This window comes from Aquarana catesbeiana, linkage group LG01 (genome assembly GCF_042186555.1).
Source record: "Aquarana catesbeiana isolate 2022-GZ linkage group LG01, ASM4218655v1, whole genome shotgun sequence".
In the NCBI taxonomy this organism is placed as follows: domain Eukaryota; kingdom Metazoa; phylum Chordata; class Amphibia; order Anura; family Ranidae; genus Aquarana; species Aquarana catesbeiana.
The window spans coordinates 683,278,260-683,526,034 of NC_133324.1; the positions used below are offsets into that span (position 1 = coordinate 683,278,260).

General features: G+C 42.9%; 1 protein-coding gene across 1 annotated transcript; it reads left to right on the forward strand.

Moving 5' to 3' along the window:
• Window positions 1–2,680: 2,680 nt before the first annotated feature.
• Window positions 2,681–163,798, forward strand: MYOZ2 (myozenin 2). Its single transcript, XM_073603270.1, has 6 exons — window positions 2,681–2,832; window positions 51,441–51,528; window positions 113,938–114,119; window positions 134,130–134,259; window positions 135,727–135,910; window positions 160,164–163,798. The coding sequence occupies exons 2-6, from the start codon at window positions 51,453–51,455 to the stop codon at window positions 160,396–160,398; spliced, it is 807 nt and encodes a 268-aa protein (XP_073459371.1). The 5' UTR covers window positions 2,681–2,832; window positions 51,441–51,452; the 3' UTR covers window positions 160,399–163,798.
• The last annotated feature ends 83,977 nt before the right edge of the window (window positions 163,799–247,775 follow it).

The following is a 247,775-nucleotide window of genomic DNA, read 5'->3' on the forward strand; positions in this document are numbered from 1 at the left end:
TATTGGAGATTTCCATTCACATTCTGTTCTGTGACAAAGTTAAACAGAAAATTATTTGGCCAAGGTTACACTTTGGCGCAACCCTATGCCCAAACAATCATCCTGAGAAAAGACAGTTAATACTTTCCTTTGCCATTTCCCACACCGAACACAGCTCTGTACAGGAAGAATGGTACCTAAAAGTTTGCTAGGAAACTGACACTTCTGAGAATGTCAAATGGCGGGCCAGCCGATTCTCACCACCCCCCCCCCTGCTTATCCGCCTGATGCCTGCCTGCATGTGCAAGCTCTGTGATTACTTTCCTTCTTCCCCCACCACAGTGTTGCTTGGACACTGCATATCATTGAAAGAGTAATGGACTGTGTGATACAGCCAACTTCTCTCCCTTTTCTTAGAGCAGCTGACAGGCATGGAACTGTGTAAACTTGCTCACTCTCTGTTCTCCCCTCCTCACTTCTGGCAGTGCAGGAATGGATCCAATCAGCAGCAGGGGAGGCCGTAATTGCCACTATGGACACTGGGATTTATAATTTTCTCAGAGGGAGAGCACAATACAAGTGTATGGAGGACAGACGGACTCTAAACTACAGGAGACAGGGATGCTTTTCATGGGCAAAAGAGATATACTGGGAGTCTTTCGCATAGGGAAGCCATGCGGAGAGGACCTGCAGCAAGATGGTGTGTGATTCAGCACTGAGAGACTGAACCTCCAGGACTAGATGCCAGCTTTACTAACTGGAACTGTCACTTGCCAGGAGAGGTGAGAGGAGATACAGCTTTAACCCCTTGCTACACTCAGTTCCACATAAACTGCTCATTACTTAGCAGCCCTGCAGCTATATACCACCTACTCTTAAAGAGACAGACTCTTGCATGCCACTGACAGGAGAGCCCCACCACAAGCTGGCCAAGACTAACCTTGAGGCACCAGATGTTTACTTTCACCATATAGGGGTACCCCACTTAGGAACACTTACAGATACCCGTATCTGGGGTATCACTACAGAGTGCACTCAAAAACATTATCATTGAGTTTTTTGGGTCTGATTCTGCTCATTAATAGTTATTTCAGTTAAAGTTTGGACTAACATTAGCGTAGTTTAGGTATTTACCCCAGTAATTCACTTTATTAGTTCTGCAACATTGAATTGTTTATTGCTTGATGATAGGTCTTGCATTGTTTACCTGCTTTGATATAATACACTTACTTAATTTGTCATCTGGTAGTTTTTGGCCTAATTTCCATGCAATGTTATACACTTGTGACTTACTAATGAATATTGCTTAAGTTATCCAGGTGTGAGTGGTTCTCTGCCTCTAACCGGGTATGTCAGTGGGGACTGAGCAGTTCTGAGAGTCTTGGCAGAACAGAAAAGGTAAATAGAAATAATCTTTTACTTATGTGGATACCAAAATTTACCTTTTAATTCCAGAACAATATTTAATAAGTAAGTCAATATACTGTATGTGTCAGTGAGCTGTCCAGTATCATACTGGTTATGCTAGGCAGATGGTGGAAAATAGCAATTATCCTAACAATGCGTAAGCCTAAAGAAACTAAATTATGGAAGATGGGCCAATAGAAAGACAGACAGAGGACTAAGGACTAGTCCCCAGTATTGCCTATGGTCTCCCAGCAGCTGATATTTTCCCTGTTACTGACTTACGACTTGTCCTGTACTGTCTCTGTGTGGTGGTGGCCATCTTCGAACTTTCTTTGGTCAGAACTGTCCCCCCATGACTAAAAAAACAGGTGTCCCTAGACATAGTGAAGTCAGAAAGCACACTGCTATTCTCTACCTCAAGGTGAAAAAATACCAATTTCAGGGTGCTGTTTATGCACAAGCAACATTTCTAGATGGTTCCTATAAAATAGCAAATCTTCACTTTTTGAGTTTACTACTTTACTGTGAAATGATAAATAGTTAAGTGCAATGAATAACCCATTGCAAAACAAGAATCTATTAAATTGGATGTTGCAGTAAAAAACAAAGTCCATTTAATATATGTGGGCCCCTCCATGTACTAAATAGCAGCATGGATGTTAAAAAAGAATCCTGTAGGCTTCTGTACTTCAGGGGGTTGATGTGACCATTCTTTTGGAAAATTCCTGGAGAACGCTTAGTGAATGAGATACACCATTTTGTACATTGCTCATAGCCCAATCCTTTCCTATGATCTGACCCACATAAAAAGGTATACACAATAAAGGTATTAAAAACCTGTAAGAAATATTAACGTTTTTGTTTATCTATACAATAATTACTAGAAAGTTTCTTTAGCTATGATTAAAGGGATTAATGTCATGTACAAAGGCATTTTGCAGGAGTATTTATGGGCTGCAGAGCAGAAGGCAACAGCAATGACAGAACACAAGTGCAGTTCATGTTACAAGAAAAAAAAAGTTCTGACAGATGACCTCCAAACTGAGAAATACCATGTGACACCACAGCACATTGTTCTAACAAAGTGCCATGAGCGTAACACATTTAGAAATACTGTAACCTTATCAATTACCCACAAGACAACAATTCTACTCCCTATCACTGTTATCAATCAATACACAACCTCCAATAAAAAATGAAGACATTCTTTAGTTTAAGTTTCATTCATGTTAAGCCTAAAACATAGTCGACATTGAAGTGTTAAATCTATATTTAGAGAGCTGATGTCACTGAGATACCAGGCTGTGTAGAGTGAGACCACTGGTTTGCCTCCATACCAGTTACTATGCATGGAAAGCCTGTCCAGAAGTTGGAAGGTCATTCAGACTCCTAGGAGAGGCAGGGACAATTCATCCAAAGAGGCTGCTTGCTTTCCATCCACCAAAGGTACGTACACAGTTGAATTTTTGTCTGCAGCTTAGCAGCTTTTCCTATAATGACAACATTGATTTAGATTTCTCCAGGATGGTTTATGATGATGAGCATTTCTGGTTGTTGTCTCCTTGTAGATATGAAAGTTTAGAAAACATGCACAGGACTAAATTTAGGGCATTATCTGCACTATTAATATGTTTTCAAGTGTTTATGTACATAGATGACTTTGTTCTTCACCAGTTTTCATTGTCTTTAAGTGTTTATGACCTGGATAGCATCAAAGCATGATGAAGCTTAGAAGAACACTTACATTTCAGCACTACCTATGAACCGTGCAAATTATGTTTTTATCCTGCATAAGAACAAATAGTAGTTCTGATTTCTGTCCCCCAAAAAAAAAAAAAAATATTGTAGTGCACAGTAGCAACATATTCCCAAAAATGTATATTTGATGGTCCTCCAGCTTCCTAAATAAACTGACCCTTTTTTTTTTTTAAATAAACTTGTCCTTTATATACAGGTGATAACAAAAAGGTGACATTTGGGTACATAGATTTGACCTACATTTTGTATTATTTATTTGTGTTTTAAGTACTTATCTTAAATCTTTATTGCCAATATTTAATACGGGAGTAATTAAACACATTCCAACATAAATTGCTTCTAACCACATGGCATCAGTTTGCACCTTGGTTTCCTCCCAACGGTTATGATGCACAAACACGTGAAATATGCTAATATTCTAATAAGCATTTGAAAACTGGATATTGCTACAGCCCTTCCATTTCTAGAAATGTCTACAGTAGGCAGACAGCCACAATTCTGACGCTTTTATAAGTTAAGAACCTGGCCAGTTATGAAGATTGGGTTGCTAAGCGACGACTTTTGTGTCTTGCTGTAAATATGAATATCGAGATCTATTTATGAGAGGCTACGAATCACCTGATTTGTGAGCCAGCACAGTACTTATCAACAAGTTGTTTTGTGCAGTTTTAAAATGAGAGATTTTGATTTTCAGTTGTTTTAGATATTATAAATGATGAATATGAATGTGCTGTCTGGTTAATGTGAATTACCTCCTTTGTTGACTTAATGCTCAGTCCTTTGACATAAAGTTAGAGAGGTGAGAAGCATTTATGGTACATACAGTAGTCCTTCTGTGTGGTTACCATGTAGTAGCTATACTGCGTTCAAAACAGAATTGGGTAATAGTCATTTCAGTAGGTGACCTCATGATGTCGAAAAATGTGGACTTCGTCAAAATATTCGTAAAAACATTCATTTTACTTTGGGGGAACATTAGTTATACACACCATGTGGATTTAACAGAATGTGGCTTGCAAAATAGACAGTTGCAATAAAGTGTTAAAAAATAAACACAATAAAAATGTATCTTACTGTGAATACAATTCATTGTACTTTAACACACTTAATGCACATACTTTTAACATATATACTTGTATGTCATCCTACATGTTCCCATCATGTGTTGACATTTTGTTGGTCGTAAGTATTAACACTGGTACATACAGTATTTACTGCTTTGGACTTTTGAAGATTATGCATTTTTATAGCCTGGAACTAAAATGTTTTTAATTTAGATTTTTCCCATATAAATTAAACAATATACTTCAATTTCATATGCAATTTAGCATATACAATTGCTGCACAAGCCATCTAGTAATGTAATGTTATTAAAATGACCTTTCATTTTCAATCTGCAGCTGTTTTTTCTCTGTAAAATTCACTGTTGGTGTACAGAATGCCTACAAAAATGTCAAATATACCCCTGCTTGGCTCACTGATTTTTCCAGAAGTCTCCACTAAGATACAACAACAGAAATGTAATTTGTGATAATATACTCTAATTACTTCTAAAAGGGTTGCAGACACTGCAACTTTTCTCATCAGTACACGGAGAGTGCATCAGCTGAATTTACCACTCACTTTTATTCAGAATCAGCCTGCAAAGAACATAGTGAAACAAACAGCTCTTTCTTCAGAGTACGAACAGCAAGGAATCTACAACAACGTTTTTGTTTTTTTAAATCCTTGCATTGATCACTTAGAGAAGATTATTTTCTTTTCAACAAAAGTGGAGTTAATCTTTAGAGACAACCTGTACTTTGGCCATGCACGGCAATAAACTAGGTTTGTTTTAATCCTACCCATCCCTCCAGCACCACACACTATCCTTTTCTTTGCTTCCCTGCAAATTTACACAACCACTGGAAGTGAAGAAAATACATGGTACTTCCCAGTATGAACAAAATGTAACTCAATCCATGTCATAGGGCTGTGCTTAGTGATTGGTACATTACTGTTTTATGGGAGTAGGGAGGCATTCCTCTGTGTAAGTTCTGACTGGAGCAACTCAGAGCTTACACAGTGCGTCTTTTTGACCCCTGCATCCAAACAGAGCCACAGAGGAACAAAGCTGGTATGACACTGCCCTATATAGGAGAACAGAAACAGAGAGTTAGAAGCCTTTCCTCAACTGAATTTAGGTCTGAGTTTTGAATGGGGCATTAAAAAAATATTTTTTTGTTTTTTTTGGCAGCAACCAGGAATGTCTGTAAATCTGACAAGCTGGCTGCCAGCTGTCAAGTGGAACCGATTGTGTGGCTGTACAGAAGCTAATGGAGCATGATCTGCATGCCATTAGCTTCGATGTAGGGCAGGTGACACACCAGGGGTCAAAAAGACAAAAAGACATGATGTTTCATTAAAGAGAACCGGTAACAACCAAATAATATGACATAGGGGGCGTTTTGTCCGCTATGTGATACATAATAAAGTTTAGTGCAAAAAAGTGTAAAAGAAATTAAAGTTACATCCAAGCACTTAAGGCGGAGTTCCACCCGTTTTTTTAGTTTATTAAAAGTCAGCAGCTACAAAAAGTCTAGCTGCTGACTTTTAATAAACAGACACTCACCTGTCCCACGGTCCAGCGATGCGGCCGCCTGAGGCCTCGCTCCTCTCCCCCTCCTCTCCACGGCGCCATCATAGCAACTGTGGGCACCCGGCAGTGACAGCTTATGGCTTCACGGCTGGGCACGCACTGCGCATGCTCGAGTCACGCTGCGTTCTCTGCTATTGGCCAGGCAATCTTCTGGGACCTGTGACGTGTCCCAGAAGATTTCAGGGAGGGGCCGCCTAGGGGGAGAGGAGAAGTCGCCTAGGTGGCTGAGAAGCAGAAGGAGGAAGTGGGACAGGAAGTCCTTCTAAAAAGAAGGTACCCACTCTCCCCCCAAAAAAATGACATGCCAAATGTGGCATGTAAGGGGGTGAGATGGTGGAACTCCGTTTTAAGCCCCCATCTGAAATCTCAAATTAAAACACTAAAACAGCAAATCAAGTCCAAACATATGTAAATGATGACTCCTGGCCTTGAACATCTGAAAAACTAGAGGGAAGGGAAGAACAAGAAGAGAATAATGCAAACATCAACATTAATACTTGCAGTCATGCTTTCGAAGTTGCTGACTGTGGCAGGAAGAGAAGACAGTTCTTAAGAAGAAAGCAGCAACATGCACCATTCCTTCTTACCCCTCTCTGAAGCAATGTTACCTTGTCTGAGAAAGGCAAAAGACTTCTCTGGCTATGTCAAAGAAAACAAGTCCCAGAACATAGAATCAAGTGCAGTGGCAGCTGGTGCTCCATTTTTTTTTGGGGGGGGGGGGGGGGCAGCAAACAAACCACCTCAGGCTTTAATCATGTACTTCGAAAAAAAAATTATAAACCCCATTGAAATCCATGTGTCTGGCGCCCTGCATGAAGATTAGTGGGCGGGTGCATGGATTAGGGGGGCCATGCCTCTGCTCCCCTTATGGACGGGCTGCCACTAATCAAGTCACTGATCATCTTGTTTGGATTGGAGAAGCACCGTTTTTTTGGTTGGCCCAAAGTCATGTTGAAGCTTTTTTAATCACTGTGCCTTAGACTTTCCATACCTTTCCTTCATTACTTTGCATAGTTTTATAATCAGACCCATTGAACAATCATTGTGATGGGCGCCTTTATCTTTAAAGTCCTATGTCCCTACATAAACTTTAACCACCTCAATACAGGGCACTTACACCCCCTTCCTGCCCAAGCCATTTTTCAGTTTTCAGCGCTGTCGCACTTTGAATGACAATTGCGCGGTCCTGTTACACTGCACCTTAATTAAATTTTTATCATTTTTTTCCCACAAATAGAGCTTTCTTTTGGTGGTATTTGATCACCTCTGCGGTTTTTATTCCTTGCGCTATAAACAAAAGAAGAGGGACAATTTTGAAAAAACACAATATTTTTTACTTTTTGCTATAATAAATATCCAATTTTTTTTTTTTTTTTAACAAATTTTTTCCTCAGTTTAGGCCGATACGTATTCTTCTACATATTTTTGGTAAAAAAAAATTGCGATAAGCGTATATTGATTGGTTTGCGCAAAAGTTATAGCGTCTACAAAATACGGGATAGATTTATAGCATTTTTATTATTTATTTATTTTTTACTAGTAATGGCGGCGATCTGCAATTTTTATTGTGACTGCGATATTGCGGCGGACACATCGGACACTTTTGACACATTTTTGGGACCATTCACATTTATACAGCGATCAATGCTATAAAATTGCATTGATTACTGTGTAAATGTGACTGGCAGGGAAGGGGTTAACACTAGGGGGCGCTCGAGGGGTTAATGTATTACCTAAGGAGGTGATTCTAACTGTGGGGGGAGGGGACTGACTGGGGGAGGTGACCGATCGGTGTCCCTATGTACAAGGGACACGCCATCGGTCTCCTCTCCTCTCTGACAGGACGTGGATCTGTGTTTACATGCACAGATCCACGCTCCTGCTGTGTTACCCGGCAATCGCGGGTGCCCGGCGGACATCGCGGCCGCCGGGCACGCGCACCGGGTCCCGAGTGACACGGCAGGCGCGCGCGCCCCCTAGTGGCTCGGGAAGGCGAGGACGTCATATGACGTCCTCCCAGAATAACAGAAGCCTCGTCCAACCGTCATATGACGGTGGGCGGTGGCTTAGTGGTTAATCTATGTCCCCACTTGTAGGTTGGGTTAGCTAGTTTGCCTGTAAGGGGTAGGGTGGTGGTGGGGTGCGGTTGTTTGTCACGTCCTCTGAGTTTCCCTCTTGTTGGGCACCAAGCAAGGGTCACATGAGAGGTCTACCCTGGGGTGCCCTAGGCACTTTGGTTAGGTTCACTGCCTTACACTGGAGGGGTACCTTTAAAGGAACAACCGACTGATCTCTAATAAACTCTCTCGGTGGCACTGTAGATCCTCACGGTCACTAGTGCAATTAGGAGGGACAGACAGAGCCCTTGCCCTCTCCTTCTGTCCAGCGTATCACCACTGACTCACTCCCAGTAACAGTATGGGGTCCAGCCATGCATCTAGCGTGGACTCCATGCCTGCACTTCACTTAACTCTTCCTCTTTCGTACCTATACACAAGATGAGAGCCCCGGAAGTGCAGATCTGCTCCTGTTGCTATGGGAGAAGGATTGTAGCTGAAGGAGCGACAACAACATCTCCCTCACTGCGAGAGGCTGTCTCATCTGTCACATGTACATGTGTATGACAGGCTGCTAGAGAGACCTTCATTACCCTTGGTTACCACTTGTATCTTCACACTGTATTACTTTTGTACCATACCCCGATGTGATTAGTAACCCGAGCTGCAACTATATGTGCCAGTTACTTGAATTACACCTCTTTAGTAACTTCATACCAGGCAAAGGCAACGTTTCAAAAGCTTTACTTTAATTAGCATGATGACATAGATAGTCAACAGTCCAGAAAAAAGTGATAATATTTCCCTAACATCCCTAGTGCTTAACTCAGGCTTGTGGCTGCCCCAGCGTACCTGCACAGGAAATAGTAAACGTATGGTGTAGAGCTGTGAGAGTGCCATCATCCCAGTTCCAATAGAAGCAAAAATACTCTCCAAAAACAGGGGACTATTGTAGGCTTAGCAGACAATATAAACTCTCAGACATAGATTATATAAAATGAGAAAGAGAACCGCCACACTCGGACCGGCAGAGTCACTAGGGTCACCAACAGGCTGGAGGGAGCCTCAATTTCACATCCCAAAAAATGGAAGGATTGCTCAAAATAGATGTTATGGGAGCCGGTGTCAGGAAGTTCCTGCCAGTAATCGGCGTCCCAGGCTCACTGGTGCGCGTTTGCGGGCGCCATTGCGCACGCACACAAGCGCACGCGCATCACTGTTGGCGCCAGGCGGGCTATTTAAACCTGCCTGTCAGACTCAGTCTCCGCTGTCTGCTCTACAGTGTTCTGTGTGTTTACCTGATCTGATCTGAGACTTCTTGTTATTTGACCCGGCTATCTGTTTGTGACCAACCCAGCTATCTGCCTGCATCTGACCTCTGGCTTGCCCAGACTATCCTCCTGTTTGATCCTTGGTACCTTTGCTGTCTGTCTGATACCGATCACTGGCCTGTTTGATGATCCTTCTGCCTGATTCTTCATATCTGCCTACTTGCCTGCCGTTGTTCCTGGTTCCAGTCCAGCATCCAGTCTCCAGTCTGCTCACCTGCTGTTGTTCCTGGTTCCAGTCCAGCATCCAGTCTCCAGTCTGCTCACCTGCTGTTGTTCCTATTTCCAGTCCAGCATCCAGTCTCCAGTCTGCTCACCTGCTATTGTTCCTGGCTCCAGTCAGCATTCCAGTCTCCTGTCTACTTGCCTGCTATGTTCCTGGTTCCAGTCCAGCATCCAGTCTCCAGTCTACTTGCCTGCTGTGTTCCTGGTTCCAGTCCAGCATCCAATCTCCAGTCTACTTGCCTGCTGTTGTTCCTGGTTCCAGTCCAGCATCCAGTCTCCAGTTTGCTCACCTGCTGTTGTTCCTGGCTCCAGTCAGCGTTCCAGTCTCCAGCCTACTTACCTGCTGTGTTCCTGGTTCCAGTCCAGCACTCCAGTATTCTGCCTACTCACCTGCTGTTGATCCTGCCAGGCACTCATACCACTCCTCACTCCTGTGCTCTCTGTCCCCATTCCAGAGGACCGTGAGTGGGAGCCGTAGGGGAGGCCTCTCTCTGCAGTTCGGGCTCAAAACCCACCAGGTATGTGACAGCCTGTATGTGCGCTGGTGTTATCTAATTCATGATGCTGGGATTAGCTGAAGGATAGACAGCCAAATCTGAACCAAAAAGGAGCAGCCAGCAATTAACAACATACCAGAGCAGCAACTACATAGCCGTACTCCCAGGACTTGAAGAAGCTGAATACAGTTTGAAGATCCTTGTACCTATTATATGAGCATACCTGAAGAAGAATCCAAATCCCTACTTTCGAAACGGGTCGGATGTCTCATCAATTTGCTCTTTTTGGTCAAGGTTTTGGCAACAATCACTATTGTGTTGTTTTACTTACAAGCCACTAATCTTTTTATGATTCTATTTTTATTCTCTTTTTAATATGTAATAAAGTACCATTTTATATAATCTATGTCTGAGAGTTTATATTGTGTGCTATGCCTACAATATGCCTACAATAGCCCCCTGTGTTTTGGAGGGTATTTTTGTTTCTGCACAGGAAAGAGCCAATCACTGGCAGATTCCATGGTTGGTGTTTTCAGGAAGGACTGCAAGCCCCAGCAATCCTCCTAGACAGTGGGAACTCTGATCTAGGCATATTACTGGCAATCCAGAAACCGGTAATGGCAGAGAACAAGTCCGACCAAAACAAACCAGCCGCAACAAAACCAACAGAACAGCAACAAGAACCCCCTAGGCCATGCTAGGTCCGGAACTCCATCCTTTTTATAGTACACAGGACTAGGGGGTCAGACTCAGGAAAACTCAGACTCAGACTCAGGAAAAACCCACCAAGAAAAACCGGAGAAACACAATTACCTCTCAACTTCCCGGCTGGGGCAGTGTTAACCACTACCTGCCTACATGCCATTTGCTACGACCTTGAAGTTTGCAAAGGTACTACCTCTTTTAATGTCCCCATAAGACCTACTACTGATTGGGTGCAGAGAACTTTCTGATGTGTTCTACTCTACTACTGACATACGCATAGAACTGTTTTGTTTGGTTGTATATGTATCTCAACACTATCTTGCTGTCTGTGTAAAAGTCAGGGGAGTCTATTTCAAAGCCCATTTTACATTTTATAAACTCAGCAATTTTGACAGCTAGCATGGCTTTACAGGGTTCAAGCCTTGGAACAGTATATAAAGGCTTTAGAGTTTCTAGTTTAGTAGACTATTGCAGCTATGGCTTTGATGGGTGCATCACAGAGAAGACAGGGTGCCACTCGTTAGGGATACAAGAGTATAACAGCGCAGTAGCTAAAGCTGTTCTAACATCCGCAGAGACTCTTACATGATTCTCACCTTTGCTTTTTCTCTCTAGGAAAGAGTGTATTACAATCTGTGTTTTCAGACATATGCTGTATTAGTAGTATCTTACCCTGAATAGTACAAGGATGCTATGAACCCCAGGGGATCATAAATGCTGTTTACTGCTGACAAAACTCCAAGTTTAATGAAGAGCTTGATTGAGGCTGATACTTGATATCTGAATGTGTCTAGCTTGATAATTAATAACATTCCAGGACTACGTTGCGTAAGGGGGAAAGCTTGATCCTAGCATGAATCCGTTTACACAGACAGCATATTCTTAGAAGTAAAAGGCTCTCCTTACCTTGTGAGCAAGGTGCAGTGTGGTGGGCAGTAAACACAGGTAAGAAGATTTTCCAAAGGCAAATATACTGTGCACTGCAATTGCTCTAGATCTGAGGAGAAGCTTTGAAATGAGTGGAAACTTTGCTGATTTCTATCATCCAATCATGTGCAAGCAAAATGCAGTTTTTTTTTCTTGCATGTGATTGGGTATTCTTTGCAAAGTGAAGCTTTACCTAATTTACTGAGCTCTGGAACAACTGCACGTGCAGTGCACAGTATATTTGCCTTTAGTAAATCAACCCCATAGGGGTTGATTTACTAAAACTGGAGAGTGTAAAATCTGGTGCAGCTCTGCATAGAAACCAATCAGCTTCCAGGTTTTTTGTCAATGCTTAATTGAACAAGCTGAAGTTAGAAGCTGATTGCTTTCTATGCACAGCTGCACCAGATTTTGCACTCGCCAGTTTTAGTAAATCAACCCCACAGAGTCTAAAAATATGCAAGAGCAATATACTGTAGACAGTTTTAACACAGTACAACTAGGCCTGATGGGTAGGCACCACGGTCCGGAGCCACTAACAAATTTTAACAGCAATCTGTAGAAATGAAAGATGCTGACAGCTTCTGCAATGAGGAGCGTGGTCTGGCTTGTCTACACCTGAAGCGAGGAAGACGTAGTCCCTGCACTGTCCCTCCTCTGGAACCCTTGTCTTTCCCTACTATCCCTATATCTACTCTGGCCACTCGCAAAATGCACGCCAATACTGGAGGCCAGTGTCTTAAATAGACACTGCCCTGATTCCAGATGGTTGCTGAGGCCATGGGGGGGAAACGGCGTCCAATCAGACAGCTGTTCCCACTTTTTCCCACCTTTAAACAAACTGATGTATATCAGACCCATATTCCTCTTCCCTGTCTCAAGTTGTTGTCTTCAGTCTATAGATTGCTACTGTGGGAGAAGAGCAGTTACCAAAAACATATACCTTCATGTGGTGGTCTATGACTTTGACGTTGACACTGTTATTGCGGAACCATTGGAACTTAAGGAGATTTCTCTTGTCTTCACAAACAATAAATCAGTGGAAAATTTGCTGAATGTCAGCCATTACAGCAACTGGCTCTTGCCTGAAACAAAGCAAAACTCCTATACGGTTGTTGTTCAGTTTAGACCCGGTAAAAAGGAGGTTGTTGAGAGAAACACCTTCATATTGAGTGCTTGAGTTGAAGACCACCCTGTTCTGGTCTGACTTGCGTGGATGGTACAAAACATGGGAGGAACCGACAGCCCTCTCCCAAACACCTTCTGCAAAAAGTCAACAAAGTGTTTTTCTTTTTTTTCAAGCTGCACTCTAAAGAAATAAGCTGTGCTTTTGTGTGCTAACTATTTTAAAGAGTAACTCCACTTTTGATGAGAAGAAAATATTCCTCTCTGGGTGTTCTATGTACATTGAAAGGATTTTAACAAACTTTTATTATTCTGAAGAAATAGCTGTTTGTTTTCCATGTGCAAAGTGAACGCGGATGGGAGTGATTTTATAATTATCAATCAGCTACTACACTTGCAGGGTTCTAATGAGGAAATTGGCAGGGCCTGCGTTCCTTTAGACGTGATTTCCCTTTTGAGAATATCTTACCAAAATGACATTTTTGTTGCAGGGGATGCCGAAAATCTGACTTGTATCTTGTAGTACAGACAATCAGTGAGCCAATCACACAAGCAGGAAATTACATTTCTGGGAAGTGTTCCATACACCATCTGTGCACAGAACACCTCCAGGTTGCCATATTGCATTGTATTTTACAGAAAATTACAGTGCTGTAGATTGAAAAGGAAGATCATTTTTAATAATATTCAATTACAATATGACTTGTGTTGCAGTTGTATTTTTTTTTTTGCTTTTTTTTTTCCCACATAAGTGAAGTTACCCTTTAGGACATTCTTCTTCTTGTGCATGAAAGGGTAGAGATGCTACTTAGCTGTTGGAGTTATCCAGGTAGAACTCCTTACTCTAAAGCTGGCCATACATGGGTCAAAATTCAGCCCGTTCAGCAGGAGCCAGATGAGTTTCGATCCATGTATGGCCATTCCCATTCCCATGTATGGCCATATTACTTCTCGAGAAGTAGATTGACTTTTCAGAAATGGGCTTGGTGGTATATTTTCACTTGATCAGTGTATGCAGCCAATGGGTGCTGATCAGTGTATTCTGACGGCGGGGGAATCCCGCTGTCAGTGTACAATGACGCAGTGGCGAGGATTTCCCCATTTATCTTGAATGTGTGGAAGTGGAAATTGGTTCAGCTTATTTCAGTTAGCCAAGTGGTTGAACAAAACAAAAACTAAGCCTTGTTATATCCAGCTTCCATTATACTGGTCTGGACACTGTTCAAAACAACTTAATACCTTCAACAGGATGTGTGTCCTAAAAGAAAAAATGATTGACCTTCTGATTTTACCCAGACTGACATTGCCTATGATGATCCAGCCAAGATGCAGGCATTGGGCATATGGTGCATCATGTGGCCCATTGATATGTTGGTGAAGTTTGTCCTCCCGTAGAATGACTCTGCTAAGTAGCAAGAGGATTTGTGCTTTTTGTCAAGGGCTGGTATATGGTCAACTATGCTTTTCAAGTGTGGGTGGTTAGAGGCAGCCTAAGGATTGGGGATCTTCTTCCTGTTTAGAATCCAGTTGCATTTGATGAGAGTGGCCAAAGGTATTTCTTTGCTGCCATTCAGGAGCCACTCCAAGACCCTCTTACTTGAGGAATTATGCCCTTACAGATGCCCAGGGTGTAAGGTAGGGCATCTCCTGTTATATTTACAAGGTCAATAATGGAATGAAGCCTGTCCGCTTCATACCCAAGTAGGACTTCCAGGAAGGATGGCATGTCCCTGCACTTTCCCTACTCCTCCGAAACCTCTCCCTACTGCTAGGCACTGACCCTGACAGATGGGTGACCTGTCCTTACGCTACCCATATGCAGGATATGCCCAAGCCTGGGGGGCCAGGGTCCTAAATAGACTCTGCCTGTCCCAAGATGAGCGCTAGAGTCACATGGGGCACCAGTATCAAATCATAGAGCTCCCCGGTGACCCAGGAAACCATAGAGGAACCATGTTCCTCTTGACCCCCTCTCCCTCTGAAATGCCGCTGTGGTTTGAGCACCACCTGCTGTGGGAAAAGCAGACTGCACCTGCCTACAAAGACTTGATGAACAAGCCAAAGGTTGATAACCAGTCGTAGCAAAGATATGGACAACAGCAGGAGTGAGAAGCGTGACATATTGGTTGGAGAGAGCACAATAATCTGGCAAACAGGAAGTGTAAAGTCATGGCTTAAAGAAGAAGTCCATGGGAGCAGCAAAGAGTTCAAGTTTCACAAGAAACAAGGTACAAGACAAGATTGTCCAAGGGTTTGTCCAGAGAGCTGTCCAGCATTTCAGGTGGCTCAGTAAGAAGAAATACTGCCAGACACATCAGAGTTTACAGGTACGGAGCTTGATCCTGACACCCTGTGTGTGATGTGTGAGCGTGTGAGTTTTGGAGAAAGTGGATTGATAGGATTTGATCCTTCATAGGAGAAACTTGAGTCTTTCTTGGTTCCTGCAATTCTCTTTATGATCTCGAAGAAGTAGGAAAGGAAGCTTGATTTTCTTCCTCCTTGGATTCAAGAGCTGCCCATTTTTCCTGATTGCTCTATGTTTGCTTAGTGACCTCTGGGTTGACCTCACAGGCTATATCCAGGTAACTGAGGAAAGGTAGGTGGATATTGGTCTTGGAGTGATGGAGCTCCAAAAAGAAGGTTACTAAGTGATACTGAGCAACTGAATTTTTGACAGGTGGACTCCAATCTAGTTGTAGAAACAGCTCAAGGATGATCAGAGGAAACAGGATGCACCTGAGCTAAATTTTGAGTGGCATGGCAAAGGTCGCTGCGGGAGCGTGCCCACGGGTCCCGCAGACTTGATTTCCGCAGGTGGCTTGCAATTGTGACACGGAGAGGGAGAACGGGGAGCTACCTATGTAAACAAGGCATTTCCCTGTTCTGCCTAGCAACATGACAGGAATCTACTGCTCCCAGTGATCGGGAGCAGTAATCTCTGTCATGTTCTAGTGAGCCCATCCCCCCTACAGTTAGAACACGCCCAGGGAACACACTTAACCGCTTGATTGCCCCCTAGTGTTTTCAACCCCTTCCCTGCCAGTGACATTTACACAGTAATCACTGCATTTTTATAGCACTGATCGCTGTATAAATGCCAATGGTCCGAAAATAGTGTCAAAAGTGTCCATTCTGTCAGCCGCAATGTCGTAGTCATGACAAAAATCGCATATCGCCGCCATTACTAATAAAAAAAAAAAATAATAAAAATGCCATAAATCTATGCCCTTTTTTGTAGACACGATAACAAAAGTTTACCAAAAATATGTAGAAGAATACATATCGGCCTAAACTGAGGAAGAAATTAGTTTTTTTATATATTTTTTGGGGATATTTATTATAGCAAAAATTAAAAAATATTGCTTTTTTTTCAAAATGTTCGCTCTTTTTTTGTTTATAGCGCAAAAATAAAAACATATATATATATATATATATATATATATATATATATATATATATATATATATACAAAATATAAAAATTACAATATAAAAAAGTGATCAAATACCACCAACAGAAAGCTCTATTTATTGGAAAAAAAGGACGTCAATTTTGTTAGGGTACAACATCGCACGACTGCGCAATTGTCAGTTAAAGCGACGCAGTGCCGTATCGCAAAAAAGGGCTTGGTCAGGAAGGGGATAAATCCTTCCGGGGCTGAAGTAGTTAATTTTAATAAATTTGCAAAGATTTCAGACAAACTTATTTCACGTTGTCATTATGGGATATTGTTTGTAGAATTTTGAGGAAAATAATGAATTTAATACATTTTGAAATAAGGCTGTAACATAACAAAATGTGGGCTTCTCCTCTGCGTCACCGGAGTGCAATTCGTTTTGCACTCCTGTGACCCGTTTTCAGCGGAGAGCGGTCTGAAGTCCGCACTCCGCTGATGTCACTGCAATCAGTCGAGGCAGCGCGTCATCCCGACTCAGGAAGTCTGAATCCACCAGCTGCCTTGACTGATGGCAGTCTCAGTGTCTCAGCGAGCCGCTGAGATGCTGAGACGGCCACTCCCCGCCCCTCCGCAGCTCAGTGCTCCAGTGAGCTTAGAGGAACAGAACAGGAGAGATGCTGACTGACCAGCAGCAGCTCTCCTCTCGGGGAGGTGAGAGAACTGAGCCGTCAGCGGTGTTCGGTGGCTCGGTTCTCAGTGCAGAGATGGAGGGGATCACATGCAGCATCAGTCTGATGCAGCATCCACCTAGGTAAGTATGAATCTAAATTAAAAAAAAAAAAAAACAACATACTTCTCTTTTAAAGAGGAGTTCCACCCAGGGGGTCCATTAAAAAAAAAAAAATTAAAAGTCAGCAGCTACAAATACTGCAGCTGCTGACTTTTAATTGGACACTTACCTGTCCCTGGGTCCAGCGATGCGGGGGATCGAAGCCCCGCTCGTCCCCCCTCTCCACTCGTCGGTGCCGGCATTTCAACTGTGGGCGCCGGGCTGTGGCTTCACAGCCTGGCACCCACTGCGCATGCACGAGCGGCGCAGTGCGCCGTGATTGGCCACTCAATCACCTGGGACCTGTAATGGGTCCCAGATGATTGACAGGAGGGAGGGAGCAGAGCCGAGCCCTTCCTGTGCCGAGGGGGAAGTGATGTCACCAGCCCAAGCAAAGGAAGAGGCAGACTACGAGGGACCACCTAGCAACAGGCATTTAGAGGTAAGTAAAAAAAAAAAAAATATCCAAATTTTTTGGGGGTTTTTTTTTAGAATTTTTCAGGTATTTTTGTTTTTTTGGGTGGAACCCCACTTTAAGTTATGAATTTTCTAGAGTAGGCTGACATCTAGTGGTAGCTTTGGGCCACTATAACTTGCTCACTAATGTGATTTTGGTGTCTTCCTCTGTCCTTCCCTCCTAGTGCAAGCCACAAGTCCCTGGGTTCTAATAAAGGGTTTGTTAACCCATCCATATAAAACTATATCAGCCCCTCTGTTAGAGACTGGCATAGCACACTATGTCAGTAGTTTTAAAAAAACAAACAGTGTAAATACCTAATTTCAGCTGTCTTCAGGCCGGTCATATCACTCACGGCCGCTTTACAGCTCTGATGGATGTCTTCTGTGGGAGGGGCCATGATCTCCCTCTGACGTCAGACGGGGAGATCACGTGGCCGCTGGTCTCTGTCACAAATTCACACACGCCCATGGCGACTAACTAACCGCGACGTGCGTTCCGTGACCGGGGTTTATGAGGAACTAAGGGAATAAGGGGGAACTTATACTGCGCATGTAAGACTGGCTGTGGTACTTTCACAGCCTGCACTACCTTGGGACACCATAAGAGGGAGACTCCACTCCAATCCAGCTAGCTGACCACACACAGGCAGATAAAAATCTTACATACAATCTGCTGCACTCTAAGTGTTGGGGAGCAGTCTAGCAATTACTACACACTTCTAGGGTTCCTCCAGCTATCCTGCAAGCTTGAACCCCGGTGTTAATCACTCTTCCCACTGTCCCCACACCCACACACCAGACACACAATAAACAATAGCCTGCCACCACCAAACAGTTTGTCCACAGACTGAGCCACCAAACACACAGATCTCCGTCTGGCAGATCTGTTAGCTTACAATCTGCATGCAATCTGCCAACACACAGTGCAATTGCATACCAATTGGCACGTAACTTAGGCCGAGTACTTAAGCACAAAATACAACAACCTCTCCAGAGATATGAGTCCTAGCTTAGTACACAGAAGTCACTTATTAATTTTATCATTTAATATCCCGAAAGTGGGCAGTGCATATAAGATATACAAAGAAAAGGGATTTACCAAAAAAGATACAAAAAATGCAGAAAGACACACAAATTGGCAGTTTGCTATGAAAATAAAAAGGGATAAAAACAGAAATAAACTTTACCGAAGTCTATCCGTTAGTAGAAGCATACTGGAACATGTGGGAACTCCCCAGTTTCGAACTGGCTTCATGGAAGAACAATGTCCATATCTCAGGCTACCCTATTTATTGAAATATAACGGTTTTGTATGGTTCTCTAGGATTCCACACATGCTAAAAATACGGAGTTACATGTACACGTAACCCATCACGTTTACGAACAAAAGGAATTATTTTCATCTCTCTGCCGTTAATATTTTAGTTTTTATGAGAGATCAAATAGGTTCCTTAGATCTATTGATATTAATCAAAGCCTGCAAACTGGCTGGGGCCTTGCGAATGCCCCCTGCAGATCCGTGTAGCCAAGATGACCAGCAGTTTTCTTTGAGCCTCAGGAAGGTGGCAATCTATGTTTACTCTAATGGGAACTTTTATTGGCATCTAGGTGTCACTTCGATCCTAAAAAACTGTCTCTGTCCTTTTCAAATGCTAATGAAAGAACATATGTGCATGACTGACATAGAATACTATATTTTTAATAACCCAGAATTAAACTACATCTACAATTACACTACATCTACAGATCACACCACATCTTGTTAAGGCAAAACTATCCTACGCTTACATTTTCGTTACAGTCTCCTCTGCAGAATCCGTGTATCGGAGCTGTAGAGCAGCCGCTAGTCACTTGACCGACCTGAAGACAGCTCAAATTAGGTATTTACACTGCTCGTTTTTGAAAACTAGTGACACAGTGTGCTATGCCAGCCTCTAATAGAGAGGCTGGCAGTGAAAATTTTTTAATTTTATTTTACAAGAATAGTGGCGGGGGGGCGGGGCCGGCCGGAGACAAAAACAGAGGGGGATGACAGGCAGGAAAGAGGGGGGAGAGAGGAGAGCAGAGCAGGGCAGTTTTAGTAATCAATGGTATAGTCACCGGATAGTCATTTATTTGCCAAATGAAAGAACTTGATCAGTAGATGAGTTAGCAATGACATTAGACATCTGAATGAGAGAGGGCGCCAGCTTAGTGCTCAGAGGGGCAGGACTTTAAATGATTGTAAACAAACACCTTGTAAAACAACCCATTCAGTTTAAAATTGAAACAAAAGGCAGCACATTTGTGTATAGATATAAAAAAAATATAAATACCCTTTTTTACCCTTCAAATTCCCTCTGTTGCCTCTGTTCTCACCTGCATAAGAGCTGGGGGAGGAGAAGCAACAGTACACTGATCTTCCCGGTGAATGGCTGTGCAGGGTGGAGGGGGAGGGGGGTGTCATGTCAGGACAAGTCAGATCATTGGAGGAGAGTACACTGAGTTCCCAGCACAGCTACAGAACTGACCACGGTGTGCTCTCCTGCTTAATGTGGTCAGTTATTAATAGGAAAGCAGAGTTCGGGAACACCAGAGATTTCACACAGAGGAAGCAATACAAAGAGAACAGGATACTTTTTATACAAGTACGTGCTACAGCAGGCACATATCAGGAATAGGAAATGCTGTGGTAACAAACACTTTAAAGCAGAACTTTTTTTATTTTTTCTAAACCCATGTCATGATTCTTCCCTTCCACCTAAGGCTTTACAAAAACAATACCTATATTTTCAAGGGCCTTCTGGCAGGCCCGATGACATAACGGCTCCCTCTTCTGCACCAGAGGTGGAGTGAGTCAGTTATTATTGCAATGCAGGCCCATGACAGCCTGGGCTCAGAAGAAGTGGGTGGAATGATGTTGGTTGTCATTCAACCTGAAAGATTGGCTGAATCTAGCAGTAAAAGGTTTTACTGCATGGTACATGGGACTAAAGTCAGTATTGCAGAAAAAGTTGTTTTATCGCTCTTTTATATATACAGTATATCACAAAAGTGAGTACACCCCTCACATTTTTGTAAACATTTTATTATATCTTTTCATGTGACAACATTGAAGAAATTACACTTTGCTACAATGTAAAGTAGTGAGTGTACAGCCAGTATAAATTTGCTGTCCCCTCAAAATAACTCAACACACAGCCATTAATGTCTAAACTGCTGGCAACAAAAGTGAGTACACCCCTAAGTGAAAATGTCTAAATTGGGCCCAATTACCAATTTTCCCTCTCCGGTGTCATGTGACTCATTATTGTTACAAAGTCTCAGGTGTGAATGGGGAGCAGGTGTGTTCAATTTGGTGTTATCGCTCTCACTCTCTCATACTGGTCACTGGAAGTTCAACATGGCACTTCATGGCAAAGAACTCTCTGAGGATCTGAAAAAAAGAATTGTTGCTCTACATAAAGATGGCCTAGGCTATAAGATGATTTCCAGGACCCTGAAATTGAGCTGCAACACGGTGGCCAAGACTATACAGTGGTTTAACAGGACAGGTTCCACTCATAACAGGCCTCACCATGGTCGACCAAAGAAGTTGAGTGCATGTGCTCAGCGTCATATCCAGAGGTTGTCTTTGGGAAATTGACCTATGAGTGCTGCCAGCATTGCTGCAGAGGTTGAAGGGGTGCGGGGTCAGCCTGTCAGTGCTCAGACCATACGCCGCACACTGTATCACATTAGTCTGCATGGCTAAGTGGCAACCTGTGAAGCTCTGGTGAACTTAATGCCCAAGAGGGTTAAGGCAGTGCTGGAAAATAATGGTGGCCACAGAAAATATTGACACTTTGGGCCCAGTTTGGACATTTTCACTTAGAGGTGTATTCACTTTTGTTGCCAATGGTTTATACATTAATGGCTGCGTGTTGAGTTATTTTGAGGGGACAGCAAATTTACACTGTTATACAAGCTGTATACTCACTACTTTACATTGTAGCAAAGTGTCATTTCTTCAGTGCTATATTAGGGATGCACCAATACCACTTTTTTTGCAATGAGTACACGTACCGATACTTTTCTTTTTAGTACTCGGTGATACCAATTACCGATACCTACCGCAACAGTTTTGTTTTAACTTCAGCTGTCAGCAATGGCACAAAGCATTGGAAAGTTATTTACAAATGAAATAAATTGTTTTTTTTTTTTTTTATTTAGCACTTTTTCAATGTGTAAATATATGTTAATATATATGTGTAAAAAATATTCACTAATAAAGCAAACAAAAAAAAAGTTTTAATTGTTTATCGTTTAAAATAGACGTGAACAAAAGAAAAAAAAGCAGGAAAATAATAATTAAGTGCAGGAGAATAGGGAGTTAATTAAGGCTGATTAGAGTAAATTAAGGGTTATTAAAGGGTTAAACAGAGGAACATTTGTTCATCCCTTTGATCTGCAGATGAAGAAACATACAGAAATATACAAAAATAACCAATGTTTCTTTTTATTTTAGTGTTTCAGGGCTGAGCAATGTTGTTAATAAATTCTGTAGGGACTTGAACTATATACACTCCAGTATATACATTCTCTCCTCTTCTACCTCAGCACAAAATTGCTTGCAGACTATCACTTCCAGGACCGGCTAGCACAGGTTTCAGACTCAGCACAATCTCAGCTGGGTCTGGATGAATGCCCTTTGCAGGCAGGGACTGTGGGCCCCTATGGTATAGCAAAAATGGAAGTCTTTGGTGCTAGCTGTCCTATCTATGGCTACTGCTCCCGAGACCACCACATCAGGCACTGCCAGCTCTCCTGGCTGCAGCTGCCCCTCTCCACTGCCCGTGCTACCACAGTCCTCCTGACTGGCTCCCATCTCAGACTGCTCCATCCCAGTCCTCTCAGGCATGCCTCCCAGTCCTCCTGACTGTGTGTCACTCACCATCCTTGCCTGGCAGTGTTCTCCCGCTATCTCTGCTCTCGTGTATCCTGGCCAGGACACCTTTATGTGTTTTGAGAAGGTCCTGTCTGCACCCAAGGCCCCTCCAGACAAAGAGGATTTGCCCTTAGGAAATTACCCCCATTTTCTCATAAAACAACAATTACATCACCCCAAAAGTGTTGTAGCATTGAGACAATAATCCACACATTCTTGATGAACAATCTTTTTAATACCTGCACAATCACATGTGCATTTACCAAAGGTTTTTCTGACAAACCGACATGTTTATTGTATAACATATTTTGTGGTGTCATTATCCAAAATCAAAATGTGCATTTTATAGAAAACAGGCCTGTGTAAAACCCACAAGAAAGCAAATCTTGATCTTACAAAGTTCACATTTGGTAGAACTGGAAGGCAATATCAGACATGAGAATTTAGGAACTGGGTTTGATATTGCGTTCAGATGGGGGGGAAATCACCCCTGGAAAAGCCAAATTTGGAAGATGCACACAAATTTCACAATGTCAACATGTGCTACCTGCCATCACGGGGGATGAAGGGACGTGTTTTGGGGGAGAAAGCCCCTCCTCACCGCTACTTTATAATTGAGGAAGGGGTTGCACCCCCAAAACGCGTCCATTGATCTCCCGTGATGGCAGATAGCACATGTTGGCACACTGTGTGCATCCTCCAAATTTGGCTTTGGGAAAAATCACAAAAACATTTCGCACATTGTAGCAGACAAAAGAAGAAAGTGATTTGGAGGGGCTTTAAACTCGCCCCAAAACATCAATGATGTTTTTATATTTTGGAATAACATCATTGATGTTTTGCTTGATGTTTTCCAATTGTAAATGACACCCCATGATCTCCCCGATCAGGATCTGGGCACTTTCGGATGTGAAAGGATCTTCATCCACAACCTCACGATCACCTAAAAAGAAAGGAAACCCAAAATAAATTAGGTCTAAAAAAAATGCCGCCATCCATCTCTTATCTGAGCCTGTGGTTGCAGACACTCACCTGTTGTGGTGACTAGTTCCACCACGTCTTCCTCCTCCTGCTCATCTTGTGTTGGTATTTCCCCTTCTTCCAGAGGGGGGGGGCTCTGGTCTCCTTGGATGAGGGGTGTCCGTGTCCTCCGAGTCTTTTCTCCCCTATGTAAAACAAAAATGGTATAATTAGCACACAGATATTTGATGTCAGAACTATAAAGATGAAACATTGCTTGGAAGTGGGGTACAATGATCTATTTTAGCAGAGTTCCAAGATGTCGCTTTTTTAGTGTCCTTTGTCAAGCTGCAATACTTTACCTGTTTGGTACAAGCTTCACAGATGGAGACCCCCCTATAGTATACACTGGAGCACCTGTGTGGCCCCCCTAATAAAAAGGGTGTTCTGGGGTCCCACACTAGTGCTCCAGTGTCCAGATGTGAAAACAGCTGCTGAGTGTCCTCTCCTTACACACAATCTAGTTTGCATTTCATTCTAGTAACAAAGCCATCTACACAACCCAATTCTTTGAAGACAAGTATAGGGCCTCAAAATGGTGGCCAAATGCATATGGGCTAAACAATGGTATTTTATAGTCCGAAAAAAAAAATGTGTGATCCGAACGAATAATGTGCCCATGAACATGAAAGTTGCCATTTTAAACTGTACAACAGTTCCTAAAAGCACATGGAGCAGCACGAACGTAATAAACATAAAGAATAGGAACACAGCACAACTACTTACTTTTTTGCAGCACTCTCCGGATCTTTCTGTACTGCTCATGTTCTCGTAATTTCAGGTCCGACCACCGCTTCCTGAGCTGATCTTTCGATCGTCGTACCCCGAATTTCCGGTGCAGACTCCTGACCACTTTCGCCATGATCTTGGCCTTTCAGACATTGGGGTTGGGGTAAGGCCCATATTTTCCATCATAGTCGGCCTTCTTCAGGATGTCCACCATTTCCAACATCTCCCCAAAGGACATATTTGAGTCCTTCAATCTCCTTCTGGATCGGGATGTTTCAGGCTCCAGCCTTTCCTCCTCCTCCTCGTTGCTGTACTTAGCACTATCCTGCTGTCTCTCCGCCATGTGCTCTTCCTCCACTGCGCCGAACGAAAAGGGGCGGGGAATAGAATAGAAAGAACGTCAGGGGCGGGCGGAGTTATACGCATGCGCAGTGTGTATAAATCGTAACGCGCGCGTCTTACGTACGATCTGTGAGCGGAGGAAGGAGCATCGGAGACGCCGATCGTGCTAACGAAGGTAGGATCTAAACTTGGGCCTATACTGCTTCGAAATTGAAGCCTATATTGTAACAAGATTAGGGGAGTTTGGCCTGACCTTAGGGTTTGTCATGTGTTGTGTCTTGCAGAGAAAATGGATGGGTTCAACGACCACAATTTCCTGCCCCTGTTCATAGACAAGTACAGGGAGCTGCCCTGTCTGTGGCAAGTGAGACACCCCCACTATAATCACAAACAGAAGAGGCGGGCAGCGCTGGAGAAACTGCTGGAGTTGGTGAAGCCGGTGGTCCCCACAGCAACCATCCCTTATTTAAAAGCTAAAATTGGGGGCCTGAGGAGCACTTATCTTAGGGAGCGCAAGAAGGTCACAGATTCCCAGAGGTCCGGAGCTGCAGCAGATGACGTTTATGTCCCCAGGCTGTGGTACTATGAGAGATTGCGATTTCTGTCAGACCACACTGAAGTCAGGGAATCCCTCTCCACTCTTCCTTCCACGCTTCCTTCCATCCCAGCTGAGGCTTCCGATGTCCAACCTGGGCCTTCCAGCCAGGAAGAAGTGGAGGAGCCCAGCTGGAGTCAGGTATAGCGATCTTCTACTGATTTCTGGGCAATAAATAAATGATGTTTCCTAGATGTTATTATTGATCACTAATTGCTGATTAAAAAAAGTGTTTTACATATCAATAGACAGTAGTGGGCAAAAATAATTGGGACAAGAATGAAAAATGCTGGGCTCAGAAGGATAGTCTGTTATATTTGTTAACATTGAATTTGCAGCAGTCAGGAGGTGAAAATTGTGTGTGATTGATGAAAACAATACTAAAACTATGTCCCTTTTTCATACACAGGAAGACCTCAGCCAGGAGGAGGCTGTGGAATGTGGCAGTCAGGAGGAGGCGGGGATTAGTGGCAGCCAGGAGGAGGCGGGGATTAGTGGCAGCCAGGAGGAGGCGGGGCTAAGTGTCAGCCAAGAGAAGCCTGGGACAAGTCGCAGCATGACTGAGTCTTAGGTCCCTCCCCTCCGCCTGCCATATAAAAGGGCCAGGAAGGCCACTCCCAGTCCTGTGCAGGATTCAGCATACAGGCTGATCCAGGAGGCTTCGGCGTCCCTCAGAGCCTTCCCCAGTCCTGCAGAGGCCTTTGCCTGCATGGCTGCCACCAAATTGCTGGGCATGCAGGAGGGCCAACGCAAGATCTCTGAGGACCTGATTTATAAAGTCCTTCGGAAGGGGGAGAGTGGGGAACTGACACACAAGACGGATGTCATGGAGAGGGACGATCCTCCTCCTCATCCTCCTCCTGCTGCCACAACTCCACCACCACAGCCACAGCGTGGAAGGAAGCGTGGAAAGAAGACCACAGAGTGATGACCCTGGGTTCAGTCTGGTCTGACAGAAGCTGCAGTCTCTCGTATGACCACAGACTGGGGACACAGATGTCATCTGCTGCTTTCCGGATCTCTGGGACTTCTGGACCAGACTGCCCTCCCTTAGATAAGGACTCCTCAGGCCACCAATTTTGCTTTTAAATAATTGATGTCTGCCCTGGGGGTCCAAGGCTTCGCCCACTTCTGCAGTTTCTCCAGCGTTGCCTCCCTCTTTGTTTATAGTTGTGACCCCTTAATAAAATATTTTTAGGTAAATTCTACTCTCCTGTGTGTGTTTTCATCCAAAAAGGACAGTTTGTTGGTGAGTATTCAGGTACATTTCTAAAGTACAATGTGAAATTAACAAGGGACAACAACACCAAACAATCTCCTCCTACAGATTAAATCGAACAACATATCAATGGTGTTGTGGGAACTTGTCACAAAAAACACACAGACATTTTCGGGAGTACAAATCAAAATCACCAAAAAAAAAAAAAAAGAGAAACACAAAAAAAGATTCTACATTAAAGTAAAAAAAAAAACAAAAACAAATATGTTGTCAGATGTGAGAAATCAAAATATATTGAGGGAATCCCGATAAATAGTAAGGAAAGAAGTTTGTGAGAAGTGTGTGTGAATATGAGCATCAAAACGACTTAATTCTTGTCACATTATAAAGAAGAGAGTGCGCTGTATTAAACCATTTTTTACATTGCAGCGTGACGAAAGTGCTGTATCCATTGCGAACGCTAAGTTTACCAGAACGAGCTGTCCCGTGTCGGAATTTCTTCTGAGCATGCGTGGCACTTTGTGCGTCGGAACAGGCCACACACGGTCGGAATTGACGCGATCGGATTTTGTTGTCGGAAAATTTTATCTCCTGCTGTCCAACTTTGTGTGTCGGAAAATCAGATGGAAAATGTCCGATGGCGCCCACACACGGTTGGAATTTCCGACAACACGCTCCGATCGGACATTTTCCATCGGAAAATCCGACCGTGTGTACGGGGCATTACACTCCATCTCCAGCTTCCACTCCAACTCTCCTTCCCAGCTGGACTGACCTAGAGTATTTGAGGGGGCCTGCCCCCTGCCAACCCAAGTATAAATAAAGTACTTGCCGCTCCAGGTGAATGGACTGTGCCTGATGAGAACTTCAATCAAGTGCTAGCCCCAGCCTGCCTCCGTGAGTATATAAGGTAAAGAACAAAATGGCTGCACATCGATGAAAGTCCAATTGTCATTTAATAATCACCAAGATGACATCAAAAGACACCAATACACAGTCTTGTAGACACATTTCACACAGTACAGTTGTGCTCATCATTACCAACAGTACTGTACTGTGTTAAACGCATCTACAAGACTGTGTACTGGTGTCTTTTGATTTCATCTTGGTGATTAATGAACAACAATTGGACTTTCAACGATGTGCAGCCATTTCTTCTTTACCCTGTCAACCCAAGTTGGGGATTGGTCAGGGCCCTCAAAATACTACAGGCAGCTCCACCTTACTTCCCCTCCCATCCTTCTAGAAGGGTCCAGTAGATTCTAGAAGTAAGAGGGGGGTTTCAGTGATGATGCCTGTGAGTCATCCAGCTCTCCATGGATCTCTGCCCAACCCAGGGAAAAACACAGAGAGGCTTGGCTGCCAGCCAGGCCTGCACAAATTTACCTACACTAAACATAAAAAACTATCTAGATTTCTAGCACACTGCTTTTGCCGAGTGTTTGTCTTTCATTGATTCAGCAGAGGGGCTGACAGACTCAGAGGGAACATGATATTTTGTCTTATTAGTACACTCTTATATAGACAACCTCTTACTAATTGATGACAGATTCCTTTTAAAATTGCGCTGCAAAGCGGAATGTCTATAAGTAAAGTGCACATACCCAATCAGATTTCAGAATATTGCAGTGTAATCAATTAAATGTATATTATTTAGTATTAATTTATAGCACGGAGGCTACATGCTTGCTTTGTAACAGTTTAATACTATTCTCAATTCCTGCCAGAGATACTATCTCCCAATGTAAGCTCTCCCTTATACAGTCCAAAACATACCTGTAGGCTAGCTGGAATCTCACCAATCTGGCCTTATAGTGTGTATTGTATTTGTGTATGCGTCTGTGAATGTGGTTGGGCCATTATACGTAAGCTCTGCTGGGAATTAAGTTTTCGTACACTGTATAACTATGAATGCAATAGTAGTAATACTTATTATGACAGTTTAAACAGAAACTCATTCCTGCAAGATACAGGTGCTTTAGGGATTTTATCAATTTAAAGACTGATTCACGTTCCACAGGCTAAAACACTATGCTGCTTTTTATTATTTGTTTTATTACCTATGGCTCTGTTTTTAGTTTTATAGGTTGTCAAAGTAAAAGAGTGCAGGCTGTAGACAACATTTCATGTTGTGACTCCATGCCTCTACTTATAGCTTGTCCTTGAGATCTGTGTAACAGTATGTAGCGCCCCCCTGGGTCTACTGGGAGCAGGAGGGTACCTCCAGATACAGGGAGCGGGCTTACATTCACCCCAGGGCTGAGTCCATGACTATAATCAGAAGTTTGAACAGAATATAGGCGCCAGTCACTTTAGGTACTTTTCAGTGCTTTAATTGAAACTTGAAAAAGGTTGTAGGAAAGAGGTTGAGGGGAGGTTATAGATACCCTTTTTAGCAGATCACGTGCAGACTCCTTGAACCAAAGGACAAAACAGCTTTTCTTCTAGCAGATCTTGAATACCTGGTTAGGTCTCTCACAAAGACCTAGCAACCAGTAAGTGCTTGGATAAGCCTCTCTCACAGACTTAGCAGCAACGCTGTATCCTGGCCTAGACCAACAAGGCCCAGGCCTAGGGCAGCACTTTGCAAGGGGGCAGCATGGAAAGAGTCCCCGCCGGCTTGCGCTACACTGTTAGTGTAGCACCAGTCTTATGGGGCGGACTGGGCTGAGAGGCAAATTAGTCTAGCGCCCCCATAAAGCGGCCTCACTGCTTCAGTATGCGGACGGCTGGCATTCCGCAACTGTGGGGGAGGGGGCGCCGCTTCTAATTTTGACTGTTCTCTCATCCTGGACCAAAAACCTTCCTCACTGTGCTATATGTTATCTGCTGCACCACTGGCATGGTTATATCTTCTTAGTCCTCTCCATAAAATTATCAGAAATTTGTGCTTAAAGTAGAACTATAGCCACCACTATTTTTCATTTTGGATAGAGTAAGGGAGGATGATAACCCTTGTCAGTTTATTTTTTACCATCCCTTTCCCATTGCAGAGATTTCCATTCACTTCTTGCCCCATATTAAACAGGAAGTGAGAGGAAATCTATGCAAATTAAGGAAATCCATTGCCCCCCCCCCCCCCCCCCCCCCCCAGGCCCTCAGAACTAGTGTCCCCACTCGAAAATTTCAGGGCGGGTCTTAAACAGCAAGGGCTGTGGCCTTGACAGGAAGGGGTGGGTCATATTTAAATTAGGGGGTGCACGAGTTTAGTCAGGCCTAGGGCAGCACAAAACCTAAATACACTACTGCTTAGCAGCCAGAAGATGTCTGGATAAGTCTCTATCACAAACTTAGCAGCCAGTAGATTGTTACCTTGATTAGATTGTAGAACAGCTTCACAGTACCAGAACCTTTAAGCCATCCGGCGGTACTGTGAGGGTAGTTTAAATGTAGGTGCGTCCTCCCACCGAGTCCCCAGGCCCTTCTGAGAGACCAGCCTTCATTCTGGCTCTCTCCAGCAAGGGTCCTCCCCTGGATCTCCTCATCTTGGCTCGGCTTCTTCCATTCAGGCAAGACAGCCTAAGGACCACCTCAGGAGTAGTAGGTGCCAGACAGGCTCCTGGGTCTACTTGCAGAGCTTGCATCAATGTAGCTTCAGGCCTGGAGGGCCACGAGGTGAGAACTGACTAGAGCACATAGCCTCTGTCCAATAAATACCCCTTCCCAGAAAGCACAGCAGCCAGGAACCTCCTACTGGGCAGTTTCCGGAAAAAGAATATTCATTACAGCTCAACCTAGTTGTTATTTTCACACTGTCCTGTGGTACCAGTGACACCTACTGGCAACAGTGGGAAATGCACAACACAGTCAAGTTTAGAACAGAACCAATAAACTTTGTACAATCAATCTGAGCTGTTTACAGCTCAGCCAAAAACTAAATTTACATTATAGCCCTATTTTTTAGAAACAGGGGGCTACAAGTATATACAGTAATTGCTTCCAAATGGCTTCAGCCATAGATGATACCCCATTCTGTACTGCTATCACTGTTGTCGCAAGGTGCAATAAGTCACACTGACATTAGCAGACCTTTAACACGTGACATTGTGGTAATGGTATCTACTGTATGTATGAGTGTTTTGGCAATTTAATCAAATTGTTCTGCCAGTGATGAAAATTGTCAATAATCAATGTTTCCAGTCACACTGAAAAGCCTAAGCATTATTGTTTTATTATATTCTGTAAAATTAACTCTGTGTACATAAGCCATAGCTCCCAACTGTCCCTGATTTGGAGGAATGTCCCTCTGTCCCTCTTTCCCCCTCATTTGTCCCTCATCTTGGTCTGATCTATGTAATTGTACATAAAATGCACTTTTTATCTTTCAAAAAGTGTTTCCCAGTGCTACACCTTTAATCCAAATTCTAAATTGCTGCATTTGTACATTTTAAAAGCCAATATAAAGGATTTTAATTTCAAAAGAGCCAACTTCCCTGAACTACGAGCCTTGCTAGAAGGCATAAATTGGGATAAAATCTTAGGAACAAAGAAGACGGAGGAGACATGGGTTTGCTTCAAGAGCATATTAAATAAGGGCATTAGCCAATGCATCCCATTGGGTAATAAATTTAAATGAGCGAACAGAAGTCCTGGATGGCTTAACTCCAATGTAAAAATGCATATAAAAGCAAAGGAGAAGGCCTTCAAAAAATACAAGGTTGAGGGATCATCATCAGCATTCCGACTTTATAAAGAATGCAACAAAAAATGTAAGGGTGCAATAAGGATGGCTAAGATAGAACACGAAAGACACATAGCGGAGGAGAGCAAAAATACCAAGAAATTCTTTAAGTATGTAAACAGTAAAAAAAGAAGGACAGACCATATTGGCCACATAAAGAATGAGGAAGGACATCTGGTTACAAAGAATGAGGAGATGGCGAAGGTATTGAATTTATTCTTCTCCTCAGTCTTCACGAGGGAATCGGGGGGGGCTTTAGTAACCAAAACTGCAGTGTTTATCCTCATGACACATCACAGGAAGCACCTCCATGGATAACAGAGGACAGAATTAAAATTAGACTTGGGAAACTTAACATTAATAAATCACCGGGACCAGATGGTTTGCACCTGAGGGTACTTAAAGAGGAAGTAAACCCTGATGGGTTTTATTTCCTCTTTTTCTCACTGCTGCAGCCTGAAAATGATAAGCATAATGGGCTACTATGCATCGTATACTAGCCCATTATGTGCCACTTACCTGCAAAAGAATCCAGCGATGTTCCCTGTGTGGGCAGCGTCCATCTTCTGGCCCTCTTCCTTCCGGGCTGCAGACTCCGGCTCTGTGATTCGCTGGAGCCGCGTAACTTCACTCCTGCACATGCGCACGGGACCTGCGACTAACGGCATAGGCTAGGGAAGAAACGGCACTTAGTTTCTTCCCCGCGCATGCGCTGTTGGAATCTCTGGTGGACTACAAGTGAAATATCTCCTAAACGGCGCACGTTTAGGAGATATTTCCACTACCTATAGGTAAGTCTTTTTCTAGGCTTACCTAGAGGTAAAAGTCCAAAAAGTGGGTTTTTACAACCCACTTTAAGCAACTCAGTCAAGTAATTGCCAGACCATTGTTCCTAATTTTTACTGACAGTCTACTGACTGGAATAGTACCAGCTGATTGGAGAAAAGCCAATGTAGAACCAATATTTAAATAGGGCCCAAAATACATACCTAGGAATTACAGACCAGTTAGCCTAACATCAATAATATGTAAACTCTTGGAGGAGATGATAAGGGACTATATACAAGATTTTAGTAATGAGAACGGTATCCTTAGCAGTAATCAGCATGGATTCATGAAGAATCGTCCTTGCCAAACCAATCTATTAACCTTCTATGAGGAGGTGAGTTGCCATCTAGATAAAGGAAGGCCCGTAGACGTGGTGTATCTGGATTTTGCAAAAGCATTTGACACAGTTCCCCATAAACGTTTACTGTACAAAATAAGGTCTGTTGGCATGGACCATAGGGTGAGTACATGGATTGAAAACTGGCTACAAGGGCGAGTTCAGAGGGTGGTGATAAATGGGGAGTACTCGGAATAGTCAGGGGTAGGTAGTGGGGTTCCCCAGGGTTCTGTGCTGGGACCAATCCTATTTAATTTGTTCATAGATGAACTGGAGGATGGGGTAAACAGTTCAATCTCTGTATTTGCGGACGATACTAAACTAAGCAAGGCAATAACTTCTCCGCAGGATGTGGAAACCTTGCAAAAAGATCTGAACAAATTAATGGGGTGGGCAACTACATGGCAAATGAGGTTCAATGTAGAAAAGTGTAAAATAATGCATTTGGGTGGCAAAAATATGAATGCAATCTATACACTGGGGGGAGAACCTCTGGGGGAATCTAGGATGGAAAAGGACCTGGGGGTCCTAGTAGATGATAGGCTCAGCAATGGCATGCAATGCCAAGCTGCTGCTAACAAAGCAAACAGAATATTGGCATGCATTAAAAAGGGGATCAACTCCAGAGATAAAACGATAATTCTCCCGCTCTACAAGACTCTGGTCCGGCCGCACCTAGAGTATGCTATCCAGTTCTGGGCACCAGTCCTCAGGAAGGATGTACTGGAAATGAAGCGAGTACAAAGAAGAGCAACAAAGCTAATAAAGGGTCTTGATGATATTAGTTATGAGGAAAGGTTGGAGTACTGAACTTATTCTTTCTGGAGAAGAGACGCTTGAGAGGGGATATGATTTCAATATACAAATACCATACTGGTGACCCCATAATAGGGATAAAACTTTTTTGCAGAAGGGAGTTTAACAAGACTTGTGGCCACTCATTAAAATTAGAAGAAAAGAAGTTTAACCTTAAACTACGTAGTGGGTTCTTTACTGTAAGAGCGAAAAGGATGTGGAATTCCCTTCCACAGGTGGTGGTCTCAGCGGGGGGGGGCATTGATAGTTTCAAGAAACTATTAGATAAGCACCTGAACAACCGCAACATACAGGGATATACGATGTAGTACTGACATACAATCACACATATGGGTTGGACTTGATGGGCTTGTGTTTTTTTTTAACCTCACCTACTATGTAACTATGTAACAATAGCAGAGCACAGTGCAACTCAGTGCGCGCCTGGCCGTGAAGCCATAAGCTGTCACGGCTGTGTGCCCATATTTGCTATGATGGTGCCGCGGAGAGAAGGGGGAGAGGAGCGAGGCACTGGGCGCCCGCAGCGCTGGACCGTGGGACAAGTGAATGTCTGTTTATTAAAAGTCAGCAGCTACACTTTTTGTAGCTGCTGACTTTTAATAAACTAAAAAATGGGTGGAACTCTGCTTTAAGCAGGTCTGACTATAAGGGGGCAGTGACTGGCTGTGTGCTGGTGCCAAACCATAAAAGTACCCTCCCAGCTTCTTCTCGCACATGACAACTACCCACCTGCTGGTGGATGAAACACTTTGCCATTTTGGTCATAGACCCGCTCACAAAATCCCTGGTAGTAGGCCTTAAAGTGGTAGTAAACTCCACTCTGTGATTTTTACCTACAGGTAAGCTTATTATAAAGCTTACCTGTAGGTAAAATGAATATCTCCTATTTAGGATATATTTCAGTGAGCAGCAGCCTGTGATTTAACCGGCGCATGAGCTCTGAAGGAACGGCATTCCTGTGTCATTCCTTTAGAGCTGTATGCCCCAGCCAAGAGTCCCACACACATCCATTGAAGTGACGTCATCATGCCACGGTCACTCAAGCAGCCGCAGCCCGCAAACCCGGAAGGAAGCCCGGTTGAAGATGGAAGCCTCTGAAGTGGAAGTGAATCGGCGCCACTGGAGGGCTTCGTTTCAAGGTAAGTCTTTCATAATATACTATGTGATGCATACTAGCACATTATGGCTTTACCTTGCAGGGAGAAAGATTTTTTTTTTTTTTTTTTAGTAAGTTTACTACCACTTTAATATTCAAGAATAAAGGAATGCCCACACATGAAATATATTTTCTGCACTTCACTGAAATGTCTCAAAGGTGACATCTAACATCACACTGACAGAATTATTTGGTGCAGAAAGCCATACACAGAAGCACAAGCTCTGTAGCTGTAATTTAGGTGCGGAACGCCAGCACATAATTTGTAAGCCACCTTCGCCTTTGCACCTCATCTCTCCTTGGGAGCACCAAAGAGTTGGGACTAATTTCTCATGCATACTAATCACAATGGAAGTACAATCAAGGTGCCCTCTTTAGTATACCAGTCTCTCCCACTGTCCATTTCTATAGCTATGCCCAGCCAGGCATGCTCCCAGATTATACACTCAATCCCAGGTGTATTAATACTCACTTCAGAGGACTTTAAGCCTAGCCTAAAAGGCCTTTTGCATCCAACTCAAAGCCTGCAGAAGACCCTAAAAGAGTCAGGGCGACTGCAGCTGGTCCTTTGAGTGTTGAAAGTGCGACCCGGAGGAGAAAATTAGACGGAGGGTCGGCATGACTATGGGAGGAACAGGTCTGAAAGGGTTAAAGAGTTTACTTAGGTAGTTTAGGAAGGAGCGGTAGCTTACCTTATTGGAGCAGCAGGTCAGGTGGTCTGGGTGGAGCCAGAAAGGGGTCTTGGGTAGTTGCATAGACTGATGGGTAATCATTCGGGAAGATTTCTTGATTGAAGAGTTCCCTCCCTCCCACCCTACATTTGGTTAGGGGGTGATATAAAAAAAAAAAAGGGGTGGGGGAGTATCATTGGTTTATATTAAAAAAAGGAGAATAAAATGTATGAAGGGTAAAAAAAAAAAAAAAAAAAAATTTTTCTTTTTACATCTGTCACAACAGCTGGCAGGTCAGGGGGTCTTTGGGGGGTCAAGAATTAAAACAGATTATTGAATTTTTGGGGGACCCATACCGGGTATGGGATCCCACCTTGGTTGGTTGTTGGTGGTTCTCCCAGAACTTAGGTCCCATGGGAAAGAAAAATTGGAAAGTCGCAATGTCTTCGAGCCGGATGGGGCACAGCTGAGGACACAGTTGTTATTGATCAAAATGGGACCTCAAAGACCCCCTCCTGGTGTTAAAATTGTTTTGTTTGTTGTTATATAATTTGTTAATAAAAGGGCTGTTGTGGCCATTTAAACCCATGTCACGCAGCGTTGTGTGGTTATTATAGGTATAAGATAAGTGTAAGACCGTAGTTGACGGATCCTATAGTCAAGTGCGACCCGGAGGAGAAAATTAGACGGAGGGTCGGCATGACTATGGGAGGAACAGGTCTGAAAGGGTTAAAGAGTTTACTTAGATAGTTTAGGAAGGAGGGGTAGCTTACCTTATTGGAGCAGCAGGTCAGGTGGTCTGGGTGGAGCCGGAAAGGGGTCTTGGGTAGTTGCATAGACTGATGGGTAATCATTCGGGAAGATTTCTTGATTGAAGAGTTCCCTTCCTCCCGCCCTACATTTGGTTAGGGGGTGATATAAAAAAAAAAAAGGGGGTGGGGGAGTATCATTGGTTTATATAAAAAAAAGGAGAATAAAATGTATGAAGGGTAAAAAAAAAAAAAAAAAATTTTTCTTTTTACATCTGTCACAACAGCTGGCGGGTCAGGGGGTCTTTGGGGGGTCAAGAACTAAAACAGATTATTGAATTTTTGGGGGATCCCACCTTGGTTGGTTGTTGGTGGTTCTCCCAGAACTTAGGTCCCATGGGAAAGAAAAATTGGAAAGTCGCAATGTCTTTGAGCCGGCTGGGGCACAGCTGAGGACACAGTTGTTATTGATCAAAATGGAACCCCAAAGACCCCCTCCTGGTGTTAAAATTGTTTTGTTTGTTGTTATATAATTTGTTAATAAAAGGGCTGTTGTGGCCATTTAAACCCATGTCACGCAGCGTTGTGTGGTTATTATAGGTATAAGATAAGTGTAATAGGGCGTACACACGGTCGGACTTTGTTCGGACATTCCGACAACAAAATCCTAGGATTTTTTGCGACGGATGTTGGCTCAAACTTGTCTTGCATACACACGGTCAAACAAAGTTGTCGGAAAATCCGATCGTTTTAAACGCGGTGACGTAAAACATGTACGTCGGGACTATAAACGGGGCAGTGGCCAATAGCTTTCATCTCTTTATTTATTCTGAGCATGCGTGGCACTTTGTCCGTCGGATTTGTGTACACACGATCGGAATTTCCGACAACGGATTTTGTTGTCGGAAAATTTTATCTCCTGCTCTCCAACTTTGTGTGTCGGAAAATCCGATGGAAAATGTCCGATGGAGCCCACACACGGTCGGAATTTCCGACAACACGCTCCGATCGGACATTTTCCATCGGAAAATCCGACCGTGTGTACGGGGCATAAGACCGTAGTTGACGAATCCTATAGTCATGACTTCACCTGGAGTTCCAGCCCTGTTCAGGGCCCTTGGCAGTAGCTGACTACATCTGACTAGCTCTGGGGTGTTTGGCTCCCATGCCTCATCTCATCTAGGCTCCACCAATCCTGGCATTTATATGACCACTAACTCCACCCATGACAATACTAGAGGAAGGTTTTCTCTAAAAGGTGCCTAGCACTCAATTACATAATTCCCCTTTATTACACTATATTGGGAACAAAGTAATCTAGTGGCAAGCTAGCTAACTGCATTTGCTAATGTAACACCCTGTTAGTTTGCTAGTTGTTAGGTAAATTTAGTTGGCTCCTCTATAGGCAGAGGAGCAGGGGTTAATTGTGTCAGGAGCTGTGCAGTGTCTCACAGGTTGCTGGTCTGCTGCTTTCCCCTGTCTTCTACAGTGTTCCAGAAGTATAGTGTGTACTACTGCTACTACTACTACTATGGGAAATATAAGACATCTAAAGCTGTGCAATACAGCTTGCAACCTGTACAGAGCAGCCAGAAGTATAGAAAGTCCTTCATTTCGTACAGTCCTATTCTACGGTGTGCCTGGCTCTGGGTACTGTAAAGGGGGGAAATAGGCCCAATTGCCAGCGGCTCCTTTGGGGGTAGCACTACACTAACATGACCTGTTGCATGTTAAGATGCCTCTAAACATTGGATGGCAGCTTGCTGTACATACCGTACATGATTCCTGCTGCTGAATGCGTACAGTAGAAATTGTTACACAAACATGCAGGTTTGCATTGGGTGAATTTGAATGTTTTGTTACACTTACCTATGAGTTGCTACAGCCACCCATCAGCTGCTGATGCCTAAACATATCCACAGTGGTAGTCTAATGGGTGCTGACAAAGTCTGATATTTAGTTTTCTTAGGTGGTGCACAAAGCATGACAATGTAAAGGCATGTAGTGGCTTATCTATATTGAATGTGGCTTAATTGTTATAGATTAAACAGTATAAATTTAATTATACTGGATATGATATCCTATATTTTTTCTTCAGATTGGGAACTCATTTAGTGACTGCTGACTCATCTGTTAGCTTTATGTAGGAATGCTAGCCTGCGGATTTTGAAGGCTGCAGTGTAGCTGGCACTAGCTAAGCTGACCAACCCTTGATTCACAGACACCATCACAGATACTTGGCCAGAAACTGGTCTTCATATGACACTGACACTTCCAAGAGCTGAGAAGCTACTGAGTTTGCCAACTGACCCCAGACTCATCTTGACTTAAGCCTCGTACACACGATCGGATTTTCCGATGGGAAATGTGTGATGATGGGCTGTTGGCGGAAAATCCAACTGTTTGTACACTCCATCGGACAATTGTTGTCGGATTTTCCATGGACAAATGTTGGATAACAGGCTTTAACATTTTCAGCGGACAAATGTCTGTTGTCGGATTTTCCTAGCGTGTGTACACAAGTCCGTCAGAAAAAAGTCCAGAGTACAAACACGCATGCTCAGAAGCAAGGACGAGCCAGAAGAGGTCGGTCTTGTAAACTAGCGTTCGTAATGGAGAATTAACATTCGTGACGTTGCAAATTATGATATCTCGAAATGCAGCGCACATTCTCTTCTTCTTTAATAGGATAATAATGAAGCTGCTTTGCTGATGATACTGATGGATTTCTGCCAAACGTATTTTAAAAGGCTTTTATTTTCTAGTGATATCAAGAATAATATTATTATGCAAGTTACCACAACACCATTATCCCGTAGTTTTTAACATTTTTACTTTGTATTTTTTTTAATGTAACTGCCTACTCCCAAACTGTCATTTGAAGTAAAACACATAGCCAAGTATTATTCTCCACAATTTTTTTATTGTGCATTAAAAAAAGAAAACAAATAAAATTAGACATGCTATCTGCCAATAGAACTTAACCAAAAAGTGCATTATATGCATCCAAAAATATAGAAAATATACCAAATCAAATCGTTATTCAACCAAAAAATAAAATAAAAGCCTCATGCATGTGTCCTGCTTCTTAATATAGGGGGTCACCAATGCCAAGAATTGGTGTAAGCAGTGATCCGTCATCCGGAGATAATTACGAAAATCATCCAGATTATTCTCCTGGAACTCCTGCAGCAAAGGCATATGATATAATTGTTCACCATTACTAAAGCAACCAATTTTTGTTCCAAGAAATCCTCCTCCTCCTGTTCCTGGACTGGACTTGGGTCAAAGCAATAACTCCAAGGCCAATAATAAATAACATGTTATCTTCTCCGATTCCGCAACATGTCTAGTTGACAAACGGCCTTTGGGAAATGAACTGAAAAGCACGAAATGAAAAGCGCAAACTGAAAAGCGCAAATCAACACTCGCTTCAAACGTCTACTAACACGAAATTAGCAGAAGGAGCCCAAAAGCATGGTGCTAAAGAGCTGAAAAACCACGTAGTACATCACTACGTTCGTGTTTGTTGGCCGTCAATTCCTTGCCATTTGTATGGGTAGCACCCTCTACCATAAGTAGGTGCTAGCATGAAGATTTTGTGAGGGAAACTGTCAGCGCAGGTAAATTTGGGCAGGCCTATGCTTCAGGCTAGGCCTGCTTGTTTTGATCTGGGGGGCAGGGAGTGGTTAGTGCAGCAGTGGGTGTGACCATCTGTGCTTTAGTTCTGAGGCACCTCCCCTGCTTCCAGAAAGAATGTTCTGGAAGAGGGGCAGGGCCTAGGACTGGAGTGGCAGGCAGCTCATGTGAGGAGCCCTGACCAATCCTCAACTGGAATTGGCAGGGGGCGGGCCTCCCATATATGCTGAGGTAACAGCCTGCTGGGGAGGAGTTGTTGGCCGGGAGATATGGAGAATGGAGTACTAGGCAATCTGGGGGGGGGGTTGCGAGGCCTAGCTGAGGAGCCCGGGAGAGCTGGGAAGGAGCTTCATCTTTACACGGTCTTAGATGAAGGATCTTTGTCCATACGCGGTCATGGATGAAGTGTTCTGGAGCAGAGGGGCTGGAGAAGCTGTCAGAACATATGTCCAGTTAAAGTTCTCCATCATGGACTCGGGGCAGGAGAAGGTCGTTGAGTGGGCCGCAGTGGATTTCTGGATGAGGCATGCCAGGGGAGCTGGGTGTGAGGCCAGAGGAGAGACTGTGGCGAAAGTGTCAAATCGATGTGGCCTGAGGGCACAGGATTTGCAGGCCGGACTATCTGGGAACAGTAGTCCACCAATCAGCACATGTTACTAAATTACTAGGCCGCCGGGGAGAGGTACTGCAGACCTCTACAACCAAATCTAGCCAGCAACAGGGACTGTTCAGAGGGGTCTCTTTTGTCAAAAGAGGATTATTATTACAGGAAAAGTAATGATCTACAGTGGAAGTTTGTGCAGGAGGGTGAAAGTCCTGGGAGCAACATTCTGCAGGAGATACGCAGAGGAGGAGAAATAGCCTGCATGGTGTTATGCAGGGGAAGTGACTGTAGATATTATTTGTACACTAATACTTCACGGCTCAACCTTTTGTTCTAATTCTTAACTATGATGGCAAAGCAGTGGCTCTATGGGCATCCCATATTTCCTTTCCCTCAACCAAGATATATCCCCCAATAAATAAAACAAAACAACGCAAATGACTGTTCACTGTCTCAGAAGTGATAAATGTAGGTTGGGCAGTTGGGTGACATGGTGGATGTTAGTAACTAGTAGCAACCAAGCGCTACATATGCAAGACAAAAGTCAGAGGTTTTGTCTGCGGAAAATCCGATCGTGTGTGTACGAGGCTTTACTCACTATCTAATACATTCAGTTGGAAATGTTGATGCTGATGATGTTCCATTTTGATGGATGGATTGATACTGTCAGTGACAGAAGGGACTCTTATACTGAAACACTTTGCAGTAAGCCATTCTCTATGCTTTGCTGACTCAGTGCAAGGCAAGCATGTTGACTGAGCCTCAGATTGGCTTACTATGACTAGGCTGTGATCACTAGCAGGGGGAAAGGCAGTATTGCAGAGGACAAACTAATTTTTTATGCTATTAGTCTCTCCCCTAGCTAGCCACTTTCTACTAAGTAGATATGATGCTTGTGGAAGGGGGTAGTCAGCAGGCTGGGTAGGTGCAAGGACTGGGGACTAATTGTTTGAAAGCAGTGCATGGGGGCAGGTGCTAATGGCAAGCAGGAAGGGAGGTCTGGTATACCACATCAGCTCAAGAGCACAATCTTTAAAGACTGAGGCAATGCTGCAGAATCAAGAAAATAGACAGAAGTTAAAATGGTTTGACTGTCTGGTCAAGAAATAATCCGGGCAACCCTAGGAGTCCAAGTTATAGAGGCAGAAAAGGGGGTCATATTTTGTGAAAATCCTCTTAAAGGGTTAGTATACCACTTACCTAAGGGTGTTCCCTCTGTCTGTTGCAATCTCCATAGTATAATATCGTATAACATTGAACATCCAGTAGACAGTGTAGCCACATCAGAATGACTTTAGCAGGGATGCAGACCTGAGAACTAAAGATTTTGCCATGGAAATCCCCAAAAATATAGAAACTGATATTACAGTTTTTCGTTGTGACAAGTGTTTTTCCCAAGTGACATTTTATGCAATTCTATTTTCGGCAGAACAGTGCAAGGCAGTCGATTGCATTGCACTATGTTTCACTGAAAAAAGTACTGCATGCAGTACTTGCTTTCAGCACACACTATAGCAACATAGTGGTGTGAACTAGAAAAAAGACTTGCTGCCTTGTCTAGGGTTGGGACCGAACTTGGCAAGATTGTTCAGCGGGCGCCCAGTGCACCAGGTGGGAATGAGCTCTTACTTCACTCTATTATCTCTATCTAGACCTTTACATATAACACCTACAAAAAGGATATTGAAAGGAACTACACTTAGAAAAGACATAGACATTTTAATACTAATATATACTTTATATAATAATGAACTTACTACCCCATAGGAGCCACTGGTTGGGATGGGTCCCCTGTTCTTTGCCTCAACCTCTTTAAGAACCTCAGCCCCTCTGACACACCAGGTTGAGTGTACAATGCATGCAATATCACAGAAAATTATTGAAAATAATACTTAGTACACAGCAGCAGTACTTTATCAAGGAGAACGGGCGCTGAACCAGTTAGTAAATGCAAACTAATATATAATCATCTGATATGGTTTGTAATGAAGTAAGGATAGAAATGGATTAACAAAGGTAATAACACAATTCAGCATACAGGGTGTATAGAAATAAACACTAGGCATAAGATTACACTTGGGGTTGATTTACTAAAACTGGAGAGTGCAACATCTGGTGCAGTTCTGCATAGAAACGAATCAGCTTTCAGGATGTTTTTTTTTTTGTCAAAGCTTAATTAAACAAGCTAAAGATAGAAGCTGATTGGCTACCATGCACAGCTGCCCAGATTTTGCACTCGCCAATTTTAGAAAATCAACCCCTTGGCATCAAGATCAGCATAAACAGTAGCAAGGTCACCTCTTTGCAAACTTTCAGAAAGAGCTCCATCTTGCAAAAAAAATATCTACTTTTAGCAAGAAAAACTGAGCTCTCTATTTCACACCTAATTCTCCACTTTAATATGCAAAGTGTGCATGGCATATGTGGATTAGTACATGCAAAATAACAAGCTCATGCCTTTGCAGATTCCTGTTAAGTGCACACAATTTTGCATATGATGTCAGCAGAGTTGTAAAATTTTAGTGAGTCAGCTTTAATTTAAAAGGTTAAGATGTCTAAATATGACATGCAAACTCATTTCAGTCTTTAGTGACCTGGGCCGATAGGTTAATGAGCTGTAAAAATGCTGCAAACTGTTTAAACTCCTTCATCCATAAATAAATTTCAGAAACGGCAAAAAAAATAGATCTGCACAAACACTTTGTGGAGAACACAAAGTGTTGATTCTTAAAGGGCAAGGACACATTTAAACAAAGTTCCCCGACTCTTCCCCTTAAAGGAGAAGTCCAGCCTGAGTTCGTTTGGCTGGACTTCTCCTATGGGTCACAGGAGTGCAATTTGCATGAGGATACCTGCATGAGGCAAGCCATCACTCCATAGCAGAGGCTAGTCGCCACCCTGCGGTACTTGGCGACGGGGAGAAACCTGCAGGACCTCAAGTTCTCGACAGGCATCTCCCCCCAGGCTCTGGGGATCATAACCTGTTCTGCCATCATTCAGGTCCTGCAGAAGGATTATATTAAGATAAGATTTTTATCCTTTAATATCACATTTTATTGTATAGAAAGTTTGCTAATGTATTTTATTTCTTTCCTCATTCCCTAATTACCATGATTGTAATATGCTGTGAATGTCCCCTTTGTCCTCATGCATGCTGGAATTTTAGTTTGTTTTTGTCCTTCATACATATTTGCCTTCACTTACCTCCCCAGCATTCTCTCCTGTGCCTATATTCACCTTGTGTAGTCAATTAACAATGTATTTTGTCAGCTCCATAGTAGTGCTTTACGCTAAAAACCCCCTAAAATGTAGAAATTCGTGATGTGTGTTTGAAACTCTGGCAGAGTGCCAGAGGCTTTTTTTTTGTGTTCCAAAATTATTTGGAACTCTCCCTCCCCCCAACTGCTAACTCAGCTGATACCAATCCTCCATCTGCTGACTTTGACAAACCCATACACACTATACCCACCTCTTTAGTGGTCATATTTATGGATGAATTCCACAAAGCATGTAGTGCAAGGGCCTGCCTGAATACTTACAAATGGTACTGTTTAAAGTTTTTGCATCCTATTATTATCTTGATAGGTAATAGCAGAATGTAAAAATGTGCTTCCATTTGTACAGTGTGTATTTATCTCTTTGTATTATGACACTTCTTACCTGTCCAGTGGGCTGCCAATACAAGGGGTTCAATAGTATTGTGATGTTGGCGGTGGTGTCGGCTACTTATGAGTTCCTGTATGTGGACGTGGGGAAGAATGGCCGGATGTCCGATGGTGGAGTCATCGCCCAGACGGAGTTCTACAGGCGTCTACAGAGTGGCAGCTTGGACTTGCCACCTCCAGAAGATAATGTGGAAGGACTCCCATTCGTCTTCGTTGCGGATGAAGCGTTTGCGCTGGGGGACCATCTTATGTGGCCATTCCCTATGAGGACCCTCACCCCAGACCAGAAGGTTTTTAATTACCGGCTGGCCAGAGCCAGAAGAGTGGTGGAGAACACATTTGGAATCATGGCCAGCCGGTTCCACCTATTTCTTACACCCATACACATGGAGGAGTATAAACTGAATCATATAATCTTGGCGTGCTGTGTTCTACACTTTTTAAGGCCAAATTCTGCCAACTATGCTGCCTCGGTTGGGCCTGAGGCCTGAATTCCTGGAATTGAAACAACCCTTGAGGCTGGCCGTCCTGGCTTGTCCCCCGAATGCCCGCGAGGTCCGTCTTAGTTCCCTTGAATAGTTTGCGGGTAGGGGGGCATCAATATGCCAGACAATGTATGATACATTTTTCAAATTAAAAAAGCATTTTAACTACTAAAATCTTTGGTGACATTTACTGCTTGTGTTTCTTTTAGCTGACCCTGACAGAAATGTGGGGAGTCCTGAAAATGGCGTGATTGTGTAACCTAAAAAAGCACTGTTGGGTTTTATCGACTAAAGGAAAATCCACTTTGCACTACAAGTGCACTTGAGACTGCACTGAAACTGCACTTGTAGTGCAAAATGGATTTGCCCTTAGGAAATAACCACCATTGTCACTGAAAACCACAATTTTACCACCACAAAATTTAAGGAGCACTGAAACAATAATCCACGCATTCTTGAGTATCAATCTTTTTAATACCAGGACAATCACATGTACATTTATAAAAGGTTTTTAAAACAAACCAACATGTTTGTTGTATAACAATTTTTTGGGTCACATTAATAAAAGTAGAAATGTCCATTTAATGTAAAACAGGCATGTTTCAAACCAACAATAAATACACAAATCTGGAACTTACAAAGTTCAACTTTTGTAGAAATTGAAGGCAATATCACACATGAGTATTTAGAAACTGTGTTTGATATTGTGTTCAGATGGGGTGAAGTCACCCCTGGAAAAGCCAAATTTTGAAGATGCACAGAAATTGGAGAATGTCAACATGTGCTAGCTGCCATCATGGGAGATCAAGGGACGTGTTTTGGGGTGCAACCCCTTCCTCACAACTACTTTATTATTGAGGAAGGGGTTGCACCCCCAAAACGCATACATTGATCTCCCGTGATGGCAGATAGCACATGTTGACACATTGTGTGCATCTTCAAAATTTGGCTTTTCTATAAAATGTCAAAAAATGTAACAAATTCTTCCATTACAAATACCACCAAAAAGTCAGGGATTTGGAGGTCTTTTAAACTCTCCCTAAAACATCAATGATGTTCTTCATTTTGTTTTTAAACTCATTGATGTTTTTCTGGATGTTTTCCAAGTCCCTATTACACCCATGATCTCCCCGATCAGGATCTGGGCACTCTCACTGGTGAAATGACCTGGATCCACAACCTCATGATCACCTACAAAAATAAATTAAGAAAAAAAAACATGTATTAGAAATATGCCGGCATCCATCTCTTACCTGAGCCTGTGGTCGCAGACACTCACCTGTTGTGGTGAATAGTTCCACCACATCTTCCTCCACCTGCTCTGCTTGGCTTTGGGGGATTTCCCCTTCTTCCAGAGGTGGGGGGTCTATGGTCTCCTCGGATGAGGGGTGTCCTCCGAGTCTTTTCTCCCCTATGTCCAAAAAAAATTGGTATACTTAGCACACAGATATTTGATGGCAGAAATAGAATTATGAAACATTGCTTGGAAATGGGAACAATTGTCTGTTTGGTCAGAGTTACAAGATGAATAAATATTTTTTTCCTTTGTCAAGCTTGAATACTTACCTGTTTTGTACAAGCTTCACATATGGAGTCACCCCTATAGTATACACTGGAGCACCTGTGTGGGGCCCCTAATAAAAAGGGTGTTCTGTTGTCCCACGCTAGTGCTCCAGTGTCCAGATGTGTAAACAGCTGCTGAGTGTCCTCTCCTTACACAGAATCTAGTTTGCATTACATTCTAGTTACAAACCCATCTAGACTCCAAAATTATTTTAAGAGAAGTAGGCCAGAAAAAGGTATTCAAATGCATATGGCCAAAACAATGGGGTTTTCTATGCCGAACGAACAATGTTTCATACAAACGAACAATGTGCCCATTAACATGAAAGTTGCCATTTTAAACTGTATAACAGTAAAGAAAAGCACATGGAGCAGCACGAACGTTATAAAAATAAAGAATGGGAACACAGGACAAGTACTTACTTTTTTGAAGCACTCTCCTGATCTTTCTGTACTGCTCATGCTCCCTTAATATGAGGTGCGACCACCGCTTCCTCAGTTGATCTTTCGATCGTCGTACCCCAAAATTCCGGTGAGGACTCTTGACTACTTTCGCCATGATCTTGGCCTTTCTGACATTGGGGTTGGGGTAAGGTCCATACTTACCGTCATAGTCGGCCCTTTTCAGTATGTCGACCATCTCCAACATCTCCCCAAAGGACATATTCGATGCCTTAAATCGTCTCCTCTGGTATTGTGACGTTTCTGGCTCCGGGCTTTCCTCCTCCTCGTTGCTGTAATTAGCACGCACCTGCTGTGTCTCCGCCATGTGCTCTTCCCCCACTGCGCCGAACGAGAAGGGGTGGGGAATAGACTAGAAAGAACGTCAGGGGCGGGCGGAGTTTCACACATGCGCAGTGTATATAAAGCGTAACATGCGTGCGTAGTACGTACGATCTGTGAGCGGAGGAAGGAGTATTGGAGGCGCCGATCGTGATAACGAAGGTAAGATCTAAACTTGGGCCTATACTGCTTCTAGATTGAGGCCTATAACATAACAAGCTTAGGAGAGTTTCGCATGACATTAGGGTTTGTCTTGTGTTGTGTCTTGCAGATAAAATAGATGGCTTCAATGATAAAATGGTAAAATGGATGGAACAACTTCCTCCCCCTGTTCATAGACAAATACAGGAAGCTGCCCTGAGTATGGCAGATAAAACACCCCCAACAGAGCCACAGAATGGAAGGAAGCGTGGAAGGAAGACCAGAGAGTGATGACCTGGGTTCAGTTTGGTTTGACAAAAGATTCAGGCTCTTGTATGACCACAGCCTGGGGACACAGGTGTCATCTGCTGCTGTTCAGGATCTCTGGGACTTCTGGACCAGACTGCACTCCCTTATATATGGAATCCTCAGGCCACCAATTTTGCAATAAAATAATTAATGTCTGCCCTGGGGGCCAAAGGCTTCGCCAATTTCTGCTGTTTCTACAGCGTTGCCTCCCTCTTTGTTTGGTTTAGATCCCTTAATAAAGGAATTTTTGTTTCAATTATAATTGCCTATGTGTGTTTTCCTTCAAAAAGGACAGTTTGTTTGTGAGGAGGCAGGTACATTTCAAAAATACAATGTAAAATTAACAAGAGACACCAACACCAAACAATCTCCTTGAGATTAAATAATACAAGATAATAATGGTGTTGTGGTAACTTGACACACAAAACACACCCAAAAATATTCTGGAGTAAAACAAAAAAAAAAAAAAACATGATCAGGCTTGAAAAAAATACAAACCCAAAAATATAAACATATTGCTTTTTTGTCAGATGTGACAAATCAAAATATATTGATGAAATCATGATAAATAATAAAAAAAGAAGTTTGTAAGAACTCTGTGTGAATATGAGCAGCAAAACAACTTCATTCTTCTCACATTATAAAGAAGAAGAGAGTGTGCTGCATTAAACAATTTTAAACATTGCAGCCTGACGAAAGTGCTATATCCATTCCGAATGCTAATTTTACCAGACCGAGCTGTTCCGTCTCGGAATTTCTTCTGAGCATGCGTGGCACTTTGTGCGTTGGAATTGTCCACACACGGTCGGAATTGACGCGATCGGATTTTGTTGGCGGAACATTTTTTAGCCTGCTCTCAAACTTTGTGTGTCGGAAAATCTGATGAAAAATGTCTGATGGAGCCCACACACGGTCGGAATTTCTGACAACACACTCTGATCGCACATTTTCCGTCGGAAAATCTGACCGTGTGTACGGGGCATTAGCCTTTACAATCACTTTAAATCTCTGAATGTCAGTACTGCTGTGACCTGATGAAGAATTAATTTTAAAAGCTTGTCCAGAAAAATGAACTGTTATGTGTTAAATGTTCTGAAACTAATGGCTTGTCTGTATTTGCACATACTTTCACTGCTCTGGAAAGTTTATGACTCATTCAGCAAAGCAGTACAGGGGGCAACAAGAATCCATCTTCAAAAGAAACTTGTGCTAACAACATTATGTACACTGCTATTTCTGATCCTTCCTTCTGAAAATGTTTAGTAGCCTGGCTGTCATGGTGTTACAGTAAATTCCCTATTTTGTTAGTTACTGACCCAGAACCAGTATGCAAATCAGAAGTTTTAACTGCATCAGCTGCATCTAAGTTCCAGGTCAGTGACTCAAAGTACAGCAGTTTCAAAAGGAAATACAGTTTTTCTATAAAAATGACTTCAAGGCAAAGCAAGAAAAAAAAGGCAAAAGTTTAGTTTAGGATAGACAGAGGGATTAGAACACCTGTCAGGTTTTTATTGCTGTCTGTGCCCTTAATAAGGAGATTCATGAACTCTATTTGTTCTGTCTACAGTTATCATCAGAAGTAAAAGAAAATCTCACATTTTGGGTTGACATTGACACCAGAAAAGTAATAGAGGAGAAATCTTCCAATGGAGACACTACATTTGGTGATTAGGGATGAGCCAAACACCCCCCCGGTTCGGTTCGCACCAGAACATACCGAACAGGCAAAAAATTAGTCAGAACACACAAACACCGTTAAAGTCTATGGGACACGAACATGAATAATCAAAAGTGCTCATTTTAAAGGTTTAACAGCAAGTTACTGTCATAAAAAGTGTTTGGGGACACAGGGACTTTCCCACGGCTTCCCCATGGTGTCAGAGGGGGGAAGGGCCACCCGGTTATGCAAATGGGTGACCCCGCCCCCCTCTGACGCCATGGGAAAGCTGTGGGAATGTCCAGTGGCGTCAGAGGGGGCGGGGTCGCCCTGATACGTCACCGGGTGGCCCCGCCCTCAGTTATATAAGAACTGTCATCAGCGAAGAAGCGTCACAAAGCGGGAGCCTCCCATAGAGGTGGCAGATTTTTTTTCGTTCCGTCGCAGCATGAAGAAGAAGATGAATGGACATCGTGGGACATTTTTATGTTTTAATAAAGGACTTGTCCTCAAGCTGTGTCTTGTCGTTTTTAACATTTTGACACTTTTTTTGTGAAATGCTAGGGGTACATTTGTACCCCGTTACCATTTCACACAGGGGGGAGGCAGGGATCTGGGGGTCCCCTTGTTAAAGGGGTATTCCAGATTCCAATAAGCCCCCCTGCCTGCAGACCCCCACAACCACCGGGCAAGGGTTGTGGGGATGAGGCCTTTGTCCCCATCAACATGGGGACAAGGTGCTTTGGGGAGCTACCCCAAAGCACCCTCCCCATGTTGAGGGCATGTGGCCTGGTACGGTTCAGGAGGGGGGGCACTCTCTCGTCCCCCCTCTTTTCCTGTGGCCTGCCAGATTGCATGCTCAGATAAGGGTCTGGTATGGATTTTGGGGGGGAACCCTTACGCCATTTTTTAAAAAAATTTGGCGCAGGGTTCCTCCTAATTCCCATATCAGACCCGAAGGGCCTGGTATGGATTTTAGGTGGACCCCCACGCAATTTTTTTTTTTAATTTTGGTTCGGGGTTCCCCTTAATATTCATACCAGACCCAAAGGGCCTGGTAATGGACTGGGGGGATCCCATGCTCTTTTTTTCAATGAGTTTTATCTATATTGCTGAGACCAATTCATTACAGCCGCGATCAATTTTAAATGACAATTTTTCCTTTAGACATTTATTTTTGCTGTGGTACTGTTCTAAACACGGGAAAAATGCGCCACTTTACAGGCATACGATAGATACCCCCCAGGCACAATATTTAAAGGAATATTTCATTTTTATTGTTTCACTTTAAGCATTAAAAAAATCACTGCTCCCGAAAAAACGGCCGTTTTTAAAAAATTGTTTGCATTGAGGGGCAGGACCCGGGTCCCCAAACACTTTTTATGACAATAACTTGCATATATGCTTTTAAAATGAGCACTTTTGATTTTCATGTTCGTGTCCCATAGTACTTAACGGTGTTCCGGCGGCTTTCAAATTTGTCCCAAACACCGCATATTGTTCGGTGTTCGCAGAACATCTGAACAACCAAAGTTCGGCCCGAACCGTTCACCCATCCCTATTGGTGACCCTGGTGACACCCCAGGATTCCCTCAGTTTGGAGGGATTTCCCCCCACTTCCTGTTGTGGCAATGGGACAAAAAGTGGAGGGAAATCTCCCCAATGGGACACAGATGGGTTATAACCCTTGTTTATTATATTCTAATTAGAAAAAAGTCTTGCCTTTAATTCTAAATAAATACTTACCTGTCTTGCTGCCTGAACTTCTCTTGGCTGAAGTAAGAAACTTTCTGCATTCTACTCTCCCAGGAGTATCAGATGTTGCCCCCCCCCCCCCCCCCCCCCCCACACACACACACACACACACACACACACACACACACACACACACACACACACACACACACACACACACACACACTCTGTGGTTTCCTCCATTGACACCTATGTAACTACATGATACATGGTCTGGCAGAAGCAACCATATTGCACACTGGGGCACAACTGGGCATCTGACACACCTAGAATTGTACCATATGCTAAGAATCTTTCAGCAAATGTATGTCTTCAACCCAAAGGAGTATTACCACAGGCACATTAGTATTATTTGTTTGCAGGGATGTCTTTATTATGTAGTGCTACTCCCAGAGGAGCCGCAGAAATCACTTGTCCAGGTCTTCCCAACTTCAACCCTGCAGCCAGGCACAAAACTGGCTTGTTGTTTTTGTTTTTATTTTTGGAGAACTTGGATAGGGATGAGGGTAGGGTTGGGATACTCCAAGAATGAGAACTATGCACACTGAGGACTTAATCTTCCTTTCTGCTTTAAGCAGAAGTAGAGCCCCTTCTCGTTAGTGAACAATATCTGCAGAGAGCTCTTCAGGACACCAGCCGATGCCCCTTTAGCAGACCCACAGCTGACTATACTAGGCACTAGAGGGGTAGCTAAAGCACAAGGTATCCAAGATCTTGCCAATGTCTGTACTCACAAGGCCCAAAGACAGACGGATGCCTCCTTACAATCTGCCAAGCAATGCCCTCCAGTGATACCAAACAGATCTGTGGTAGACAGCTCCCCTTAGTCAGTTTCTTTCTTAGCACCCGAGTCTCTGCAATCTTCCATCAGGTCACCCACCTGAAGCCTCCACATGGCAGTCTGTGCCTGAGAGGGCAGTGCACCCCCTCAGGCTGGACTCCTCCACTCTGGGACAAGACCCAGAGCTCAGTGTGCTCATTGAATAAATACAGTCTCCCAGCCCACTTTCAGGGCCTGCTTCTCTGGGATAGGCCGGGCCTGTATCAATATTCATGCTGCCATCTGCATAGCTTCACAGCTACTATCTGGAAACTTCTCAAGTCTCCTGGATACAGAGGAAGCTATAGACCAGACTAGCAGCAGCTGAAAACACTAAGCAGACCTAACTAGCAGATTACAGCTTTATTGGGTACAGTGAGCAGAATTTGCTTTTGCCTACCAAATAATTGCAGCCACACTGCATAAATCAAAAACACAATCTAACACCTACCTAGGAGGGTGCTACAATTACATATTTCAAAATTGTGACAAGGTTGCTTTATCTAATCTGACAGCAGTAATCCAGAATTTGATTTGTTTCTGCAGGTTACTGTACCATGTTACCAAAATGCATATCTGATGGCAGTATATGGTTTCTTTTCAGTTACCTGATTTTCTCTTTCTCTATTTCTGTTTCAGGGAAAAAACAAAATGTTATCACACAGCGCCCTGCAGAAAGAAAGACAGGCGCAAGCCTCAGCTATTATGAAGGAAATTCAAGGAACTGGTACAAACAACTTATATACATTCATGATTGGCTTTTATTACAAATCTACTGAATAAGTTGTCTCTGACTGAGTCCGTACACTCTCAAAGTATCATGCTTCCCTTGGCAGCCAAGCCCTTTGTAGTTGTCTGTTTGGGGTCTATTTTCAGATGAACAACTGCTGAAATAGAATGAAGCTGAGCAACAGCTGATGGATATTGTAATGGTATTGGCTTTCATCTTTGTGTTTAGTGTTCGCCCCATAAACAGTCTTCATGGTTCAGGACTAGTAGGTGACACAATCCTAATAAACATTTCACAGATTGGAAATCTGGAATCTGTGGACCAAAATCCACTACTGTGTTTAACATTAGCAGTACTGTCACATCCTGCTTCCAAGGGAAGCAAGTACAAATGCCAAAACTTTAGTGGAGCAGAGCCAAAGTTGAAGAGGACTATATAATGGATACACAGCAGTACACTTAGGAACACCAAGACACAGATTAATCACAGAAGTGACTGGATCAAAACTATAGGGGGCAAAGAGTAAACAAGTAAAGGGCATAAGCAAAATGTTATGATAGTCCTCTCAAGGAAGGAGAGGTGGGCATAGGACTATTTATCAGCTCCAGTAACCTCCTAAAAACCATTCTATCTGTGTGAACAGGTGATACTACTAGTCAGCCCATTTCTAGACAAAACTTTTTTTAGCTTTTCAGTTGTAGTGATGTTCCGAATGTGATTAGGTTCAATCCTTGGAACATTCGCTAAACTGATAGTTCAGGAATTGTGAATGTTAATTTAAAACCCACTGAAGTCAATGGGGGACAATCTCAAAAATCAATTCTCTCTATTTTCAAAGCTAACATGCAGGGTATGCTCAAACAAAGGGCATAGGGAGCTGGACATTGCCATGGAGGACGTGTACCAATGCAAAAAAACCTACTGTTTAGCAGTGTGCAGTTCTTTTAATCAGGCTTAAAGGAAAACATAAAAAATAACACTTCTTTCAAATAAAATGCTTGCTCTCTGCCTTAAACCTGCCTATGATGTGGCACATCTGTATGATGTACTACAGTGAAAGTGACATTTAGAAAGATAAAAAAAAATGCTGCTTAATGACATTTCCCTGCTATTTCATTCTGTCTGTAAAAAAATGGCCCCTAGATGAGGGTCTGGTATGAATAATGAAGGGGGTGCCCACACAACAAAAAAAATATGTGGAGTCCTCCCTAAATTCCATACAAAAGATGCTGACGAGTGTACTGTCATTGCTTGTTATGATACACCACAAAAAACAATTTTGGTTTTGAAAAACAAATGACCCTTGATGAGGATCTGGCATTTTAAAGCCCAAGTCCAGGCAAAAGAAAGGTTCTCCCATACAGAGGGCTGTGCCCACACATCACGGGTCAACTGATCGTTTTTGTCTAGGGGATTGGAGAAAGATTATACTCACCTGATCCTCCTCTTCACCTGCAAACGCCACTTCCCCACAATCTTGTGGTGGACTGTTCCTGATGTCCTCACATCCAGAGCAGGCCTATGGGTGTGATGACGTCAGGAACAGTCCAGCGCACAAGACAGCTAGACCGCGAGGGGACAGGAACCACAGGGGAGGGTCTTGAAGGATTAGGTAAGTATATCTCCATTCTCCAATAACCTAGACAAAACTGAGCAGTTGACCCGTGTAGTGTTGGCACAGCCCCCTGCATGGGAAGACTTTTTTGGGCCAGATTTCAGTTTTAAGAATGGCCGACCAACAAAAAAAAAGTGGTGTAAGGTCACCCCCTAAATTCCATACCAGACCCTGTTTGCAAACAAAAATGGTGGGGGATTCCCAACAAACTTGTCCAGTGATACAGATTCATCATCAGTTATAATAAACGATAACTGATGGTCAGGGTTTTTTTTTCTCAGTAAATAGGTGCAGGAACTCCCCCTAGGTGGTGGATTGACCCCCTAAACCCCTGTGGGAGCCATTGGGAGATTTGCGAGAGCCGTTGGCAGACAAGCTGTCACTTGTAAACACAGAATCCGGACTTCTTAGTTTACAAGTGATAGTGGTGAGCAGGGAGCAGAGGGCATGAGCCAGAGGCAGTGGAACTGAGTTCCACCAAGTCCCAGCTGAAAAAAAGCCCTGTCGAAATCATCAAAAGAAAGCATGGCAAACTACACAAATTATCAGATGCTGATGGACTCCTCATTACAACTGACAGCTTCCAGGCCTGCTCGCTGATGTAATTTACAAAATACAGTCACAACCATATTTGGCAGGCAGTGCGAAACTGGTTACTCGATGCCAGAAGCCATCTGCATCTTGGCACCCAATGACATTGTGCGGTCTGAACAGCAGAAACTTGTCATTGAATGAATGGCCTCCTGCTGCTTTCAGCAGGAGTTTTGTGAAGAGTGGGCCAAAAAGTCCAGCCAGTACATGAACCTTGAACAGGCAGGGTTCAGTACAGACTCTGCACTGCTGCAAACCTGAAGCCAATCAGTGATTAAATGTTAAAGTCATTGTTGTGCGCAAACTATTGCATTAGGGTATGCACCCCAAAGCTCAAGCACACTTTACATATATATATATATATATACAGTGGGGACGGAAAGTATTCAGACCCTCTTAAATTTTTCACTCTGTTATATTGCAGCCATTTGCTAAAATCATTTAAGTTCATTTTTTTCCTCATTAATGTACACACAGCACTCCATATTGACAGAAAAACACAGAATTGTTGACATTTTTGCAGATTTATTAAAAAAAGAAAAACTGAAATATCACATAGTCCTCAGTATTCTGACCCTTTGCTGTGACACTCATATATTTAACTCAGGTGCTGTCCATTTCTTCTGATTATCCTTGAGATGGTTCTACACCTTCATTTGAGTCCAGCTGTGTTTGATTATACTGACTGGACTTGACTAGGAAAGCCACACACCTGTCTATATAAGACCTTACAGCTCACAGTGCATGTCAGAGCAAATGAGAATCATGAGGTCAAAGGAACTGCCTGAAGAGCTCAGAGACAGAATTGTGGCAAGGCACAGATCTGGCCAAGGTTACAAAAAAAATTCTGCTGCACTTAAGGTTCCTAAGAGCACAGTGGCCTCCATAATCCTTAAATGGAAGACGTTTGGGACGACCAGAACCCTTCCTAGAGCTGGCCGTCTGGCCAAACTGAGCTATCGGGGGAGAAGAGCCTTGGTGAGAGAGGTAAAGAAGAACCCAAAGATCACTGTGGCTGAGCTCCAGAGATGCAGTCGGGAGATGGGAGAAAGTTGTAGAAAGTCAACCATCACTGCAGCCCTCCACCAGTCGGGGCTTTATGGCAGAGTGGCCCGACGGAAGCCTCTCCTCAGTGCAAGACACATGAAAGCCCGCATGGAGTTTGCTAAAAAACACCTGAAGGACTCCAAGATGGTGAGAAATAAGATTCTCTGGTCTGATGAGACTAAGATAGAACTTTTTGGCCTTACTTCTAAGCGGTATGTGTGGAGAAAACCAGGCACTACTCATCACCTGTCCAATACAGTCCCAACAGTAAAGCATGGTGGTGGCAGCATCATGCTGTGGGTGTGTTTTTCAGCTGCAGGGACAGGACGACTGGTTGCAATCGAGGGAAAGATGAATGTGGCCAAGTACAGGGATATCCTGGACGAAAACCTTCTCCAGACTGCTCAGGACCTCAGACTGGGCCGAAGGTTTACCTTCCAACAAGACAATGACCCTAAGCACACAGCTAAAATAACGAAGGAGTGGCTTCACAACAACTCCGTGACTGTTCTTGAATGGCCCAGCCAGAGCCCTGACTTAAACCCAATTGAGTATCTCTGGAGAGACCTAAAAATGGCATGTTCACCAACGTTTACCATCCAACCTGACAGAACTGGAGAGGATCTGCAAGGTGGAATGGCAGAGGATCCCAGGTGTAAAAAATTCAGGTGTGAAAAACTTGTTGCATCTTTCCCAAAAAGACTCATGGCTGTATTAGATCAAAAGGGTGCTTCTACTAAATACTGAGCAAAGAGTCTGAATACTTAGGACCATGTGATATTTCAGTTTTTCTTTTTTAATAACTCTGCAAAAATGTCAACAATTCTGTGTTTTTCTGTCAATATGGGATGCTGTGTGTGCATTAATGAGGAAAAAAAATGAACTTAAATGATTTTAGCAAATGGCTGCAATATAACAAAGAGTGAAAAATTTAAGGGGGTCTGAATACTTTCCGTCCCCACTGTACATACACACACACAGACAGACACACATTTATAAATGTAAACAACCGTTTTAAAATGTATCAAAATGTGGAAGGTGGCAGTAGGGCAGAGATTAGTGCCAGTTGGGCAGTGGGCAGTGTCAGTAGTTTTTTTATTTTTAATAGTTTCTATTTATTATGTTTTACAGTATTTTTTATTTACAATTCTTTTAGGAGCCCCACTGGGGGCTTTGGTGAAATATCAGAGGTCTAAACAGACCCCTGATGTCTCACTTTTGCAACAGAGAAAGGGCCTTTTTTTCTGCAGCGTCAGCTGCACTGGACAGTGAATGAATGGGTAATGCTCTGTACTGAGAGGCTTCCTGTTCATTCAGAAACTGAAGCCTCGTAAACATAGTTTACGAGGCTTCAGTTTCTGAATGAACACAGAGAGTGATCTGTACCAATCACTCACAGTGCTCATTCAGAAAAGAAGGCAACTGTGGAAGGGTTATATCCTTGTTCAGGTTTGTATTGTTGTTTTTGTGTCTGCTGAGGAAATTCATTCCTTTTATTTGTCCTGGTGAAGATGGGTGTCAGTGCAAAAGGAGGTGAGGAGATATCATCCAATGGGGGCACCTGTTCTGAGAAAAAGAGTATCAAATGGGATTTCTCTTTACCTTGGAGAGATTTCCTCTCACCTCCTGCTGTGTCTAAGTCACAGGTGCCAAAAAAAAAACCTAACACATGTTTTAAACATTTCCTCTCGTTGTTGCTTGATGTCATTTTAAACACTGCCTGTTTTCCTGCTGAAGTGATTTCTCTTGCTTCTCTTTCTGTCTCATCTATCACCTAAGCAGTAAGTGAGGAGAAACCCTCTTTTATGAGGACAAATGCAACACAAAAATCCTGACAAATGTTCCAAACCTTCCTCCGTTAGAAAATGTGTTAGAAAATCTTCTATTGGTTCCTGTTCTGACACATACAATAAAAAGGGATTAGAAGAGGGGATTAGAAGAGGGGGATATAGACAGCAATATACATTTGGCAGAGGTTCAACCATTTCCTAACTCCCAAACCAAAAACAAACTGGGCTGAAGTTGGGCTTTTACCTAAATGTGAAAACTTCTACATGCTTTTAATAGCAAACTATAGTTTTCACTTTCATTGCAGAGATTACTGAAGTTCACTTAAAACATACAAATGATAAAATAACATTTTATTTTGATTCTGATTATTCTTTGATGTTAAGAAAAAGTCTAGTTAAAAAAAAAAATTCCAGGGAACTACCTGAACCCAGTGAATTAGTCATCATTTATCAGTATTGTGGTTAGGAAACTGGGGCCCGGTCAGACAAGCAGTTGTCTGGAGATTGGCCTATACTAGTACATCCTACTGACAGTTGCCAATCAGTTACTTCTGCTATGGCTTTGCCCGGTGATCCTCTCTGCATCTTACTGCACATTAATTTCTACTAGTTCTCTCTGTGTTGTTTCCTCTAGTTCTTCCACCGCCCCAAATTCCTCTATAATGTACAGGCATGAATCCACATGACATTTCCTACTGGTCTGGTCTCCCTTTTAAATTGCAGCTAATTCCACATTTTAGTTCACAATTAGTTCCTATTAGCTCATGACTTGATCTCAGATTTACATTGCTACTGACCCTGCTAGGCCTTGTACTCCCTCTAACTCAACCTGCAATGACTTCTATTTGCCTTCTGACTTCAACCTTGATCTTCTTATCTTATCCCTTGCCACCATCTATTCCTGGCTGTTTTTGTCCCTTGCTAATTTATCCTGGAAACTTAATCTGCTCATTACCCCTCACCAACCCTAATTAACTATGGGGGTTTATTTACTAAAGGCAAATCCGCTGTGCACTACAAGTGCACTTGGAAGTGCAGTCGCTGTAGATCTGAGGGAGACATGCAAGGAAAATAAAAAACAGCATTGTTGCTTGTACATGATTGGATGATAGAAATCAGCAGAGCTTCCCCTCATTTCTGATCTTCCCCTCAGATCTACAGCGACTTCACTTCCAAGTGCACTTGTAGTGCACAGTGGATTTGCCTTTAGTAAATTAACCCCAAGGTTTCATAATCTCCTGCATAGACTGAGTACCAGAAGAATGTACAAAAAGCATCCCAGATGAGTGATTGCCAGAGATTAAGAACCATGGAACAGTGTTTTTTGGCTCTATACACCAACACAATTAATTTGAAATAAAACAAACATGATGTGCTTTAACTGCAGACTTTCAGCTTTAATCTGAGGGTATTTATATCCAAATCAGGTGAACGGTGTAGGAATCACAACACTTTGTATATGTGCCTCCCACTTTTTAAGGGACCAAAAGTAATGGGACAGATTAACAATCATCCATCAAACTTTCACTTTTTAATACTTGGTTGCAAATCCTTTGCAGTCAATTACAGCCTGAAGTCTGGAACGCATAGACATCACCAGACGCTGGGTTTTATCCCTGGTGATGCTCTGCCAGGCCTCTACTGCAACTGTCTTCAGTTCCTGCTTGTTCTTGAGGCATTTTCCCTTCAGTTTTGTCTTCAGCAAGTGAAATGCATGCTCAATCGGATTCAGGTCAGGTGATTGACTTGGCCATTGCATAACATTCCGCTTCTTTCCCTTAAAAAACTCTTTGGTTGCTTTCGCAGTATGCTTCGGGTCATTGTCCATCTGCACTGTGAAGCGCCGTCCAATGAGTTCTGAAGCATTTGGCTGAATATGAGCAGATAATATTGCCCGAAACACTTCAGAATTCATCCTGCTGCTTTTGTCAGCAGTCACATCATCAATAAATACAAGAGAACCAGTTCCGTAGGCAGCCATAAATGCCCACGCCATGACACTACCACCACCATGCTTCACTGATGAGGTGGTATGATTTGGATCATGAGCAGTTCCTTTCCTTCTCCATACTCTTCTCTTCCCATCACTCTGGCACAAGTTGATCTTGGTCTCATCTGTCCATATGATGTTGTTCCAGAACTGTGAAGGCTTTTTTAGATGTTGTTTGGCAAATTCTAATCTGGCCTTCCTGTTTTTGAGGCTCACCAATGGTTTAAATCTTGTGGTGAACCCTCTGTATTCACTCTGGTGAAGTCTTCTCTTGATTGTTGACTTTGACACACATACACCTACCTCCTGGAGAGTGTTCTTGATCTGGCCAACTGTTGTGAAGGGTGTTTTCTTTACCAGGGAAAGAATTCTTTGGTCATCCACCACAGTTGTTTTCCGTGGTCTTCCGGGTCTTTTGTTGTTGCTGAGCTCACCGGTGCATTCTTTCTTTTTAAGGATGTTCCAAACAGTTGATTTGGCCACACCTAATGTTTTTGCTATCTCCCTGATGGGTTTGTTTTGTTTTTTCAGCCTAATGATGGCTTGCTTCACTGATAGTGACAGCTCTTTAGATCTCATATTGAGAGTTGGCAGCAACAGATTCCAAATGCAAATAGCACACTTGAACTGAACTCCGGGCCTTTTATCTGCTCCTTGTAAATGGGATAATGAGGGAATAACATACACCTGGCCATGGAACAGCTGAGCAGCCAATTGTCCCATTACTTTTGGTCCCTTAAAAAGTGGGAGGCACATATATAAACTGTTGTAATTCCTACACCGTTCACCTGATTTGGATGTAAATACCCTCAAATTAAAGCTGAAGGTCTGCAGTTAAAGCACATCTTGTTTGTTTCATTTCAAATCCATTGTGGTGGTGTATAGAGCCAAAAAGATTAGAATTGTGTCGATGTCCCAATATTTATGGACCTGACTGTAGATGAGCTGTTTGATCCGCTTTGCACTTCTTTGGAGGCAACAAGTTATTTTGAGATCTTGCAGGAAAAAAGCAATCATATACAAACTGTGCATCCAAATACATACATTTAAGCAGTACCCAAATGAATGTAAAATGTAGCGTTTGTCAGCAAAACACAACTGTATGTCAGTGTTAATTTTGAAGTCATAGACTTTTAACTAAAATGCCATTTTAGTTATAGTCATATTTTAGTCATCTTAATTGTTTTCGTTTTAGCAGACTAAAATAGTGTTAATTTGTCGACAAAATTAACTGTTGTATGTATACACCTGCACAGATGTCCTTGGTGAGTACTAAATTTTAATATTTTACAACTGCATTCCGCCCTGAAGATCTCTGCAAAGGGTATTTAGAGGCTTTGTTTTAAAAAAAAACACTTATACAGTTTTTTATTGCTAGGTACAAAGGAGGGGCTGGCAGTGACATTTTTCAAAGTTTACTTGAGTACTAATAGCGGCAGGAGGGGGGGGCCGAGACAGCTCACACAGACACGCGGAGTTAACAGGCAGAGAGGGAGGGGTGAGGGGGAGAGAGGAGAGCAGTGGGATGACAGAGGCACATAAACTGACCACAGTGTCAGGGCTCAGCAGCCACGATAAACCGTGGTCAGATTACAGGGGGGAGGGCAGAACCAGGCAGGATCAGCCAGGTTTTTTACAGCTTAGAGAGGGGCAGGTTAGACAGTACAAGCACAGTGCTGTTTAACCTGCTATGAGGGAACAGGATCTCTTTTTTTAAGGGTTACAAACACTTTAGGATGACACACATCAAACCTTTAAAGCGGAGTTCCGCCCACGTATATATATTTTTTTTCGGCATCCCCACTGCTTGTACAAATAATATACAGTAAATCATGTTTATAATTAAATTGGGGTTTGAGTACAACTTTTTTATAATTTACTTACCTAAGTTTTCGTCTTCCTGAGCATTTCCATCTTGATTGGGGGCATGTGAAGCCCACCAGGACTCTGTTCCGGGATAAGGTGCTGCTGGCTACCCAGCATGCAACTCTCTATTAGGGATGAGCTTCGAGCTCGAGTCGAAGGGAGGGGGGGCGCTCTCTCGTCCCCCCCCCTCTTTTCCTGCAGCCTGCCAGGTTGCGTGCTCGGATAAGGGTCTGGTATGGACTTTTGGGGGGACCCCACGCCATTTTTTTTTATTTTGACGCGGGGTTCCCCTTAAAATCCATACCAGACCTGAAGGGTCTGGTATAGATTTTGAGGGGGACCCCACACCATTTTTTTTTTAATTTTGGCCGGGGTTCCCCTTAATATCCATACCAGACCTGAAGGGCCTAGTATGGAATTTAGGGGGACCCCCCACGTCATTTTTTTTTTTTTGTTCGGGGTTCCCCTGTGGGGAATTCCCATGCCGTTTTTAACAATGAACTTTTATGTGTATTGTCGGACCGGCAATTCATTAATATCCGCGAGTAGTTTTAAATGACTTTTTTTCCTTTGAAATGTCATTTTGCTGTCAGACTGTTCTAAACACAGGAAACATGCGCCCATTTACAGGCATACTATAGACACCCCCCAGATACAAAATTTAAAGGAATATTACACTTTTATTGTTTCACTTTAAGCATTATTAAAATCACTGCTCCTGAAAAATGCCCGTTTTTAAACCTTTTTTTGCATTGATCCATGTCCCCTGGGGCAGGACCCAGGTCTCCAAACACTTTTTTATGACAATAGCTTGCATATAAGCCTTTAAAACTAGCACTTTTGATTATTCATGTTCGTGTCCCATAGGCTTTAATGGTGTTCGCGTGTTCAAACACATTTTTTGCCTGTTCACAAGTTCTGATCCGAACCGAACAGGGGGGTGTTCGGCTCATCGCTACTCTCGATCTCAAGCATACGCATTATACACAGGGCGTAGTGTGGGCAATGTGTCTGGTTGCCATCACAATGGGCGACGATGGAGGAAGGGCCAGCCCCATTGTTATGGCAATGAAGACAATGAATCAGTCTCCAGCAAAACCCGGAAACCTTAGCCTAGCATGCAGATGAAGCTGCGGCGATGCCCACTGACTCCTGGGAATGATGACACACATCTCCCAAGAGCACAGGCGCCACAGGATATGACGTACCTTGCCCGGAAGAGGCAGATTACAAGGAACACCCTAGCAACAAGCCAGATACAGTAAGGAAAAAAAAAATGTTTTTTGCCAAATGTTGTTATCCTAGCAGAAAGGTAATGATTCATATAAAGATCAAATTATGGGTGGAACTCCACTTTAAAGTGAAAGTAAACCCTCCTATTGTTTTCAGCCAAGAAAGCTTGTTTAATCTTCAAAATGCCTTGATCCTGCACATGTGATCAGTTATGATGCCAGCCATTGGACGGTTTGACAGTTTGGTTGAGAGCACATCTAATGTGACGTGCCAGGAATGTAACTTTTTTTAAACTGTTAATTCGAAGGGTTCACTTCCGCTTTAAAGGGCTGTTTTTCAGATACAATACAAATGGCGCTCTTTGAATGGACAAGGAGGGAGGAAGGGCAGGTAAATAACAGGAATTTCCCTTGTAAATTCACAGAACACCTTGTATTCTGTGAATGGACAAGGCAAGAGAGAAAAGGGAGGACAAACAATTGTATTGCTTTGCTGTACTAGAGTCACAGCTCTCCTACCCGCAGAGCCTGAAGTTTGGCTCTGACCTTAGTATTGGCCAGAATAATACATTCTTTTTTGGTTGAGAGACTTCCAAAGGACCCTGAAGCTCAAAAACAATGCTGAGATGTCCGCAAATCTACAGACGCAGCTCATGCCCCAAGCAGTTTGCAGTAGCTGCATCTCTTGTACCTGAGGCACTTTAGTCCCACCATTCCCTTTATCTAAACATTGACACAATTTGGTCCTTCTAACTAATATCAGTTGTACACAAAAAAATTCTCCATACATCTCTGCCCTAGTAATGTTCATTGTCAATTGTACCCTTTTTCATTTACAGCATATTCTACAGGCTGGCCTCATCCTATATAATAGTATCAGTGATTCATCATTGCTCATACACTTAGCACATCATCCTGTAGCTGTGGAGTAGATACGCTCCATGGCAACCTGATTCTCTACAAGCAGCTGGCTTCATTTCTTTACGTTGTATCAAAGTTTATTCAATCTCCTCCAGTTCAATTGCATTTATTGGGTAATAGGACAATTTTTTACCACAGTGCTCACCTCGATGACCTTGAGTTGATGAATATGTTCATGTGACATTGCTGTCACCAATGGAAAACACATGACCGAATTCTTTTCCAAGACAGTTGCCTTGAGTTAACCTTTGCTAGTCCTTCCAATAGCGAGGGAAACTAGCACGATATACTGAAACCTACTGGCTAGAATATTCATTTATATTTTTAAAATAAATGTATGCGCATATGCCCGCGCTTATGCGCATTTAGACATGTTTACACACGTATGGGTGTAAATTACTCAGGAAAAATCCTCTCCGAGCGCAGGTTTGGGGCAATTTTTTTTCTTGCCCCTGAATACTTCTTTAAAATACGCCTGTAATGGCATATGCATATTAAATAACATAGAGCTGCTTTTAGGGGCATAAAAAAAAAATCCAGATGCCTCTAACAGCAGCATTTTTTCTACCCGTGGACAACAGGCATTAAACAGAAAATACACTATAGATATTTGAAGGACTTGTAGAGATTTGAGTTTTTTCACGATGCAATGTTTAGGAAATTATTTATGATTTAGCTCTTACACATTAAACAGTGTATTAATATACATGATTTGGGACCCATGCACGCTAGGTGCCTGGAGAAAATGCCAAAACCTTTGGCAGAAAAAAGCAGCATAAAAACCCCTCTAATAGCTCATATTACACATACACGCATTTATAAGCTTTTTTTGCAAAACATTCCTCTGAGCTTATTTTTCAGTATAATCAATTTACACTTGAAATGCAGAACGCACCTAAACGGCATACTTAGACGTGTTTTTTTCTGCTAAAAGCCCCTCTCAATAACGCCCTTGTGGTATTTTTTTCAGCCTGTAAACGCTCCTCTTCAAATACACTATATTACCAAAAGTATTGGGACGCCTGCCTTTACACGCACATGAATTTTAATGGCACCCCAGTCTTAGTCCGTAAGGTTCAATATTGAGTTGGCCCACCCTTTGCTGCTATAACAGCTTCAACTCTTCTTGGAAGGATGTCCACAAGGTTTAGGAGTGTGTCTATGGGAATGTTTGACCATTCTTCCAGAAGCGCATTTGTGAGGTCAGGCACTGATGTGGACGAGAAGACCTGGCTTGCAGTCTCCGCTCTTATTCATCCCAAAGGTGTTCTATCGAGTTGAGGTCAGGACTCTCTGCAGGCCAGTCAAGTTCCTCCTCCCCAAACTCACTCATCTTTATGGACTTTGCTTTGTACACTGGTCCAAATCATTTGGTGGAAGGGGGCTTATGGTGTGGGATCATTTTTCAGGGGTTGTGCCTGGCCCCTTAGTTCCAGTAAAGGGAACTCTTAAGGTCTCAGCATACCAAGACATTTCGGACAATTCCATGCTCCCAACTTTGTGGGAACAGTTTGGGGATGGTCCCTTCCTGTTCCAACATGACTGCGCACCAGTGCACAAACAAGGTCCATAAAGACATGGATGAGTGAGTTTGGGGAGGGGCAACTTGACTGACCTCAACCCGATAAAACACCTTTGGGACGAAGTAGAGACTGCAAGCCAGGCCTTTTTTTCAATATCAGTGCTTAACCTCACAAATGCGCTTCTGAAAGAATGGTCAAACATTCCCATAGACACACTCCTAAACCTTGTGGACAGCCTTCCCAGAGGATTTGAAGCTGTTATAGCTGCAAATGGTGGGCCAACTCAATATTGAACCCTACGGACTAAGACTGGGATGTCATTAAAGTTAAAGTGCGTGTAACGGCAGGTGTCTCAATACTTTTGGTAATATAGTGTATGTCAGTAAACTCCTAAATGTGCATGAACACAGCATGACTGAAAGAAAAAAAAAAGGGTTTTAGTTACACAATTGTAAATATATGTGGAAGTTGCACTTCCTCGTCAAGGATCCCCTGTTATAGTGTGGCCCTAAATGTAAATCATGTTTTTCTCACACTTAGAGCTTTCTTTTCGTGGCATTTGATAATTTTTTGCTATATAAACAAAAAAAGACTTAACATTTTGAAAAAAAAACAGATATTTTCTACTTTCTGTTATAAATCATATCTGATCAAATCAATATTCTCAAGAAATTTAGGCCAAAATGTATTCTGCTACATGTCTTTGGTAAATGAAAAGCTCAATAAGTGTACAGTGCCTTGAAAAAGTATTCACACCCCTTGAAATTTTCCACATTGTGTCATGTTACAACCAGAAACGTAAATGTATTTTATTGGGATTTTATGTGATAGACCAACACAAAGTGGCACATAATTGTGAAGTGGAAGGAAAATGATAAATGGTTTTCAAAATTTTTTTACAAATATGTGAAAAGTATTCAGCCCCCCGAGTCAATATTTTGTAGAACCACCTTTCGCTGCAATTACAGCTGTAAGTCTTTTTGGGTATGTCTCTACCAGCTTTGCACATCTAGAGAGTGAAATTGTTGCCCATTCTTCTTTGCAAAATAGCTCAAGCTCTGTCAGATTGGAGGAAGAGAGTCTGTGAACAGCAATTTCAAGTCTTGCCACAGATTCTCAATTGGGTTTAGGTCTGGACTTTGACTGGGCCATTCTAACACATGAATATGCTTTGATCTAAACCATTCCATTGTAGCTCTGGCTGTATGTTTAGGGTCGTTGTCCTGCTGGAAGGTGAACCTCCGCCCCAGTCTCAAGTCTTTGCAGACTCTAATGCCCCGTACACACGGTCGGATTCTCCAACGGAAAATGTGTGATAGGACCTTGTTGTCGGAAATTACGACCGTGTGTAGGCTCCATCACACATTTTCCATCGGATTTTCCAACACACAAAGTTTGAGAGCTTGCTATAAAATTTTCCACAACAAAATCCGTTGTCGGAATTTACGATCGTGTGTACACAAATCCGATGCACAAAGTGCCACGCATGCTCAGAATAAATTAAGAGATGAAAGCTATTTGCTACTGCCCCGTTTATAGTCCCGACGTATGTGTTTTACGTCACCGCGTTCAGAATGATCGGATTTTCCGACAACTTTGTGTGACCGTGTGTATGCAAGACAAGTTTGAGCCAACATCCATCGGAAAAAATCCTAGGATTTTCTTGTCAGAATGTCCGATCAATGTCCGACCGTGTGTACGGGGCATAACAGGTTTTCTTCTTCTAAGATTGCCTTGTATTTGGCTCCATGCATCTTCCCATCAACTCTGACCAGCTTCCCTGTCCCTGCCGAAGAAAAGCATCCCCAAAACATGATGCTGCCACCACCATGTTTCACAGTGGGGATGGTGTGTTCAGGGTGATGTCCAGTGTTAGTTTTTGCCACACATAGCGTTTTGCTTTTAGGCCAAAAAGTTCAATTTGGCCTCATCTGACCAGAGCACCTTCTTCCACATGTTTGCTGTGTCCCCCTCATGGCTCTCTTGCAAAGTGCAGACAGGACTTCTTATGGCTTTCTTTCAACAATGGCTTTCTTCTTGCCACTCTTCCATAAAGGCCAGATTTGTGGATTGTATGACTAATAGTTGTCCTGTGGACAGATTCTCCCACCGGAGCTGTGGATCTCTGCAGCTCCTCCAGAGTTACCATAGGTGGACAGCCATGTCTTAGTAGGTTTACAGTTGTACCATATTCTTTCTATTTTCGGTTGATGGATTGAACAGTGCTCAGTGAGATGTTCAAAGCTTGGGATATTTTTTTATAACCTAACCCTGTTTTAAACTTCTCCACAACTTTATCCTTGACCTGTCTGGTGTGTTCCTTGGCCTTCATGATGCTGTTTGTTCACTAAGGTTCTCTAACAAACCTCTGAGGGCTTCACAGAACAGCTGTATTTATACTGAGATTTAATACAATCCTCTGAGGACTTCACAGAACAGCTGTATTTATACTGAGATTAAATTACACACAAGTGGACTTTATTTATCAATCAGGTGATTTCTAAAGGCAAAAAATTAGATTTTAGTTAGGGCTATTCGAGTAAAGGGGGCTGAATACAAATGCATGCCACACTTTTCAGATATTTATTTGTAATCATTTTTCAAAAACATTTATCATTTTCTTTTCACTTTCCAATTATGTGCCACTTTGTGTTGGTCTATCACAAAACCCCAATAAAATACATTTACGTTTTTTGGTTGAACCATGAAAAAATGTGGACAATTTCAAGGGGTATAAATACTTTTTCAAGGTACTGTATATTAATTGGTTTGTGAAAAAGCATCTACAAACTATGGTATATATTTGAAAATTGATCAATCCTGATACTGATGGCCTATCTCTTTGTGTGAGGTATTTAGTAAGAGGCATTGGAAATTTTTTGAAGTTATTCTTTCACAGTTTTTTATTTTTTATTTACATAGTTGCAAGGTCCAGTACAGAGTCATCATATGACTGGTGTGGTGGTGATCAGGGATACTGACTGGTCACAGTATGTCAAAAAAAAAGTTAAATAATTTTTTATTCAAAAAAATTTGTTGTTACTTTTTTTCTTTTTTTACTAGTTTTTTCATTACATACTTTCATCAGAGTAAATTCACTGGCACCATAGTGACACTGTACTACTCTGGGGGGTATTTTTTTGCTGTCTTTGCCGTTTTGAACTGTCATGAATGGGTTTCATTCATAACAGCTGTGATTACTAGTGACTATTAATAGCATCACAATAGTAAGCACAACTGCTATGAATGAAACCCATTCATAACAATTGTGGTGACACTGAGATCATGTGATTGCATAACGATCACGCGACATCCCGGCCGCTCAAAGCACCGCGATCTGCTGTGTCCGATGGACATAGTGGTCCTGAAAGTGGCGGGCAGCTTGCAGTAACACTACTGTGGGCAGGTGGAGAGTGGTTAAAAAGTACTGTAGGTAAGGAAGTTGTGGCCCACAATGAAGTCTGTAATTAAGCATGTGATGGCCCTTTCGTTCCAACTTGCTAGGTCTCTCCTACAGAGGTGCCCTCCTTGCAGATATGGCAGCCTAGTCTCTAGTTACCTCTCAAATCCTACATAAGCCTGCCCCAAACCCCTGGCTTCTGCTTCCCTTTCCTCCCCTCTCTAACACACAGCCTCTGGGCTTTGTAGTCCCACAGGAGATCTACAACAGTCCAATCTCTCTGGGGACTACCTCCCCCACAAGTATTTTCTCCCCCCAGCAGTCCTCAGGCAAGGGAGTTGTCCTGTGGCCGTTCCTCCTCAGGTTGCACTGCAGCCAATCACAGGGTCCTGTTCAGGCACCAAGCACCGTATTGTGGGAGGTCAGAGGGAGTGTACATGTATGCACCATACAACCATACAGAGTACTATAGGTAACTGGGTGGAGTATGGTAAGGGTTTGAGATGGCAACTTGTGACCTGTTGTACAGCAACAGTGTTAGCTTGCCTTGATCTCCTTTAAAGCGGAGTTCCACCCAAAAGTGGAACTTCTGCTCATCGGATCCCCCCCCCCTCCGGTGTCACAATTGGCACCTTTCAGGGGGGAGGGGGGTGCAGATACCTGTCTAAGACAGGTATCTGCACCCACTTCCGGGAATAGACTCCCGCGGGAGTCACGCCCCCTCCCGCACTCCCCCGCTGTCTCCTGGGAAAGACACAGTTCCCAGGGTATAGCAGGGACCATTGAGAAAGCGCACCGCGCCGCGCGCATGCGCAGTAGGGAATCGGGAAGTGAAGCCGCAACGCTTCACTTCCTGATTCCCTCACTGAGAATGGCGGCGGCAGCACCCGAGGATCGAGGGACGGTTCGGTCTCGGGTGCCGACATCGCTGGACCCCGGGACAGGTGAGTGACCTTATTTTAAAAGTCAGCAGCTGCAGTATTTTCAGCTGCTGACATCTAAAAAAAAATTTTTCGCGGGACTCCCGCTTTAATTTCATTAGGGTGGAAGACAAGTGTAAATGTTAGGCTGCCCATAGATAGATCTTTTTTTTTTCATTCTGCCAGTGGGCTGAATGAAAAAAAAAAAAAGATTGATTCCTGCACCCACACAAGTGAGGTCAATAGAGGAATCTTCATGGCTCAGACAGGCTTTTTTTCAGGTGGAACACTGTGAAACTCGGTTCACCACCACCTCTGGCTCAGACCGTTGGCTGCTCACCACATTCACTTGTAAACGCAGAAGTCCGGCTTCTGTGTTTACAAGTGGCAGCTCTGCACTCTGTGTGTAACCCCCCTGAACTGTGCACTCTGTATGTAATGCAATCCTGGTATTTAATGCCCCTTTAAGACCCTCCTACTGTTCGTGAAATTTGACTGAACACACCCACTATTTGAAGTGATTTGAAAGGTGTGTGGGGGGGGAGGGGTTATGGGGGGGTAATGGTTGAGTTCCAGCACCTATTGTTTGAGGAAAAAAAGCCCTGGTCAGAATACACTGCAAACATTTTCTAACAAGCCTGCTCTACAGAAATCGATTATTAGATTGACTTCTGTTGAGCGGGAGCAGTCACACATGGATCGTAATTCAGCCAGTCTCTGCAGAACTGGCCAAATTTTGATCCATCTATGGCCAGCTGTACTGTTTTAGATGCTAAATGCTCGGATAGGGATTTTTTTAACCACTTAAGGTCCGCACCTCTGCTCCAGATCACGTATATATATGTGATCTGGCTCTTCTGGGTAGGGGGCACGCTCCCGCTATGATCACACACAGTGGAAGCCAAGCGGTGGGTACCTAAACTTGATGTCTGCCGGTACCCAAAAGTGTCAGTTAATGTCAGAATGTCTGCCGAAATATCGCAGTCTCACTATAAGTCACTGATTGCCACCATTACTAGTAAAATAAATAAATAAATAAACATAGTTTGTAGACACTATAACTTTTGCGCAAACCAATCAATGTACTCTTGTTGGGATTTTTTTTACCAAAAATATGTAGCAGATTACATATTGGCCTAAATTTATAAAGAAATGATTGATTTTTTAAAAACATTTTGATTGGATATGTTTTATAGCAGAAAGTCATTTTTTCAAAATTGTCTGTCTTTTTTTGTTTATATCACAAAAAAAACAAAAAACGCAGAGGTAATCAAATACCACCAAAAGAAAGCTCTATATGTGGGGAAAAAAGGACATACATTTTATTTGTGTACAGAGTCGCACGACCGCGCAATTGTCAGCGCAGCGCTGTAAATAGCGTAGTGCTGTATTGCAAAAAATTACCTGGTCATGAAGGGGGGTAAATCTTCCGGAAGTCAAGTGGGTAATGAAATAATGTTACGTTTCCCTTTGTACACTTTCTACACATATTGCATATGTACTTTAGAGGAAACAGTAAAGTCAGAAATAAGGGAGCTGCCACTATTGATTTTTCTTTTTTTGAAAGCTGAGTGCCCTGGGGCTGTCATCCTGATCCTGGCTTTACCTAGGGAAGCATTGACAGTTAGGCTCGGTTCATACTGGTGCGATGTGGGTAACCCTGCGAATCCCGTGCGGGTTCCTGCATTGCACCTGAATCGTCAGCGGTTCACACTGCCCTCTGCGAACCACTGCGACTGCCAATACAAACTTAATGACACCCCCAGATCGGTTCACAGATCACACTACAAACTGTGAATTCAGACAGGAATTGGATTGCGTGGGTGTGAACACCCATGCGATCTGATTCTGGTGCGGGCAAAGAAAAGGGTCCTGCACAAGTTTGGTCCAAATGCGATGTGAATTCAGCCAATACGGTTTGTATGGCTGAATTTGCATCGTACAGACATTGCATGTGAACTGCACAGCAATGCGGTGCGAATCACATGTGTAGCACTGCCCCCTTGGGGACTGCTTGGATTTACCTCCTCATCTGCACCATCATGACCCTGAGAACATTCCAACCCACCTGACACTCTGGGTTCAGACATCTCAGCACCACTTTAAAGCAACAAGTCAAACCACTCAATGAGTTTATATTCTATTAACGTTTACTGAATAACTCAAGGAAGATTTTGTTGCACAAATGAGGTAATAGATCAACTGAACTTCGGATAACAGTCCTAGTTCAGAAGAAGAATTCCTCCACAAAATACAAGTTAAGACAATCTGAAGATAACAGTATATTATATACAGGTATGTACAATGGAGTACCACTTGAACATGATCTGAAAGGATAAGCAAGAGTTAAGCATTAGTTCTGGCAAGACAGGCAAGAAAGGGGAAACTCAGGCCGGCCTATTCAACTTTTAATCCTAATGACAGATCAATTAAACAAGAACAGTATGAGGGCCCTTTAAGTAGTAATGACAGTAATGTCCCAGTTGCAGGCCTGATGGTCTTCGCCGGCATCCGGAGCTCGTTAACTATATCCAATAAGGTGCAGCAACAAGGCAATGGTATTTCTTGAAAAGGTTGATGTGACAGGTGTATATGTATAATGTTCAAATAGAGATGCAGTAAAGTGTTTCCCAAGGCTAAAGCTGTCTGTGCACAGTGTCCCAGTGAATCAACAAAGAAAGGTTTGCAAAGGTGGGCAATTGCCCTCTCACCAACGATCAGGCCGATACAATGCCTTCCAAACAGCGATTCCTGAAGAGGCGTCCTTGCAGCGGTTCCACTCGTGACGATCATCCGATGCACAGCACAAAGCGCGGGTTGTTGGACTATCAGGGTGATGCTGGATAGATGTCTGATGATCAGCAAGCAGTGATGGGTCCTTCTCGGCTGGGTTGGAATACCGTACACCGTGTGGTAGGTCGCAACCTCACCCTCTCTGAACAGAGAGGTCCGTCACACACCAGGCCCAGGAGGAAGAGACTGTAACGCGCGTCTCTGGTCTCTTTTATGCTCTTCCCAGCATTCTCTCTGATGATAGCAAAGATCCCTGGGATATGTAGTCCGGAGTAATTGCCATTCTGAGGAACTACTAATCCCACAATCCCTTTGGGTTGACTCACAGATAGGATGTCAGTTAGTGATGCTGGGCACTAGAGGGACAGACATAGAAATGACAGGGAATCGCTATGCTTTGCAATTGTAGTACACATTGCTACACAAGCGATGTCAGGAATTGCACCACTGTGAACCGACCTACAAGTAAAAGGGCTGCATACAGCCATTGATTTATATTGTCAGCGCTACACAGCATGTGGATTTCAGTCAGCAAACGGGATGCCCTAGTGAAGCTGAAGCTAGGATCAGGATGACAGCTCATGGACATTGGACAATGATCCATATTTCTATCTTTACCATTGCCTTGTGTACTACTAATATTTAGTAGCCTTGGCAAAAATAAAGTTTACAATGTAAATTGTGCAGTGGCATAATGGGATCCTGGAATGACAGGAGTGGGCACACAAGTCCTTATTCTGGTAAAAAGGAATGTAGTTTTACAGTCAGCTCAGACCAAAGGATCAGCCCAGGAAAGGCACATTTTCCTGCATTGTTCTCGATAATCCCAAACAAAAAAAGACTGACATAAACACACTTGTGCACAGTGAACAATGTTACTACCTTTGCTAAAAAAAAAAAAAAGGGCTTTGTGGGAACTGGCATATTAGCAATTTCTTTATTATTAATCAGTTTCCTTTAAAAACACTCAGCTAGTTATAAAGAAACAATTGCATACTGCTCCTCGTTTTCTTCAGAAGTAAGGCAGATACACATGTAACTAGAAAGTTAATTCAGCAAGACCAAGACTTTGTACAGTACAGAGCCCCCCCCCCCCAAGGTACAGAGCCCCACACACACACACAATACAGAGGCCCCCACCACAGTACAGAGCCTACCACTACAGTACAGCCCCCCCCCCCCCAAGGTACAGAGCCCCACACACACACAATACAGAGGCCCCCACCACAGTACAGAGCCTGCCACTACAGTACAGCCCCCCCCCACACACACACACACACAGTACAGATCCCACCCTACCAAAGTACAGAGCCCTCCCACACACACACAGTACAGAGTCCACCACCACAGTACAGAGCCTACCACTACAGTATAGAGCCCACCCTACCACAGTACAGAGCCCCCCCCCCAAGGTACAGAGCCCCACACACACACAATACAGAGGCCCCCACTACAGTACAGAGCCTACCACTACAGTACAGAGCCCACCCTACCACAGTACAGAGCCCCACCCACACACACAGTACAGAGCCCACCACCACAGTACAGAGTCTAACACTACAGTACAGAGCCTACCACTACAGTACAAAGCCCACCCTACCACCGTACAGAGCCCCCCCACACAATACAGAGCCTACCAGTACAGTACAGAGCCCACCCTACTACAGTACAGAGCCCCCCTCACAATACAGAGCCTACCACTACAGTACAGAGCCCACCCTACCACAGTACAGAGCCCCCCCCAAGGTACAGAGCCCAACACACACACAATACAGAGGCCCCCACCACAGTACAGAGCCTACCACTACAGTACAGAGCCCACCCTACCACAGTACAGAGCCCCCCACACACAGTACAGAGCCTGTTAATATAATGTGAAAAAAAAACAAGCGCTGAGATGGACATGAATTCAATAAAGGTTGAAAATAAATAAATTAGGCTGCTATCAATCTAAAGTACTCAGAAATGTACTATTAAAAAAATGAAATTAAAATAATAATATTGAGAAAGTCACGTGTTCCGTGACGCAACGCGTGGGAGGAGCCAGTGTACGATTACTGCTGTCTCAGCCTAAACAGCAGCAGCTCCCTGTAGGAGCTTCGTTCACAAGTGGCTGACTGCTAACCTCTATGCCTTATGTTATCGGATGTCTGTGAGTGTATCTATATGAGATTTTATCTGCTTGTTTTCATGATAATTAGTTCACTGCGCAATGATATATATTTTTGTGTTCTTTTACATAAATCAATCGCATATTGAAACTACACACTGAGCCAAAGTGCTGTATTGTTTCTTCAAGTCTGGAAAAAGAAAACATTTTATTATTGCTGAATGGAGTTTCCCGACAGGGCTGTCAATTGTTATAGCAGTTAGCCCCTCAACTTTTTGATGGATGGATTGCTGGGCTAATGGATCTAATTCAACTTGATTTAACAGCCTTTTCTGATTGACTTGTACATTCTAATACTCTCACAAGTGCACATATTTGATTATTAGCACTTGCACATAGCATCATTGTATGTTTATATTTTGTGTCACTATAATTTATTGGATTTATCATTTTTCAAGCACTTTACTAAGCCTATCAGAGAGGCTGTGTATACACCATTATTATTTACTGGGGTTGTTACTTTATAGGCACCCTTATTAAGCCTAGTAGAGAGGCTATGTATGCACTTCATGCACTTTAAGTGAGCACATTTTATTTTGTATACGATTTTAAATCGTACACCGATTGATATTTATTAGAGCGCATCAATATTATTATTTTAATTACAGTACAGAGCCTACCACTACAGTACAGAGCCTACCACTACAGTACAAAGCCCACCCTACCACCGTACAGAGCCCCCCCACACAATACAGAGCCTACCACCACAGTACAGAGCCCACCCTACCACAGTACAGAGCCCCCCCACACAGTACAGAGCCCCCCACCACAGTACAGAGTCTACCACTATAGTACAGTGCCTACCACTACAGTACAGAGCCCACCCTACCACAGTACAGAGCCCCCCCGCACACAGTACAGAGCCCCCTACCACAGTACAGAGCCTACCACTACAGTACAGAGCCTACCACTACAGTACAAAGCCCACCCTACCACAGTGCAGAGCCCCCCCCACACAGTACAGAGCCCCCCACCACAGTACAGAGCCTATCACCACAGTGCAGAGCCTACCACTACAGTACAGAGCCCCCCCCCCACAGTACAGAGCCCCCCACACACACACACACACACAATACAGAGCCCCTCACGCACAGTACAGAGCCCCCCACACAGTACAGAGCCCCCCCCCCACAGTACAGTGCCTACCACTACAGTACAGAGACCACCCTACCACAGTACAGAGCCCCCCCACACAGTACAGAGCCCCCTACCACAGTACAGAGCCTACCACTACAGTACAGAGCCTACCACTACAGTACAAAGCCCACCCTACCACAATGCAGAGCCCCCCCACACAATACAGAGCCCCCCACCACAGTACAGAGCCTACCACGACAGTACAGAGCCCCCCCACACACAATACAGAGCCTCCCACACACAGTACAGAGCCCCCCCACAGTACAGAGCCCCCCACACACAATACAGAGCCCCCACCACAGTACAGAGCCCCCCACACACAGTACAGAGCCCCCCCCCCACAGTGCAGAGCCCCACACACATACACAATACAGAGCCCCCACCACAGTAAAGAGCCCCCACCACAGTACAGAGCACCCCCCCACAGTGCAGAGCCCCACACACATACACAATACAGAGCCTCCACCACAGTACAGAGCTCCCCCACACAGTACAGAGCCCCCACACACACACTACAGGGCCCCCCCACACACACACACACACCACAGTACAGAGCCCCACACAAACAGGGGGTTTCCAGATTCCGATAAGCCCCCTGCCCGCAAACCCCACAGCCACAGCCAAGGGTTGTGGGGAAGAGGCCCTTGTCCCTATCAACATAGTAACAAGGTGCTTTGGGGTGGGAGGGGCAGATGCAGCTTGTTACTTTTCACCAGAGATGCAGCGGTCACTTGTCACCAAGATGCAGCTTTTTACTTGTTATCAGAGATGCAGCGCTCACTTGTCACCAAGATGCAGCTTGTTACTTGTCACTAGGGATGAGCCGAACACCCTCCCAGTTCGGTTCGCACCAGAACTTGCGAACAGGCAAAAAATTCATACGAACATGCGAACACTGTTAAAGTCTATGGGACACGAACATGAAAAATCAAAAGTGCTCATTTTAAAGTCTCATATGCAAGTTATTACCATAAAAAGTGTTTGAGGACCTGGGTCCTGCCCCAGGGGACATGAATCAATGCAAAAAACGGCCATTTTTTCAGGAGCAGTGATTTTAATGCTTAAAGTGAAACAATAAAAATGAAATATTCCTTTAACCACCTCAATACAGGGCACTTTCACCCCCTTCCTGCCCAAGCCATTTTTCAGTTTTCAGCGCTGTCGCACTTTGAATGACAATTGCGTGGTCATGTTACACTGCACCCTAATGAAATTTTTATCATTTTTTTCCCCACAAATAGAGCTTTCTTTTGTTGGTATTTGATCACCTCTGCGGTTTTTACTTTTTGCGCTATAAACCATAGAAAAGGGACAATTTTGAAAAAACACAATATTTTTTACTTTTTGCTATAATAAATATCCAATTTTTTTTTTTTAACAAATTTTTTCCTCAGTTTAGGCCATTATGTATTCTTCTGCATATCTTTGGTAAAAAAAAAATTGCGATAAGCGTATATTGATTGGTTTGCGCAAACGTTATAGCGTCTACAAAATAGGGGATAGATTTATAGCATTTTTATTATTTATTTATTTTTTACTAGTAATGGCGGCGATCTGCGATTTTTATTGTGACTGTGATATTGCGGCGGACACATCAGACACTTTTGACACATTTTTGGGACCATTCACATTTATACAGCGATCAATGCTATAAAATTGCATTGATTACTGTGTAAATGTGACTGGCAGGGAAGGGGTTAACCACTAGGGGGCGATCGAGGGGTTAATGTATGACCTAAGGAGGTGATTCTAACTATGGGGGAGGGGACTGACTGGGGGAGGTGACCGATCGGTGTCCCTATGTACAAGGGACACGCCATCGGTCTCCTCTCCTCTCTGACAGGACGTGGATCTGTGTTTACTTGCACAGCTCCACGGTCCTGCTCTGTTACCCGGCAATCGCGGGTGCCCGGCGGACATCGCGGCCGCCGGGCACATGCACCGGGTCCCGAGCGACGCAGCGGGCACGCGCGCCGCGCGCCCTCTAGTGGCTCGGGAGGGCGAGGACGTCATATGACGTCCGCCCAGAACAACAGAAGCCTCGTCCTGCCGTCATATGACGGTGGGCAGTGGCTTAGTGGTTAAATATCGTGCCTGGGGGTGTCCTTAGTATGCCTGTAAAGTAGTGCATCTTTCCCCTTGTTTATAACAGTACCACAACAAAATGACGTTTCAAAAGGAAAAATGTCATTTAAAACTACTCGCGGCTGTAATGTATTGCCAGGCCCCGGCAATATAGATAAAAATCATTGAAAAAAACAGCATGTGTTCCCTTTCCCAGTTCAATACCAGACCCTTCGGGTAAACCCTGCACCCAAATTAAAAAAAAATTGCATGGGGGCTCCCCCAAAATCCATACCAGGCCCTTCAGGTCCCCTTGTTAAAGGGGGCTTCCAGATTCCGATAAGCCCCCCACCCGCAGACAGACCCGGGCATTGGATTTATGATTTATGAGACAGGGGTCATGTACCCCGATGGGTTAAATGTAGAATTCGATACCAATTGCTTTATATCTGATCGATAAAGTTTTCTTTTCTTTGATTATCTGTGTAACGATAAGTATTGTGACGGTAATAATGTTCTCATTTTACTATATCATGTAATGAGAAGTACTATGATGGTAATAATGTTCTCATTTTATTATATCATGTTGGTGAGCAGTCGGTGGTCGCGGATGACAGTTATCATGCATTTTTGTGCATCGTTTTAGTCATTTATTTATTTTAGGTATTATGGTGTTTTGTCACTGTTCTTTTAAGACTACACTTTGTATGTGTCTTGTGCTGACACCAGATTGTACTTGTTTTATATAGTCCTATCTAAAATTTTATCTCATATGTTTTTTTGAGCTTTTTCAATACTAAATTGGGCTTCACTGGCTCGGAATGATGTGTGTGGAGACACTTCCGGAGCCCGCCCATTTCCGGTATACGTCATTTGTAGTTGTTTCTGGTGTTGCCATAACAACTCACCTCTTTATAGCGCGGGTGCCCACGTAGTCACGACATCTGCTGAGGAAGTCCCCGCCCACTGGGACGCAACGCGTCTAGAACGTGACGTTGTGACGTCATCCGCGGCTACTGCGCATGCTCCACCGCTCACACACTGCACTGTGTGTCCATGTTCGTTCCCTGGCACTTGAGAAGTGCTTGCTATGTAAGTCTGATTTTATTCGTTTTACAATAAATTTTTGCATACGGAGAGCACTATGTCTGTCCCTTTTGTGATTTCATGCTAATGATACCCACCTGCCACCTGATCACCCGGAGGAGTCCCTTGTTATAAAGATCTCCTGCTACCTGCTGACCTTTTATGATTGCCTGATTACCTTTGGGACCAGGTGAGAGGCCACTCGATTCATGGTGAAGGGTTCCAGTATCAGTCACAATTGTTTGCTGTTATCATCACTTTCCTGGTGGATTTATGTCAGCTTATTTTGGACATTTATTATCGGACATTTTTTTTGCTCCCTGTGTTAATATATTTCTCTCTATGGTCATTTATTGATTTAGCGCTGCACCTCTTTTATTTATTTTTCTGGAGGGATTTGATCGTTTACCCTGGTGTTCAGCTGCTTCAGTTATTTTCATTTTTGTGTCATATGTGCGCTGATATATTTTTTTATATTTTTGCTTATTCACAACGTTCACATATCTAGCTGCAGTATGGATGTGTTTAGGTACTTTGACCAAAGAGATATTAAGATTAATGAAGTATTCTCTAGGAATCCCACATTTGAGTCCCGCAATGATCTCCCCCAAACATTTAGGAAATTAGGTTATATTTATGAGAAAAAAATTAAAACATGGTGGGACATCACCTCTTTTGAGCAATATTTGGCTGCCAAACTGATTCCGAGACGGTTAAGGTGGGATTTACCCCCTAACGATGGGCTCACGGACGTTCAGTCCATGTCAGAATGGAGCGATTTTTTTATCAAGAGAGGCTTTGAATTATTGGAATTTCTCCTAATACGTAAAAGGAAAAGAATGTCGGCTCTTGACTCTCAAATCGGGGAGATTACCCAAATTATTGAAGCATCAAAGGATAGTGAAGAATTTTTGAGACTAAGGCCTCTTTCACACGGATGATCCGTATGTCCGTTTTTCATCCATCCGTTTTCGGATGAAAAACGGACATACAGTCATCCCTATGGAGCGTCGGATGTCAGCGGTGACATGTCCGCTGACATCCGACCCGCTCCGATCCGAAAAGTGTAACGGAGGAAAAACCTACTTTTTCCTCCGTTTTCGGATCGGATCGGATGACGACGGACACTACGGACCGTCATCATCCGATCCCCCCATAGGGGAGAGCGGCGCTCTGACAGGTCCGTCGCTGCACAGTGTGCAGCGATGCACCTGTCATCTTCCTGCTCAGCGGGGATCGGCGGAGCTATCCCCGCTCAGCAAGCGGATGTTCACGGGGCGGATCATGACTGATCTGCCCCGTGTGAAAGAGGCCTATCAGGTGAACTCAAAAATAAACTTGCAAAATGGGATCTAGAGACGCAGAATAAGAAAAAGAAAAAATTCATCAGGGACTTTGATGATTTTAATGGAGGGGTGATTTTTAAATGGCAAAATACTCCCACAGTAGAGGACACTGCCCCTAATTCTCAAATCACTCAAATGAGTACTGAAATTGCTCCTTTCAATACTCCTAGAGTGAATCCTGTTTATGAATATGACCTCCCCTACCCCACTGAACCCCAACCTTACCATAATTACAATGGTTTTAGGAAAGTCAATAACAAAAGAGGGAAAAACACAAAGGGAAGAGGGAGAGGAGGAAGCTCCAGGCCATACACTCAACAACCACAGAATCCGAGGGGTCCACCCCTCCCTGACCCCCCTCCTTACAGGAACAGTTATCCAAATGATAGAAGAGAGGGTCAGTCTAGAAATAGTCCTCATCCTGTGTACGAAAGGCCTATCACCACACAGAATAGGTATGCACCGCTCACAGAATATAATTACCGTTACAACGATGATGATTTTTTAGGACAACGGGGGGCACCGAGATACCCCCCATCGCAGTATCCGGCTGCCCAAGGGGAACCCTGGCGACACCGGGTACCACACACACCATCAAACCCAAACCCCCCCCTAAAGCGAAAACAAAGAGAGGAAGTAGAGGAGGGAAGCGAATACAAAAAATCCAAGCCACATCAGGTTTAGGGATTTATAATCTCAGTCATGCTGTTCTTAGTGACGATGAAGTTAAGGTCCTTGATCGTGGTCTAAAATTCGCACCCATAAAAAATCTTAACAAATTCAGTGTTTATGTCAGTATTCAAAAATACATTAGAACATTGAATATGAAAAAATATTTTCTATCTCATCCTTCTCAAGGGCTCAGGCCCTCTGGACAGAATTACTCCACTCTGCGTAACAGATCTACATTTAACCCCCAGATTTCAGATAATAAACATTTAGATGTTTTTAAAAATATGGTCTCCAAAGATCTGGAGAAGTTACATATTAATAAAGTTTCTGATCCATTGTTTATTAAACGGGGAATAAAATCTTTAACTGAACGAAAGGACATTGTGATCCGTCCGGCGGATAAAGGAGGGGGGCTGGTTATTCTAAGTAAAGAATATTACCAAAATGAAATGTCCCGCCTTTTATCTGACCGTGACACTTATCATATCCTGAATAAAGACCCCATGTTATCTTTTAAGGACGAGCTACATAGCATTGTTGAGGACGGTAAAGACCGTAAGATCCTGAATAAAAAAGAGGCCTTATACTTAGACCCTTTATTTTGTCGAACACCCGTCATATATTTCTTACCAAAAATTCATAAGGACACGGCCAACCCTCCTGGACGACCCATTGTTAATGGGATCGATTCTGTATCCGCCAGATTGGGACAATATATCGACTTTTTTTTGCAGCCCTTAGTTATGCAAACTCCAGCATTTCTGAAGGACACAAAACATATCATTCAGATTCTTGAAACTTTGAAATGCTCGCCTTCCACGTTTTTGGTAACAGCGGACGTAGGTTCACTGTATACCATTATTGACCATGAGGATGCAATGACCTCAGTTGAATGGGCATTAGCTTCGTCTTCCCTATCTGGTGGTCACCAGGAGTTCCTCTTGAGTTGCTTGGACTTCTGCCTTAAGAGGAACTATTTCTGGTATAACAGAGAATATTATCTGCAGACCAGGGGTGTTGCCATGGGGGCCCGCTTTGCTCCCAGTGTGGCCAATATTTTTATGGCCCACTGGGAGGATGAAGCGGTCTTTCTCCATCGCCCCCCCGAGCTGTTGTGCTACAGGAGATTCATTGATGATCTCATCTTAATCTGGAATGGTGAGAGATCCAGGTTGGATGATTTCATTCAATCACTAAATAACAATTCCAGAAATATATCTCTCACATGGACCATCAGCTCTGAAAAGGTAGTGTTTTTGGATTTATCTATTAGTATCTTGCATGACAGGTTCTCTCTTACCAACTATTTTAAGCCCACCGACCGCAATTCTTATATTCCCCTGGGGAGCTGCCATCACAGCTCCTGGTTGTGCAACATTCCCAGGGGGCAATATATTAGACTGCGTCGGAATTGCACCACTGTGGAGGATTTCGTTAGTCAGTCTGAGGTCCTCACTTCGAGATTCGAACAGAAGGGGTACAATAGGGCTTCATTAGATGAAGAGGTATCTAAAATCATGTTATTAGAGAGGAATGAACTCATTGCCAACACCTTTAAGCCCCCTGCTGGTGATAGCCACAATTTTAAAATGGTATTGGATTACAATATTCAATACCGGAAATTTGAGAAAATTATTCAAAAAAATTGGGCTCTTTTGAAACAAGACAGAGTCTTAGGCCCTATACTACCTGATAAACCTCAGTTTATATACAAAAAAGCCCCCACGCTCAGGGATCGTTTGGCACCCAGTGTTCTTAACCCCCCAGTACCTACTTCAGATAAGCTTTTTTCCTTTTTGGGAGGTTTTTATGCCTGTGGTAGATGTGTCCCCTGTAAGCATGCCAAGGGAAATATCAAAAAGAGAAAAAAATTCTTGGCTTCGGTTACTAACAGGGAGTATGAGATTAAACAGCTCATCACATGTGACACTATTGGGGTGGTCTACATGTTGGAGTGCAGCTGTGGTCTACAGTATGTTGGAAGAACGTCAAGACCCTTACATGTTAGATTGGCTGAACACGTTAATAATATTAAGAAAGGTCTCAAGACCCATAACGTGTCCAGACATTTCAAGATCTTCCACCAGCAAAACCCTAAGTGTTTAAAATTCTGGGGCATTGAAAGGGTTACTAAGCACTGGAGAGGGGGTAACTTCATCCGGCAGCTTAGTAAAAGAGAATCCCATTGGATTTATGAGACAGGGGTCATGTACCCCGATGGGTTAAATGTAGAATTCGATACCAATTGCTTTATATCTGATCGATAAAGTTTTCTTTTCTTTGATTATCTGTGTAACGATAAGTATTGTGACGGTAATAATGTTCTCATTTTACTATATCATGTAATGAGAAGTACTATGATGGTAATAATGTTCTCATTTTATTATATCATGTTGGTGAGCAGTCGGTGGTCGCGGATGACAGTTATCATGCATTTTTGTGCATCGTTTTAGTCATTTATTTATTTTAGGTATTATGGTGTTTTGTCACTGTTCTTTTAAGACTACACTTTGTATGTGTCTTGTGCTGACACCAGATTGTACTTGTTTTATATAGTCCTATCTAAAATTTTATCTCATATGTATTTTTGAGCTTTTTCAATACTAAATTGGGCTTCACTGGCTCGGAATGATGTGTGTGGAGACACTTCCGGAGCCCGCCCATTTCCGGTATACGTCATTTGTAGTTGTTTCTGGTGTTGCCATAACAACTCACCTCTTTATAGCGCGGGTGCCCACGTAGTCACGACATCTGCTGAGGAAGTCCCCGCCCACTGGGACGCAACGCGTCTAGAACGTGACGTCGTGACGTCATCCGCGGCTACTGCGCATGCTCCACCGCTCACACACTGCACTGTGTGTCCATGTTCGTTCCCTGGCACTTGAGAAGTGCTTGCTATGTAAGTCTGATTTTATTCGTTTTACAATAAATTTTTGCATACGGAGAGCACTATGTCTGTCCCTTTTGTGATTTCATGCTAATGATACCCACCTGCCACCTGATCACCCGGAGGAGTCCCTTGTTATAAAGATCTCCTGCTACCTGCTGACCTTTTATGATTGCCTGATTACCTTTGGGACCAGGTGAGAGGCCACTCGATTCATGGTGAAGGGTTCCAGTATCAGTCACAATTGTTTGCTGTTATCATCACTTTCCTGGTGGATTTATGTCAGCTTATTTTGGACATTTATTATCGGACATTTTTTTTGCTCCCTGTGTTAATATATTTCTCTCTATGGTCATTTATTGATTTAGCGCTGCACCTCTTTTATTTATAGACCCGGGCAAGGGTTGTGGGGATGAGGCCCTTGTCTCTATCAACATGGGGACAAGGTGCTTTGGGGGGACTCCAAAGCATCCTCCCCATGTTGAAGGCATGCAGCCTGGTACAGTTTAGGAGAGAGGGGTGCTCTCTCATCCCCCCTTTTCCTGCGGCCTGCCAGGTTGCGTGCTTGGATAAGAGTCTGGTATGTATTATGGGGGGGACCCCCTACGCCATTTTTAAAAAAAAATTTGGCTGGGGGTTCCCCTTAAAATCCATAGACCCAGACCCTTATCCGAGCACACAACCTGGCAGGCCACTGGAAAAGGGGGAGACGAGAGAGTGCCCCCCTCCTGAACTGTACCAGGCCACATGCCCTCAACTTGGAGAGGATGCTTTGGAGTCCCCCGATAAAAATAAAAAAAAGGAAAAAACTCCACCTCCATGGGAGGCTCCTGCTGACTGAAGCCTCTTTGCGATGACAGTGTTGAGCATAGCTGAGGGCGGGGCCGCCTGGTGACGTAAACGGGTGACCCCACCCCCTTCTGATGTTACGTGACATCACGCAACGTCAGAGGGGGGTGGAGTCACCCGTTTATGTCACCAGGTGGCCCTGCTCTCAGCTATATAACAACTGTCATCTCGAAGAGGCTTCAGTCAGCCCATGGAGGCAGAGTTTTTTCCATTTTGTTTTTTTTTTTACCGGGTCATAGGAATGCATAGAAATGCAGCGCTCGCTGGTCACCAAGATGCAGCTTGTTACTTGTCACCAGAGATGCAGCGTTTACTTGTCACCAGATGCAGCTTGTTACTTGTCACCAGAAATGCAGCGCTCGCTGGTCACCAAGATGCAGCTTGTTACTTGTCACCAGAGATGCAGCGATCCCTTGTCACCAAGATGCAGCTTGTTACTTGTCACCAGAGATGCAGTGCTCATTTGTCACCAGATGCAGCTTGTTACTTGTCACCAGAGATGCAGCACTCGCTTGTCACCAGATGCAGCTTGTTACTTGTCACCAGAGATGCAGCGCTCGCTTGTCACCAAGATGCAACTTGTTACTTGTCCCCAGAGATGCAGCGCTCCCTTGACACCAAGATGCAGCTTGTTACTTGTCACCAGAGATGCAGCACTCACTTGTCACCAGATGCAGCTTGTTACTTGTCACCGGAGATGCAGCGCTCGCTTTTCACCAAGATACAGTTTGTTACTTGTCACTAGAGATGCAGCGCTCGCTTGTCACCAGATGCAGCTTGCTACTTGTCACCAGAGATGCAGCGCTCCCTTGTCACCAAAATGCAGCTTCTTACCTGTTACCAGAGATGCAGCGCTTGCTTGTCACCAAGATGCAGCTTGTTACTTGTCACCAGAGATGCAGAGCTCTCTTGTCACCAAGATGCAGCTTGTTACTTGTCACCAGAGATGTAGCGCTTACTAATCACCAGATGCAGCTTGTTACTTGTCACCAGAGATGCAGCGCTCGCTTGTAACAAAGATGCAGCTTGTTACTTGTCACCAGAGATACAGCGCTCCCTTGTCACCAAGATGCAGCTTGTTACTTGTCACCAGAGATGCAGCGCTAACTTGTCACCAGATGCGGCTTTTTACTTGTCACCAGAGATGCAGCGCTCACTTGTCACCAGATGCAGCTTGTTACTTGTCACCAGAGATGCAGCGCTCGCTTGTCACCAGATGTAGCTTGTTACTTGTCACCAGAGATGCAGCGCTCATTTGTCACCAGATGCAGCTTGTTACTTGCCACCAGAGGTGCAGTGCTCACTTGTGCATATTCATATACACTGCCCTCAAGAACAGTCAAGCGCACATATTTATATTCTGAGAGCTCTGCATACTGACTGCAGCCTCATGCAGCTGAATTACTTTATGTTACAGGATTATCTGTGATCTGAATTATAAAGATGCACTCCTTGCTGCAAAGGCCAGTTATAGGTGGATGCAGTGGTCATTTGTTTGTACTGTTGGAATACTGGTGTATGACGTCTTTGCTGCCATTGTGCTATATGCTGGGTGTCCAGTGCACCCCTGTGCCTGTAAGGAGGGATGGGCTCCCTCCGGGCTCACCTGCCCTCTGCCTATCCATTATAATGCATGTGCTTCTACTATAGAGGCTCTCAAAATTTAGAGTTAGAAGTACAGAAAATACTAGGGTGCCGTGAAGTGGTTCCGCAGCTTACGCATGTATTTACAAATATGTGCAAACTAAACCCCTGTTTTTAACGCAGTGTTATGCCCCGTACACACGATCAGACTTTCCAACAACAAAACCGTGGATTTTTGTTCGAAGGATGTTGGCTCCAATTTGTCCTGCATACACACGGTCACACAAATGTTGGCCAACAATTACGAACGAGTAGACGTATGTGATATCTCCATTACGAACGTTAGTTATATCTCCGACTCGTACTTGATTCCGAGCATGCGTGGACTTTTGTCCGATGCACTTGTGTACACACGATCGGAAAGTCCGACAACAAAAATTTGTTGCCGGAAAATTTGAGAACCTGCTAGCCAACATTTGTTGACGGAAAGTCCGACAACAAATGTTCGATGGAGCATACACAGGGTCGGACTTTCCGCCAACAAGCTTACATCCAACATTTGTTGTCAGAAAATCCGATCGTGTGTACGGGGCATTAGACAATTCGGTTGGTTGCAGACTGGTCAGTGAGTTGAGCTGGGAATTTTCTTTGGTTTTGTTTGACATGCATCACCCTTCCATGTGCTCCTTTCTGCGAAGGCCAGTTATAGATGGGGAAGTGGTCATTTGTTTGTACTGACCAAAGATGCAGCTTGCAGTATCTGTATCAAAGATGAGACACAGAACACTGTTGCTCACTTGCTTTCCAAGTTTAATGTGTTAAACAGAAATGGATCACATTACACAGATCATTACTTTCTTTATAGTGGCAGCGCAGGCCACATGGAGAAGCACATTAATTTGTGTTAGCAAGTTACCAGAACTAACATATAAGGTACTAATAGAAAAAGTGAATGTCAGAATATGCACAAAACTGAACAAAGATAGCATAAACAAAGTGTGATTAACCTGTAACAAAGAGGAGACACAAAATACTGTTCCTCACTTGCTTGCCGACCACAATATGTCTATATACGTTGCGGCTTGCAAATTGTTTACCTGGGTTATGGCTGAAGCTATCATAACCCTGGTATTTTTTTTCAGCTGGCGATTGGTTCTCTTATGAAAGCGCTCTAAGCGGCTAATGTAATGCATATGTAAGTCCCGCACGCATATGTAAACGGTGTTCACACCACACATGTGAGGTATCGCTGCAAACATTAGAGTGAGAGCAATAAGGTGTACTCTCCTTGTTAGCTTTAGTTCATCAATCTTGTCTTTCATGATGAGTAGACAAGTCATACCTTGATCTTCTAAACTTTTCAGCCGATCACTTCTCATGTAGTCCGCAATTAAATCAATGAGTTCAAGTTCGTTGGTATCAGTCAGTATCAGTTACTGCTGGAACTTCAATGTCTCTTTCATCTTTCAGTAACAGAGCGACTCTATGAACCTGTCCTTCACTAAGCAGATGAAGTTCCTTTTGAATGTCCCACAATAGTGCACGAAGAGGAGATTCCATCTCTGCTGAATGCGTGCACTCACAAGGCAGGCTTCACTCACAGTTCTCCTTGTAGCTCAACCCACAGGTTTGTGCTGGTCTCAGGCTTCCATCTCTCTGGTGGTACCTAGAATATCCATCCAAAAACTCTACCTTCCCAAATATGAAGGATGTGCCAATCTACCCAACATATGGCTATACAACCTATCCTGTCTTTTGAGAGTGGGGTTAGACTGGACAACACAGAATTCCAGATATTCTAACTTCCAGTTGGAATCCCAGATGGCAGCCTCATTTTGCTTATCCGCTTTGCTTCACTGTGGAATTAGATCGACCCCTATGTTCCTGAAATATAACCTTCTCATTCGGGACACAGTAGTGGTTTGGAGGGAGATTAGGAAGAAACTGGGACTGTCTCCTCTTCTCTCCCAACACCTCCCTATTCTCGGCCACCCTCTATTTCCACAGGCGCAGCAACATGTGGCATTTTCCATATGGGCCTTGCATGGTTTGATCAAGTTTGCACAACTATTCAATGTTTCTTCAGGCAAACCCCTCCCCTCTCCTCAAATTCTACAACTGTATAAACTACCTGCTCACCATATACTCTAAATACATCAAGCTACAAGCTTCATGGTCAACATATGTCAACCGAGAGACTTACGATTTAAACCTTCCCTCTTAGACATCCTCTTGGATCGACACCGTCACAAGATCGCTGATCTATACAAACCCTTGAACTCCCTTTTCACAAAACCGGTACACTCCAGCACCTCCATTTCTTGGAACAAGGTCCTTCATTCCCCAGAGGCTCTAGATCACATTCTGGATGGCTACTACGCATGCATTTGTCACAAACGTAGTATTGTAGCCTGGCGAGAGCAACAATTTAAAATCCTACACCAGGCATACATCCCCCACCTGACATCCAAATATCTCCCAGTTTGTCATAATTGCTCTCTCTGCTACGACCACAAGGCATCCATACTTCACAGGCTCTGGTCCTGTCCTCTCATTTCACGCTTTTGGGACCGAGTAGAGTTTTTTGTGGCGACAGTCAATGGACTACATCCTCGCAAAAACATCTACCCCCTACTCTTTGGAATTCTACAAGTACCCCACCAGGACCTGCCGAGATCGCAGATCAAAATCATAGAACACAACAAGGCATGGCTGTCCACATGCTACATGGCTGCTAGGAGAGCAATTCTCAGACAGTGGATATCTTCCCTCCCTCCTACCATCAAAGATGTAAAGGCTGACTTGTTAAGTCTATTCAGGAAGGAGAATCTGGACTTGACCTGTTCAAGACACCGAAAGTTAACTCGCTGTCAACATAAATGGGACTCATTTATCGACAGTGTGTAGTTTCTGACCACCATACCTCAAGGGATCTCTCAAACACCACTGAAACTCTCAAGTCTACCATCATTCCCTTAGGCACCACACCACAACATATCTATGTCCTCTCAAAGACCAAACATATACCGGAGAACTACTGCTACAGAGGCTATGTAGCTATCACCCACTACCCTTTACCTTTCAGCTGCACCTGCACAGGAGTAATTTCCTTTTCAGAACATGTTTAGTTTTAGTCTCTTTACTAGATTTACCCAAGCTCATTGATAGCACAAGTTTGTAAATCCGACTCGGGTTCACTCCCCCCCCCTTCACCTACCTTCCCTCTCTACCCCCTCTCCCCCCCCCCTCCCTCAGACGTTTTCATTTTGCTTATCACCCTTCAATTTATAAGCAATGTATTGTTCAATCATATGTTGATTTGTCTGCTGGTTTGTTTATTAAAATGACAAATAAAAAAAATAAAAAATGAAAAAAGTGCTAATTTTAAAGGCTTATATGCAAGTTATTGCCATAAAAAGAGAATTGGGACCCGGGTACTGCCCCAGGGGACATGTATCAATGCAAAAAAAGTTTTTAAAACAAAGTTTTTTCAGGAGCAGTGATTTTAATAATGCTTAAAGTGAAACAATAAAAATGAAATATTCCTTTAAATATTGCGCCTGGGGGGTCCCCTTAGTCAGCCTGTAAATTGGCGCATCTGTGTGATGTTTAGAACAGAGCCACAGCAAAATTACATTTCTAAAGGAAAAAATGTAATTTAAACACGCGGCTGTAATGTTTTGTTTTAGATTAGATTTTGATTTAGATGAAAAATCAATAAAAAAAATCAGTGTGGGTTCCCCCCCCCCCAGGGTCTGGTATGAATTCTAAGGGGAACTCCATGCCAAATTTTTTTTTAAAAACAATGTAGGGTCAGCGTGGGGTCCCCCCCAAAATCCATACCAGGTCCTTTGGGTCTGGCATAGATTTTAAGGGGAACTCCACGACAAAATTAAAAAAAAAAACTGGCATGGGGTCCCCCCCAAAATCCATACCAGACCCTTATCCGAGCAAGCAGCCTGGCAGGCCAGGAAAGGGGGGGGACGAGCGAGCACCCCCCTTCCTGAACCATACCAGGTCACTTGCCCTCAACATGGGTAGGGTGCTTTGAGGTCCCCCCAAACCACCTTGTCCCCATGTTGATGGGTACAAGGGCCTCCTACCTACAACCCTGGCCTGGTGGTTGGGTGGGTCTGTAGGTGGGGGGCTTATCAGAATCTGGGGACCCCAGACCCCCCCATGTGAATAGGTACCCCTACCCACTCACCAAAAAAAGTGTCAAAAAGTAAAAACCACAATAAACAGTTTTTGGCAATTTCTTTTATTAAAAGAAATAAAAAGTGTCCCGTGATGTACATTCATCGTCAAACATGCCGCCCGACGGATCCAAAAAATAGCAAAAAAACGAAAAAAACTCAGCTTCCATGGAAGGCCTGCCGGCGACTGCTGACTTTGACAGCTATTATGTAGGCAAGGGCGGGCCACCCGCTGACATAACCAGATGACCCCGCCCCCTCTGACATCACATGACATCAGAAGGGGCAGGGTCACTCAGTTACGTCACCTGGTGGCCCCCCCTGCCTATATAACAGCTGTCACAGCCAAGAGACAGCAGTCGGTGGGAGGCTTCCCATCGAGGCACTTTTTTTGGTGAATGGGTAGGGGATCACATAGGGGGGGCTGGGATCTGGGGGCCTCCTTGTCAAAGGGGGCTTCCAGATTCCGATAAGCCCCCCACCCGCAGACCCTCACAACCACTGGGCCAGGTTTGTGGGGACGAGGCCCTTGTACCCATCAACATGGGGACAAGGTGCTTTGGGGGCCAAGCGGCCTGGTATGGTTCAGGAGGGGGGGGGGGGCGCTCGCTCACCCCCCCTTTTCTGCCCTGCAAGGTTGCTTGCTCGGATAAGGGTCTGGTATGGATTTTGAGGGGACCCCATGCTGTTTTTTTAAAAACATTTGGCGTGGAGTTCCCCTTAAAATCTATACCAGACACAAAGGGCATGGTATGGATTTTAACCACTAGCCAAACAGCTCATGCAGATATACTGTGGCAGGTGTACCTGTACGTCGGTCCATGCAAGGAGGACAGTGGGCACGCGCCGTGTTAGTGTGCCTGTGAGTCCCGCGGACTCAATGTAAGCCGGTGACCCGCGATCATGGTGAGGAGAGGCAGAACGGGGAACTGCCTATTTAATCAAGGCAGATGACATGACAGAGACCTACTATTCCCAGTGATCGGGAACAGTGATCTCTGTCATGTCCCAGTGAGCCCATCCCCCCTACAGTTAGAACACACCCAGGGAACACACTTAACCCCTTGATCGTCCCCTAGTGTTAACCCCTTCCCTGTCAGTGTAATTTTTACATTGATCAGTGCATATATGTATATATATATATATATATATATATATATATATATATATATGTATATATATATGTATATATATATATATATATATATATATATGTATATATATATATATATATATATATATATATATATATATATATAATTTTTTTTTGGATATGTATTCTGGCAGAAAGTAAAAAAATTGTTTTTTTTTTTTAATTGTTGGTCTTTTTTTGTTTATAGTGCAAAAAAATAAAAACACCATAGGTGATCAAATACCACCAAAAGAAAGCTCTATTTCTGGGTAAAAAAGGACGCAAATTTTGTTTGGGTACAGCGTTGCACGACCGCGCAATTTTCAGTTAAAACGACACAGTACCGTATCGCAAAAAATGGCCTGGTCATTAGGGGGGCAAATCCTTCTGGGGGTTGACGTGGTTGAAGGGAGACCCCATGCCGTTTTTCCTTAATTTTGTCATAGGGTTCCCCTTAACCACTTCAGTGCACTATTATATACTCTGCACTGACTGCACTGTGTATATATATATATATATATATAGGCTAGACTGTACTAGACTGCCTGCACAGTATATATATATATATATATAAATACATTGCCTTCGCTGTATATATATTCTACACTGACTGCATTGTATATATATATATATATATATATATATATATATATACTAAACTCCTTGCATGCCACCAACTAACCTGCCTAATCTAGCTCAAGTTATCAATCTCTCTCCATTAATGCACACTATACACGGCTGCCGTGTTAGCAACCTTATACAGTGTGAGGCGTGGACTTAGCCCCTGAGCCATGATTGGCCAAAGGCACCCTGCCTTTGGCCAATCACGGTTCTCCCAGCAGATCTCGCTGTGATTGGCTAAAGCATGCAGGTCAGGTGCATGCTTTGGTCAATCAGCAGCCATCAATGCACTGCGATCTTGCAGTGCATTATGGGGCGCTCCGTGGCGCTCAAATTTTCTGCTAACGCCCCATAGGTTCGATTGTTCTGCAACAAACAAACACCCAATGTTTGAGTCAAATTTACGCTCGACTTGAACATCGGGACCGTCCCTATTCATAAAGCACGTGAAATGTGCATTTAATGTAGAGATCTTGTGCACTTTTTTTATTTTTCCCAGAAATACACTTTATCATCTTATACACTGCTTCAGTTCACTGTCAAGTCACACAGTTACCCCTGGTAGGTCCTGGAACTCCAAACAATGAACAGATGTTGTTCTAGAAAAGACGTCTGCCTGTCTGCATTGAACCCAAGCCTATTCAAACAGTGTTTACTGTATTAAAATAATATTATTGTGTGATGTGTATATTTTTATTAGGAAATCCGTTTGGAAATAAATCTTTGAACCTAACAGTGAAAACAGAACAAGAGTTATGCCCCGTACACACGGTCGGATTTTCTGATGGAAAATGTCCGATCGGAGTGTGTTGTCGGAAATTCCGACTGTGTGTGGGCTCCATCGGACATTTTCCATCGGATTTTCCAACACACAAAGTTGGAGAGCAGGAGATAAAATTTTCTGACAACAAAATCCGTTGTCGGAAATTCCTATCGTGTGTACACAAATCCGACGGACAAAGTGCCACGCATGCTCAGAATAAATAAAGAGATGAAAGCTATTGGCCACTGCCCCGTTTATAGTCCCGACGTACGTGTTTTACGTCACCGCGTATAGAGCGATCGGATTTTCCGACAACTTTGTGTGACCGTGTGTATGCAAGACAAGTTTGAGCCAACATCCGTCGGAAAAAATCCTAGGATTTTGTTGTCGGAATGTCCGATCAATGTCCGACCGTGTGTGCGGGGCATTAGTCTGTAGGTCCCTTTATAATGTATTCATTGTAATCTGGCCACTAAAACCAGTTTTTTTCTGTAGTCTGTTCTCTACCTATCACATCTACCTGTATAGGTTAAAGCACCTGTGCCCAGACTTTGGACATAGAGTACTCCAAAACAAGATATTTACATGAGGGAACTGTCAGGCTGCCAAGATTTTGGTGCAATAGAAAGTAATAGGAAAAATCTAAGACTTCAGCACCTCTGGTATGAAATTTGAAGACAAAATTCTTCATAATGCCCATAGCTAGAAAGGTGAATAAGGGTTTGTTTCAAAGCACTTTTACTGCTTGTTAAGTATATGTAAATATTTTGGTGTGCATAGTCTGGGCACAGGTTCACTTTAAATGATTCAAATTTTGCTCCAGTTTACATATACTCACCGGCCACTTTATTAGGTACACCTGTTCAATTGCTTGGAAACACAAATTGCTAATCAGCCAATCACATGGCAGAAACTCAATGCATTTAGGCATCTGGACATGGTGAAGACGACTTGCTGAACTTTAAACCAGAAGTCAGAATGGGGAAGAAAGGGGATTTAAGTGACATTGAACGTGGCATGGTTGTTGGTGCCAGACAGGCTGGTCTGAGTATTTCAAAAACTGCTGATTAACTGGGATTTTCATGCACAACTATCTCTATGGTTTACAGAGAATGGTCTGAAAAATAGAAAATATCCAGTGAGCGGCAGTTGTGTGGAGGAAAATGCCTTGTTGATGTCAGAGGTCAGAGGAGAATGGGCAGACTGGCTCGAGATAATAGAAAGGCAACAATAATTCAAATAACCACTCGTTATAACCAAAGTATGCAGAATACCATCTCTGAATGCACAATACATCGAACCTTGAAGTAGATGGGCTACAGCATTAGAAGACCACACCAGGCACCACTCTTGTCAGCTAAGAACAGGAAACTGAGGCTACAATTCACACAGGCTCACCAAAATTGGACAATAGAAGATTGGAAAAAATGTTGCCTGGTCTGATGAGTCTCAATTTCAGCTGCAACATTCAGATGGTACGGTCAGAATTTTGTGTAAACAACAGGAAAGCATGGATCCATCCTGCCGTTTATCAATGGTTCAGGCTGGTGGGGGTGGTGTAATGGTGTGGGGGATATATTCTTGGCACACTTTGGGCCCCTTTAGTAGCAATTGAGCATCGTTTAAATGCCACAGCCTACCTGAGTATTTTTGCTGACCATGTCCATCCCTTTATGACTACAGTGTATCCATCTTCTGATGGCGACTTCCAGCAGGATAATGCACCATGTCACAAAGCTCTAATCATCTCAAACTGGTTTCTTGAACATGACAATGAGTTCACTGTACTCCAATGGCCTCCACATTCACCAGATCTCAATACAATAGAGCACCTTTGGGATGTGGTGTAATGGGAGATTTGAATCATGGATGTGCAGCCGACAAAATCTGCAGCAACTGCGTGATGCTATCATGTCAATATGGAGCAAAATCTCTGAGGATACTTTGAGCTGCACTAGGGCAAGAGGGTCCATTGCATGTTCATAGTTAGAATTATCTGCCTTGATATTCAACATTTTAATGCCTGATGTTGCCATGTTAAACTTCTTCCATGGGTCTGCTGATTGGGGGCTGGAGCTCTTCTACAATGGTACACATATTGTGTAATCTCTGTGGAGGCGCGTGCAGCACTTCTGGCGGGGTGGGCTATGTGTCAGCCATAAGTGTTACCCAGTAGTCCTATGTGGCATGTTCTCTCTGCTGCCCATTGAGGTTTACATCTCACCATCCTTGTGCCTGGTGACTGACATGTAGCTCCTCCCTTGGTGGGAGATACAGGTCCCGATGGCTCCGGCCCTCCCCGAGCCCCCCCATGCCTTCCCCCCATACCCATCCTTCCCTTCCCCCCCCTACTTCACCCCTCTTTCCTTCCCCCAACCCTCCCCCCCTTTTTTTACCATTCCCCCTCCTTACGCCCTCTCCTCCCCTTACCTTTCCTCCCTCCCCTACCCCCATAGAGGCCTTGAACTTATGATGGGCCCTTGTAAACACCTCTGGGATGCTGTTCTACCACTGCTGTGATTGGGGTGAGCTGGACATCAGTATCTATAGGTGTCTGGAGATTTCCTGCTCCCTTCGGGGATGGGGGAACGATCAGGCATACAAGCAGACTCTTGAGGTATGGTTTGCATTGAACCCCTATGTACACTGAGTTACATGTCAGGGTTGCTCATACCGTCTGTTATGATTAAAGCTACAGTTTAAGTTACTAGACACACTTGCTGCTCTTCGTAATACTGTTATATATTGTTTGTGCATGTTGATCTATATACATCAAAGTTTCAGCTAAACTGTTTTCATTGTTTTTCACAGTCGGGGTGGGCAAGAAGGCTGGGGTTTCATTCCCACTTGTGTCTGTCCACACCCCCACATAGGTCAACGCTCAATCTCCAGTCTCGGACTGGTGAGCGTAATAGCAATAATTTGCTTTCAATTTAGTGATCTCATATCCTCTTCTGCTCAACTACTACAAATTTTTGTTTCTAGTCTTTAATACTCTACCTATCTTACCCCCACCCCTTCCCTTTTCTTTTACCCCATCTCTATTGTTACTCATGGAGATTATCAATGTGATTTTGCTCAACGCCAAGGGACTTAATGTCCCAGAGAAAAGACCGATGCTCTCACGAGACTTACATTGTCTTAAATCAGATGTGGCTTTTATTCAGGAGACCAATTTTAGAGACAACAAATTACCTATACTCAAGAATCGGAATCGGTCCTTCCCGATGGTCTACCATTCCACCAAACTGACGGCAAAGTCACGAGGGTTTCTATTCTTTTTTCAGGCAGAGTGCCATGGTTCTGCACAGAGTCCATTACGGACCCTGGAGGTTGCTTCCTGTTTTTAAAAGGCATGATTGGCAATGTCAAAGTTACCCTGGCAAATCTCTATGCTTCTAATGACCACCAAGATTTCTTCATAAGTAAGGCGCTAGCCCATTTGACAGATTTTGCCGAGGGGCAATTGATTGTGGGGGGAGACCTAAACGTCCCCTTATTCCCATCTGAGGACACCTCCTCAGGTATGGCCTCCGTCTCCCCTGGCTCTTGTAAACGCATTGCCCATTCTTTACATAAGAGCCAACTAATTGATGTGTGGCGCCTTTTGCATCACAGAAAGAGATTTCACTTTCTATTCCATGCCCCACAAGGTATACTCTCACATTCACTCCTTTCTATTACCTCGCGCTCAATTACATGCAGTATGCGCCTCCACCATAGGCTCCATTACATGGTCTGACCATTCCCCAGTGTTCCTGTCCTATGCTCTCACTGACTCCATGACATCCAGGTCCAAAAACTGGAGGCTGAATGAAAGCCTCCTACAGGACAACGAAGTGCTTGCAGATGTCACTAGGGAAATAGATTTTTTTTTCAGAACCAATAATACACCTGACTGTGACCACGGTATTGTCTGGGAGGCACACAAAGCGGTCATTCGCGGTGTGCTTATCAATCATGGAGCAAGGCTCAAGAGAAAACATACTAAACAGTTAACAACATTGTTGGAGGATTTGAAGGCCCTAGAAGCCCATCATAAACATGCACCGTCTCCCTCCCTAGAGAAAGAACTCCTCACCAGACCTCCTGCAATTTAAAGCCAATGCTGTAGATCAGCCAGAAAGTATCGTATGAGTATGGTAATAATGGATGTTAGCTAGACCCCTGGGAAAACAGAAACTGGAGACCTATGTGCCTTCTCTGGTTCCACCACGCGGGCCCAAGGTTACAATGCCTCATGATGTAGCAAGGGAGTTTCAGGAATTTTATAACTCCCTATACAATTTGACAACTAGGCCCCCACCTCAGAAACACATAGATTCCTACCTGTCCTCCTCCCATATGCCCCAACTATCGACTGCAGATAAGGAAATCTTGGAACACCCCATCACCACAGAGGAACTCCAGGGAGCCATAGGAGCCACTAAACCGGGGAAGGTGCCTGGCCCGGACAGCCTTACTATCCAATATTATAAGGTTTTACTACCCTCACTTGCCCCATTCCTGGTCAAACTGTGTAACGCACTAGGCTCTACCGCAACATTTGCGGCAGATATCTTACAGGCCCAAAAATCAGTGATCCCTAAGGAGGGCAAAGACCCAACTTCTTGTGGAAGCTATCGGCCGATTTCGTTGCTCAGTCTAGACCTCTAAACTCTTCACGAAAATTTTGGCAAATAGGATTCAACACCTTCTTCCGAGCCTAGTCCATTTAGATCAAGTAGGCTTCATTCTCACCCGAGAAGCTAGAGACAACACCACCAAGGTCATAAATTTATTACATGTAGCCAACAAATCCCTCACCCAATGTATGTTCCTTAGTACCGACGCGGAGAAGGCCTTTGGCAGGGTGAACTGGAGATTCATGCTCTCAGTTTTAAAGTATGCTGGCTTCGGCTCCAATATGCTTCAATGGATTTCCACAATTTACTCTCGCCCCTCAGCCCGAGCTCGAGCCAATGGAGTACTGTCAGAACCTTTTAAGATTATCAATGGGATGCGATAAGGATGCCCATTGTCGCCCCTCCTCTTCGCCCTGTCACTGGAACCTTTTTATGCACCGTGCGTTTAAACCCAGACATAACTGGCATAATGGTCGGAGATACCCAACACAAAATCTGGGCCTACGCTGACGACATGTTATTCTCTCTCACGAACCACCTGATCTCACTCCCAAACTTGATAAAAGAATTAGAGAGATAGGGAGCCCTTTCCAATCTCCAAATTAATTTCTCCAAGTCCGAAGCAATGGAAATCAACCTCCCGCAGCCGACTCTCTCACAACTCCAGAACAACTTTAAATTAAAATGGAACAGCACGGCACTGACATATTTGGGCTCACTTATCCCTTCCAACATATCCAAAATATTCAAACTAAACCTTCCTCCACTACTGAAAAAAGTCAGAGCTTTTCTGGACAAATGGAACACCGGACTCCACTCGTGGTTTGGCCACTGCAATATTCTCAAAATGAGTATCCTTCCTAAGTTCCTATATCTCCTACAGGCTCTACCAATCCATATCCCATCTAACTATTTCAAACAGATCCAAGAGCTATTTTTTGCATTCATATGGGCCCATAAACGCCCACGATTGAAACGCAGCCAGCTCACACTACCTAAACAATATGGGGGACTGGCAGTGCCAAACATACGCAAATACTACCAGGCTATACACCTAAGTAGACTCCTTGATTGGAATAGACACCGCGACTTCAAATTATGGGTTCGAATTGAGCAAGCCCAAAGTGTCATACCCCTCTGTAAAGCACTTTGGTGCTATGTCTCTCTACCGAGGGAGGTGAAAAACCACCCTCTGATTGGTCAAACAGCGAAACTCTGTTCGTCCCTGCTTACACACACCCTTCTCTCATCCCCCACCTTGCCATTATTCCCAGTATTGGGGAACCTACTTTTCACCCTGGGACTCCGAGATCCAACCTTTCTGAACGTAACAAGATCAGGCTGTTCGCAGGCCTCTCACTTATTGGTTGAGGAGAATTGGCCGTCAATCTCGGCTCTTGCCAATCCGGCTGGTGCCTTCTGTTTGGGATTTTGGAAGGATCTTCAACTCACTCATTTTCTCAGATCCCTCCTGTCCCCGAGCAGCTTTAATAGACACCTCACAATTTTTGAGGAGTACTGCTCAGATTCTGGAACGATGCCTCACACACTCTCAGCCTACTACAACTCATTGATCAGGCCTTCAGAAACCCCATTCCCTAAGCTGCATTCGTGAATGGGAACAGGATTTTGGTAACTCGTTCACTACATAACGACAACATATCCTCTGATTTACGTACAAATCCTCTATCTGCACGAAAGTGCAAAAAACGAACTTTAAAATTTTAACTAGATGGTATAGAATGCCAGTGAGGTTACACAAATTTTTTCATGCAACTTCTGATTATTGCTAGAAATGCCAGAAAGAATGGGGCACCATTCTCCATATTTTTTGGACCTGCACCAAACTAGAACATTTTTGGAAAGAGGTCAAACGCATTGCCCAAAAATTCACAGAACGCCCGATACCGGATGACCCAGCCTTTTTCCTCCTTCATGCCTCTAATGCCCCTGGGAAAGTCTACAAAAAATCAATCATGCAACATCTGCTTGACGCCGCCAAGGCATGCATTCCTCTTAAATGGAAATCCCCACAGCCCCTGTACATAGGGATATGGCTTAAAAAAGTAGGGGAAATAAATAAGCTGGAAGACCTCATTCTCTCAGCAAGCCATCAACAGAAACACTACTCCAAGACTTGGTTGCTTTGGAACATGTTTGTCTTCTCTTATGAAGGTAGAACCCTCCTTGACTGCTACCCTGTTGACTAAACCTATCTTACTTGGACCTCAACTTGATATTCAAGGGATACAAACCGGCTTCTGGTCTGCCATCTATGCTGTCTGTGACCTCACATTTAGTATTTCTCTATTCGTTTCCTGACCCTCTCACCCCTTGTTTCTCTCCCTCACCCATGTAAAATCTGAAAACTGATTTGGGCTGGTTCCAAGGCCTCACCCTATCAGAACATATTAGAGTTTTGGTGATGACTTACCTTAAATAGGCCCGGCTCCGAGGTACAATCTTTCTCACCTCTAGCCTGGCATATACAAGACACCTCAGGTAGCCAATGAACATAATGTCATCCTGAGTCTACAATGTTTCATTTTATGTAATGCATATTTGTACTGATGTATAATGTACCAAAACTGTTCATATTGCGTTGTATGTCCTTGAACCATGTCCTTTGACTAAATAAAACATTTGAAAAAAAAAAAATCTCTGAGGAGTGTTTCCAACACCTTGTTGAATCTATGCCAAGAAGAATTAAGGTAGTTCTGAAGGCAAAAGTGGGTCCAACCTAAAGTGGCCGTAGATAGATAGATAGATAGATAGATAGATAGATAGATAGATAGATAGATAGATAGATAGATAGATAGATAGATAGATAGATAGATAGATAGATAGATAGATAGATAGATAGATAGATAGATAGATAGATAGATAGATAGATAGATATTTTATATGGTTAGTGTGTGTGTTTATATATATACACTGTGTGTGTTTATATATATACACTTTATATATATATATACACTTTTATACTGTTAGCTTACTTCTAATTTCAATCAAAAGAAAGCTAACTGTCTTCAAAACAGAAGATATTTTCAGACCAAGAGTGGGCCACTGTATGGAAATAAATATTGTCACAGACAGCAGGCCAGACCATGCCGATCTCTGATCTGTGTGAAATAAACTTCTTCTACGTTTCCATGTAACTTCTCATTTCCACTTCTGAATTACTAGGAATTAGAAGAATCAAGTATGTTGTCGTCCCAACTACTTTGGCAGGCAGTAAGCCAGGGAAAATGTGTGTGATCTTGCTTGATCTAGACATGATGACGATATTGCCCTGACCACATGTCTAGCATCTGCTCGAGGTGTCGGTAGTTATGGCATGTGTAGGCTTCTGTTGTGCTCCTGACATTGATTAGGACTTGACAGGAATAAGAACAGATTTGATTTAAGAAGGCAGCTTTGGAAATGTGTCAAGGAAGATAGTTGCACAATGCAATTTCTTTATCTATTTTTTTTCCCATAGTTGAGAAACCAGAAATTTTACATAAGATAGTATTCTGAAATAAAAGAAAACTCCAACCAAAACTGATGTTTAAAGAGGTTGTAAATGCTAAAGGTTTTTTTACTTGCATTCTACGCATTACGGTAAGAAAATCTTTTGTGCGAAGCTCTCCTCCCCCAGTCTCTCCTTATACTTACCTAAGCCCAATTTCGATCCAGTGCAGTGCCTGAGAGCAGCTGCTCTCTCCCTCCTCACAGGGCATATTAATGGCTCCCGCTGCTATCAATCAAATCCTGTGAAAAGGGAGCGGGGAGCTGGGCCGAGCCACACTCGAGTCAATAGACACAGACAGCACAGCTCGGGATTGAGCCTGCAGGTGTGCCACAATAGGAAGTGACTTTCTATGGTGGTGCACCAAGAAGAGGAGGAGCTAGGATCGCCGGTGGGGTACCTGAGAAGAGGAGGATTGGGCTGCTCTGTGCAAAACTATTGCACAGAGCAGGTACATTTGTGCTCATAAGTTTACACACCCTGGCAGAATTTATGATTTCTTGGCCATTTTTCAGAGAATATGAAGGATAACACAAAAACATTTCTTTCACTCATGGTTAGTATTTGGCTAAAGCCATTTATTATCAATCAACTGTATTTACTCTTTTTAAATCATAACGGCAACAGAAACTACCCAAATGACCCTGATCAAAAGTTTACATACCCTGGTGATTTTAGCCTGATAACATGCACACAAGTTGACACAAAGGGGTTTGAATAGTTATTAAAGGTAACCATCCTCACCTGTGATCTGTTTGCTTGTAATTAGTGTGTGTATGAAAGGTCAATGAGTTTCTGGACTTCTGACAGACCCTTGCATCTTTCATCCAGTGCTGCACTGACGTTTCTGGATTCTGAGTCATGGGGAAAGCAAAAGAATTGTCAAAGGATCAGCGGGAAAAGGTAGTTGAACTGTATAAAACAGGAAAGGGATATAAAAAGACATCCAAGGAATTGAGAATGCCAATCAGCAGTATTCAAAATCTAAATTGGAAAATGAGGGGTTCTGTTGGAAACCAAACCACGGTCAGGTAGACCAACTAAAATTTCAGCCACAACTGCCAGGAAAATTGTTCGGAATGCAAAGAAAACCCATAAATAACTTCAGGTGAAATGCAAGACTCTCTGAAAACATGCGGTGTGGGTGTTTCAAGATGCACAGTAAGGAGGAACTTGAAGAAAGATGAGCTGCATGGTCGAGTCACCAGAAGAAAGCCATTACTATGCAAATGCACAGGAAATTTGGTCAAAATTTTTGGCAAGTTGAATGAAGTATGATATCAAAAATACTGGAGGAACATTTGCATTCATCAGCCAGCAAGCTGTGCATGGGATGTACTTGGACATTCCAACATAACAATAATCCAAAACACAAGGCCAAGTCGACCTGTCATTGGCTACAGCAGAAAAAAGTGAAGGTTCTGGAGTGGCCATCTTAATCTCTTGACCTCAATATCATTGAGCCACTCTGGGGAGATCTCAAACGTGCAGTTCATGCAAGACAGCCTAAGAATTTACAGTAACTGGATACTTTTTGACCAAATTTCCTGTGCCTTTGTAGCTCACACAACCCCAAAATATCAGCGATCCACCTCCCTACATTTCATCATAGGCCTTGTTGACTCCACTCCAAATGTAGCGTCCATGGTTGTGTCCAAAAAGCTCAATATTGGTCTCATCACTCCAAATGACTTTGTGCCAGAAGGTTTGAGGCTTATCTCTGTGCTGTTTGGCATATTGTAAGTGGGATACTTTGTGGCATTTGCGTAGTAATGGCTTTCTTCTGGCGACTCAACCATGCAGCCCATCTTTCTTCAAGTGCCTTCTTATTGTGCATCTTGAAACAGCCACACCACATGTTTTCAGGGAGTCCTGTATTTCACCTGAAGTTATTTGTGGGTTTTTCGTTGCATCTCAAACAATTTTCCTGGCATTTGTGGCTGAAATTTTAGTTAGTCTACTTGACCGTGGTTTGGTTTCAACAGAACCCCTCATTTTCCACTTCTTGATTAGAGTTTGAACACTTCTGATTGGCATTCTCAATTCCTTGGATATCTTTTTATATCCCTTTCCTGTTTTATACAGTTCAACTACCTTTTCCCGCAGATCCTTTGATAATTCTTTTGCTTTCCCCATGACTCAGAATCCAGAAACGTCAGTGCAGCACTGGATGAAAGATGCAAGGGTCTGTCAGGAGTCCAGAAACTCATTGACCTTTCATACACACACTAATTACAAGCAAACAGATCACAGGTGAGGATGGTTACCTTTAATAGCCATTCAAACCGCTTTGTGTCGACTTGTGCGCATGTTATCAGGCCAAAATCACCAGGGTATGTAAACTTTTGATCAGGGTAATTTGGGTAGTTTCTGTTGCCATTATGATTTAGAAAGAGTAAACACAGTTGATTGATAATAAATGGCTTCAGTCAAACACTAACCATCAGTGAAAGAAATGTTTTTGTGTTATCATTCATATTCTCTGAAAAATGGCCAAGAAATCATAAATTCTGCCAGGGTATGTAAACTTATGAGCACAACTGTAAGTACAACATGTCTGTTATTTAAAAAAAAAAATAGGTTTACAATCACTTTAAGTTACGTTGATAGTGCTGTCCAAGATATAGGGATTGCTAGAAGCAAGAATATGTACATTCGTGCAGAACAAATGTTATGGATGAAGTTGGCCTTTAAATAGCTTAAATTTTACTACAAGGAAAAGTTTTAAAACACAAGTACATTTGCTATGCAGAAATGTATTAGTTACAGCAGCTTTTAGACAATTTTGTACTGGCATGCAATGTAAGATGGCTTTTCTTCACTGACCACCAATGTAAGTAGGCATCTCTCCAATAATCACCAACCTAAGGTAGGCCATACATGGGTCGAATTTTGAAAGAAGTGTCTTTCGAAAATCGCATCTAAGAATTTTCGCTCGAATTTCACACCATTAGTGGGCTGCAGCAACAGCCGATTTTCATGCGGCCATCGAATTTGAGTAATCGGGCATGTTGGAAATTTTTTGAAAAACTAACGATTTTCTAATCAATGATGGGAGAATTGTGCAAGAAATGTAATCAAAAAAGAAATGCGCATGTGCAAGAAAAGAACATTCTCTAAAAGAAAAGAAGATTCCCAGCCACGAAAATTATTTTCTGTAGCAACAGGAGGTGAAATTGAAGACTTGGTTGGTCGAATTTCAAAATCATTGGTGGTACCATCGGATCACAAAACACACAAAATTTCTGATTTTCAAAAGAAAATTCTTTCGAAATTTGACCATGTATGGCCAACCTAAGGGAGCACTTCACCACTGACCACCAATAAAATGGCACTTATCTCCACTGGCCATCACTGTAAGGGAGAACTTTACCACTGACAAAAAATAAAATGGAGCATTTCTTCACTGACAATCAATGTAAGGGAACACTTCACCACTGATCACCCATGTAAGGGAGCATTTCTCTACTGACCACCCATGTAAGAGAGACATTTTTTCTTTATCACCAATGGGAGGTAGCACTAAACTGACTAACAATGTAAGGAGCACTTAACCCCTGACTACGCCTATAAGGGAGCATTTCTCCACTGACCACTAGAGTTGGGTGAACGGTTCGGCCCGAGCATCAGTTCGGGGCAAACATTGGCTGTTTGCCCCATTCGTGGAAGACCCGAATTTGCAAGGTGTTCGGCGGGTGTTCGCCCTGCCGAACGCACTGCAATGTACTGCGCTCTGCACAGTGCATTCTGAACCCTGACTGGGCAAAGCTTTGCCCTAATCAGGGTGCAGTAAAAGCTGACCGTGGTGTCCTTAACAACTGATGAGTCATCAGCTGTCAATGGGCATCCCCACTGACAGCTGTATAAAAAAGAAAAAAAACATTTTTGGGTAAAAAAAAAAGAACGCCAAAATAAAAAAAAAAAACAACGATGTGAGGTCCCCCCCAAAATCTGTACCAGACCCTTATCCGAGCATGAAGCCTGGCAGGTCATGAAAGGGGGTAACGAGCGAGCGTCCCCCCTCCTGAACTAAACCAGCCCTTAACATGGGGGGTGGGTGCTTTGGGGCAGGGGAGGCTCTGTCCCCCACCCCAAAACACCTTGTCCCCATTTTGATGGGGACAAGGGCCTCATCCCCACAACCCTGACCAATGGTTGTGGGGGTATGCAAGCAGGGGACTTATCAGAATCTGGAAGCCCCCTTTAAGAAGGGGGCCCCCAGATCCCTGCCCCCCATGTGAATAAGTATGGGTTATTCACGAAAAAAGTGTCAAAAAGTAATAAAAACACACACACAGTTTTTGACAATTACTAAAAAAAAAACCAAAACAAAACAGTGTCCCCCAATGTAAATCCATCATCAATCACGCCACGCTGCCACCGCCGGACCCGGAAAAGATTAAAAAACGCTTGCACCGTCCATGAAGGCCGACCGCCTACTGCAGGCCCGTTTGACAGTTCCTATAGAGGTAAGGGCAGGGCCACCTGGCCACATCACCTGGTGGCACCACCCCCTTGTGACGTCACCGACCCAACACGAACCGGTTCGTGACATCACAATTGGGTCGCCAGGTGGTCCCGCCCTTACCTATATAAGAACTGTCAGACAGCGGAGGAGGCAGTAGGCAATCGGCCTTCATAGATTGTGGGAGAGTTTTTTGGGGGGGCAGGGGTTTTGGGTGCAGCGGGTGGCATGATTGACAATGGATTTACATGGGGACAATTTTTTTTATTTTTATTTTTTAATAAAGGAATTGTCAAAGGCTGTGTGTTTTTAGTACTTTTTGACACTTTTTTGGTGAATGGGTAGAGGCACCCCTCCATGTTGAGGGCATGTGGCCTGGTATGGTTCAAGAGGGAGGGGTGGCACTCATTTGTCCCCCTTTCCTGAACTGCCAGGCTGCTTGCTCAGATAAGGGTCTGGTATAGATTTTGGGGGGACCCACGCCATTTTTTAAAATTTTATTTTACCGTTCTTTTGTTTATTTTTTTCAATAGCCGGGTGTTGGCAATTGCAACCGCAAATTAATTTAAATGTGATTTGACTCGTTTTTTTTTCTTTAGAAATTTAATTTTTGCTGCAGCATGTTCTATGCATTGATATGGAGGAACACTCGCGCCTTGGTGTTTGTGGTAATAATATGGGGGCGCTGCTGTCCAGTATTGTCCCCACTATGGGGCAAGTGGATATTGAAATAGGGTGTGGACAGCGCCTGCTCCTCCTAAATGTTAATATTTTCTATGGCTATACTTGTATCAAATGTTAATATCTACAGTGTTACCTTGGATGATTGATGTGACGTGACTATATAACAATATCAATAGTACATTACATGCATTTACTAAGTGAACCAAATATAAATGTGAATTGAATTAATGATACATCAATATATAAAGTGACAAACGGTTTTAAGTGCATATAGTGATGATTTGTGCAAAACAGAGTCTTTTCTGGGTGCAAAAAGTGCTGTAGTGCTCTGTGTCCCCTCTGTGTCAATGCATCCACCTCCCGGGGGTAGTGTAAAGATCCACACTCACCAGATAGCAAAAAGAGTCTACCGTGTCTGTAGGTCATTTAATGGAGACTAATCCCAATGTGATATTCTCTGGTGTCCTCTGGTGTCTCCTCTATATTAGATGTCCTCTAATGCTATCTCCGGGGCTGTCCAGAGAAGTCTCAAGTAGAGGGTACTGCTGATAGAGTCCACAGACAGATGCTCAGCTACACTGAGAGCTGCACACTTGTTTGGCCCATCTTCGGGACACTACAACTTTCACTGTCAGTGATATTCTCCTGGCTCTTAATGTTATTTAGTTTATTTATTACTGAAAATAGACTGGATTTGGGGGCGTGGCTTGAAGCTGCATCGCGTAAGGAGTGCAGAGTGAGAGCTCTGGCTGCACGATATCCTTAAACCTGATCCTGGGGGACTTAGTTATCCCTAAAACCTGCACAGAATACCGGCATCGCCTCGGGATACTGTAGTGCCAATGTCACTGCCGAAGAAATCACAGGGAGCGATCACCAAACTTGGCAAATATCGTAATGATGGCCAGGACACAATGGGGGAAGATAGCGCCGCATCCAGCTCGGGGGAGGAGGTCCCGCCTTCTGGAGATACCGCTCGTATCCTTGATGCTGTCTCCCTCTGCCAAACGACCCTCACGTCTAGGATTGAGGAGGTCAAGGTTGATATCTCCCTCATTCGCCAGGACATGCACAAGCTGCGTGAAAGGGTAACCGAGGCAGAGCGCAGGGTCGGGCAAGTGGAGGATGACATCCCTCCCCTGCAAATCACTACCGAACGGCTTCAGCATCAGCTAAATGTCGTCCTGAGCAAACAGGATGAAATGGAAAATAGACTCCACCGCTGCAACCTTAGATTTGTCGGCCTGCCAGAGAGGTCAGAGGGAACTGACCCCCCCCTCATTCTTGGAAAACTTGCTGATTACCAACTTTGGCAGGAATGCCTTTTCTTCCACATTCGTGGTGGAACGCGCGCACCAAGTGCTTCCAGGCCTCCTCCATCTGGAGCCCCCCCGCGCACTTTCATCGTGAAGCTGCTCAACTACTGGGACCGTGATGCCTAGCTGCACCTTACCCGTGAGAGGGGTAACATCCCATTCGGCAATTCACACATAGCGGTGTTCCTGGACTTTTCGTCCGAGGTCCAGAAAAAACGGGCGCAATTCTCAGAAGCCAAGCGACAGCTCTGCAACCATCATCTGGTATACGCTATGCTATTCCCAGCACGCCTCTGTGTCATCCGAGATGGCAAAGCTCATTTCTTTGAAGATCCCTCTGCAGTCATCCCCTGGTTGGAAAATCGGGATGCGGCTGCCCCTGCACCGTCATAACACACTGTGTGGGACTACCCTTGGATACTCCCCATTGGATTGCGAACAGGGGGATTTTAAGCCCGGATGCCCTCAACACAAACAGTGAGTAAACTTTGACTAGTTTCTCCCCTCTCTCCCCTGGCCGCGTTAACAGCAATCTTGGAGGCACCCATACTCTGCCCCTAATCCTCTTTTTGTGGCCTGCAACAAAAGTGCGGCAAAGTTGCTTTCACCGTCTAACTCAAAACCTAATGTCCCCCATAACAGTAAAATTCCAGCCACCCTCGAACATTGTATCTGCATCCCCCTTACAGTTAGATGCTGGAATATCTAGCACTGCTATGCACTTCTGTTTACTACTGTTTGTCCCCTTTGATGGCTGAGAATGCACCTGGACTTCCACTTTCAACACGGTCTGTTGATCTCCTTTTTTCCCTTGTCCAGAGCAAACGGTGCATCTCACTGTTCTCTCAAGTTATGTTTCTCTGGCCAGCCTCAGTCTCCACGGCCGTGGAGGGCTGCTACAAGTTTGTTTTGCCATGCTGGTCCAGAGTTGGCAAGGTTTCCACATGTTTTTTTTTTCTTTTTTGTTCTTTGTTTTTTTCTTTTTTTCTTTTTTCATATGTACACACAGTGTCTGATATGTGCTCTATTGCAATGTCTATGCCAAAATATACCATGGATGCTCCCCATTTACCAGACCATTTGCGTGGCCCCCTGCAGGCATATCACTCTTGCCTCATTGTTTTCTTTGATGTATATGCAGGGATCCACTGCGATATGGAAACTGGAGTGGCTGATCCAACATATGTATATATGTGTGTTGACTGCACCACATGTGGATGCGGTCTGGTGCCACCCCCTGCTGATCCGACTGAACGGCCTAATACCACAGATATCATGATGGCAACCCTTAAACTAGTTACATGGAATGTGAGAGGATTGAGAGCTAAACCCAAAAGGCTTGCCGTCCTCTCCTGCCTAAAACAAATGCGCACAGTTATAGTGGAGACCCATATTACGGGTCATATGCAGATGACATTGAAAAAACCGTGGGTGGGCTGGGTTTACCAGGCCCCTTTTACAAATAATTCCAGAGGGATTGCCATGCTCATTGCTAAGACGGTTCAGTTCCGGCTTCATGGCCTGCGGTCACTCTGTGGGGGGGGCCTTGAGGTTCTCCTCCTGGCTTTCTACATTCCCCCACCCTTCCAATTTGCAGCTCTCAGGGAAGGGGTGACTTTCATGACTCAGCACATCCCACAGTGCTGGCCATATGGTTGGGGGACTTCAACATGGTTATAGACCCTTACCTTGACAGACTTCATCCACCCACTGCGCCACCTGCTCAGCCTGCACCGACCAGATTCGGCAGATTCCTCTTGGAATTTGCCATTTCTGACTCATGGAGGCTCAAGCACTCAACTACACTTGCTTACTCCTGCTATACTCCATCTCAGACTGCTATGTCCCGCATAGACACGATTATATTGTCCTCCACTCTAGCCCCGGATCTTCTTGCAGTGGGTTTTGGAGCCAGGGTTTTATCGGATCATTCGCCCTACTGGGCTACTTTCCGTCTGCCATTCCGCCCCTCCAACCCGCATTTGGAGATTGAACCCGTTTACGGTTCTCCCTGATTTAGAGGCCGTCCAGCGCGAGTGGCTGCAATTTTTCCATTCAAACACGGGTTCGGCATCGGTTGGGATGGTGTGGGAGGCATTCAAACTGCATGCACGTATGATCCTTTCTACATGCATAAACAGACATAAAGCCTCCTCCAAGCTCATTCTGCAACAAGCTGAAGAAAAATTGAGCTCCCTTGAGCAGGTGTTCCTTGCAGACCCGACAGCTTCAAACTCCGCTCGACTACGCATACACTCCAGACTCACAGATCTTTTGCATTTCGAGAAGGCCAAAAAGGGCATTTTCTTCAGCAAGCAAAGAATCTATGAGCATGGTGAGCAGGCAGGCAAGCTCCTGGCCTATATGGCCCACATGGACCACAGTCCCCCTGTAGTGGTCCAGTTTCTCACTGAGACTGGGACTATCCTTACAGACCCAGAACAGATAGCCCAGGAGTTTAGACGCTTCTATTCTGACCTGTATGCCTCGCAAGCTAATCATTCCCCTAGCGAACTACACTCACTTCTACAGAACATAGATTTCCCCTCCCTCACTGAATCCCAGGTGGAGCTCCTGGAGGCACCTATAACAGAGGAGTGCATCGCAGAAGCAATAACATGCCTACCACATTCCAAAGCCCCTGGTTCTGATGGCCTTCCGTTAGAATTTTATTCCCAGTTCCAAGAGCTCCTTCTTCCCAAGCTACAGGCACTATATTCCCATATTTATGACACTGGTGCACTCCCGCGCACCATGGGTGAGGCTCTGATAGTGCTTATCCCCAAGTCAGGAAAGGACCCTCTCTATCCCGAATCCTACCGTCCAATCTCCCTCCTACAATTAGATGTAAAAATACTAGCCAAAATTCTTGCCCTTAGACTCAATAAAGTAATACTAAGCCTCATTCATCTAGACCAGACAGATTTCATGACCAAAAAAAACACAGCATTCAATCTTAGAAGATTGTTTATGAATCTCCAAGCCACACATGATAATGTTGGATTGAGGGTGGTCGTTAGTCTTGATGCCGCCAAGGCATTTGATTCAGTGGAGTGGGGCTACTTATGGGAATGCCTTCGTAGATTTGGTTTTGGACTCAGATTTGTTAGGTGGCTCCAGCTCCTTTATCAGGCTCCCACCGCCCGGATCCAAGTAAATGGAAAGATCTCTACTCCCTTCTCGTTGTCCCGGGGAACTCGTCAGGGATGCCCTATCTCCCCTATGTTGTATGCGCTGGCGGTGGAACCATTGGCCATTGCCATTAGGGCGCACCCAGCTATAAGGGGTCTACACCTGGGACAGGTAACTGAAGTGCTTAGTCTCTATGCGGACGACATGCTCCTTTACTTGGAAGATGCGGGTCCTTCACTGTCTGCGGCCCTGCAACTAATTCAGCACTTTGTCGCTTTCTCTGGACTGCAGATTAATTGGTCCAAATCTTAAATCCTCCCCATAGACATTACTGCCCCTTCTGCCGAGCAAGAGGCCCTCCCCCCCATGCAAACTGACCACTTCAAATACCTGGGCGTACAATGCTCACGCTCTCTTTCAGACTACACATGGTTAAATTTAGAGCCGCTGTTTGATCTTCTTAAATGTAAAACTCAGGTTTTGTCCAGACTCCCTCTTGGAATCATGGGCCGTATCAATCTAGTAAAAATGATTCTTCTCCCCAAGCTACTTTACCTTTTTCTGGCATGCTCCATTATACATCCCAGCCCATATGTTCAGAAACATGAAATCCATCCTCAATACATTTATCTGGGGCTCCTCCAGGCGTAAGTTATCCTGGCAGACCCTGAAGCGCCCAGTCTCCCTGGGGGGCACCACTCTCCCTGACCTAGCCTTTTATTACATAGCTTCCCAATTGTCCCACTTTTACTACCTAAATGGACATGACAAACTCCGCTACTCTACACTGGTATGTTTGGCGGCTACTGATGTAGTGGTCCAGTGGTCCACCCTTTTTAAATACTTTTCTGTAAGCATAAAGGTCTTTCTCGCTTGGGTGTTGGGAAACATATGTTATCACATCATAGCAAAATCTGGCAGCTAGCGCAAACCATTGCCGGGGCCCCCCCTTTGCATGCTCACACACCACTTTGGGACAATCCCTGTCTTCCGGAACTAATGACCATACCGGATCACAATATATGGGTAGTCAGGAAAATCATATTTCTGTCTCAGCTCATTGAGAACAGTGCCATCAAGCTATTCCGAGCTCTCAAGGAAGAGTTCGATCTCCCTAATCACATGCTTTTTTGGTACATACAGGTTAGACATGCCCTTCAATCCCAATTCCATGCTTCCATCCCCAGGCTGGAATCATTGGAACTGGCGGGGGGTGATCTATGGTGCGGATCCTAAGAAATTGATTTCTGTTTTGTACAACTACCTCCTTTTGCCCAGGGCCACAGCACACACGTACCAGTTAAAATCTAAGTGGGAGACAATCCTCGGAGGGATAGAGGATGAGCAGTGGGGGGAAATACTGGAAGTCTCTAAAAAAGTTTCGCCCAAGCTATCTGACCGTCTCACACACCTCTATATCCTACATATGTCATATATCACTCCTCCCGTCTTTCCAAATATAAACCGGACACTGACCCGACATGTCCCAGGTGTGGCGGCACTGACAGTAACTTCTACCACCTCATCTGGTCTTGTCCATTCATCCAGCAATACTGGATACAGGTGATTAAATTTCTCCATGACTGCATGGGCTCTCCTCTGACTCTATGCCCATGACAGTGTCTCCCACCTGTGTCTGAGAACGAAAAGTACCTGAATATCTTTTTGCAGGAAACCCTATTCACAGCTAGGATGCAAATTGCTCAATTGTGGCTTAGGCCTACATCCCCTACAATTCAACAGTGGAAAAGGGCCGTGAATCTCGCCCTTCTCTACAAAAGGGTCCTGTACTCTCACGAGAATGCCCTGATAAATTTAATAAAATTTGGGACAGATGGGTGAATGACTCCTCTACATGTATTGACTAATGCTCTTCCCTCTTGTTTTGTTTTATATACTGGCATGGATCACATAATCTCTGGATACGAGCGTATGCATTTTTATTGCTACTTACCTCAGCTAATAGTTATATTTGTCAGACAATTGTATGTTTACTGTTGTACCATTGTGGTGCCTGTTGCACCTTTCACTTTATATTTTCTGTGTAATCCCCTGTATGGACTTTTATACTCAATAAACTTTATTTTGATTAAAAAAAAAAATAGACTGGATTTAAATTAATTATAGTGCTACATAGAAGTCATACAGCAGGAGGTGTTTAAAAATGACCCACCCTGGATGTTAAATATTCTTGGTGTATCATAATAATTATTCTTTTTTATTATTATATTTACAGCTTTTTGACCACTCCTATGTACTGCAAGCTGGAGACCTGAAAATTATTTCCAGTGTTTCTAAAGACTAAAAGGGTAGACAAAGTCAGAGTTACAGTTTATAAGTCATAATGAGTGACTCAATTTAGAGTAAATGTTTTTAACATGCTACATAAATCAGGAGTAGGGGTCAACATTCTAGATAAAATAGTAGTACGTGTCAATATGCTACATAGAATAGGAGTATGTTTTAACATAAAACATAAATCAGGAGTAGGTATCATTAATAATTTGGTTATATGGTAGTAGACAAATACAGTATGAGCATGCTGACAAATATATGCATATTTTTTTTCTTCCATATAGTTTTTATTGATTATAAAAACCAAGCATTTACAAGCAATAAGAATCAAGGATACAAGTGTAGTACAGTTAATGCAAGTATTCAATATAATAACAATTTGTAATATCAAGTCTTAGTAAAACAGTAGAGATGTGAAGTTCACATCAATAATTGATTGAGCATGAAATATCAGTATCTTATTAATTAAACAACAACAAAAAATAACATAAAGAACTCAGCAGAAGAGGTTAAAGATATAGCTTATCATAGGATTTCATAACATTGAGTTATATCCAAAAACAGGAGGACCGATGCATGCCCACCCCCAGCCCAAACACCCCTAATGGGATCATACTGTGAGAGGGGGGGTGGTAGATTTATCTGGCTGCTTTGCGTCAGTGTTGGTCCATAAAATGGGGTGATTACCCACTACACCTGGCATATTACGTAATGTATCCTGGTGTTGGAAGTATGATATAGGCTAAGGGGGGCAAGGGTATGACTGTATATGTGCGGGAGATCAAATGTCAGATCAGAAGGATTAGTTCGGTATCTAGGTTGAAGTCAGGGAGCTCTACTTCGGGGAACGGGGAGAGCATTCATTATGTTAGATAAAAGATAGGATATATACATATAAAATAAAAAACAAGGAAATTAAGTAATTTGATTATTAGTAATGTGGGTTTTCACATTGCGGTAGCGGAGGGAAATATTTGGAGGTTAGCATTGTATTCCATGTAGTGGTCTAGTTATGGATTGCGAATTAGCTCTTGGAATACTGAGGATTCTCGGAAATGAATCCAACAAGCCCATGTCATACGGTATTTCTCTGGGTTATCTTTAGCTTGATGGATCAGATCCTCCATCTCAGCCACTTTCTCTATATGTTTAAACCAGTCAGTCATTTTAGGGGGGTTAATATTTCTCCAATATAACGGTATACATTGTTTAGCTGCGTTAATGAGGTGGAGCATGAGAGATTTTTTGTATGTAGATTGAGGTAACGAAGTGTGATGTAGCAAGTATTGAGCCGGAGAGAAGTCCAAGGGGTATGTTGTAATTTAGACAATTGTGTTGTGTATTTGTTCCCAGAATGGCTTTATGTGTGTACATTCCCACCAGATATGGAATAGGGAACCCACCTCAGAGTTACATCTCCAGCACAGTGGGGATACAGTAGGCTGAAACACATGTAACCATTTAGGGGTACGGTACCATCTGGAGTACAGTTTGAAGCTATTTTCCTGTGCCAATATGTTGATGGAGTCTTCATGGATGTGATTATAAATATTTTCCCAGTCTTATTTGGAAAAGTCGGAGTTGAGTTCACTCTCCCACTCCAATATATTGACATCTTTTTTATCAGTAATAAAATAAATCAGGAGTAAGTGTCAACATTCTAGATAAAATAGGAGTACGTGTCAATATGCTACATAAAATAGGAGTATGTTTTAACATAAAACATAAATCAGGAGTAGGTATCATTAATAATTTGGTTATATGATAGTAGATAAAATACAGTATGTGCATGCTGACAAATATATGCATATTGACATCAGTATGTATCAGTAATAAAATAAATCAGGAGTAGGTGTCAACATTCTAGATAAAATAGTAGTACGTGTCAATATGCTACATAAAATAGGAGTATGTTTTAACATAAAACATAAATCAGGAGTAGGTATCATTAATAATTTGGTTATATGATATTAGATAAAATACAGTATGTGCATGCTGACAAATATATGCATATTGACATCAGTATGTATCGGTAATAAAATAAGTTATAGATCCTAGTTCCTGCAGCAACATCATAATTTTCTCTCTGCCATGACAAGAACCCTGCAGTCTAATTATGAAGGCACTAATTGGCTCAGAGGGAATAAATACATGTTTCTTTTTTTTCTTATTTTTTTTTTCAGAGTTGGAAGGCATTGACTTTGGAAAAAAGATAAGTGTGCCTAAAGACATCATGTTGGAGGAACTGTCTATGCTAAGCAACCGAGGGGCAAGGCTTTTTAAGATGCGACAAAGGAGATCTGACAAGTACACTTATGAAAACTTTCCATATGAAATGAGGCCACAGACACAGACAAGTATAAGTGTAAGTATGGACCTTACGGTTAAATAATTCACAAAAATACATTTTATTGAATAGCTGTACTTCTATGAAAAGCAGTGTCAGTCTTTGCATCACAATGGCCACCTTTTAACCTTCGACTTATTACTACGGCTAGTAAAATGAGACAGAAATTATGTAGCTTCAATGACAATACTATCATTTCTTTGCAACTATAATGTGGCCCAAGTTTTGCAAAGTGTATCTTGCTATATATTAGGATTGCAGCTGATTTTTCCACAGATTGGCAAATTCGTGCTAGTGTTTTGTGGGCCTGAATAAACTGTGTAACATTTTGCCCCAAAGAAAAGGGGAAAGGTGAAATTCCTTCACTGACAGTTGTCATCAAGCTCAGAGGTCAGAGTAAACCTCCTGAGGGTAATACATGTTCTACCAAAGGGGTGATTTCCTTTCCCTCTGAGGTGATATCCTCCTATTCCTGGCAAGTTACAAAGACAGGAAGTAAGGGGAAATCTCTCCATAAGGAATACTCAGAGTAATAAAGACGTGATAGTTTCAAGCCATTCCTAACCTCTACCTCAGGGGTCTACAAAATTTTTAGAAACAGTTTACTGTCCTTCAAATTTTAGGGGGGCGTACCATGGCCAGAGGGAGAAAAAATGTCCTGATGTCACTGGTAGTAAACCGTGTCTCCTCTATGGTATTAGGGGAAGGAATAGTGCCCCATCATTGATGTCAGTGAGAGGAATAGTGCCCCATCATTGGAGTCAGTGGAAGTAATACTGCCAGTGGGAGGAATAGTGCCCCATCATTGCTGTCAATGGAAGGAATAGTGCCCCATTGTCAGTGTCAATGGCAAAAACAATGACTCACTGTTACTGACAGTGAGGGGAATAATGCCCCAAGGGCCAGATAAAAGCAAGCAAAGGGCTGCATGCGGCCCCCGGGCCGCAGTTTGGAGACCACTGCTCTACCTGAAGCTTGGCAGAAGAAAGAATGCTTTGAGATATTTTCCAGCATAAAGCTGTTAAAAATATTCAAACTAATACTTATACACGTGTTGAAAACAGTATAAAAAAAAAAATGAAAAATACAGTTGGTTGGGTTTGGTTCCTGCTTAGCAGTACTATACAGTCAGTGTATATCAAAATTCTACTTTCTCACTGCAAATCTATAGGAATGGTCTAGCCTGACTGAAAACAGTACGTTTATATTGCTAACCAAACTTATCTGAATGACAATTAACCATTTTTTTTTAAATCTTAGTTGCCCAGACCAAATTTAGCAACATTAGTGTGAGTCAGTAAATTAAACTATGACTCTGTGATCAACTTGTCAGTTTGAAAGCAGGGTTTGAGAACCAGAATTGTGCACAGAAGCTTATTTATAGTTCTCTGCTGCAACCAGAGCCAGATAATTATCTCTGGAGCCTGGAGGCACAAAGGGTTTGGTTCCCTCCTGTAGGATCACGAGACATTTCCTTGTTTTTCTTGTCCTGATTTGGCATTGAATATTGTGGTAATGTGTAAACGAATAGTCCTGCTGATAAATGAAAACAATGTGCTGCTACCTCTTTGGCTATGGTGTCTACAGGCAAGTGTCTTTTGGTTATGTGATAAGATGAGGCACTGAGACTTTTAGGAATGTAGAATTCAGCTTCACTTGCATAGGAGAACAGCATACATGTGTGAGAACAGCATTACAGGAGAGAGCAGAGAGAAAAAAAAGCTCACTTCCTGTGCAGACTATAAAAGCATATATAAACACGCAGATACTAGTACAGTATATCACTACAGTGCCATCTGTAGTTTGGAGTGCATAGTACACGCTGTTGCACTTCCAACAGTGCTTACCATGCCTTATGGTTGCAGCCCTGGCTGCAAAATTGCTGTTCTCAAGGCAAGGGACATTGCAAGTGAGGACGTAAGCTCAACACACACATTACATTCTGACTGTACTATCTCTAATAGATCTACCAACAGCTATGCAGAGTAATGGCCCAACTGATTGTACAGAGATTGATTGCATAATTTAGGTAGGTCATCATATTACATAATTTTGGTAGATCTAAAACTGATTGAACTTGACTATACAGTCAGATTATAACATGTGTGGTGAACCTTATGCCGTGTACACACGAGCAGAATGTCCGACAGAAAAAGTCCAACGGGAGGTTTTTCTCGTATATTCCGATTGTGTGTATGCCCCATCAGACTTTTTACATCAAAAATTCTGACAGACCTAGAAAGAGAACATGTTCTAAATTTTTCAGACGGAACCAATTCCTATTGGGAAAACCGCTCGTCTGTATGCTGTTCCAACGTACCAAAAATGACGCTTGCTCTGAAGCAAGTATGAGACGGAAGCTATTGGCTACTGGCTATTGAACTTCCGTTCTCTAGTTCCGTTGTACATGTTGTACGTCACTGCGTTCTGGACAGTCGGAATTTGGTGTGACCGTGTGTATGCAAGACAGTTTGAGCGGAATTCCGTCAGAACTCCATTGGAAAAACCTTCAGAGTTTATTCCGACGGGAAATCCAGTCGTGTGTGCAGGGCATTAGAAAGGTTTATTGCAGTAACAAAGTGGTTAAATAGTTAATGTTCCCTGAACTACTAGAGGGAGCATTTACAAATTGATATGTGAAAAACAAGAACTAAAATATGAACCGGCAAAGACCTTTGTCCAAAACATTACAGTTTCCTTTTAAATCATTTTTCTGCATCTAGTTATTACAGAAGTGAGGGGGCCAAGACATTCATCTGTTGAAAGTACAAACAGCACATATACTGGGCACACCAAGAAATTGTTTTTCTTTTGCCTAACCTTAAAACTCATTATTAATCAGCAGATTCCCATGAACAAGCAGAGATTAAAGCCCCATACACACTATTAGATTTTCTGCAGATTTTTGTCTTCAGATTTACCAAAACCATGTAGTGCAAGGGCCTACCTGATTGCATGCAAATTGAAACTCTTAAGGTTTGACCTCATATTATATGGTTTTTCTAAATCTGTAGAAAATCTAATAATGTGTATGGGGCTTAAGTAAAGTATCTTGACACAGGCACCCTGCTTAGTACAGTTTCCTTGGAAGCCATCACAAACAGTCACCATGGAAACCTGGGAAAATGCTTATGACCATTTTTTTTTTAGAAAATCTGAAATACCACCTCAACAACATGAGTCTCCTAGGAAACTAAGGAAATTATCAGCTCAACAAGAAGTGTACTAAAGGGCAAAAAATCAAATATTTCAAACAGCATTTTACAGTACTGCTAGATGGTTGACTAAAAGTTTTTTCAACTTTTATTTTTTCCTGGGGGGCACCGCTTTTCATGGGGGCACCTCTGCGGGCGTTCTCCAGCGTCCCACTGCTGCGTCCATTGACACAAACAGCAGGACTCGGCTCTGCCCCCCAGCTCTCATGTCACTGGATTTGATTAACAGCAGCTGGAGTCAATGGCTCCTGCTGCTATAAATCTATCCAATTAGGACAGAGATGGCGGCTGGAGCTGCTGGGCCCGTGCTCACCGCTGTAACGGATGGGCTCAGGTAAGAAAAGGGGGGCTCTGGGGGCAGCGTAGAATGCGACTAAATCAGCCAAACTGTAAGGAAAATGTTAATGTTCAAAAACATAATTTTTCTGAAAATAAATATTTATTTATTATTTTTATGTATGATGCTTTAACTTCTATACTGGTTTGGTGAAGTTGAACTCTATATTTTAGCTTTTATTACAGTTTGAACAAAAAATTTAAAAAATCATCTTGTGGAGACCATTTATTAAAGTGTGTAAAAGGCAAAACTTTTTTTTTTGTTTGTTTTATATAGGGTGGGGAAGGGTTTGACCTTCTGTCGTGGTTTTGTTGCTGTCTGTATCCCTGCTAGGGAGATCCACTCTTTCTGTTTGTCCTGGCGACTACTGTAAGAAAGTGATGGGAAAAACCTAAACTTTAGAGTTGTCATGTCAGCGAGAAGAAAGGGGAAATCTTCTCCCTCCAGAGGTGGTTCTGGCAAGCTCAGTAGATTGCTTTAAAAAGGGCCTAGATTCTTTCCTAAATGTACATAATATATCTGGGTACTAACATTTATAGGTAAAGTTGATCCAGGGAAAATCTGATGCCTCTCGGGGGATCAGGAAGGAATTCTTTCCCCTGCTGTAGCAAATTGGATCATGCTTTCCTGGGGTTTTTCGCCTTCCTCTGGGTCAACTGTGGGTGAAGGATTGTGTATATGGGATTGTAATTTTTTTTTTTTTTTGAACTAGATGGACTTGTGTCTTTTTTTATAACCTGTATACCACAAAAAAATTGAGGAGAGTTCATGACATCGTGCGTGTACTTCCCCGTCTCAGCCAAACAGAGGAAGCTTTATATCCAATGATAAAAATGTCACTCAACGCTCAGCCCAACTCAATTTTGTTGCAGCTGCAAGTGGGAAGTCTCCATACCACTGCTGGAACTAAGTGCTGCATACTGTATGTAGCTGAAGCACAGACAGCGAGTGCATCTATCAGTAAAGGAAATAGTTAATTTGAGCCAGCTTGGCCCAAATTAACCATTTGCAGTGAAAGTAAACATGACGTTAGGCTTTAACAATAGCCATAGTAGCCCACACAGATCCTATGAGGCCTGGGGGAAGAAGGGGACCAAATTAAAGGGGGTGTTGAGGCAATTTAAACAAAGAAAATCTGAGTGCACATGATTTACATCACTGTAATATTAGGGATTGCAGCAGTTGGTGATGACATTGACCCTATACCCCCTGATGTTTCCAATCAAAAGGAGCAGACAAACAGGGGGAGATTTCAGAATTGGTGTTAATAGTCACAGATCCTGCTTTGCAGGCTGTGCAGTAAGCATCATTCATTTACCTGTCAGTGTAGATTTATTGTCCTCAATACTTCTGGCCATCCTGGCTAGCAATGAAACTAATCTTGTATGGCTAACACAGTTTTTCTTGGGCTGTAAAAACCCTAATGCCTTTCGGCTAGGAAACTGAGTGTAGTTCTCCAAAGAAAAAAAAAATTATCCACAGCATAAAAAGTTTGGCTTAGAGTAGTAGTAACAATAAAATATTGGAATAGTTATTATTATTATTGCTACTGTAATGCAAGTTTTTTTCTCTTTTTTTTTCTTTTTATGACTACTAAAGCACCTCTTTCAATATTTACTTGCTGTTGTATTAGGGGTGAGAAGGCTTAGAATTGACACTAACGCCCTTAGATATGGGATGGTGAGAAAGATTGGAGAGCTTATGAGGACAGAGTAGTTAGCTGGAAAAATTAATTCTTCATTTGCTACACTGAACACTCACTGACAATTCCTGTCAGCAGCACTTAGTTCTCCTGCTACCTGTCTTTGATTTAGACATACTTTATTTTAACTGATAATAGGTAGAGTTAGTAATTTATAGCAAAGTAGAATAAACACAATACACATATAAATAAACAGGTCAATGAATATATTAGGTTAACTGATGGGAATATTAGCCTCACCTATGCCCCTTGACTTACACCGCAAAAAGACTAAACCCCATTAACTTAGTATACACAGCATTAGTAAGAACCACATCAACCATGAAAGCATGAATGGCACAAAGAAAAAGTCTCATTGTAACTCTTGGCAATAACTATTCAAAAAGTGTCCCTGAGTGCACTCTGCACATACAGCCCTTTAGTGGGTGGGTATATGCATTCCTAATAAAGAGATACCCCTAGAGATGACTGCAAAGTACCTGGTGCCCGAATGCCAGTGTTGGTCGGCTTTCATTGGGGCCCTTCTGTAGGTGGTGCACATGTAGCTGTCCCTTCAAGACTGTACAAGGAATGGCTGATGGGTTGCTAAATAAGTGTCAGTCTCAGTTGGCAGCAGGGGGTTAAGCTTGGTAGTTCCACTCACCAATCGCGGTATGCAATGGATCAGGTCCAGTACGCTTGGTGATCAGTTGTCCCAGAAGTCTCAGTCCTCACGATCAGGTCTACACAAGGCTTAGTCTCTGAACTCCATAAAAGTACCAAATGTCCGTACAGGCTTTGTCCTCTCAGGGCACAGGCCCCAGCAACAGGTCTGCACTGTTTCTTTCCCCATGCTGGTCAGCCACGGTCTATGGTAATTTGCAATTTAAAATACTGTATCTCTCCTCCTCTTAACACATGGAATCCTGAGTATGGTAGCTCTGCAGCTATTTGCTTGTATTGTACAGTGCCCCTTTAAGACTACATTTGCCATTTCCCATGATCTTCAGTTTCTGTATAGCAAGTCCTCTCACTGCCTATGACTGGTTCAGGTTAACTGCAGCTGGGGATGAGGGGGGGGTAGAAGCAAGCATGGTTTTACACAGAGCCCCTCCGAATCTCACACACAGCAGGGAAGCTCAGCGTGAGAGGCAGCTGCTGCAGCAAAGTGAGGATGAGGAGATGGAAGTGCAGCCAACAGCACACCCTGCTACAGTACTCTATCCAAAAAAATAAAAACATTTTGGCTATGATTGCACTATAATAATAAAGTAAAATCTGCAACCAACCTTTGAATTTTATATTTTTTATTTTATTACTGTGTATATTGATGTAAAGACAGATCTAAATACAGCCATTCACATATGATTACAATTTGGGGTCTATTTATAAAAATTTGGGGTCTATTTATAAAAATTTGCATAGCCATTCATCCAGTGAATCTTTATTCTATAATGGGTAGAATACCACTGTATGGTCACTAGATGGAGCTGAGAAGCATACACACGTCTTTGTAACAAGAGATACAATGTAACAATTCTAGAGAATGATGGAGGAAATGAGGAAGTGTATGCAACCGATGAAACCAATGGGAAACTATAACTTATCTACAGAACAAATAGAAAAAAATCTCAGCCACCACACACCATACAAGCCCAGCTTGCAAAAAGTGATAACGGTCTCAGCCTAACCCCCGACATGTTTCGCCCCACCCATGAGGCTTAAGCAGAGTCCCAAAACAAGCAGAGCACAAAGCAGATTTGTAAAGCACACTGCTGTGTTTCATAAATGTGCATTTTTTAAATATTATCAAAAGCAGCAGCATGGGTGCAGTAAGGCCATATTGCCTAAATGGATCCCGAAACATGGAAAGCAACTATGTCTATCCGGATAGGATGTTCCACATAAAAGAACATTTCCCAGTCCTGTTTATAACACTAATAGTACAAGCCCCTTATATAGCTAACACTTCTGTTAAACAGAGCAACCCAACAATATTATTATAATTATTTTTATTATTATACAGGATTTATATAGCGCCAACAGTTTACGTAGCGCTTTACAACTTGAGGGTAGACAGTACAAATACAATACACTTTAATACAGTTGGAATCAGAGGGCCCTGCTCCTTAGAGCTTACACTCTAATGCCCTGTATATACGGTCGAATTTTCCAACCGAAAATGTGTGATAGGACCTTTTTGTCGGAAATTCCGACCGTGTGTGGGCTCCATCACACATTTTCCATCGGAATTTCCGACACACAAAGTTTGAGAGCTTGCTATAAAATTTTCCGACAACAAAATCCGTTGTCGGAAATTCCGATCGTGTATACACAAATCTGACGCACAAAGTGCCACGCATGCTCAGAATAAATTAGGAGATGAAAGCTATTGGCTACTGCCCCGTTTATAGTCCCGACGTACGTGTTTTACATCACCGCGTTTAGAACGATCGGATTTTCCGACAACTTTGTGTGAACGTGTGGGCGGTGTGTTGATTGAGAAGATAAATGTACAGTTGTTAGGTGGGGGCCAAATAGGCTTCTCTGAAGAGATGAGTTTTCAGGGATCATCTAAAAGTGGATAAAGTAGGAGAAAATCGGACAGATTGGGGTAGAGCATTCCAGAGCATGGGAGAGGCTCTGGAGAAGTCCTGAAGGCGAGCATGGGATGAGGTGACAAGGGAGTTTGAGAGCAGGAGGTCTTGGCAGGAGCGAAGAGAACGATTAGGTTGGTATTTTGAGACTAGGTTAGAGATGTAGCTGGGGGCCAGGTTGTGGATGGCTTTGTAAGTTATAGTTACTATCTTGAATTTAATTTGGTGACTGAGTGGCAGCCAATGGAGGGATTGGCAGAGGGGTGTAGCTGACGCTTAGCGGTTTGTGAGGTGGATGAGCCTGGCAGCAGCGTTCATGATGGAGTGAAGTGGGGATAGCCTATTTAGAGGTAAGCCAATGAGGAGGGAGTTGCAGTAGTCGAGGCGGGAGATGACCAGGGAGTGGATTAGAAGCTTTGTGGTGACATTGGTTAGGAAGGGGCGTATCTTGGAGATGTTGCGGAGGTTGAGGCGGCAAATTTTTGATAGTGATAGGATAGGGCTGAAAGGTTAGTTCAGAGTCCAGGATTACACCTAGGACCTTGGCGTGGGGGGACAAGTTGACAGTTGAGTCATTGATATTGACAGAGAAATCAGCGGAAGCAGCACCCGAGGGAAGAAATATTATAAGCTTGGTTTTGGATAGGTTGAGTTTGAGGAAGTGATGTGACATCCAGGCTGATATGTCTGCTAGTAAGTTGGTAATGCGTGAGGAGACAGATGGAGAGAGCTGGAGGGTATGTTCATCATAACAATAACAATATTCATCATTCTCTCTTATGGTGGCCACAAATGCTTCAATGTTGTTATCCAGTCATGTTATTCCTTAAAACAAATCCACAAACTATTAAATAGCCATAACTTCCCTTCTGATTGTTTTATCTTGGCCATACTTGCTTCGATTTCAACTTCCCTAACTTCCCTATCAATGGATTTAGACTCAATTTAGATCACATTTGATCAAACTAAAGTTGATCAGCCAGGACAAAAAATAATCATCAGCGCAGCAATACTTTGTTCATGAATATGATCTTATTTCGATTTATCAGATTATGAGATTACATGGTAGAAACAGAGACGAGATTGATCATTTAAAATTGTGAGTTGCAACTGTATCTTAACTATTAATCGAAATCCACTTCCTCGTGTGTGGTATGTTGATTGAATGGGTTCTCAACTATAAATTTATTACTTCAATCAGGATCCTATAGAAAAGAAAAGTGATCATTTATTTAAGTGCGTATGGCCACCATAACACTGAATTCTGATTGATTGCTGCTAGGTACTCTATTGTCTGATATTGTTGCACTTTGTACAGATTTAATGACTGTGACTAAATCAGCCAAACTGTAAGGAAAATGTTAATGTTTAAAAACATAATTTTTCTGAAAATAAATTGCATCACACAGAACAGTGTGAAATGATCACAATGGCATTTTTTTACAATATTCAATACAGTATTGACTAAGCCAGGTTTTATTATAGGCTGGTAATATAAATGACATCATAATGTTTCTGTGTGCTACAGACACGGCACACTGCATCCTCTTCAGGTTTCATGTTGTGCGTTCTACTCTTGTTCATAGGACAACTCCCCTCCGGGGATGTCTTCTGTGTTAACAAATGAAGATGCTTTTTATGACACTGCTAGGTGACAGAACGCTAACAGCTACTCGGCATTGTACTGTATGTTCAGGCTTCTATTACATCACACACTTCCTGCTCTTCCATGGTGTATTAGTCATCACTTCAATAAAAAGCACATGAAATAACATCACTTGCTTTGCTGTTTAACAAATCACGTGAAAAACACACACGGAACAACCTTTGTACAGTGGTATCTACAAGCCAATTGCAGCAATAGGGGAAGTACACATAGTTCTACACAGTCATCCTTTACAGGACAGAATCTGACAGCATTGTAAAAGCAATTCATTGGCAGGATTATACTGTAATTTCAATAGTGTTTACTAAGTCTCCCAAAGAAACCTATGGGATTAAATTGTTTTTCATAGTACAGTTGGAGATCTGCTTTAAGGCCTTCATGCACACTGGACTCTCCTAGACGCCTTTCCTCCTCGCAGCGTTGTTTTTGCAGAAAAAATACTTGATGTTTGTAAACGCATCTAACACGTATAATGCGTTTAGGCACATCAAGCACTTGGACACTTGAAATAAATTAACGTTCAAGTGCTAATTGCACCTAGTGTTAATGCACGTTTAGACGTGTTTTTTCTACCAAAACTCCGCTGCTCCTAAACGTACTGGCAGTGGGGTTTCTTTTCTGCCTCTAAACACCCATGCCTCTAAACTCCTCTAAATGCCTATGTGTGCAACTAAATTAATAAAATCTGACAATTGTAAGCCCCCCTGTCATCATTAAATGGTCGTCTCAACCCACCAACTGCCACTTTAGCTTGATAGCTTGGTCTGATAAAATAAATATAAAGATAATATACTTACCAGCAGGATCAAAAGATAATAAAGTAAATGTGTAAATGCTAGTGGCAGACAGAGTCGTATACTGTATGCCTATTACTTCATTTTAAATAAAGTGAGGGTAATCCAAAGTTTTAGAGTTGTCCCAGAACAGGAGGTGAGGAAATATTTTCCAACTGGGAGAACTGCTCCAGGGATAACTGTCTAACAGGAGAAATCCCTTCACTTTAGATTCCCTATAACTTTGGGACAGGAAGTGTGGAAAAATTTCCCAAGGCAGGGGTTAAGCCCTTTCTTATTCTATCTAAAGCGAATACAATTTTTTGTCTGTACATACACTTTAAAGCTGAAGCCAATAGCTGACATACAATAAGCACAAGCACGGAGGTGCACTCTACTAAAATAGCGTATATATAGCTAATTTACTAACAAATGTGGTTTGCTTAGTAGTACACACCCTAGGGTTCAACTGTGGACCAGCTAAGTGGTATTATGCCAAAAATAAAGCCCCCCTTCAAAACGTAGGTCAGCCTTAAGATCTCCAATCAGACCCTGTTCAGACCTCAAATTAGCCTCCTTCAGACCTCAGATCAGCCCCCCCTTTATACCTCAGATGAACCCTGTCAGAACTCAGATCAGCCCCCCTTCAGACTAAGTCAACCCGTAGGCAGGTGCAGTCTATTTTCTCCACTACAGGTGGCACTTGTCCGCAGTGTAGATGGGGGAGGAAGTTGAGAGGAACCTAGTTCCTCTATGGTTTCCTCAGTCACAGGGAGGCAACTATCTGATTGGATGCTGGCACCCCATGTGTCTTTGGAGGCCATCTTGAGTAGGCAGAGTCTATTTAGGACCCTGGCTCAAGAGTTTGGTGAGCATATTTGCAAGCGGCAGCATAGGGACAAAATACCTCTCTGTCAGGGAGAGTGCTTTGCATCAGGAAAAGGTTCCAGTGGAATAGGGGAAGTGCAGAGATACACCATCCTTCCTGGAAGCCTCCCCATTTGGGTATGGACGGGCCAGTCCACATTCCACTCCTCAAGACAAATGCTGTTGGCACCTCTGAGTCTTCAATCTACTGTTTCATCGTTGTACAACTTGCGAGTACCCTCAGCTCCTGCTGGGTTTGCTGTGTATTGCTTGACTACTGTTATACTATATTCCTGTTACTGCACTTGGACTTCTTGTGTTTTCTGCCCGCACATCATGCTGCACCTACCCATAAACCCCCCTTCAAATCTCAGATCAGCCCCCCTTAGGAGCACAGGCCCATACCACTTCCAGGCTCCACCACACTTTCAGGCCTTAGACCAGCGTGGTGCCACAGAGCCCACTGACGGAATCTGTACCCAGACGTCCCTTGCAGCTCTGTGTCATGAAGCCGGAAGTGGGGAATAGATTTCCCCACTCTCCTGTCCGGGCAGGATGCTGATTGAAGGTCTAATACTGGCATCGGGTGCTGGAGCAGAATCTCCAGTACCTGGCACCTGTAGAAGGGATTAAAGCTAGTGCAGAACATGCCTCATGAACTGGTGGGCATGTTTAAAAATCGGTACTGTACCGGGTAAATTGGTACTTTTGGAGGGTTTGTATGCTGATTCTTCTGAATGCATTTGTAATAATAATACCTGTGCTTACTGTTGCTTTTACTGGATAGCCTAGTCTGTAGTGTAGGTAAAAATCAATATAGACAAAAAGAATTTAAAAAAAAATAATTAATATTCTGAAAACTATCTATACAAGTGTTAACCATATACAGTTTAGAATACAGTATTGTTGTGATAGTTGTCCTTTTATTGTCTGGATTACTTGCTGTCGCTACTAGTATGTATACAAATGTATTCTACTTCAAAGATAGTAGAAGCAGAAAAGGCCCAGAAATTATGCAAAGCATGAAGTACATGATTTATTTACTTATCTATTGTCAGATATCTACCTATATGTGAGTGAAAAAATGCTAAGAATTTTGGGCACTTGTGTGTATTGTGTAGGGTTAGCTGTTTAAACATATAAAAGATACAGGGAAAAATGCTGTTCAGTCATTAGTGTTTTGTTTTCTAATAGGCATCAAACATAATGACAGCTGAAATCTGGTTGCTATGGGTAACATATTTGATTGCTTTTATGTTTTTAATAACTGATAAACCCCATTGATTGTTCACATCATAAATATAAGAGATCACAAATGGTCCTAAAAACCGAACCACAGGAAATGTGCTAATTTGTATTTCACAGAAATAGTTGCATCACATTTCAGTTGAGCAATTTGACTTATTAAATGACCACCTATATACTGTAATCTCCCACTTGCAATCAATGATTCTGGTAGAAAGGCCGTGTCTGGCCAATAAGTTCCTGCTGACTTCCACATACACTTTCTGGCAGCAATACAGAGTGGGATGAATATAAAGCCAAAACATGGGCTCTTTCTTTTGTCCGAACTCTGGAACACTACATTCTATGTGGAGATTTAATATTTTTCTTCAACCCCTACCTCCACAGGTGGCTGAAGACTAAGAAAGTTGAATGTTTTGCTTGAAACCTAGCAGTACTCCATGTACAATTATAAAGCATTTGAGTACATTGCAAAACAGAGACAGAGTGACCTAGAAAAACAAAGAGTTCATTTCATTTCATGCAGTGTTCCATCAGCTGACTAAACTGGATTGGCCTAGCTCCACTAAATAAAATCATTCTCTGAAGCATTTACTTGAAAATGAACTTTCACAACTTCATTTTTAAGCTATTTCCCTGAAGCTTGAACTGTTAGAAGCTGGCCGTGTAGCCTGTGTGCTGAGTGAAAAAAAAACGACCAGATTCCTCTATCCAAGCTAACCCATGGGGTCTCCTGTCAGTATATCCGAACAACAGCTGCATCTGGTTGGATAGCAAAATTAGCAAAAACTGTCTTCTAAAACGGTTGGCATGCTGTTTATATCGTCATGGGTGGAACGACCATTTTCATACTGTATATAATAATGTGATTCTGCCACTAGGTGATAGTGTTTTTGTGTGATGTAATGTTCTTATTAGCAGAGCTACATGGTTATGATGACATTTCCTCTTTCTGTTTCTGCCATTTTTCAATAAATCAAGAACATCTTGACTGACAGAGTCATGTCTTATCTGCAGCAGCTTTCCAATGGGCTATGAGCCCTACAGCCCAAATACTGCTGCAGATACAAATACAGCTCAAAGTTAATGCAAAACAGGTTGTAAAGAAGAAAAAGAGCCTAAAGCAACAGTGTTAATTTTTTTTCGCTAATCTGACAAACCAGAATTACCAGTTTTGTAAATGTAAAATGAAGTTGCTGCTGATATGAGAGGATGCATAGAAGTGGCTGCAAGAGCCTAGACTAAACCCACCTAGAGCTTAGTCATACCTCCCGACTTTCTGAAATGGGAATGAGGGACACCTATAAGCAAAAGTATGTAGGTATAGGACACACCCCTTTCAACCCCCCCCCCCCCCCCCCCCCCAAGGAGAATTGTGCAAAAAAGAAAAAGATAAGTTAACCCACAAGTGCTTTTTTACCATTACTATTCCTTTATACAGATGTAGCAATTTAGAAATTGGATGAAAGGTTTAGCACTGGGAAACACTTTTTGAAGGATGAGTAGTGCATTTTATATACAACTATAGATCAGACCATAATGAAAGACAAATAAGGAGGAAAGAGGGACAGAGGTACTTTGTTCTAAATCACGGACAGTCCCTCGAAATCAGGGACAGTCCCTCCATCCAACCAAAAATATACCAGGGAGAGGCAATTATGACAGCCTGCTTTCTCCAAATCTGCTTATCAGAAAACAACAACAGAAAAAACTGTGAGCTATGGAATGAAAAGAAGCATGAGCTAAAACACATCAACATTTTTGGATTTTTGGAAGCATAGCTTCTATAGACTTCCTAAAGAAAAGCATACAAAATGGGTACCTTTCGCTAAGGAAGTTAATTTGTCCACTGGGTTTTTTATTTCTTGCTATATACGTGGAAAAAAATACAGAAAATTTTGAAACAAAAAACATTTTTTTTTTCTGTTACAAAATTTTGCAAACAAATAATCTTTCTCCAAAAATTTAGGCCAAAAATGTATTATGCTACATTTCTTTTGTAAAAATACCCCAATTAGTGTATATTAACCACTTCCTGCCCGGGCTATAGCCGAAAGACGGTTACAGCGCAGATTTAGTTTGCCGGGAGGGTGTCCATGGACCTTCTCCTGTGATCGCTGAGTCCTTCACAGATCAGGGTAAAGGGCCAATCACAGCGCCCTCTTTACTACATGATCAGCTGTGTCCAACGACAGCTAATCACAAGATGTAAACACAAGCCATCAGCTATGAGTAGGCGCTCCGTATGAGTGTGAAACGCATTAGCTGTTAAGCTGTATCACTCCAGCGGTGTCATATGTACCTTATAATCCTATTTATTAAATAAAGAAGAATTTTATCTGCCTATCCCGGTGTGCGGCTGTCCAGATCTTTCTACACGACTACATCAGCTTTTTTTTCCTCACACTGACAGCGTGAGAAGAGAAGAAAAGAGCCGATATCTGGCTTCTGATAAAGGGACATCGGCACTGATAATCAGGGCACTGATTATCAGTGTCCTGATTATCAGTTCAGTCCCACCTGTGCTGCCAATCAGTGCCCACCAGTGCTGCCAATCAGTGCTCATCAGTGCATCTATCAGTGCCCATTAGTGCTGCCAATCAGTGCCTCCTCATCAGTGCTGCCTATCAGTGCCACCCCTCAGTGCCCTTTAGTGCTGCCCTTTAGAGCCCATCAGTGCAACCTATCATTGCCCATCATTGCCGCCTATCAGTGCCCATCAGTGCCGCATATCAGTACAGCCTCATCAGTGCCCACCAGTGCCACCTCACCATTGCCCATCAGTGCCACTGATGAGGCGGCACCGATGGGCCGCCTCATTAGTGCCCATCGGTGCAGCCTATCAGTGCTCATCAGTGCAGCCTTATCAGCGCACATCAGTGAAGGTGAAATTACCCGTTTGCAAAATTTTATAACAAACTATGAAAAATGTTTGGGTTTTTTTTAAAAATGTTGGTCTTTTTTCATTTGTTTAGAAAAAAATAAAAAACCCTGTGGTAAAAAATACTACCAAAAGAAAGCTCTTTTTGTGTGAAAAAAAGGTAAACATTTCATATGGGTACAGTATTGCATGACCGCGCTGAAAGCTTAAAATTGATCTGGGCAGGAAGGGGGTAAAAGTGCCAAGTAGGCAAGTGGTTAATTAGTCTGTGTGCAAGTTATAGAGTCTACAAACTATGGTATATTGTATACATTTCAAAATTGATTAATCCTGATATACTGACTGCCTGCCTCATTTTATAAAGCCCTAAAATGCCAGGACAGTACAAATACCCTCCAAATGACCCCTCTTTGGAAAGCAGACAATCTAAGGTATTTAGTAAGAGGCATAGTGAGTTTTTTGAAGTTGTCACAATTTTTTGGAATATGAAGAATTCAAATAAAATTAGATTTTTTGTTTTTATTTTTTTTTTGCAACTTATTCCTGACTATTACATTTTGGAAGGCCCTGAAGCACCAGGACAGTGGAAGCATATACAAAATTACATTTTGGAAAGTAAACACAGGGTTTTTTTTAAGGGGTAGGGTGATTCTTCTGAAGACTTCATTTTATTGCCACAATATTTTGGAAAATGCAGAAAGATAATGAAAATGAAATTCTTTGCACAAAGTTGTCAATTTATTAAGATTTTTCATACACAGTATGGACACACTTCACAATACACCCCAAAACACATTCTGCTACTTCTCCCGAGTGTGTGAGACTCTTTCATTTTTGTACTCATTTTATACCGGACATTGTATCTTGGGTATCACACAAATCAACCAATTGTATCAAAACCAATGTACTGTAATTGTCTCCTCTGTAGGAGTGGTCAGGGAACATAATTTAGTGTGGCATTACCTGTAGCGGTCCCAGTTCCCATAAGCCAAGCAAGCCTAGCCTACGGGTACATGGCTGTCCCCAGGAATGCAATTTTCAATGGTTAGGAAGTACAGGAGGCTGAAGAAAGGAAGAACAAAAGAGTTCCTGTAGTTCCAGGAGTGCACTTGTCAGCAGGGGATGGCTGTGTCTGGCGTCTCACAGAAATATAGTCAGTTGGACATGCAGATGGGTCAGTTCAGGCCCGCAGGCAGAGACATCATTAGCAAACAGGCAAAGTATTGGTCCAGGCAACAGACAGAAACGTGATCAATAAACATGTTTATAGGGTTAATACAGATGGCAGGCAAAGGCAACACTGCACTGGTATGGTGGTAATAAAAAATACTGCTGCTGACTTACACTGCCTTTGGCCAATTATGAAGAGCATGCTGTGATTGGCCAAAGCATGTAGGTCAGGTGTATGCTTTTGCTAATGATCATACAGCTATGCACTGTGGTCTTGCAATGTATTATGGGGCGCTTGAATTTAGCATGAACGCCCCTTAAAATTCGCTGTTCAGCGAACACCCAATGTTCGACTCAAGCTTACGTTCGACTCGAACTCGAAGCTCATCCCTAGTGGAGACAATCAGGGACACCATTGCTGGCTTGCTCTGGTTTGGTGACAGGTGTGGCGGTGATCAGGGACACAGTAACTGGTGTGGCGTTGATCAGGGACAATATGACTGGTGTGGCAGTGATCAGGGACATTGTAACTGGTGTGGTGGTGATCAGTGACACTATGCTGGTGTGGTGGTGATTAGGGACAATATGACTGGTGTGGTGGTGATCAGGGACACTGTGAGTGCTGTAGCGTTAATTAGGGACACTGAGTGGGTAATAGTGATTAGGGACACTGACTGATATGGTGATGATTAGGGACAATGACTAGCAATACTGGTCTGGTGACATTGTACTGCTGTGGCGGAGATCAGAGAAAATGTCTGGCGGCATTGACATACAGTGATATCAGAGCAGCAGCCATTGTACATGACCACAGCGGTGACACTGCATTTGCTCCGGTGATTGTATGTAAAAAAAAAAATATATATATATATATATATACATTTTTTATAATTTTTTTTTACAATATTTTCTTTTTACAACAAATATTCATGCAGCCATTAAAAACTACTGTGATAGCTGGGTTTGGCCACAGTTATCACATGGTACAGGGCCGCTTTAACTGGCCCTGTACCATATGATTACTGACCAATCACAGAGATCACAGCAGTTTTCAATGACCTCGTTAATGGCAGCCATTGTTTGCTACTGAACATGTGATCATTGTGGTTGGTCATGGCACCGGGGCAGAGAACAGCAGCCCGGCACATTGATCAGTGATCCACTGTGTGCAGTTGACACAGCGGTCACAGATCGCACTGCTGCATGCCCCCAGGGGTGTGCATGAGGCACAGTTCTAGCAGGATGTATGATTGTGTCCTCCCAGAATGACACTTGTCCCTCCCCGCCATATATGTACAGTGGTTGGGCGGGATGCGTTTCAAGTATATGTATAGATAAAACCTTTTTTTTTTTTTTTGCGTTAAATAGAGTAGGGAAAGGTTAAAACCCCTGTCATTTTTCTCTTGTTCTGAGGACAGCTCTAAAATTCTGGATGTCCTGTCACTTTCTTTCTTGGTGCTAAAAGTAATCATATAACAGCTATGGTTCAAACGCATCTATAATGATTCTATGAAAGCATAGCACATGCTGTAGTGTTACTTATTGAATCAGAAGAGCATTAGCTTTAAGGTGGAGATGGGGAAGCTATTTAGTGGGGGGAGGGGGGGCTCAAATCGTTTTCCTGGTGGCTCTGCTATAAAAGGTTACACTTCTGACCGAAATGACTCTCAACATGTCTCATCAGTCATCATGGAATGCTGAACATTATGTCCACTACAAGTCAAAAGATACTGAGCATATTCTTCTGTCTATGGAAGAGATGTACCTGGTTAGTGTTGTTATATAATATGACGTTAACACTCACCCCAGAGGTTACAACATGCACTGACATAATTGGTATTACAATGAGGAAGATAAACAGTCTATTGGGATTATTCATACTCTCAGTACCTCTCACTCCCATTCTTCATGACTGCTAACCTGTAAATGTACATATATACATTTTTCCGACAGAATAACAGTCAGAAGTGCTGGTACAGGTTGTTTTTCGAACACTATGTACAAAAATATCACACTGCAGCTAGTGACATGTCATTAGCCGTAACTAATCTTGTAGACTCTGCACAGGTACATTCTTGAAATTCACAAAATGAATTGACCACAAGACATGGTTGTAGTATGATACTGTAAAATCAAAACATACAACGCCTAGCTGTATATTATGTACAGTATATGATTGGAAGTAATTAGCACATATCTCAGAATCTACTCATGTTTATACATTGGAGCAATCCAGTTTACATTATGATCTGTTAAAATTCCTCAATTAACTATTAAACTGATTCTGAAAATGAATGCATATGTAAAGCCAGAACTTTTCTTCTTAGAATAGATAGAGTGGTAACCCAGACTCCTATACCCCTTTTATGGCCAATTACTTGCATATAAGCCTTCAAAATGGGCACTTTTGATTTTTCCTGTTCGGCTCTCATAGACTTCAATGGGATTCGCAGTTCAGGTTAGAACATTTCCCCTGTTCGGGAGTTCTGCTGCAAACCAAACAGGGGGGTATTCGGCCCATTCCTAGTCACTACTGGTAGCATGAGGTGATACCTGGACCCTATAGAGGTTGTACAGGCAGTCCAACTCCTCCAGGATGACACATCAATACACACCATTGCCAGAAGGTTTGCTGTGTCTCCCAGCACAGTCTCAAGAGCATTGAGGAGAAGATTCCAGGAGACAGGCAGTTACTCTAGAAGAGCTGGACAGGGCCGTAGAAGGTCCTTAACCAATCAGCAGGACTGGCATATGGTCCCTTGTGCAAGGGGGAACAGATTGAGCACTGCCAGAGCTCTACTAAATGACCTCCAGCAGGCCACTGGTGTGAATGTCTCTGACCAAACAATCAAAAACAGACTTCATGAGGGTGGCTTGAGGGCCTGATGTCCTTTAGTGAACCTGTGCTCACTGCCCGGCACCTTGGAGCTGGATAGGGATTTGCCAAATCAGAACTGGCAGGTCCACCACTGTAGGGCGGACCTGCCAGTAGGGAAACCCATTGACAGCTGATGACACATGGGTTGTTAAGGACACCGCGGCCAGCTTCTCAACCCCGCTCCTTAACAATCAGATTACACTGCACCCTGATTGGACAAAACTTTTCCCAATCAGGATGCAGAATGCACTGTGCAGTGCTCAGTGCATTGCAGGGTGTTTGTTGGGGCGAACACCCTGCAAATTCAGGTGTTCGGTGAAAGGCCAAACAGGTAAATGTTCGGTCTGAGCATGAGCATGAACCGTTCGCCCCTGGTAGTGACACTGACCCTAGCCAAATGCAAAACTAGTGAAAAACAGTCAGAAAAGATGAGTAGGGAAAAAAAATGTCAGTGGCCTCCACCTGTAAAAACATTCCTGTTTTGGAGGTCTTCTCATTGTTGCCCATCTAGTGCACCTGTTGTTAATTTCATTAACACCAAAGCAGCTGAAACTGATTAAAAACCCCCTCTGCTACTTAACTGACCCGACCATATCCCAGGAGCTTAATTGACTTGATGCTACACTCTTATTAAAAAGTGTTCCTTTATTTTTTTTTTGAACAGTGTATTTAGCAGTGTAATTTAGCCAATATTTATTTACTCTTATTTTACATTTAGCAAAATCAGATACAGCAGAATGGAAACACAGAAGGAATTTCATCTGGATCTGCACAACAGACAGCTCCACAGACACCGCCTAACACTCCAGATCCTCGAAGTCACCCAAACCCAGAAACCATTGCACCAGGTACGTGTTATTATATTAAACACTGTGGTCCATTTATAACTTGTGCTTTGAGTATCTTTAACTTGCAGGGTCTTTAGCTGATCATATTTGGTATGGATCAATCCCATCGCTAGTGATAATCAGCCATTAACAAGAGAACTATAAAAATGTCAGCAAGCAAAGAAACTCAAAACTCCAGTTAAGGGATGTATCTTCTTGTCATAGAAATAGGAACTTACCTCTCCATATAAAAGCGCTAAGATAAAATAGTTGTGCCATGTATAAAAAAAAAACAGTGGATTGTAGGTGTACAACGATCACGAGAAGGATGAACAGATGTCTCATTTTATATTGCGTGACACATCAGTTCTATCTATCTATCCATCTGTCTATCTGTCTGTCAGTCTGTCTGTCTATCTATCTATGTATACTAAAAGCAGAAATCATCCTCCCCACCCCAGCCCTGGTCAGTGGTGGGAAAGGAGACTGATTAAATGCTTCCTCTAACCCTAAGCGGACCAATGAATTCATCTTAACCTATGCAAAGTCTTTAAATTGGAGTTGATTAGTTGTAATGGTAAAATGTATCATCTTTTTTTAAAGGCCCATGTAAAGCCACACCAAGTAAAATTCTGATTCTTTTATAGATATTGAACTTTGCATTAGCCCTTTGCATTTTTTTTATTAAATAAGCCTAATAGTTTTCTATAGGTTTAAAAAGATAATGAGGTTAATACTCTCCTAAATACAAACCAGATGATACTGATTATAGTTATATAATACCATAGTCATAGCCAAAGCTGAACCCGCATGCTGTGACGCATTTATGATAACACATAAAGTACAGATACGGTTGAATGAAAATTAGCACACTTGCCTATTTTGGATATTCTACCCATTCATTGTTCTTATTAGTCAGTAAAATCATGCATGAGCAATCTCCACAGACCATTCCTGATAAGAGTTGTATGTATACAGCTGGCTGAAGCCATTAGATAGTGGTAGGATGCACACACCAGCTGGAGAAGTCCAACTCTGTTTACTGAAATTTCCATATGAAAAGGATAGACTGGGGGATTGTGTTCTAACCCGAAGCAAGGCATCACCAGAACACCAATTCCTCGCTCAATGAAACTTTATTTGGTCATCATGGAAAATAGCAATGTTTCAGGGCTGTGCCCATACAGGGACACCTTTGTCATAGAGTATTGATGTCAGACATTACTTCTCTTCTTCCATTACATCATCCATATGATCACTGCAGCACCCCCAGCAGATTCACAGTCCAAATACCAGTGCAGCTGGGACATCTCAGTCCTCTTCTTATTTGAAGATGTCCATAGACACACTGGACACATTAGAAGTTAGCATGACTATACAGCATGCATGTACGGTTACTTTATGTAGAATGTTGCTAATTAAAATTTTAAAATGAAGGGGTTTGGGGAACATCATGGTTTTCTGATATCTTCTTTCTTGCTTATCTAGGATACACTGGTCCACTTAAAGAAGTGCCACCAGAAAAATTTAATGAGACAGCAGTTCCTAAATACTATATGTCCCCTTGGCAAGAAGCTATTGTCAATGAACCAGAACTACTAGAAGATTTGTACCCCAAGATGCCCACACCAGGGGATATGATGCTGCCTCCAGACTACAGAAGTTTTAACAGGTAGATGTATTACATTTGTGTACTACTCTGCAATATTGTTTTCAAAACTGCCACCTGTAGGGTTGTTTAAAAAGAACCATTGCCAAATAGAATTCAGCATTTTAGGTATAAATGTAATATATTAAGCAATAACACATTGCAATGACAATAAAATACAATTGACACATACAGTATGTACAGACCAATTTCACAACATAGAGCTAAGATCCATAAATACCTATCCGTAACGATTGCCCCAAAATCCCTATAAGACATTCAGTAAATTATTTTTATGTATTTATTGATCTTTATTTTATCATTTTTTATATTTTACTACATAAATGTTTTTAGAATACTTTTAAGATGGAAGAGTGCATCAGTACATGTACATGGTGTTCATAAATCACTACCCTGACCAGCTTTTTTTCTGTTTAATATCTCCACTCATCTGGTCAAAGAAGGATAAACCTTAGATGGCAATATCTGATGAAACAGTAATTTCTTGAACCCCACAAAACTCAAATCTATATATATATATATATATAGATAGATAGATAGATCTATATATAGATCTATATATATATCTATCTATCTATCTATATATATATATATATATATATATATATATATATATATATATATATATATATATAGTGTGTTTATGTGTATGTATTTACACTGTTATACAAGCTGTACACTCACTTGTAGCAAAGTGTAATTTCTTCAGTGTTGTCACATGAAAAGATAAAATAAAATATTTACAAAAAATGTGAGGGGTGTATTCACTTTTGTGAGATACTGTATATATATATATACATATATATATACATAAACACACTGTATATATATATATATATATATATATATATATATATATATATATATATATATATATACATTTTTTGTAAATATTTTATTTTATCTTTTCATGTGACAACACTGAAGAAATTACACTTTGCTACAAGTGAGTGTACAGCATGTATAACAGTGTAAATTTGCTGTCCCCCCAAAATAACTCAACACACAGCCATTAATGTCTAAACCGCTGGCAACAAAAGTGAGTACACCCCTAATGGCAAAAATGTCCAAATTGGGCCCAAAGTGTCAATATTTTGTGTGCCCACCATTATTTTCCAGCACTGCCTTAACCCTCTTGGGCATGGAGTTCACCAGAGATTAACAGGTTGCCACTGGAGTCCTCTTCCACTCCTCCATAACGACATCATGGAGCAGGTGGATGTTAGAGACCTTGCGCTCCTCCACCTTCCATTTGAGGATGCCCCACAGATGCTCAATAGGGTTTTGGTCTGGAGACATGCTTGGCCAGTCCATCTCCTTTACCCTCAGCTTCTTTAGCAAGGCAGTGGTCGTCTTGGAGGGTGTTTGGGGTCATTATCATGTTGGAATACTGCCCTGCAGCCCAGTCTCAGAAGGGGGGGGGGGGGGATCATGTTCTGCTTCAGTATGTTACAGTACATGTTGGCATTCATGGTTCCCTTAATGAACTGTAGCACCCCAGTGACAGCAGTACTTATGCAGCCCCAGTCCATGACACTCCCAACCCCATGCTTGACTGTAGGCAAAACACACTTGTCTTTGTACTCCAAACCTGGTTGCCGCCACACACGCTTGACACCATCTGAACCTCTGGATATGAGGCTGAGCACGTGTACTCAACTACTTTGGTCGACCATGCAGAGGCCTGTTTTGAATGCAACATGCCCTGTTAAACTGCTGTATGGTCTTGGCCACCGTGCTGTAGCTCAGTTTTAGGGTCTTGGCAATCTTCTTATATCCTAGGCCATCTTTATGTAGAGCAACAATTGCTTTTTTCAGATCCTCAGAGAGTTCTTTGCCATGAGGTGCCACTTCCAGTGGCCAGTATGAGAGAGTGAGAGCAATAACACCAAATTTAACACACCCGCTCCCCATTCACACCTAAGACCTTGTAACACTAACGAGTCACATGACACCGGTGAGGGAAAATGCCTAATTGGGCCCAAATTGGACATTTTCACTTAGGGGTATACTCACTTTTGTTGCCAGTTTTTTGCCAGTGGTTTAGACATTAACACAGTGTGTTGAGTTAATTTGAGGGAACAGCATATTTACACTGTTATACAAGATGTACACTCTCTACTTTACATTGTAGTAAAGTGTAATTTCTTCAGTGTTGTCACATAAAAAGATATAATAAAATATTTACTTTTTGTGAGACACTGTATGTACTGTATTTGAATAGGATTAAGCAATAAGACTCTGAACTTGGCTAGGCATGGTCAAGGTACTGTAAATCACAGGTATCATGTTGGGTAATTAAAGCCTAGGAATATTTTAATAGGTTATTCTTGGCAAGAAAACCATTTGATATGGTGTAAGCAGTCAAGTAACAGTGCACAATAGCAGAACGGGTACACTACTTTCTAAGTATCAAATATGTGAGAGGCATTTGAGGATAATAAGGTCTTATGAAAAGCTGTTGGAACTAATTATTAAGTATGCTGTGATGTCAGCTCCTAACTGATTCATGGAAAAAAGGGAGAACGTCTCATATGGGATAAAAATGTACCGTAAAAAGAATGTGATCATAGCAAAAGTATCAACAGTACACTATATTTGAAATGTTTGTTTCTTTCTTTCCTAACCACCATCCGCAAGTTAATACGCTCATGTACCTAATGCATGCTTGCATCAGTATTTATATTAACCAACTTACATGTTTTGTTATTTTACATTCTTGCTTTCAGACGTTTTGTCTGTTTATTAAATTATGCGATGTCATAATTTCAACACTGAATCTTGCTCATACAAGGAAACAGGACTGTTTGCAGACAAGAAGTAGTGTTCAAGCTGAACTTCAAGATAAGCAAGCATTGTCTAAAAAAGGGATGTGTATTATCATCTGAATCTTGGAGTGCTTTGTGTATTTCTTCCAGATCTGTACAGTAATCCAGTGTGAAACGTTGCTTCTGTACAAGTTCTTCTTACATTAAAACCAGTGACTGCTGCTCTCTCTTCTTGTGCAAGGTGACTGGTCTTGTCTCCACCCCCCTCCTATAGTTCTGCAGGCAGCCTGTAGTGGGTGGGCCTGATGAGTCCTCCCACAGTTCTGCTTTCTGTACAGCACAGTCAAGTTGTCCCCACTAATTGCACAAAGTAATAAAAGTGATTGCAAAGGCATTTGATGTACGCAAAGTTGATTTATATCCTTTATGGCTAGTGAGGCATACATTTAAATGAAATTCTGGTGACCAGAGTTCAGCCTTAAGAACATTCTGAACAAACTCTCATAGGCTTGTAAGGGGGACTAGGATTGGGCAGATGTTAGTGCCATACTGAGTCCCCACCCTGCTTCTTCTTGGATAGGAAAGCTACCCACCAGTTGTTGATGGAACCCTCCGCCATATTGTGTCATGCTCCATGCCATAGGCCTGCTCTCGACATCCCTGGCCGTAACCTTTTTTATGAAAAAAATAATATTCACACATAAAATGCATTTTCTGCACTTTACTGTAACTTCACAATATTTCTGCAACGGAATTCTTAGGTGCGTAATGCCATACAAAGGAGTAGATGTTCTGCAGTTGTCATTTCTGTACAGAACGCAAGAGTATAATTGCTAAGCCATCTTTCCCTATGACCTCCACTCCTTGGGAGCACCACAGAGTTGGGCCCATTTCCCCCATGTATACTAAGTCCACAGCATTCAGCTTCTATCACCAAGTAGAATCAAGGTACCCTCATTAGTATATCAGTCTCAGTCTGTCCCTCCCATAGCTCTGCCCCAGCCGGGGATGCTCTCAGGTGGCACAGTAATTCCCAGGCTTCACCATTACTCACATCAGAAGACTTTGGGTTCGCCTCTAAGGCCTTATTCACCCTGCTACAGGACCTGCAGAAGAAGGTCAGGGGAGACAGGGCAACCTACTGAGTTTGGAACCACCACGATTGGGACTTTTTTGATCATCTCTACATGCGACTACATCTTAGCAGCTCTGGGGTATTTGAATCTACCTAGGCTCTTCCCATGCCAGCCTTTATATGAGCACTGACTACATCTATGACATCACTAAGAAGGAACTTTTCTAAAAGGGGGCATGACACCCAATTACAAATGTCCCTTTAATATACTATACTATACTATTCTATACTATACTATACTATACTATACTAGAAACAAACCCACCTAGTGGCAGGCAATCTAACAGCACCTGCCAACAGGCCGTGAACTGCAGTGCCATTTCATACATTGGAAGCTTCCCTGAACTTAGAACAGAGTAAGGGCTCATTTACCCTTATGTTGGTCTGTGAAAAGTGATCCGCAGTGGATCACTTTTCACAATACAGTGCAGGTGTGGCTGACAGAATTGCCTGAATTGCCAAATGTACTTTCAAAGCAGTATTAAACCCAAAAGCAAACATGTATTATATTGCAACTTACCAATTCTTAGATGTGGTGGCTGCATTTTTTTAGACTTTTAGATATATTAAAACACCGTAATAAAAAAAATATTACAGTGTTTTAATATATCTAAAAGCCTAAAAAAAACCCAAAATGCAGCCACCACATCTAAGAATTGGAAAGCTGCAATATAATATATGTTTGCTTTTGGGTTTAATACTGCTTTGAAAGTACATTTGGCAAAATTTTGTGTACCCCCTGCTATTAAATTCTGTAACCGTGTGTATCTGGGTGTCTGCTTAGATAATATTCTCAATTAACATTCTGCAGAGTGTTATACACTTTTGGAAAACATTTTTAAGCTGTGCAACTGCATCTAAGTGATTACTCCTTATTTAGTCCCTACTGTATCAAAAAAATGCCAAATACAGTATTTACATGCATCCAGACTTAAAACCTAACTCAACCTTCCCACTCCTCAGTCTGCCCCTTTCCCTCATAAACCTAAAAAGTCCTCTTCCACTTTGCCTCTTCTCCAGTGGTGTGTGATGCTATATCATGCTTGCCATATCACTGACATAATGATGTCAACACCAAAACCATAATGATGTTCTCCAATAGGATGGATCTATGATGTCCTTTCATTCCAGAAAGAGATTTAATTATGCTGGGTGTCATTCAGAAAAGGACCAGAACAGTAGAATGTGTAATCAACCCCACAACGGGTTCTTCAAAGCCTCAGAATATTACATGGACTTGATTATTTCAAACATGGGATCATGGGGTCTCACTTTCTACAGTCAAATAGTGTCAGGGGATACAATACTCATGTGGCCTCTATAACCCTGCTAGCTTTAAGCACTGTACAAGGGACACTCCTTGCACCCAGCCAGTGTGACACTGCTGCAAAGAGCGGTCAACTTATTTAAGATAATGGGAGTCTCAGTACTTAGAGTGTTACTAAAGGCAAAACTGTTTTTTTTTTTTTCATTTTGGATAGAGTAAGAGAGGTTTTCAACCCCCGTCATTTTTGTATTTTTTTTTGCCAGCTGTGTGCTATTTGGGGATATTTCCCTTCACTTCCTGTCCCATAGCCAAAACAGGAAGTGAGTGGAAATCCCTCCAAAGTGGGGAAATCCTAGGGTGTCAGCAGAACTAGTGTCTCCATTGGGAGATTTCCACTCTATTAGTGTTCTATTAGTGTTCCAATGTGGGATTTTCTTTCCTTTCACTTTCAATGATAATGGTAAACAGGACAAATGGAGGGCCCTCTGATTCTTCCTGAATTGAATTGTATTGTAACTGTACTGTCTGCTCCATGTTGCAAAGCGCTGCGCAAACTGTTGGTGCTATATAAATCTTGAATAATAATTGAGAGGGTGGCAGCACAGACAGCAATAAAAACTGACCGGTGTTCTAATCCCTCTCTGGTCTATCCAAAATTGAAAAAAGTTTTGCCTTTAGATACACTTTGTGACAGACCTAGCCAGGACAGAGGCTTTTGGAGGGGACTGAATGCCAGCCTCTTGCCGACCGATTATGGGCCCTGGCATTTGGGGGAACGGAGCTCGTTGTGAGCTGTATGCCTGGGGACTCTGGAAGTAATATTACTTTGGATTGAAGTCCATGTCCCCCCAAAACACAAAACTCTGGGAACCCCATATGTGCCATATTATAAATAGTGACCGCTTCACAATGGTGTGTGTATATATTGTGTGTTGTCTCATGCTGTTGTGTACTGGTTGCTGTGCTGGTTTGGGGTGGGGCTGTATTCCAATGTTCTATTGTGTCTGTCTGCCTTGGATCACAGGATGTGTATCTCTATGGAGGGAGGGGGGATTCCTCCAGCAGCTCTCCTTGCTGATAAGACTGTGTACTGATGAGAAGTTTGAACACACCTGACCTGTGTGTCTATTGTCATTGGGCGGTTTAACCCGCCCTCTTTCCCAAGGGTGTGGGGAAAGAGTCTCTGAGTTATTTTATCTGTTGTGTCCATGTGTGATAATAAATGAGTTGATTCCTGGTTGACCCTCAAGACAGAGATTTGTCTCGTATTTGGGGGGAGAGTTATTAGTATGGGTTTCTTGTTCGGCTGATCGGAGTGTTCAGTAGCTGCCTTGGTGTTCGGGAAGGGAATGTTCTAAAGGACATTAACCCCTTTCGTACTCGGGGTGTCATTACAACTGGTGGCAGCAGTGGGATCATTCCCACAGCCTAGAAGGACAGCTACAAGAGGACACAGGACAATGGAAGCACAGTACGAATGGCTAAAGTTCTCTTCCCTCAATGACTTGCTGGAGAACTGGGGCCGACCGGCCAACAACCTGTAAAAAGAGGGACATTATCGCAGAACTAGTCGAAATGGATAGATCCGAAAGACCCAACATAACCGAAAGGCCCAGACAGGACACCCGAAGAGGCATGGTTTGATCGGGCTGTTAAAATAAGACTGGCACATTATGGTCCTAACCCTACAACGGAGATCATAGACCTAGTTATAGCGGCTGTGGATGCAGATTGGCTACAGCAAAGAGGTGCTGCAGCAGCAGAAGTCACAGCAGCACCAATGAAAGGGGGGGAGAGGTACAGATACCAGCCACCATGGACGAAGAATTCATAAGGAGGTTGTGAGAGATGCAGATACAGCATAGAGGACCAGTATCAGAGCAGGTCCTGCTGGGATGGTCTGATTCTATCAGATGCAAACTCTGGAAGGAAGCGCTAGCCCATGAGCAGCGACACCAGGGAAAAGTTCTCCCCTCCATCCATGTAAGGTACTGGTCACAGTATGAAGTACGAATGCTGTTATTGGGGGAACAACCGAAGCAGGAGTGGACAGCTGAGTTAAGCAGGCTGATCCGGGCAAAGATGCGGTTGGACGAGAGCTACAGAGCCCTCCAGTGGTATGTAACACAAGAGTGCCCGTGGTCAGCGGATGACAGCCCCATGGAAGGCTTTGATTATGATGGCCTGGGATTGTTGTATTGGAGGCTGTCCAGAGTCCCTGACTTTGGGAGTGATCGGGAGTGGCATTTGGAGGAAATAATGGAGCACAGAGAGCGAACACTGAATGTCTCGGAAGGGCACTCACTGGACAGAGGGTCCAAGATCTCTGCCCTACACCTACAGCGGTACCGGAGGCCCAGGGTGAGACGAGATGGTCCCTTCCCAGCAGCAGATGGCACCCCAGAATGATGCCACCAACCCAGCAGAAGAGCTGGCAACAGAGCAGAGTGCTGCAAGCCTCTGCCCTCACCTAACAGAAGAGGGAGTTCTTGTGGTAGTGGATGAGACTTCTCCACTTGTATACCCCAGGGATGCTGGGCGGTCGGCCCAGATCCCCAACAGCATGACGGAGTGAGCCCAGTCACCCTGTCCTCTCTCCAGCAGCTGAAAGGACTTCAGGGAGAAGGGCCAGTCCAGGCCTCTCCCCAGCGGCGTGCATGTTCTCTGCGAGAGGCAGAGGTTGGCTGGGTAAGTAATGATCTGTTTGGGACAATTTGTTTGGGGTACTGTGTGGATACCAGCATTGGGGGACTGGAACTATGGACTAACTTTGGAGTCAACCCGTCTGGAGTCTCCTCCTGTTAGTCTCCTGCCGAAAGGGGAGAAATGTGACAGACCTAGCCGGGACAGAGGCTTTTGGAGGGGACTGAATTCCAGCCTCTTGCTGACCGATTATGGTCCCTGGCATTTGGGGGAACGGTGCTTGTTGTGAGCTGTATGCCTGGGGACCCTGGAAGTGATATTACTTTGGATTCAAGTCCATGTCCCCCCAAAACACAAAACTCTGGGAACCCCGTATGTGCCACATTATAATTAGTGACTGCTTCACAATGTTGTGTGTATATATTGTGTGTTGTCTCATGCTGTTGTGTACTGGTTGCTGTGCTGGTTTGGGGTGGGGCTGTATTCCAATGTTTTATTGTGCCTGTATGCCTTGGATCACAGGATGTGTATCTCTATGGAGGGAGGCGGGATTCCTCCAGCAGCTCTCCTTGCTGAAAAGACTGTGTACTAATGAGAAGTTTGAACACACCCGACCTGTGTGTCTATTGTCATTGAACGGTTTAACCCGGCCTCTTTTCCAAGGGTGGGGTGAAAGAGTCTCTGAGTTATTTTATCTGTTGAGTCCATGTGTGATAATAAATGAGTTGATTCCTGGTTGACCCTCAAGACAGAGCTTTGTCTCGTATTTGGGGGGGAGAGTTATTCGTATGGGTTTCTTGTTCGGCTGATCAAAGTGTTCAGTAGCTGCCTTGATGTTCGGGAAGGGAAAGTCCTAAACGACTTAAACCCATTTCATACTCAGGGTGTGGTTACACACTTTAATCCCTTCACAATGTCCACCTAGTGCAGCCCAACTACTTTATTCCCCACACAGTCCACAACGTCTTCTTTTACCAAGGCTTCGCTTACACTGTCATCTTCTCAGAAAGAATAGGAGACCAGTCAAGCCTACTTGTTTGCCAAACAAACTTTACAGCTTGCACAACAGGTATATCTGCTGCATTTCTTTATCACAACAAAACAGAATGTCTCAAAAGCGAAGGGCACAACAGTTCCCATAACAGTTCAGAATTTTCCCTTATCATTCCTCTACCAGAGGTCACAATAAATTGTGGGACTGCCAAATTACCTCAGGTCAGCTGTGTCATAGTGGCACAGAGACGAAAGCTTCTAATAGTCTTGAGCATAGGTCATTTTGACTGGTTTGATGATAAAAGTGGAACTCTTGGTAATTTTATACATGTATCAATACAATCGCTAGAACTGCACTTTACTTTTAGTAGTCAAAAAGACATGCTTTTTCTACATTAAAGTCCAACTGAATTTTCAGTTTTAACCAGGCAAATACATTTCAGGTGCATCAAAACAAATGGTTTGCAAAGCCTTACAGTTCATTTTCCTTAGGAAATAGCCAGAGCCTAAGTAAAAAAGCCTGTTCCCTGCCAGCATGCTATAAAAAAGGACCCTTGCACCCTACAGAGATCTGACATGCCCCTGCTAAGTCAGAGCTACAGCTCTCCTATCAGCAAGGAGCATTAACTTTTTAGGGGGGGAGCAACCTCTGCAGAGACACCACTTCCTCCACATAAAGGGCAAGGGTCTTTCTCTATGGCATACTGACAGGGGACAGCCTTTTCTAGTCTGCTGCTGCTTCTAGAGAAAAGGAATTTTGGCCCTTAACCTTTTGCTGACCATGTGTGGTAGACCTTATTGCCCACGCGCTGCACATATGCACCCACAGCAGCTGAGGTTTCTTTGCTGCTCCCAGCACAGTGACTGAACTGTCACCAACAGTGCCCAGTCTTTATTTGGAATCAGGTACTAGCAGGGAAAACTCCTGACTACGTGACCACTGTCACAACCAATCACAGAGGTCACTTTGATCAAGAACTCCATCCCACCCAGATGGGTGGGAAGGGGCTAAACACCTTTTGTTTGATGTACCTGGAAGGTACAATATTAAGCTGATTTAAATTAAAAGTTCAAGTGTCCTGCTAGATGTATGCCATGGTTGTAGTTTGTATCTGTTTTAAGACTCTAATACATGTAAAATGTTTGTTACCCCAACATTCATATTCCTGAAATGTGTCTGCCGTATCATGTGCTTGTATGAAAAAGTATCCAATTCTCTTTGTATTGCTTCCTTTGTGTGAAATCTAGACATGTGCAATTCGTTTCATTCCGAATTCGTCTTTCAACGAATTTCGACAAATTTGTTAATTCGGAAATATCCGAATTAACGAAAACCTGTTTAACAAATATTTCTAAATATTTGAATATTCGAAAATTCATAAATTCGTAAATTTGTAAATTCGAAATTATAAAATTTACTATTACTAACTATTAAATTATAGGTATTGGAATTTCCTTTCAAATTTGGCTGTGAGTGAACTTAACAAATACTAATTTATCCGAAATTACGAACTATCAGAAATAACAAATTCTGTACCTAAACAAATGGAATGTAACAAATTAATAATAATAAATAACAATAATAATAATAAAAACTTTTTATTATTTTTATTATTAGTTTGTTCCATTCCATTTGTTTAGATGCGGCATTCGTTATTTTTCAGATAATTCGTAACTTCGGATAAGTTCACATTCGTTACATTTACTAACAGTAAAATTTTAAAAGAAATTCCAATACCTATAATTTAATAGTTAGTTATTATTAGTTAGTTAGTAATTCTTTTGAATTTTCAGATTTTCTTTCTTATTTTTGGATTTACAAATTTAAGTATTTTCGAATTTATGAATTTACAATTTCATAACGAATGAGCCGGAAAACTAAAAAAACAAAAACCAAATGAAACGAAAACTAACATATTTTTTGTCAGTGCACATGTCTAGTGAAATCCCTGGTGTTCCTGCCAGACTCTCTGCTTTCCTGTTAAAAACTGATCACACTAAGCAGGAGAGCACAGCATGTGCAGTTCTATAGCTATGCTGGGTACTCAGCCGGCTCACCTCCAATGAGCAGATTTGCCCTGACACTCCTCCCCTGCACAGCCTTTCACTGGGAAGCTCAGTGTGCTGCTGCTTCTCCTCCCCCCAGCTCTTATACAGCTGAGAACAGAGGGAATGTCATCACTTATAAAAAGGGGAAAAGGGTATTTATAATGTTTGTTTTATATCTGTACACAAATGTTTGCCTTTTATTTCTGTTTTAAACTGAATTGATTGTTTTACAAGGTGATTGTTTACAATCACAATAAAGGGTTAACTCTATGCAGTCACTATGCACAATAGCGTCTTCCCAAGCTAATCAAATATTAAAATGATGCCTCTCGCTGACTAACAGCATTGACAGGAACCTGATGGAAAAACTGCAAATGCTTTTCATGGCTCCATCCTGTCTTCTTACTAGGACAAAGCAGCTGTGTGAACAAGTGCCTCCTAGCGTCAAATGAAGGAGTACAGTTCTATTCCCAACGAATGCACATACACAATGCTCTCTCTGTCTTTTGAGCTCATCCAACCAACAGGAGAAAGAGCGCCCCTCGGGAAAAGGATGACGCTCCCTACTGTGGCATTAGGGAGTGCTCATCCTATTGGCTGCTCCATCCTAGTAAGAAGACAGGATGGAGCCATGAAAAGCATTTGTAGTTTTTTTGGTGAGTTTCTGTCATAGCAAAAATGGCCCACAGGGACGTTTCAGAGAAGAGGCATAGTTTTAAAATCTGATTAGCTTAGGTTGATGCTATTCTGTATAGTGACTGCACTAGTGTTTTTAGGTGAACTAACCTTTAAAGTTGAAATATGACTTGTATAAAAGTGTAAGAGCATAGGAAATATGACTTGTATAAAAATGTAAGAGAATAGGAAATATGACTTGTATAAAAGTGTAAGAGAATAGGAAATATGACTTGTATAAAAGTGTAAGAGCACTGGAAATATGACTTGTATAAAAGTATAAGAGCATAGAAAATATGACTTGTATAAAAGTGTAAGAGCATTGGAAATATGACTTGTATAAAAGTGTAAGAGAATAGGAAATATGACTTGTATAAAAGTGTAAGAGAATAGGAAATATGACTTGTATAAAATTGTAAGGGCATAGGAAATATGACTTGTTCCAAGTAACAGAGTGATGGATTAGAGTGATCAAGTCATCAAGATGGATTAGAGTGATCAAGTTAATTTGGCAGTGTCGTCCCTTTAAGAAAGAACACAGAAAAAAACATATTGGGAATATGGGACTTTGTAGGTGCTTATTACAATGAAATTAATATATCACAACAAATATGATAAAATAGAGTATTTTATTACAAAACATAGAAAAGGACAGAAAAAACAATCACATAGAAAAAAAAGGGTAATTTTCTCTATGCAATTTCTCCACATATATATTCAATTTGTCCACACATAAATTCTACATGTTTCGCCTTGCAGCTTCCTCGGGAATATGCATGGACATTCTTCTCTAATGAATAGATATAGATATATATATATTAGTTATACAGATCTCAAACTAGAAAAAGTGCATGAAATACTGTAAACCAAGTACATATATACATACATGGGTGCATCCAAATGGGTGGCAGAAGACTCTCAACAAGCAGGCTCTGGCTCCAGTGCTTAGGAGATTCAGAAACCAATCTATGGTAGATGATATCAGAGCAAGTCATTAGGCACCAAGGCCCTCCCAAGGAGAGACACCGACCAAACCAGATCACCCACAGAGAGGAGTACCATTGAATGGCTTATGTACCGTTGTAAAATCTTTATTACCTATGAAACAATCGAAACATATTGATGTGACATGTCACATATGCTCTGAAATCATCTACCATAGATTGGTTTCTGAATCTCCTAAGCACTGGAGCCAGAGCCTGCTGGTTGAGAGTCTTTTGCCACCCATTTGGATGCACCCATGTATGTATATATGTACTTGGTTTAATGTATTTCATGCACTTTTTCTAGTTTGAGATCTTTATAACTAATATATATATATCTATATCTATTCATTAGAGAAGAATGTCCACGCATGTTCCTGAGGAAGCTGTAAAGCGAAATATGTATGTGTGGACAAATTGAATATATATGTGGAGAAATTGCATAGAGAAAATGACCCTTTTTTTTCCTATGTGATTGTTTTTTCTGTCCTTTTCTATGTTTTGTAATAACATACTCTATTTTATCATATTTGTTATGATATATTAATTTCATTGTAATAAGCACCTACAAAGTCCCATATTCCTAATATATTTTTTTCTTTGTTCCAAGTAACAGTTGATGAGTGAATATAGAAGCTATTCCATTCCATTGCTCTGTACATCCTTCAGCTGTTTGGCTGTTGATAGTGGTGGTACACTTGGTAGACCATAATAACCAGCCAAAACAAATTATCCTGTCTGGGGTGGATACCAGACGTTCAGGGGGTGATCTTGCCATACACCTGTTACAGTTATGACAAGCCTGTCTGGCTTTAAGCCAAGCGTCACTTAATCTAAGCTTGATTTGTCATGTATTCCTATGGAGGATCTAACAGAGGGCAGGTGTCATTAGCAGCAGTGCCATGTTACCCTTGTAGCATTCTCCACAGACATCCCTAGCCAAAGTATTTGTTAACGCTATTCCTGTTGTTTTTGTGTCATAGCAATTGGCAACATGCTTACATAAATATAGTTACTATGCTTACTTAGGTAATAAGGCTCAAAAAATACATCAGGTTTATCATTTCAATTCCTGCATCTCCAGTTCATAGGAAGGCCATTATTGCCAATCTTGCCATATAGGAGCAGAACAAATTTTTTGATGATCCCTCAAGGGTAGTGTGCTACATTGCAAAACAACAAGAGAAGGGCACACCGACCTAGCGCATTACCACAATACATTTTATTGGAGAATAAAAACAATTGTTATATCCACAAACTCATAATATATGTACGCATATCAATCGCCTTCAGGTCTGCTGTAATCTACCAATGGTGTGGGAAGACCAGGAGGAGGCATCCGTGGTGGCTGACACATTTCAAGGGCGAACCCTCTTCATCAGAGCCAAAGTAGTGAATGACTACTTCTCAAATAAAATTTATTGTGGTAATGCGTTAGGTCAGTGCTCCCTTCTCTTGTTGTTTTTGCAGTCTATAAGGATACCCATTGTCCTGAGGGGGCAGCAAAGCCGCTGGCACTGAGGAAGAATTCCTACACTGTACACCTTTCAGTTTACCACGAGGAGACGCCGTCACACAGCGGGAGCCTCCCACCATGCCAGCATGGATGCAGAGCGGCCCGGAGAAAAAGATGAAGAAGAGAAGAAGAGAAGAAAAGAAGAAGATGAAGAAGAAGAAGAGAAGAAGATGAAGAGAAGAGCGGGAGCCTCCCCCCATGCCATGGGTGCGGAGCGGTCTGAGGAGAAGAAGATAGAAGATGCCGCAGAGGAGATGCTGGACGAGAACGCCGGAGGAAGAACCAGAAGAGCCAGAAGAACCAGAAGAAGAAGAAGATGAAGGAAGATAGAAGAAAGAAGAAGCATTTAAATAAAGGAATTGTCAAAAACTGTCTCTTGTCATTTTTAAGTTATTAGTTTTTTAGTGAAATGGTAGGGGTAAAAGTACCCCCTTACCATTTCACATGGGGGGAGCCAGGATCTGGGGGTCCCCTTGTTAAAGGGGGTTTCCAGATTCCGATAAGCCCCCCGCCCGCAGACCCCCACAACCACCGGCCATGGTTGTGGGGATGAGGCCCTTGTCCTCATCAACATGGGGACAAGGTGTTTTGGGGGGCTACCCCAAAGCACCCTCCCAATGTTGAGGGCATGTGGCCTGGTACGGTTCAGGATGGGGGGGCGCTCTCTCGTCCCCCCTCTTTTCCTGCGGCCTGCCAGGTTGCGTGCTCGGATAAGGGTCTGGTATGGGTTTTTGGGGGGACCCCACGCCGTTTTTTTTTTTTTGGCGCGGGGTTCCCCTTAAAATCCATACCAGACCTGAAGGGTCTGGTTTGGAATTTAGGGGGACCCCCACGTCATTTTTTTAAAAATTTTGGCCGGGGTTCCCTTTAATATCCATACCAGACCTGAAGGGCCTGGTATGGAATTTAGGGGGACCCCCACGTAATTTTTTTTTTTAATTTTGGTTCGGGGTTCCCCTGTGGGGAATTCCCATGCCATTTTTATCATTGAACTTTTATGTGTATTGTCGGAACGGCAATGCAATAGCCGCGAGTAGTTTTAAATGGCTTTTTTCCTTCGAAATGTCATTTTGCTGTCAGACTGTTTTAAACACGGGAAACATGAGCCCCTTTACAGGAATACTATAGACACCCCCAGCTACCCCCATATTACACTTTTATTGTTTGACTTTAAGCATTATTAAAATCACTGCTCCTGAAAAAACGTCAGTTTTTAAAAGTTTTTTTTGCATTGATCCACGTCCCCTGGGGCAGGACCCAGGTCCCCAAACACTTTTTATGACAATAACTTGCATATAAGCCTTTAAAATTAGCACTTTTGATTATTCATGTTCGTGTCCCATAGACTTTAACGGTGTGCGCGTGTTCGAACGAACTTTTTTCCTGTTCACATGTTCTAGTGCGAACCGAACAGGGGGGTGTTCGGCTCATCCCTAGTCATGACTACCTCATTTTGTAAATCATTCATCAGCTTAAAGAGGAACTGTAGTCTGCTCACATAATTTGTAATAAAAACATCTTTGGCATTCTAAAGCTTCCCTCCAACCACTTTGCATATTATTTTATATATACTGTGATTCTGTACTCGCAAAATATGCTGCAGAAATCTCCCTCCACTGAGTCTGGCTGCAACCATTTTAACTGTGGGCAGCTGAAGCTGCTGCCTGTTCACTTCCTGGATTTACACAGACACTCTCATTGGCCCCCTTATGACTCCCTTCCTGGCAAACTCTCATAAGAGTTAGAGAGAGAGCAGTGCATGATGTCATAAGCGTAGGCTAATGACCAGACAAGAAACATGAAGTGGGCTGTATAAGGTATTTACCGGCAGAAAAAAATAGTTTTACGATCCAAAGTTAAAATAACAAGGGCACAAGATTTAATAGATGGAAATATGAAAAAATGACGGAACCGCTTTAAGCATTACTTACCATAAAGAATCCCTTTCCAAACTGATGGAAAAAAAACTTTTTTCTTCCATGAGCAACTGATGCTCCCTAGTTCTTTGTACAGTTCATGGGTTAAAAAATTAATTGGCAAATCTTTCTACTGACCATGGATATATTTGAACATGTTGCTTAGGTCACCTCTAACATTTTTTTTCTCTAAACAGAACATACCATTTAAAAATATTTAACTCTAATAAAATGCACCTGCTACTGATCACTGCAAAACATCTCCAGTATGTCCTTTTGCAATGTAGTGCCGAAAAAATGAACTTTATATTCTAGATGTGACCATGCAAGTGATTACATGTGTATAATCAGTTATAAGTGATTTTGCAATGCAAATACAATATTAACATTACATGTTTTTATCTTCCTTTTTTTACATCCCAAGATTGTATCTGCTTGTGCCACTTGGCATTGAGTGGTGTTGCTTAGCTTGATAATAACCAATATTACCTATCTCTTCCCCACCTTTGTTTTCCTATCTAAAAACCATTTAATATTTCGGTGGTACTGTTATAATCCTATATTTTAATTTACACATTACTTGAAAATTCTCCCCTTGCAGTGGGGCTGGGGTTAACTTATTGTTTAGCCTAGGGAGACAGTTAAAGCACTTTTACTTATCCAACCCTCCGCTCTTCCTGCAGATGACGCTCCCCCATGCTCTGGCAGTAGACTGCTCCTGGATATCCTCATGTCCAATGCAGGGCCATGGTCCCATTCTTTATGACATCAAGACCTTAGGCCAGTAGAGCATAGGGGAGAAGAGGCTGCAGGGAGCAGTCTAGCAGATGATCCCGCAGGAGTGGAGATTTAGGTAATTAACTGCTTCAGCCCCGGACCATTTGGCTGGTCAAAGACCAGAGCACTTTTTGCGATTCGGCACTGCGTCGGTTTAACTGACAATTGCACGGTCGTGCGATGTGGGTCCCAAACAAAATCAACGTCCTTTTTTCCCCACAAATTTATACAGAGAAAGAGGGTTCCCCTAGTGGTGGACTTTATAGGCACATATAAAAAGGTGTAAATGAGTATATAAAGTATAAACTATGGTTTATTAAATAGAAAAACAGTAAAACATATGACAATAATGTAACAGTAATTGTTAGGAATGTGGATCAAGCAATTTTACATTGGTACAGTGTTTGAAACAATACTCTTGCACCCGACGTGTTTCAGAGTTACTTAGCCTCCTTCCTCAAGGGTGGGTATGAGTTACAGATAATTCTACATTGAAAGAAATATGTTGAAAAAATAATGATAAGCATATAGGTATACACAGACGTAAAAACATTACATGGTATGCTTTTCATTTCATTTTCACTTACGTTGACACTGTATAAGCTGACTTGGCATTCCATAACACTTTAAATTAAAAACAAAGGCACTGACATGGTCTGTCTACCCAGCATATTCTTGATTCAGATAAAAAGGTGTTTGTTTGCGTATTGCAGATAGCATTACTACGTAGGTAGCAATGAGGTTTCTATCTAAATACAAAGTGTATGTATATAGTATTCTCTTCAAGAAAAGGGAAGAGAAGGCCCAAGGAGGGCGTATAAAAAAGTAGAAACTTGAGGCTCCACTGAGGCCGAAGGGCAGGTCCTGCAAAAAATGTAATATTGCAAATGTATAGTAACGAATCGTTTTAATCATGCGATGTAAAAGTTCAAAAATGGATATAGTTTTGAGAAAGTTATCATAAAGAATTTAACCCATACCTGGTAGTGGCTCAGTAGATGGCGTTAAAGAGTGTGTGGTGGGTAGCTAAAAATAGTAACAGACAAAAAAATATAGAGGTACGATTAATTAAGTAAACCGACTCCTTAAATATATGTTACTCAAAGCAAAAAATTGGAGTGAGAAATACTGTGATGTTTTGGCATCTAGTAAAATTCTAGTAAAATGATGTTACTACTTCCAAAGCTATTTGATGTATATAGAGTGTATGGGGTGTAATAAATTTTATATTACATTGAGCTGTTATAACTGTTCAAAGCAGACCACGGATAGGGTCTTAATATAGGGATTTTCAGAGAGTATATAGAGTATATGGGATGAAATGGATTCTATATTAAATTGAGCCATTTTAACTGTTCAAAACAGACCACAGACAGGGTCTAAGTGCAGAGGTTCTTAAAGATGTAATCAATGAGCCTGAGCTAAAGTAACAGCCGTTTAAGAGGTAAAGTTTACTTACATATCAAGAAAACTAGGTGGATGTCTGTTCAGGCCGGCGTCATCCTGCAAACTGCAAAGGATGTCCGGCATGAACAAGTGCTGAATATATAAGACCCTCCTCCCCAATCAGCTGTTGATGAAAATTACAACAGCTGATGGTATGGGAGGGAGGAAGGGTAGGTACGAGCCATGTATGGCCCCCCGGGAGAAGTGACCGCCGCCGCGCCCGAAGCGCACATGCGCGGGCACTCACGTCGGAACGTGGCCACTCCCACTCCACCCGCCGACACGTTAAGCTTCCCCAGCGGACTGCGCATGTCCGCTGGGGTCGCAAGATGGAGGCCAGTCAAAGATGAAAATGTACTATAGCCTCACATAATGCCGCCGCGGGTTGCAAAGCCCAGGCGACTTTGTGTGCCGGGTGAGCAACAAGTTAGTTCAGCGGTGTACTGACGTGATGTTGAAGGAACATCACCATTCTATATAAAAATAAATATAAAGGTATATAATTACCATCAGTGTGGTTTGTATTTGTCGGAAACCAAGAAAGCGCTGGTGACAGGCAATATCTCACAGGTTGATATGACATTATGGGATGAATAAATATAGATTTACATGACATTATAAAATAAGATGTACAGCCTACCAACAGCATAGGAAGAGAGATCAAATGACATCGAACTGGAATAATCGATTTGCATATTAACTATAAAGATTAGTGGCAGGGTCAACTATCTTATCTTTTCATTTACAGACATTGTAATATAATAGTCAAAGCAGACAGTAAAAAATAGTCGTTCTAGACAGAGGAAATCTCCAAAGATATTCAAGCATTTAGGCCAAAAACACACGTAATCTAGAAACATACAGATTAGACTGGCAACCTGGGATGTGTATAAGTTTGAGTGGCAGAAAGTTACATGTACCGACATGGGCCCACCATAAGATAAAGAATTTGCATATATGTGGACAAATTCATATGTACATTTAAATATATCTAAATATGTATTACCAATTGGACCCAAGATACTTGAATTACTATAGAAAAAATGTTGCCAGGATAATTATGCATGCCAGGGATTCGTTGTTGGCCTATAAATTCCAACCATATAACACAGATGTAGGTGGAAAGAAGTGATAGCAGATTAGGAAAGAAAGTGCTGACCAACCGCATGCATCCGGGTCCCAGACGGAGAGACTGGGGCGGTGGGGGGGGGGAACAGTGATGGTTATTGTTCCCTGCTACCTGAGGAAAAACCCTCGAGAAATGGTTTGAACCAAATGGTTCCCTCCCACGGGGGGGCTGAGTAGCCTTCAAATTGTATATCCATCGGGATTCCATTTGTAATAGGATCTTATTCCAGTCTCCTCCTCTGAGACCCGGGTGCACACGGTCTAATATGAGAAATCTTATCTTTGGGAACTTTCCATTATGTACTTGTGTGGTGTGTCTCCCAAGGGGGAGATCGGGATCACAGGTTTTCATACTTAGTATATGTCCGTACGCCCTCCTCCAAAACTCCACTTTTGTTTTGCCAATATAAAAGCATGTGCATTCGCATAGAAGCATATAAATTACCAAATTACATTGGCGAAATGTTTAGGGTAGAAGATCTGACGGTTCGGAAGAGTAGGTTTTTTTTCGTGAGCATGAATTTGCAATAGTTGCATTTAAAAGTTCCCTTGTATTTACAGTGAGATTTATTTGATTCCCCCTTGAATTCACTAGTGATGATTCTACCTCTCAAGGATGTAGCCCGTTTAAAGGTAAAGAGAGGTTTGGGAGGAACAAACGGTCCCAATGCTGGATCACATTGTAACATATGCCAGTATTTTTCTATAATACTTTTAACTTGCTTTTGTTGATTATTATACTTTGTAATGATTCTGATGGCATTGATATCATTTTTATTTTTATTTTTAAATTTCTCAGAGTGGAGTAGCTCATTTCTAGGTTGTAAAGAGGCTTTTTTAAAAGATTGTTTAAGTGAAGCATGGGAGTAGCCCCGTAGTAGCAATCTCTCCCGTAGTTTGTTTGCCTCTATTTTAAAGATGTTATCGTTTGAGCAGTTTCGTCTCACCCTGAGGTACTGGCTATATGGGATCGAGTCTATAAGGGGTTTGGGATGGAAGCTGGTGGCATGCAGAATTGCATTGCTCGCAGTGGGCTTTCGGTACAACCTGCTCAAAATGGCTCCCCCCTCTCCTCTATAGACTTCTACATCCAAGAATGTAACACACTGTTTGTCAAATGACATGGTAAAGTTTAAGCCGAAGAAGCTTAACGTGTCGGTGGGTGGAGTGGGCGTGGCCACGTTCCGACGCGAGTGCTCGCGCATGCGCACTTCGGGCGTGGCGGCGGTCACTTCTCCCGGGGGGCCATACACGGCTCGTACCTGCCCTTCCTCCCTCCCATACCATCAGCTGTTGTAATTTTCATCAACAGCTGATTGGGGAGGAGGGTCTTATATATTCAGCACTTGTTCATGCCGGACATCCTTTGCAGTTTGCAGGATGACGCCGGCCTGAACAGACATCCACCTAGTTTTCTTGATATGTAAGTAAACTTTACCTCTTAAACGGCTGTTACTTTAGCTCAGGCTCATTGATTACACCTTTAAGAACCTCTGCACTTAGACCCTTTCTGTGGTCTGTTTTGAACAGTTAAAATGGCTCAATTTAATATAGAATCCATTTCATCCCATATACTCTATATACTCTCTGAAAATCCCTGTATTAAGACCCTATCCGTGGTCTGCTTTGAACAGTTAAAACAGCTCAATGTAATATAAAATTTATTACACCCCATACACTTTATATACATCAAATAGCTTTGGAAGTAGTAACATCATTTTACTAGAATTTTACTAGATGCCAAAACATCACAGTATTTCTCACTCCAATTTTTTGCTTTGAGTAACATATATTTAAGGAGTCGGTTTACTTAATTAATCGTACCTCTATATTTTTTTGTCTGTTACTATTTTTAGCTACCCACCACACACTCTTTAACGCCATCTACTGAGCCACCACCAGGTATGGGTTAAATTCTTTATGATAGCTTTCTCAATACTATATCCATTTTTGAACTTTTACATTGCATGATTAAAACGATTCGTTACTATACATTTGCAATATTACATTTTTTGCAGGACCTACCCTTCGGCCTCAGTGGAGCCTCAAGTTTCTACTTTTTATACGCCCTCCTTGGGCCTTCTCTTCCCTTTTCTTGAAGAGAATACTATATACATACACTTTGTATTTTTGATAGAAACCTCATTGCTACCTACGTAGTAATGCTATCTGCGATACGCAAACAAACACCTTTTTATCGGAATCAAGAATATGCTGGGTAGACAGACCATGTCAGTGCCTTTGTTTTTAATTTAAAGTGTCATGGAATGCCAAGTCAGCTTATACAGTGTCAACGTAAGTGAAAATGAAATGAAAAGCATACCATGTAATGTTTTTACGTCTATGTATACCTATATGCTTATCATTATTTTTTCAACATATTTCTTTCAATGTAGAATTACCTGTAACTCATACCCACCCTTGAGGAAGGAGGCTAAGTAACTCCGAAACACGTTGGGTGCAAGAGTATCGTTTCAAACACTGTACCAATGTAAAATTGCTTGATCCGCATTCCTAACAATTACTGTTACATTATTGTCATATGTTTTACTGTTTTTCTATTCAATAAACCAAAGCTTATACTTTATATACTCTTTTACGCCTTTTTATATGTGCCTATAAAGTCCACCACTAGTGGAACCCTCTTTCTCTGTATGTATTTAAAAATTTGGGTGTGGCACAACCCCATAGTTGGCTGCCGATCTATATTCTTTGTTTTATATTTTTTCCCCACAAATAGAGCTTTCTTTTGGTGGTATTTGATCACCTCTGCGGTTTTTATTTTTGCACTATAAACAAAAAAAGAGCGACAATTTTGAAAAAAAAACATTATTTTTTACTTTTTGCTATAATAAATATCCCCAAAAAATATATAAATAAAAATATTTTTTACTCAGTTTAGGCTGATACGTGTTTTTCTCCATATTTTTGGTAAAAAAAAACGCAATAAGCGTATATTGATTTGTTTGCGCAAAAGTTATAGCGTCTACAAATAGGAGATAGTTTTATGGCATTTTTATTAATAAATTTTTTTTTTTACTAGTAATGGTGGCGATCAGCGATTTTTATCGTGACTGCGGCATTATGGCGGACACGTTGAACAATTTTGACACATTTTTGGGACCATTGGCATTAATACAGCGATCAGTGTGATTAAAAATGCATTGATTACTGTAAAAATGTCACTGGCAGCGAAGGGGTTAACACTAGGGGGCAGTGAAGGGGTTAATGTGTGTCCTAAGGAAGTTTTCTAACACAGGGATGTGGACTGTGCAGGGAAACTAACAGATCACCTGTTCATACTCTGTATGAACAGAGGATCTGTCAGTTCTCCCCTCAGAGAACCGTAAACTGTGTGCGGGGCACTCTCATCGGCTCCATGGGCGGGCAGGGGCACGCACATGCCCCCTAGTGGCCATCTACGGTCGGCAAACGGTTAAATGTACTTTCCATGCCTACTAGACTTAAAAGAAAAGTGAACCCTTGCAGTGAGCATGCAGCCCTACTGCAAAAATGTTTTAAGCGTAATGGATTTCAGCTTTAGTTTTTATTTCCCACTTAACTGTCCATGTTGTTATTTTGTAATAAACCTTCTGTTGCATATCGCTATTCTACTGATTTTTTTTACTACTATGCATATTGTTGTTTGATTAGCAAATATGACAATATTGCTATCCGGGGCTTTTTTTTCTCAGAGAGTAGGTGCAGGAACTCAACCATGCACCCCCCCCCCCCTTTAACCTACCTCCCCCAAACTGTAGGTGACTCTGCCTCTCACACTTGCAGGGAGATCATCCAGTGGGGGCATCAGCATCCAGAGACTATGGAAAAGATGGAGACCACAGAGGGTGCAGCGTGCTCTCTCCCGCCCGTGACTGCAATGCACCCTGGGCACCTGCATTTCCCTTGTCCCTGTCCTGCACTCAGTGGGATCTGTTCAGGAGATCCGATCTGTGAGAGCCACTGGGAGACAAGCTATCACTTGTAAACACAGAAGCTGGACATCTGTGTTTACAAGTGATAGTAATGAGCAAGTGAGAGCCACTGGGAGACAAGCTATCACTTGTAAACACAGAAGCTGGACATCTGTGTTTACAAGTGATAGTAACGAGCAAGGAGCAGAGGCCAGAGCCAGAGGTGGTGGTACTGAGTTCCACCAAATTCCTGCAGAAAAAAAGCCCTGTTGCTATCTATTTCATTCTGCATACCATTAATAAAGTTGAAAAGAACTGGACCCATCACCCATACATGTGGTATACAACTGTAAACTTTTGCCATTTATAATATATTATTTTAGTGACTACCCCTTGTCTTTTAACTGGTTTGTTGCACAAACAGAAACATTTGTCCCTGACCCTTACATCATCAACTTCTGTACAAGGCTGTTATGACAAACAATTACATCATATACATCAATAGCACTACCAACATCCACAATTTAAACTTACATTTACTACATGCAATTATTTGTATTTGTTTAAAGGGTCAATATACCCTAAACTAATATTTAAATTATTGGGCAGATGTGGATTGGTTAAATCTCTTTTCTGTCAGTAAGTTCTCTGATCCTCAGTTTTCATTTCAAACCATCACCAGCAACAACTGCAAAGGGTCTTGCATACTATAATTACTAGTCCATTTTTTAAATTGAAAAATGCAGTAGGACCAGTGGCACTCTTTCTGCTGCATCTCCAGTAGTGAGAATTTGTGAGGAAGGTAAAAGAACCAGAAACCACAGTCAGTAAATCATACAGCTGGTAGCCTCAAAAAAATATAAGAGGCCATTGAGTGGATCTACTCATCAGCACCTGTTGGAAATATCAGTTTTGGTTAATTAGTCTTTAACTATGCAACTGTAACGTCTAATAGTTTTAAATTCCTTATCATTGGTCAAGGCATATTAATAGATTTGTTTTGTTTAGTATATTCACATGCTACTTTTTTTTTCTTTATACTTTAGGGCGGCTACTCCATTTGGTGGGTTTGAAAAAGCATCCAAGATGATTACATTCAAGATGCCAAAATTTGACATGCAAACTATGAATGACTTCACATTTGATATGATACCAAACCCCTTAAATTCAAGGAAATCCTTTAATAGAGCACCTCAAGGATGGACATCTCAACATCCCAATATTATAGTGTCCACTGACATCCTCTTCAATCCTGAAGTTCCAGAGTCTGATGATCTGTGAATAAAAAATAGTTTTATCCAGAAACTCTACTTAGAAAGCAAACTGTATAAAAATGTACTTAACTGCCATTTAGAATATTAGTTAGTTGTTTCCCAGTTTTCTGTTTTTCAGTGCTGTACTGAACGTTTATTTTAACTGCAATGTAGGACCTGGACCTTAGCAGTAATATTTCTGAGCTTTACCTAGGTGGAACTGTTTAGGGAAGACATGAGATTAGGTTTCCGTTTGACCTGTGACCCCACACTATTTCTTGCCTCTGTATCCATGTTGTATTTCTTTAATGTCCATACTGGCAAAATGATTGCTATGAAAAAGTGGCAGGGATGGTTGCCAAGGAACAGTCATAGCTAGCTTTGAGTACTGTATGTGTGACCATTGTGATTACAATGGAGACCATTTTGTGTGCAGGCCCTGGTAGTCAGATTCCCAGTTGGAGAGCCTTCTTTTAGGATCATTTTTTTTCTCTCCTTCTTACCTCTGCATTAAATCCATAGTTTCTGCTGTAGAATGTAACACACTATCAGCGTCTGATCTATAACTTACAACTGGCAATCAAAAGTGCACACACAGCAACATCTGATGTGTCTTTGGAGTATCACAACACAAAAGGTGAAACTCTTTTAAACTGTCATGTGGAACCAGATTCCATGTGGTGAAGCTACTTCTCTTGTACCATGTTGAGAAAAGACAAGGATGGAAATGGGGTGACTGAAAGGAGAAGCAGCTACCTTATGGGTTAATCCCTCTGTCATTCTGCTGTCTCCTCCTATCAGCATGTTCCTTGTCAGTGCATGAGTATTTCAGCAAAACTGGCTCCTTAAGTAGCTTCTTTGTTTGCTCCTGTACAAGGGATTGCAATAGGCTGATACCAAGCCAACTCGGGAGAAAAAATAATGATGTCATAATTAATACACAGCTGCATTAATTTTTGTCTTTTATATCTGTCCGGTGTTCTGTTTTGTATAGGATGCTTTGTCCTGCCTGATCCGGAATGGAGTGGCCCTTTAAGTATGAACTTATGCAGCACTAAGAACTACTCTTAGTCAGGTATACTGCTTCTCAATATGAGTATGCTGGGGTATAGCTACAGCAGGAGCAGGAGGGTCACTGTCTGTTAAGCCCAGGAGGTCAGTGGTCACAGAGTTTAACTGTGATTTCCCCTTATTAACCCTTAAGTGCTTTTTACATTCTCTAAATGAAAAACAGCATCTATCTTTTCTTCATATCCTGCTTGCTTTGTCTTCTGTTTAAGCCTCTATAAAAATTCTAAGGGGTGAAAAAGTTAAAAGCGTACTTTTAATGCTGAACTGCGGGAATTCAGCTACTTTGTAAAATGTGCAGGCATTCTATGAGTTAAGTTCAACGAGATGCATGCCATCTCCTGGATAATCTCTTTAATTTACATCTGACAGTTTTATGGAGCACCAGAAGGTTAGCTAATGCTATAATTCCACAGCTCAAACACTGGACCTTCTGGTGTCACCTCCTTCAGCTGCAGAGTTGCATGCAGCTGCTGTACCCATCGCTGCTCTCTACATGTCCAATCACAAAGTACTTTGTATTATGTGAACTCATTCACAAAATACAAAGGCTTCTGTAAATGGGCAGCAGAGGGGAGGGGAGGACAGAGCAGCTGTGTGTGAAAACAAAGGGTCGCTCTTCTCACAGCCCCATAGTGTATCCTCCATAAAGCTCACAAATGTAGATAAAAGAGATAAGTTCAAGAGTTGGCATACACCTTGTTGGACTTAACTCTTAGTATGTCTGCAAATTTTACAAAGTGGTTGAATTCCTGGAGTTCGGCTGTAATTAAATATTAGCACCTAGGAGGCTAAATTGGAGAACAAAGTTTTTTTTATAGGATAAAAGAGTACTTCAGGTTAAATATTGTATCGGGACCCCATGGATTTCAGTTACGCTATTATATTCACACTTTCTATTTGTATAAATTGATAGGAGGAAAGACCATCCATTTTCCAGTAGTTTACAGGCTGTCTGACCAGGCTTAGAGGGGGCTTGTGGCTACAGGGATGGGGTGCGATTCCCCAATCTATCAAAAAACCCACAGTGGCTACTTAACTGAACTGCCTTGTTGGTAATTGTGTTAATACTCATTTTAGAGGACCTGATGTAATTTTTTTAATTTGTTGTTGCCTATATCAATCAGCTTCCTTGATCTATTTCCAAATCTGACCCTGATAGTTGGAAGATGAATGTTTGCTATGAGCAGCAAAACAAAAAGGCTGGAGACATAGTTTACACAAGACTATGGACTTCCCTTGTGACAGCCCCAGTTGGCTTAGTGGCGTCACCTGGAGTGAGTTACTTGCTCCTCCATACTTGGAAGTGTGGGGTATTTGCTTTGGCTCCGAGCACAGAGTAATGGAAACAGCAAGGGAGTGAAGTATAGATACTGTATATTTATGCTAATGGAGATTTGAGTTGAGCTCAGGCGTCTTCCAAACTAATTTCTATCTGAACTTCTACTTTGCGCTATGGCTTGGCCCACATCTGATTTGGACTAGAAAATAATGCAAAGTGGAAGAGATGAGTTGTCTAATTGGGGGATTAAAGTGAGCCTGTTGCTTTGTCTTGAATGAGCAAAGCACAGGTTTCCTTTAAGGAACAAATGCAAAAAAAAAAAAAAAATTAATCTCCCTAAATATTAATTCACCTATAGCTTACTACAACAGGGTAAAGTTTCATAACTCTGCAGCAAACAGCAATGGGCAAGAACCAACCAGGATACCGTGTTTAGATGCTTTGTTTAATCAGCCTGAAGAAATAATTATTTTGATTGGTTGTTATGGATTCATGTACATAGTTTCTTTTTAAATAAAATAAAAAATAAGAATAACTTACGGCATGTACAATTAAAAAAGAAATATAATGTTATTTAGCTGAAACAATGTATAAATCTGAAATTGTAAATGTTAATATCCAGTACAAATAAAATGGTTCTATAAACAATAGTAACACAACAAACTACTATTACTATATGAATTCTGTAAACAGTTGACTGGATACATGCTAACAGGAGGAGGGAGCAGAGTGAGCAGAACTGGTGACTTGTTTTGCTCCTACTTCATTGTCCATTCAGCAGCCAGCTGGCAGAAGGTTACATCACTGAATCAACTCCTGAGTTGTCACACTCCTGGCTGTGCTGTCTGTAAGAGGTGTATGGATCACAAAACTGTCTGGAAATAGTAATTTACAAAGATTTATAAATCCCTCTGCAGATAAGACTATTCACATATGTTTATTCTAGGCAAAATGAATTTAAAATGGCAAGTAATGTAGCCATTTGGAGTGTGGAGTTTACCTTTTATGACATAATACATCTGCTTGCAAATGGAAGACATCACATTACACATGTAAATATATATACCAATAACTGTTACTTCCTCATTCTTTTCTGTGATTTATAATTCAATTTTAAATGAGCCTTGTTCTATTTATGCTCTGTAGGGATGATTAATAGTGATTCAAGCAAACATTCCCTCAGACATTTTTGAACAAATATATATTAGTTCAAAATATATTATTTGTGCTGTATGTGTTTGAAAAAAAAATCTAGACAGAAAATCCACAAATAATCCTATTTTATTATGTTTTTTTTTCCTGTTGTTGATGTCAGACAGATGTCTGACCTGAACTACCTATTCATTGTTGATTTAATATATTTAATTACATAACAGAAGGGTGTGGCTTAGTGTCAATTGGAGAAATATGTGACCCATATGGTGAAATCTGTCTAAAAATCCAAGAAAATATTCATATATCTGTAGCTCTTAAAGTAGAACTAAAGGTAAAAACTTTTTTTTGGATAGAGTAAAAGAGGGTAACAACCCCTGTAAGCTTAATTTTTTTCCATCTGTGTCCCATTGGGGAGATTTACCTTCACTTCCTGTCCCTTAGCCAAAACAGGAAGTGAGAGAATCCCTGGTTGTCACCAGAACCACCAGAACTAGTGACTCTGTTGCAAGATTTCCCCACTGTTCCTGCTTTGGGGACAACCCAAAACGTGGGATTTTCTTTTACTTTCACTTTTGTTGATAAAGGTAAACAGGGCCATTAGAGAGGGTGACTCTTAGAAATAAAAACCTGAGAAGTGTTCAAATTCTTCTCCACTCTATCCAAAACTAAAAACAAAGTTTTGCCTTTAGCTATACTTTAACCATAGTATCATAATGCCACTTCCAAGAGCTTGCACGCTTGTGTCTATATCTGGGGATAAGACCACATTTCTACCAAGAATTTGTACACATGCTGGCATAGGGACCCTGCCTTAGGTTGAAGTGTCCCTAGTCCAAGTTAAGTGGATAGCTAGACTGTAGTCACCCTGAGCTCTGATTGCTATTGTCCCTGTATTTGTTGGGTTTCCCCTGAGTTCAGACTATTGTTTGCTTCTGTCTGTTTTTATAGAGTGTCCCTAGCAGATAGAGCAAGAAGAAGCAATATTGCTAATTAGCAATGGGCTCAGGGTGTGTTCAGATCAAACCCGCCAGGAAGCCATCACTGCACACCTCTAATCATAGGCAGTGAGGCATTTCCTGACTGGCAGCTGCACATACACAGGCTGTCTATGTTTGGCGATGTACAGTGCTTCAATCTGAACACGCCTGAGCCAATTCTTATTGCTAATAGGTCTATATGGCAAATCACTAGGAGGGTTATTGCCATTAAAGCATGCTGGGGAAAGATATAAGTATCAGGGTTGACCTGGAGAATGGTCTTTTGTCCTTGCCACCTCCGCTCCTGCCAGGAGAGGAGGTGGTTCTGGAAGTCTGTGCCTTCCAGACCTAGGGGGGGCTTGATGAATGAGGGGCCTAAGTCTGGGTCAATGGAATTCATGCAGAAATATGGCTGCTTGTGTGAAGCTCTCTGAAACTCTCTAAACTGACTTTCTAACATGACTTTCTAAAGTGACTAGCACAAGATTCTATTTACCCCACCGGGAGTCAAGGATTCCCCCATGAGGTTTGAAATGTTAGCCCAATGAGCCAACTAGAGATCCTCCTAATCTGCCCAGGGGTAAAGAGGTGCTACCACATGAGTACTAACAGTCTGCAAACATATGCCTGTATGTTGGGACAAGACCACTATGCTAGCTGGAGTCTGCACACACATATTTGTATGTGAGAAAATGACCACATACCAAGAGCCTGCACACATTCTGTATGTTGAGAAAAGACCAAACTTCTACTAAGAGCCTGCACACATGGGCCTGTATGAGGGGTCAAGACCATGCAGCTAATAAGAGCATGCACACATGTACCTGTCTGTGACGCACAGTTTTACCAAGTGGTACGTATGATTTGCCTAGAAATTGTAATGTAATAAATGTTTAACACCCAAGTGTTAAACCCAAGTGCCCACATTACCTTGGAGAAAGCTGGCAATTGAAGATGGTTGACAATTTCGTAGTTCTGACACTTGGAGGTGAAATAGGAAATTGGTCCACTGAGTGATTTTTCCTGTCTTGTGATCTTCACTCTTCTGCCACACCATACAGCCAGGAAAGTGATACACTCAGTTCCAAGGTTAGCAATGCAAGTGTGTCCCCCTCTGCCTCCAGTCTAAAAAGTGAATCAGTGTCATCAATCACATCCAAGGAGCAGGTAAGCTGGTGCAGAAGGCAGTAAAGCTGACCTGGAAGTGATAAAAACTTTTCACGTAACATATCGCTGTTGCTGACTATTGCATGTTTGAGTATCACAAGAATTAAAACTACACGTCACTAATTAGGGTTACAAAACTATGCAAGGAATAAAAAAACACAGGCACGTATACAGCTGAGACTTATCAGTACTTGCATGTACGTATGATTCCATACAAATGCAATCTGTCACAAGATTAGCATTGAGGCTGCCATTGCTGGGCTCTATTTCTAAATATGCTGGTTGCCTGCCTATCATGCTGGCCTTCCATACTTTAAAAGTATGTAAGTGTAGTGTACATATATACCTTCCCTTGACCTCTGGAATTGCACAGAAACTGCAGGCCGGTACATACTGTAGGTATAATAACTGTGGGCTGGTGAAACTACACTTAGAAACGTTAAACTTTGTGGTAATAAAATGCTCAGAGCTCACTTGCACACAAGCAGCCACCTGCCAAGATGTGAATTCCCTTCCCATTGAATAACAAATGTAGCAGTACACAGCGCAAATACATGGAAACCATCCCCGAAGAACAAAGCTAAGAGTTTTTTAAATCTTGCACATTCAAAAATATTCAGTTAGCCACATGAAAGGTCTTTGTAAAGTGAGCATAGACACATAAAACGGAATGCACCTCCCCTCCATCAACCACAGTATGTCATTGTGGGAGTAATATAGCATATCATGACTCTGAATCTTCAACTTTCATATTTACTGTCTTCCAAAGCTCCTTTGCATGTTTTGTTGGGTTGAGAGACTTTCTATAGTACCATCTCCTTACAAGGGTCTATTCAAAGACTCTGGAAGTTCCCCTTATGTCTAAATAACATGCCTATTTGTATCATTTAAACCAGTTAGAAATTAAAATTAGTCACATTACTTTTTCCTAGCTATTCTTCTATATTTAGCCCTTTTAACTAGAAATAGTAGTCTAATGATTCAAAGAAACATAGCGCTGCAACTTCCTGATTCTGTGCTAGATTTTAATACCATACATGGAGAAGTCCAGCATACTTCACACAAACTAGGAGTAACGGTTTGGCTGACATATTGCTCAATTCATAGTGATATGTACCTTAAATATCGGGAGATTGACACCTTTAGGATCCATTTACATTGTTGCCATTTAGTGAAGGTCCTGATCACAACTCCATGCATGTGTAACTTACGTTCGCTGTAGCACATTGGTGTGTTTAAACATTTAGAGGTTAATTCCAAGTTCGTTGAGAAGAAAACGATCCCTTCTGGGTGATCAATGTACATTGCAAGCATTTTAACAAACTTTGTAGCAGATTCCTACCTGGTGTTGCTCTGAAGAAATAGCTGTTTGTTTCACAGTATCCTTTGCAGACCACTTCTGAATGGGAGGGACTGGTTCAACATAATCAGCTGGTGTCATCTAAAGCCTAGTACACACCATTAGCTTTTTTTTCTTTCAACCCAAAAAAAACTAAGAGTTCGCTCATGCCGTTTCTTCACCTGCTGTGCCGTTGCCACGGAAGTGACGTCATCGCGGCTCAGGCCAATCAGCCTGCGGTACCTGAAAAAAACTCCGGGAGACATGTCCCCGGCCACAGCGGTGTGCCGGGACCGCTTCCGGGGCCTTCGATCTAAGATAAGTATTTTTTAATGAGCGAGTTTGTCTTGCAGGTTTTTTTTTCCATGGGTTTACAGCCACTTTAAGGATTACCAGAAAAAAGCCATAAACAAAGGTTAGCTTATAGTAGTTAGTCATGACAAACATTCCTAGACATTGAAAACTGTTTCTGGTGTCAAAGAGAACAAAGGACATTCCAGATAGAACCATTATTGTGATATTATACTAAAGACATTGCTTACAACCTATACATAACATACTTATACACAACAAAGTATGTTAGCTAGACAGGGCCAATATCCCAAATTTTTGGAGGACAACAACATTGGTTGTTTGCTGGCTATATACAATCACTTATACAGTCATTTGATGACTTGATCATGTAGTGGGGCCCAGGTTTGTAATTTTTATTAGAGTTCAGTGAAGTTTAGGCACTCCTCCTGTTGTCAGGTATATTTTTTTGCCCCTACCTAGTGCTATTAAATCAATTATTGGTAAATCACCAATTATTGGAAAAAGGAATGCTACAGCTTGTGTAGATTTTTCTCTATTTCTATATATCTAATGTAGGCTTCTTGTACCCAAGCCTTCTCCCAATAACACTCCTGGAAGCCTTCACACTAATGCCCTGTACACACGGTCGGATTTTCAGACAGAAAATGTTAGATGGGAGCTTGTTGTCGGAAATTCCGACCGTGTGTATCCAATTTCCATTGGAATTTCCAACACACAAAATTTGAGATCTGGATCTCAAATTTTCTGACAACAAAATCCGTTCTCATAAATTCCGATCGTATTCCAACGCACAAAGTTCCACGCATGCTCGGAATCAAGCAGAAGAGCAGCACTGGCTATTGAACTTAATTTTTCTCGGCTCGTCGTCGTGTTATACATCACCGCATTCTTGGCGATCGGAATTTCCGACAAGATTTGTGTGACCGCGTGTACGCAAGACAAGTTTAAGCCAACATCCGTCGGAAAAAATCCATGGATTTTGTTGTCGGAATGTCCGTTCCTGTAACCTCAAATTAATACTACCCCTCCTCAATGTAAATGTAACCCCTTGTTATATTGATCTCTCCTTTGCTGGGATCTTCTGAACCAAAGACTAGTCTCTAGATTTGTTACCCATTGGTGTTGAAATGGACCGTTTGCTTTTCAGAATTTCTGTCCAGTTCTTACATTGCATTGTGCAGTATCTGGTTTAGGCACTCTGTACAGCAGACCAAGCCTAGCCCCTGCCTGCCTGCTCTATCCAAAGAAATTGCAAGGATCCATCTATCAGTTTGCTACTGGATAGTAACAAGTGGTTGCACCCAGGCCCGGATTGGCCATAGCGCAAACCGGGCACTTGCCCGGTGGGCTGGGGCTGCAAGTCCTTATGGGGCCCAAGGCAGCTGGACTGCTCTTTGAGTCCATGCCACTCACCCAGCCTCTCCGCAGCCGCCCGGCTGGCAGTTTAGCTCAGCCATCGGCGTCAGGGGGACGGAAACATGAAGGGGAGGAGCTAGAGGAGACACCTTCGGCCTCTCCGCGGCCGCACAACTGCCAGTATAGTTCAGCCATCGGTTTTGGGGGGCGTGACCATGAAGGGGGGAGGAGTAGACACCTGCTGCAGACATCATGGAGCCAGATTCCTCCTGCAGCCTCTTTACCTCCCCTCCCTCTCGCAGGCTTTCAGAGGCTGCAGGAGGAGATGGAGAGAATGATTCTTCTATATGCAGCCACCCCCACCGCTCCTCCTATCCTGCTTCTTTCTGCTGCCCCCCCCCTGTGCTCTCCACCCCATCCATGCTCTTTGCCCCCTCATGCTCTCTGCCTCCCCCTCATGCTCTCCACCCCGCCTGTGCTATCCGCTCCCCATGCTCTCTACCGCCCCCCCCGTGCTCTCAACCCCCCGTGCTCTCCGCCTCCCCCCATGCTCTCCACCTCCCCCGTACTCTTCGCCTCTCCCCTGTGCTCTCTGCCTCTCCCTGTGCTTTTTTACCTCTCCAACAGTGCTCTCCAGGACCCCCAGTGCTCTCTGCCTTCCCCCCAGTGCTCTTCAGCCCTCCAGTGCTCTCCGCCTCCCCCATGCTCTCCATCTCCAGCCCCCCATGCTCTCCGCCTAACCCTATGTTCTTGCTTCCCCCTGTGCTCTCCGACCACCTGTGCTCTACACCTCCCCCCTGGCTCTCCACCTCCCCCAAGTGCTCTCAGCCTCCCCCATGCTCTCCACCTCCCCCCCATGCTCTCCGCTGCCCCCTGTGCTCCTCGCCTCCCACCTGGGCCCTCTGCCTCTCCGCCAGTGCTCTTTGCTTTCCCCCAGTGCTCTCCACCTCCCCCCATGCTTTCTGCCCCCCATACTCTCAGGCCTCCCCTGTGCTCTCACCCCACCCCGAGTTCTCAAGTTTCCTCCCTGTGCTCTCCACTGCCCCCCATGCTCTTTCCCGGCCCCCTGTACCTCTCCCGGGTTCCCCCCTCCCATCTCCTGGGGCATCCATCAGGGTGGAGAGTGGTGAAGGGGGCCGGAAAACATGTCATGTGCTGCTCAGTCCAAAATGCCCTAGCCTATTTTTTGTCCCAGTCCGGGCCTGGTTGCCCCCTAGTAATCTCTTTGTGGCATAAGATGCTAGCATTGGAATATACGGTTCTGCCTTCTCTATGTCCTTCCAATCCTTTCCTTTCCTTAGTACTTACCGTGACTTAGGTAGCCAATGTTTCTGTAGCATTTTAAAATAATTTATTGCTAGTGTGTAAGAGGTGAGGTGAAGGTCAGCAAAAAAAACTTAAATCCTTAAGAGAGTAATACTTTAAGCTGACATATTTTTTAATAAGAATGATTTTAATTATCTTATTAACTGGGGACAAAAATCAAACAACAGTTGGGTGGAGTTGCTCTTAATCTGTCATGATATTCTGTGCACTGCTGCAACTTTCAATCATTTTGTCAAGGTGATGTCTGCAGAGAATGTTGTTATGACAATTATGAAATCAGATAAAGACATGGCATCCTCAGGAGACCTGCCAATGGCAAGTATGTAACATAATCAAAACTAGGACAGATTGGCCTTTTCATGTATTATCTGCTGCAACATGGTTCTGATAAACTAACAGAGAACACGGACTGAAATGGCAGAGAAAACAAATGAAATGTAACCCTTTCCTTGTCTTCAGGATTGGGAAACTATTGAACATGTGAAAGTCCAGTATTCTGAGGTTTTGGTGCATCTAAATGTCAGTCTTATTTTAGTATCAGGTCTAATTCTGTCTATGCATGGTCTGCGAATTCTGATTGGAAGACTATCTTACAGTTATCTTTACGTCCAAAGGCAAAGAGCAAGTAATAGCATATGAGTGAGCTGGAGGATACAGGCAGAACTTGAGGTCAGTAAGATCATACTGTACATGTTTCTGATCTTATCTATTCTTTGAACGGATATTTAAACCTTTCCAAAAATAAACCAGATATATAGTATGTAACATTTGACAACAAAATATGCATATACATTTGCCTGTGAATAAAGACTTGATTATTCACCTAAATCAATATCCGCTTGAGTATTGAACATATTGGACAAAAATTCAAGTGGTGGTTAGGGATGAGCTTTGAGTTCGAGTCGAACTCATGTTTGACTTGAACATGGGCTGTTCGCAAGTTCGCCGAACAGCGAACAATTTGGGGTGTTCGCGGCAAATTCGAATGCCTCAGAACACCCTTTAAAAGTCTATGGGAGAAATTTTAAAGGCTTATATGCATGGTATTGTCATAAAAAGCGTTTGGGGACTTGGGTCCTGCCCCAGGGGACATGGATCAATGCAAAAAAAGTTTTAAAAATGGCCGTTTTTTCGGGAGCAGTGAAACAATAAAAGTCTAATATTCCTTTAAATTTCGTACCTGGGGGGTGTCTATAGTAAGCCTGTAAAGGGGCGCATGTTTCCCGTGTTTAGAACAGTCTGACAGCAAAATGACATGTCAAAGGATAAAAAAGTCATTTAAAACTACTCGCGGCTATTAATGAATTGCCTTTCCGACAATACACATAAAAGTTCATTGATAAAAACAGCATGGGAATTCCCCATAGGGGAACCCCAAACCAAAATTTAAAAAAAAAATGACGTGGGGGGTCCCCCTAAATTCCATACCAGGCCCTTCAGGTCTGGTATGGTTATTAAGGGGAACCCCGGCCAAAATTTAAAAAAAAAATGACGTGGGGGGTCCCCCTAAATTCCATACCAGGCCCTTCAGGTCTGGTATGGATATTAAGGGGAACCCCGCGCCAAAATAAAAAAAAACGGCGTGGGGTCCCCCCAAAAATCCATACCAGACCCTTATCCGAGCACACAACCTGGCAGGCCGCAGGAAAAGAGGGGGGGACGAGGGAGCACCCCCCTCCTGAACCATACCAGGCCACATGCCCTCAACATTGGGAGGGTGCTTTGGGGTAGCCCCCCAAAACACCTTGTCCCCATGTTGATGAGGACAAGGGCCTCATCCCCACAACCCTGGCCGGTGGTTGTGGGGGTCTGCGGGTGGGGGGCTTATCAGAATCTGGAAGCCCCCTTTAACAGGGGGACCCCCAGATCCCGGCCCTTCCCCCTGTGTGAAATGGTAAGGGGGTACAAAAGTACCCCTACCATTTCACTAAAAAACTGTCAAAAATGTTAAAAATGACAAGAGACAGTTTGCTTCTTTTCTTCTTTCTTCTATCTTCTATCTTCCTTCATCTTCTTCTTCTTCTGGTTCTTCTGGTTCTTCCTCCGGTGTTCTCGTCCAGCATCTCCTCCGCGGTGTCAGCGTCTTCTTTCCTTCTTCTCCTCGGGCCGCTCCGCATCCATGATGGCATGGAGGGAGGCTCCCGCTCTTCTCTTCATCTTCTTCTCTTCATCTTCTTCTCTTTGGAGGGAGGAAGAACCAGAAGAACCAGAAGAAGAATATGAAGGAAGATAGAAGATAGAAGAAAGAAGAAAGAAGAAGCATTTAAATAAAGGAATTGTCAAAAACTGTCTCTTGTCATTTTTAACATTTTTGACAGTTTTTTAGTGAAATGGTAGGGGTACTTTTGTACCCCCTTACCATTTCACACAGGGGGGAGGGCTGGGATCTGGGGGTCCCCTTGTTAAAGGGGGCTTCCAGATTCCGATAAGCCCCCCGCCCGCAGACCCCCACAACCACCGGCCAGGGTTGTGGGGATGCGGCCCTTGTCCTCATCAACATGGGGACAAGGTGTTTTGGGGGGCTACCCCAAAGCACCCTCCCAATGTTGAGGGCATGTGGCCTGGTACGGTTCAGAAGGGGGGGCGCTCTCTCATCCCCCCTCTTTTCCTGCGGCCTGCCAGGTTGCGTGCTCGGATAAGGGTCTGGTATGGATTTTTGGGGGGACCCCACGCCATTTTTTTTTTAATTTTGGCGCGGGGTTCCCCTTAATATCCATACCAGACCTGAAGGGCCTGGTATGGAATTTAGGGGGACCCCCCACGTCATTTTTTTTAAAATTTTGGTTCGGGGTTCCCCGTGGGGAATTCCCATGCTGTTTTTATCAATGAACTTCTATGTGTATTGTCGGACCGGCAATGCATTTATAGCCGCGAGTAGTTTTAAATGACTTTTTTCCTTTGAAATGTAATTTTGCTGTCAGACTGTTCTAAACACGGGAAACGTGCGCCCCTTTACAGGCATACTATAGACACCCCCCAGGTACGAAATTTAAAGGGATATTACACTTTTATTGTTTCACTTTAAGCATTATTAAAATCACTGCTCCCGAAAAAAACGGCCGTTTTTAAATCTTTTTTTGCATTGATCCATGTCCACTGGGGCAGGACCCAGGTCCCCAAACACTTTTTATGACAATAATTTGCATATAAGCCTTTAAAATTAGCACTTTTGATTATTCATGTTTGTGTCCCATAGACTTTAACGGTGTTCGCGTGTTCGAACAAATTTTTTGCCTGTTCGCATGTTCTGGTGCGAACCGAACAGGGGGTTGTTCGGCTCATCCCTAGTGGTGGTCATTACAGGACCTATTGCTCCTTCAAATGTTTTGAAAGTAGAGTTTTGTTGCTAAGGGGTTTATTTACTAAAGCTAGAGAGGGCAAAATTAGTCACAATTCTGCAGAGAAACCAATCATCTTCTAACCTCAGCTTGTTTAATTAAGCTTTAGCAATAGAACCTGGAAGCTGATTGGTTTCTCTGCATAATTGTGACAAATTCTGTCCTCTCTAGCTTTAGTAAATAAACCAATAAATGTCTGAGTCATACAGATTTGGTTATGTATACAGTATGTGACAACCCAACCTGTAAACGCATTCATGTTTTGAACCTAAATTGGACTGGAAAACCTGATCTCACCATGCAGGGGCCATATTGCAGCAATACAAGATATAAACACAATAAAAAATGTGCTTCCTAGGGCATCTAAAGTTTAAAAAACATGAGGTGGGGTGGATGAAATCTAAAATACTGACCAGCTGTGAAAGTCCTTGCCCTTGCAGTTGTATTCCTAGAAAGGTACTTAGGCTAAATATTAAAGTAAACCTGTGCCCAGACTATGCATACAAAAGTATGTAAAAGCAGTAAAAACATTTTAAACAAGCCCTCATTCACCTCTGTGTCTAGAAGCTTTGGGGAGAAATTAGTTTACAGCACTTGTTCACACAAGCAGCATGCACTACCGCACGGCCGATGTTGTAGACTCTGAAGGCCATTGCACTGTACACAAAGCATCACACCATTTTTTATTTATAGAAATATCACAAAGTGACATTTTATTCTGTTCTATTTGCCATAGCACAGTGTGATGTGGTGAATAGTGTCACACCATGCTCCTCTAAAAATATTTTCCAACAGGCTGGATGTACACAAGTTGATTGATAGATCGACTTACGTACAATCAGCCTGCCCATACATGGATTGTTGAACCAGTTGAATTTCGAAATATGTATGGCTGGTTTAAGTAACAGCATAGCCCACTTCTGGCAAAAACTCCTCATCAAACAGTAACAATGAAAACAATAGCAAGGTGAACATTTTAAGGTGGCCAACAGGCTTTTCTTTAATTGTGAATATTTTGTAACCTTCCTGCAACAGTACTGTAGAAACTCTTGAACAGCAGGTCTAGAACAGCAGCAGCAGACAGTTATAGCAGCCGTGTGTACAACTCATGGCTACAGTCAGTGTTGTTGGGGAATCCCACCTGTGGAGCTATTATGTTCTCCCAGCGGGGAGGGGGGCGTGGGAAGCTGTCCCTGCTGGGAGAACACAGTGGTTATTGCTAGCAGCTAAACCCACTGGCAATAATCACATGCTGAAAATCTGACATGCTTTCAAGTTGATCAATAGATTGACTTGGGTACAATCAGCCTGCCCATAGATGGCTTGAATCTCTGCTGCTCGCTGCTGAACCGACTGAGTTTCGAGCCATCTATGTCCGGCTTTACAGCTGGTGCACTAGGGATCCCCTTGACTCAGTCCACTGCCCCTCCCAGCCCAAATGTGGCTCTCCTCAGACCTACAGCAGCCAAAAGTCCCTATATACCTGAGGGCTGCCCTGCATCTGTGCCTGGTCAAGCAGCCAATGCTCTTCCTCTTTGGCCTTGTTGCTAGTGGTGGGCATGGTCAGGTTGCACACAATCAGGATCCTCTAAGTTCAGCCTCTTTTTCCTTTGTGCTGTCCATCAACAGGAAGGGAGGAACAATCTGCAGCTGGGTGTGGCATCCTGCTGAGCAGCTTAAAGGGGCCCCAGGCGGGTGCTGCACTCTCCCCCCACCAAAATTCTTTTGTGCCCAAAAAACAAAAATGTGTTGACACATTAGACAGATTTTGTGGAATCTTCATACACAAGATACCAGCAGGGAGGACTTCCCACCATGGTGTATTGGGTAGAGGACAGGAGGTGTCATTATTTGGTATAGTAACTAGAGGCCCTTTAGTTGTAGTAAGTTGTTCAGAACATGTCCAGTTTGATTCTTCAGTAGGCTAGATCTGTCCCTTCACCCTGTCTCTTCTGGGCTTGAACGTCTCTGAGAAAATGTTTCCGACTGACTCAATACCTATCGGGAAAACCGTTTGTTTGTATGCTAGTCCGACGGACCAAAAACAACGCAAGGGCAGCTATTGGCTACTGGCTATTGAACTTCCTTTTTCTAGTCCCGTCGTATGTCATTGCGTTCTTAACGAACGGACTTTGGTGTGATCGTGTGTAGGCAAGTCCGTTTCAGGTGAACTCCGTCGGAAAGACCGTCAGAGTCTACTCTGACGGAAAGTCCGGATGTGTGTACGCGGCATTAGTCTAGCGTGAGTGCTCCCTTAAGCCGGCCATAGATGGAGAGATTTTGGCACGGGTTGCAGGAAAGAAAATCACTAGATTCCCCATTAGTCAGTGTTATCAGTGGTAATGGGGCAGATGATCGATCAATCAGCTTGGGCACACTCAGCCTGCCCATGCATGGTTCGAATCTCAGTTGGTCCCTTCTAAACCGGCCAAGATGTGAACTGTCTATGGCCGGCTTTGGTTGCTCAATGGGCTGCCTACCAGGTCTAACAGATAAGGAGAACAACAGCCAACTGAAAGAGCACAGCAGGCTAACAACGTTGTTGGTAGTTGCAAGGGAGTGGCTCAGCCTGCAACAGGAAGCGCTGTTACTGGCAGAAGCTCAATTTAGGAAACTTTACAACAGATTCAAAATGATTTGCTTTAAGTGGTTTCAAAGATTATTATTATTATTTTTAAATTAAAATAACAAACATGTTACACTTACCTGCTCTGGGCAATGGTTTTGCAATGGTTTTGCACAGAGTGGCCTGTAACACAGTGCATGGCGCAGCCCCACTCCCTGCTGCTCTAAGCCAAGCATGGTTCCTGGATCAATACAGGAGACAGGTAGGTGTCTGGCTGGGGGCGCTGCTATTGTAAGGCTTTTTACCTTAACGAAGAGAATACATTAAGGCAAAAACCCTTTTTCCTTTACAATCACTTTAGGAAAATTATTTACAGTGAGGCATGATGTCAGACATACTAAAAAATACATTTAGTGTTTATGTACACTTTAATGGACATCTACATTTTGTTTTATAAGGCTGTTATTGTACTGTATATAATTTACTGAAAACATCTTGGCAGGATCGGGGTAAAACCCCATGTGGCTTATATTCAGCTGCCCCATATGGGTGATATCACAATAGCAGATGGCGTCCAACAATTGTTTTATAGGTATATTATCTGGTCTTCTTCTATATTTGTGTAAGTAGAATACACTAGTGATACATGGTTTTTGCATTGAAACATGCTTTACTGTTTAATAACAAAAATAACTTTTATATGTACAATTTAAAATTTCTGCATATATATCCTCCTGTTTATGAAACACGTAGTCGTAGAGGAAAATAATTTGCAAGCCAACAATAATGAAAAAAATCTGTGGATATATATATATATATATATATATATATATATATATATATATATTTATGGTCGGAGCCCTATGTCCGATATGGACATAGATAACACTTAATAATAAAGATAAGACTTACCATCGGAAATAGACCTGGAAGTGTGGACTTACCATATGAAATGGACCTGAAAGTGTGCCTTGGTCTAATGGCCGGTATGCCAAAATAAGGGGGCATACCCTGGTTTTAAGAAATGATTATTCTGTAGAGAGAAATGAGATGAAATGAATGAAATGAAATGAATGCCTTGAAATGGGGATGGGAGGGTGGGTATCGCGCACAGGAAACCGACAAGCACCACAGGTGAGCGGGCTGCTTAAATACCCACCGGGCTCCTCCCATAAATTCAGGCCACCATACTGGCCTTCCTACTTATGGTCGGAGCCCTATGTCCGATATGGACATAGATAACACTTAATAATAAAGATAAGACTTACCATCGGAAATAGACCTGGAAGTGTGGACTTACCATATGAAATGGACCTGAAAGTGTGCCTTGGTCTAATGGCCGGTATGCCAAAATAAGGGGGCAAAAACATTCAGGTAGGGATATAATATATAATTGGTTTTCAGGTATTCATTGAGCCAATTTGGAGAATGCCTGTGCCATCTCTACTTGAGGATTGGGTATATACCGGGCGACGCAGGCTGATTTCCATCTGCCTAGTCTTTTGATGATGTGGTCTGGAACCCCCTGGCGGGTTGCTGCGGAGGCTGCTCCGATGCGGAAGGAGTGTCCGGAGTACTGACTGGGTTTAAGGTGAAGATTGCAGAGAAGTATCCTTATGTGTTTTACAAAGTGACATGCGTTTAAGGGTTTAACTGGGAATGGTAGAAGAGGACTGGTGTCCGATTGTTCAGGCAGGAGTGAGAGGAGACGGTTAAGTACGGTGACTGGACACCAGCTGTTATTGGTTCTGTAGAGGTGAAATGTCCACTCCAGAGCCTGTTTCCTGGGTTTAAGAAACCTCGAGGTGAAGGATGAAATGGTCTTGGTGGCGAAGCAAGTGCCGTCTGCGTAATACTTGGTCTGTGGGGTGGTTATAGGTGAACCCGTAGTAAGCCAACTATATGGCTGCTTGTAGGACCGTGCTGGGCAGGAGACCGAATGGCGAAGTAGCCAGAATAGTCGACATATCCCTGAAGATGGGCCCCGTAATGGGTAAGCGCTTAGTACTAATCACTGGTTGTTGTTTCTGGATGCCCCTTAGGATGGCTCGTATAGCGTGTGATGAGAACAGTGAAGATTTTGTGGGGTCTTCCAGGGTCACGAAATGTTGTATGCCGGCTAGGTATAGCCGAATGGTATTGTAAGATAAGGTCAGCTGAGTGTGGCAGTATGAAATGCAGGCCAATACCTGTTTGACATCTATTGGTCCTTTACGGCAGGATGTGAGAAATTTATTGAACGCCTTTCAAGCTGTCTGGTAGGCTTTGAGTGTGTTATGAGAGAGTGAGTGATTGATGAGCTGCGTTGCTCCTTGTAAATGTTAAACTAGTCCAGGGTCAGTTGTGACCAGGCAGGGATAGGGGCCGACACTGGATCGGCTCCGGGAACCTGTTTGGAAAGGAGGTGTAGTTAGAACGTGACAGTGCGTCAGCAGCTAATTGTGTCTGCCTGGAATAAATGCACAGTGTATGTTAAACTGATGCTGTAAGAACAGTTGTACCAATCTGCGCAGGAAGGACATGACTGCTGGGGAATTGGACCTGCCTTTGTTGATGTCTGCCGTGGCCTGATTGTCGGTGGTGAAGATTACGGTTTGCCCTGTCCAATGGTGACCCCAGAGTTGTGCAGCTGCCACCATGGGGTAGAGTTCGAGGAGGGAAGATGTTTTGAATAAGCCGGGTATCAACAGTATCTGTTGAGGCCAGGGTCCTGAAAACCAATGATGGCCAAAAATTGCAGCGAAACCTGTGGTGGCTGCAGCGTCTGTCACCACCTGGGGTGACAGGGCTGAAACCATGGGTATAATTAGGGATATGCCATTCCGGGAGGACGGAATTCGTCCCACATAGATAGGTCCGCTATTGCTGCGGAGTCTAGATTTAAGATCTGACCGGGGTCTTGTGTTTCTGGCAGGAATCTCAGCAGGCGTGACACGAAGGTGCGGCCTTGTGGAATAATTCGTATGGCGAAATTCAGCATTGCCAGGAGAGATTGCAACTGCTTCTTGGTACACCCCTTGGTGTGGGTGAATTTGTGAAGGACCGCCTTAATGCGGGTTAGTTTGTCGAGGGGGAGACTGGCTTGCATAGCGCAGGTGTCTAAGTTGGCCCCCGAGAAAGGTGATGTTATGTGCTGGCCTTCTACTTTGTGCTTGGTGATGGGAAGATTGGGTTTTCCGAATATCGCTCTGAGTTTGTCGAGGTCTCCTGGGGGCTTGCTGGGAGGTTCCATTAGTAGGAAGTCGTCCAGGTAATGGATGACTTTTGTCACTGAGCCTTGTGTAACAGTATCCAAGCAAGAGACTGAGCGAATGTGTCGAAGAGCCAAGGGCTGCTCTTCGAACCGAACGTCAGTTTTGTGGCCAAATAATATGCCTCCTTCCACTTGATGCCATGCCAGCACCAAAGGGATGGATGGATAGGCAGGAGCTTAAAGGCATCCAAGATGTCGGTTTTGGAAAGCCAGGCACCTGTACCTGCTTTGATGACTGCTTGTATCGGCATGTCTACGGAGGAATATTTTAGGGAGAATTCTTCGGAGGGAATCAGGGAATTGAGACTGGGGATGTGGGAAGAATGAGGCGCAGACAGGCGGTACCCCAAACGTAATTTATTTGTGAATTTGCCCTTGACGAGCCCCAAATAGGGCTGACTCTCCAAGTGCTGAAAGGGGGCTGAGTGAAAGGCCTATAACGTACTCTCGGTCTAGTTCTGTTTGTAAGAGCCGATCTATGGTTTGTTCGTCGATGGCTGCTGAACGAATATTCCCACATTCGTACGTACTGTGAGGTAGTGAAATGAGGCCTGTGTGAAAGCCGACAGAGGGGCCGTGAAGTCTTCGCTGCCGGCCTGTGACATGATTTGATCTGATGAGAATATCCTGTTTTTGAGCTCGTATATTTTTTTTTTTTTTTTTTTTGTGAGAACGAAATGATTCGAAATGTTTGCCTTGATGTTTGAAATGACTGAACTGCATGACAAAGGTCCGGCCTGGCCGTGTCGTGACTGATGCGACCGTGAACCGGGCCCTGGAGCATGCACTGAAACGAGGCAACAGAAGAAACATTGGTGCACACCGGGACGGATCGGTGCTTGTTTGATGCATCTGGATTCGAATCGGAGCGCAGCATGAAATGAAATGAGAGAAATGTTTACCTTGACCGAGGCTTGAATTGGTTGTGCCGTGTTTTGCGACTGGCAACCGACCGAGCTCTGGTATAGGTATGGATTTTTTTTTTTTTTTTTTTTGAGGAAAATGAAAAGGTGACAATTCGTGAAGGGATTGCTAAGTAACTTGAAGCAATGATTTGTATGATGCTTGCAATCTTGTGACAATGAAATGATTCGAAATGTTTGCTTTGATTGTGAAATGAATGAACTGCATGACAGAGGTGCGGCCTGGACGTGTCACGATTTGTTCGACCGTGAACCGGGCTCTGGAGCATGTATTGAAATGGGGCAACTGAAAATATTGGTGCTCCTGGGATGAATCGGTGCTTGTTTGATGCATCTGGATTCGAATAGGAGTGCAGTATTAAATGACATGAGAGAAATTATTGTTTTGACCGCGGCTCGAATTGGTTGTGCCGTGTTAGCGACTGGCAACTAACCGAGCTCTGGTATAGGTATGAAATGCGATCGGAACCAGTGATGCATGCCGTGACGAATCGGTGCACCTCAGATGCGACTGGTTTCGAAACGGTGATGCGTTGTGGGAGTGAAATGGTAGAAATTGCATGACAGAGATGTGGATCAATCCCCCGATGTCTGCGATTAGCTATGATCTGGACTCTGGAGCATGTGTCAGAAATGTGGCCAATCCTGGGCACGCCGAGACGAATCGGTGCATTTTCATGCGACTGATTTCGTGTCGGAATGTGACACGTGGAAATGAAATGATAACCATGACAGAGGTACAAATGACTGATAACGTAACTCTGGAGCATGTATAGAAATGAGGCCAATCCTGGGGCACGCCGAGACGAATCGGTGCATTTCATGCGACTGAATTCATGTCGGAACGTGATACGTGGAAATGAAATGATAACCATGACAGAGGTACGAATGACTGATAAAACGTAACTCTGGAGCATGTATAGAAATGAGGCCAGTCCTGGGGCACGCCGAGACGAATCGGTGCATTTCATGCGACTGAATTCATGTCGGAACGTGATACATGGAAATGAAATGATAACCATGACAGAGGTACGAATGACTGATAAAACGTAACTCTGGAGCATGTATAGAAATGAGGCCAATCCTGGGGCACGCCGAGACGAATCGGTGCATTTCATGCGACTGAATTCATGTCGGAACGTGATACGTGGAAATGAAATGATAACCATGACAGAGGTACGAATGACTGAGAAAACGTAACTCTGGAGCATGTATAGAAATGAGGCCAATCCTGGGGCACGCCGAGACGAATCGGTGCATTTTTCATGCGACTGAATTCATGTCGGGACGTGATACATGGAAATGAAATGATAACCATGACAGAGGTACGAATGACTGATAAAACGTAACTCTGGAGCATGTATAGAAATGAGGCCAATCCTGGGGCACGCCGAGATGAATCGGTGCATTTCATGCGACTGAATTCATGTCGGAACGTGATACATGGAAATGAAATGATAACCATGACAGAGGTACGAATGACTGATAAAACGTAACTCTGGAGCATGTATAGAAATGAGGCCAATCCTGGGGCACGCCGAGATGAATCGGTGCATTTCATGCGACTGAATTCATGTCGGAACGTGATAGATGGAAATGAAATGATAACCATGACAGAGGTACGAATGACTGATAAAACGTAACTCTGGAGCATGTATAGAAATGAGGCCAATCCTGGGGCACGCCGAGACGAATCGGTGCATTTTTCATGCGACTGAATTCATGTCGGGACGTGATACATGGAAATGAAATGATAACCATGACAGAGGTACAATTGACTGACAATAACGTAACTCTGGAGCATGTATAGAAATGAGGCCGTAATAACTGGGGCACACCGGAACGAATCGGCGCATCTTTGGTGCGACTGGATTCGAATCGGAGCGCGGTAGGTGACTGAAATGAGAAATGATTTGAAAATGTCAGAAATGAGTTCAGAAATGTTTTCAGAAATGAGAAATGATTTGAAATGTCCGAAATGAGTTTAGAAATGTCTCAGAAATGAGAAATGATTGGTATCGAACTAACTTGATTTGATCTTTTACAAAATTGCGACTGGCTATGGCTGTCTACTGATACCGACATGCTAGAAATGAAGCGACGTCAGCGTCGCTGTGCTATCGAATTTGTAACATATCGAAAGTACGAGCGATATACATTGCAGTTTGTGAAATGCGGGTGAAACGAAATTTGAACTCACGGTTTAGTGACATGATATGAAAAACGAAAAGTCCGACGGGACCCTACCTGCGACAGCCAAGCCAGACGCGTGGTACGAACGATACGGATCGGTAAACACTGACACTCTCGAGCACGAAATAGCAAATGCGGGAACTTCGCGAGACAACGATTTACGGACGTTTGGTATTCGGATAGTCGGCCTAGTGACGTAACGTATCGCGCACAGGAAACCGACAAGCACCACAGGTGAGCGGGCTGCTTAAATACCCACCGGGCTCCTCCCATAAATTCAGGCCACCATACTGGCCTTCCTACATATATATATATATATATATATACATTTAATATATATATTAATATAATATACATTTAATATAATATACATTTTTGCAAATATTTTATTATATCTTTCCATGTGACAACACTCTGCTACAATGTAAAATAGTGAGTGTACAGCTTGTATAACAGTGTAAATTTGCTGTCCCCTCAAAATAACTGAACGCACAGCCATTAATGTCTAAACCGCTGACAACAAAAGTGAGTACACCCCTAATGCCATGTAGACACGAGCGGAATGTCCGAAAGAAAAAGTCAGACGGGAGCTTTTCATCGTATATTCCGATCGTGTGTATGCCCCATCAGACTTTTTACGTTGAAAATTCTGACGGACCTAGAAAGAGAACATGTTCTAAATTTTTCCGATGAAACCAATTCCTATCGGGAAACCGATCGTCTGTATGCTGTTCCGATGTACTTGAACTTCCATTTTCTAGTCCCGTCATACGTGTTGTACGTCACCGTGTTCTGGATGGTTGAAATTTAGTGTGACCGTGTGTATGCAAAACAGCTTGAGTGGAACTTCGTCGGATAAACCTTCAGAGTTTATTCTTACGGGAAAACCGGTCGTGTGTACAGGGCATCAGTGAAAATGTCCAAATTGGGCCCAATTAGCCATTTTACCTCCACGGTGTCATGTGACTGGTTAGTGTTACAAGGTCTCAGGTGTGAATGGGGAGCAGGTGTGTTAAATTTGGTATTATCGCTCCCGATCTCCTACTAGTTACTGGAAGTTCAGCACGGCACCTCATGGCAAAGAACTCTGAGGATCTGAAAAAAGGAATTGTTGCTCTACATAAAGATGGCCTAGGCTATAAGAAGATTGCCAGGATCCTGTAACTGAGCTGCAGCATGGTGGCCAAGACCATACAGCGGTTTAACCGGACAAGTTCCACTCAGAACAGGCCTTGCCATGGTCGACCAAAGAAGTTGAGTGCACATGCTCAGCGTTATATCCAGAGGTTGTCTTTGGGAAATAGACTTATGAGTGCTGCCAGCATTGCTGCAGAGGTTGAAGAGGTGGGGGGATGGGGGTCAGCCTGTCAGTGCTCAGACCATACGCCGCATACTGCATCAAATTGGTCTGCAAGGCTGTCGCCCCAAAAGGAAGCCTCTTCTAAAGATGATGCACAAGAAAGCCCGCAGTTTGCTGAAGACAAGCAGACTAAGGACATGGATTACTGGAACCATGTCCTGTGGTCTGATAAGCCCTAGATAAACTTATTTGGTTCAGATGGTGTCAAGCGTGTGTGACAGCAACCAGGTGAGGAGTACAAAGACAAGTGTGTCTTGCCCACAGTCAAGCATGGTGGTGGGAGTGTCATGGTCTGCATGAGTGCTTCCGACACTGGGGAGCTACAGTTCATTGAGGGAACCATGAATGCCAACATGTAACATACTGAAGCAGAGCATGATCCCCTCCCTTCGGAGACTGGGCCACAGGGCAGTATTCCAACATGATAACGACTTCAAACACACTGCCAAGACGACCACTCCCTTGCTAAAGAAGCTGAGGGAAAGGTGATGGACTGGCCGAGCATGTCTCCAGACCTTAACCCTATTGAGCATCTGTACGGCATTCTCAAATGAAAGGTGGAGGAGCGCAAGGTCTCTCTCTAACATTCACCAGCTGCATGATATTGTTATGGAGGAGTGGAAGAGGACTCCAGGGGTAACCTGTGAAGCTCTGGTGAACTCCATGCTCAAGAGGGTTAAGGCAGTGCTGGAAAATATTGGTGGCCACATAAAATATTGCCATTAATAAAAATGGATAGGTGACAGTGTCAAAAAGAGGACACCATCATCCCTGAGTAGTAGATATAGTCAGGAGAATAATTTGGTGGGACTTTTTGGGTGCCGGGAAAGGAGATTATAACAAACATCAAAGTAACAAATAAAATTCATATTTTATTCAACATATACAAAATTTAAAAATGATGCTGGCTAGACATAATGACATGAAATGACATACAGCAGTACATATCAAAATAGATTAGGATATGAACAGGCACTCGGTACTGTAGTCCCTAATCCCTACATGTTTCGCCCAGTGGGGCTTCCTCAGGGGATATGTTGAGGGACCCAAGTGGATATGTGGCTGCATGAAATAAGATACAATTAGAAGCCATAAAAATATTCACAAAGAAATATATATAGAGGAAAGCATTAACGGTTGTCCAAAGCTGATTGATTAGGCTGCTATCTGATAAATAGTTACCTGCTAGTAGACTCAAGCCAGGTGTAGGAAAACGGACTTTGCTCTGTACTGGAGAGGTTTTAAGTCGAAGAGGGCCCAGGTAACTGCCGTGGAATCTGTGACTGCCATATATGGAGGGGATTAAAAAAGGAAAGACAGAAGTGAGGGAGGAGAAGAAAAGGGAAAGGGGGAGGGGGGAGGGAGGGAAAGTATATGGGGGGGAGTAACAGAAGAGGACAGGGGGGGAGGGGGAAAAAATGAGAAAAAAAGAAGAGGAGAAGAGAAAGATAGGTACAGAAAAAGGTAGTAAGGGAAGGAAAGGGGTGTTGAAAGTGTGAAAACACACTGGTGTGAGAGGAGTGAGGAGTGTGTGTTAGAGAAGTGAAGTCCCAATGGGGTAGTGAACAAGGTGGGAACATGCTGTGTTGAGGAGATAAAGTAGTCAAAATGGGCTGGGAGAGCAGACTTAATACTTACAAAAAGCCTGGCTATGTCTAAAGGGGAGCAAGGGCTGCCAGATAATGATGTTTATCTGCTAAAAACAAATATATATATATATATATATATATATATATATATATATATATATATATATAGTAAAGGTAAGGGCTACAAGGAATGGCTGCTGAGTGTGGAGGAAATGTAAAAAGCAATGTATAGCCATAGAGAGATTGAATGACAAGAGAAAGGTCCTAGTTCTAAAGTACCTAAAATACAGGGTGACTCTGTAAGTACTTGATAGCAATTTGTGCCAACGTCCCCGACATTGTAATCTTGTCATTCAATCTCTTTATGGCTATACATTGCTTTTTACATTTCCTCCACACTCAGCAGCCATTCCTTGTAGCCCTTACCTTTACTATATTATATATATATATATATATATATATATATATATATATATTTGTTTTTAGCAGATAAACATCATTATCTGGCAGCCCTTGCTCCCCTTTAGACATAGCCAGGCTTTTTGTAAGTATTAAGTCTGCTCTCCCAGCCCGTTTTATATTAAACGTATAAAAACTAAAAAATGGGACTTTGGGGGCACAACGGTATTAAACTACAGAAAAATAAATAACGTTTTTAAAAATTTTATTATTAAAGTACAAAAGCACAAAAAACAAACATAAACATTTAAAACCAAGTCTGACTAGGCATGAAACCTAATTGAATACATCAAATTAGATCCTATCCTGCAAGCACTTAAGAAATCCCTCGTAGCTATAGGTAAACAATTCAAACACTCATTCCAAACGGAAAGAGATAAACTTCCCCAAACAAATGATGGTGGGAGAATATGGAGTTGGGATTGAAAGAATACTGCAGGTCTGGTATTCCAAGATGAGATGCTCTCTAATTGCTCTACATGTTTCACGTTGACAAAGAACGCTTCTTCAGGAGATAGAGGTTCTATTCAAAATGCACAGAAAAAGAAGAGACAAAAATATATATCACAATGACAATAATTATCAAAAATGAAAATTTCAAAAGGGGGTATACATAAAAAAAAACTAAGTTGGAAATTCAACCCTCCCATGGTGCTATAAGGGAGAGGCCCTATAAAAGATTGAGGTCTCAGGTTTACATAGAGAGATTGACACTAAAGGTTGTAGATGCTAGTTAACAGAAAAGTATATTAGTTGACCATTTTAAGGACAAACCAAAGTCCTGTTTACAGATCGTCTCCCCCACTTGAAAAAGGGGGAAATTTAGGAGACGGTAAAAGGTGTTTAAAAAATAAGGTTCTCTAGCATAATGATCATCGCTACTTGGAAGGTACAGAGAGCAGAGTAATTGAAGAGCACTGTTACATTCAAAAGAATAGTAACCACAACGAGGAGATAATTGAATTTACCTTATGTGGAAAAAGATCCCTGGAGTAGCAGCCTGTCCATGATCTAACCTGGTGTGTGGTGGGGGTGTTTAAATAGGCACATACGTGTAGGACATGTGTCTGCCCATGTCCAATGAAAGAGTAGGGGCGGAGGAGCGGTGCAAAGAGCGTGCGATGGGGAAAGTGAAAAACTACAGTCCCCAGAATGCAAAGCGAGTAGTATAGGGATAGGGAGGGGCGGACGCTTGAGCAGCTGACATAGCCCAATTAAGTGGGCGCGCCTCTCTGTCCTCCATCTCCGTTTACAAGGTCGCAGCAATAAAAATAGGAAACTCATGAGATGGATACAGGGAGGTGTGGTGATGAACAAATTAAATTGAAAAATAAAAGTGCAGAGAAAATGAGTGGCCAAATACATTGCTAGATCGATCTCCTCACTGGTATGAAGCTGGTGAGCATAAATGACAGTCTGAAGCTAGCATAGGGCAACTATGATGATTGAGAGGGCAGACAGCTATTGGACAATCGGCAAGCATAGATATACAATTGATATACAACGCTCTTTATTTATCTATAAGACAATTCATATATGGACAAAAAATATATAAACAAAAATACATACAACATTACAGTATATCTATTAATACAGGAAAAATGTATACAAAAATATTACATATACACGAACAAGATGCCATTCAGTTGATACAAGGAGAAATGACAATTGTACGGGCAATAGGGGAGGGGGGGGAGGGGGGAGGGAAAGGGGGAAAGGGTGGGTGGGGGGTAGAGAGGTGGATGGGGGAAGGAAGAAGGAGGATAGGGGAGGGGGAGGGAAGGGTGGGAAGGGAAGGGACAGAGGGGATATACTGACTCTAACTGATGGAATAGGTAGACCAGTGAAGTCATAGAAAAGGCTTAAAACTGTTTAATTGAGGTCAAGATAGATCATGGCTTGGAGGTCATGCATCCATCTGGCCTCTAATTGAAGTAAAGCACGATCCACACTGCCTCCTCTGGCATTGAGGGGCAAATGATCAAGAGCGGAAAATGAGATCATTTGAGAGTTGAAATCATGATATAGGCCTACATGTGTGCTAAAGGCCATTACCATTTTTCTTTTGGCAATGGGATCTACATGGTCACGGATCCTTTTTAAAAAGGGGCATTTCATTTTCCCAATGTAGTAACACCCACATTGGCACTGCATGATGTAGATTACCCCAGGGGTTTGGCATGTCACCTTATGTCGAATAAAGTGAGTTGTGCCATTGGGGAGATGTACACCAGATCTATTGCTGATGAACTTACATACATCACAGCTCCCACAGGAAAAGGTTCCTGTTAGACTGGGGACTGAGGTGGATGTTATATTGTGGTGGCTATGAACTAGTCTGTCCTTTATGGATTTGGCTCTCCTGAAAGTGATGACCGGATGAGGTTGAATATATTTATTAATTACAGGGTCAGTAGAAAGTAAGGGCCAGGACTTTTTAAAAATTGTGCGGATTTGTTAATGCTGTCTACAATACGGGGTGATGATTCTAATGCATTCATTTGTTTTCCTATTTCAGTTGGAATAGATCAAAGAATTCCTATTTTGCCTTCGGGCTTTATTGAAGGCTTTCTTTAAACAACTGTGGCCATATCCTCTATTACGTAGTCTTGAATAGAGATTACAGGCTTCCCTATGGAAGTCTTCATCATTGGAGCAGTTCCTTCGTAGGCGAAGGTATTGGCTGTATGGTATACTTCTCTTCAAGGGAACCGGATGTGAACTAGTTGCGTGTAGAATGGTGTTGGCAGCTGACGGTTTACGGAAAAGAGAAGTACCCAAAGAGCTATCACTGTTGAGAAAGATATCAAGGTCTAAGAAGTTGACCCTGATAAGGTCACAGTTCATCGTAAACTTGAGATGATAGTGGTTATTTCCAATGGTGGTCATGAAGAGATCCAATTTGTCCCTCGTGCCAGTCCAAAACACCAATATATCATCAATATATCGATGCCAGGTGGCGACATGCCCAAGGTGGGCAGGTCGTCCCTGGCAAATAATTCCTTTTCCCATCTCCCCAGGTACAGGTTGGCATACGATGGGGCACAGCGTGTCCCCATCGCAACACCCTGCACCTGGAGGTAGTGGGAGGATCCAAAGACAAATACATTCTGTGTAAGAATGAATCTTAAGAGTTTAATGACAAATTTGTTATAGTCGTTGGCTAATTTGCCTCTATCCTTTAATTGACTTTCGATGACTGCTAAACCATTTTCATGTGGAATGGTGTTGTAGAGGCTTTCTATGTCGATAGTCACTAACCATGTGTTTGGGGGAGGGATAACTCCTTCAATACTTCTAAGCAGGTCCATTGTGTCCTTTATATAGGAAGTGAGTGACATAACATATGGATTAAGATATTGATCAATGAGGCTGCTAGCATTTTCAGTTAGGCACTCACACCCGGACACAATGGGTCTGCCCAGTGGTGAGACTAAAGATTTATGAGTTTTTGGGAGGGCGTAGAAGGTTGGAATTTTTGGGTTTTTGGTATAGAGGAAGTTCAAAGTGTTCACATCAATGATGCCTTGACGATGGGCTTTCGTGATAATGTCGTAATATTCACTATTGTAGTAGTCAATCATAGTTTTGGTAATTGGCCTGTACCAATCTCTATTTTGCAAAATCTTTAGGCACATATCTTCATAAAATTTAACATCCATTATTACTAAGTTTCCGCCCTTATCGGCTGGTTTTATTATTATTGAAGAGTTACTCTGTGAAGAAGATAGTGCACGTTTTTGTTTAAGAGACAGATTATGGGATTTGGTTTCAGGCCATTTGATCTTTTCAATTTCCCGTGTGGATTGTTGTACGAAGGCCCATATATTGGGACTATTGTTCAATAGTGGAAAATTACGGGATTTTAGCTTAAACGAAGAGGGGGGGAGGCTGTAGCCTCCAAACCGTCTGAGGAGAAATCCTCGGAATCAGTGTCGGTCCCACCACAGCCCTCCTCCAAAAGTTCCATAAGGTCGTCTAATGCACGAAGTTCCTGTATGGTATAGGTGCCTGGGTCCGGACCGTTGGTACCAGGACCCTGGAGTGATTGAGTGGATTTGTCGTACATGGTTTTGAACATAAGTCTGTGTGCAAATAAGTGAATGTCCTTGATGATAGTGAACTTATCCGCATCTGAGTCCAGGCATAAAGTCAGTCCCAGCTGGAGGACCTGGCTCTGCTCCTCGGACAAAAGAATTATTTCAAATTGTGTTGTTCCACTGTCTGTTGGGGCACAGCATCCGGAGACAGGCAGTGGTCTGTCTCCTGAGCTTTCCCCAAAAAATGGGAGCTAGTTTGGGATCAGAGTGTGAGGGGTTTAGGGGGGGAACATAGTGTTCAAGGTGCCAATCTTGGTTGAGGTGTATGGTGCCGCACATGCGGATGTAGTTGATGTTGAGTCTGTAGTCAAGGGTAGTGCAAAAGTGCCTAGTGCAGTATTAGATAAAGGGGATTGTGACAATTGTAATTGTGTATTCCTTTTGACGACCAGAAGGTCTGCGATTCTGTGTTGTTCCGAACATGCGTTTGAAGGACTCTAAGGATTGACTATCAGGGTTACTTTTTCTCTTTTTAGTCATTCTGTCTTTAGATAAATCACGGTAGGATGTGGACTGGCTAGAGGAAAATGAGGATGTGGAAGAATTGTTCGGAATGATGTTGTCTTCATTTGGAGGTGCAAAAGCTCTCTTTCTAGGGAAATGTTTGGGTTCTGTGTAAGAATTCTATTTGTAGGCATAGCCACCCTCATGTGCCAATTGATCCATCAGGAATTTAGATTCTTTACCTTTAATGATCTCAGCTGTATATTTTTCAGTGGTTTCCTTAACCTCTTTTTCTTTTTGGGCAAAGAAAGAAGTGGCTATCGAAGTATGTTCAACAGCCCACTTCTGTATCTGCTCATCAAGCACAGAAATTTCATGTTCATATTGGGAACAGAGGATGGCAATCATCCGAGAGGAGCAGGTCTGTAAGTTAGATTCCCACATTAATTTTAAATTATCATCAATTTTTTTAAGGTTAGGGAAAATTTGAATGCGTAACCCCCAAGGTGTAATATTGTGTTCAAGATATTTTTCAAAATATTTCTTGTGCCAGAAAATACGTACTTTTTTCTCTACCAGGCGTTGAAGCCTAGTGAAGGACCTGTCAAGGTCCTCTTCCTTTATACCAGAGGTTTGATGGGATAGTTCTATTTTGGTCATCAAATCTTCCCAAGCTTGACCACAAAAGTCTGCCATTGTATAGAGAAAAAAATACATGTACCTATCTTTCCCTTCTCCTTTTCTTTTTTCTCATTTCTTTCCCCCCTTCTGTTCCTCCCCCCTCCCCCCTTCCCTCTCTTCCCCCCTCCCCCTTTCCCCTTCCCTCCCCTTCCCTCCCCCCTCTCCCCCCCCTCTTCTTTCCCCCCCCATATCCTTTCCCTCCATCCCCCCTCCCCCTTTCCCTTCTCTTCTCTTCCCTCACTTCTGTCTTTCCTTTTCTAACCCCCTCCATATATGGCAGCCACAGATTCCACGGCCGTTACCTGGGCCCTCCAGACTTAAAACCTCTCTAGTACAGAGCAAAGTCCGTTTTCCTACACCAGGCTTGAATCTACTAGCAGGTCACTATTTATCAAATGGCAGCCTAATCAATCAGCTTTGGACAACCGTTAATGCTTTCCTTTATATATATTTCTTTGTGAATATTTTTATGGCTTCTAATATGCAGCCACATATCCACTTGGGTCCCTTAACATATCCCCTGAGGAAGCCCCACTGGGCGAAACATGTAGGGATTAGGGACTACAGTACCGAGTGACTGTTCATATCCAAATCTATTTTGATATGTACTGCTGTATGCCATTTCATGTCATTATGTCTAGCCAGCATAATTTTTAAATTTTGTATATGCTGAATAAAATATGAATTTTATTTTTTACTTTGATGTTTGTTGTAATCTCCTTTCCCGGCACCCAAAAAGTCCCATCAAATTATTCTCATGACTATATCTACAAAATATTGCTTTGGGCCCAATTTGGACATTTTTACGTAGGGGTGCACTCACTTTTGTTGCCAGCGGTATAGACATTAATGGCTGTGTGTTGGGTTATTTTGAGGGAACAGCAAATTGACACTGTTATACAAACTGTACACTGACTACTTTACATTGTAGCAAAGTGTAATTTGTTCAATGTTGTCACATGAAAAGATATAATAAATTTTGTGAGATACTATATATATATATATATATATATATATATATATATATATATATATATATATATATATATATATATCAATGCTGTAAAAGTGTTATGGATACAAGCCAAATGTGATATACACTATATTACCAAAGCATTGGGATGCTTGCCTTTACATGCATATGAAGTTTAATGGCATCCCAGTCTTAGTCCGTAGGGTTCTATATTGAGTTGGCCCACCCTTTGCATCTATAACAGCTTCAACTCTTCTGGGAAAGCTGTCCACAAGGTTTGAGAGTGTGTTTATGGGAATGTTTGACCGTTCTTTCAGAAGCGCATTTGTGAGGTCAGGCACTGACGTGGACAAGAAGGCCTGGCTCGCAGTCACTGCTCTAATTCATCCCAAAGGTGTTCTTTCAGGTTGAGGATCTGGACTCCTCCACCCCAAACTCGCTCATCCAGGTCAGTATGGACCTTGCTTTGTGCACTGGTGCGCAATCATGATGGAACAGGAAGGGGCCATCCCCAAACTGTTCCCACAAAGTTGGGAGCCTGAAATTGTCCAAAATGTCTTGGTATGCTGACGTCTTAAAAGTTCCCTTCACTGGAACTAAGGAGTCAAGCCCAGACTCTGAAAAACAACCCCACACCATAATCCCCCTCCACCAAATGATTTGGACCAGTGCACAAAGCAAGGTCCATAAAGACATGGATGAGCGAGTTTGGGGTGGAGGAACTTGACTGGCCTGCACAGAGTCCTGACCTCAACCCAATAGAACATCTTTAGAATGAATTAAAGCGGAGACTACAATCCAAGCCTTCTAGTCCACCTGTTTACATTATTAGCCTTAACTCTATAACATGTGGAGTCTTTTAAGCTTGTTTTCAAACAAAAATAAATTAATAAATAAAACATTCTTATGAAATGTATGTTTTTGTCCACCACTATACTACCATAAGTATATATGCGGCCTCATATTGAGATGGTTATAACGGGATCATGAGGCTATAGCTAATATCCTGGTATTGTTTTTTTACATCAGGCAATTCTTTTTTTAGTATAATGAATTGCTATACAGGTGCTGGATAACTTTTACAGATGGTAGAAGGGGTCCCTCCTTCTGTCACCTTTCTTGGGCTCTCCCGTCCAATCAGGTAGCCCAGGACCGATCCCACCGGGCAGCATCCTGTACACTGCAGAGAGAGAGAGGAATTGACATTATTCCTGTCTCTCTGTGAGATCAGAAGCTGGAAGCAACAAGGATTTCATCACATCCGGTTTCGGTTTGTTTGAAGGCCAGGAGGACAATAAAGAGGACCGTTAAGAGAACCTGTCATGGCTCATGCTATCACAAGTGATGTTGTTAGATAGCTACAGTTCCATTTTCAACTTTTTGGTTGGTTTAATGGGCATCTAGTGTTGTAGCAACATAGAAATCAAAAGAATGGCTTGAAGTAAGTTCGTTAGCAACATAATGTGAATTATTAAATAAAATCAGTAGACAGCCAGTCAAATGACAGGAGGCGTTTGTGGGATGGGATGTGAAATAATCGTCTGTCTGCAAAGCTGAGCAAACAGGCAGTCGGAAGAACTCATCACACTAGAAGACTTTCCATCCTGCTGTAAATTCTTCCAGTAAGTGGGACACAGTCTTTTCTTTTTGTATGTAGAAGACTGGAAGAATAAAAATGTTTGCAATAGACATGGTAAGAGAACAGGCTGATACCCCCCTGCCTATATAGGGCAGATATCTGGTATTCTATGGTGAGTGTAAGGCAGCTCCCAGCCAATCGTGTCTCTCTTCCTTTTAGGGATCAGTGCCAAATCTGCATCTCCCAAAAACACAAACCTTATAATGTTACTGGAAGTATATTTCCCTACATTTTCTTTTCTTTTCATAGTCTAAGTGTATCACATGACTGCCAGCGTCTGGCTTCAGCAGCCGCAGAAAAATGTTCTCTGGCAATCGTTTGCTATAACAAACACAAAGGTCGTGTTTTTCTGTTGATGGACTTTCATGTTAGGCAGGTTATTAAAACAAAGTTATGTAGATTTCACACCAATGTCAGTAAGACAGAATACAGGGAGTGTACAGAGCCGGTAATAACAACAAGCCTTGTTAGAATATTACAGAACAATACCAGGTTCACTGTGACTTTGAGGAATGCACAGATGCTAAACATGTGATATAACAATGGAATGTCACATAGCAGTGGCTAAAAGAGTTGTTTTCCTGTGTTTCTTCATTTTTTAAATGATGACGATGATGACGAAGAAGTAATACACGGCTTAGTTCCTGGGAGTTAGTCCAGGGTTGGGATAATAAGGAAGGGGAACACAATGTCCTTTAGTTGTTACTGCCCCACCCCTTGAGTACAGAAGGGTTTTGTTGACTGCAAACTAACACCCAGGCTTAATCAATGTGAATGTCCCTTTACAAAGCTTTCAAGGATTTATTGCATTCTTAGATAGAATTTTAGTTTCTGTAAAAGAAGGAAGAGAGCTTAGTTTATTTTTACTGTACAAATAACAAATAATATCTAAACAGAAACGAGGAATAATATTCTTCAGAACAGGGGTCTGCAAACTTTTCAGTTCAAGGGTCATATCACATATTTCACAAATATCCATGGGCCGAAAAAAAAAAATCAGTTTTATAAATGGACTAATGAAATTTCAATGAATGAACAAGTACTTGGAACGTGTGTTGATCAGCATGATATGATTTAGAGCAACAGAGAAAAAAACTTCAGTAAAACAAAGCAAAATAAATCAAACAAATGTGAGCCTATCAGAGCCCTCCCTTACATCAGCATCCCCATCACAGTCTCTCCTTACATCAGGGTCTCCATCAGAGTTTTCCTTTACATCAGGGTCCCCATCACATCAGGGTCCTCATCAGAGTCTTGTCTTACATCGGGGTTCCCATCAGAGTCCTCCTTAGATCAGGGTCCCCATCAGAGTCTCCCCTTACACCAGGGTTCAGATCAGAGTCCTCCTTGCATCGGTGTCTACCTTACACCAGAGTTCCCATCAGGGCCCCTTACATTAGAGCCCTATCAAAGTCCCTCTTGCATCAGAGTCCTCCCTTACATCAGGGTACTCATCAGAGTCTCTCCCTACATCAGGCTCCCCATCAGAGTCTTCTCTTGCATCAGGGTCCCCATCATAGTCTCCCCTTACATCAGGGTCCCTATCAGAGTCCCCCTCACATCAAGGCCCCAATTACATTAGAATCTAGATTAAATTAGAGTCCACCTTACATCATATTCCCTATCAAGACCCCTTACATCAGAATCCCTAATAAAGTCCCTCTTACATCAGAGTTCACCCCCGCCTTGCATCACAGTCCCTTTGACATGAAACTGTGTTCATGCAGCCACTGCATTTGTATCCACTTGTATAGATTGCATGCATACCGCTTGAGGCAGATGAACCACAAGCCACAAGGGTACATTCAATATAATGTTATTAACATTAGTGTCTTGTTTATTATAGCTCTCCTTTTCATTTGTATAAACAGAGGAGAAGACTATGTTTAATACAGTTGCCTTCTCCCTGTCACTTGACCAACTTCCTCTGATCATTTTTTGAGGTGTCAATATGTTCTGATCTCAACTTCCTTCTAGCCACCATTAATATATTTGAAAAAAAAAATAGGTTTTTCCTTTACTCTCCTTAGTAATGCATCTCCCATAATCTATTTTAGCTGTCCTCTCATTGTTTTTTGGAAAGGTGAACTAACACTTGAATATGCCCTTAAAGCACTTTCACTTTTCTTCAGTGCTCTTTGTTGCAAGAATGTAATCCCTCTCCATATCATGCAGTATAGAGTACAGCTTAGTAAAGATGGTTCTTTTGAAATTTAGTGTTTTTTTTTATAAATTCTTTATTTAAGAAAGAAGAACATGTGGAAATACAGAGACCACAATGGTGTATATCAAAATAAAGTAATCGTTCCCAAGAACATAGTCCATAGTCCATACATCACAATGAAAGAAAAAATGGTCATCTATCAGAAGGGAATCACATTGAGCTTCAAGGGACCAGGAGTCCTCTGTATCCTGCATGGCCATTTTCCACGGCAATTGTCGTTTTAAGGAATAGGAAGAAAGCCAGATACCAACTGGCTCTAAAGTCGCGGCACTCTTGTAGGAATAACAGGAAAAAGAAGATGGAAGAAGAAAGAGAGGAGAAGAGAAAAAAAAAGAAGGGGGCCAAGGGGAGGGGGGGAGGGAGGAGGGGAAGGGATACCACCATCCAGTCATACCAACTCCGTCTGGGGAGTCTTCAAAGTCGTCCCACTTCAGGGGAGCTAAGCCGCCAGCTTTCCGTACTCCTCAGAGTAGATAAACTCGTGCCAGTGAAACCATCTTTTGGAAAATTTCTCACTTAGGCCTTTTTTCGTGGCCACCAAGTCCTCCATTGCGTGAATATCTGCAACTTTCCTCAACCAGACGGCCACCGACGGTGGCTGTGTCTGCTTCCAGCACAGGGGGATGCAGCCTTTTGCCGCAGTGAGAAAAAAAACGGGAAAATTCCCAAAGGATATTCTTCAAGGAGGAACAACCGGATTGAACTAAATATCTTTATTGAATATCCACAAATAGCCACATAATAAATTTAGAAAAATATAGAAAAATTTATAAATTAATGTGTATAAACACCCATCTCCAACGCATTTAATTAAAATTAAGACAGTAGTCTTAACAGAACACAGGTGGCCACCACAACCAATCATACACAACTCTCATCCACCCTATGAAGTGAATTCTCCTCAACTGGATGTATACTAACAGCAAAAAAACAGTTCAAACCACACAAAAAAACAGTTAAAAAAACACTAAAGAGTAATGTTGTCTGTGTTGAGGGTTCGTATTTGGACTCCGATTAAATAAAGTGCACTTGCATGGTATTGTATTATAACCTTTCCACCTGGAAAGACAGCAGCAGGGTTGAATTAATTGCTGACAGGATCTACATGAATATACTGATAGTAATATGATTCCATGGTTTCAGACTGAAGGGTCTAAAGATGACAGTATTTTAAGGAAACAAACGGATTTTAAATCTGAGTAAATATCCCCTTCATTCATATGGGGGTTGATACAGCTCACCATTTGACGTCTTGTCTCATGTCATTATTCCCTTTGATCAAGTCCCTGTGTAGAAAAACCAATAGCCTCACTAATGAGGGATGGATGTGGGTCATGGGTATGGGACGAAGAAGCTCGGTAACGAGCGAAACGCGTAAGCAAAACGTCATCACGTTCTTCGTGGTGGGGGCACAGAAGTTCCACTCACACAACGGACCGTCCTTATCCACCCAAAATCTCTGCTAGCTTCTGTCCCGAGCATCTGCTTGGGAACCGGGGCAGACAATACTGCACAGCCCGCACGGTCGGCAGACTGTTTTAAACATTGCCACAGGATAAATGGACTCGATAAGTACATTGTACGGTGTGTGAAAGTGAGGACTATGATCGTCCCATACCCATGACCCGCATCCATCCCTCATTACTCAGGCTATTGGTTTTTCTACACAGGGACTTGATCAAAGGGAATAATGACATGAGACAAGAGGTCAAACGGTGAGCTGTATCAACCCCATATGAATGAAGGGTGTGACAGACCTAGCCGGGAGAGAGACTTTTGGAGGGGACTGAATGCTAGCCTCTTGCTGATCGATCGTGGGCCCTGGCATTTGGGGGAACGGTGCTCTTTGTGAGCTGTATGCCTGGGGACCCTTGAGGTGGTACTACTGTGGATTGGGGTCCTGGTCCCCCAGGACACACAGACTCTGGGGACCCTGGATCTGCCATATTAGAAATAGTGGCTGATTCATAATGCTGGGACAGATACTGTTAGGAGATTCTGATGTAAATTCCAGCACCTGTCTCTCTGTTGCCTGCTAGAATGTGTATTGTAAATAAGTCTCTAGTATGGGATCTAAGACTCACTAGATCCCCATTGTTGTTTGTGTTAATTAACTCTGCTATTGTGATAATGTTGATTGGGTTTTCTGAGGTACAAGACGGCCAGTCTGGCCTAAAGGTCATGTCTGAGCCATCTAGGCTGTCTAAAGGGATTAGGTAATTAGCCCATGTTAATTAGGTTAATTAGGTTACAGGTGTATTGTTAGAGTAATATGAGCCAGAGGTATGCACCTCCACTTTTAGTGTATAAAAGAGCCTGTATTTTCCAATAAAAGAGATTCCTGGTTGAACTTACATACAGCCTGCCTGGTGTTTGTTCTGAGCTACACAACTGGATTAGAATGGCACATAGCTGTAGTTCTAATCCCGGAGCATCGGATGACTGAACCATCAGACGTGCAATCTGCAATCTGATTCTATAGCAGCAGAGGAATGTCGGGAGAGTGGAATCGAGCGAGCAAGGGGCTCGTTACATTGGTTGGCAGCCGTGGGATTTGCTCTCCAGTTACTGGGACAGTCCAAACCAGCCTGCAGGAGAGCCACGCTGAAAGACTTACTTGAGAGCCGTGGAGGGAATGGTGGGATCGTGCTTCCTTGCCGTGAACACATCCAAACCATCACCTGGATCCAAGGTCCAGATAGCAGGAGAGGAGAGGTACAGATACCAGCCACCATGGAAGAGGAATTCAGAAGGAGGTTGCGAGAGATGCAGATACAGCACAGAGGACCAGTATCAGAGCAGGTCCTGCTAGGATGGTTTGATTCTATCCGCTGCGAACTCTGGAAAGAAGCGCTAGCCCGTGAGCAGCGAAACCAGGGAAAAGTTCTCCCCTCCATTCACGTAAGGTACTGGTCGCAGTATGAAGTGCGAATGCTGTTATTGGGGAAACAGTCAAACCAGCAGTGGACAGCTGAGTTCAGCAGGCTGATCCGGGCAGAAATGCGGTTGGACGAGAGCTACAGAGCCCTCCAGTGGTTTGTAGCCCAAGTGTGCCCGTGGACAGCGGATGACAGCCCCACGGAAGGCTTTGACTATGATGGCCTGGGATTGTTGTACTGGAGGCTGTCCAGGGACCCTGACTTTGGGAATGATCGGGAGTGGCGTTTGGAGGAAATAATGGAGCACAGAGAGCGAAGACTGAATGTCTCGGAACTGCACTGGGCACAGGAAGATTTGGAGTTTCTGGCCATTCAGGAATGGGAGCTTGAGATGGCCTACAGACAGCTGCTAGACTCCGCTCAGCAGCAGGGTGGGGCTCCCTTTGCCTGGGACTATCAGGAAATATTAGTTGACAACTCTGAAATTCTGGCTGAAGAGTTGACAATGTGGCAGAGTATTAGTGTGCTTTGCCAACCTGCCCCCACAGCTAGGGAGGTGGAGGTCTTATGGCGGATGCAGCAAGTGCTGACTGACCTTGATGATCCTGTTTCTGCATGGGATGATCTTGGATGGAGGAATGTGCCTGTCCAGCAGCATGCCAGAGAATCGGCAGTGGAAAATCTGAAGATTGCCGTCCCCAAACCTGAAGTGCTGACAACAGGGCAGAGCTCTGCTAACCTCTGCCCAGCACCGATAGCATCTTCTGGGTTCCACGGAGAGGAGATGGTGAATCTTTATCCCCAGACACCAGTTGCAGAGACAGGGGATTTGATAGACTTTCCTGCTGAGGAAGAACAACCTGGTGAGCCTCCAGCAGAAGAAGAGCTGTTATTAGGGCCAAACTTCACTGTGCTCTGCCCAGCACCAACAGAAGTATCTGTGAAGTTACAAAAAACTTCCCCAGCTGAAGCGCTGGCAACCGGACAGAGGGTCCAAGATCTCTGCCCTACACCTGCGGCAGTTCCGGAGGCTCAGGGTGAGAAGGAGGTGGTCACTTCCCAGCAGCAGATCAGGATACAGGGGGAGAAGGGAGAGGAGGTGTTCGTCGTCCCTCCCCAACAGTTGGCCAGGGTGGAGGAAGTGGTCTTTCCTCTCCAGCAAAGATCCGTGCACCTGGGAGACAGTACCACAGACATATCGTCCCAACATTCAGATGAGGGAATGGAAAAGGAAGCAGCCGGCTCACCTCCCCAATGGCAGCTACACAGTTTGGGAGTGGAGGAAGCCAGCCTCCTACCCCAACAGTTAGCTGTAGCAGAGGATGCGGAGTCCCCAGCAGAAGTGCTGGCAACAGGGCAGAGTGTTACCAACCTCTGCCCAGCACCGGCAACAACTACAGAGTTCCAGGGAGGCGGGGCAGTAGGCCTCCCTCCCCAACAGTTAGCCGGAGCAGATGGTGTGGGGTTTCCAGCAGAAGGGCTAGCAACAGGGCCAAGTACTGCTGGACTCTGCCCTCAACTAACAGAGGATGGATTTCCTGTGAAGGTGGATGGGACTTCAGTGTCCACCTGTATACCCCAAGGATGCTGGGCAGTCGGCCCAGATCCCCAACAGCATGACGGAGTGAGCCCAGACACCCTGTCTTCTCTCCAGCGGCAGAAAGGACTCCAGGGAGAAGGGCCAGTCCAGGCCTCTCCCCAGCAGCAGATATGTTCTCTGAGAGAGGCAGAGGTTGACTGGGTGAGTAATGCTTTGTTTGGAACAATTTGTTTGGGGTACTGTGTGGGTACAGGCATTAGAGGACTGGAACTACTGACTAACTTCGGAGTCAACCCGTCTGGGGTCTCCTCCTGTGTTAGTCTCCTGCCGAAAGGGGAGAAATGTGACAGACCTAGCCGGGAGAGAGACTTTTGGAGGGGACTGAATGCTAGCCTCTTGCCGATTGATCGTGGGTCCTGGCATTTGGGGGAACGGTGCTCTTTGTGAGCTGTATGCCTGGGGACCCTTGAGGTGGTACTACTGGGGATTGGGGTCCTGGTCCCCCAGGACACACAGACTCTGGGGACCCTGGATTTGCCATATTAGAAATAGTGGCTGATTCATAATGCTGGGACAGATACTGTTAGGAGATGCTGATGTAAATTACAGCACCTGTCTCTCTGTTGCCTGCTAGAATGTGTATTGTAAATAAGTCTCTAGTATGGGATCTAAGAGTCACTAGATCCCCATTGTTGTTTGTGTTAATTAACTCTGCTATTGTGATAATGTTGATTGGGTTTTCTGAGGTACAAGACGGCCAGTCTGGCCTAAAGGTCATGTCTGAGCCATCTAGGCTGTCTAAAGGGATTAGGTAATTAGCCCATGTTAATTAGGTTAATTAGGTTACAGGTGTATTGTTAGAGTAATATGAGCCAGAGGTATGCACCTCCACTTTTAGTGTATAAAAGAGCCTGTATTTTCCAATAAAAGAGATTCCTGGTTGAACTTACATACAGCCTGCCTGGTGTTTGTTCTGAGCTACACAACTGGATTAGAATGGCACATAGCTGTAGTTCTAATCCCGGAGCATTGGATGACTGAACCATCAGACGTTCTATCTGCAATCTGATTCTATAGCAGCAGAGGAGTGTCGGGAGAGTGGAATCGAGCGAGCAAGGGGATCGTTACAAAGGGGATATTTACTCAGATTTAAAATCTGTTTGTTTCCTTAAAATACTGTCATCTTTAGACCCTTCAGTCTGAGACCATGGAATCACATTGCTAACTATCAGTATATTCATGTAGATCCTGTCAGCAATGGATTCAAAACTGCTGCTGTCTTTCCAGGTGGAAAGGTTATAATACAATACCATGCAAGTGCACTTTATTTAATCTGAGTCCAAATACGAACCCTCAACACAGATAACATTACTCTTTTGTGTTTTTTGAACTGTTTTTTTGCTGTTAGTATACATCCAGTTCACAAGACTGTCTTGAGGAGAATTCACTTCATAGGGTGGATGAGAGTTGTGTATGACTGGTTGTGGTGGCCACCTGTGTCCCATTAAGACTATTGTCTTCATTTTAATTAAATGCATTGGAGATGGGTGTTTATACACATTCATTTATTATTTTTTCTATATCTTTCTAAATGTATTATGTGGCTATTTGTGGATATTCAATAAAGATATTTAGTTCAATCCGGTTGTTCCTCCTTGAAGAATATCCTTTGGGAATTTTGCCATTTTTTTTCTTATATGCTCATTATTCAGAGGAGCACCACACCGGGGGGGGGGGGGGGGGGTATTTTGACTATACTCAGATACCTCCGGCTGACGGTGTGAACAGATTGTTTTATTGGGAAGGCGTTTTTTCTAAGTCATTTTCTATTCCCATTCGATCTAGACTAAATTGGATCAGCTTATAGTGTTCTTCCTTTCTTTTTTGTTTAGCCGCAGTGAGCAGGAGAGGCAATATGGATCTCCTATAGATCTTACTAGGAATCTGGTGGTGATGCAAAAGGAAGAACTCCTGATCTGTGAACTTCTGAACTATACGGTGTACCTCTGTCCAGAAGAGCTGTAGGATGCGACAAGACCAGAAAACATGAAGGAGCGTTCCAACCTCCTCCCCACATCTCCAACAAAGGTCCGTGCTCTGAGGGAACATCTTGTGGATCCTTTCCGGTGTGTAGTACCATCGGGACAGTACTTTAAATCCCAGCTCCTGGTGTCTGGCACAGATAGAAATCTTGTGGGAAAAGAGGATGAGCCGGTCGACTTTTTTCTCTGTAAGTTGTAATCCCAGCTCACGCTCCCATCTGGCAATATAAGGAGGCCTAAAGTCCGGTGGTTGGGATACCAGTAGTTGATATGTCAGGGAAATCGCATGCCTCAGTAGAGACTGCTCCAGGCTTAGCAATTCAAAGGAGGTCAGTTACCTCCTTAAAGCTGCTGGGGAGGGCAATGAACCAATATAATGGGACAACTGTATTTTTTGCCAAAAAGAGAGCCCTGCCAGGGCTGGGTCTTCCAGGATCTGTTGCCTGTTCCTCTATTTTCTATTTGTGAGGAAGTGTCGGGCCTGTTACCTCTCGACCAGTCTCAACTCCAGGAATCTGGGGTCGTTGAGTCCCGGACTAAAAGCCGAATTGCCAACAACAGGAGTGAGAGAGGACGGAAGCGGCACGACAGAAAAGTCACGGAAGGCCCTCCGGGCAGTCTGCAAGGTTACTCCCACCGTGGGATGGTCCGATATCCTTTTTGGCAAGGGCGTCTGACACCAGGGCACCAGGACCCCCGTTAGGGATTGTTCTACTTGCACCCATTGTTTCAGAGCGCCGTGATGAAACCAGTCCAAGATATGGGTTAGGAGACGCGTCGTATAGTAAAGATTGGCATCCGGCAAGGCTATGCCTCCCCTCAGTTTTGGAAGTCGTAGGACTGTTTGCGCCAACCGTGGGGGTTTCTGGGCTCAGACTAAATTGACAAGCGCACGGTTCACCGCTCTATGGAAGGAGGTAGGAACCCGTATGGGGAGTGCCTGAAAGTGGTACAACAGTCTGGGCATGACGTTCATTTTCACTATGCTACGGTGTCTGAAACAGGAGAACAGGCCATGCTGCCACTCCTGAAGATCCTTCCTTATGGCTGTCAGAAGAGGGGGGAAGTTGAGGGGAAAAATCTCCTCTGCCCTACTGGGCAAGAGGATGCCCAGATACTTAATGTGGGATGTAGCCCATTTAAAGGGAAAATCCACCCGGAGCAGCGCTGCTAGGGAGGATGGCAAGGCGACATCAATCGCTTCAGATTTCTGGTAATTGATGCGAAACAGTGACAACTCCTCATATGGAAATTTAGTGTTTTTTATCCTTCCCTCATGTCTCCATTTCCTATAATTTTACTCTGTGATCGTTATTACCTAAATTATAACTTCCACATATGCAATCAGCTCTCTGTTGTTGTAATTAGTAGATCCAGCAAAGCATTATTTCTAGTTGGGGCTTCCATCATTTGACTCATGAAATTATCCTGCATGACATTTAAGAAATTGTGAGCCTTAGTTCAGTTTCGTCTGCCCAATCAATATCAGGATAGTTGACGTCCCTCATGATTATAACATTCATTTCTAACTGTGAAAGGAGATGGGTCTCCTCCTCCTCCTTAACATTGGGGGGACTATTGTATACACCAAAAAATAATTTACTGTTTGTTTCATCCCTTTGGAGCTCCATTCCATCACTAATCCTGTGAGCAATGTCATCCATCATATTTACTATCAAATGGCTCTTGACATACAAGTACACCCTTCCCCCTCTTCTACCTATTCTGTTCCACCTGAAATAGCGTGTACCCTTGGATAGTAGCAAGCCAGTCATGTGAGCTGTCAAGCCAGGTTACTGATATTACAACAAAGTTAAAATCCTCCTCAAGATTTCAAAGCTCTAGTTCTTCCATTTTATTATCTTATCTTAGGTTACAGTAAAGGCCAGTTCACACTGCTGCGGTGCGAATTTTGCACGAATTTGATCTGAATTTTCGCTGCTAATTCTTTATGTGTTCTGGTGAATCTTGCAGTCTATGGAGCTGAATTTGCATCGCACACGGATCAAACTCGCACAGGACCCTTTTTGTACGCAGCTTAGATTCGCAATGCATTGATGTGAACGGCACTAATGGAAAACTATGTTATTTAAATGACTTGCGAATTTGAGCGTTCACAACGGCTCAAATTCGCAATAGTATTCGCAGCAGTGTGAACCGGCCCTTAGATTCAAGAAGATTAGTAGCATTAGTCTTAGTTACTTTAGTTCCATCTTGTCTAAGTCGTTCCCCCGCCACTTTGCCCACATCTGCATTCAGTGAGCACTTTTACCTTTGATGCCCTCTGACCAAATGTAGTATTTCCCATTTTAAATCAAAGAAAAATATTTGAATAGCATAGGAAATAGCCTAATAACATTTGTGTTTGTTCACCGGTCACACAGAATGAATGTGAATTTTTTATAAACACGCCCCTATATGTTCGATGTTTTATAGAGAGAGGAATCATTTTTGCATGATGAAAGTATTGTCTTTTTCAAACAAATGAGTGAATGGATTTTTAATTGCAGCATGTTGTTGGCCTTTTAGTAATATTGTACTGTGCTTAGTGTAGTACTGACAGTCGTGCACCGTGTGGGGCGTGCTATGGCATGAATAAGGGCCGAGTGGAATGACTCTTGAGTAGCGATCTCCCAACATCCTGATTGGTTCACTGACCTGGCCTTTCCCTTTATCACTCTGCGTCCTGGTGTGCAGGATGTGATGTGAAATTAATGTAGAAAAATAGTTCAGTTCAGTGCCACAAGCATTTTTTGAAATGTAATGATTTTTAACAAATGTATAACTTGAAATGTATATACTTCAGACAGGTCCCCAAGTCAGTTATTTCTCTAATATGAAAAATGCTTAAAAATAATAAAAAAAAATCTATTTAGTTAATTTATAAGAACAATTTCTATGAAACACGTATCCTCAATGCATTTCCTTGTCAAGGAAAAATGTTCTGTTTGAATTGAAAGACAGGAAACAGTCATGTATGCAAGAAGAATAAATATTATCAAATTCCAGTTATAAGCCTGGAAGTAGTGCATGTACTCATGCTGCGCACACATTTTCTCTTAACAAAAACAAATGCAAAAAAAAAAAAAAAAATCACCCAAATCCAAAAAAATAAAAAAAGGCATAAATAAAAATCTTTTAACATGTTACTTTAAAAAACTACTTTCTATGCAGGCTAATGTTACCTTGCATTCCAGCCAAGTGTCTGAGTGTCTGTCCCAAGCTGCCATCTTCATTAGGGACATCTTTCTTGGTGTTCCACTGCTCCTTTGCTTCCTCGTTTTCTAAAAGCATGCACACCCAGTGCTCTATCCGAATCATATTGTTTACATGTTGCTTTAGTGTCAGCAATATGTAAACAATAAGATTCTATGGCACGGAGTGCATATGTGTCACCAATTCAGCACATACAGTATGCACCCAGTGCTCTACCTAGGGAATCAAATTGTTTACAGGTGTCTATAGTAGTGGCAAATTGTAAAACAATTTGACTCTGTAAGTAGAGCACTGAGTGCGCTGCAAGTCCTGCACATCCAATTTGATACCCCAGGTCAAGCGCTTGGATGAACGCCCTTGGAGTTGTCTGAAGACTTCTGGTATTTACAGCATTAATATCCCTGGACTTTGCAGTCAGTGCAGTTATTCATGCCTAGGCAAGAAATGCAGAAAAGAGGGTAAGAAAATATGAAGATATTGGCAAAAAAACACAAAAAAAAAATTTATTTCATTTGGTAAACACACGGCGAAAACATTATATTATTTAAACTTGTAAAAGAGAGTAAAGGTCCACTTTAATGAGAAGATAATATTAATAAAGAGGTCTAGTCAGCGGATCTCAGGAAGGTAAGTATAATATATTTGTTACCTTAGTTGCCCTTCAGCCCAATGTCTAGCCTGAACCTAAAGCTGGCCATACACGTATAGATTTTTTTTAGTTCAGCCCTTGGATGGATGAATCTCCTGCTGTGGTTATTGTATTTAATAAACCAGTCCCACAAGCTGTCAAAATACCAAAAGCGTCTCTGCATCTGATTGGATGTGGTCACTGTTTGGCTGAAAATTTTGGACCAATTCCATTGATTTATCAGTGGAGGGGTGTTAGGCAGTAGGTGGTCAACAGGGCCACCCACAGCACAAATTTCAGCCAGATGTGGCAGAAATTCGTACAGTGTATGCTCAGTTTTGGATCCAGGACTCCCCTGGGAAACAGATCTGAAGATAAGTGCAGGTATTTGCAGGTACCACAAAGCACCTGACATATATATACATATATATATATATATATATATATATATATATATATATATATATAATTACATATTTTCATGTGACAACACCGAAGAAATGACACTTTGCTACAATGTAAAGTAGTGAGTGTACAGCTTGTATAACAGTGTAAAATTTCTGTCCCCTCAAAATAACTCAACACACAGCCAATAATGTCTAAATCGCTGGCAATAAACGGGATTACACCTCTAAGTGAAAATGTCAAAATTGGGACCAAAGTGTCAATATTTTGTGTGGCCACCATTATTTTCCAGCACTGCCTTAACCCTCTTGGGCATTGAGTTCACCAGAGCTTCACAGGTTGCCACTGGAGTCCTCTTCCACTCCTCCATGACGACATCACAGAGCTGGTGCATGTTAGAGACCTTGCGCTCCTCCACCTTCTGTTTGAGGATGCCCCACAGATGCTTAATAGGGTTTAGGTCTGGAGACATGCAAAATTAGTGGAAAAGTTTCCCCAGGGGGCTTTTAAGCAGTAAAATATTTCTGAAACCATGTTTAGTAACCATGTTTAGTAACCATGTTTAGTGAAAATATTATTTAATTCAGACATAGAATGCATTACATAGATACAATCAATATCACATAAAATTTCCAGTAGTCGACACAAGCAACAACAAAGGACCATCTCCCATGGCAATCAATTCATTAAAAAAGTTCTAATTGAACAGTTACATTGTATCAATACTATCCATATGAATCCACATGAATACCCCAATGCATTTCGACCCTTTTTCCTTTTCTGGTCTTCTTCAGGGGGGTTTTAAATTCTAAAGAGATACATCAAAAAATTCCATTAGGATTTTCTACAATATACAAAACATGATAGATCATTTCATGATATTTTGAAAGTTTTGAAAGTACATCTCAATACATATGGCGAAGTACTTACCATTTGGGAATAGGAAAGTGGGCTTGTGTCGCATCATTTGAATTAATAAAAAACGTTGCTTGGCCAGTCCATAACCTTTACCCTCAGCTTCTTTAGCAAGGCAGTGGTCGTCTTGGAGGTATGTTTGGGATCATAGTACATGTTGGCATTCATGGTTCCTTCAATGAACTGTTGCCCCCCAGTGCCAGCAGCACTCATGCAGCCCCAGACCATGACACACCCACCACCATGCTTGACTGTAAGCATTTTTGCGATACGTCACTGCATCACTTTAACTGACAATTGCGCGGTCGTGCGATGCTGTACCCAAACAAATTTGATGTTCTTTTTTTTCCACAAATAGAGCTTTATTTTGGTGGTATTTTTTGCGTTATCAACAAAAGAAGAGCGACAATTTTGAAAAGAAAACAATATCTTTTACTTTTTGCTATAATAAATATCCCAAATTTTTTTATCAAAAAAACAAATTTTTTCCTCAGTTTAGGCCAATATGTATTCTACATATTTTTGGTTAAAAAAAATTGCAATAAGCGTATATTGATTGGTTTGCGCAAAATTTATAGCGTCTACAAAATAGGGGATAGATTCATGGCATTTTTATTATAATATTTTTACTAGTAATGGCGCAGATCTACAATTTTTATCGGGACTGCGATATTGCGAGGAACAAATTGGACACTTTTGACACATTTTTGGGACCATTGATAATTATACAGGGATCAGTGCTATAAAAATGCACTGATTACTGTATAAATGTCACCGGCAGGGAAAGGGTTAACACTAGGGGGTTAATAAGGGGTTAACTGAGTGTGTTATAACTGTAGGGGGATGGAACTGTCTAGGAGAAGAGAGAGATCGGTGTTCATACTTAGTATGAACACACGATCTCTCTCTACTCCCCTGAAAGAACCGGGATCTGTGTGCTTACACACACAGATCCCGGTTCTCGCTCTGTCACGAGCGATCGTGGGTGCCCAGCGGTCATCGCACCTGCCAGGCACTCGCATCGGCTCCGGGCACACGCTGCACGCACACGCGTGCCCTAGTGGCCAAAAGGTGAAGCTACATAAGGTAACGTTGTTTCGCCCAACCGTGCCATTATGCCGCAGTAAATCTGTGGCGGCTGGTCGGCAAGCGGTTAAAGGGTGCTGCGTATGGTCTGAGCACTGACAGGCTGACCCCCCACCCCTTAATCCTCTGCAGCAATGCTGGCAGCACTCATACCTCTCTTTCCCAAAGTCAACCTCTGGATATGATGCTGAGCACGTGCACTCAACTTCTTTGGTCGACCATGGCGAGGCCTGTTCTGAGTGGAACCTGTCCTGTTAAACCGCTGTATGGTCTTGGCCACCGTGCTGCAGCTCAGTTTCAGAGTCTTGGCAATCTTCTTATAGCCTAGGCCATCTTTATGTAGAGCAACAATTCTTTTTTTTCAGATCCTCAGAGAGTTCTTTGCCATGAGGTGCCATTTTGAACTTCCAGTGACCAGTATGAGAGAGTGAGAGAGATTTTAACACACCAAATTTAGCACACCTGCTCCCCATTCACACCTGAGACCTTGTAACACTAACGAGTCACATGACACCGGGGAGGGAAAATGGCTAATTGGGCCCAATTTGGACATTTTTACTTAGGGGTGTACTCACTTTTGTTGCCAGCGGTTTAGACATTAATGGCTGTGTGTTGAGTTATTTTGAGAGGACAGCAAATTTACACTGTTATACAAGCTGTAAGACCCCTTTCACACCGGAGATGTTTTTCAGGCGCTTTATCGCTAAAAATAGCACCTGTAAAGCGCCTGAAAAAAGCCTCGTCTGCAATCCCAGTGTGAAAGCCTGAGTGCTTTCACACTGGGGCTCTGCGCTAGCAGGATGTCAAAAAAGTCCTGGAAGCAGCTTCTTTGAGGCACTTTAGGAGCGGTGTATACACGTAGGTTATCACGTACTATCGCCTTGCCACCGTATATCTAGGTTAAACAGTTGGCAAGTGGTTAACCTAGCCATACACTAGTAGAATTTTCTTTAAAATATTTTTGTTTCAAGAACAATATCAATAGATTTTCTAATCATTAACAGGGTCAAATCAACATTCGTTTTCTATGGCAGTGACAACAAAATTTGAAGGAGCAGGATAGAACATTTTTTGTGAAAAGAGGAATTTCTAACTGTTATATGGTTTTCTTTTGGGAAAGTTAATTCATTCCAAAATCAAATTTTAAATGCACAGAAATTATGAAGTACTTTTGAATTACATTTGTCCAGTCATCAAATGTACTGAGAATTTTCATAGAAATGTTCATACGAACGTTCATTCAAAAATCTATTACTGGACTCAATTCATCCATGGTTTAACCACTATTCCTATCCCCCTGATGGTTAGCGTTTGTCTCCTTGGGCTAGTAGACCCGCTGGCATTCACTAAAGCAACACACACTTTAATAAGTATCCTATTTTATGCAAGAAAGGCCATAGTTCTCAAATGGAAGTCAGCTGGACCCCCTACCCAGGGCCGTCTTTAACACAGGGCAAATGAGGCACCTGCCCTCGGTCCAATCTTTGTTGGGTGGCCCAAATCATTGAGCTTGTGCTACCCGCGAATTGGTGCCCCGATGACGACTTTGCAGAGCGCACAGAGGACACAGGAGACTGTATTCCCGAGCTAGCCAGCAGAGGGGGGCGGGCCAGGAGCTCCACTGACGCTCTGACCCTGCCCCATGCAGCCTGTATGCTCGGAACAGAGCGGCTGTAGTGAGGGCAGTGATTGGAGTGGGAGCGTCAGTCTCCACAGTCTCTGTCTCCTGTAGCATATCCACAGTCTCTGATTGTCTCCTGTAAAATTTCCACAGTCTGATTGTCTCCTGTAACATGTCCACAGTCTCTGATTGTCTCTTGTAGCATGTCCGCAGTCTCTGATTGTCTCCTGTAGCATGTCCACAGTCTCCTGTCATCTACTGCAGTATATTTGCAGTCTCTGACCATCTCCTGTAGTATGTGTATTAATGTGCGCAGTCTCTGATTGTCTCCTGTAACATGTCCGCAGTCTCTGATTGTCTCTCGTAGCATGTCTGCAGTCTCTGATTGTCTCCTATAGCATGTCCGCAGTCCCTGGTCATCTACTGCAGTATATTTGCAGTCTCTGATGCTCTCCTGCAGTATATTTGCAGTCTCTGACCATCTCCTGTAGTATGTGTATTAATGTGCTGCTTTACATGCTCAATTATTTGTGATTGCTCCACTGCTCAGTGAATGGTAATGATGTGCATTAATCTGTAGCAAACAATCAGTGAACAGTAGTGATCTGCTGTAATCTCTAGCAACCGATCAGTGAGTGGTAATGATGTGCTGTATCCCCTAGCAACCAACCAGTGGGCGCTAATAATGTGCAGTAGCCTCTAGCAACCAATCGGCAAGCAGAAATTATGTGCTGTAACCTCTTGCAACCAGCCAGTGAGCGGTAAGGATAGGCTGTAACCTCTGGCAACCAATTGCAATCGCTGCCTGATCTGCTGCAGTAAACTGATTTTGAGTCCACCTGGTATTTTTTTATGTTTCAGAATGGAGGGGGGGGCCCAAGTAATTGTTTGCCCAGGGCCCAATCAATATTAAAGACGGCCCTGCCCCTACCTTGTCATTATGGAAACAGTCAGTCAATGCTGTGCTACCCCTCTACAAAGCAACATAATTATCCTGCGGCTGCCCCAAGAAATATGAAAAAGTTTGTCATTTGTGGACAGACTCGGATTCTACGGTTGACGATTAGACCTTAGTAGACCAACCTAGTTAAACTTCCTGAAGATATATATGGTTTTACATGGTGCTGGGATCTATGCCTAGGATAGGCGTGTGGTTGGGTAGGCCCCTACATATATTGTACCAATATTTTGATCTCATTATTCTTATAGTGTCTAGTTCTGATAGTTAGAAGGAGAGCAAGGTTCTCCAAAATGCGATACTCCACATCATTATCCTGTCAACTATAACCTGATCAGTGTGTGTTTAGATGTTTAGAGCTTAGTGATATTTGGTTAGTTGGTAAATTAAGTTATGAGTTGTATCTTGTTAGGCACATGGCTATGTGCACCAGTTAGCCGGGGTATGCCCCAATGGCTCTGTTTTGTATCTATGTATAAACATAAACCTTATACTTGTTGTTGGGAGCCATCTGAATGACAGTGTGACCATCATCCGTTGCTGCCATTAGTTGCAGACGTGGATGCTCGTTTATTGGTGCGGTTGCACCACAAGCCCTGATGACTCAGTAGGCGTATGCCTGGTTGAGTCCACTAGCTCTGGTAAGCCTTCCATATGTTGGTGGTGGTTTTGTTTCTATCATCCACTTTTCACAAATGCTTTTTCCACTGATGTCCTAAGGAGGCTATCCATTCATCAGGATCTACATTATATTCCAGTTGCCACCCGTAGACTTTATTCATTTCACTTGCTATCACAATGTGGACTGTTTCAAGTGTTTTTATAAACATATATTTGCACGTTTGTTAAGAGTATATAAGGTTTATGTTTATACATTTTAATTTTTTTACTCTTATCGTACACACGATCAGAAATGCCGCCAGCAAAACTCCGATGAGAGCTTTTTGTCAGAAAATGCGACCGTGTGTATGCTCCATCGGTCTTTTGCTGGCGGAATTCCAGCCAGCAAAAGATTGGGAGCATGTTCTCTATTTTTCGGGCAGGAAAAGTTCCTATCCGAAAATGTGTTCGTCTGTATGCAATTCAGACGCGCAAAAATCACACATGCTCCGAAACAATTTGACGCATGCTCGGAAGCATTGAACTTCATTTTCTCAGCTCATCGTAGTGTTGTACGTCACCGCGTTCTTGACGGTCGAAAGTTCAGAGAACTTTTGTGTGACCATGGGTATGCAAGGCAAGCTTGAGCGGAATTCCGTCAGAAAAACCATCCAAGTTTTTTCTGACTGAAATTCCGATTGTTTGTACGCAGCATCAGATTATATGCATTTGCTATCACATGGTCCTATTTTTATACGACTGTTTTCACTTAGCGCTGCACTTACACTTATTATCCTAAATTGCAATTGTCTTTTGCTGTGCTAGCTGCTGACTCAATTTTTCAGATGACAGCGCGGTATTTTTCACTTTTTCACTGTTTTGTATCTATAATTCATACATTTTTCAATAAAAAGAATAAAAAAAAATATTAAAAAATCTATTACTGTATGGCCAACTAAGTCCCCCTGCAAAGCCCCACAAATACCTTCTGAACCTTTCAGTGAAGCCTACCTTATGCGGCTTCCTGTGATGGGGTGGCAATGCAGCTGCACTGCTTCCTAAATTCAAAGCAGAGTTGCCACCCTCGTGTAGGCCGTGCTTGCTTGCAGGGAACATGGCTATCAGCATTGTTACTACTGATTCACATGCCTGTATCTTGTCAGTCAGCACCTGGCCACTTCTAGTCCTTCCCACTACTCTCTGGATTGGTAGCACTGCCACTGCGTGCTGCAGTGTCTGTGAGGGGGAGCATGTGAGATACAAATAAAGTCAAGGAAAGTAAAGGAAGATTTTGTTTACTTTATGAGGCTTGTATATCACATAGTAACTGTATTCAGTACTTGTTTAGACCATCATACAGGAACCTATTTTTTTTTTGTACATTAAACTCAGCATTTGTGACTGCTTCTACAGTAGTTGATACAATTTCAGAGCTGACTCTTTTTTCAGTGTCTCTTTTCATATCAAGTACTGCATTAACTCCTTTTTTAACATACAGTGCAAACACATCTTAGGCTCTCAGTCCTAGACTGTACTTGTATAAAAGTAATGAGGTTTTACTAAATGCTGTGAGAAAATAATAATGTGTGTGAATTAGTATTATTGACTCAAGGCGCTTACTCTTTGTTTGCACTTATACACGGTCGGCTCCATCCCAAATTTTTGTTGGTTGCTGTGCAGGTGCTGGATGAAAAAGCCAGGGGGCCAATGTGGCGCGCTAAGCGTGCCGCAAAATTTGCATGTGTGGGCATGGCCAAAAGGTGGGTGTGGCTAAAATGGGTGTGGCCAAATGTGAGTGATTCTTCCTGATCTATAGCTTGTAGTGTGCCTCCTTTCCCTCTTTGTATAGGCTAAAAAGAGCCTGGAGGTACACTGAAGAGATTGTGAAGTAAAATAAGTTCAATTGAGGCCAACAATTATAGCCCACAGCATATGTCAGGGCCAGAAATAACTTCAAGTCAGTGGGGTAGTTAAGTATAAAAAGTCAACAGCCACAAAGAAGCCAGAGAACCATCTAAAAACTCAGTCACACATTGAAAACAGGCCATGCAGTCAGGCACATTGTCCCATACCCAAAAAAACTACAAAATGTGGTAAAGCTAATTATCACCACATTGTACCCCATGATAATTCAAAGAAAGCAGTAAAAGCATAAAAAATATCAATATTATATAAATTAAATATGTGATAAAAACGATAAAAGTGTAATCTGTGCATACATATACAGGTAAAAGCCAGTAAATTAGAATATTTTGAAAAACTTGATTTATTTCAGTAATTGCATTCAAAAGGTGTAACTTGTACATTATATTTATTCACTGCACACAGACTGATGCATTCAAATGTTTATTTCATTTAATTTTGATGATTTGAAGTGGCAACAAATGAAAATCCAAAATTCCGTGTGTCACAAAATTCGAATATTGTGTAAGGGTTAAATTTTGAAGACACCTGGTGCCACAAACTAATCAGCTGATTAACTTAAAACACCTGCAAAGGGCTTTAAATGGTCTCTCAGTCCAGTTCTGAAGCCTACACAAACATGGGGAAGACTTCAGATTTGACAGCTGTCCAAAAGGCGACCATCGACACATTGCACAAGGAGGGAAAGACACAAAAGGTTATTGCTGAAGAGGCTGGCTGTTCTCAGAGCTCTGTGTCCAAACACATTAATAGAGAGGCAAAGGGAAGGAAAAACTGTGGTCAGAAAAAGTGTACAAGCGATAGGGATCACCGCGCCCTAGTCAAGATTGTGAAAAAAAACCCATTCAAAAATGTGGGGGAGATTCACAAGGAGTGGACAGCTGCTGGAGTCAGTGCTTCAAGATCCACCACCAAGAGACGCTTGAAAGACATGGGTTTCAACTGCCGCATACCTCGTGTCAAGCCACTGTTGACCAAGAAACAGCGCGAAAAGCGTCTCACCTGGGCTAAGGAAAAAAAGAGCTGGACTGCTGCTGAGTGGTCCAAAGTCATGTTTTCTGACGAAAGCAAATTTTGCATTTCCTTTGGAAATCGAGGTCCCAGAGTCTGGAGGAAGACAGGAGAGGCACAGGATCCACGTTGCCTGAAGTCTAGTGTAAAGTTTCCACCATCAGTGATGGTTTGGGGCGCCATGTCATCTGCTGGTGTCGGTCCACTCTGTTTCCTGAGATCCAGGGTCAACGCAGCCGTCTACCAGCAAGTTTTAGAGCACTTCATGCTTCCTGCTGCTGACCTGCTCTATGGAGATTTCAGGTTCCAACAGGACTTGGCGCCTGCACACAGCGCAAAATCTACCCGTGCCTGGTTTACGGACCATGGTATTTCTGTTCTAAATTGGCCAGCCAACTCCCCTGACCTTAGCCCCATAGAAAATCTGTGGGGTATTGTGAAAAGGAAGATGCAGAATGCCAGACCCAACAACGCAGAAGAGTTGAAGGCCACTATCAGAGCAACCTGGGCTCTCATAACACCTGAGCAGTGCCAGAAACTCATCGACTCCATGCCACGCCGCATTAATGCAGTAATTGAGGCAAAAGGAGCTCCAACCAAGTATTGAGTATTGTACATGCTCATATTTTTCATTTTCATACTTTTCAGTTGGCCAACATTTCTAAAAAATCCCTTTTTTGTATTAGCCTTAAGTAATATTCGAATTTTGTGACACACGGAATTTTGGATTTTCATTTGTTGCCACTTCAAATCATCAAAATTAAATGAAATAAACATTTGAATGCATCAGTCTGTGTGCAATGAATAAATATAATGTACAAGTTACACCTTTTGAATGCAATTACTGAAATAAATCAAGTTTTTCAAAATATTCTAATTTACTGGCTTTTACCTGTAAAGTGCAATGTGCAACACAAGTGACCCCTATTAGAATTTCACATGAACAAAGTTCATCAGAACTGTCTGCAAGCAGAGTGAATCCTCTGCAAGCTATTAGCAGCTACTTCCGTGCACCATCACCCACTGGGTGAGAGCTCAGCCTGCTTACCAGAGGTTAAGGCCTTAGGTAGCAGGCCCAACAAAACATGGTCATGTCCCACGGGCAATCAGCGTACCACCAACAGGATCTCATATAGTTAATCTTCCTCCAGCATTACCTGCATCAGGGATTGTTCCCACAATAACTCACAGCAGCCAGGTACACATAAAAATACAAGAGCTGCCAAACAATTTCTAATACTGCTTCTACTGCTGCTACTTCCTCCACTCCTCTTCTCTTCTCTGTCAGGGTCCCCAAGGTTCTGTTCTTGGACCTCTTTTATTTTCAATCTACACCTCTTCCCTGGGTCAGCTGATAGCCTCTCATGGCTTTCAATATCATTTCTACGCTGACGACACACAAATCTATCTCTCCACCCCTCAACTCACTCCATCAGTCTCCTCACGCATCACTAACTTACTAACCGACATATCTGTATGGATGTCACACCACTTCTTCAAACTCAACTTGGCCAAAACCGAGCTTATAATATTTCCCCCCCCCCCACGTGCCTCTTCCCCTGACTTATCTGTCAAGAGCAATGACAAAACCATCCACCCGTCCCCACATGTCAGGGTACTAGGTGTTATCCTGGACTCTGAATTCTCCTTTCGGCCCCACATCCAATCACTTTCCAAAGCTTGCCGCCTCAACCTCCGCAACATCTCTAAACTACATCCCTTTCTAACCACGAAACCACAAAGCTCCTGATTCACTCCCTGGTTATCTCTCGCCTCGACTACTGCAACTCCCTCCTTATTGGCTTACCTTTAAATAGAGTATCCCCCCCTTCAGTCCATCATGACTGCTGCTGCCAGACTCATCCACCTTACAAACCGCTCAGTGTCTGCTACCCCTCTCTGCCAATCCCTCCACTGGCTGCCACTCGCCCAATGAATTACATTCCAAATACTAACAAGTTACAAAGCCATCCACAACTCTGCCCCCAACTACATCACTAGCCTAGTCTCAAAATACCAACCTAATCGCCCTCTCCGTTCCCCCCAGGACCTCCTGCTCTCTAGCTCCCTCATCACCTCCTCCCATATCCGCCTCCAGGACTTCTCCCGAGCCTCGCCCATCCTCTGGAATTTCCCTACCCCAATCTGTCAGACTGTCTCCAAATGTATCCACTTTTAGGCGATTCCTGAAGACTTTCCTCTTCAGAGAAGCCTATCCTGCCTCCATCTAACAACTGCACTATTTTCTCCATTAGCTCATCCCCACAGCTATTACCCTTTTGTATAACTGGACCCTCCCTCTACGAGCAGGGCCCTCTGATTCTGATTCCTCCTGTATTGAATTGTATTGTACTTGTACTGTCCTCCCTAATGTTGTAAAGCGCTGCGTAAACTGTTGGCGCTATATAAATCCTGTATTATAATAATAATAATAATAATAATACTGTTCAGCCAGCCTTATGATCCAGGCAGGATAGAATTTTTTTTTATGGTAACACATAGCTCCCAACTGTCCCCAATTACGAGGGACTGTCCCTGATTTGGAGCAATGTCCCTCTGTCCCTCATTCCTCCTCATTTGTCCCTGATTTTGGTCTGATCTATATAGATGTATATAAAATTAACTTTTTATCTATCAAAAAGTGTTTCCCAGGGCTAACCCTTTCATCTGATTTCTAAATTGCTGCATTTGTAAATTCCAAAAGCCAATATAAAGGAATAGTAGTGGTAAAAAAAGCACTTGTGGGTTTAACCAATCTTGTTTTTTTGTACAATTCTCCTTTAAGGGGGCGTGGCAAAGGGTGTGTCCTATGCCTGCATACTTTTGCTGATAGGTGTCCCTCATTCCCATCTCAAAAAGTTGGGAGGTATGGTAACATGAGGGAGAGTGTTCACTTTTCTTATAGTAAGATATACTGTGACACCACACCAGCAATGTTGTTAGGGCTCATTTGCACTAGCGGTTAGGCAATTGCATGAATTGTATGGCAGGTATAGCTTTAAATCTGCCTTTTCACAACCTGTCAAACATTCCTTTTTAGAGGAACAGTGGTGCCCGTTCCACTTGGAAAACAGCCCTTAGCTGCATTTGACGATGGTACACTTAGGGCTTGTTTAGACGTGAGGTTGGGGTTGATAAAACCCTATGGTTGAGTCACACTTTTACCTTCCCCAAACCCTACCCCCTTTAGCTGCACAGGCAGCAGCCAAAGGTGTACACATGCCATGTTGTGCCCATATAGCTGATATTGTGCATCTGTATCGGCTCAATAGCATCTTTATGGGCTCAATAACATCTTTGTGCCTATATAGCTGCTATTGTGCCCACAAAGCTTTTACTGTGCCCCATTATGCCCACTGACCCTAACTTCTTGCAGAACTTCCAGCTGCTGTGTATCCCACTACCAAGAATGAGAGGTGGAGTGCTATTGGTATCACTCCACCTGACATTGCAGATGGAACTATGGACAAGGCATTGGCTCATGAGAAAGGCTTGATGCCCCTGCGGCTGCCTACTCCCTCCTGCCCTGCTTCTCTTGTTCTGTGGCCAGCCGCCATCTTCATCCACAATCAGTGACACAAGTTTGGCAAGCCCAGGACCAATCTACCAGTCACCTGGATGGGATCGACTGGTAGATCATGGTCCACGGGTTGCCGACCTGGGCTCTATAGTAAACATGATTTCTTCTGAGAGTGTGCAGCGAGCATAAGAGGTGTATGGGAAATGCATGGAGTGTGCAGCGAGTATAGGTGTATGAGAAATGCATGGAGTGTGCAGCAAGCATAGGTGTATGAGGAATGCATGGAGTGTGCAGCGAGTATAGGTGTAGGGGAAATGCATGGAGTGTGCATTGAGCATAGGGGGTGTGTGGGGTGTGCATGGAGTGTCCTATGAGTATAGGGGGTGTGTGGGGGTGCATGGAGTGTGCTGTTAGTATAGGGGGTGTGTGGCGAATGCATGGAGTATGCAGCAAGTATAGGGGGTGTATGGGGTGTACTGTGAGTATAAGGGGTGTATCTGAAATGCATGGAGTGTGCTGTGAGTATAGGGGGTGTATGGGGAATGCATGGAGGGTGCTGTGAGTATAGGGGGTGTATGGGCAATGCATGGAGTGTGCAGCGAGCATAGGGGGTGTATGGGGATGCATGAAGTGCGTCACTTTAAGAATGCAGAGCTGAGGGGTGCGCTATTTACAGAAATGTACAAAGTGCAGGATTCAGGCTTGTACTACACACAAAGTGCGGGGTTATGGTGTGCGCTACACACACATTGCAGGGTTCAGGAGTGTGCTACACACACACACACAATGCAGGGTTCAGGAGTGCGCTACACACAATGCAGGGTTCAGTAATGCACTACCCACACAACGCAGGGTTCAGGAATGCGATACATACACAGTGCAGAGATCAGGAGTGTACTACGAACGCAATGCAGAGATCAGCATTGTGCTACATACACAATGCAGAGATCAGGAGTGCGCTACGCACACAATGCAGAGATCAGGAGTGCGCTACGCACACAATGCAGAGATCAGGAGTGCACTATTCACACGATGCAGAGATCAGTGCGCTACGCATACAATGCAGAGATCAGAAGTGCACTACGCACACAATGCAGAGATCAGGAGTGCCTTACATACACAATGCAGAGATCAGGAGTGCACTGTGCACACGAGGCAGAGATCAGGAGTGCCTTACACTCCTGCAGGAATGCAGGAATCAGCAGTGCGCTATGTACACAATGCAGGGTTCAGGAGTGCCTTACATACACAATGCAGAGATCAGGAGTGCACTACCCACACGATGCAGGAATCAGTAGTGCGCTATGTACACAATGCAGGGTTCAGGAGTGAGCTATGTACACAATGCAGGGTTCAGGAGTGCGCTATGTACACAATGCAGGGTTCAGGAGTGCGCTACACACACAATGCAGGGTTCAGGAATGCGATGCGTACACAGTGCAGAGATCAGGAGTGCACTACATAGCAATGCAGAGATCAGCAGTGTGCTACATACACAATGTAGAGTTCAGGAGTGTGCTACGCACACAATGCAGAGATCAGGAGTGCCTTACATATAGTACACAATGCAGAGATCAGGAGTGCACTATGCATACGATGCAGAGATCAGGAGTGCATTACATACACAATGCAGAGATCAGGAGTGCACTATGCACACAATTCAGAGATCAGGTGTGCCGTACACACACAATGCAGAAATCAGGAGTGAACTATGCAGACGATGCAGGAATCAGCAGTGCGCTATGTACACAATACAGGGATCAGGAGTGCGCTATGTACACAATGCTGGGTCCAGGAGTGCGCTATGTTCACAATGCAGGGTTCAGGAGTGTGCTATGTACACAATGCAGGGTTCAGAATTGCGCTACGCACACAATGCGGGGATCAGCAGTGCGCTATGTACAAGAGCTCTGGCTTGTTACTAAAGTGTGGGAAATATAGGGTTAGTATAATGCCATCAGAATATCCTTTAATTTTTCAATCCATTCTTCTTGTATTGTGACACCAGCAATGAGGAATGGATAGATGAATGGATGGTGGAATTAATAGATAGGTGAATGAATGGCTGGCTGGATAGATAGATGGATGGATGAGTGAATGAATGGATAGATGAATTATTGGATGAGTGAATGAATGGATAGGTAAATGAATGGGTGAGTGAATGAATGGATAGATGGATGGATGAGTGAATGAATGGATAGATGAATAGATGAATGAGTGAATGGATAGATGGATGAATGAATGGATAGATGGATGAATGAGTGAACGAATGGATAGATGGATGTGTGAGTGAATGAATGAATGAATGGATAGATGGATTGATGAGTAAGTGAATGAATGGATAGATGGATGGATGGATGAGTGAATGGATGGATGAATAAATGGATGAGTGAATGAATGGATAGATGGGTGGATGGATGAGTGAGTGAGTGAATGGATAGATAAATGAATGAATGGATAGATGAATGCGTGAATGGATGGATGGGTGAGTGAGGGAATGGATGAATGAATAGATAGATGGATGAATAAATGAGTGAATGAATGGATAGATGGATGAGTGAGTGAATGAATGGATAGATGGATGAATAAATGAGTGAATGAATTGATAGATGGATGAGTGAGTGAATGAATGGATAGATAGATGGGTGGATGAGTGAGTGACTGAATGGATAGATGGATGCGTGAGTGAATGAATGGATAGATGGATGAGTGAGTGAATGAATGGATAGATGGATGAGTGAGTGTGTGGATAGATGGATGAGTGAATGAATGAGTGAGTGAGCGAATGGATAGATGGACGAGTGAATGAATGAATGGATAGATGGATGAGTGAGTGAATGAATGGATAGATGGAAGAGTGAGTAAATGAATGGATAGATGGGTGAGTGAGTGAATGAATGAATGGATAGATGGATGAGTGAGTGAATGAATGGATGGATGGATGAATGAATGGATAGATGGATGAGTGAGTGAATGAATGGATAGATGGATGGATGAGTGAGTGAATGAATGGATAGATGGATGGATGAGTGAGTGAATGAATGGATAGATGGATGGATGAGTGAGTGAATGAATGGATAGATGGATGAGTGAGTGAAAGGATAGATGGACGAGTGATAGAATGGATAGATGGATGAGAGAATGAATAGATGGATGAATGAGTGAATGAATGGATAGATGGGTGGATGAGTGAGTGAATGAATGGATATTTGGAAGATGCCATTTTCTGCTCATTGTTCTCCTTGCTGAACAGCAAACTGTACCTAAAGACCTTCAGTAAAAGCATCTCCCTACTTCTATTTCATTCATTCTTTGGATTCTTTGTATCTTCTAATTCTCTTGATGATTCCCACTTTTATCTCTGATTGCCTTTTGTTGGCTTCCACGGTACAGGTCCTCTTTCATACATTTAATCTGTCATTGCTGTCGGAAAGCATACATTATATTCACAGCTAATTAATGTCTAGTTTTCAAACATCCACATATTGTAGGTATTGTTAATATTTTGCTTTTGATGTAAAGGTTCTGCATTCCTGTGTGGCATTCCTGTGATATTATCAGCAGGACAAGTCCAACACAGACTTTTTGTTCTATGGGAGGTGTACACTCTGCAACAGCTGGACTAAATTGCAGTGTGGCTTGCATAATAAAATCCAGGAACCAGCTTCAGAGAGTTCAAGCATTATGTCCTAAACCTTTCTCATTGTCTCATCCAGTAGAATATTGGCTGAGGTTATTATTAATTTTTAAGGACATGAAACCATAAAAACTTTGAAAGATTTCAACAATAAAAGCATTCTAAGGAGGCTATATTGTCTATGATTAAAAGTTCTTCTATTTCCTTCACAAGAAAAGATAGAATATTACATTTCAGTTTGGAATCAATATTTTATCACTTGTTACCATTTAAATAATTCACTCTAAAGACATATACTTTAATACAAGCATTCATTATACATTTTTATAGATACACTAAGCCAGATTTTCTAAATGGAAAATTAAAAGATATTTCCAAGAACATCTGGACCAGCTACATTTCCAATTTTGGAATCAGATGACTCAGTCTGAATAGGAAAAAACATATGTGAACTAGTTAGAAGATTAAAACTATTATTAAATCACAACCTGTTATTATTGAGGTTTAATTTAACATTCTTACTTTCTTTTTAACCGAATCTAACACACACTATTGTCATCAAGAAGCAGTTCTCTGATGTGCGTAATCCCACAAATAAGTACCAAACTGCGGCTGTGGTAGATATTCAGAAATGTGGCCACATAATTTCACATCCACTGCAACTCAGAATAGGCTCGCTTCACAACTATGCGTTTTTTAATGCTTTTTGCAGAAAAGCACTACAGTCCATTTAACATGATTTCCTATGGGACACCTTCACATCTATGCTTTTTTCAGCTGCTGTATTTTTGGAAAGGGTCAGGAAAGTTTAAAAAAGCAAAATGGTCCTTTTTTTTGGTTCAATAGACTGAGAAGCTGCAGAAAAGCATGTAGTGTGTTTTTGCTGTGATTTTCCAGTGATTTGCGTTTTTTTAATCCACCCAACAACAATTTGCCCAAAAAAAAAGCATCCACAGAAAGCACTGCAGAAACTGATGAAAAGCAAACTGCATAGGTGTGAACCAAGCCTTATGCCGCGTACACACGATCGGAATTTCGGTCCGCAAAAGACCGAGAGTTTTTCGTTGGAAAATGCGACCATGTGTATGCTCCATCGGACTTTTGCTGGCCGAATTCCAGCCAGCAAAAGATTGAGAGCATGTTCTCAATTTTTCGGTCGGAAAAAGTTCCTATCCGAAAATGCGATCGTCTGTGGCAATTCCGACGTGCAAAATTCCTACGCATGCTCAGAAACAATTCGACGCATGCTCGGAAGCATTGAACTTCATTTTCTCGGTTTGTTGTAGTGTTGTACGTCACCGCGTTCTTGACGGTCGTAATTTCAGCAAACTTTTGTGTGGTCGTGTGCATGCAAGGCAAACTTGAGCGGAATCCCGTCGGAAAAGCCATCATATCTTTTTCCGTCGAGAAGTCCGATCGTGTGTACGCGGCATTAGTTTTCCACCACATGGGTCCTTCTTTCCACTCAATAGTAATAAAGCATTTAGATGCCTACCAATTCCACTGGAGAAGTGAGACTATTTATAAGGCAAAACTGGAAACTCCAACGGGTAAATTTTTGGATCTAGCGCTGGAAATCATAAGAGCTTAAAAAAATTAGCTGACTATTTAATCCAACATAACATAACGCAACTGCAAGTAGTTTGGAAAAACAATTAATGTAGCTGTAGCAATACAGTAACTTTCTGCTCATTTGTTAATTTCTCCAGCCCTTTCTAGTGGTGACCTGCCCCGCAACTGGATTCAACTATGCAGTTATACATTAATAAAAATACAAAGGACTTTATTAGGGACGGGGCAAGCCCTGCAAAAAGAACAATTGTGTCAGATCCTATCACAGTAATGCCCCATACACACGGTCAGATTTTCCACCGGAAAATGTTTGATGGGAGCTTGTTGTCGGAAATTCCAACCGTGTATAGGCTCCATCAGACATTTTCAATCGGAATTTGCAGCACACAAAATTTGAGATCTGGATCTCAAATTTTCCGACAACAAAATCCGTTGTCGTAAATTTCGATCGTGTGTACACAATTCCGATGCGCAAAGTTCCACGCATGCTCGGAATCAAGCAGAAGAGCCGCACTGGCTATTGAACTTAATTATTCTCGGCTCGTCATACGTGTTGTATGTCACCGCGTTCTTGACGTTCGGAATTTCCGACAAGATTTGTGTGACTGTGTGTATGCAAGACAAGTTTGAGCCAACATCAGTCGGAAAAAATCCATGGATTTTGTTGTCGGAATGTCCGATCGTGTGCACGGCGCATAGGACTGAAATGCTATGGAATATCAAAGTAATCGACAGCACACACACAAAAAAAAATGTTTTAAAAAATTGCTCCCTTAAATTGCAATTGCCTGTGAAGGGCGCCGCTTAAACACACTATCCTAAGTAAGAGAACCTTTCTATAAAAATTAAGAAAAGAGCACCAGACCAAAATGGGATAAAGGAGTGCAGCATAATTTTAATTGTCGTAAAAAAGGTATATTAAAACATCCAAGACGTTTCTGGTGCAACACCACTCCCCCTTCATCAGGGCTCAACACAGGATAAAATGTGGATGGACTTAAAGAAAACTGCTTAGCAACTGCTGTCAAGTTGTTTCTCCATGTAGAGAACGTAATACTGGTTCTAATATAGGTCTGTGAAGTCCATCCAACTTTTATCCTGTGTTGGGTAGGTTGGCTTTTTTTATATTACTTTTTTTACCAAAAATTTAAAATGATTTTGGACTCTTTTATCATGTTTTGGCCTGGTGCTCCTTTCTGTATTTCTATGGTTGGGCTACTGTCTTTGAGCTACTGTTGGGTGTCTATTGAGGGAAGCCTTGCTATGTGGGATCTGCCTCCCCAGTTGTTTTCCTTCCTTCTAGGTCTAAAAGTTTCCAGCACCTTTTTAGTGCAGTATGTTTTTCAAGAGAGCAATTCAATCAGTGTAACAGCAACAACAGTAATAATGCAAAATCACCACAGTGACACAGAATTTCAAATGCAGGGTGGCCTATCCTATAATGGTCAGTCCCTACCGACACCACTGGCCATTGAGAGTATTGATATACAGTTTGCCGGCAGTGGGGCCCGTAACTCTCATTGGAGCAATCACATTAAAATTTTTGTAATCCCCAAGGAAACTCCTTAAGGCATCCTGGCTATTTTCGCAGCAAAATCTCAAGGCAGTCAGCAAGCAAGATTAGAACAAACAGTTAGCCAAAAGGACTCTTACCACTGATGCTGTGTAGGTGTTGCTGGGTCAACAGTCTGTTCCCCGGAGGTCAGCCAAGAGGTTTCACCACCCTATGGGGCTCCACTCTCAAACCTGTACTTCCTCGCTCTATAAAGTTCTCAGCGCAAGTTCCAAGCAGGATTTAGTGGGTTCTCCCCACTACTCGCAGAACTCTCCAGGCTTTCCCTACCTGGCACTCTGCAGCCTGTGTCACTCTTCCGCTCTGTCCCTGCAGCTCCCTCAGCTCTGTATACTCTAGCTCTGTCTTGATACTACACAACAGCCCTGGTCTCTCTGCTGTTCAGCCTTAAGGTCACCTATCCTCGCCCCAGCGAGTAATCTCCTTGTCCTGCTTGCACCAGTGGGTGGGGATAAAGTCTAGCCCCTAGTCTCTAGCAAAATGGCCTCTGCTACTCCTGTACCTGGTACCGGTGTGCAAGGCTGTAAGTCCAGACCAGGGTTACACAAATGTAAAATATAATCAAAACACTCTTATCATAGAGCATAGCCAGGTTCTCCATTCTCTGTGTCCTCCCTACAGACTACACTACAATTTAGCAATGCTGGTTTGTTCAGACTGAAGCACTTTGCCAGTTGTAAGTATACATTTGTTGATCTTTTATGTAATTCAGAACTGGATAAAAAGGTGTTTTTTTCCATTCAGCTTTAAATAGCATTTAACTCTCTAACCTGAAGTGTATCTATACCCAAAACATATAACTCATAATACAATATGATTCCTCTATCCACCTCATTTGTGTGGATAGAGGAATCTGTTTCTAAACAACAAAAAAAAACATGTATGGCCAGCTTTAGAGATATTTCCACTCACTTCCTGTCCCGGTAACAGACATGAAATTAAGGGATCTCCCCAAAAAGCCTCCAACAGCAGTAAAACCTGACAGTTACAATCCTTCCCCACTCTATCCAAAAATGAAAAAAGTTCTACACAAAGATACACTTTAATATATTGAGGATTTTGTCACCCAGCACACAAATAAAGCAAATATGTGCAGAATGGAAATCTATTAGCTAAAATCAAAGTTTTCAGCCCACAAATATTTGTAAAGTATACAATGTGGCACTCACACTGAAAAGTTTGGAGACTCCTTGGTTGGTAAATTAAAAGAACCCTGAACCCAAGAGGAAGGTGAGGCAAACAAGACCCCACAGCTACAATTCTCCAAACTAAAGCACTGTTTGCTAACTGTCCATCTTACCCTATCCTCGCCCTACAGCCACTTCAATACATTAACACTGTGGCTGCTCTGAGCCCTCCACTTCTATAGTGAGAGGACTGGCCTATCCAAAAGCCCCACATTGGCCCTTCTAAGCTTGCCTGTCATTGTTCAATGCCCATGCAAACAATTACAGTTTTATTTAAACTTTGTCTTGAAAAATATGAAAAATATTCACTGGGATTGAGAATCCTGAACTAACAGCATTTGCAGCAAAACCAAAGTTGATGTGAATCTGAACCTCAACCCTCATCATTGGAGCCTTAAAAAATCATTATTTCAGGCAATGGCAACAAAAATTGCAGTTAGTGAAGATGGCTTTTAGCTGCTTACAACTTAGCATATCAACAGCTCCTCACTTTAAAACAGTATCAATAATAATAATTTGAGTTAGTTCCCAAATATTTATTCACATGTTGCAATAGTGGTTGGATAACCACATTTCTTGGAAACTCAGAGAAGTGGGATGTAACAAAAAATAGGCATGGTTTTGCTGAAATATGACTGATTAGGAAGAATAGTGTGGGATATGAATTTGTTGGAAGAGAAAAATCTTAAAGTAGAACTCCAGACATCAGACATCCCAACCTGCAAAAACTCATTTCAGGGAGGTGGCAAACCCATTTCAGGGAGGTGATGCAACGTGACCCCCGACACGTTAGTATATGTGCGAACATTTTCTATGTGTGTGTGTGTGTGTGTATAATGTCACTCACATGCAGCCTACAGGAGATGGTCAGAGACTGCAGACATGATACAAGAGATGGTCAGAGATTGCAGACATGATACAAGAGATGGTCAGAGACTGCAGACATGATACAAGAGATGGTCAGAGACTGCAGACATGATACAGGGGATGGTCAGAGACTGCAGACATGATACAAGAGATGGTCAGAGACTGCAGACATGATACAAGAGATGGTCAGAGACTGCAGACATGATACAGGGGATGGTCAGAGACTGCAGACATGGCACAAGAGATGTAACCCCCCTGTGCAATCCCCCTAATGTAACGCCCCGTGCAATCCCCCTAATGTAACGCCCCCGTGCAATCCTCCTAATGTAACGCCCTGTGCAATCCCCCTAATGTAACGCCCCCGTGCAATCCCCCTAATGTAACCCCCCTGTACAATCCCCCTAATGTAACCCCCCTGTACAATCCCCCTAATGTAACCCCCCTGTACAATCCCCCTAATGTAACCCCCCTGTACAATCCCCCTAATGTAACCCCCCTGTGCAATCCCCCTAATGTAACCCCCCCTGTGCAATCCCCCTAATGTAACCCCCCCTGTGCAATCCCCCTAATGTAACCCCCCCGTATATGTCCCCTCCCTACAGTCACAGACCTCAGTTTAGCGAGCTCTGTCCACACGGATGCTCCTCCTCCTCCTAGGCTCCTCCTCCTGATGTGGATGTACTGTCAGTGTGGAGCAGGAGCCTAGGCTCCGTCCGTCTGAAGAGTGTAATTGTTGTGATAGGCAGCCAGCACCGGCGATAGCAGTGCTGGTTCCCAGAGGACATGCGAGCGCCATGCACTGAGCTATGGCACTCCAGACGGAGCTGTCTGCCTCACAACACAATTCTTACTCCTCCTCCCTCCCCGAACTTCGCGGGGAGTGAAGGAGATACCGTTGTGCACAGGGGAAGAGCCGGGGAACAAAGTCAGAAAATGCTTTTGAGCCAAAAGCCAAAAGCTCAAAAGCGTTTTCTGACTTTGTTTAACTACTTAGTCACACGCTCTGAGGTGAGTGCATTACCTTGGGGGGTAACCTGTATTGCACCATCGCATGATCTGTGGCACATGGAGAGATTTAAGCATGTTTGAATATACCACCATTGAAGATCACACATAAGCACTTAATTGTGTGCAGGACTTTTTATTATTCATATGCTTAATACATCTATATAATTCATTAAGGACTATCATTTACACTAATTGTGTTGACACTAAGCACTTTGCAGTTTGTTTGGCACATGGCACTTTTTTAATTAGTTTGCACTTATGATATAAGCTCACAGCATTATGTGGTTTCATTAGATTGTTATTACATGTGCAATTTGTACTGTTTGCTTATACATATATATTTATTAGGTTTATGCAAATATGTTTATTTAGTTTATTTCACAATATTTCATATGGTTTACACGTCTATACATCTTATATGTGTTTTGTATACGCACAACACTTTTTGTGTCAGACTAGGGGCACATTTAGCACACTTTAGCGCAGCGTTATCCTTCACTTTTTTTACTATCTACACGCAATACGAGACGTGTTTCACGCATGCAGCTGAGTAGTGCTTATACTTAGCATTAGGTTCAGTGTGGCTTGTAGGATTTTTTCTTTTAGTTTGAAAACTATGCAAGACCCTTTTTTTTTTCTTTGCAATTGGTATATTTTTATATGCCTGAGACTACAGATAATGCTACACTTCTGATGTTGAGGCTAAGAGCTTCAACTGTCATATAGGGGAAAAATCATGTTGTTCATCCACCCCATCTGTTCCCCTTGTCCATTCATAGAACACCTTGTATTATGTTGTAACCTAGATGGTTGATGATAACCGCTGCAGAACTTCTGCCTCTGGTGCTGCTGTGTTATCCTTCTGCAGTGTGGAAAGGGTTAAACTGAATATTCATTAATGCAGAAATGCAAAAACTATCTTTAAGGAGACCACTTTGCAATTCTTTTTAATGGAGTATCTCCGATGCAGGAGGCAGCCACCTTGGTTGAGTCTGGAGGACAGTGATTTGTTGATGCAACTGAGCAAGGAAACATGTGATCTGCAGGGGGCTGAGAAGAAAGGAGACAGGACAGGCTTAAAGCTGGGGAGGTGTGTAAAAAGACAGAGCTGCTGACTGAATGGAAGCCTGCTAACTGGCCACAATCTAATGGAAACAAAACTGAGAGAAGCAAATAAACTGCTCAACACGCAAGACCTTGCCTCAGAGGCTGGGAATTTCTACCTGGGTGGGTGTGTGATCAGGCGCTAGAGAGCATTCCCACCGCTTGTAAGGAAGAAAAAGAGGGACTGTCTCAGCTTGATCCAAAGTGAGACATGCCCCGTACACACGGTCGGACATTCCGACAACAAAATCCTAGGATTTTTTTCCGACGGATGTTGGCTCAAACTTGTCTTACATACACATGGTCACACAAAGTTGTCGGAAAATCCGATCGTTTTAAACGCGGTGATGTAAAACATGTACGTCGGGACTATAAACGGGGCAGTGGCCAATAGCTTTCATCTCTTTATTTATTCTGAGCATGCGTGGCACTTTGTCCGTCGGATTTGTGTACACACGATCGGAATTTCCGACAACGGATTTTGTTGTCGGAAAATTTTATTTCCTGCTCTCCAACTTTGTGTGTCGGAAAATCCGATGGAAAATGTCCGATGGAGCCCACACACGGTCGGAATTTCCGACAACACGCTCCGATCGGACATTTTCCATCGGAAAATCCGACCGTGTGTACGGGGCATAACTCCTATCGCTGCCTGAGGGATTGACTTTTATTGATTCGGAGCACGTGTCCAGAGACCCAGTCTGGCAAGAGACTAACATTGTACAAGTTAATCTGTTGTCTGCTGGGAACTGTTGTGCTTTGTTCAAGGGCCCCAACTTTGCCAGCCAATTTTTTTTTATCATTCACTGGCCAGCATAGCACGCTAGGACTGTCTTTATACACTGTTGCTAGGTAAATGCAGTTTAGTTATGTTAATTATTATTAGACAGAATACTGCAGGTGTTTAACCATATCTCTCAGAGTGATATGATTGTTTTATTGATTGTTTGTATAAGTACACGTGCTAATCCTTTCTTTTTTTAGACTATGCTTGGCCTAATAATTTTTTAGAAATACCTTAAGGTGTATCAGTAAGTGTAGGGTGGGCAAGGTGTTATATTCAGGTGTACAGAAATCACAAAACAATTCAGCAGGTCATCTGGGGTTAGCACTACTCTGTGAACAGAATGCAATGCATTCTGTGAATGGACAAGGGGAGAGGAGTGGTTGATAAACCTTAGGATCACTTCACAGCTGTAGATCTTATTCATTCACAGAACGTCTTGTATTTTGTTTACTGAATACAGGGCATTCTATTAATGGACAAGGAGAAAGAATGGGGCAGTTGAACGACAGGACTGATTCCCTGTATGAGAGCTGCAGCCCTCAGCCACTATGCCGAAAGTACAGAGATAGCTGTATTGTCCAACATATAAAAATTTTTGAATTATAAAGTAAATAGAATAAAATAGAATATGCACCTGCCCAGAGGTAACTTTTTGCAATTAAGAATTTGTTTGTCTGGAGTTAACATTTAAAGCTATCTCAATTTTAAATTGTTTTGCATGTAAAACAAAATATGAATGCAATGCAAATTATTTACTTTAGTAGTAACCTCTGTATTAGTTTGTGAGCAGAATATTTACATTGCCTGCCTAGAATAGAGTATGCACTCAGTAACACTGAACAGCTAGAGTGTCTATGTGCTTCAATCAGGCTGCTGGTGAGTCATGTTGGGAGTGTCATTTAAACCCACATCCTTGCCAGTTGCTGAAATCCATGCGAGTGCAAGTCAATATACCCTTTATGAACTGGCTAGATGTTGGTTACAGTGAAAACAGGAATATTTATATCAGCGTTATTGATACAGCTTACTCCAATGTTTGTGTTTTAAAGAGTTCACATCTGTTTGTCTGTCCTTGATATTTAATTAAATTATGAACTTTTATTTAATCATATTTAACCCGTGGTTACAGTAAAGTAATTGGCTCCTTGTATGGCCCACCTTAGTTCTACATTCCACTATCACAGCCTTAAGCCTGCCATAGAGGACTCTAATTTTAGATGATTCAGGTAAGAAATTCGATTTTCACGTGCCCCCTCAACACTCTCCAGCTCAACAAAAGTTGACTTTTCAACTTCAACTTTTATAGGAGCTAGATGGGAATTTGTCATCCAAGCAGCGGCTGCATCAAATCAGATGCAATCAAGGTTCGGGTATTCTGACATCCACAGGTGCTGGCTGTCAGAATACAGGGGAACGTTCTTCATCCATTCTGTTTAAGGTTTCTGCAGGCTGAATATGTATACTGTGTATATCTATAGATGTATTGTTAACCATACTTCCTTCTTTCTACACAGCGCAGTGGCAATAAAATGTTTTCCAACACCTACTGAATTGTTTTATTTCCTGGCTGGATTGTAAATGGCATTCATAATGTAAGGGTTCAGATCAGGACTTATCGGAACTCTCAGCGTCAAGCTGCAAGGATTAGAAACAGCTGTTCAAAGTGCGTTCAAAGAGCAAGTGAGTATACTAACAAGTGCTTGTTTAGTGCTAGGGAGAAGTTTAAGGGACACATTATGGTAGGATCAGGGATGTCGGGATTTCATTAAAATATTAAGGGTTAAGGTTAGCGTTAGGCTTTGGAGGGAGGCATTAAGTGTTGTAGGTAGCAGTGGCGCCCGCTCATGCAGGGCACAGGGGCGCCGCCCCCCTAATCCATGCGCCCGGCCCCTAATCTACATGTAGGGTGCCAAACGCATGGATTACAATGGGGGTTATTTTTTTTCAAAGCATATGATTAGAGCCTGAGGCTCTAATTGGCTTCAAATCGGGTGGGCTTGGGGCGCACTGCGCCCAGAGCCCACCCAGTTGTGTGACATTAGCAAATTAATATTCGCTAATGTCTTCCCGTTTCTCCTCCCGATCAATCAGGAAGCGTTTTGGCCGGGAGTCCTAAGCCCCCATTGGCCGCAGGTCCTATGTCCTGATTGGCCAGAGGAGAAGCGATCGCCGGTGATTGAGCAAGCGCGCACGGGGGGGGGGGAGTATGTGGTTGGATGGCTGGCTGGGGGGTGGCTGGTTGGCTGGGGAGGCCCAATGAAAATGAGTACCAGCCAACACTGGTGGGTAGATAACATTTAAGGCTTAATATAGGGCTTGGATGAAGTGTTAGGTTCATGTAAGAGTCAGGTTATTGGGTTAACAAGTTAAAGAGGAACTTCAGTATCACCCCCCACCACCACCACCACCACTACATTTTTTCTTTCCTCTTACCTCCTGCCCAGGATTGTCCTTTATTCAGACACTGACCTGTCCAGGCAAATCCAGCATTATTATGTGATCTGCTGCTCAGGTGCCCCAGACTGGTTCCCATGTCACCATCTTTCCTTCTAATGTCATTGAACTCCCAGCCAATTCTTCCAGTTTCAAGCAGTCAGCCCCTTATGACATACCCAATGGCCACCCACCAGCTGCCCTGAGTTCCTGCTCGTGCAGCCTCCTAGAATATGTGACATGCATATTCCAGGAATCTGTGGGAATAGGTACATGTCATTCTCACCTAGCCTAACTGGACCTAGGCCTTTTAGACCCCAGATCTCTCCTCTGCCCTCTAAAGCAACCAATCAAACCGAGATCAGTTTTATCAGTTGCTTTAGGGCTCGTTCACACCATACGTGCATAAAAACTGATAGGAAAACTGTGCAGCTTTCACTTGCAGGGACATGAGTTTACATCAGTTTACATCAGTTGTCATTCGTATTTCTGTGAGTTTTTATGCACGTTGACATCAGTTTTCATGCGCGTCAGTCATGTGCCCTGTTCACACCAATATTAATGTCACATCAGTTTTTTTATGCGCAGAAAACTGCAGATTCCTGTGTAAAAAAAAGTCTGTACATGATACCAGCGTTGTGTTGTGAACAGGGCACATAGAGATCAATTGGTGTAAAAAATCTGACGTCTCTGCGCATGGTGTGAACGAGGCCTAAAACCTTTCTATGGAAGCTGTAGTCAACCATAGCACTGACAGTGGCTGTTGGCAGCTGTGTTCAGGTACAGTATGTGTGGTAGCTGGATCCTGATTTCAAAAATCAATATTTGTACAGCAATTTCACTACAACAGCCCTTACAAGTTTCTTATCTTGCCCTGAATGGCAGCTGGCAATACCACAGTGGTTAGCAGCTCAGAGATCAGGTTCCTAGAGTGACTGAAATACTTTTTTGTGCTGAGACTTGTCTTTTTCTGGCAAGCTATGAGTATGCAGGTGGGAAATATGGGATAAGGGGACTGCTGACATAAGTTATGTGGTATTAAGGAAAGGGCCCAGTCCATAAACATATTTTTTGGTGACTTTGCTTATCTCCCGGAACATGTTGGCATTCTCCTGGAAAAAAAGTCCACCTGGGCTGAGGTATCATATGCATACAAGGTATCTGGGAGTGTCTTTGTGTGATTTGACAATGCCTGAAGAGTGAGGTATGAACACCACTGACATGACAGTTGCATAGCTCTCAACTCTCTCACATTTTGAAAGACTGATCCTTTTTGAGACCAAATCCCCCAGTCCCTCATGCAGCCTCAGTTGTCCCTTTTTTTGGTCTGATATTTATATCTCTATAGATAATGTACAATTTTACTACCAAAAGTGTCATGCTGTACTAAACCTTATATCCAAACTGTATATTACCTCATTTTGAAGAGCCAACATAAATGAAAAATAGAGGTAAAAAAAACTCTTGTGTGGTTTAGGAACCATTTTCTGTGAATTTGATCGTTATGGTCATTGTAACCAGGGCCGTGTCCTTTACCTACATGCTGTGTGCTAAAAGGTGTCCCTCTTTATCATTTCAGAAAGTTGGGAGGTATGCAGACATGTCATCCTGTTCTGCTCCCCTGTTGAATAAAGGTCAATTTATGATGAAACTATTTAACCACCTCAGTACCACCGTACGTAAAGTATATATATGGCCTTGAACTGAGGTGGTTACACCAGGATCATGGTTGCAGCTACAACCATGATCCTGATACCATTTTTCTCAGACAGTGATTCTCTTTTAAGTAAAATTGATATGAGCAGCTACACAGCCACTCGATCATTTTTACATGCAACAAAAGAGGGTCAGCTGTAAACAAATACCTGTAATGCCGCGTACACACGATCGGTTTAGTCATCGGAATAAACTCCGAAGGTTTCTCCGATAGAACTCAGACGGAATTCCATTCAAGCAGTCTTGCCTACACACGGTCAACCCAAAGTCCGACCGTCCAGAACGCGGTGACGTACAACACTTACGACGGGACAAGAAAAAGGACGTTCAATAGCCAGTAGCCAATAGCTTCCGTCTCGTACTTGGTTCAGAGCATGCGTCATTTTTGGTCTGTGGGACCAGCATACAGCATGTTCCATTTCTAGGTCTGTCAGAATTTTCAAAAGAAAAAGTCAGATGGGGCCTACACACGATCGGTATATACAACGAAAAGCTTCCGTCTGACTTTTTCTGTCCGACATTCCGCTCGTGTGTACACGGCTTAACTCGTTTTTTTCACTGCTTTTTATAGTGTACCACTCTCTATGGTTATGTGAATAGACCTTAAATGCAAGTAACTTGAATGCAGCTAAATGGACAGTGTAAATTATATAATTAAAAATCATTACTGTACATGCTTTTTGAAAAGTCCTATAAACACATGCAGTATAAAAGTATTTTAACCTTTCCCTACTCTATCCTGAATTAAAAAATAAAATAAAATTGCTACACATAAACTCTATACAGTGAAACTTTTTTTTTTTCATATATCCAGAAACTTTAAGTACAAAAGTTCTCATTTAAAGGCACTTTTATTCTTACAGGAACATGATGGAAATTAAGCTGACAGGGTCATTATTGTAAAAGCTTATCCTAATATAACAAGCTAGCTAGAGGAAAGTATTATTTGGAGCAGGATTGGTCAGGGCCTGTGGAATGTGCCCTCAGACATGACCTGCTTCCTTCACTTCAAATATGCAAAACCATGTCAAAACTGCTTTTCACCTGTAAACTCTACTGCAAAGCATATTCAAAACCCGGAACCTAGATGCAACTATTTGTCTATCGATAATATACATCAGAACTATCATAAATAACACAGAAAGATTACTTTACTACCCATCTAGGTAGTTACTGCAAGTGGTTTACAATTTTGAAAGTGCTTTGTAAGCATAACGTAGATGAGATCCCAATTAACTTTATGAATGGGCACAGCGTTCTATCTATTTGTTAGTAAATGTTTTATTTAAAATGTGCTAAAAAGAAATGTAGATGGTGCATATCTTCAAAGCCTAACGCCAGACATATAAAAATTATCCATTGCAGTTGGGCTGTGCCTGCACTGCAAGGGTTAATAACTAATTAATTGTGTCTAGGGGAGAGGAGAAACATATTTACTTACCTGAATCTCCACTCCCCTGGCAGGTGGAACTCCCCTATGACTGTCTCTAAGGCCTGATTCACACCTATGCATTTTAGGTGCTTTTTGCATTTTGTAGATTTGCTCTACAGAACGTGTTCCATAGGAAACCATGTTAAATTGACTGTAGTGCAAATCTGCAAAATGCAAAAAGAACTACAAATGCATAGGTGTGAATCCAGCCTTAGGCTGGATTCACACCTATGCATTTTTTGTGCTTTTTGCATTTTGCAGATTTGCTCTACAGATCGTTTTTCATAGGAAACAATGTTAAAGTGGAGTTCCACACAAAAATGGAACTTCCGCTTTTCGGAACCCTCCCCCCCTCCGGTGTCACATTTGGCACCTTTCAGGGGGGAGGGGGGTGCAGATACCTGTCTAAGACAGGTATTTGCACCCACTTCCGGCATAGACTCCCATGGGAGTCTATGCCTCTTCCCGTCCCGACCGCGCTGTCTGCTGGGAACACACAGCTCCCAGGAGAGAGCGGGGACCATTAGGGACGCGCAGCGCGATTCGCGCATGCGCAGTAGGGAACCGGGAAGTGAAGCCGCAACGCTTCACTTCCTGATTCCCTCACCTAGGATGGCGGCGGCAGCTGCCGAGAACCGAGCGGGTTCTCGGCGTCCCCTGCCGACATCGCTGGACCCTGGGACAGGTAAGTGGCCATGTATTAAAAGTCAGCAGCTGCAGTATTTGTAGCTGCTGGCTTTTAATATTTTTTTTTTTTTTGGCGGTGTGGGTGAACCCCCGCTTTAAATAGATTCTAGTGCAAATCTGCACAATGCAAAAAGCACTAAAACTGCATAGTTGTGAATCCAGCCTTAGTGTCCTCTTGTCCAGAGCAGGGCTATGGACCTTGCTCTGGTCTTCAAGACGTCAGGACTCTAGACCGGTAAAGCATGGGGTTGCAGAAGCTGAAGGGAGGAGCAGAGCATCAGATAGTATATCTCCTTTTATTGTTCCCCTAGACATATAGTAAATTAGTACTTAACTCCCGCAATGTGGGCTTAGCCCTACTGCAAGGAATAATGTTTTATTTGCCAGAGATAGGGTTTAAAGCAAACCCATGCTTTGTCCATGCAGGGCAAAGCAATAGGTTCACTTCAATGAAACTACCCCCCCCCCCCCCCCCCAAAAAAAAAAAAAAAACTGCCGATACTTACTTTTTTTCCTTCACTTTCCTTTCAGCCACTGGAAGCAGAGATAAATATCTGGTGACTCATATCCCTTCCAACCTTTTGACAGCACTGGTGCTTGGTGATTGCTGCACAGTCACCATAGAATGGGGAGAGAGACCACATTGTGTAAGACACAATGTGGAGCTCAAACATTACTTCTTCTCTTTCCTCCAAATGGTTGAACAGGTAGGGGAGCAAAAGTAAGGTAAGTATAATCAGTGGGTGGGACTGCCATTACCAATAAACTCCATGTATGATCTTAATTGTATACTTACCTTGGTCAACCTTGAACCAAGGTAAGTATGCATATTTCACACCTGGTGGAACGCTGTGAAAGCTCATAATCATTGTAGCAGTTAGAGTTAGTACAGTGATTATATATATTCAAAATGTATAATGCGCTAATATTAACCTCCCAATATAACACGGTGTGATCTCTTAATGATTAATCAGTGAATTATGTGCAAAATAATCAAATGGAGCCTATTATAAATAACATAACATCCTTCACCATAACAAAATCCTATAACTAAATATCAATGTGATAATAAATTATTGAACACAATTAAAAAGAGAAAAATAAAGATAAGATGTATTAATGTGATGAACCACAGTGCACAGGTATCTCAATAGGACAGCATACTTGTCAGAGAGGATCTCGGTACAGGACGATTGCTGAGCACTCTGGAGTGTGTGGGCGCGTCAGCGCGCGCGTGCACTCGATGTTTGGCGCCGGTCGCTCTATTTAAGGTGCTGGGATTCTGTGCTCGGTGCTGTCCGATCATCAGCTTCCTGTTCCCGTACTTCCTGTTTGCCTGTGTGCTAGTCTGATCTCTCTGTGACCCGGCTTGTTTACTGGACTCTTCCCTGCTATCCGCCTGCATCTGACCCCGGCCTGCCTCCGACTTTGAACCTGCCTGACCCCTTGTACTGTGTCGACCGCCTGCTGCCAAACCTGCCTGTGACCTGGACTTTGAATCTGCCTGCTCCTTTTGTACTGTGCTGACCGCCTGCTGCCAACTTTGCTAGTGACCGGATCTGTCTGCTCTGCTCTGCTCCTGCTCTGCACCTGTTAGCTGATCTTCAGTCTACCAATTATCTCCTACCAGCTTGCATCAGGATCTTGGGCCTTCCCCTGCTATATCGGGTTTGTCAGTCAGGTACGTGTAAGTCTGACAGTAACGGACAGCCATGTCCGAGCCCGAGCAGGGGACTTCTCCCATGGAGGAACTATGCAGACACCTGGCGGGTCTCACACAGGCTGTGAAGAGCCTTCAAGAGGGTTATACCAGACTGGAGGAACGAGTTCAGGTGTTGTCCTCACCAGCTAACCCGCAAGTTGTCTCCGCTGCTGGACTTTCATCCGCACCCTCAGTGGTTATGTTATCCCCCGAACCCAGGGTCCCTACACCCGAAAAGTTTAGCGCAATAAATATCGAGCATTTCGCAACGCCTGCGAACTTTACTTTGCCTTGCAACCACGCACCTTTTCCTTAGAAGCAACCAAGGTGGGTTTTGTCATCTCCCTTCTATCTGGAGAACCACAGGCCTGGGCCCACCGCCTTCTGGAGCAAAAATCAACCTTTTTGGATAGCCTGGATACTTTCTTTACCACCATGTCTCAATTGTATGAGGATCCTCAGTTAAAAGCCACTGCTGAATCCGTTTTACACGCCTTACAACAAGGGCGCAGGCCCGCAGAAGACTATGTTCTGGAATTTAGGTGTTGGAGTTCGGATACGGACTGGAATGACGCGGCCCTGCGTTATCAATTCCGTTTGGGGTTATCCGATTCACTCAAAGACGAACTGGCACGGGTTGGTGTACCCCAAACTCTGGAAGACCTTATTAACCTGTCTGTGCAGATTGATCGGCACTTGAGAGAGCGTCGTACTGAGAGGTCTGTCAACCAGTTCCATCCCACTTGGGTCCTCCCCAAGGTCCCTAGTGCTACCAGCTCTGTAGGCCAAAGTCTTCATGCACCAGCTACCTCAGCCCCTGATACTTCTGAACCGATGCAACTGGGGCTTCTCCGCCCATCCCTCACCCCCCAAGAACGACAGCGCCGACGAGTCAATAATTTATGCATGTATTGCGGAGAATCGGGTCACTACGTGAGATCTTGCCCAAATAAGACACGTAAGTCTCTTTCAGCTACTTCTAAGTTTGCACCTGCCTTGCCTAACCTTGCTAACCATCTGGCTCTCTCCATTATCCTCCAGCTTCCAGGACAGGATCTGCCCACCTCAGTCATCATTGATTCAGGAGCTTGCAGTTGCTTCATTGATCTCACCTTTGCGGCCCATCACCACATCCCTCTCCGACCAAAGTCGCAGGGACTTGCTGTCCACCTCGCTGATGGTTCCACCCTTAGCTCTGGTCCGGTCACCCAGGAAACCATCCCACTGCTGGCTATCATGAACACCTGTCATCAGGAATTTCTCCGGCTGGACGCCATTTCTTCACCACTCTTCCCTATTATTCTAGGAATGCCTTGGTTGCAGGCTTATAACCCTAGCATTGATTGGATTTCTGGGGAAATCAAGTTCCTTTCCAGTTACTGCCAACAGCACTGTTTGTACAGCACTCCTGCGAAACCCAGTCAACTCTTGTGTCTGGACACCGACATGGAATCGCAGCAGGCGATTCCCGCTCCTTACCGGGACTTCTCCGATGTCTTTAGTAAAAAAGGGGCAGAGACTCTTTCCCCCCATAGACCTTACGACTGTCCTATAGAGCTGTTGCCTGGATCTGAAGTTCCCTTTGGGAGAATATTCCCTTTAACAGAGCAGAAGCTGGATACCCTCAAGGTGTACATCGATGAAAATCTTAAGAGAGGCTTTATCCGTCCTTCCACATCACCAGCCGGAGCCGGCATCTTCTTTGTCGAGAAAAAGGATCACTCGCTACGACCCTGCATCGATTACAGAGAACTCAATAAAGTGACCATCAAAAATCGCTATCCTTTACCTCTCGTGCCAGAGCTGTTTCAAAGGTTGGGTTCGGCAAAAATCTTCACTAAACTCGACCTCTGTGGGGCCTATAACTTAATTCGCATCAGAGAGGGAGACGAGTGGAAAACGGCCTTCCGTACCAGGTTCGGACACTTCGAATACCTCGTCATGCCCTTCGGCCTGTGCAACGCACCAGCAACTTTTCAACATTTTGTCAGTGACATTTTCTGTGACCTTCTGGATTTATACGTTATAGTATACCTGGACGACATTCTGATCTTTTCCTCCTCAGTTACTGAACATCGCAGGCATGTCAGGAATGTGTTAACCTGGCTCAGGCAGCATGGACTTTATGCCAAGTTGGAAAAATGCGAATTTGAGCTCCAGTGCATTCAGTTCCTCGGCTTAATCATCTCTACCAATGGTATTAAGATGGATCCTCAAAAGGTTGCAGCTATCCTGGACTGGCCCGCTCCCTCCGATAAAAAAGGGGTCCAATGCTTTGTCGGCTTCGCCAATTTTTATCAGAAATTTATAAGGGGTTTTTTCTGCTATAATCGCCCCCATCACAGAACTGACGAAACAAGGGAATCGATTCTGTTGGTCCCCTCAGGCGCAATCGGCCTTTGAAAAGCTCAAGGAACTTTTTACCTCCGCTTCTATCCTGAAGCCCCCAGACCCTGCCTTACCATTTGTCCTTGAAGTGGATGCATCGGAGGTCACGGTAGGGGCAGTACTTTCTCAGCGGCAAGGCTCCAAGGCTCTCCTTCACCCTGTAGCCTTCTTCTCACGAAAACTCTCCAATGCGGAGAAAAATTATGATGTAGGAGATCGGGAGCTGTTGGCCATTAAAGCCGCACTTGAAGAGTGGTGCTACTTATTGGAGGGGGCCACTCACCCCATTTTGGTCTACACGGACCATAAAAATCTAGAGTATCTGAGAACAGCCAAGAGCTTGAGACCACGGCAGGCAAGGTGGGCCCTGTTCTTCTCTAGATTTCAATTCCACATTACGTATAGACCAGGCACCAAAGGCATCAAACCGGATGCATTATCCCGTATGTTTCAATGTTACACCATTCTCCCTGCTGGAAATTTCCTGCTTCTTCTGGGGGATCTCATATCCCAGATTAAACAGGCCTCAAGGAGTTGGTCAGCTTCTGTGGAAGTCAATGTAAGCTTGCAAGACGGCCTGTTCCGATACAAGGACAAAATCATGGTCCCAGAGGACCTGAGGATTGCAGTACTGGAACTCTGCCACGACCACAAGTTGGCTGGGCATTTTGGTGTTTTGAAGACAACAGAGCTGGTACAACGTACCTTTTGGTGGCCCCAGCTGGTAAGCGATTGCAAGAGTTTTGTGGAGTCTTGTACCACCTGTGCTCGGAGCAAGAATAGCCGAGCGAAGGCCTGGGGCCTATTAAGACCCTTACCCATGCCGGAAAGGCCATGGAAAATGATTTCGATGGACTTCATCGTTGAGCTCCCGCTGGCAGAAGGCTACTCCACCATCTTCGTCATTGTAGACAGACTGTCCAAAATGGCCCACTTTCTACCCATGAAGGGTACCCCTTCAGCTTTGGAGACTGCACAAATATTCATTAAGGAAATTGTGCGTCTACACGGAGTTCCCTCAAGTATAGTAACTGATCGTGGGGTTCAGTTTACTTCCAGGTTTTGGAAAGCTCTCTGTAGGTCTCTTGAGATAGAATTGGCATTCTCGTCTGCCTACCATCCCCAGACGAATGGGCAGACGGAGGGAACTAATCAGACTCTAGAACAGTACCTTCGATGCTTTTCTGCTTTCTCACAAAACAACTGGGTCTCTCTTCTGCCTATTGCTGAGTTTGCCTACAACTCTTTGCACTCGGCCATCAAACAAACACCATTTTTTGCAAACTTTGGTTTTCATCCATCCTTTTTGACCGGCTCCTTACCTGAATGTGCGATTCCCGCAGTCTCTGAAACTATGAACTTCTTCATCAACAACAACAAATTATTGCAGAAAACCATGGCTAGAACCCAGGAATACAATAAAAGGATGCATGACAGGAAGAAGCGAGGAGAACTGTTGTTAGAACCTGGCAATCAGGTCTGGCTGTCTACCAGTAACTTAAGGATGGCTTGTCCCTCGAGGAAGTTGGGTCCTAGGTTCATGGGTCCCTTTTCAGTCAAGAGGAAGATCAATGATGTGACCTATGAGCTGGACTTACCTAATTCACTGAAGATCCATCCAGTCTTTCATGTGTCCCTGCTTAAACCCGTTACCCCCAATTCCTTTTTGGGTCGCAATACTGGCCCGCCTGAACCCATAATTATCAACAACGAGGAAGAGTTTGAGGTGGAGGCAATTTTGGATTGCAGGAAGAGACACAACCAAATCCAATACTTAATCAAGTGGAGGGGGTATGGACCAGAATATAATTCTTGGGAACCGGAAGTTAACTTGCACACTGAAGAACTCTTAAGGGATTTTCGGAGCACCCATGCGGATAGGCTGGCCCGGCTGGGCATCCAGAGGCTGCCCTTAAGGAGGGGGCACTGTCAGAGATGATCTCGGTACAGGATGATTGCTGGGCACTCTGGAGTGCACGGGCGCGCGCCTGGGCGCGTCGGCGTGCGTGTGCACGCGATGTTTGGCGCCGGTCGCTCTATTTAAGGTGCTGGGATTCTGTACTTGGTGCTGTCCGATCATCAGCTTCCTGTTCCCATACTTCCTGTTTGCCTGTGTGCTAGTCTGATCTCTCTGTGATCTGGCTTGTTTACTGGACTCTTCCCTGCTATCTGCCTGCATCTGACCCCGGCCTGCCTCCGACTTTGAACCTGCCTGACCCCTTGTACCGTGCTGACCGCCTGCTGCCAAACCTGCCTGTGACCTGGACTTTGAATCTGCCTGCTCCTTTTGTACCGTGCTGACCGCCTGCTGCCAACTTTGCTAGTGACCGGATCTGCCTGCTCTGCTCCTGCTCTGCACCTGTTAGCTGATCTTCAGTCTACCAATTATCTCCTACCAGCTTGCATGAGGATCTTGGGCCTTCCCCTGCTATATCGGGTTCGTCAGTCAGGTACGTGTAAGTCTGACAATACTACTGTGAAAAAATATAACGTCTTTGGTGATTTAATGAATATAGACAGGTTTCAATGAGTGGCACGTCCTTTGCCACTCATTGAATCCTTTGAAAAAGTCACGTGTCTAGTGATGAAACCGGTCGGGAGGAGCCAGTGACTAGCAGTGCTGTGTGTACACTGTTGGCGTGTGAAGAGATCCCAGCTGTTAGCTATATGCAACTGACCTTACCATATGAGATTTATTCTGCTGAAAAGTGTGAGTGAATTTTTTACCCTTATTATATAGAGATTACATATCACACTGCCTGCGCAATGGTCTTTCTTTCTTTGTTGTTTCATACTGCGGAAGTTCTTTGAAAGCCAGAAGCCAGCCCATGCTAATGAACAGCTGAATATATGAGCAAGCCAGCTATCATTGGGGATCACTCATTGAAACCTGTCTATATTCATCAAATCACCAAAGATGTTATATTTTTTCACAGCAGTATGTTGTCCTATTGAGATACCTGTGCACTGTGGTTCATCACATTAATATATCTTATCTTTATTTTTCCCTTTTTAATTGTGTTCAATAATTTATTATCACATTGATATTTAGTTATTTTGTTATGGTGAAGGATGTTATATTATTTATAATAGGCTCCATTTGATTATTTTGCACATGATTCACTGATTAATCATTAGATCACACCGTGTTATATTGGGAGGTTAATATTAGCGCATTATACATTTTGAATATATACAACACTTTTTGTGTGATATCAGTTCACATACACAATAATTGCAGCTATATTATTTGGTCATCTTCTAGTATTTTGTATATGGTGCTTCTCTGTGTGCAAAACGGATGCAACTATGTGACACAAAAAAACACAGTGGCACTAGCACTATGAATATATTAAAAACAATATATCCAAAAAACTAATCCTTATAATAAGTGAACAAATATATATAAATAGCTAAGTGCCCACCCAGTGACAAGTGATTAAACGTATATGAAACATAAATCTTTAAAAAAAAACTGCTAAATCCAAAACAGTCCTTTAAGTGTTGACTTTTTCCTTCTTCAACTTCCACCACACCCAAGTGCTCGGTGATCCCACTCCCTATGGAAATGCACTCACCAACTTCTAATGCCCACACTCTCGTGTTAGGGCTTAAAAGCTTGTTGACCGCATCACACGGGTCACATCGGCAGATCAAACTATCAGAATCGTGTGCAGGGATCGTTCCACATGTGAAATACAAAGAATACTCCAATAGTGCAAAAACGTATATAAATTTATTTAAAAGCACTCAAAAACTTCAGTATAAAACTCACATGTTGCAAGTATCAAACAAACAGAGAAACACTTCCACAGTAAATCGATCTTCACAGCACAGCAAAAATGCATATAAATCAGCCACTATTGAGTTGCGGTCACGGCGGACCCGAGGTGTGCAGGCGTCAGACTGTTTCTCTCACCTACTCCCCGGCGCCTCCCCGCTCTATCGATGTGTCACTTCCTCATACGATGCGGCAGCGTCACTCGTCATTGGTAGGGTACGTGGCTGTATGACCGCAACTCAACTCAATAGTCTCAACACGATTCTGATATTTTGATCTGCCGATGTGACCCGTGTGATGCGGTCAACAAGCTTTTAAGCCCTAACACGAGAGTGTGGGCATTAGAAGTCGGTGAGTGCATTTCCATAGGGAGTGGGATCACCGAGCACTTGGGTGTGGTGGAAGTTGAAGAGGGAAAAAGTCAACACTTAAAGGACTGTTTTGGATTTAGCAGTTTTTTTTTAAAGATTTATGTTTCATATACGTTTAATCACTTGTCACTGGGTGGGCACTTATCTATTTATATATATATTTGTTCACTTATTATAAAGATTCGTTTTTTGGATATATTGTTTTTAATATATTCATAGTGCTAGCGCCACTGTGTTTTTTTTGTGTCACATAGTTGCATCCGTTTTGCACACAGAGAAGCACCATATACAGTATTCTGGTTCTTTAAAGTGGCAGCTTTAGATTAGGTTTTATCCATTTTCAATCTGAGGCGCAGTGGTGGGAAGTGAGTCAGAAGGGAGGCATTAGCACTCACATTACCAATAGTTGGGATTACATCTTCTAGCATTTGTCACTTATTTATTTATTTACTAGTTCATATCAGCGCTTTAGTACACTTTTTACTTTATTACAGTGATTGCCACTATCTTCTAGATCCTGTGCCGAGTGACTTCCCCACTGCATACTGTTTACAGGGGTTGCTTGCTTTGCACCTCTGCCAATCACAAAATCTCTTGTATTTTTTTCAATAACTACAAGGCATTCTCTGATTGGATCTGGTGAAGATCATGTCACCACCCCGCCTGTCCACCTCATCCAATTAGAGTATGCCTTCTTTTATTGGAAAAAAGAGGCATTCTGTGATGGGCAGCAGAGCCAAGCTAGGAACCCCCTGTGGTCACTCAGTATGCAGTGGGGCAGCCACTCGGCACAGGATACAGGGGATTACAGCTATTACTGTAGTAGTGTTGACTACTACAGTGATTGTCAATGGGATATGCATACTTACATTGGTCCAAGCTGGACCAATGTAAGTTTGCAATGAGGATCATACTTGGAGTTGAGGTTTAAAATTGTTGTTTCCCAAAACCTTTAGGATGGATTCAAAAAGTAGGAATTTCGGAAATGTGCACAACACCACAGTGTGCAGCAACAAACGGTATGTGCTTTGTTGTGCCACAGTGTCATTTATTAGCACACTACAAAACCTGTTAACACTGACACCTTTTTTGGTGTGTTAGAAAAACCATGGGTTGCCTTAACTTGTTAATGCACTTTAACTCACTCTCAAGATATAAGTGGGCCCTAAAAAGAGGACACATTTCTAGTTCCTTATTCTCATTCCTCTTTGTCAGGCTCTGGTGGTAAAGCAATCATGTAAACATTGCAAATACTGCTTAGTTGTTTTATGATGTGACCAGAACAATGTACAATCCATCCTAGAGCTGCATTGTCCTCTGCCTTTTCTATATCCTCTAGCTCAATGTTTCCACAATATACACTTATACATATATTTACCTCTACCTGATTGCTTGTAGCTCCACCTGCAGGATAAATAACAACACTGCACACTGACTTCTGTAATAACCAAAATAACTTCTTTTTACTGAAATGATATATGTATATAAAAGTTATTACAATGGCTACACTATCACACCAATGTAGTGTGACAGTATAGTGAATAATTATGACAGTAACATACACAAATATACCTAAATATATATATACACTAGGGAGCTCCCCCTGCTTTAAACCGTAAAGTCACTATCCTTTATAACTAGATGCAGGGCCCTGCCATAGAAAAAAATAGTCCTGACGTCTGGAATCTTCGCTAGCTATGAATCAGTAATTGTAATCCACAGAGAGTTCTTCTGGAGTGTTGCGCAGTGCAAAGTGATACACAAAGGCAATTATAATCCAGCAAATTGATTAAGTGTTCTTATTTGAAGAAGACAGACATCTAGTATCAGTTCTTGGATATTGAAGTCTGTGTAAATGTAATGTTTTCCAACTCAATTGTTCCGTGGGACTATCAGTCCCAGCAACACTCTGTAACAGTTTTAAATGTGTGTAGTGTTAAACAAACTTCTAGGTGTTAACCCTCTCACCGCACCGGATCCGGACAGATGGGTGTCTCTGTTTCAGCAGTTCTCAGTCCGTGTGGAGCCCCAACCATGCTGTCACGCAGTTCCGTTTTCTAACGACCAGGAGTCCTTAGTTACCTCCTCCACGGGTCTCCGGAACGATCACCTCTGCTACTCCAGCACACTGTGATACGATGGCGGATCCTTGCTGCTGCTCCGCTCCTTCACAAGGTAGGCCACAACCCTGTGGGACACACACACCCACAGAGTTCTGCTGGCAGGCCACGCGTCCCAGGAACAAGAGGCCTAAGATGGCCGCTCCCAGCCCTTTTATATCCTCCCCACAATGCAGTTCAGTTTTCCTCTCGTCCTTGAGCATTGTGGGTAGGTCATAGTTGATGTCCAGAAGTAAACAATCAATCACTTCCATGTCACTTTTCAAAATAATGAAAAATAAACAGATTGCATCCTTATAATTAGCCACTAGATGGCGCTATATCAACTTATTACCTTTACAACAATACATATGACTAGAAACAAAAGTTGTCAGCGCTACATACTCCCCCTGCTTTAGATCTTTTAGATATGCAAGACCTTGTTCCTGCTACACATTTTGACCTCTAGACGAGTGCACAGGACTGACAGAGGAGCCTCCCACCAATTCTCAAGTGTTGGGAAACTATTCTGTGTACCCACAACTGTCACTTTGGTATCAGATACAGGTGTGTCAAGGGGTGAAACAGGGCTCTCCATTTCCAGATTGACAGAGGAGGAACTAGGTTCATCGACATTCCTTTTACTGGTAACCTTTGTTACTTCAGAACACTCGCCCAATGTATCATATGTCAGTCTTTTGGGTGGGCGAATGCTCCTCTTTCCTCTTTGTCCTTTTGGTGTGTCCTCTATTTCTGGGTGAACACTGTTTTCTTCTATTACGGACCTTGTTTCTTCCAATTCAGTGGGAGACGAACACTCTTCAGCCCGTTCAGACAATGATGGTATAAACTGTGGAGCACCTGTCCTAAGGGCCTCACTATCCTCTCTGATTGTCGGGAATGAAACATCCTTTTCAGCTTCGGGTGTATCAGATGACCACAACCAGCTGGTGTCCATGTTTCTCTCCTCATTATTTTCAGTTGTTAAAG

Excerpts from the sequence above, each read along its gene's own strand:
- MYOZ2 (XM_073603270.1), top strand. The coding sequence starts at position 51,453 with ATGTTATCACACAGCGCCCTGCAGAAAGAAAGACAGGCGCAAGCCTCA. Across the intron at positions 114,120-134,129 it reads AGACACAGACAAGTATAAGT|CAAAATCAGATACAGCAGAA; the intron begins GTAAGTATGGAC and ends TTTTACATTTAG. Across the intron at positions 135,911-160,163 it reads GACTACAGAAGTTTTAACAG|GGCGGCTACTCCATTTGGTG; the intron begins GTAGATGTATTA and ends TTTATACTTTAG.